Source organism: Ranitomeya variabilis, chromosome 4, assembly GCF_051348905.1.
Source record: "Ranitomeya variabilis isolate aRanVar5 chromosome 4, aRanVar5.hap1, whole genome shotgun sequence".
NCBI lineage: Eukaryota > Metazoa > Chordata > Amphibia > Anura > Dendrobatidae > Ranitomeya > Ranitomeya variabilis.
The window spans coordinates 418,352,874-418,641,231 of record NC_135235.1 but is presented as its reverse complement, the minus strand read 5'-3'; the positions used below and the strand labels follow the sequence as shown (position 1 = coordinate 418,641,231).

The 288,358-nt window shown below is 45.0% G+C and overlaps 1 protein-coding gene across 1 annotated transcript; it reads left to right on the top strand.

The window, feature by feature from the left end:
• Positions 1-86,976: 86,976 nt before the first annotated feature.
• Positions 86,977-279,319, top strand: TOM1L1 (target of myb1 like 1 membrane trafficking protein). Its single transcript, XM_077251358.1, has 16 exons — positions 86,977-87,178; positions 141,031-141,115; positions 142,079-142,157; positions 143,125-143,274; positions 145,865-145,996; positions 175,703-175,783; positions 178,736-178,852; positions 206,682-206,815; positions 209,312-209,366; positions 209,745-209,898; positions 235,422-235,515; positions 236,351-236,411; positions 239,563-239,806; positions 243,059-243,137; positions 266,870-266,940; positions 277,543-279,319. The coding sequence occupies exons 1-15, from the start codon at positions 87,121-87,123 to the stop codon at positions 266,925-266,927; spliced, it is 1,581 nt and encodes a 526-aa protein (XP_077107473.1). The 5' UTR covers positions 86,977-87,120; the 3' UTR covers positions 266,928-266,940; positions 277,543-279,319.
• Positions 279,320-288,358: the final 9,039 nt, after the last annotated feature.

The following is a 288,358-nucleotide window of genomic DNA, read 5'->3' as shown; positions in this document are numbered from 1 at the left end:
AGAAAAGAAAAATTATTTTTTATTTTCATGGCTCTGCGTTATAAACTTCTGTGAAGCACTTGGGGGTTCAAAGTGCTCACCACACATCTAGATTAGTTCCTTGGGAGGTCTAGTTTCCAAAATGGGGTCACTTGTGCGGGAGCTCCAATGTTTAGGCACACAGGGGCTCTCCAAACGCGACATGGTGTCCGCTAATGATTGGAGCTAATTTTCCATTCAAAAAGCCAAATGGCGTGCCTTCCCTTCCGAGCCCTGCCGTGCGCCCAAACAGTGGTTTACCCCCACATATGGGGTATCATCGTACTCAGAACAAACTGGACAAAAACATTTGGGGTCCAATTTCTCCTATTACCCTTGGGAAAATAAAAAATTCTGGGCTAAAAATCATTTTTGAGGAAAGAAAAATTATTTTTTTATTTTCACGGCTCTGCGTTATAAACTTCTGTGAAGCACCTGGGGGTTATAAGTGCTCACTATGCATCTAGATAAGTTTCTTGGGGGGTCTAGTTTCCAAAATGGGGTCACTTGTAGGGGAGCTCCAATGTTTAGGCACACAGGGGCTCTCCAAACGCGACATGGTGTCCGCTAACGATTGGAGCTAATTTTCCATTCAAAAAGTCAAATGGCACGCCTCCCCTTCCGAGCCTTGCCGTGCACCCAAACAGTGGTTTACCCCCACATATGAGGTATCGGCATACTCAGGAGAAATTGCCCAACAAATTTTAGGATCCATTTTATCCTGTTGCCCATGTGAAAATGAAAGAATTGAGGCTAAAAGAAATTTTGTGTGAAAAAAAAGTACTTTTTCATTTTTGCGGATCAATTTGTGAAGCACCTGGGGGTTTAAAGTGCTCACTATGCCTCTGGATGAGTTCCTTGGGGGGTCTAGTTTCCAAAATGGGGTCACTTGTGGAGGAGCTCCAATGTTTAGGCACACAGGAGCTTTCCAAACGCGACATGGTGTCCGCTAACGATGGAGATAATTTTCCATTCAAAAAGTCAAATGGCGCTCCTTCCCTTCCGAGCCTTACCATGTGCCCAAACAGTGGTTTACCCCCACATGTGAGGTATTGGTGTACTCAGGAGAAATTGCCCAACAAAATTTAGGATCCATTTTATCCTGTTGCCCATGTGAAAATGAAAAAATTGAGGCTAAAATAATATATTTGTGAAAAAAAAGTACTTTTTCATTTTTACGGATCAATTTGTGAAGCACCCGGGGGTTTAAAGTGCTCACTATGCTTCTAGATAAGTTCCTTGGGGGGTCTAGTTTCCAAAATGTGGTCACTTGTGGGGGAGCTCCAATGTTTAGGCACACGGGGGCTCTCCAAACGCGACATGGTGTCCGCTAAAGATTGGAGCCAATTTTTCATTAAAAAAGTCAAATGGCGCTCCTTCCCTTCCGAGCCCTGCCGTGCGCCCAAACAGTGGTTTACCCCCACATATGAGGTATCAGCGTACTCAGGACAAATTGGACAACAACGTCCCTGGTCCAGTTTCTCCTTTTACCCTTGGGAAAATAAAAAAATTGTTGCTAAAAGATCATTTTTGTGACTAAAAAGTTAAATGTTCATTTTTTACTTCCATGTTGCTTCTGCTGCTGTGAAACACCTGAAGGGTTAATAAACTTCTTGAATGTGGTTTTGAGCACCTTGAGGGGTGCAGTTTTTAGAATGGTGTCACTTTTGGGTATTTTCAGCCATATAGAACCCTCAAAATGACTTCAAATGTGAGGTGGTCCCTAAAAAAAATGGTTTTGTAAATTTTGTTGTAAAAATGAGAAATCACTGGTCAAATTTTAACCCTTATAACTTCCTAGCAAAAAAAAAAATTGTTTCCAAAATTGTGCTGATGTAAAGTAGACATGTGGGAAACGTTATTTATTAACTATTTTGTGTCACATAACTCTCTGGTTTAACAGAATAAAAATTCAAAATGTGAAAATTGCGAAATTTTCAAAATTTTTGCCAAATTTCCGTTTTTTTCACAAATAAACTCAGAAATTATCGACCTAAATTTACCACTAACATGAAGCCCAATATGTCACGAAAAAACAATCTCAGAATCGCTAGGATCCGTTGAAGCGTTCCTGAGTTATTACCTCATAAAGGGACACTGGTCAGAATTGCAAAAAACGGCAAGGTCATTAAGGCCAAAATAGGCTGGGTCATGAAGGGGTTAAATTTGTTTAAATTAACTAAGTGTTCCCTCACCATATCTCTGTTTATAGATAGTTTTGACTCTTTTGTTCCTTTCATAGAGTGAAGATCAGTTGATGTCACTGATGTCAACTTGTCAGCACAACAGCCATTCAGTGGACTCAGTGCCTCTGCAAGTGTAGATGAAGCTCCTGAGCTCACTGATTGTCTGTAGTGCTGTACATGTAATGTCAGTGGTGCCCCTGGGAAGGTGAGTACAGTGAGGTTTGTTGTTTTAAATCAATCTGCAGTCAGAATGGAAAACTTATTTGAAAGGGAATGTAACACCCCAGGAAACCGGCTGTTACAGTGGGGTCGCTTTCCTTTTGGGGAGAGTGATGCCATGCCTCGAAGCAAAGAAGATCTCTTTGACAGGTAGCTCAATACATGCAACATGTTCTGACTCCAGGCCAGAAGAGGGAGCTCAGAACCTTGTTTCAGGGGATCTTCTCTAGATATATATATTCTGGCTTGGAGGAGGAGTTAGTTAGTTCAGTTTGGAGTCTGGAGCAGACTGTGAGAGAGAAGAGCTGGGGCCATTCAGCCATGAGGTGCTGCAGCTCCAGGCCAGAGAGGAGAAGCAGACTGGTTGCATCTATAGAATGTGCCAGAGGGGAGAATCACAGGAGAATTAAGGAGCTGGAAGGGAGCTGTGACTGGGCTCCTTCCAAGCTGAAGCGCAAGAACCGGTCACCAGGAGCCCGAGGCTGTGTGGAACTGCATGTCCCACAGCAGAACCGTAGGGCAGAAAATTCTTTGTCATCTGTCCGAACCCACACCCGAAGGTACAGCAACATACAGAGCCCGGAGTCATCTGAGAGACACCTGTAAAAAGGCTTGTGTTGCCCACCATGTGGGTACTGTCTTAGGACAGGAAAAGAGAGAGCCTTGTGTGAGGCCTAAGGCAGCAAGGGACTCGCATTAGAGTGCTAGAAGAAAGGCTTTCTAACCTCACCTGAGAAAGGGATCCATAATTGCTTCCAGGTCGACCGGCCCTCACCAACACCCTTTACCGGTACCCTGGACTGTGGCCGTAACCACCAGTAAACAGGTAAAGAGACTGCAACCCTGTGTCCTTTGATTATTTCTGGCACCACACCATCTTTGCCAAATACATTGGGAGCCCTGGGGACCCAACTTCACCTAAGGGAAGCCATACCATCCCTGCTGCCATAACATCACCCTAGTGGACCCCGTTAAGCAGCATCGGTCACCCCTGACCGAATACCACAGGTGGCTGTTATGGTTCTCAATGGCAAGAGAACATAGCCCAGCAAACATAGGTACTAGCTCTTGGAAGGATGGAAACTAAACTGACCATGAACTAAACCTGTCGCACAACTAACAGTAGCCGGGTAGCGTTGCCTACGTTTTTATCCCTAGACGCCCAGCGCCGGCCGGAGGACTAACTAATCCTGGCAGAGGAAAATATAGTCCTGGCTCACCTCTAGAGAAATTTCCCCGATAGGCAGACAGAGGCCCCCACATATATTGGCGGTGATTTTAGATGAAATGACAAACGTAGTATGAAAATAGGTTTAGCAAAATTGAGGTCCGCTTACTAGATAGCAGGAAGACAGAAAGGGCACTTTCATGGTCAGCTGAAAACCCTATCAAAATACCATCCCGAAATTACTTTAAGACTCTAGTATTAACTCATAACATCAGAGTGGCAATTTCAGATCACAAGAGCTTTCCAGACACAGAAACGAAACTACAGCTGTGAACTGGAACAAAATGCAAAAACAAACGAGGACTAAAGTCCAACTTAGCTGGGAGTTGTCTAGCAGCAGGAACATGCACAGAAAGGCTTCTGATTACAATGTTGACCGGCATGGAAGTGACAGAGGAGCAAGATTAAATAGCGACTCCCACATCCTGATGGAAACAGGTGAACAGAGGGGATGATGCACACCAGTTCAATTCCACCAGTGGCCACCGAGGGAGCCCAAAATCCAATTTCACAACAGTACCCCCCCCTCAAGGAGGGGGCACCGAACCCTCACCAGAACCACCAGGGCGATCAGGATGAGCCCTATGAAAGGCACGGACCAGATCGAAGGCATGAACATCAGAGGCAGTCACCCAAGAATTATCCTCCTGACCGTATCCCTTCCATTTGACCAGATACTGGAGTTTCCGTCTGGAAACACGGGAGTCCAAGATTTTTTCCACAACGTACTCCAACTCGCCCTCAACCAACACCGGAGCAGGAGGCTCAACGGAAGGCACAACCGGTACCTCATACCTGCGCAACAATGACCGATGAAAAACATTATGAATAGAAAAAGATGCAGGGAGGTCCAAACGGAAGGACACAGGGTTAAGAATCTCCAATATCTTGTACGGGCCGATGAACCGAGGCTTAAACTTAGGAGAAGAAACCCTCATAGGGACAAAACGAGAAGACAACCACACCAAGTCCCCAACACAAAGCCGAGGACCAACCCGACGCCGGCGGTTGGCAAAAAGCTGAGTCTTCTCCTGGGACAACTTCAAATTGTCCACCACCTGCCCCCAAATCTGATGCAACCTCTCCACCACAGCATCCACTCCAGGACAATCCGAAGGTTCCACCTGACCAGAAGAAAATCGAGGATGAAACCCCGAATTACAGAAAAAAGGAGACACCAAGGTGGCAGAGCTGGCCCGATTATTGAGGGCAAACTCCGCTAAAGGCAAAAAAGCAACCCAATCATCCTGATCTGCAGACACAAAACACCTCAAATATGTCTCCAAGGTCTGATTCGTCCGCTCGGTCTGGCCATTTGTCTGAGGATGGAAAGCAGACGAGAAAGACAAATCTATGCCCATCCTAGCACAGAATGCTCGCCAAAATCTAGACACGAACTGGGTTCCTCTGTCAGAAACGATATTCTCCGGAATACCATGCAAACGGACCACATTTTGAAAAAACAGAGGAACCAACTCGGAAGAAGAAGGCAACTTAGGCAGGGGAACCAAATGGACCATCTTAGAGAAACGGTCACACACCACCCAGATGACAGACATCTTCTGAGAAACAGGAAGATCCGAAATAAAATCCATCGAGATGTGCGTCCAGGGCCTCTTCGGGATAGGCAAGGGCAACAACAATCCACTAGCCCGAGAACAACAAGGCTTGGCCCGAGCACAAACGTCACAAGACTGCACAAAGCCTCGCACATCTCGAGACAGGGAAGGCCACCAGAAGGACCTTGCCACCAAATCCCTGGTACCAAAGATTCCAGGATGACCTGTCAACGCAGAAGAATGAACCTCAGAAATGACTTTACTGGTCCAATCATCAGGAACAAACAGTCTACCAGGTGGGCAACGATCAGGTCTATCCGCCTGAAACTCCTGCAAGGCCCGCCGCAGGTCTGGAGAAACGGCAGACAATATCACTCCATCCTTAAGGATACCTGTAGGTTCAGAGTTACCAGGGGAGTCAGGCTCAAAACTCCTAGAAAGGGCATCCGCCTTAACATTCTTAGAACCCGGCAGGTAGGACACCACAAAATTAAACCGAGAGAAAAACAACGACCAGCGCGCCTGTCTAGGATTCAGGCGTCTGGCGGACTCAAGATAAATTAGATTTTTGTGTTCAGTCAATACCACCACCTGATGTCTAGCCCCCTCAAGCCAATGACGCCACTCCTCAAAAGCCCACTTCATGGCCAAAAGCTCCCGATTCCCAACATCATAATTCCGCTCGGCGGGCGAAAATTTACGCGAGAAAAAGGCACAAGGTCTCATCACGGAACAATCGGAACTTCTCTGCGACAAAACTGCCCCAGCTCCGATTTCAGAAGCGTCGACCTCAACCTGAAAAGGAAGAGCAACATCAGGCTGACGCAACACAGGGGCGGAAGAAAAGCGGCGCTTAAGCTCCCGAAAGGCCTCCACAGCAGCAGGGGACCAATCAGCAACATCAGCACCCTTCTTAGTCAAATCAGTCAATGGTTTAACAACATCAGAAAAACCAGCAATAAATCGACGATAAAAGTTAGCAAAGCCCAAAAATTTCTGAAGACTCTTAAGAGAAGAGGGTTGCGTCCAATCACAAATAGCCTGAACCTTGACAGGATCCATCTCGATGGAAGAGGGGGAAAAAATATATCCCAAAAAGGAAATCTTTTGAACCCCAAAAACGCACTTAGAACCCTTCACACACAAGGAATTAGACCGCAAAACCTGAAAAACCCTCCTGACCTGCTGGACATGAGAGTCCCAGTCATCCGAAAAAATCAAAATATCATCCAGATACACAATCATAAATTTATCCAAATAATCACGGAAAATGTCATGCATAAAGGACTGAAAGACCGAAGGGGCATTTGAAAGACCAAAAGGCATCACCAAATACTCAAAGTGGCCCTCGGGCGTATTAAATGCGGTCTTCCACTCATCCCCCTGCTTAATTCGCACCAAATTATACGCCCCACGGAGATCTATCTTAGAGAACCACTTGGCCCCCTTTATGCGAGCAAACAAATCAGTCAGCAGTGGCAACGGATATTGATATTTAACCGTGATTTTATTCAAAAGCCGATAATCAATACACGGTCTCAAAGAGCCATCTTTCTTAGCCACAAAGAAAAAACCGGCTCCCAAGGGAGATGACGAAGGACGAATATGTCCCTTTTCCAAGGACTCCTTTATATATTCTCGCATAGCAGCATGTTCAGGCACAGACAGATTAAATAAACGACCCTTAGGGTATTTACTACCCGGAATCAAATCTATGGCACAATCGCACTCCCGGTGCGGAGGTAATGAACCAAGCTTAGGCTCTTCAAAAACGTCACGATATTCAGTCAAGAATTCAGGAATCTCAGAGGGAATAGATGATGAAATGGAAACCACAGGTACGTCCCCATGCGTCCCCTTACATCCCCAGCTTAACACAGACATAGCTTTCCAGTCAAGGACTGGGTTATGAGATTGCAGCCATGGCAATCCAAGCACCAACACATCATGTAGGTTATACAGCACAAGAAAGCGAATAATCTCCTGATGATCCGGATTAATCCGCATAGTTACTTGTGTCCAGTATTGTGGTTTATTACTAGCCAATGGGGTGGAGTCAATCCCCTTCAGGGGTATAGGAGTTTCAAGAGGCTCCAAATCATACCCACAGCGTTTGGCAAAGGACCAATCCATAAGACTCAAAGCGGCGCCAGAGTCGACATAGGCATCCGCGGTAATAGATGATAAAGAACAAATCAGGGTCACAGATAGAATAAACTTAGACTGTAAAGTGCCAATTGAAACAGACTTATCAAGCTTCTTAGTACGCTTAGAGCATGCTGATATAACATGAGTTGAATCACCGCAATAGAAGCACAACCCATTTTTTCGTCTTAAATTCTGCCGTTCACTTCTGGACAGAATTCTATCACATTGCATATTCTCTGGCGTCTTCTCAGTAGACACCGCCAAATGGTGCACAGGTTTGCGCTCCCGCAGACGCCTATCGATCTGGATAGCCATTGTCATGGACTCATTCAGACCCGCAGGCACAGGGAACCCCACCATAACATCCTTAATGGCATCAGAGAGACCCTCTCTGAAATTCGCCGCCAGGGCGCACTCATTCCACTGAGTAAGCACAGCCCATTTACGGAATTTCTGGCAGTATATTTCAGCTTCGTCTTGCCCCTGAGATAGGGACATCAAGGCCTTTTCCGCCTGAAGCTCTAACTGAGGTTCCTCATAAAGCAACCCCAAGGCCAGAAAAAACGCATCCACATTGAGCAACGCAGGATCCCCTGGAGCCAATGCAAAAGCCCAATCCTGAGGGTCGCCCCGGAGCAAGGAAATCACAATCCTGACCTGCTGAGCAGGATCTCCAGCAGAGCGAGATTTCAGGGACAAAAACAACTTGCAATTATTTTTGAAATTTTGAAAGCAAGATCTATTCCCCGAGAAAAATTCAGGCCAAGGAATTCTAGGTTCAGATATAGGAACATGAACAACAAAATCTTGTAAATTTTGAACTTTCGTGGTGAGATTATTCAAACCTGCAGCTAAACTCTGAATATCCATTTTAAACAGGTGAACACAGAGCCATTCCAGGATTAGAAGGAGAGAGAGAGAGAGAAAGGCTGCAATATAGGCAGACTTGCAAGAGATTCAATTACAAGCACACTCAGAACTGAAGGGAAGGAAAAAATAAAAAAATAAAAAAATCTTCAGCAGACTTCTCTTTTCTCTCCTTTCTCTGTCAATTAATTTAACCCTTTTTGGGCCGGTCAAACTGTTATGGTTCTCAATGGCAAGAGAACATAGCCCAGCAAACATAGGTACGTCGAAAATTTGCATGTTAAGCCACGCCCCCTCCACAGCCACACCCCCTCCACAGCCACACCCTCTCCACAGCCACACCCCCCAATTACTAATTTATATGGCGAAGGCAATAAAAAATAGACTTACCAGAAAGCAGCATTGCAGGAGAAAGCAGCATTGCATTGCAGTAATAGATAAAATGAATTCAACCTAAAAAAGTGAAACTATTATTATTTGCCATCCCCAATACAGTGTGATCCTAAACATTTATTCACTTTAGTATGATAAACATTACCTGGAACTTTGAACAACAGAGAATGGTGGTGTTCCCAGCAAAAACTCCCAAACTTGAAAATAACAGAAAAACTTGGAAACATTCTAAACTTCTGAAACTTGAACTCAAAACCAAAACTGTGGCCAAACATTCCGCAAATATTGAGATGTGGCAACCTATAATGTAAATAACACAAATTAGTTGAGTGAGACTTTGAATGCCTTTTACCATGTGTGCATACAGCTGCCATTCACCATAACGTGCTTGTTTTTTAAACTAGAATATACCATAATGGTATATATTTAAACAGATATAGCAAAATACATTTTAGTGACTGACGTAGATATATTTTCAGTATTAAAATGGCCAATAAAATTGTCAGTTAACTACTGTAAAGGAAATAGTTGCCACTTGCCCTCTGCAAAATATGGACAGGGCAAAGTAGCTTCTAACCCCTTACAACACCTGCAAAGACATGTGAATGGTGTATGATACAGCTGTATACAGGTCTGCAAAAGGCTTAGAAAACGTTTTTAAACAACATAAAGAACTGATGCATTCATGCAGATGCAACAAATGGAACTTTGAAACCAGAACTCTGAAATAGAGATGGGTGAATTTTTTTTTTAAGAGAAGATTAAGTCTCATTGTAAAAAGAGGTGTTTTGATAGCCAATTAAAATCCTAGATTAAAACATTAACAAAACTGGCATTTACGAAAAAAATTACATTCCAGGGGAATCTGGAAATAAGTATGGAAAATCCACCCATCTCTATAAAAAAAAAATAAAACTTCAACTTCAACTTGCATACTCACGGAGTATAACAAACGTTAGGAAGGTTAGAACTGGCGCCTACGTGCTTTTGCTTCAGCAAATTGGTCAACAATGCCATCTATGTCAAGTTGGTTGGCTCTTGCATTTTCAATGCTTAGAATGGCAAGACCAGAGAGTCTGTGTTCAGACATTGTACTTCTTAGATAGTTTTTAATTTGTTTTAATTTTGAGAAGGATCTTTCTGCTGATGCTACCGTTACTGGCAAGGTTAGGAATAAAAGTAAGACTATGCACACATCCGGTAGATTTGACGATAGCAGGCTATTTTCGACTAACAGTAAATGTGCAAGGTCCTTGACAGATGTCAATTTTTGAATGTCATTCTTTAGAGCACATCTAAAACTCAGAAGCTGGGCTGGAAATGCTGGTGAAAGATCTTGGTTGTACTTTTTCTGCAGCTGTAATGCAGCCTCATATAATTCCTCATCTGAGGAAGATGCCAGATCTGCAGGCTGAAGTATCCTAAAATACTGCACAACCCGATTCATTCCATTAAATCGGTTTGACAGCTGACCTACAATGATGTCTAAATACTCATAGAACACGGTGACTTTAAATCGGTCCTCCGGAATGTGCAATCTCTCATCCGTACTCAGTTCATCAAAATGCTTTTTAACTTTTGATAATCGCTTACTTTCAAAAGCTGGGGAGATGCCCCAGCTGCGTGCCAACAAGATAGCGCTCTCTTTCGCTTCATCAAAATGATTTCTGAATTGTGAAAGTTCTTCAGCTGCATTCTTTATTAAATTAGTTGCCTTAGATAAATCCATGCTTTCTGCCTGCAGCATGGTTGACAGTGCATTAACAGTCTGTAATACTTTTGTCTGAAGGACAACCAAAAAAACAAACTGAAATGAATCCATTTTCTTTTTAAGAGCCATTGCCTCATTTATTTCAGTTTTTTTGGATGAAATAAGGATGATTTTTGACAATGCCATCATTACATCAGAAAAACGAAATCTTAGGGCAAGCAGCGACTCATGACGGGAAGACCAGCGTGTGGGACATAATTTTTTTAGTGTGACCGATGAACTGCTTGTAAATGATGACAAAAGCTCCCAACGTCGTATGCTTTCCCCAAAAAATGTATAGACATGTTGCAATATATCAGAAAAGTTTGAAATTTCTGTAATTTCTGAAACAGCATCTTGAAGAACAAGATTCAAATTATGTGCTGCACAGTGAACATACATAGCATTGTGTTCTTTTTCTAAAATTCGGGCCTGCACACCAGAATAGATGCCACTCATTGTGGCAGCTCCATCATAGCCCTGACCACGGCACTTATGAATGGAAAGGCCATTGCTGTCAATGCATCCCAGGATCTCTTTCTCTATACCAGCAGCACGCTGGTCATGAATGGCTTGAAATCCAAGAAAGGCTTCATGGATGCGAACTTTCGTGGCTCTCATATTTGCATTCCTTTCAACAGACACGTATCTAATTACTTGGCTCATCTGATCAGTTTTTGATACATCTTGCGTTGTATCCATGATCAGCGAATAGAAGTGAGCTTCATTCACTTGAGATAAAATCTCAGATTTTACTTTGGTTGACAAAATTTCTATTAATTCGTTTTGAATTCTGGGACTAAGGTATTTTGCTGTGCCCTCTGGCAGTTCCAGCAGTTCCTTAAGCAGGGGATCATAGAGTGCTAGTAACTCTATAATTGCCAGGAAATTACCACTATTGATTTTGCCAATTTTTTCTCTGTGACCCCGAAATGGCATGTTAGCCATGGCCATTGTTAGGGTAACATTCACTATTCTTTTTAAAATTTGCCTCCAGAAATTATGTTGATTTCTTAACTGATTTTCAGTTTGCAGGTCAATTGATCCCTTTCTTCGCCACTGATCATAAACTACACAAGCTTCTAGATGAGATTGTGAACATTCATGGCGTTGTATTTTGTGCGATAAGCCTCTCCAGTTTTTAAGTCCTCTGGCCCAAGCTGGGGAAAATCCTAATTTTCTTCGATCACCAAACAGCCAGCATGGCTCACAGTATGCTGCATTTAATTTTGGCGAGTAACAAAGCCAAGAAACTGGAAATTTTTGACCTGTTTTCGTTATTTTCTCATAATACTTCGCAGAAAAGCATCTTTTATTGTCGTCATTATCTCTAGGAAATGGTCCTGGTGGTCTGCAAGGGCCATGCGTAATTATAAACATCTTAACAGACGAGTCTGTTATAGTAACTGGGAAATTTGCTCTGTCTGTTATGTATTTTTCACAAGCAAGGTTGATAGGACTCGTACTGCTATCAAATGGCATAACGAATTCTTCGCTAGCCAATCCAGAAGTGCCTGGCTGGTCTGCCTGTTTTTCACAAATATCTTCCGTGCTAGCTTCAGTAACACGTGCCATTTGCTCAACTGTACTTGCTGCAGGATGATCTCTGGATTGCGCCAGTTCCTGTATTGAATTCTCTGAGGAGCAAAGACTTTCAGCCCTTGCTTCTAAATCTTCTGTATGTGAAATAGTAACAGAGCTCTCTGCAGAAGAAGGGGCATTGAAGAAACTACTGATTTTGGGCATTTTGGCATGTTTCTGGCTTTCCTCTCTCTTTTTTTTACGCTTCTGAGCACCGCTCAGATGCTTGTAGCTTGACATAATGGTAAAGCTTTTTTCTGTAGAAACAAAGCACATTCAACCTTATATCCCCGCCTCCACAGCAGAGCTTCATAACCTGGAAACCACTTGAACTGAAGAGCTAAATTCAGTAAAACCTTAACTTTAGATTAAACACCTGATCTGGTCTGTCTGACTGTAGGGCATCAATTGCTATGTCTCCTGGAAATACATCACATCTCCCATCAAGGGGTTCTTGCAGACTACCTCTAGTTCCGTGTAACTCAGTGTGACCTTCTAGCTGCAGAACAACTTAGTATAACCACTACTGAACTGCAAAAGCATTGCTCACGTTTCCTCCCTGGCATAACATAAATACACTGAATGGTCTAGGTAGGTCTGATGGTAGATTCAGGAGGACCCCTAGCTGAACATCTTTTTTTTATACTGCCCTGCACCACTCGCTGGCTGGGAAGCACTGTTACCCATATCGCCGGGATTCCTGTGTCAGGCTCTGCCCTGTCGCAATTCATTGCGCGGCGGCGCCAGGAGCGAGCAGCCGTCGGTCGCAAAGGGTGCACGGTGACGTCACTTCCGGTCGCTCGGAAATGAGATCACCGCGCCCCCTATGTGACCTTCCCCCTCCAACTGCAGCGCAGCACCGTGGGGAAGCTTCCTGCTTCCCCACACGCTCATCTCCGACAGGGCCCGACAGCAAAGCCCTGTCGGCTCTCTCTCGCGCGCGCGCGCGCCCCCCCCGGGACGACTGGTCCCCGACCCGAGCAAAAAAAAATTAACACAAAAAAAAAAAAAAATAGGTGGCGTACACACCATGGGGCCGGGCAGCACCGGGCCCCCCCGGCCGTGGGGCCCGGATGCGGCGGCACCCGTCGCATACATGGTGTGTACGCCACTGGTCTGAAGGATATGACCACAGATCTCTGTATAAACAATGGTAGATAGGTTACTCGCTATCCTCTCCTCTACTGTCTGACCAGATGCATTTAGTTCATCCAGGGTGGTAGGTTCAGTGGACAACATTTTAGGTAGTTTATTGACAGTACCTTGACAGATGATGAAGCAGAGGTGTCTATGGATGATGAAAGGATGAGAATGAGCTAGAAGATGGTGGATAGATGTAACAGAAAAATTCTCTCTCAAGCTGTGATGCACATTTCTGCCAAGAGGGCACTGACCAGAAAGAACAGGATGTGAGGAATCAAGATAGAAGGTGTTTCAGAGATAGAAGCATAGTGGGAAATTAGTTACAATAAAAGAAAACATTTAACAACGGCCACTAGATGGCAGCAAAGGACAACACTCTACCCCAGCATAAGGAATTGAATCAAGTCACATTACAGCATATTATCTACTATATAATTGTCTAAGGGTCACTTTCTGTCTGTCTTTCTGTCTGTCTTTTTGTCTGTCTGTCTTTCTGTCTGTCACGGAAATCCCAAGTCGCTGATTGGTCACGGCAAAACGGCCATGACCAATCAGCGACGGGCACAGTCCGACGGCAAAATGGCCGCTCCTTACTCCCCTGCCGTCAGTGCCCCCCCAGTGACCGCTATGTCATCATCTCGCGAGACCGTAATGCACTCTTGGGACCGGAGCGTCGCGAGGAGCATCGATAAACGCCTCGGCTGGATCCGGGGGGTTGACGGAGGGTGAGTATATAACTATTTTTTATTTTAATTCTTTTTTTAACAGGGATATGGTGTCCACATTGCTATATACTACGTGGGCTATGTTAGATACTGCATGGGCTGTGGTATATACTACATCTCTGTGCTATATACTACGTGGGCTGTGGTATATATTACGTAGCTGGGCAATATACTACATTGCTGTGCTCTATACTACGTGGCCTGGGTTATATACTGCATGGGCAGTGTTATATGCTACATCTCTGTGCAATATATTACGTGGCTATGCAATATGCTACGTGACTGTGCAATATATTACGTGGCTGGGCAATATACTACGTGTGTGTGCTATATACTACATGTCTGTGCTATATACTACGTGTCTGTGCTATATACTACATCGCTGTGCTATATACTACGTGGCCTGTGTTATATACTGCATGGGCTGTGTTATATACTACGTCTCTGCTATATACTACGTGGCTGTGCTATATACTACGTGGCTGTGCAATATATTACGTGGCTGTGCAATACACTACGTGGGCTGTGTTATGTACTACGTGGCTCTTAGCTATATACTCCGTGGGCTGAGCTATATACTCCGTGGGCTGTGCTATATACTACGTGGCTGTGCTATATACTACGTGGCTGTGCAATAATTACGTGGCTGTGCTATATACTACGTGGCTGTGGTATATATTACGTGGTTGGGCAAAATACTACATCGCTGTGCTATATACTATGTGGCTGTGCTATATACTACATCGCTGTGCTATATATTACGTGGCCTGTGTTATATACTGCATGGGCAGTGTTATATACTACGTCTCTGTGCTATATACCACGTGGCTGTGCAATATATTATGTGGCTGGGCAATATACTACGTGTCTGTGCTATATAATACGTGGCCAGGCAATATACTACATGGCTGGGCAATATACTACGTGGCTGGGCAATATACTACGTGGCTGGGCAATATACTATGCGGCAATTTGAACCACGCTTCGCTAATTGGTCGCGGCCGGCTGAATCCTGTGTATAAATTGCATTATTCTGAAAACTTCATAAATGAACTACATACATATTCTAGAATACCCGATGCGTTAGAATCGGGCCACCATCTAGTATAGCTATAAACTCTGAAGAGGATAGCTGGACAGCACACAGGTTGATGTGTTGAAAGAAGGAAAATTGGGTAAGTATAAGGATCAGAGTGACAAGGGTCAAATTGTATGGCAAGAAATTACAATTTTAATCTATGGACTGGGTTAGATCATCACCAAAATACCTAAATAAGCCTATAATGAGACAAGTGCATCAGGACTGGACCACAGAGCAAATAGATGTGGTTTGATATGAAGAATATCCTTTTCTTTTACATCGTATGGGCTGTCAGGTGAGTCTTAACTGGTAATAATTATGTATATTGTGTGACTGCAAAATGGAAAGTCTCGTACAAAGACGTGTATAAATCGACAGGATAGAAAGCCAGTATGCATGGCATATCTGATGAAAAACCAAAGGGATGTTCCGTGTGACCTCGTTTAGATTAGGATTCCCACAGTGGCGCCTTCTTGCCCTTTCCTGTCTGTCCCCATGACTGATAAGGAGTTAACCTGGTTTACGCCATCCTGATTTATCGTCACTGCAAACCATGAACCGGTTTGAAAGATGTAGTACTTGGACTGTAAAAGTAGCCAGTTCCGTCGTAATAAATGACATTTTTATTTGCAATTTATTGTAATGTATGTAATGTTTAGGCTTGCTGCCTTGTGTTTGTGCTGAGCCCTGGAAGAATAAATCTCTTTAAAACATGTGCATCGAAGGTTGAATTTCAATCGTGTAACATCTCCAGTGAAAACACATCCCATTATTTGTACCTAAGTGCTCAGCAAGCCTTCACCCGCCGCTGTATATTCTGAAGTGGTTCAATGTCTGCCTTGGAACATATTGGAGCAGATTAGCTCTTTTAAACAGTACATAGAAAAACGTGGTAATTCCAGGCCAAATTATAGCATTTTTTTTTTCTTTTAATGATGGATTGAGTTGTTCTAGTGAAATACAAAGAAAATGCAAGGTGCCTAGTGTTCAGCTGCATGGCGGTGATGTCACAGCGCCACCCTGTGCCAGACATAGGGTACTGGCTGCTTTGGCAAAGATCAATGAAAACAATACATATGGATTGCCTCAAAGCAAAACACATGGAATGTGCCAAGTTCATTCCTGCGGATGAAGTACTGATAGAAGTCTATAAAGTCCATTATGATTATTTTTCTGCCCTCCACCTGGAATTTTGCACAGCACAAGGAGCCTGTGAAAAGACTGTGAGCCTTAGGCCGGCGTCACACATGCGAGTTTTACGGACGTAAGAGCGCAGAAACTACGTCCGTAAAACTCGCATAACATACGGCACAATTATTCTCAATGGGGCTGCTCCTATCAGCCGTATATTACGGATCCGTAATATACGGCGTTCTACGGCCGTACAAAATCGCAGCATGCTGCGTTTGTCAGCGTATTGCGCAAAAAAATCGCCAATGAAAGTCTATGGGGGCGAGAAAAATACGGATTCCACACGGACCAGCAGTGTGACTTGCGAGAAATACGCAGCGGTGTTAGTGAAAAGTCGGTAATTCAATTGCCGCCTTTGCATTTCTCCTTCACAAACCCGACATGATATGAGACATGGTTTACATACAGTAAACCATCTCATATCCCCATTTTTTTTGCATATTCCACACTACTAATGTTAGTGTATGTGTATGTGCAAAATTTGGCCACTGTAGCTGCTCAAATAAAGGGTTAAATGGCGGAAAAAATTGGCGTGGGCTCCCGCGCAATTTTCTCCGCCAGAATGGTAAAGCCAGTGACTGAGGGCAGATATTAATAGCCAGGAGAGGGTCCATGGTTATTGGCCCCCCCGTGGCTAAAAACATCTGCCCCCAGCCACCCCAGAAAAGGCACATCTGGAAGATGCGCCTATTCTGGCACTTGGCCACTCTCTTCCCACTCCCTGTAGCGGTGGGATATGGGGTAATGAAGGGTTAATGCCACATTGCTATTGTAAGGTGACATTAAGCCAGATTAATAATGGAGAGGCGTCAATTATGACACCTATCCATTATTAATCCAATTGTCTGAAAGGGTTAAAAAACACACACACACATTATTAAAAAGTATTTTAATGAAATAAACACAGCGGTTGTTTTAATAATTTATTGCTCTCTCAATCCATTTGCAGGCCCTCGCTTGGCAAAATAATAAACGCAACTTGCTGCGTTCTCTGCGCCCAACGCTTGCGGCCAAAAAAACGCATGCGTCGCAAAACGCAGCACAACGCATGTCCATGCGCCCCCATGTTAAATATAGGGGCGCATGACGCATGCGGCGACGCTGCGGCCCCCGACGCTGCGGCGCCGAACGCTAATGTGAACGTAGACTAACTATGATTTTCTGACAACCGTTTATTTAAAGGAAATCTGTAAGCAAAAAAAACATAATTTACTTGCAAACTTAGTGGAAATCTGCATTTAAAACAAGTTTAGTATTCTAACTGATAGAGCGGCAACAGGGAGAAAATTGAGTTATATTCTCGCTGCCGCCGCTTATCACCAGTTATCAGAACCATGAAAGGGAGCTGTCACAGTCACCGCTCAATACACAGTGAGCTGTAATCACACCGGCCACTCCTTGACTGACATTCTGCTACATGATTATAGCATGCTGACTGTGCACTCAGCGATTACTGGAACAGCTCCATGGCCCACTCTGAGGACTGGAAGCGAGTGGCTCGTGCTTTCAGACTTCATTTCTCCCTAATTGGGCGCTGTGCATCTGTTCAGCGGGGAATGAAGTTGCGTGAATGCAAAAGATTGCAGTCGGCTGAGACTTGCTGTGGGTTGTGAAGACAAGGTCAATCAAGCGTGGGGGAATGGAGCGTGATTAGTTATTGACAAGATGGAATGTTGTATTAAAACAATGCCCTGCTGGCCTAGTCAAAAATATTTGGCATCTGTGATGGAAACTCATTTTTAGTCAGATATGGATAACTATATGCTACAATAAAGACATGATTTTATTTCTGAAAATCAATGTAAGGGGAGTTTTGGAGGCCTGGAGGACTTGTCAGGGTGACTTTAAAAAAATTGACTTATGACAGATACTTACATAGTATGGCGTCAGGCCTGAACTGTGTAATTTTGCAGTTCTGTTTTTGCACTGTTTTGTTTATCCATGTAGTGTGATGTGTGCATGATGTGTGTGACAAGTGCAAAGTTCTTGTTTGACATAGTAATAGTGACATATACTAATACTAATAGATCACAGACTGCATATGAGTCAACAGTGTGATGCAGCAGCAAAGAAGGCAAACACAGCTCTAGGATGTATTATACAGTCTAGATCACGTCAAGTCATTATTGCCCTCCACTTCTCCTTGGTCAGACCTCATCTGAAATACTGTCTCCAGTTCTGGGCACCTCATTTTAAAAAAGATATTGAAAAACTGGAGCAAGTTCAGAGAAGAGCTACCAGGATGGTGAGCGGACTGTAAAGTATGTCCTAAGAGGAACGGTTAAAGGATCTGGGAATATTTAGCTTTCAAAAAAAGAAGGCTAAGAAGAGACTTAATAGCTGTCTACAAATATCTGAAGGGCTGTCACAGTGTAGTGGGATCATCATTATTCTCATTTGCACATGGAAACATGAGAAGCAATGGGATGAAACTGAAAGGGAGAAGATACAGATTAGATATTAGAAAAAACTTTTGACAATGAGGGTGACCAATGAGGGCAGGCTGCCACAAGAGGTGATGAGTTCTGCTTCAATGAAAGTCTTCAATCAGAGGCTGGACAGACATCTGTCTGAGATGGTTTAGTGAATCCTGCATTGAGCAGGGGGTTGGACATGATGACCTTGGAGGTCCCTTCCAACTCTAACATTCTATGATTCTATGACATGTGCGATGCGCTTTTGATGTGTACATAGTGTGTGTGTGGTGTGCGCTGTATTTATGTGATGTGTCCTTAGTATTTCCATAGTATGTGTGACATATATGCCACGTTTGTGTGATGTGTGTATACTGTATGACATATGTGCAAGGTACTTGTGTGACATGTGCATAGAGTGTTTGATGTGTGTGCTGTTGTTAGGCTGTCAGAGTGGTAGCCATGTGATGTGTGCAGCAAGGTACTCACTTCAGTTGCTGGAGTCCCCTCGGTCTCTGTCACTCCAGCTTCTGACTTCCAGGTTCCAGGAAATACCACAGAGTCACAGTTCTTTTCCAACAGTTGAACTTTACTAAATGACAAGGCATCCATCACATCAGCAGCACAGTTCCCACAGGGCAATGTTTCCTTTACTTTCCCTGCCTTCCAGACAGACTCCATTCTCTCTTTCTTAGCTCCTGGCATTCCCTACCATCTCTTCCAACAATCTGTGTCCAGCCCATATCTTACATGTACCTGCCATCCGGGCAGCCTCTTTGGACAATCCCCATCCCTCTTATTGACAATCTCTGTCTCACTCGTGCTCCAGGCCCATTAGCTTTCTACCAGTCCCAGGTCCAGTTACAATTGGGAAAGGTGCCAGGATCGCCGTCTCAGCTCCTCAGGCCCTGGTCTTAGACCCCAGATCCTCTTTGGGTTGGCTTCTATTCTTGCTGGTGACCGCCTGCACGACTCCTAGCCTGGGGCCCCTTACAGCCTAGCAGCTTTATCTCCATGGTGTGTGAACCTTCTGCTCTCACTGCTGCATGCATCTCGCCCTGGGCAAGGTTGTCCAGGCTCTGCACTGCCCTTCTCTAACTCCTCCCAACTGCTTAACCCTTATGCTGCCTGTATCTCATTAACACTGATTTTGTTACATGTGCATGGTGTGTGAAGTGTGTGAGATGCGTGTGTAACATATGCAGTGTGAGTGATGTGTATGCTGTACCTGCATTACATGTGCATCTTAGTTTTGTGATTTGCATGAGTGACGTGTGCACTGTGCTTGTGTGACATGTGCATGGAGTGCGATGTGTGTACTGTGCTTATGGATGGGACATTTGCATAGTGTTTGTGACATGCAATGTACTTATGTGACATTGGGAGATTGGGAGTGTGTGACATGAAAATGTTGCTTTTGAGGTTTGTAAACTGTGTTTCTTATGATGTGTAAATGGTGTGTGCTGTACTTGGTTCACGTGAGCATTCTAGTTTTAAGGGTAAGTTCACACAGGGCGTTTTTGCGCCTTTTTTTTCTGCAGCAAAACCTGATCATCTTGGCAGGAAATAAGCTGCGCCAAAAACGCATGTTTAGGTGTGTTTTTGGTGCGTTTTTTTTCATGCATTTTTTTTTCTCTTTGTGCATGCCAATAAAGTTGAGTGCACACAGAGAAAAAAAAACAACTTCCTGTAGATAGATTGATAGAATAGATAGAATGAATAGATAGAGTAGATAGATTGATAGAATAGATAGAATGAATAGATAAAATGAATAGATCGCTTGATAGAATATAGATTGATAGAATAGATACATTACCTGCAGTATCCTCTACCCCGGCATTTTCCCATGGTCCAGAGGTTACCTCAGGTCAGGCTGTGAGGGAGGGCAGGCTCGGTGACGTCACCGCTAGTTACTGAGCCTGCGCCCGCTCCGTCTCATTCCAAGATAAGGGACAAGTGAAAGATATGCACAGCAATGGGATCAACCCGAATATTAAATTTTATTATTATAATTTATACAAACACGGCAAGGTGAGTAACACATTTAAAAACATTTAAAAACCAAAAGGGTTAAATAACCCAGACATGGTCCCCCCCAAAACGGACATGCAGCGCCCCAGAGTCCTGGTCGATGCAGTATTGTCGCTCTTCCACAAGGGGGAGTGATGATACGTCTGATGGCACTAAAGGAGTTCACCTGACCAGGTATCACAGTCACACACTACACTTCACACTCCGGCCACCAGGGGGAGCAAAAGGTTCTATGTATTAGTCCACTCCTCACGCTCTGTTAAAACTGGGAGTCGGATAGGAAGTTGGAGAGAAGCTGACTGGGTTTTGCCCAGGTAACATCTAGTGAGAGAGAGAGTTGCTTGGGAAGACTCAGGGAGGTCCCTGTCAGGGGTGGGATCCTGGCAGTGGCCTAGCACGAGACAGATCGTTATGGAGCCGTGCCTGCACCTCATTGCGGCGGCATCCTAAGAAAGGACACGAAGCGAAGTATATTGTGGAGAAGTGAGAAACGAGATCACAGCACAAAGGAGATAGAACTAGGAGGAGTCGTGCCCCAAGATCGGCAACATCCTTCTGAGGCGCGTAGCCGGCGGCCGGAACGCCGAGGAAGTAATAGGCTCTACGCATTACTTTGAACTATGGCAGGGCAGTTAACTCTAGGTTGGCTGTCTCACCTTTACACCTAATGAAGATAACGGAGGCAATTGTGGGAGAGGGGCATCTCTAGGGTCCTTATAAAATAACTCCAGGCCTACCCCGTCATACAGGTACGTCCTATCCAAACCATCTGGGGGACGGAGAGAGAGAACAGAAACATACACGACAGTTGTGAGGACTCTCCCGTGGTGCTCAGCAGGGAAGTACTACAACACACAGGCGCTAGTAGGAAGGCTACTGATTTCCACCTGCAAAGGGAACTCTGGATGTGCCTTCAGACCAGCCGGTCTCAGCCAGCCCTGTTAGCAGTGCTCTGGATTGTGGATGCCGAAGCCTTCAGTAAAAAGGTAAAGAGACTGCAACCCTGTGTCCTCGTCATTTACTGCGACCTACACCATTACCATCTACTCATCAAGGGAAGCCCTGGGGACATACTTTACCTGTGGGAAGTTACACCATCTAGCTGCCATTCCATCACCCCAGCAGACCCCTAGCAGCGTCGGTCACCCTGACCGAATACCACAGGTGGCGTCACGAACACTTGACAAACCCTCACCTAGACCTTTATTTGGGCGCCCCTTAGCAGGGCCACGGACTGGGTCGGGCCACCGTGACCCCCTAGAACCGAGACCGAAGGACCTGGTACCGAGTACCCCGCTGCCCTGCATTTGGGGGCCGCTCCAAACTTGGCGTCACGAACAGGATCTACTTAAGGGTGGTTTCACACTTGCGTTTTTGTAAGCTGCGTTTTAGTGCTAAAAAACGCAAAAAACGCATGCGTTTTTCCTATACTTAACATTAAAAACGCATGCGTTTTTTCGCATGCGTTTTGACGCGTTTTCGGCAACGCATGCGTTTTTTAACGCGTGCGTTCATTTGCAGAAATGCAACCTGTAGTAATTTATAGCGGCGGTTTTTTGCCGCGAAAAAACGCATACGCGGCAAAAAAATGCATTGCTGTCTATGTAAACGCATGCGTTTTTAAGCACATGCGTTTGCGTTAAAAACGCATGCGTTTTTATAGAAAAAAAACAGAAAACACACTGAAAAGCCACCCACCACCAAGTTGATAAAGGGATCCAAACCCTAACCCTAACTCTACCCCTAACCTCACCCCTAACCGTTTAATGAACATTTTTATGACAGTCATAGTGCCACGTATTTAAGTGCCACGTATTTCAGTTGCACGTATTTAAGTGCCACGTATCACATATTTCAGTGCCACGTATTTCAGTTGCACGTATTTAAGTGCCACGTATCACGTATTTCAGTGCCACGTATTTAAGTGCCACGTATTTCAGTGCCACGTATTTCAGTGCCATGTCTCACGTGTTTCAGTGCCACGTATTTCAGTGCCACGTATTTCAGTGCCACGTATTTCAGTGCCACGTATTTCAGTGCCACGTATTTCTATGCCACGTATTTAAGTGCCACGTATTTCTGTGCCACATATTTCAGTGCCACGTATTTAAGTACCACGTATTTCAGTTGCACGTATTTCAGTGCCACGTATTTAAGTGCCACGTATTTCTGTGCCACGTATTTCAGTCACGTTTAGGGTTAGGGTTAGGGGTAGGGTTAGGGTTAGGTGTAGGGTTAGGGGTAGGGTTAGGGGTAGGGTTAGGGGTAGGGTTAAGGTTTGGATCCCTTTATCACCTTGATGGTGGGGGGGTGGCTTAGGGTTAGGGGTAGGGTTAGGGTTAGGGTTAGGGGTAGGGTTAGGGTTAGGGTTAGGATCCCTTTATCACCTTGATGGTGGGGGGTGGCTTATCAGTGACCTGGTGACCAGGATATTCTAAGTCTACGTTCACATTTGCGGTCTGCGCCGCAGCGTCGGGCGCCGCAGCGTCGCCGCATGCGTCATGCGCCCCTATATTTAACATGGGGGCGCATGGACATGCGTTGCACTTGCGTTTTGCGACGCATGCGTCACTGCGGCGCACGCGTCCGGGCGCAGAGGACGCAGCAAGTTGCATTTTTGCTGCGTCCAAAATCAACCAAAAAAAGGACGCATGCATCGCAAAACGCAGCGTTGTGCATGCGTTTTGCTGCGTTTTTGTTTGCGTTGTGCATTGCGTCGCCGACGCTGCGGCGCACAACGCAAATGTTAACGTAGCCTAATAAAAAACTACCCCTAACCCTAACCCTAGGGATCCTAACCCTAACCCTAACCCTAGCTAATTCTATTAATAGTGTGTTTTCTAGTTGATTTTGATGTTTGGCAGCTGTCACACACTTCTCAGCATGCGTTTCAAAAACGCAAACGTGGGAAAAAACACACGTAAACGCGGGAAAACGCCGCATTTTGCCGCGATTTTTTGGGGGGCGCAAAAACGCATGCGTCAAAAAAATGCACCGTTTGCATGCGTTTTCATGCGTTTTTTCACCACATGCTTTTTTTTAAAAAACGCTGCAGATCAAAACGCGTGTGAAACCAGCCTAAGGCTAGGTTCACATTGCGTTAGGGCAATCCGTTTAGCGCTAGCACTAGCGGATTGCGCTAGCGCAATGTTTTTGTAGGGGCCGCGTTTAGGGGTCGCGCTTACGTCCTCACTCTCACAGATCCCCGATCTGCGAGAGCGGGGAACGGACCTCGGGCGCGCTGCGGACGCTGCATGCAGCGTCCGAGGCGCGCTACAAAAGAACGGCACATCGCCAGCGCGAGCCGAAAAAGGCACGCGCTAGCGATGCGCTACAGGCGAAATTTACATTGCTGTCAATGGGTGCGCTAACGGACCCGTTGCACGGCGTTAATTGCGTCATTTTCACCGTGCAACGCTGTCCGTTAGCGCTCACCCACTAACGCAATGTGAACCTAGCCTAAGCCTGAAAATCAGGTCATGTGTGCCTTGGAACTGTGACTGAACTGTGCTTCAATCATGATTTATTGCAAAGACTGTGTATTGCTATTTGCCGCCAAAAATTCCCGCCAAAACCGCCGCCATTACAGCGCCACGAGGGGCGCAGGAGAAGAAGAAGGGCGTGGAGTTGTGGGCGTGAGCAAACTGAGAAGGGCGAAGAACAATGGCCACCCAGTCTAAATATTTCTGTATCCTGAGGACGTGTCAGCAGCTGAGATACATAGTTACATAGTTACATAGTTATTAAGGTTGAAGGAAGACTGTAAGTCCATCTAGTTCAACCCATAGCCTAACCTAACATGCCCTAACATGTTGATCCAGGGGAAGGCAAAAAAAACCCATGTGGCAAAGAGTAACTCCACATTGGGGAAAAAAATTCCTTCCCGACTCCACATACGGCAATCAGACTAGTTCCCTGGATCAACGCCTTATCAAGGAATCTAGTGTATATACCCTGTAACATTATACTTTTCCAGAAAGGTATCCAGTCCCCTCTTAAATTTAATTAATGAATCACTCATTACAACATCATACGGCAGAGAGTTCCATAGTCTCACTGCTCTTACAGTAAAGAATCCGCGTCTGTTATTATGCTTAAACCTTCTTTCCTCCAGACGTAGAGGATGCCCCCTTGTCCCTGTCTCAGGTCTATGATTAAAAAGATCATCAGAAAGGTCTTTGTACTGCCCCGTCATATATTTATACATTAAAATAAGATCACCCCTTAGTCTTCGTTTTTCCAAACTAAATAGCCCCAAGTGTAATAACCTATCTTGGTATTGCAGACCCCCCAGTCCTCTAATAACCTTGGTCGCTCTTCTCTGCACCCGCTCCAGTTCAGCTATGTCTCTCTTATACACCGAAGACCAGAACTGTGCACAGTATTCTAAGTGTGGTCGAACTAGTGACTTGTATAGAGGTAAAATTATGTTCTCCTCATGAGCATCTATGCCTCTTTTAATACATCCCATTATTTTATTTGCCTTTGTAGCAGCTGCCTGACACTGGCCACTGAATATGAGTTTGTCATCCACCCATACACCCAGGTCTTTTTCATTGACGGTTTTGCCCAGAGTTTTAGAATTAAGCACATAGTTATACATCTTATTACTTCTACCCAAGTGCATGACCTTACATTTATCCCCATTAAAGCTCATTTGCCATTTATCAGCCCAAGCTTCTAGTTTACATAAATCATCCTGTAATATAAAATTGTCCTCCCCTGTATTGATTACCCTGCAGAGTTTAGTGTCATCTGCAAATATTGAAATTCTACTCTGAATGCCCCCTACCAGCTCATTAATAAATATGTTAAAAAGAAGAGGGCCCAATACTGACCCCTGTGGTACCCCACTGCTAACCGTGACCCAGTCCGAGTGTGCTCCATTAATAACCACCCTTTGTTTCCTATCCCTGAGCCAGCTCTCAACCCACTTACACATATTTTCCCCTATCCCCATTACTCTCATTTTATGTAACAACCTTTTGTGTGGCACCGTATCAAAAGCTTTGGAAAAGTCCATATATACTACGTCCACTGGGTTCCCTTGGTCCAGTCCGGAACTTACCTCTTCATAGAAGCTGATCAAATTAGTCTGACATGAACGGTCCCTAGTAAACCCGTGCTGATACTGGGTCATGAGGTTATTCCTCTTCAGATACTCCAGCATAGCATCCCTTAGAATGCCCTCCAGGATTTTACCCACAGTAGAGGTTAAGCTTACTGGCCTATAATTACCGAGTTCAGTTTTTGCCCCTTTTTTGAATATTGGCACCACATTTGCTATACGCCAGTCCTGTGGTACAGACCCTGTTATTATGGACTCTTTAAAGATTAAAAATAATGGTCTATCAATGACTGTACTTAGTTCCTGCAGTACTCGGGGGTGTATCCCATCCGGGCCCGGAGATTTGTCAATTTTAGTTATTTTTAGACGCCGCTGTACTTCCTGCTGGGTTAAGCAGGTGACATTTAATGGGGAATTTTTATCACTAGTCATTTTGTCTGCCATGGGATTTTCTTTTGTAAGTACTGATGAAAAAAAGTCATTTAGCATATTGGCTTTTTCCTCATCCTAATCCACCATTTCACCCAGACTATTTTTAAGGGGGCCAACACTGTCATTTTTTAGTTTCTTACTATTTATATAGTTAAAGAATATTTTGGGATTATTTAATTCTCTCTGGCAATGAGTCTCTCTGTCTCAATCTTTGCTGCCTTGATTTGCTTTTTACAGAATTTATTTAATTTTCTGTATTTATTTATTAGGAGATCCGCCTCCTAATTCTCTATGGCGGGCGGAGACCGAAGAAACGAAACTATGACTCAGAAGGAATGGAGCTGGTGACCAGAGGGGACCTCTGAAAAAGAATGGCCCCGCACAGACCCCCGTCACCGGAAGACTACTCCAACATGCCACTGGAGCGTCCCCACACCGCCGCAGGGCCGAGGGGTACCCGGAGCCGGGCCTCTGGGGTCTCAGTCCTGGGGTTGTCACGGTGGCTAGACCCGGTCCGTGGCCCTGTCTGTCAGTGGGGGACGTCCGTTGCAAATAGGTGCTGTTAACGGTGGTATAGCGGTGCAGTTGTGGGGTGCAGGTCGCGGTAAATAACGAGGACACCAGGTTGCAGTCTCTTTACCTCTTTACTGGAGATCTCTCGGTCCTCAGTCCAGAATCCGGTCCACCAGGCTGCGCAAGTCCGGCCGGTCCAATGGCACTTCCAGAGTTCTCCTCACAGGTGGAAATCAGTGCCTTCCTTCTTAGCGCTTTGTGTTGTAGTCCTTCCCTGCTGTGCTTACGGAAAGTACCCCACAACTGTTGTGTCTGTTTCTTAAGTTCCCTCACAACTCGATTAACTGATCTTCTGCTAATCTTCCGTCCCTTCCTGATGTTACAGTAAGAACGGCACCCGTTTGTCAGGTAGGCCTGGAGTTCTTCCGGGACCCTAGAGACGCCCCTCTCCCGCAATTGCCCCCCAAGACTTCATAGGTGATATGTGGTAGACAGCCCGCCTGAGACTGACTGTCCTGCCGCTGTTTGGAGTATGGCTTAAAGCTGTATATTATTCCACTCCCTCTACGTTCCGGCCACCGGTAATGCGCCTCAGCAAGGTGCTGCCTCTTTCAACAAAACCCCTGCTGGTATTCTCCTTCTGCTTGATTTCGTTTCTCACTCAGCACAATCTATCTCGCTTCTAATCCTTTCTTAGGGCACCGCCGCTATTCTGAGCAGGCACGGTCCCGTTACGTTCTTTCAATGCCAAGCCTCTGCCAGGATCCCACCCCTGGCAGAGACCCTACTGTCTCTTCCTCCACAACACCCTCTCTCACTAGGTGTTGCTTCGTTCGATCCAGTCAGCTTTCTCTACTAACTTCCTGCCTGACCCCCAGTTTACCCACTATGGTGGGGAGTGGCCTAATGAATAGCACCCTTAGCTTCCCCCGGAGGCCCAGCTGTGAAACATATTGGTGTCTGTGATACCTGATTGGAGGAACTCCTTCAGTGCCATCGAACGCACCATGGCTCCCCTTAGTGGCGGAGCCACAGTACTGCAACGACCAGGACTCTGGGGCGCTGCACTCCCCCCTGGTTAAACACAGTACTCCGGGACTGGGAAGAAAACAACAATACAGGTTAGCAAAAAGACATACAAATTTGTTGAGTGCAAAACAATAAGCATACTTGAACAGGCTTCCCTTTATGGGAGGTGAGGACACTTTTAACGTTACAAAACATAATCAAATATCATAGCAACAGGCTACAATTAACTCTCATTACCCAACCGGGTATTCTACTAAGTGCAAATGCTGGAACAATAAATTAACATTGCCTTTAAGAAACATACACTCTTAGTTTATCAAAGGCCTTCCTATAATCACATTACAGGGCAAGGTAACTTCACATTCTCCTACTTTGAACCTGCAGGACCGCCTGTCCCTATGGCACCAGACCTACTGCCTCTCCTTTCTTTTACAGGACCGCCCCATTCAGCCAGGGCCTACTGCCTTTCTCTACTATACATAGTATAGACATAACATTCCTTTCAATTTGAGAGCATGGAGCCCACTCTGCTTGGCTCCTATAAGGACTCACTCACTAACCCCTACGGGTCTACTTTCTGTCCTTAGTAACGAACTAACTTTCTATGGGGACGCAGGGTTTACCTTCTATCCTCACCTTCGTTATTACTTCTTTACTTTCAGTTAAACGGAACTCTACATCTACCCCTACGGGCTTTCTACATCTTTCTCTTCAAAGAACATTATCTAGGTTTCACATTTTAAACAAATTAAACACACATAACTTTTCCATGAAAAACAGTTACATTTCCTTCAAAGCATTATCTTGACATTACTGTTCTAAAACAGTATCACTTTCAAGTTCAATTCTAACCTCCCCTTTAAGAGGAGATCAAGTCTTTCTGAGGTAGCTCTTCTTCTCAGCCTACCAGTCCATGCAAAGGCTCCGGAATGGTATCTTCGCAAAATGTCTTTAAACAAAACCAGTAGGAAGCACCTTTAAGAAGGTGCAAACTATTTACAAGAAAGTTCAAATCATGCACTGTTCATGATTCAGCAGTTTTTATAACATTGTGGAACAAAAAGCAAAAATGAAAGTGAAAGCAAAAATAAAAAGCAATAGGGATCCCGGGTAAACAAAGGGATCCCTTTAAGAGTTAACCCAGGACGGGTTTTAGCAGCAAAACAGCAAGGAAATAAACAGTTAACTATTTACAGTTTCAGGTTTCCGAGGCTTAGTTGGACGGCTTCCAGGGCTGCACCTGGCACTTAACCCTTCTTGGCCTGGGCAAAGTGAGGTCCAGGGTTACACCCAGTGCTGGACAAACGCCGCTAATCCGTCTTTCATGTACGATTAAATCATGCGCAGCGATGGAGGTCTGCGCAGCTTGAGTATGGGCATCTGCTGCAGCAGAGGTAGCGGCTGCTGCAAGATCAGTCACTGGAACGGAGTCAGCAGCTGTGGCACTAGCAGTCGCTGAGGTGGTGTCGGTCGTCAGGGCAGGGTGGCTCTTCCTACCTGCTTCATATGCGGTTCCTCCGGTGCCGGTCTGCTCCGCCTCCGCTGGGGTCTGGAACGCTGGCTGCGGGGCCTTGTTCTGCGACGCTGTCATCTCTGCTTGCAGCACCTCGCTTTCCGGCAGGGCCTTGCTTTCCAGCTTCGGAGCGCTGGGACTTCTTCCCTGCTCCGGACCAGATGAGGCTGCCGACAGATGTCCGGTGAGGCTCCTGATGATGGCCTTCTTCCACCCGGCCTCGGTGCTCAGCTGCGTCCGCCGGGGTCGGTCGCTGAGCTCGTCCACTCCGGCCTGCAGGAATTCAGCATCAGCGGTGGAGGCCTGGTTGCGGTGCCCCTCCGGGTGGCTGGGGGAGTCCTCTGCTCCGACCCCACGCTCCGGCTCCGGGCGGCTCGCCATGGCGTCCTCCATGTCGCTCGCTCCTTCTTCCTGGTCCTTTTCCCGCTCTCTTCTTCGTGGGCGGTTTCGTTTTCGTTGTCTCTGCCCACCATTAAGGATCAGGAGGCGGATCTCGGCTGCTGACGGACACGTCCTCAAGGGGTCGAGATATTTAGACTGGGCGGCCATTGTCTTTCGCGCTCTTCAGCTTGTTCACGCCCACTTCCACGCCCTTCTTCTTCTCCTGCGCTCTCCTTAGCGCTGTAATGGCGGCGGTTTTGGCGGGAACTTCTGGCGGCAAGTGGCAACACACAGTCCTTGTAATAAAGCACAGTCCAAGCACGATAAATCACAGTTCCAAGGCACACATGACCTGATTCTTCAGGCTTAAGTAGATCCTGTTCGTGACGCCAAGATTTGGAGCGCCCCCACACCGCCGCAGGGCCGAGGGGTACCTGGAGCCGGGCCTCTGGGGTCTCAGTCCTGGGGTTGTCACGGTGGCTAGACCCGGTCCGTGGCCCTGTCTGTCAGTGGGGGACGTCCGTTGCAAATAGGTGCTGTTAACGGTGGTATAGCGGTGCAGTTGTGGGGTGCAGGTCGCGGTAAATAACGAGGACACCAGGTTGCAGTCTCTTTACCTCTTTACTGGAGATCTCTCGGTCCTCAGTCCAGAATCCGGTCCACCAGGCTGCGCAAGTCCGGCCGGTCCAATGGCACTTCCAGAGTTCTCCTCACAGGTGGAAATCAGTGCCTTCCTTCTTAGCGCTTTGTGTTGTAGTCCTTCCCTGCTGTGCTTACGGAAAGTACCCCACAACTGTTGTGTCTGTTTCTTAAGTTCCCTCACAACTCGATTAACTGATCTTCTGCTAATCTTCCGTCCCTTCCTGATGTTACAGTAAGAACGGCACCCGTTTGTCAGGTAGGCCTGGAGTTCTTCCGGGACCCTAGAGACGCCCCTCTCCCGCAATTGCCCCCCAAGACTTCATAGGTGATATGTGGTAGACAGCCCGCCTGAGACTGACTGTCCTGCCGCTGTTTGGAGTATGGCTTAAAGCTGTATATTATTCCACTCCCTCGGCGTTCCGGCCACCGGTAATGCGCCTCAGCAAGGTGCTGCCTCTTTCAACAAAACCCCTGCTGGTATTCTCCTTCTGCTTGATTTCGTTTCTCACTCAGCACAATCTATCTCGCTTCTAATCCTTTCTTAGGGCACCGCCGCTATTCTGAGCAGGCACGGTCCCGTTACGTTCTTTCAATGCCAAGCCTCTGCCAGGATCCCACCCCTGGCAGAGACCCTACTGTCTCTTCCTCCACAACACCCTCTCTCACTAGGTGTTGCTTCGTTCGATCCAGTCAGCTTTCTCTACTAACTTCCTGCCTGACCCCCAGTTTACCCACTATGGTGGGGAGTGGCCTAATGAATAGCACCCTTAGCTTCCCCCGGAGGCCCAGCTGTGAAACATATTGGTGTCTGTGATACCTGATTGGAGGAACTCCTTCAGTGCCATCGAACGCACCATGGCTCCCCTTAGTGGCGGAGCCACAGTACTGCAACGACCAGGACTCTGGGGCGCTGCACCACCGCTGGAGAGCCTGGACCCCTGGGAGCTGCCTAGGAGGAGTCTGCTGCCTACGCCATCACCAGCCCTGGGGCCTTCCTCGGAGGAGTGTAGTGGCGCCGAAAGGGTCACCGCAAGCGCAGGTACCCGGTGCTGTGGCGTCTCGGGAGTCCACTTCCCTTCCTCACCTGCCTCGTTCACCGCCGAGACTGCAGGAGCCCCGGCGTCTTCACCGCCCGACCCCAGACCACCGGGGGGACCTGACCTCGGACCATTCCCCTGGGGAGAGTACCGGAACCACCTGATAGCCGAGTATCAGCGGGAAGTGGAGTGGGAGGCTCAAGGTGAGATGCTGGGAGGCTCCTTGCCGAAGTGGGGTGTCGTAATCGTGTACCAACCCCAGAGAGGAAAAGGGTTCGTGCAGGAGATCGGGTCGTCGGTGAGAGTCCACATCACCCGGGAGGAGGTGGAGTCCTGCCTGAGCGGAGACTGTGCGGATCCCATCCTGAAACCCAGAGATGCTGTAACCTACCGCCGATACCAGAGAGGGAATGTCTGGTGGGCCCGGGATATACAGCGATGCACAACTCTCCTGGCAGTATCCAGAACCATCGGGGAAGAGCTTGCCGCTGACGCGGCTGCAGCAGCCTCTGCCGCTGCTGGCATCATCCATCGGACCACCCAGACCTTTATTGCCATGCACGACCTGGTCGTGTAGAAAGAACAGACTCACGGAGTGCACCAGGCGCCGGGAGTGGACTTGGAATCAAGTCTTACCAAGCCACAGAGGGTTACCTGTCAGGTAAAACCCTGGTGGAGGCCTCCAGATTTATAAAGTAAACCTCGGAACCCCGAACCATGTATATAGTTAACTGTTTGTTTTTCTGTTTTGCTGCTAAAACCCGTTGGGGTTAGTGAGTCCTCTAGAGAGCCATAGCTAGATGGTTGATAAATCTTGCACTTAGGAAAATAAAGAAGAGTTAATTTGTACTGTAGCATTAGATAATTGTTATGATCTGGTGGCCTAGGAGCAGCATTAGACGTACTCTGGAGAAGGTGGTATCTGTACTGACCGCGGACCCTGAACTTAACACCGCAACTAGAAGTAGCCGTGGGATGTACCTACTGATCCTAGACACCTCGACACAGCCGGAGGACTAATTAACCCTATAGATAGAAAAGGGAAAACTATCTCGCCTCAGAGAAAATCCCCAAAGGATAGGCAGCCCCCCACAAATATTGACTGTGAGAGGAGAGGAAAAAACATACACAGGCTGAAAACAGGTTTTAGCAAAGGTGGCCAATCTAGCTAAATAGGAAAGATAGGACAGAGAACTATGCGGTCAGTATTAAAATACTAGGAAATATCCACCACAGAAAATACAAAAACTCCACATCTAACTAAAGACATGGAGGGTATATCTGCCTCTCCAGAGATTCCAGCTTGGCTGCATAAATCCTTACACAGATTAAGCTGGACAAGAAAAAACAAGAAATGCACTGAACAATATGGCCCACATAATGTGGGCTGCATAAACAAGCAGGACTTATCTTGTTGAAAAGAACAGCAAGCAGGAGAGACCAGGAAGGGATGTGAATCCTCCAGAAACAATGGACAACTGGCACTGACTAAAGGGTGAAGCCAGACTAAATAGCCCAGTCCAAAGTGGACACACCTGATGACTGCTGTGAAGGACAGACAGCAGCACTACCACTTGTAACCACCGGAGGGAGCCCAAGAACAGAATTCACAACAGATAATATACCTTTAGTAGGTACTTGCCCTTAAAGGAAAAGTTAAATTATTGTTCAAGAAAAGTTTGCACTTAGTACAAAGTAGATAGTATGCCCGGTTGGGTAATGATAGTTATTTATAGTCAGTTAATTATAAGTGTTATTTAAAATCTTAAGCACAATGTAAATATGTTTCTGTTTGCAACGTTCAAGTATCCTCAACTCCCATAAAGGGAAGCACTGTTAAATTTACTTGTTTACAGCATTCCAAAATTTTGTATGTCTTTTGCTAACATGTATTGTTGTTCTTCTTTTCCCAGTCCAGGAGCACTGGATTTAACGGGGGGGAGTGCAGCGCCCCAGAGTCCTGGTCGATGCAGTATTGTCGCTCTTCCACAAGGGGCAGTGATGATACGTCTTATGGCACTAAAGGAGTTCACCTGACCAGGTATCACAGTCACACACTACACTTCACACTCCGGCCACCAGGGGGAGCAAAAGGTTCTATGTATTAGGCCACTCCTCACACTCTGGTAAAACTTGGAGTCGGATAGGAAGTTTGTAGAGAAGCTGACTGGGTTTTGCCCAGGTAACATCTAGTGAGAGAGAGAGTTGCTTGGGAAGACTCAGGGAGGTCCCTGTCAGGGGTGGGATCCTGGCAGTGGCCTAGCACGAGACAGATCATTACGGAGCCGTGCCTGCACCTCATTGCAGCGGCATCCTAAGAAAAGACACGAAGCAAAGTATATTGTGGAGAAGTGAGAAACGAGAACACAGCACAAAGGGGATAGAACCAGGAGGAGTCATGCCCCAAGATCGGCAACATCCTCCTGAGGCGCGTAGCCGGCGGCCGGAACGCCGAGGAAGTAATAGGCTCTACGCATTACTTTGAACTACGGCAGGGCAGTTACATAGTTACATAGTTACATAGTTATTAAGGTTGAAGGAAGACTTTAAGTCCATCTAGTTCAACCCATAGCCTAGCATGCCCTAACATGTTGATCCAGGGGAAGGCAAAAAAACCCCATGTGGTAAGAGTAAGCTCCATCATGGGGAAAAAAATTCCTTCCCGACCCCACATACGGCAATCAGACTAGTTCCCTGGATCAACGCCTTATCAAGGAATCTAACTCTAGGTTGGCTGTCTCACCTTTACACCTAATGAAGACAACGGAGGCAATTGTGGGAGAGGGGCGTCTCTAGGGTCCCTATAAAATAACTCCAGGCCTACCCCATCATACGGGTGCGTCCTATCCAAACCATCTGGGGGACGGAGAGAGAGAACAGAAACATACACGACAGTTGTGAGGACTATCCCGTGGTGCTCAGCAGGGAAGTACTACAACACACAGGCGCTAGTAGGAAGGCTACTGATTTCCACCTGCAAAGGGAACTCTGGATGTGCCTTCGAACCGGACGGTCTCAGCCAGCCCTGTTAGCAGTGCTCTGGATTGTGGATGCCGAAGCCTTCAGTAAAAAGGTAAAGAGACTGTAACCCTGTGTCCTCGTCATTTACTGCGACCTACACCATTACCATCTACTCATCAAGGGAAGCCCTGGGGACATACTTTACCTGTGGGAAGTTACACCATCTAGCTGCCATTCCATCACCCCAGTGGACCCCTAGCAGCGTCGGTCACCCTGACCGAATACCACAGGTGGTGTCACGAAGACTTGACAAACCCTCACCTACACCTTTATTTGGGCGCCCCTTAGCAGTGCCACGGACCGGGTCGGGCCACCGTGACACCCCTAGAACCGAGACCGAGGGACCCGGTACCGAGTACCCCGCTGCCCTGCGTTTGGGGGCCACTCCAGACACATAAATGGTAATGCTTACATATAGAAAAAAACACATAGTGTTAGTAGGCTAAGTACAGGCAACAAATTATACATCCCCTTGGCTAAATATCAAAACCCTGTTCCGTATGCTGCTTTTTTTCTATATGTAAGCATTACCATTTATGTGTCCGTTTTGGGGGGGACCATGTCTGGGTTATTTACCCCTTTTGGTTTTTAAATGTTTTTAAATGTGTTTCTTACCTTGCTGTGTTTGAGTAAATTATAATAATAAAATTTAATATTCGGGTTGATCCCATTGCTGTGCATATCTTTCTCTTGTCCCTTATCTTTGTGTTGTTCTATGTGCACATGGTTGATCCCTGTTGTGGACATTCATGCGGTGCCCACTTTATTTTCTTTCGTTGTGATATATTTCCTATCTGGTGTAAGGTCTTGACCAGTCTTCTTAGCGGTGGCACGCTGGTATATTTTATAATGGAAGCCCGTGAGGCGGCTTGGCGTGATCAGGCCTCTGGCGTCTTTGGTGGTGGGGTTGATATGGTTAAGGAGACCACAGAGCGGGATGTGGGTTTTGCCAAATTGTGCAATGAGGTTATTTATCTTCATAAGTCTTTGACCAAAGCTTGGTGGAACGTGAAGAGCTTGTAGGAATACAAGAGGTTGGGACTTATACCCCGAGGGTTGCGAGTACAGATTTTTCCGGCCTGGGAGGCGGATTTGACATTTAGGAGGTCTTGGGAGCAGGGCTTATCTAAGTGTTCTACTATATTAATTGACATGTTGCTGGATCATGATCGGGCCCTTATGATACAACTTAAGGAGGACATTAGGTTAAAGGAGAGGTAGTTTGATGCCTTTGATAAACAGGGACAAGTCACTCCGTTCAAGGATTGTTTAAAAATCTTAATAGATACCTTTGAGAAGGATGTGATCAGAGGCAAAAAACGTAAATTTCAACGGGATAAATCTGATCTGGAGAGTCAGAGAATGTACAAGTGGTCACACCATGGAAATAGTAGGAGTACAATACCAGCCCCATCTGGAGAGAGATCACAGATTGAACAAGTGGGGCCCGTATCAAGTGATTTTTTATCTTCGGATATGAGCGACCAAGAAGGCGTAACAGAAGGGGCAGGCGGAAACACCAGAAGTGTGAGGCCAAAAGGGACGGCCACCCAGGATTGGCCTCTGGGCCACGGGAGAACCACGAGGAGGAACAACAGGAAGTACTAGCACAAGACGGTGTGCAGGATGAGGGGGTTGGTAAGTTACAGATCATTAATTTATCCTCCTACCCCCTATCATCTGGGGAGGTATCCCTACTCTCTAAGGGGCTTTCCTTTTTGCCTACTAACCCCCTTAATAAATTTGAACTCACAAAGGATTTATACCTCTTTTGTAGACAGCTGACGTTTAAACTCCTTTGTCACAAACCATCAGTGATTGACACATTACCAGATGAGGACAGACAGGTGTTTCGTGATTTACTGGAGCTTTTGGATGAGAGTGAAGGGGAAGTAGGTAAGTCATGCAGATTTATGGGGCGTATTCCCTCACAGGCCACTCCAACGTTCTCACTCTTCCCGGTGAACCAGATTTTCTTCAACACCGTTAGTAATGACATTCGTAAGATCAAACCTTATAATAATGGTCCAAATAATCTCACCAGGGAGGAGCTACATGCTCTCCAGCAGCTCAAGAAACAAGACTCCTTTGTCATAAAGACCTTTATGTGATGGAGGCGAAGCGTCAATTATTGAATATTTCTCATTATCAGGTCTTACCTTCGGACCCTACGGACATCTTCAAGAAACAATTGGACCGATTGGTCTTGACTGCTTTTGGCCTGGGGATTATCAATAAAAAAGAGAAGGAATTCCTGATGACTTGCCAAGGGTTCCTACATTCTACATGTTGCCTAAAGTGCACAAGCGGTTGGATAACCCCCCAGGTAGGCCCATAATATCAGGGATTGGGGGCTTATTTGAGAGGCCATGTATATATCTCGACTTCTTTCTCCAACCTCTTGTTTACTCCCTAGTATCCTATATTAGGGACTCAATGCACCTTATTGAGCAGACTGGGAAACTCAAAACACCGACGAATACCTTTATTGTGACACTTGACGTGGAATCCCTCTACACCAATATTGAGCACAATCTGGGTCTTGAAGCGGTAGCCTACTTTCTTGATAAGTAATCAAGCAGGGATAAGGATCATGATTCATTTATTCTGGATCTTTTGAGGGTAATTCTTGAAAAAAATTACTTTGTCTTTGATCGTGCCTATTACAGGCAGGCGTCCGGTACAGCCATGGGCGCGAGGTGTGCGCCATTGTACGCAAACCTGTTTATGGGGTGGTGGGAGGAGGTTCATGTATACACCACCGGCCGGTTCCAGAAACATGTACTCAAGTGGTACAGATTTATAGATAATATTCTGTTTTTTGGACCGGTACTCGGGATGAGTGTGTTTTGTTTATTGAATATCTCAATGAGAACCCTTGGAAGATCAGACTGACCTCCAACATATCCCCTACGACGGTGGACTTCTTGGATATGAAGGTCTCCATGATCAAAAACTGTGTCACCACTAACCTTCATAGGAAAGAGACAGCAACGAATGGTATGCTTCATTATACTAGTGCTCACCCAGCTCATCTACGCAATAGTATACCTAAGGGCCAGTTCCTCAGATTAAGGAGAAATTGCTCGGCCCGCACAGATTTTTTGGAGGAATCACAAAAATTAACAAACAAGTTTCGAGCCAGAGGTTATCCGCAAAAAATTGTAGCACGGGCCTTTCAGCACTCCCAACAGTCTGTATGGGAGGAAATACTGAGACCCAAACAGAGGAGCCCCGAGAGGACAATTGATCTCATTACCACATACCACAATCAGTGGGGCCAGGTATATGAAATCTTGAAGAAAAATTGGGACATTCTGTTGACGGAACCCAATCTTTCACCTTGGATTTCCGCCACCCCTAGGATGATAGCTAAAAGGTCTCGATGAACTGGTATCGAGTCACTTTAGAAGAACAACTACAAAAATTAGAACTGGCGGTCATGTTTATGGCTCCTATCCTTGTGGTAGGTGTAATGTTTGTGGATACATGATCTCGGAACAAGGGTTATCTCTTCCACACATCCCAGAGAGGATCCAGCCATCCGCTTATTTCAATTGTCGCACTAGGAACCTTGTATATGCCTTGATATGTAGTTGTCCTAAACTTTATGTTGGATATACCACACAGGAATTGAGACGGCGTGTACAGCAGCATCTTTCAAACATCAATACGGCCCAGAAGGATCTGGAGAAGGGAAAGAAGCTTTCATGAGTGGCCACACATTTTTTACAGGTCCATGGGGGCTCTATAAGGGGTTTCAGGGTCATGGGCCTTGAGGGGGTTAAACCTGACATCAGGGGTGGCAACATTACCCTAGATTTATTGAGGAGGAAAGCCAAATGGATATATAATTTGCATAGTTTGGCCCCGGCTGGCATTAATGAGGAACTCCTCTATACGGGTTTTTACAAACAGACCTAGTGAGATGGTAAATATGTTGTATTAGTATAATGCTCTCTTTTTTCATGGCTTGTAACTCTTTATATATATATTTTTTCAGATTGACCTGTTACTAATGCTGTATTCTTTCCACAAAAGCATCATACGAATAAAACTGGATTCCCACATCGTCTTCGAAATGCATACCGAATATGTGTCTTTATTTATGTATTATATATCTTGTGAGGTGGTTTATCTGTCCTGCTGCCAGCTGTACCCATGCCTGTAAAGAGACTAATTTACCTCTACTTGAACTTGGCATTTGTTCTTCTCTTTGGAGAGTTTTTGTATGTAGGGCATTACTATGCTTGGGGGTCGGGGTTGTGATATATTATACACACTTAAGCAAAATAGGCATATTTAAGCAAAACAGGCACCTTCTATTTATGTTCTGGTGTCTTATAATCAAAATAATAATAAAGGATATTAAGGAAATATCAATTTGGCGTCTATTGTGACGATTCCGCTGATCGGGAGTCCGTGGTCCTTTAGATATTTGTGGGGTTTCTTAGTATTAGGGATAGTTTTTTGCGGACATGATCTCTCCCAATCCATTCTAGGGATATTCTTCTTTTTTGACCATCCGTCTATAGGAGTCTATTCTAATGGTCTCTGTGCACGGGTATATCGTGGGCCCTTACTTAAGCATATTTTTTTTTTGTGGAGGGGGTCGATATGGATCCCTGTGGGGCTTTTCTCTTTATATACCCCCAGTGATTGATGTGTTGTGTGTTCACCAGGGAACTTTTGGGGCAACATGTGAGATTCATATTTCTAGGCCTTCATTGTTTGCATCTCTAGGGAAATGCTGTACCCTTCTCCGTGTAGGTGGGTGGTTTCATTGGAGTGTGGGTTTATTAAAACCTACAAAACAGACATATCAGTGTGATCGAACATTGGCATGATATTCCTTAGCCACCAGCGTTTAACAAGATTGTAAATATTTAATCACGTTATTTCTGCATTAACAGCATATGAATGTACTTACAGGTGCAATGGGTAAGAAACTTGATGTTTTTCAACATTAGGGGGGCCTGTGTAATGACGAAATGATCTGCAGCGCATAATTATTTCATTCTCATATGACGGGTACTGTTTGGCGGTTTGCTTTAAATGTGCCCGTTTTCTATTTGTAGTTTATAGAAGAGTGCCAAGGTTTATGGTTTATAGACCAGTATTAAAGGACATATGTTGTCCCAGGTTTGGTATATCACTATGATTGTAATCTGACTGATATGGTGGACCTGCGCATGCGCAATAGGTTGGCTGAGCGCTTTGGACTATATATATTTGTCTGTGGTTTTCTTCCTCTTTTTTACCATATACACCGCTGTGTGAATAGCTATGGGCTTACATTACTCTTCTTACAAGGGCGCAGGCGCGCTCAGTGACAGTTATGGCATTTGCCGCTGCCTTGGTTTTCTATGCGCAGACGAACTTGATTTCGGCGTATTGGCTGTGTGAACATATGCGCATGCGCCTATTGGTATACAAGAGCGCAAGCGCGCCTAGCGATAACTGGGGCATTTATCGTCACCATGGTATTCTGTGTGCATAAGCATTTGATCCAGGTGCACTGATTATGTGATTGTGTGCGCATGCGCCTACTGGGATATGGGGTGGGTGTATTTGCCCGGAAGCTCCTGTTGAATGAACGATCAGCAAGACGTGAGGTCTCTATACGCCGCCGTACTCTCACAGGTGATGCTTATTCTATAATATTATCTCTATATAAACTCGGCGGGGTTGTAATATGATTCACATTCTCCCCTGAGGAAGATGCACTAGCAGCGTCGATACACATGGGGCTTCGCTTCCCCCCACCTGGTAATGCGTTATTGCATTGACTAATCGGACCACCAATATGGACTCTGTACGCCGGCCATCTACAGAGGTTTAGTGTTATTAGCCAGTATACTCTGCTTGGGCTTGATATTATTTGTATGGCGGCTGGAGTCATTAGGACCTTTTCTTGTTATCATGTACCAGGTGGTGTTTTTTGGTAATGAATCATCATTGGTCACAGGGTTGGCAGGATGTATGGGTGTTATAAATTCATCTGAATAGGAGAGTTATTGTCATATTCCCTATGTCCTTGCATTTAAAATCTATGTGATACTATTAATGGTACATAGTGGGTCAGCTGGCAGCATACAGAACAGGGTTTTGATATTTAGCCAAGGGGATGTATAATTTGTTGCCTGTACTTAGCCTACTTACACTATGTGTTTTTTTTCTATATGTAAGCATTACCATTTATGTGTCCGTTTTTTGGGGGGGGACCATGTCTGGGTTATTTAACCCTTTTGGTTTTTAAATGTTTTTAAATGTGTTACTTACCTTGCCGTGTTTGTATAAATTATAATAATAAAATTTAATATTCGGGTTGATCCCATTGCTGTGCATATCTTTCTCTTGTCCCTTATCTTTGTGTTGTTCTATATGCACATGGTTGATCCCTGTTGTGGACATTCATGCGGTGCCCTCTTTATTTTCTTTCGTTGTGCTCCGTCTCATTCGTTCCCCAGTAGCTTACAGCCAGGAGCGGTTGAATTAGCAGCGCTCCCGGGTGTAAGCTTTATCTCCCCCAGATACTGCGTGGGACACTCGTTATATTGGACTATGATGGATCAGGGAGTATACTTTTGCTTTTTTACTTTATTTTTATTACAGTAGATCGAGGGCTTCGCTTTGGAATGGCAGAACAATAAAAAGATGTTCAAAACTGTGTGGTGTTTTATTTAATTAAAAGACATTTTTCTGCATGTGTGTGGTGTTTATTTAACCCTTTTACTAGTATAGGATTAGTAATGGATAGGTGTCTTATTGACGCCTCTCCATTACTAAGCCGGCTTAATGTCACCTTACAATAGCAAGGTGACATTAACCCCTTATTACCCTGCTTGCCACCGCTACAGGGCAAGTGGGAAGAGACGGTGCCTTTTCTGGGCAACTGCGGGCTGCTATTTTTAGGCTGGGAGGGTCTATATCAATGTCCCCTTACCAGCCTGAGAATATCAGCCCCCAGCTGTGAGCTTTAGCAAGACTGGTGGTCAAAAATGGGGGGGACCCCACGCCTTTTTTTTAAATTATTTATTTAAATAATTTAAAAAAGCATGAGGACCCCTCTATTCTTGATAACTAGCCGTGCTGAAGCTCACAGCTGGCGGTTGCAGCCCTCAGCTGTGAGTTTTGTCTGGCTGGTTATCAAAATTAGGGGGGAACCCACGTCCTTTTTTTTTTTTAATTATTCATAGCACAGGAGCGGCAGATAAAAACTCCCATCCGCCGATCCTGCTGTCACTGTAATTAGCGGCTGTAGGTGTCAGATGATGGGAGCAGTAGTCCCATCAGCTGACACCAGTGATCGGAGGTGAAGTTTATACCTCCTATCACAGCTGAGCACTCCACGCTGTCTTCTGACAGCGGGGAGCCGCGGCTTTCTAACCGGCGGGCATGATTTCCCCGACAATCAGAAGTGGTGTTTGCCGTGCTGTCATGCATATGTCAAACACTAATATCGGACCCCCCATTCAAGTGAAGGGTCCGCTGCTGGATGAGAGGCTGCATGAATGCATCATGCAGCCTGCCATCTAGATGTAGCAGAGCCGAGTGTGACATCACATCCGGCTGCCCTTGGCTTTTCTGCAGCAAATACGCTGCAAGAAAAGTCAATCTAGCGTATTTGCAGCGTTTTTTCAAAACCCATTCAAGTCAATGGGTGAAAAACGCTGAAAAAGCGCTGAAAGAAGTGACATGCCCTATGTTAAAAAAAACGCTGCAAAGCACAAAATACTGATCACACAAAAGCCCAATGTGTGTGCATCAAATTTCTGAAATCTCATAGGCTTTGCTGGTACTGTAAGAAGCAGCTGAAAATTAGCATTAAAAAACCCAGCAAAAACGCTCTGTGTGAACTTACCCTAAGACGTGCATAGTGTGTGACGTGTGATCTGTGCTTGAGTGATGTGGGGACTGTGCTTGTGTGATGTGTAAAACAAAAAAAACAAAACAAAGGAATGCTCACAGTGGAAGGGTGCCAATATGTTTAAGTGATATAAATACCGCGTGGATTTAAAAAATACCCCGGCAACCGTAAAGTTGTCTTAAATAATTACATAAGGACAGTCAGAAAATCACAGAAGAAGACTAAAAGAGAAAGCCAACCATAAAGTTCAAACATAGTACAGTGAAAAATTCAATAATATATATTAATTATACACAGGTAACAATAATAGTAACAACAGATCAATGTATACAAAGAATTAAAGGGAACCTGTCACCCTGTTTTTTCCGTATGAGATAAAAATACTGTTAAATAGGGCCTGAGCTGTGCATTACAATAGTGTAGTTTGTGGACCCCGATTCCCCACCTATGCTGCCAAAATACATTACCAAAGTAGCCGTTTTCGCCTGTCAATCAGGCTGGTCTGGTCAGATGGGCGTGGTGTCTTCCCCCAGATCTTGCTTAGTTTTCCGTTGGTGGCATAGTGGTTTGCGCATGCCCAAGTCCAGAATCCACTGCACAGGGAAGGGAAAAGAGCGCAATCTGCGCTATTCCCCTGGTGATCGGTGGGGGCGGCCATCTTCCTGTGGCCGCGTGTGCGCAGATGGAGTGCTCTGCTGCCCGGGGCTTCAGGAAAATGGCCGCGGGATGCCGCGCGTGCGCAAATGGAGATCGCGGCGGCCATTTTCCTGAAGCAGAGTTCGCATTTGAGCAGCTCTCTATACTAATCTCACCCTTGGGCCAGTCCTTTGCAGAGCGCCAGTGTGACGAGCAGGAGGCAGAGTAAGAGTTAACAGATTTTATATATGACTATGTTTCAACAGTAAATACTCCACACAGGGAGAAAGGGGGGTGTAAACATACAGGCCCACAATATCTATATTGCAATAAAGTAACTGCAATGGGTGAAATAACGGATTAAATTATCAGTCTCTGGTTCATGGATGATGGTGTCTGGAAAATCCCACGATGGAGAAAGGTGAAGCACTGTCTCTGTATGGCGGCGAAGTATCCTGATCTTCTTACATGTGGTCTTGTGATCCTGGAACAAGGTGCAGAACGGGGAAAGGTCTGCTGCACAGCCAAAGAAGTACAAAGTCCCGGAGTGAAGGCCTCAGTCTCACTGCTGCGAACCGCGTGCAACGCCGGATCAGTGATGCAAAAAGAGTCAGCAGGTGTCCGATGCACCGACTGGTTAGTGCTGTCAGGGTTGGGGGTTAATGGGGAGTTAGTCTCTGGAGGTGCACTGTCTGTATGAGCAGGGGATGGAACGCTGCACAGCGGGCCTGTCAGTTCGCGTCAGTCTGCGGAGAGGGAGTCAACCTTCTCCTATAGCACACGCTGGGTACCCACTAAAAGCCCTGTTTCTGTGCGCGCAGTTCCCTTTATATAACACCCGCCCCCAGCAGTCAGGTGTAATCTAATGCACCAGATAGTCCTAAATGTAGTATAATACTGTTGGCCTAATGCATATTGATCTGTATGTATTGCAACAACTATTGTTTGTTTAATATGATGTGATTTATATACAGTATATCTGCATGCATATTGTTCACATGTCAACAAAGTTAAAAAAAAAAAAAAAAAAAAAAAAAAGGGTCCTCATTTACAGACAGGATGTTCCTCCTCCCCCTTCTCTGTGAGCACATTTTCTTGTGTGTGTAACTGAAACTGAAAGTCACAGCAGATCTCTCTCTCAGAAACCAGATTGATCCTGTTCTCATGTTGTATGCTGGATGTTCTTAATTCTCAATAAATCAACATTCTCTGTTGCTCGTTGTGGACATCATGCTGATTAACCCGCTGCTAACAGGTTATGGGCCCAGGAGTCAAAGCAATCCCAAACCTCCAGAGCACAGAGATAGAAACAGCAAACTGAGAAGAAGTAAAATGGCCGCCAGCAGCAACTCAACAAAGTTTACAGTGCCAAGCCTGAATAACCAGAACTACCAATCCTGGAAATTCAAGGTGAAGATGCTGCTGATAAGAGAAGGTACGTGGAAATACACTCAGGACCCTAAAGGTACCTTCACACGAAGCGACGCTGCAGCGATAGCGACAATGATGCCGATTGCTGCAGCGTCGCTGTTTGATCGCTGGAGAGCTGTCACACAGACCGCTCTCCAGCGACCAACGATGCCGAGGCCCCCGGGTAACCAGGGTAAACATCGGGTTGCTAAGCGCAGGGCCGCGCTTAGTAACCCGATGTTTACCCTGGTTACCAGCGTAAAAGTAAAAAAAACAAACAGTACATGCTCACCTGCGCGTCCCCCAGCGTCTGCTTCCTGACACTGACTGAGCTCCGGCCCTAACAGCACAGCGGTGACGTCACCGCTGTGCTTTCACTTTCACTTTAGGGCCGGCGCTCAGTGTCAGGAAGCAGAGGCTGGGGGACGCGCAGGTGAGCATGTACTGTTTGTTTTTTTTACTTTTACGCTGGTAACCAGGGTAAACATCGGGTTACTAAGCGCGGCCCTGCGCTTGGTAACCCGATGTTTACCCTGGTTACCAGTGTAAAACATCACTGGTATCGTTGCTTTTGCTTTCAAACACAACGATACACAGCGATCGGACGACCAAATAAAGTTCTGGACTTTATTCAGCGACCAGCGACATCACAGCAGGATCCTGATCGCTGCTGCGTGTCAAACGAAACGATATCGCTAGCGAGGACGCTGCAACGTCACGGATCGCTAGCGATGTCGTTTCGTGTGAAGGTACCTTAAGCCTGACCCAGTACCACAGGAATGGCTAGAAATGGATCAGAAAGCACAGAGCACCACATCACTCAGTATAGAGGATGATCAGATTGTGCAAGTGTGAATCTGCAAAGGAAATTAGGGAGCAGCTGCAGAAAGTACATGAGAGAATAAATTTAAGTAATAAACTCTATCTAATGAGAAAGCTGTATCAGTCTAAGCTACACAATGACCAGGACATGCAGGACTACATTAGAAATACTCTGGAGACCGTAGAGCGCCTGTGGGGCATTGGGGAAGATATGAAGGACTTCCATGTAGCAGCACTATTACTTAGTGGTCTCCCAGAAAGCTATGACACGCTTGTAACTGCACTGGATGCACGCCCTGATGATTAGCTGACATTGGAGTACGTCAGAGGAAAGCTTGTAGATGAATATAAGAGAAAGGCAGAAAATGTGAGCAGCAAAATATGTAACAAGGAAACTGCTTTACAAACACATGATGTGCCCACCAGCAGAAATTACCCTAAAGAGACACGTGAATGTTTTTTATGCAAGAAGCCAGGTCATTTAAAGGCTGAATGCAGAGTCTGGAAAGCTAAAATGAATCAGCTGAAAAAGCAAAACAGTCAACAGAGAGTTAAGAGTGCTGTATCTGGAAACAATGATTCGGCAAATACTGAAGCTGCATTCACATCAGTCAATGCATTTAAATCAAAGCATGCGTGGTGTATAGATTCTGGTGCAACCAGTCACATGACCAATGACAGAGACTTCTTTACTAAGCTTAACCAAAGTAAGTCAGAGAAAGTGATAATGGCGAATGGTCAGTGCATGAACTCAGAAGGCATAGGAGACGGTTATATTGATTGTAACATCTCTGCAACACAAAGTAGAAGGATTCATGTAAAAGATGTACTATATGTGCCTAGTCTTGAAAGTAATCTATTATCTGTGAAAAAGCTCACAAAACAAGGTAATGAAGTTACATTTAAGGAAGATAGCTGCATCATCTCAAAAGAGGGTCACACATTAGCAAAAGGAAAAATCAGAGATGAACTGTATCAGTTGAAATGTAAAGAGTGTGTATGCACAGCTAAGCAAGAACTGCACAAGAACTGTATTCATGTATGGCACAGGCGGCTTGCGCATAGAGACCCAGAAGCAATAAGAAAGTTACTTCAAGAACAATTAGCTGACAATATTACAATTGATTCATGTAATCAGACAATGAGGTGTCCCAGCTGTATCAAAGGGAAAATGTCCAGAAAGGCCTTTCCTAAGAAAAGTACTACAATAACAGAACAACCACTAGATTTAGTACACACGGATGTCTGTGGTCCAATGCGTACTCAGACCCCTGGAAAGAAGAGATATTTTCTTACATTTATTGATGACAATTCAAGATATACAGTTGTCTATTTACTTCACAGCAAAAATGAAGTTCCAGAGAAACTTGGAATATATCTAGCTGAAGTACATAACAGGTTTGGAAGAATGCCAAAAACTTTACGTGCAGATAATGGAACTGAGTATACAAGTAATGAAACACAGAGCATTTTAAAGAAAAATGGAATCATATTTCAAACTACTGTACCATACAACCCTGAGCAAAATGGTATAGCAGAAAGAAGGAACCGGACACTCTGTGAAAGCGCAAGGAGTATGTTATTTGATGCAAATTTGCCTACAGTATATTGGGGCGAAGCTATTATGACGGCTTGTTATCTTCAGAACAGACTACCAAGTAAAGCGACAGAGAAAACTCCATTTGAGCATAGTGTCCGCATTAGGTGTGCGGGGAACCGCTGCCCTGGAAGCCGGTAATGATCACAGGTGCCCCGGCCGGAAGCACACTGTGTAAGTACAGTACAATTACAGACATACCACCACTATTTACTGCATAATAAAAGATTTATTGTTAATATCAAAAACTCCCTTCGCTTATAGGGCACACTAGACCCTACTCAACCAAATGCTGGGACCATCACCTTCTTAAACCCAGTACCTTTTCATCAGAATCGTTATTTTGGCATAATCGCAGTAAGTTTCTTTTCATTTACAAATTTTTCACCTTCACCATTACCCCCCTACTACCATTGTCCTCCACACATGTAAGGCCGGTGTCACACTAGCGAGTTTTACGGACGTATGAGAGGCGCAGAAAATACGGATTGCATATGGTACAATGATTCTCTATGGCCCAGCTCCTATCTGTCGTATTTTACGTATCCGTATTATACGGTCTTGTACGGCCGTAGAAAATCGCAGCATGCTGCGTTTGTCAGCGTATTGCAAAAAAAATCTGCCAATGAAAGTCTATGGGGGTGAGAAAAATACGGATTACACACGGACCATGTGTGTGACTTGCGAGAAATACGCAGCGGTGTTCTATAGAAAAGCCGGCAATTCAGTGCAGTGTACAGTAAAATCACACTGACAGAATAGAATAGTATAGATCAAACAAATGTGTACATATAGAATAGGCATATATATATATATATATATATATATATATATATATATATATATACACTAGATGGTGGCCCGATTCTAACGCATCGGGTATTCTAGAATATGCATGTCCATGTAGTATATTGCCCAGTGACGTAGTATATTGCCCAATTACGTAGTATATTGCCCAGCCACGTAGTATATTGCCCAGTCACGTAGTATATTGCCCAGCCACGTAGTATTTAGTATATTGCCCAGCCACGTAGTATATTGCCCAGTGACGTAGTATATTGCCCAACGACGTAGCATATTGCCCAGCGACAGAAACAAAAACTCAGGTCCCAAGACCATACTCATAGATTGGTCCTGTCAACTATTGACCAAAACTCAATGGAATTTTTACCTTGAGATACTTCCAATCATATAAACAACCACAAGAAAAATGAAGTACACCACCTCAAATAAATCCATAAAATAATTTGTTTATTTAATACTAAAAAGAACAAAGTATAATATAACATTAAAGATATCAAAATACAGAGATATTCAAATAGAAGGAGAAGGTGCACCCCAATACCCACTATCACATAAATGGAGAGGAGAAGGACATGAGTTCAAACAAGAGTAGTAGCAAGTCCCTTTATTTACCTATTAAAGCTAGAAAGTCTCCTAATGCTGCGGACACATATCAGGGCAATATCCCACAGTCTAGTGACCCATAGTCCCCTTTATGCAGCAAAAGCTTGTTGTCCTCATGTTAAGGTCTTACCCTTCTCTGTCTCCATCAGTGAATAAACACGCCCCACCGCGCGTTTCGCCCTCGGCTTCCTCGGGGGGCCCGCATGGTGAATCCATCCCTAACAACCTGTCCCTATATACTGCAAAGTTGCCAATTATCGGCGCATGTCTATGACATCGGGGCGCCGCAGTCTGCATCACTCCATGCGCCAACATGGCGATGCGGGTCACCGGGAAATCCCGGATGACGTCACTGACCCGCAAATGTCATAAAGAGGCACCGGAAGTAATGCCGCGACCGTTACCCGTATCGAAGACATGCGCACTAGCAACAAGGTGAACTCCATCTCCGGAAGCTGCGCTAGATCCAAATTATATGAAGAGGAAAAATGAAAAAAAGAAGAAAAAAAGGGGAGAACAAGAAAAGCAGGTATATCACATGGTCGCTGCTTAATCAACTAATCACCAATGTGACAAATAGAATACAATTCAATACATATAACGTATACAATTATTAATATGAATAATATACAACACATATGCACATTACTTAGTGATCTTATAAAAAGACATGAGCACCATTACAACAGTTACAATCGTGTGTATGTATAAATGTTAACACCCCTAGTTGCAATGCATTACTAATATAAATATAAATATAATTGTCAGGTACAAAAAGTCAAAAATATGTGCAACAATAAAGTGACAAAGTGCAAAGTTTCGAGAACAAATCCCATCCATCAGTGCTGCTCCAGAGAATTCAAAAGTCCACATCCAGATTAGGTTTTTTTTTTTCCCAAGGAATTAAATACATATCATATCAAAAGTTTCATATAAAGACTATATCGCTAAATGAAAAAAGACAAGAAAGAAGAGATTAAAATCACATAAAAATAAATAAAAGTGAGTTAAAGAACAGTGATTATCAATCCAGAGACGACAGAACTACAAAAATGATGAAAAACTCAATTGCTCATTAAGTCCCCGAGGGACCATTGTATCCAAATTTATTATCCACCGACACTCTTTTTGTTTTAAAATGCGTAGAGTGTCGCCACCTCTAATCCCCATATGAACGCAATCAATACCCCAGACCTTCAATTCTTTTTAGTTACATTTATGTTTCAATTTGAAGTGTCTGGGGATTGTTTTTAGGGACTCCACGTCGTCCACATCACGAGCGGCCTCTATATCCCTCACGTGTTCACGGGTTCTAACCCGTAATTCACGTGATGTCAGTCCTACATAAATCAACCCACAACCACACATGGCGTAATATACGACATGTGTGGTTGTGCACGTAATGTATTCTCTGATGTCAAAATTCTTAAGGCCGCTCGATGATGTGAAGGACGTGGACCTTACATGATTCTTGCATGCCAAGCATCCCCCGCAGGGAAAAAAAAACCTTTCTTTTGCCCTTGCTGCCGAAAGGGGAGACAGATTTAGAAACGTAGTGGCTCGCCACAAGGGTATCTCTGAGATTCCTCCCTCTGCGGGCTGTCATGAGGGGTGTTGAGGAGAGATGTTCATTCAAAAGTGGATCAGTCAGTAAAACTGACCAGTGCTTCCTCAAGATGGTCCTCATTAGGTCCCATTGTTGGTTATATGTCGAAATGAACCGTACACTTGTGTCTTGCTCTTTTTTATATTTTTTATAACCAGATCTGACCCCCTGTGGAGCCAAAAGGTCTATTCTTTTAGTATTCTTGGCTCTCACATAGCCTTTCTTGATGCTCCTGTTGCTATAACCACGTTCTTTGAACCTCCGCCCAAGGTCACTGGCCTGTCCCTCAAACAACACATCTGAAGTGCATATTCTACGTGCTCGTAAAAATTGGCCAGTTGGAATGGCATTTATAGTGGAGCCCAGATGTGCCGATGATGCATGAAGTAATGCGTTTACAGATGTTTTTTTACGATACATATCGGTGTGTATTGATCCATCATCTTGCACTCTCAGCTCCACATCAAGGAACGAAACCACTCTCTGATCATAAGTGTAGGTGAGTCTGATGTTGGATTCGTTGCAATTCAGACCCACCATAAATGCCTCCAAATCTGTGGCAGAACCTTGCCAGATAAACAGAATATCGTCTATAAATCTAAACCACTCAAGGACCTGGGGAGCGGCATGTGCACCGTCCAACAGCAAACCCCTCTCCCAATACCCGAGAAAGAATATAATATTGCCCAGCGACGTAGTATATTGCTCAGCGACATAGTATACTGCCCAGTTACGTAGTATATTGCCCAGCAACGTAGTATAGAGCACAGAGCCACATAGTATATTGCACAGCGAAGTAGTATACAGCACAGAGCCACGTAGTATATTGGCCAGTCACGTAGTATATTGCCCAGCCACGTTTGTCACAGGTTAAAAAATAAAAAATAAACATATACTCACCTTTCCGAGGGCCCCTTGTAGTCCACGGCAGCTTCCGGTCCCAGGGTTGGTCTGAGCGCAGGACCTGTGATGATGTCACGGTCACATGACCGTGTAGCGGTCACATGACCGTGACGTTACGTCAGGTGCTTTCCACGCAGGCGCGCAGGACTTGTGATGACGTCGTGGTCACATGACCGTGACGTCATGGCAGGTCCTTCTGCCATACCATCTTTGCCACCGCAACCTGCAACGGAAGATGGCGGGCGGCTCAGCGGACTACAGAGGGTGAGTATAGCAGGTTTTTTTTTTTATTTATTATTTTTAACATTACATTTTGTACTATTGATGCCGCATAGGCAGCGTCAATAGTACAAAGTTGGGGACTCACAGGGTTAATAGCGGCGGTAACGGAGTGCATTACCCGTGGCATAACGCGGTCCGTTACCGCCGGCATTAACCCTGTGTGAGCGGTGACCGGAGGGGAGTATGCGGGCGCCGGGCAGTGAGTGCGGGGAAGAAGGAGCGGCCATTTATATATAAATATACTGTATTTATATTTAATTCAGCGCTAGATAGCAGAAAAGCCGGTAATTCAATTGCCGGCTTTTCCTATCTCCTTCACAAACCCGACATGATATGAGACATGGTTTACATACAGTAAACCATCTCATATCCCTTCTTTTATTACATATTCCTCTTTACTAATGTAAGAAATGTCTTTGTGTCAAATTTGGGGGCTCTAGCTATTAAATTAAAGGGTTAAATCCCGGAAAAAATTGGCGTGGGCTCCCGCGCAATTTTCTCCGCCAGAGTGGGAAAGCCAGTGACTGACGGCAGATATTAATAGCCTAGAGAGGGACCATGGTTATTGGCCCCCCTGGCTAAAAACATCTGCCCCCAGCCACCCCAGAAAAGGCACATCTGTAAAGATGCGCCTATTCTGGCACTTAGCCTCTCTCTTCCCACTCCCGTGTAGCGGTGGGATATGTGTTGTGAATTCCGTTCTCAGGCTCCCTCCTGTTGTCGTGAATGGTACTTTGGTGAGTTCTGTCCTTGGACACCCTCTGGCCTGAGTGGAACTGCTGATCTTTGAGGTTGGCTTTCTCAGCTGCCCTCGTTTATTGCTTCTGCTCGCTTCCCTATTTAACTCTGCCCAGGTCGTTAGTTCATGCCAGCTGTCAATGTCTCAGTACTGGTTCAGATCTCTCTTGGAATTCTCAGATGACCTGACTACTCCAGCAGAAGCTAAGTCCTTGCTAGTCATTTGCTGTTCATTGGTTTTTGAATATATTTTTCAGTACATGCTATGTTTCAGTCCAGCCTGCTATTATGATATTTCCTTGCTAGCTGGAAGCTCTGGGGGTGCAGAGCTGCACCTCCACACCGTGAGTCGGTGTGGAGGTCTTTTTGCACACTCTGCGTAGTTTTTGTAGTTTTTTATACTGACCGCATAGTTCCCTTTCCTATCCTCTGTCTTTCTAGAGAAGATTCGGCCTCCTTTACTAAAATCTGTTTCATTCCTGTGTTTGTCACTTCCCTCTTAACTCACAGTTAATATTTGTGGGGGGCTACCTTTACTTTAGGGAATTTCTCTGAGGCAAGGTAGGCTTCTATTTCTATCTTTAGGGGTAGTTAGCTCTTAGGCTGTGAAGAGGCGTCTAGGGAGCGTTAGGTACGCTCCACGGCTATTTCTAGTGTTTGTAATAGGATTAGGGATTGCAGTCAGTAGAGTTACCACTTCCTCAGAGCTTGTCCCAGGTTTTCTGTTTTAACCATCAGGTCACTTCGGGTGCTCCTAACCACCAGGTCATAACAGTACAGCTGGCCTACAAAGTGTTAATGCATCTCAAAAGAGGGATAAGAGAAGTTCTGAGTCAATTTTTTTTTCTTTGCAGCTTGTTTTGTCTTTCTTTTCCCCTTAACTTCTGGGTGGTTCAGGACTCAGGTGTAGATATGGATATTCAAGGTTTGTCCTCTTGTGTGGATCAACTCACTGCTAGGGTACAGAGTATTCAAGATTATGTAGTTCAGAATCCGATGTTAGAGCCTAGAATTCCAATTCCTGATTTGTTTTCCGGGGATAGATCTAAATTTTTGAATTTCAAAAATAATTGCAGACTGTTTCTTGCTCTGAAACCCCGCTCCTCTGGTGATCCCATTCAGCAAGTAAAGATTATTATTTCTTTGTTGCATGGTGACCCGCAAGACTGGGCATTCTCCCTTGAGCCAGGAAATCCTGCATTGCTTAATGTGGATGCATTTTTTCTAGCGCTTGGATTGCTTTATGACGAACCTAATTCTGTGGATCAGGCAGAAAAGATCTTGCTGACTCTATGTCAGGGTCAGGATGAGGCAGAAGTATATTGCCAGAAGTTTAGAAAGTGGTCTGTGCTTACTCAATGGAATGAGTGTGCCCTGGCAGCAATTTTCAGAAAGGGTCTTTCTGAAGCCCTTAAGGATGTTATGGTGGGGTTCCCAACGCCTGCTGATCTGAATGAGTCAATGTCTTTGGCCATTCAGATTGATCGGCGTTTGCGCGAGCGCAAAGTTGTGCACCATTTGGCGGTGTCCTCTGAGCGGAGGCCTGAGCCTATGCAATTTGATAGGACTTTGACCAGAGCTGAACGGCAAGAACACAGACGTCAGAATGGGCTGTGTTTTTACTGTGGTGACTCCTCTCATGCTATCTCTGATTGTCCTAAGCGCACTAAGAGGTTCGCTAGGTCTGTCACCATTAGTTCTTTGCAGCCTAAATTTCTCTTATCTGTTACTCTGATTTGCTCACTGTCGTCCTACTCTGTTATGGCATTTGTGGATTCAGGCGCTGCCCTGAACTTGATGGACTTGGAGTTTGCCAGGCGCTGTGGTTTTTCCTTGGAGCCTTTGCAGTGTCCTATTCCCTTAAGGGGGATTGATGCTACGCCATTGGCCAAGAATGAACCTCAGTACTGGACTCAGCTGACCATGTACATGGCTCCCGCACATCAGGAAAATATCCGCTTTTTGGTGTTGCATAATTTGCATGATGTTGTTGTGTTGGGTTTGCCATGGTTACAGGTTCATAATCCAGTACTGGATTGGAAATCAATGTCTGTGTCTAGTTGGGGTTGTCAAGGGATACATGGTGATGTTCCTTTGATGTCAATTTCTTCTTCCACTCCTTCTGAAGTCCCTGAGTTTTTGTCGGATTACCAGGATGTATTTGATGAGCCCAAGTCCAGTGCCCTACCTCCTCATAGGGACTGTGATTGCGCTATTAATTTGATTCCTGGTAGTAAGTTCCCTAAGGGCCGACTGTTCAATTTATCTGTGCCAGAACATGCCGCTATGCGGAGTTATGTAAAGGAGTCCTTGGAGAAAGGGCATATTCACCCGTCTTCGTCGCCGTTGGGAGCAGGGTTCTTTTTTGTGGCCAAGAAGGATGGCTCTCTGAGACCCTGTATAGATTACCGCCTTCTCAATAAAATCACGGTCAAATTTCAGTACCCTTTGCCTCTGTTGTCTGATTTGTTTGCTCGGATTAAGGGGGCTAGTTGGTTTACCAAGATTGACCTTCGAGGGGCGTATAATCTTGTGCGTATTAAACAGGGCGATGAATGGAAAACAGCATTTAATACACCCGAGGGCCATTTTGAGTACCTGGTGATGACATTCGGGCTTTCTAATGCTCCATCTGTGTTTCAGTCCTTTATGCACGACATCTTCTGGAAGTATCTGGATAGGTTCATGATCGTATATTTGGATGATATTTTGGTCTTTTCGGATGAGTGGGAGTCTCATGTAAGGCAGGTCAGGATGGTGTTCCAGGTCCTTCGTGCTAATGCGTTGTTTGTGAAGGGCTCTAAATGCCTCTTTGGAGTTCAGAAGGATTCCTTTTTGGGCTTCATTTTTTCCCCTTCTACTATCGAGATGGATCCTGTCAAAGTTCAGGCCATTTATGATTGGACTCAACCTACATCTGTGAAGAGTCTTCAGAAGTTCCTGGGCTTTGCTAATTTTTACCGTCGCTTCATTGCTAATTTTTCTAGTGTGGTTAAACCTTTGACTGATTTGACGAAGAAAGGCGCTGATGTGGTGAATTGGTCCCCTGCGGCCGTTGAGGCCTTTCAGAAGCTTAAACGTTGTTTTACTTCGGCCCCTGTGTTGCGTCAGCCAGATGTTTTGCTCCCTTTTCAGGTCGAGGTTGATGCTTCTGAGATTGGGGCAGGGGCTGTTTTGTCTCAGAGAAGTTCTGATGGCTCCTTGATGAAGCCGTGTGCTTTCTTTTCTAGAAAGTTTTCGCCTGCCGAGCGTAATTATGATGTCGGCAATCGGGAGTTGTTGGCTATGAAGTGGGCATTTGAGGAGTGGCGACATTGGCTTGAGGGAGCCAAACATCGCGTGGTGGTCCTGACTGATCACAAGAATCTGACTTACCTCGAGTCCGCCAAGCGGTTGAACCCTAGACAGGCTCAATGGTCACTGTTTTTCTCCCGTTTCGATTTTGTGGTCTCATACCTTCCGGGATCTAAGAATGTGAAGGCTGATGCCCTTTCTAGGAGTTTTTTGCCTGATTCTCCGGGAGTCCCTGAGCCGGCTGGTATTCTTAAAGAGGGGGTGATTCTGTCTGCCATCTCCCCTGATTTGCGGTGGGTGCTGCAGGAGTTTCAGGCTGATAGACCTGACCGCTGCCCAGTGGAGAAACTGTTTGTCCCTGATAGATGGACTAGTAGGGTTATTTCTGAGGTTCATTGTTCAGTGTTGGCTGGTCATCCTGGGATTTTTGGTACTAGAGATTTGGTTGCCAGGTCCTTTTGGTGGCCTTCCTTGTCACGGGATGTGCGTTCTTTTGTGCAGTCCTGAGGGACTTGTGCTCGGGCCAAACCTTGCTGTTCTCGTGCCAGTGGGTTGCTTTTGCCTTTGCCTGTCCCGAAGAGGCCCTGGACACATATTTCCATGGATTTTATTTCTGATCTTCCTGTCTCTCAAAGGATGTCTGTCATCTGGGTGGTTTGTGATCGGTTTTCTAAGATGGTCCATTTGGTACCCTTGCCTAAATTGCCTTCCTCCTCTGATTTGGTTCCATTATTTTTTCAGCATGTGGTTAGTTTGCATGGCATTCCGGAGAACATTGTGTCGGACAGAGGTTCCCAATTTGTTTCTAGGTTTTGGCGGTCCTTTTGTGCTAAGATGGGCATTGATTTGTCTTTTTCTTCAGCGATCCATCCTCAGACAAATGGCCAAACCGAACGAACCAATCAGACCTTGGAAACCTATCTGAGATGCTTTGTTTCTGCTGATCAGGATGATTGGGTGACCTTCTTGCCATTGGCCGAGTTCGCCCTTAATAATCGGGCTAGTTCTGCTACTTTGGTTTCGCCTTTTTTTTGTAATTCTGGTTTTCATCCTCGTTTTTCTTCAGGGCAGGTTGAGTCTTCTGACTGTCCTGGTGTGGATTCTGTGGTGGACAGGTTGCAACAAATTTGGACTCACGTGGTGGACAATTTGACATTGTCTCAGGAGAAGGCGCAACGTTTTGCTAACCGCCGTCGCTGTGTTGGTCCCCGACTTCATGTTGGGGATTTGGTTTGGTTGTCTTCTCGTTATGTTCCTATGAAGGTTTCTTCTCCTAAGTTCAAGCCTCGTTTCATTGGTCCTTATAAAATTTCTGAAATTATCAATCCTGTGTCGTTTCGTTTGGCCCTTCCAACTTCTTTTGCCATCCATAATGTGTTCCACAGGTCGTTGTTGCGGAGATATGTGGCGCCTATGGTTCCTTCCGTTGATCCTCCTGCTCCAGTGTTGGTTGAGGGGGAGTTGGAGTATGTGGTGGAGAAGATTTTAGATTCTCGTATTTCGAGACGGAAGCTTCAGTACCTGGTTAAATGGAAGGGCTATGGTCAGGAGGATAATTCCTAGGTTGTTGCCTCCGATGTCCATGCTGCCGATTTGGTTCGTGCCTTTCATTTGGCTCGTCCTGATCAGCCTGGGGGCTCTGGTGAGGGTTCGGTGACCCCTCCTCAAGGGGGGGTACTGTTGTGAATTCCGTTCTCGGGCTCCCTCCTGTGGTCGTGAATGGTACTTTGGTGAGTTCTGTCCTTGGACACCCTCTGGTGGCTTTGAGTGGAACTGCTGATCTTTGAGGTTGGCTTTCTCAGCTGCCCTCGTTTATTGCTTCTGCTCGCTTCCCTATTTAACTCTGCCCAGGTCGTTAGTTCATGCCAGCTGTCAATGTCTCAGTACTGGTTCAGATCTCTCTTGGAATTCTCAGATGACCTGACTACTCCAGCAGAAGCTAAGTCCTTGCTAGTCATTTGCTGTTCATTGGTTTTTGAATATATTTTTCAGTACATGCTATGTTTCAGTCCAGCCTGCTATTATGATATTTCCTTGCTGGCTGGAAGCTCTGGGGGTGCAGAGCTGCACCTCCACACCGTAAGTCGGTGTGGAGGTCTTTTTGCACACTCTGCATGGTTTTTGTAGTTTTTTATACTGGCCGCATAGTTCCCTTTCCTAGCCTCTGTCTTTCTAGAGAAGATTCGGCCTCCTTTGCTAAAATCTGTTTCATTCCTGTGTTTGTCACTTCCCTCTTAACTCACAGTTAATATTTGTGGGGGCTACCTTTACTTTGGGGAATTTCTCTGAGGCAAGGTAGGCTTCTATTTCTATCTTTAGGCTGTGAAGAGGCGTCTAGGGAGAGTTAGGTACGCTCCACGGCTATTTCTAGTGTTTGTAATAGGATTAGGGATTGCGGTCAGTAGAGTTACCACTTCCTCAGAGCTTGTCCCAGGTTTTCTGTTTTAACCATCAGGTCACTTCGGGTGCTCCTAACCAACAGGTCATAACAGATATGGGGTAATAAAGGGTTAATGTCACCTTGCTATTGTAAGGTGACATTAATCCAGGTTATTAATAGAGAGGCGTAAATTATGACGCCTATCCATTATTAATAATATAGTACGAAATGGTTAATAAAACACACACACAATATTAAAAAGTATTTTAATGAAATAAAGACACATGGTGTTTTAATATTTTATTATACTCTTAATCCACCTGAAGACCCTTGTCACCTGAAATAAAGTTAAAAAATCCATCTGAAGGGGTTAAATCATTTTACACCCAAGAGCTCTGCTAATGCAGCTGTGCTCCTGACTGTAAAACTTGGTGAATGAATGGAATGCAGGGGAATGTACTGTAGTTACCTCGAGTCGCGGTGATGCGCCCTCTGCTGGATGAACTCATATGAACTCGAGCGTGGGAACTTTTCAGAATATTTTCCCAGGCTCGAGTTCATATGAGTTCATCCAGCAGAGGGCGCATTACCGTGACTCGAGGTAACTACAGTACATTCCCCTGCATTCCATTCATTCACCAAGTTTTACAGTCAGGAGCACAGCTGCTTTAGCAGAGCTCCTGGGTGTAAAATGATTTAACCCCTTCAGATGGATTTACAGCGTGGGACAAGACTGAACGACGGAAGGCATGGAATATTGTTGTTTGTTTTTTAACTTTATTTCAGGTGACAAGGGTCTTCAGGTGGATTAAGAGTATAATAAAATATTAAAACACCATGTGTCTTTATTTCATTAAAATACTTTTTAATATTGTTTGTGTGTTTTATTAACCATTTCGTACTATAGGATTAATAATGGATAGGTGTCATAATTGACGCCTCTCCATTATTAACCTGGCTTAATGTCACCTTACAATAGCAAGGTGACATTAACCCTTTATTACCACATATCCAACCTCTACAAGGGAGTGGGAAGAGAGAGGCTAAGTGCCAGAATAGGTGCATCTTTACTGACGTGCCTTTTCTGGAGTGGCTGGGGGCAGATGTTTTTAGCCAGGGGGGGCCAATAACCATGGTCCCTCTCTAGGCTATTAATATCTGCCGTCAGTCACTGGCTTTCTCACTCTGGCGGAGAAAATTGCGCGGAGGCCCACGCCAATTTTTTCCGGGATTTAACCCTTTAATTTAATAGCTAGAGCCCACAAATTTGACACAAAGACACTTCTTACATTAGTAAAGAGGAATATGTAATAAAAGAAGGGATATGAGATGGTTTACTGTATGTAAACCATGTCTCATATAATGTCGGGTTTGTGAAGGAGATAGGAAAAGCCGGCAATTGAATTACCGGCTTTTCTGCTATCTAGCGCTGAATTAAATATAAATACAGTATATGTATATATATATATATGTATATATATATATATGTGTGTGTGTCTCACTGATATATATATATATATATATATATATATATATATATATATATATTGACTGTATATATGTTTTAACGAATATTTGAGCCCATGGATCCATTGTATGTCCGTTTTGCAAGCCTGCGAGAAAAACTCGCAGTACGAATGCCATACGGATTACATACGGAGGATGACATGCCAAAATACGCTGCCACACCCTGCCTATAGATGACATACGGATCACTATTTTGGGAACATTTCTGGGTATTACGGCCTTTAAAAATGGACCGTATTTTCATACGCCTAGTGTGACGCCGGCCTTAGGAGTAGCGCGGTGATATATTGTCGACTTTATGAAACCTATCACTTGACTCAGAGATCTAAAGATGTCTACATTGTTGTCACTGCTGATCCTGTTAATTGAGGGTCATGTGCTCTGTAGTCATGATACCACCCCTGCAATGGCAGGGAAGTAGTGCTGGATGAATAATGGTGTGCTTGCTATTTTCTACATCTGCAAGTCAGTGGGCAAACAAAATATTAATCCTGAGGAATCTTATGAAAGGAACCTGATAGCGTTATTTCTGTAAGCGCACTGTACAGTTATCTGTCAATCAGTGCCAGAGTGGTGACTGTAATTGCTCTCAGAGGTATGTTTCATTAAGAAATGTTGGAATGGATGAAAATGGAGAAATTAAGTTTTTTTTTTCCCAGGTGCCGCACTTTCAGTACTGTGGCTGGGCACCTTCATAATGTTATTAACCTGTAGATTGACCCTATATCTGCAGGTTAATAGAGTTATCAGACATGACAGGTTATCTTGTAGAGAGTGGTGAGGAGCAAGACAAAGTTAAGGAAAGTTCTCTGAACCATGCATTTCATCCCGCTGTTTTCCCATGATGTGCGGTGGGGGGATATAATGTATTTGTATTGGTTGGGTTTGTGAGCCAGGGCTGCTTGTTAGTCCCAGTCTGGTCTTGCATGGCACCACCTGTTGTTCAAAGTGTCTGGTAATGAGCTAAATGCTGATGGACACACATTTTTAGTTCTCCCCCCATAGCCAGGTTTCTGCAAATTGAATTTCTCTTCATTGCAGAGCAGCAAATACAAATATTTTTCGCCCTAGTGGTCAAGGAAAAAGCTTCTGATGAAGAAGTATGAAGGAACATATTGTCACTGGCCAGAGGGGAAATTCGGCTGATTCTGATCACATTCTGACCTCAGCAGAAATTTGCAGCATCACCAGCGCGAGGTTGCACATGGAAATAAAACATTATAAAAATTGTATTTCTATGCTAGTAATACTGTAAATGACAATGTAAATGACAGCTGTAAACTGCTTTATAGGACTTGATCTGAAAATGATTCATGGTACAAACTACTTCATAAATCTAGTGTATTGGGCGAGAGTCAGGCTCAGTACGGTGTGCCAATATTAATGCCTCTGCACTTGGCCTCATTTATTATAACCATCCACCAGAACAACTGGTCTTGTTGACTACAGTAACTGATCATAGTATGACTTCCATTTTTCCACAACACATTAAAAAATTAGAACCGAGCTTCTGTTGGTTACACAGGTTTGATAAATGAGGCTCATTGATATGAATTTAATATTACAGGTTTGACACAAATCTCAAGCCTGGAGAGTCAGGGTATGTGCCCACAGTCAGTAAATGCTGCAGGCTGGACGCTGCGTACATCTGCAGTGTCCAGGTGTTACAGCATAGTGGATGAGATTTCAAGAAATCCCATGTCTACTATGCGTGCTGAGACGCCCGCCGATCACCCGTGGAGACGGACATGCGGGGCGTCTTACCAGACCGCAGCATGTCAATTTATATTAAAAAAAATTATAAATTTCCCCTGTACAATGTATTGGATGCAGTGAATCCGCACGGTTCAGTAATCACATGCGGTATCAATAGCCGGTAGCGCTTTGGATGCAGAAAACATGTGCTGCGTCCAAAGCGCTGCCAGTTACTGACCGTGTGCACATACCCTCATCAATGGATTTGTTGACTGCCAAAAAAACATATACACCTTAAACATTCCAAAATGTACATATAATATAATATATGTCAACCTAAAGGAAACATCCATGACAAAACACTCATTGCCAGTTATCGCAAACATTTGATGGCACTTTTTCGCACAGGGTCCTGTAGGTTTGGATATTTTTTCCCTTGATAATAAAGATGTTCATTTAAAAACAATATGTTGTGTTTACTTGTGTCATCTTTAATATTTTAATTTGTGTGGTGATCTGAAAAATTTAAATGTGACAAACATGCAAAACAATAGAAAATCAGGAAGGGGCAAACACTTTTTTACACAGTGCCCTGTAGGTTTGGATTTCTTTTTCCCTTAATAATAAAGACCTTCATTTAAAAACTGGATTTTGTGTTTACTTGTGTTATCTTTGTCTAATATTATATTTGTTTGCTGAGCTGAAACATTTAAGTGTGACAAACATGCAAAAGAATAGGAAATCAGGAAGGGGACAAACACTTTTTCACACAACTGTAGATGTCAAAGATGTATACACTAGATTTGGTGGAAGCCGCTGGTGGTGTGCAAAGGTGTTGGAAGATACCAATATCAAGCCAGGAAATATTAGGTTGGGGCCAGGGCTTCATGACTCTGGACACAAGTGTTTTAGAATGTGATTTATGTGGTTTGACTTCATCAAATTCTACCTCCAGGGTTAAGATTAGATACATTATAACGTAATTGAATAAAGCAAGGGTGTGGATTAGAGGCAAAACAAAGCTGGCAAGCTGCCCTTAATATTTTTATATAAATTTATCTTGCGTCATGCAATGTCTTCTTCCCATAAACTTATCTCTTTACAGCAGGAGAAGGATACTTCACAGTAAGGAGGATCTGGAAAGTGAAATAATAAGGTAACCTGCCATCCTCCTCCGTCAGCTGTGTTTCTGCTGTGTACACTGTTCCTTTTGTGCGTCTTGTACCTGAGGCTGTACAGTAGACCTGTTGTTCGGTGATGGACCCACACCCACTACCTCTAGTGAGTGTGAGCAGACAATTAAGGCTGTAATGTAGCTGTGTGGCCACTAGAAGGCATCACATGGAAAAACAGATTTAATTTCCCATTGAAAATGCAACAAGATCAATAAAAAAAACATTGCCACTAAGTTTGAAAAACAGAAATTAAACATTTAAAACAATAAAATACAGTATATATCGTAGTCTCTTTTAATGCTTCACTTTCTCTAGTAGTTTTTTTTAGTTGAAAAAAGCACATAGAAAAATCTTTTTTTGCACATTCATTTTTTTAGCAACACAAATCAAACCACAGGGAAAAATGTACTGTTTGTGGTATGTTTAATATGTCACTATTGATTTACAGCACACATCATCCCGCCACGTTTTTTGTAAAAATCCCAGGAAAAATGCAGCAAGAAATGCTATGTGTAAATTCCACTCAGTATCTTTTTTAGGAGACCAAAAAAGTCTATTTTTCAAGCAGAAGACGCATCAAGATTTGATCCTTTCCAGTGGAGTTTTTAAACCTGAAGTGTCTTTTTTCAGTGATGACACTTCCTGATCAGTTTTTAAATGTTATGTTTTGCCGGTCATTTTTTTTATCATCCTTTCACTTTATTTTCAGCATCTTTTTTCTTTTTAATTTGTTTATTAAGCCACAACAATAACAAAAAAGAACAAGTAGACATACATGGTTTACATATATCCAGGTCCACACAAATACACTCTTCGCAATAATGATAAGAATGCAGTAAAAATCTGTAATGAGTTTTCATTGATATAAATGTCAATACATAGACCGGTTCATATAAACTCAAAGTATTACAGTATGCCTAAAGTACTTAAAACCCTAAAACTATTTTACTGCCAAAGCAAAACAATCCCCACCCAGGGTCGGACTGGGGTGTCTGGGGCCCACCAGAGGAATGGACTCTAGGGGCCCACCCTACAGCTATATGCAAATATCTGTCATTATAGTGGAGCATCGGCTGTAAAACACCGGCGGCTGCTGCACATCTACCGTGTGCCCCAATAACTGGGATGTATAATTACGGTAGTTTACATTAATGGGGTTCTTGGTTAAAACAAGCTATCACTGATCCATGGGCTTCACAGGATAGGTGATCGCTTAGATCCGATCATTAGAAACTGCACCGATCGGAAGAATGGGGAAGTTTTATCCCTGACAGGACACTTTTATAACTATTTTAAAATGCAGCGGCAGGTGGGATTTCTGACCGCAGCTCCATTCATTCTCTTTGGGGCTTCCAGAAAAAAACATGTGCAGCCACTGAGGGAATGAATGGATCAGTGATCTAGTCGGACATGCCACTCCAGTCTAATGGGGAGAAAAAGTTCCACATTTTGCTGAATGGGTCCAAGCAGTCAGACCCCCACCAATCAATACGTTATCACTTATCCTGTGGAGAGGTGATTACTTTTTTCCACAGGAAACCCCCTGTAAGTGCATCTCCGCCGCTGTGTGCAAAGCAGTAAAACTCTAATGGAAATAAAGAATCTTCTCCTAATTAATATCAGAAAGAACAAATGACCACCATACACAACACAATCCACTATACCAAGACCAATAATACCACATACAGGAAGAAATACCACCACACCATGACCAGACCACATAGTGACCGAATAATACTACATACAAGGGACAAATACCACCGCGCCATGTCAAGACCACATATTACCACCACTTGGTGACCAAATAGCACATACAAGGGACAAATACCACAACACCATTTCCAGACCACATATTACCACCACATAGTGACTGAATACTACAATACTGATCAGTAATAAAAAAAAAAACACAATACTATCACCATAAGTGCCAGTATTCACAGGAGATCTGTACTTAGTATACCGTGTCTGTGTAGAGGTAATACAGTGATCACTGGTGACATTGTACACAGGACCGCTGTATATAGTATATAGTGTCAGTGTATAGGTAACACTGACTCACCAGTGACGTCTCTAGGTGAAGTCCTTCATCTTTCATCCAGCACAAACCGCCATCATTTCTTCCAGCCAGGACTCATTTCTGCAGGAAATAACACAGTTATCTCAAGCTCCGCTTGCAGAACACATTACTTAATTTTTCACAACTTCTACATTACACCACATGAAGAAAAAAAGGCGATATAGTGTCACTCTGCACAGTAACAGGACCGCCCCCCCATTTAAAACAGTATACTCAAAAAATAAAATAAATACATCCCTGCAGTAATAATATCCCTTAATTAGCCCCTATGGTAATAATATTCCCCACCCTGGCCCCGTTTATCTCATTCCTGGCTCCAGCCATATGTTCTCGCATCCTGCCCTCATGAGTATCAATTCTACACCATATGATCTCCCCATCCTGCCCCATCTTTCTCCATCGTATCTATCCTGCCCCATGATCCAATCCTGCCCCATGTCTTTCATTCTGCCCCATGTCTCCAATCATGCCCCGTATCTACATTCTGCCCATGCCTCCAGTCCTGCCCCCAGTGTGTCCAGCAATCTGCCCCAGTGTGTCCAGCATATTACCCCTAGTGTGTCCAGCATATTACCCCCAGTGTGTCCAGCAACCTGCCCCAGTATGTCCAGCATATTGCCCCAGTGTCCAGCAATCTGCCCCAGTATGTCAAGCATATTGCCCCAGTGTGTCCAGCATTTCCCCCAGACAGTGTGTCCAGCAATCTGCCACAGTATGTCCAGCATATTGCCCCAGTGTGTCCAGCAATCTGCCCCAGTGTGTCCAGGATATTACCCCCAGTGTGTCCAGCATATTACCCCCAGTGTGTCCAGCAATCTGCCCCAGTATGTCCAGCATTGCTCCCAGACAGTGTGTCCAGCAATCTTCCCCAGTATGTCAAGAATATTGCCCCAGTGTGTCCAGCATTTCCCCCAGACAGTGTGTCCAGCAATCTGCCCCAGTATGTCCAGCATATTGCCCCAGTGTGTCCAGATTTGCCCCCAGACAGTGTGTTCAACAATCTGCCCCAGTATGTCCAGCATATTGCCCCAGAGTGTCCAGCGTTGCCCCCAGTGTGTCCAGCAATCTGCCCCAGTGTGTCCAGCATATTACCCCCAGTGTGTCCAGCAATCTGCCCCAGTATGTCCAGCATTGCCCCCAGACAGTGTGTCCAGCAATCTTCCCCAGTATGTCAAGCATATTGCCCCAGTGTGTCCAGCATTTCCCCCAGACAGTGTGTCCAGCAATCTGCCCCAGTATGTCCAGCATATTGCCCCAGTGTGTCCAGCAATCTGCCCCAGTGTGTCCAGCATATTACCCCCAGTGTGTCCAGCATATTACCCCCAGTGTGTCCAGCAATCTGCCCCAGTATGTCCAGCATTGCCCCCAGACAGTGTGTCCAGCAATCTTCCCCAGTATGTCAAGCATATTGCCCCAGTGTGTCCAGCATTTCACCCAGACAGTGTGTCCAGCAATCTGCCCCAGTATGTCCAGCATATTGCCCCAGTGTGTCCAGATTTGCCCCCAGACAGTGTGTTCAACAATCTGCCCCAGTATGTCCAGCATATTGCCCCAGAGTCTCCAGCGATGCCCCCAGTGTGTCCAGCAATCTGCCCCAGTGTGTCCAGCATATTACCCCCAGTGTGTCCAGAAATCTGCCCCAGTATGTCCAGCATTGCCCCCAGACAGTGTGTCCAGCAATCTTCCCCAGTATGTCAAGCATATTGCCCCAGTGTGTCCAGCATATTACCCCCAGTGTGTCCAGCATATTACCCCCAGGTTGTCCAGCAATCTGCCCCAGTGTGTCCAGCATATTACCCCCAGGTTGTCCAGCAATCTGCCCCAGTGTGTCCAGCATATTACCCCCAGTGTGTCCAGCAATCTGCCCCAGTATGTCCAGCACTGCACCCAATGTGTCCAGCAATCTGCCCCAGTGTCCAGCACTGCCCCAGTGTGTCCAGCAATCTTCCCCAGTATGTCCAGCACTGCCCCCAGTGTGTCCAGCAATCTGCCCCAGTGTCCAGCATTGCCCCAGTGTGTCCAGCAATCTGCCCCAGGGTCTCCAGCATTGCCCCAGTGTGTCCAGCATTGCCCCCAGACAGTGTGTCCAGCAATCTGCCCCAGCGTGTCCAGCAATCTGCCCAAGTGTGTCCAGCATATTACCACCAGTCTGTCTGAGTCAGACATAAAGAAAAAAAAAGTAAAATCCTCACCTCTCCCGTTCCTAACGCATGTCCGGTGCACTCAGCGTCTCTCCGGCTCTGCAACGCTCAGAACAGAGAGGCTGAGTGCGCAGTGATGACGTCATCTCACCCTCTGCCCTGAAACATCGCAGAGTCAGAGGGCGCTGAAGACGCTGCAGCTGCTGCAGGAACCAGGAGAGGTGAGTATTAGAAGGGGGGCCCAATGCCAGCGCTGGCATCGGGGGGGGCCCTGGTCGTGGCGGCGGTCGGTGCCGCCTGAAGATTTAAAGGGCCCGCGTCTCTTTTTTTTTTTTTTGTTTTCTTCCTCCTCCTCCTCTCTGGGTCGGGGCCCACCGGGCATTTCACCGGTATCCTGGTGGGCCAGTCCGACGCTGTCCCCACCACATTAATAAGACAATATTGAAGTGCAGCGTGAACAGTGCACATTTTGCCGTGAGCTCTATCATATTGGAGCTAGGCCATCAACCACGTGAGGACATAGTAAGGTACGACTAGTTCCATACATCCCAAATTTTATTAAATTTTTCTAAACAGCCCCTATTCTGGTATAAGGTTCGTTCATATGGTATGATTGAATTTACCAGCTCAATCCAGGCCCTGAGCGATGGATGCGTATTGCCCATCCAGCGTAAAGCTATCAGTTTCCTTGCCAAAAAAAGTGTTTCTCTCAACAGAATTTGAATATGGTGTCCCCACAGCTCTTCTTCTAGTACCCCAAATAAACACACTAATGGATTCAGAGGGACGGGAATATGTACAAGAGAGGTCAACAATGAAGTTACCTCATTCCAAAAAGGTAGAATAACTGGACATCCCCATATCATGTATATAAAATCTGCCTCCCCTGTAAGGCATCTGAGGCATTCTGAAGATTGAGACCACCCAATTTTGAATAATCGTAGCAGGGTTAAATATGATTGGTGTATTATATACATTTGTATCATTTTATCGTTAGCCGAAGGGGATACCTTAGTTGGGGACTCAAGAGCCATCTCCCAATCCTCATTCTGAAGATCAAGTATCAGGAGTTTCCACTTTTCTCTAACTGACAATAGAGCAGAGTCAGCGTCCACGGATAGCATATATGTGTATAGTGCAGAAATAAGACCACGGGGTCCCTGTGATTTAAGGATCCCTATCAGTGGGAAGGATGATATTATTTGCGTCCTATTTATGCTGCGCATGTGTGACTGAATCGCTGATCTGAGTTGCAAATATCGAAAGAATTGAGGTCTTGGGATATCATACCTAAGTTGCAATTGTTCAAAGGGTATTAAGGTTCCTTGATCATAAAGATTATTATCCGACAGGACACCATGTGATATCCAGAATTGAGCAGATGGGTGATTCAGTAGCACCGGGAAATATTCATTATCCCATAGAGGCATTTCGGCTATAATACGATCAAAGTGGATTACCTTTTTTACTTGCTTCCAAATCAATCTTGCCAACCGGAGTAGTGGTGATAGTCTAGGAGTATTAGGTCTATTTACTTCCAGAAAACCCAGGGGGCAATCAATCTTTGCGGCATAGGCCAGATAGTTCTCTGAGTTTGGCATCCACTTTCCCAAAGCTCTAAAGGTACCGTCACACTCAGCAACTTTGCAACGAGAACGACAACGATCCGTGACGTTGCAGCGTCCTGGATAGCGATGTCGTTGTGTTTGACACGCAGCAGCGATCTGGATCCCGCTGTGCCATCGCTGGTCGGAGCTAGAAGTCCAGAACTTTATTTCGTAGCCAGGTCGGCGTGTATCGTCATGTTTGACATCAAAAGCAACGACGCCAGCAATGTTTGACATGGAGCTAACAACCAGGGAGAATGAGAAGTGAGTCGCCGTTAAGTCACTGGATCGCTCCTGCATCGTTCTGGAGCTGCTGTGTTTGACGTCTCTACAGCGACCTAAACAGCGACGCTCCAGCAATCTAGTTTAGGTCGGCTCGTTGTCTATATCGCCGCAGCGTCTCTGAGTGTGACGGTACCTTAAGTTGTCCAGCCAAATAATACAGAAAAAAATCTGGTAATGCCGCTCCTCCCATTTGTTTAGACCTATGTAAAGTAGACAATTTAAGTTTAGGCCTAGCCTTCCCCCATATAAAGGATATAAAAAGATCTAGGGACCGGTACTGCACTATGTTGAAGGGAGTAATTAAGCTTCGGAAGTAATATCATTTTAATCAGATTTATACGACCAGAAACAGAGAATGGTAGTTTACTCCATATAGCAAATTTGTGTTTAACTAAATCCAGCAACGGGAGAATATTAAATTGTGGATCAAGTCTACTGCATTTTGGTACAATTATTCCTAAGTATTTAAATTTAGACACGGTAATGGGGATAACGTTTCAAGGTGATCTGTTGAATCATGGGAAAGAGGCATTAAGGCGGACTTATCCCAATTAATGTATAATCCCGAGTGCTTACCAAATCCCTCTACAATGGTGATCATGCATGGTAGGGTCTCCTCAACTTCATCCATAGATATCACCATGTCTGTGCAGCGCCCCAGAGTCCTGGTCGTTGCAGTACTGTGGCTCCGCCACTAAGGGGAGCCATGGTACGTTCGATGGCACTGAAGGAGTTCTTCCAATCAGGTATCACAGACACCAATATGTTTCACAGCAGGGCCTCCGGGGGGAACTAAGGGTGCTATTCATTAGGCCACTCCCCACCATAGTGGGTAAACTGGGGGTCAGGCAGGAAGTTAGAGAGAGAACGCTGACGGGATTGAACGGAGCAACACCTTGTGGCAGAGGGTGTTGTGAAGGGAGAGACTGTAGGGTCTCTGCCAGGGGTGGGATCCTGGCAGAGGCTTGGCATTGAGAGAACGTAACGGGACCGTGCCTGCTCAGCTTAGCGGCGGTGCCCAAGAAAGGACTAGAAGCGAGGCAGATTGTGCTGAGTGAGAAACGAGATCAAGCAGAAGGAGAATACCAGCAGGGGTTTTGTTGAAAGAGGCAGCACCCTGCTGAGGCGCAATACCGGTGGCCGGAACGCCGAGGGAGTGGATTAGAATTTAGCTTCAAGCCATACTCCAAACAGCGGCAGGACAGTCGGTATCAGGCGGGCTGTCTACCACATATCACCTATGAAGTCTTGGGGGGCAATTGCGGGAGAGGGGCGTCTCTAGGGTCCCGGAAGAACTCCAGGCCTACCTGACAAACGGGTGCCATTCCAACCTGAATACAGGGAGGGGTGGATTACAGAGGAACATCAAATCGAGTTGTGAGGGAACTTAAGAAACAGACACAACCGTTGTGGGGTCACTTTCCGTGAGCACAGCAGGGAAGGACTACAACACATAGCGCTAGAAGGAAGGCACAGATTTCCACCTGGGAGGAGGACTCTGGAGGTGCCATTGGACCGGCCGGACTTGCGCAGCCTGGTGAACCGTATTCTGGACTGAGGACTCAGAGATCTCCAGTAAAGAGGTAAAGAGACTGCAACCTGGTGTCCTCGTTATTTACCGCGACCTGCACCCCACAACTGCACCGCTACACCACCATTAGCACCACTTATTTCACCGGACGTCCCCCACTGACGGACAGGGCCACGGACCGGGTCTAGCCACCGTGACAACCCCAGGACTGAGACCTAGAGGCCCGGCTCCGGGTACCCCTCGGCCCTGCGGCGGTGTGGGGGCGCGCCGCAGACTTGGCGTCACGAACAGGATCTACTTAAGCCTGAAGAATCAGGTCATGTGTGCCTAGAGACTGTGATTTACTGTGCTTGGACTGTACTTTATTGTAAGACTGTGCTGCGCCAGTTGCCGCCAAAATCCGCCGCCATTACAGCGCTGAGGAGAGCGCAGGAAGAGAAGAGGGGCGTGAAGTGGGCGTAGGCAAGCTGGAGAGCGCGAACAACAATGGCCGCCCAGTCTAAGTATTTCTGTGTCCTGAGGACGTGCCCGTCAACAGCTGAGGTACGCCTCCTGATCTTGGTCGGAGGGTGGAGACCATGGGGACGGGGCCGCCCACGGAAGAGACCGCGGGAAGAAGACGCGGGAGAGGAGAAAAAGATGGCGACACCCGGAGCACCATGCGGAGCTGACCCGGCCCGGCCTGAGGCTGCGCAGCCTGGGGTAGCCCCAGAGATACCAACACTGCGGGGTCTGACCCTCGCAGGGCCACAGATGGGACGACCCCCTGTACCGATGTCCACGGAGTGCGCGGCTGCAGCCGAGGCCCGACAGTTAGCACGCCGGCTGAAAGAGGATGCCCGTGTGCTTGCTCGGATGGGTCAACCAACGGAGATCCGCTTGTCCCCAGTATCCCCCGCTCCGTCCCACCTGGCCGCGTCTGAAGGTACGCTACCGACTCCGGACCTGAAAATAATCCCGGACGCCGAACACTTCCGGCGTCTGATGGCCGCCTGGCGGAGCCGACCCCAGCCGGCGGAGCAGATTGATTTGATTGGCGCGCCGGAGATTCCGACCTCGCACTGGGGTGTGGTGGTGGCCTTTAATCCCCGATATGGGAGAGGAGTGATCCAAGAAATTGGAGAGCCAGTACAAGTTCGGGTAGACCGAGAAGAGGTGGAACCTTGCCGCGGGGGGTTTGATCGCGACCTGGAGCCAGGAGATGCCGTCACCTATACGAGGTGGAAGAGGGACGCCAGTGAGACGGGCTGGTTCGCTCGAGGGGTCCAGCGATGCATCGCCCTCCAGGCTGCTGCGGGGACACCAGAAGAGGATAGTCCCGGAGGAAAGGCAGCAGAACCCTGCCCCGCGGAACCGCAAGGAGCCCAGCCTCGCCGCACTCCAGAGGGACGTGTGCACCTGCCGACAAGGAGGACCCCCCGGAGGGGAATCTTATCCTTACTGGGACCAGAACGGCGTCCTGGCTCACCGGGCCGATCTGTTGGTCTGGTGAGGCCAGAAAAGAGATCACCTTCCGCAGAACCTCAGTAAGACATTGCTGTCAGAAAATGTAAATAGTTGCTATTTTATTGTTCTAACTATTCCTGATTGTTTGCTGCTACAACCCGTCCAGGGTAAACTTTAAAAGGTGACCCCTTTGTTGACCCGGGGTCACTATTGCTGTTTCCTTGAAGTTTTGCACAAAAGTTTTACACAAACTGCAGTAATCATGGACTGTGCATGATTCGGACTTCCTTGTAAATAGTTGCACCTTCTTAAGGGTGCCTCCTACTGGTTTTAGTTAAAAGACACTTTGCGAAGATACCTTTCCTACTGGTTTTAGTTAAAAGACACTTTGCGAAGATGCCATTCCGGAACCTTTGCATGGACTGGTAGGCTGAGAAGACGAGCTACCTCAAAAAGACTTGGTCCCCTCTTAAAGGGGATGTGAAGAATTGAACTTGAGAAAGATACTGTTGCAGAACAGTAATGCCATGATGATGCTTTGAAAAGAATGTAACTGTTTTACATGAAAAGTTATATGTGTTTAAATTGTTTGAATTGTGAAATCTGAAAATAATGTTTTGTGAAAGGAAAAGATGCAGAGAGCCCGCAGGGGTAGAAGTAGAGATCTGCATAGTTGAAAGTAAAGAAGTAATGATGAAGGTGAGGATAGAAGGTAAACCCTGCGTCCCCATAGAAAGTTACTTTGTTACTAAGGACAGAAAGCGAACCCGTAGGGGTTAGAGAGTGAGTCCTTAAAGGAGCCGAGTAGAGCTGGCTCAGAGTTCTTTAAACGAAAGGAATGTTATGTCTATACTATGTATAGTAGCGAAAGGCAGTAGGCCCTGGCTGAACGGGGCGGTCCTGTAAAAGAAAGGAGAGGCAGTAGGTCTGGTGCCATAGGGACAGGCGGTCCTGCAGGTTCAAAGAAGGAGAATGTGGAGTTACCTTGCCCTGTAATGTGATTATAGGAAGGCCTTTGATAGACTAAGAGTGTAAGTTTCTTAAAGGCAATGTTAATTTATTATTCCAGTATTTGCACTAAGTAGAATACCCGGTTGGGTAACAGGAGTTATGTATAGCCTGTAATTTATAAAGTTGACTATGTTTGTAACGTTAAAAGTGTCCTCACCTCCCATAAAGGGAAGCCTGTTCAAGTATGCTTATTGTTTTGCACTCAACAAAATTGTATGTCTTTTTGCTAATCTGTATTGTTGTTTTTCTTCCCAGTCCCGGAGTACTGTGTTTAACCAGGGGGGAGTGCAGCGCCCCAGAGTCCTGGTCGTTGCAGTACTGTGGCTCCGCCACTAAGGGGAGCCATGGTACGTTCGATGGCACTGAAGGAATTCTTCCAATCAGGTATCACAGACACCAATATGTTTCACAGCAGGGCCTCCGGGGGGAGCTAAGGGTGCTATTCATTAGGCCACTCCCCACCATAGTGGGTAAACTAGGGGTCAGGCAGGAAGTTAGAGAGAGAACGCTGACGGGATTGAACGGAGCAACACCTTGTGGCAGAGGGTGTTGTGAAGGGAGAGACTGTAGGGTCTCTGCCAGGGGTGGGATCCTGGCAGAGGCTTGGCATTGAGAGAACGTAACGGGACCGTGCCTGCTCAGCTTAGCGGCGGTGCCCAAGAAAGGACTAGAAGCGAGGCAGATTGTGCTGAGTGAGAAACGAGATCAAGCAGAAGGAGAATACCAGCAGGGGTTTTGTTGAAAGAGGCAGCACCCTGCTGAGGCGCAATACCGGTGGCCGGAACGCCGAGGGAGTGGATTAGAATTTAGCTTCAAGCCATACTCCAAACAGCGGCAGGACAGTCGGTATCAGGCGGGCTGTCTACCACATATCACCTATGAAGTCTTGGGGGGCAATTGCGGGAGAGGGGCGTCTCTAGGGTCCCGGAAGAACTCCAGGCCTACCTGACAAACGGGTGCCATTCCAACCTGAATACAGGGAGGGGTGGATTACAGAGGAACATCAAATCGAGTTGTGAGGGAACTTAAGAAACAGACACAACCGTTGTGGGGTCACTTTCCGTGAGCACAGCAGGGAAGGACTACAACACATAGCGCTAGAAGGAAGGCACAGATTTCCACCTGGGAGGAGGACTCTGGAGGTGCCATTGGACCGGCCGGACTTGCGCAGCCTGGTGAACCGTATTCTGGACTGAGGACTCAGAGATCTCCAGTAAAGAGGTAAAGAGACTGCAACCTGGTGTCCTCGTTATTTACCGCGACCTGCACCCCACAACTGCACCGCTACACCACCATTAGCACCACTTATTTCACCGGACGTCCCCCACTGACGGACAGGGCCACGGACCGGGTCTAGCCACCGTGACAACCCCAGGACTGAGACCTAGAGGCCCGGCTCCGGGTACCCCTCGGCCCTGCGGCGGTGTGGGGGCGCGCCGCATCATCCGCATATAAACCAATAATATCCATGCGGTCCGCTATTCTAATCCCCCTAATAGCTGGAGTGGATCTCATATGTATTGCTAGTGCTTCTATCGCAAGAGCAAAGAGGGCCGGGGAGAGAGGGCATCCTAAATGGGTTCCCCTTTCCAAGGAGAATGATTCAGATATAACGTTATTAATGATCATTTGGGCTTTTGGTTTCCTATATATTGCGCCAATTCATTTCTGAAATTTAGGGCCAAATTGATATCTCTGTAAACAAATAGGAAAGGCCATTTGAGAGAATCAAATGTCTTGGCCGCATCCAGCGAGGCCATGGCCCACCTATTCTCCAGTACCAGTGTACTATATTGGGCTATTGACTGAACTCTCCTAATATTTGTAGACGTACTCTTACCCGGCTTAAATCTAGTCTGATCTGGGTGTATTATTTCCAATATTACTGTGTTCAACCTAGTGGCCAGAATTTTAGTAAAAATTTTATAATTTTTTATAATCTACGTTCACTAATGAAATAGGAAATAAGTTCCACATTCTAAGGGGTTCTTCTCTTCTTTTTTTAGGATTATAATATTTGCGTCATAATTAGTGTTGAGCGATACCGTCCGATACTTGAAAGTATCGGTATCGGAAAGTATCGGCCGATACCGGCAAAGTATCGGATCTAATCCGATACCGATACCCGATACCAATACAAGTCAATGGGACTCAAGTATCGGACGGTATCCCTGATGGTTCCCAGGGTCTGAAGGAGAGGAAACTCTCCTTCAGGCCCTGGGATCCATATTAATGTGTAAAAGAAAGAATTAAAATAAAAAATATTGCTATACTCACCTCTCCGACGCAGCCTGGACCTTACCGAGGGAACCGGCAGCGTTCTTTGCTTAAAATGCTCGCGTTTCCTGCCTTCTGTGACGTCACGGCTTGTGATTGGTCGCGTGCCGCCCATGTGGCCGCGACGCAACCACTCACAGCAAGCCGTGACGTAATTTTCAGGTCCTGAATGCCTAATTCTAGGCATTCAGGATTTGAAAATTACGTTACGGCTTGTGATTGGTCGCGTCGCGGTCACATGGGCGACGCGACCAATCACAAGCCGTGACGTCACGGGAGGCAGGAAACGCGCGCATTTTAAAATTACGTCACGGCTTGTGATTGGTTGCGTGCCGCCCATGTGACCGCGACGCGACCAATCACAGCAAGCCGTGACGTAATTTCAGGTCCTGAATGCCTAATTCTGCATTCAGGACCTGAAAATTACGTCACGGCTTGCTGTGATTGGTCGCGTCGCAGCCACATGGGCGGCACGCGACCAATCACAAGCCGTGACATCACGGAAGGCAGGAAACGCGCGCATTTTAAGCAAAGAACGCTGCCGGTTCCCTCGGTATGGTCCAGGCTGCGTCGGAGAGGTGAGTATATCCCTATTTTTTATTTTAATTCTTTCTTTTACACATTAATGTTGTTTCGATACCGATACCCGATACCACAAAAGTATCGGATCTCGGTATCGGAATTCCGATACCCGCAAGTATCGGCCGATACCCGATACTTGCGGTATCGGAATGCTCAACACTAGTCATAATAAGAATCTGGCAAAGAACCCCCCCCCCATCAAATTCCCTGAAATACTTTCAAAAGAATTGGCATTAGAATGTCTCTATGTCTCCTGTACATCTCTATGGGGAATCCATCTGGGCCGGGTGCTTTTCCAGAATTTCCAAGTCATGGTATTTCTTGTCTGACCGAACCTAAGTTTAAGAATTACCGGGCTATGATCTGATCCTATTCCCATGTCTATTCCCATGTCTCACCTCCCCCACCCGAACCGAAAAATTACTGGATCCAAATATATAATCTAATCGGGACAGAGTGCGTCTAACGGATGAATGACAGGTAAATTCTCTTACATCGGGATGGTGTAACCTCCACAAATCTAACCAACCAGTACCTTCCATAAATATTGACAGCCGAGATGGAGAAGAGTTCATCCCTGGGGCCCCGCTATCTAGTCTGAGTCTATCCAAGCAATCATCCATGATCAAACTAAAGTCTCCCATGCACATAACATGTGCATCCGGATAGTTTAAGGCAAAGCTCACCGCTTTTTTAATGATTGACATATTAGCTGGAGGGGGGCTATATATACACATTATAATGTAATCATTTAAGTTCACCATTGCATGTACAAACACAAAACATCCTTCTGGGTCCCTCCGAACCTCTCTAACCTCCCATCTAATATTTTTATGTATTAATAAAGAAACCCCTCTGGAGTAACTAGTATGAAATGTATGTACAGACCATTGCACCCAAAGCTTTTGCACAAAGCGAGCCGAGTCCCTAGTCAGATGCGTTTCAACCAAAGCTATAATATGGGGATGATATCGTCATATCTGAGAAAGTACTTTAACTCTCTTTTGAGATGATCTAAGACTTCTCACATTCCAGGTCATACATGTAATGTCAGATGTCATGCCCTCTCATCCAATTATGATATACATTGTCACGCCGGTCACATTTCTTGAGAAAATCAAGGCAGCAATTTCTATAAACAACAAATAACAGAACCAGAACAGTAAAAATCAAAAAATACTTCAAATCCAAAAAAAAAGGGGTACCATCTCTGAATACAGAGTCCGGTAAAGTTGTTGTCTCGGACGTTGGCTGGAAAGGCTCCTCTATTAAGAAAAGAGAAAAGCAAAAAAAAAACCTCCTGTAGTGACAAAGTTTCATTTCCTATATACCCATATTTAGAGACGACAATTTAGAATTTTTTCCCCCCTCCCGCTCCCACGTGGAACCACATCCATTCCTCGGCTTCCGCTGGGGATGCAAAAAAGGAAGAAGAGCCCTCGTAGACAACTCGAAGTCGGGCAGGATAGACCATTGAAAAGAGAATGTTCTTTTCTCTGAGCTGTTTCTTTATCTCCATGAATTGAGCTCGCTGCTTTTGAAGTTCTATAGAAAAATCCGGGAATATTGAAATAGTAGCATTATCAAATTTGATAGGAATCTTCTGTCTTGCCATGCGATGTATAGCATCCCTGTCTCTGCAGTTTAAGATACGTGCCAAAAAGGGTCTTGGTGGGGCACCCGGAGGAAGAGGCCTTGTAGGGACCCTATGGGCCCTCTCCACAGAGAATGTTGAGGAGAATTCATCTCCTAAGGTATCTTTAAGCCATCTCTCCAAAAATTGTTCAGGTCGTTGGCCTTCTGAACGTTCTGGCAACCCAATGATGCGAATGTTATTCCAACATAGTCTATTCTCTAGGTCGTCTGCCTTTTGTTTCCAGGCATTTATGGAACCAAAGTCATATCCTCCTGATTCTCACCCTCCTCACTATCTGAGCCATGATTTTTCTGTTGGCCTGCAGTCTTGACCCCAGATGAATTGTCTTTATTTAATCGTGGGTTATCATGGGGGTCAGATCGTGTATATTTTTTTAGCTTTTCAGTTGCACTTGAAGTTCTTGAGCGGTGCATGGTTAATGTTTTAAGATTATACCAGATTATACTTCAGTACAATGCAGGTCTTACTTATCTCACACTCCAATTCACAATAGTATAAGCAGGTTCGTGCTAAACAGCTAAGTGCCTTGCAAGAAGAAGAGTTTGGTATGCTGCAGCCTCAGTGATTTATTACAAAAGTTAGCTTCCGGGGATCGTGGGAGGGGTCAGAAAAGCAAAATTGAGAGACAATAGAGCCCAACACAAAATGCAGCGTGCACAACTCCTTATTCAGCTCTATACACTGCAGTCTCTTCCTTTCGGCAGCCTAATAAAAGGTTACAGCAGTCCCAGGATAACAAGTGTCAAACTGGACCACCAGTTGATTCAGCCCTGGTCCACTTAGAGGGAGGGAGGGAGAGGGAGAAGCACCAGCCCTGGTGCAAGTGATAGGGGCCGGGCTGCGTTTTATGTAGTTAATTAGGGGAGGAGCACTGGGCCCGTCTTTCAGGGCTCACAAAGCGCAGTCCCTCTCTCGTACCTCCGGGAGTTCCACTTGCTGTCCGGCCGGCTCTTCCTGCCTCGCTTTGTCTCCTCCACTGTCAGGGCGCAAGGCAAAGAAAATGGCTGCCATCTCCTTCAGACGCCATCTCCCACCTGTGCTTCCCCGAACCTCCCCTGAACGGAGCCGCGCTTCGCACCTCCTCAGGAGCCAGACGCCTCCAGGTGCCCAGGGGAGCCCAGCGACACCCATGGAGTTCCACTTGGGTAAGTAAATTACGGGGTTTTAGTCAGGATTCTAGGAGCTCCAGCCAGGCACGTCCTTCCTGCTCCACTACATAGCCACGCCCGTTTTCAGCATTCTGAAGAATCACATATTTATGCACAACACATGCATTTTTCCAGACCCCCCACTACTGTGTTTTAGACAGCCCCCAAATCTAAGAAGCATCATTGTCAAGAGCTCCCTGTCCTCTCCAACAGCTGCAGGTACCTTTCCCTGCAATCAGAAAAAATGTAAAACCTGTCCATTTATAATGACCACGGACAAGATAAAGATCCCCAACTCACATCAGGACTACAAGATACCAGGTACTTTCAGCTGCATCACATTTATTGTGGTGTACCTAATTATTTGTACTAAATGTCCAACTGGGGGTCTGTATGTGGGGGAGACAGGGCAAAAGCTTAGAACAAGAATGAATTCTCACCGCCATACAATAAGAGAAAAAAGAATGGATCTACCTGTGGCAATACATTTTTGTCTCCCAAATCATAGCATTATGGACATGAAATTACTTGTATTGAAAGGTAACCTCAAAACACAGAGAGACAGAAGAGTCTGGGAATATAAACTGATGACGACCTTTGACTGTCTTAGTGGTGGAATAAATGTGTCGCATGGATTTATGTATTTTTACATCAACTAAGGAACTTGCCCCTCAGACTATAAGGGGTCATCACAACAGAGACCCCAATCAGGACAATAAAACATTCCTTATCTAAGAACTGGCCCAACATTTATGGACATAACTGTTTATCACTCATGGTAATTCTGCTTCATGCCACCTGTCTTATCCATGTTTTGTTTTTTGGGTTTTTTTTATTTTTTTTGTTCTGTGCTATGTTGTGCATAAATATGTGATTCTTCAGAATTTGTATTAGTCTATGCCTGATGAAGAGACCTGAGTAGTCTCGAAAGCTTGCAATTTGTTACCATCTTTTCAGTTAGCCATTAAAAGGTATCAACCACTGAGGACTCTCAATTTTAAACATTTTTCTATCTACTGGCTAACACGGTACCAAGATATATATCTTTCCTGAAGAATGTTTACTCATTTCTATTAACATTTTGGCGTTTTTGGAAATCTGTAGCAATTAAAAGACACCCAAAAGCCTAAACTATATGCACAGCAAGGTATTTTGAGATAGAAAGGAATAGGAAGATTAATTCTGCATTTTCTGAGCACATTTTAAGGTGATTTTTGAACTGGGCCCACTCCAACACACCTGAAAAAATGTCATGTAATCATGTGCTAAATATTCAGCATCTTACAGTGTGATTTTGTCATGGTGTTTTTCATATTTTTTGTGCAGTTTTTTTTGGGAGTGAGGGGAGTTAGAGCAATATTCTTTAAATGCGGTTTATTTTTAGTCATTTTCTGTAGGCCTTTCTATTGGAAAAAAACCATTTTATAAAAGATACAGAATATGCTTGAAAAAATGGATGATAATTACAGCTTTTTTAACAAACCAGAAAAAATGGCAAAAAAACATAAATGAGTTATCCTAAAAGTCAGCCTATCTGGTCAAACAAGAAAAGCGCTAAGGCCGGGGTCACACTTGTGTTTGGCTGGTCTGCGTATGACTGTGTACATCCTCCATTAGGCTCCGCCTATGCTCCGCCTACTCCCGCATCCATCCTGCGTACCTATCTTTAACATTAGGTACGCAGGGACATGCGTTCTATGTGTATGCACCCGCATGCGGCGTTTTGACGTGCCCACCGTCCGCACGGGAACGCAACAATGATCTCTTGCAGTGCACAAAAGGTCATTTTACACAATTAATGTTTCGCTCATTCACTGGATGAACATTAACCTGTTCATACTCAAAGATTGTCATGAAAATCCTTGCTCACGATGTGAATTTTGGACTTCTCAAAATACTCCATGTAAACATAGCCCAGGGCCGGGACAAAGCATTTTGGTTCCCTAGGCAGAGGAATCCAATGGCGCCACCATAACCCAAAGCAAAGGAATAACTCAGAGACTAAGGTAACATGACCCCTAATGCCCCGCTTCCACAACGATGGGTTCGGTAGCAAACTCTGATGACCATTTCCATTAGAATTGTTACCTTTATCACAAAAATTTTTTTATCAAAAAGTAAAAAAAAAGTGGTGTACTTTAGGGATGTGACTTAACAGGGAGTGCAATTTCAATGTTAGATACAGAATCTGCCTCACCGCCGCGACACAGGACTGTGTCGGCTTCCTCCACTACGCCACCAACGCTTGCTTCTGACCTGCACACAGGACCTAGGACGTGAGATTACAGCATAACAATCTGATAAGTATAACTTCATCCCTATGAACCTTTTAGCTCATATCACCATCCCTTTTACACAGGTGCATTAATCCTGTATCTACAGGCAGCATTTCCTAATATACAGAGGAGACACCTCTACAACCAGTGGCCAGCACTTGGGTGGTCCCCTGCATTAATTGGTGACACAGGTACTGAGTAATACCTTGAATAGGTATTATAACAGGTCCTCCGTACCATTTCCTATATGAGACATGGTCCCCCTTCTCTTCCCTTGCACATAGCACTATACCCTCATATTACGTCTGGGACACTGCTAAATATACTGAACGGATACAAGCTGACATCCAGTATTGACTGCATCCACAGGACAGGTATTCCAATAGCTCCGTATACCCCACAGTTTAACCAGTCTATATCATTGGGTCTTATATAGATATATATATATTGCAGCTACAAGTCTCGGTCCAGCCGCTTATACGGTCTTTGTGCATGGGCTTATGTTCGCTAGCACTCCTGCTAGGTCAGTATCTCTGTGATGTACTATTCTATTTGGTGTGGGGATATAAGTAACCGGGCTCCAAAGAGGGAATTACTATCATTACTATCAATATTATATTATGTACTATATATACATGTGTCGGGTGCAGGGCCCCCACAAACACCCCCCCCCCCCCCCTCTGCCATGGACCTTGTGGCTCTGCTGCCTCCTTATGCTATATTGTTCTTTTCAGGTTATGCTTCTTCATCGCTTTATTTGACTCACCAAACGTAAAGGGTCCTTTCTTTGTATGCAATACAGTTCTAACAGGGTATGTTCTTCCTCCACAATTGTTTTCTCCAGATCCAACATGAACTCCTTCTCTCAACTCCTCCTCTCAAGTGTCTAGCAATTCATGTTTTTTTGAAATAGATGATTCCTAGTCGTTAATCTTTATAGAATATGTCCAACTATCGGCGATTGTATCACCGTGATATGGATTATTTTCTTCTTCTGTGTACAATTGTAAATATGTATATACTTACCTGTGAGTGACATTGTTTTATCTTCTACTTGTTACAGCGATTTTGTGAACAAGGCTACGGGTTGGCCGAAACGTCAATTCGCCAAGTACCTTTTTCCTCTGACACGAATTTAATAAACTTTTGGAATTAAGCATTTGAAAACCATACGAGTGCAGTGATCTTTTGAATTAGATACAGAATCAATCATTATTGTCTGACCATTTACACAATACAGGGGAAAAAATAGCAATATTCATCCCTGAATATCCCTGACGTCCTATATTTTAAATGTAGAACCCAAGGATAGTTATGGAAACTAATAAAGCTTAACTATAATCAGGGATATTTGGTTTCAATTAAGGTATCCAGAATTTGGCAAATACCCTAATGGAAAATATACAGACTCCTAATATAAATAAAGGGATACGTCTCATGTTTTTTGCATCCATCATGCAACTAATACAGCTTGCACAAAACTGATGTTGGTTATGGTGATGTATTCCCTTTCTGATAACATATTCATGTAGTGATGGTTGTTCTGGTGCTGTATTCATGTAGTGATGATGATATTACTAATATATTCATCACCAGAATCATAATCAGTACATGACTAGGAAGCGAAAATGATCCTCAGTACATAATAATTATTATTATTTTTTATTATAGAAACTTGATTCCAGCTCACCCAGTTGCTCTATGCTCATCCACCTGGGGCTCAGACACCGGCCTCGCACTGGCCATTATATCAAGGATAATATAAAAAATTGGAGTCTGGCTCAACAGGACTGGATTTTCCTTTTCTTTCACTTTTCAAAAGAAAATATAGTGCATGCAAAAGAAAAATTTACACGGTCGACATGACCCAGTCGACGCGTTTCGACTGGCAGTTGAAACGCGTTGACTGGGTCATATCGACCATATTAATTTTTCTTTTTTATGCACTATATTTTCTTTTGAAAAATAAAATAAAAGGAAAATCTAGTCCTGTTGAGTCAGACTCCAATTTTTTCTATTATTATAATTTATTATTATAGTGCAATTTATATCATAGCACTTTACTTATGAAAAGCTATTACATAACAAAAAGACAAGTACAATAATCTTGAACAAAATGAGTCACTGACTGGTACATTAGGAGAGAGGACACTGCCCACAAGTGCTCACAATCCACAACTTAAATAATTAGAGCACCAGAGCTATCAATAGTTGATGAATATGGCACCAGAAATATCATCAGTAAATAAATACATCACCAGAACAACCATGAGTACATGAATGTCACCAAAACCACCATCAGTACATGAATACTTCACTAGAGCTATCATTAAAACATGAATGCATCACTAGATCCACCATCAGTACATGAATATATTCACAGACCCACCTTCAGTACTTGATTAAGTCACCAGCACAACCATCAGTAAGTTAATACATTACCAGAACCTCCATCAGTACATCAATATGTCACCAGAACCACCATAAGTACATGAATACATGACCATAACCAAGAGTACTTGAATACAAGAACCAAGCTTAGTACAACAATCTATTGTAATATCAAGTCAGCCTCATAAAAATTATATCGAATGAACCTACAACCCTACAACAACTCCCAGTATGTCCTTAAAGAGGAGATTATGGGAGTTTTTATTAATAGCCATCATTAGACTACAGACCATGCAGGAACCACAGTACTGATGAGAAATAGTCAGTATCTCAAGTAACCATTTACATCCCGGTACCTTATAGATTACATCTTCTCTGGAGTCATCTATTTCTTTTTCTCTCCATCTTGTCTAGATGCCATGATGACTTTTCACATCCACAGCCCTTCCCTGCAGACCTCCCTCTTCCCCAGTCTTTTGCAACACATCCTGCACAGTGCCCTTAAAAATAAGAGTGTTATTAAAATGTGATCTGCATAAAATTATCTGTCCATATTATGACCCTAAACAAGCCTCCTATGGTATATAACCTCCACTCTGTCTAACATTATCATCTTTAACCACCACACCAATCACCCTTATGAACCATGGCCTATACCATGGCTGTCCTGTCTCTAATTTTCTATTACATTTTCTATATCTCCACACTGATCCCCACCATGCTATCTACTCTCCACATTGTACCTCTATTTCACACTGTCCCCTCTCCATATTCATTCTATGCCCCTTTGACTCTATACCCTCATACTGCCCACCATGCTGCCCTCTTCTAATTGTAAACACTGATGGTCACCACTGCAGCCCATACAGTATTATATCCACAACAATCCCCCAACATATATTATGGTCACCACCAGAGCCCCCCCATGTATCGTATGATGTTCACAACAGACCCATAAATAGTATATTCAAAACAGCCCTATGTATGCTATGATGGCCCCCACAGCACCCCATACAGTATTATGGCAAACAAACAAGACCCTCAAAAGTATGATATTCACCAGAGCCTCCTATCCAGCATGGTCACCATAGCCCCCAGTATGATGACCTCCACAGCCCCATATACAGTATGGTGATCACACCTCCTCATATATTTTGCTGTCCCCACCTTCACAGCTCATCATTTCGTGGCCCAAACGGACATCCCTTCATTTTACGGCCCCCGCACAGCCTCTCATTTCATGCCCCCTGCACAGCCCATCACTTCATTTCCCCTCTGCACAGCCCCTCAGTTTATTCCTCCATCTGCACAGCCCCTCAATTTATTCCCCCTAACTGCACAGCCCGTTAATTCCCCCATCTGCACAGCTCCTCCATTTATTCTACCATGTGCACAGGCCCTAATTTTACCATCCTATGCACAGCCCCTCAGCTTATTCCCCCTATCTGTACAGCCTCTAATTTTACTCCCACAATCTTCCCAGACCGTCACTTTATTCCCCCCATATGCACAAGTTTATTCCCCATCTGCAAAGCCCCTCTGTTTATTCACCCCATCTGCACAGCCCCTAATTTTATTCCCCCCATTGAACAGCCCCTCATTTTAGCCCCCTGCACAGCCTCTCCGCTTATTCACCCATCTGCATAGCCAGTCAGTTTATTCTCCCCATCTGCATAGCCCATCTGTTTATTCACCCGCATCTGCACAGCCCCTCATTTTAACCTTTCTGTGCCCAGCCCCTCAGCTTATTCCCCCTCAGCACATCGCCTCATTGTATCCCATCCTCTGCACAGCCCCTCAGCTTATTACCCCCATCTGCACAGCCTGTCAGTTTATTTCCCTCATCTGCACAGCCTGTCAGTTTATTTCCCCATCTTCACAGCCCCTTAGTTTATTCCCCCTCACCTCATTTTATTCCCCCATCAGCACAGCCCTTCACCTCATTTTATAACCCCATCAATACAGCCCCTCACCTCATTTTATACCCTCCATCAGCACAGCCCCTCATCTCATTTTATTCCATCAGTATAGCCCTTCCTGTCATTTTATTCCCCCATCAGCACAGCTCCTCAACTAATTTTATTCCCCATCAGCACAGCCCCTCCACTTATTTTATTCCCAATCAATACAGTCCCTCATTTTATTTCCTAATCAATACAGCCCTTCCCCTAATTTTAGTCCCCCCATCAGTACAGCCCCTGCCCTCATTGTATACTCCCCTGCATAGTAATATCAGAAAAAGAAAGAAACTCATACTCACATAATCTCGGCTAACGTTCACAGTCTCCCCTGTGCTGTGCAGCAGTGAATGCTGGATGGCGCTATGACGTCACTGCACCATGCCATCCAACATCCCCTGCATGCGCCTTCTCCAACAAGACACTGGCCATAAGTGGCCTGCAACTTGCTGGAGATCCTGGCAGAGCAGGGGAGATAACAGCTCCTCTTCTTCTGTGCCGGTAGTGTACACAGCAATTGCATTCACGTCTGATAGATGCAAATACAATTGAGAGCAGGAAGGGTGTGATGGCCGGGGCACAGGACATGGAGAGGAGTGAGCAGTGTCAGTGACTGACTGGCATCGCTCACCTCCGTGCCTGCACCCCTCCTCGGGAAGGCAGGAGAGAGTGCCCCCTCGGGTAGGCAGGAGAGTGCCTACCCTGCCTACCCCTCATCCCGGCCCTGACAAAGGCTCATATTGCTTTGAATGCTGCAGACAAGTGATGGATTATGGAATACTCTTGGCTGAACTGGGCAAAGTGGGGCCCATGCCTATGGCTGTTCCAGTACAGCCTGTGTACCAGAACAACAAAAGATTTTGAAGCAGTGGCATCCCCACCATGACCCTACCCTCCACCCAACATCTCACTTTCACTGATATTTGCATTCTAGGGATGCAAGTGCAGTGCCCCAGAGTCCTGGCCATTGCAGTACTGTCGCTCCGCCACTAAGGGGAGTGATGGTACGTCTGATGGCACTTAAGGAGTTCACCTGACCAGGTATCACAGTCACACATTACACTTCACACTCTGGCCACCAGGGGGAGCAAAGGGTTCTATGTACTAGGCCACTCCTCACAATCTCATAAAACTGGGGGCTGGATAGGAAGTTAGGGAGAAAGCTGACTGGGTTTTGCCCAGGCAACACCTAGTGAGAGAAGAGGTTGCTTGGGAAGATTCAGGGGGGTCCCTGTCAGGGGTGGGATCCTGACAGAGGCCTAGCGAAAAATACAGAACGTTACGGAACCGCGCCTGCACTTCATTGCGCCGGTATCTTAAGAAAGGATAAGAAGCGAGGTTTATTGTGGAGAAGTGAGAAACGAGATCACAGCACAAAGGCGAAAGAACCAGTAGGAGTCGTGCCCCGAGATCGGCAACATCCTACTGAGGCGCGTAGCCGGAACGCCGAGGAAGTATTGGGCTCCACGCATTACTTCAAACCAACGGCAGGGCAGTTAATTAGAGGTTGGCTGCCTCACCTAAATCACCTAATGAAGACAACGGAGGCAATTGTGGGAGAGGGGCGTCTCTAGGGTCCCTATAAAATAACTCTAGGCCTACCCTGTCATACGGGTGCGTCCTAACGATATATCATCTGGGGGACGGAGAGAAAGAACAGAAACATACACAACAGTTGTGAGGACTATCCCGTGGTGCTCAGCAGGGAAGTACTACAACACCCAGGCGCTAGTAGGAAGGCACTGATTTCCACCTGCAAAGGGAACTCTGGATGTGCCTTCGGACCGGCCGGTCTCAGCCAGCCCTGTTAGCAGTGCTCTGGATTGCAGATGCCGAAGCCTTCAGTAAAGAAGTAAAGAGACTGCAACCCTGTGTCCTCATTATTTACTGCGACCTACACCACCACCTACACCTTTTATTGGGCGCCCCTTAGCAGGACCACAGACCGGGTCAGGCCACCGTGACAGCCTCAGAACCGATAGACCCGGTACCGAGTACCCCGCCATCCTGCGTCTGGGGGCCGCTCCACAATTACCAGTGAATACATTGATGGAACAAGGCGACTATGGCTCCTGTGTGCCTGAGAGAGCAGCAGGCTCAAGAGAGGGTGAGTTACATAATACTTTTTAAGGTGGCTGTGTGGAGTCATCACTCCGAGTGAGTGGCTGTGTGGGGACATAAGACTGTCTGTGTAAGGGGGCTATATGCGGACATCATTCTGTATGGGGGGCTATGTGGGGAGAACATATTGTAGAAGGGGGCTGTGTGTTGGGACATCATTCTGATTGAGGGGCTGTTTGATGAGAAAATATTGTATAAGGAGGCCGTGTGGGGACATAATTCTGAATGGGGGGCTGTGTCTGTTTGTGCAGATAATATTGTGTAAGGGCGTTGTGTGGGGACATCATTCTGAATGGGGGGCTGTGTGGGGAGATAATATTGTGTAAGGGGGCTGTATGGTGACATCATACTTTTTGAGGGCACACCATACTGTTTGAGGTGCTGCGTGTGGACATCATACTATGTGGACACATCATACTGTGAGTGGAGGCATCATATTGTGCTGATTAAAATAAAAGGGCTGAATATCAGGAGCACTATGATTTACTGAGTTATATAATCTATATAAAAAGAAGTAAATTATATGTTTTTTATTAGCTGCTAAAGGTAAGAATATATTTTATTAGAAGCTTGATGATAACATGTAATAGCAGTAGCAGCGAGTCAACAGACTTAAGTCTACTCAATATTAAGAGATAAAAATGTATATAAAACAATAATAATAAGTAGAATTATATTTGGCCGGTTGGTTTGTCCCTCCAGAACAATCACAGTTTCTCATGTGGCCCCTTTGAGAAATGAATGGCCCACACCTGCTCCAGACAATTATACTGTATGTGTATACACATTCTGTACATCTCTAGGAGGAGTTCAGAACTTCACCACAATGTCATTATTACCAGTGCAGGGAACAGTCATCCCCACGTGATAGTCAGTGCCCTGAGTTACCTGTCGCTGCTTCCTGGGTTCCTGTTACGCCCAAGTCCTCCCCCAGCCTTTCTCCTGAGCCAGGTACTGTAACTTCTGCTGACAGCAGCTCTCTTCACGCTGAATGGACTAGAAAACTGCAAACAACAAATCTTTGGATTTATGAATTTTACTGTCAAGATTCTCTGTTGACAATTTCATGATTGCAAGAGTTCAGACACCACAGAATCATGGCTTTTGGGAAAACTTCTAAAGATCCCTTTAGTACCCATGTGGGGCATCTCATTGGTAAGTGACAGAAGATTTTATCAAATTCTCAGGGGAGAAGACAATCTGCCATAGCAACACCCCTTGGGGCTTCTGCACTCGAGTTGTTGACCTGAGGATGGCTTATGTACAGCGGAAGGAGCAGTAATCGCACTAAAAGCAACAATTTATTATGGTTGAAAACGTAAAATGTGAAAGTCTGTAATGGAATTTGACCTAAACTTTTGCATAAGATCAGTTGCGATTTGGTGAAACTCATTTTAAAATCTGGCAGTGCTTTAGCCATAGATGGATGAAAACTGACGATATCTTACAGAATGATCACAATACTGTACACATAAGACGTGGCCCTGTAATCAGGTGTGATTATGAGCTTGTGTCCTCTGGGGGCCACCAGAAATGACTGCAATCTCCGTATTCCCTGTAGTTACGCCCCAGCCCTATAGATTTACATGATGAGATCATTGCCGCTATATATGTATTGTGGTTATGTAACCTGCGGATGTAACAAGTCATTAACCTTCACTCTCTGATGTGCGCTGTCAAGCGGCGATAAGTATTTCACAATAGTTCCGTCATTTCAATTATTATTAAATGTTGGATCTCATCTATTGGATCCAAATTGTTAATTTGATTAAGAAAAGGAGTCCTGACTGTAAAAGACGAAATGATGTAGCCCCGAGTGTAACCTGGGGTCCACACATTACATTATGGAGGGTCCAAATATTTGCTTACCACCAGGTCTGCTGTACAATATCTGCAGCTCAGTCTACATTTCTCTGTTCTTCCTTTAAAGAGAATGCATCATTTGAAACTAACATTATTTGAATTAGATCTTTATTACATGTGTACTGTCGTTTTTAAAAATCTTGGTGGTATTTTTTTATTTTTATATGCGATCATCCATATAGAAAATTGTGTACCATTTTTCAAAGTAGCCAACAACATACAAACTCTATGCAGATGTTGTCCTTGGTGAGATTCGAACCCAGGACCCCAGCGCTGCAAAGAAACAGTGCTAACCACTGAGCCATACAAAACCAGTATCCATATAAAATATTAATGTTCGCAATCATTGTAATGTGTAAGCATGTTCATGGTTTGTGTGATTTTTTATTCTTGCTCCAAAAATTGTTAGCAGACACAAAAAGATGAAAAACAAGCAACCCCTAAAATGATTTAAATAAAAAAATCTATTAAAAAAGAGATTATTGTTACATATAAAGCATATTTTGAATGTACTTCAACCCATGCTTACCTTTGCAAATGTATCTGCACTTTTTAAAGGCACTTTATTGAGAACCCCATTATACGACTACATAGTATAACAACACTATACACATGGACTATGTATGCATGGTCTAGGATAAAAACAAAATGAGCAAATAACTTGTAGTTAGTAATTACAGTAAATAACAAAATAAATAGTAATAGTAGATGTAAATAACATAGGGTACTTAGTGTACTGGGTACTTAGTTGACACTATTTTGATCAAAAAGGCGTACTAGCCATCCCACCACAGCAAGAATGGACCTTAAGTCTTGTAGTTCACCATGCTATGTGTCAGCAGACTTCAAAATAGACTGTGACAGAGAAGGACCCACGTCTGACTGTTAAGACACCCGTCCATGGAAACCATATAGACAAAATGTATTCATGTTCCCTGTGTGATGCGGCTGCAGTGCAGTTTAGCGCAAAATCCACCAGGGGGTGCTGGTGAGGGAAAGGAGGTTGTACACTAACAGCGTAGAAACACTGAGCAGCCGCACATGTGTCACAGGTAACGAAAGAGTGGTCAGACAAGCAGAGTCAGAAACTGTCAGGAGCAGAAGTACCAGAGGTTACGGCATGCACAAGGTCAGAGACAAGCCAGGAGTAAGAGTGAAACGGGAGCGCGGTTTCCAAAAGTGAGACAAAGTCAGGGTACAAGCCAGGAGTCAAAGTCGGTTGGGGAATGAGGTATCAGAGACGGAAAGCAAGAGGTGGGGTGCAGAGATCAGGCCGAGTCATACACTGTAAGGAAACCACTAGACACACACTACAGGGATAGGGAACAGGTCTCGCACAAATATGGGAAGTCAGAGGCAGAAGGATCACCAGGGTATACGGGTCAGCTGCTCTAGCCTGGAAGCAAAAAAGCCCAGCCAGCTCCAAAGCGAGGCCGAGGGGATTAACCCCCCCCCCCCATGACCAATCCAGAGAGAGCATAGCAGAAAACAAACAAACCCCGAACTGGATCATGACACCCTGGTGTTTTGGGGAAAGAGATGTCACCAACATGGCCAACTCAGGGACTGGTTGTTTTCAAATTAAAATATCTTCGACATTAAATAGAAAGGCCCAAATACATTAATTATGATCTCTCCATATTTAAATCCAATTTTTAAAACTAAAATTAAATATATGCAAACTAAAAGACAATTTTGAGGCAGCTCAATTTGCGTTTTAAATTATTATAGATAATTATTTTTTAAGTATAGGGATGAGTAGAATAACTGAAAATTACTGTGATATTTACCAGTTGTTTATTAAAACACAAGGGCCTTAAAGGAATCTGTTACCAGGTTCTTGCCATGTAATCCAAGAGTAGCAAAATGTAAAGACAGACAACTGGATTCCAGCGATGTGTCACGTACTGTGCTGCTTGCTGTAGTTTGATAAAATCACTATTTTATCAGCAGGTCCTCCATATTCCATAATCCTCCATATGCATGACCTCTGAATAACCACTCCGGCATCACTGATGGGCAGCTTTCTGCCTATACACAGTGTACACAGAAAGCTGCCAATCAGTGGTGTGGGCGGGGTTATACAGAGCTCAACATTAGAGAACTGCTAGATCTGCAGAAAAGGAAACAGTGATTTAATAAAAACTGCAGCAAGCAGCCTAGTAAGTGATATATCGCTGGAATCAGGCTTTCTACCCCTACATCAGGCAGCGCTTAGATAGGGTAGCAAAAACCTGGTGACTTACTCCCTTTAACCACTATAGAAGAACACTTGTGGCAGAGGAAGCAAATTAGGGTTCCTACTCATCTTTCCCATGGGTAGCTTCAGCTCCTTCTTTTAACGAGATGTTAGACAGAAAATGAAGGGTAGAAGGCAACAAAGGATAAGTAGTATATGAATAACTCCTCACTTACATGACAGGTGGGCATCTTGCAATGTTATCCTTATTTATAGTATTTATAGTTTTTCTTCTTCTCTATGTACAACCCGTCAAAGCCTATTGCCGTGCTAATAATTGGAAGAACAAGCTGACTGCTATGTACTACTATAATGGTGCTATGCAGAAAATGCTTAGCAAAAAAGCAGAAAGATTTTAACATTGCTTTTTATTTAGAGTGGTATCAATGGCTCTTTGCAGAGTCCATGCCTACAATTGTGATGTGTCCAATTTGCATGTAATTTACTTGAACACATACAGTAGCTGCTAGGATTTGCTTATTTTCTTGTACAATGGTGGCCAAGGTTTTTAAAGCTTCATTCTAATTATAATATCATAATAATTCTTACTATATGTGACCTATATTTTCAAGAATCATCATCCTGGTTTATTGGTAGTTACATTTTGGTAATGATATCACAAAGACTGATAAGTAGTGATGAGTGAACCCCTGGATGTTTGGATAAGGGTACTAGAACAGTACCCGAACCTTAACCCAAACCCCATTCACATGAATGGGGGGCCCGAACATCCAACTTTTGCCACAAACACTGCCTGTGATCGGCGGTAAGATTAATACCGCCGGTCAGAGAATTGTGGTTCACGCACTGTCAGATGATAGCGTGAGCCCGCAGCTGTTACCGGAGGTAAAAAGTTTACCTCCAGTCACGGCCATCAGATGATGGGACTACTACTCCCAGCTGCGGGCTTACGCTGTCAACTGACAGCATGGGAACCTCAGCGCTCTGACCAGTGGCAATGATCTTACGGCAGATCATGAAGATGACAGTGCGAAAAACACCCAGTGTTCGGGGTGCCGAAACCGAAACGTAACATGGACTTTTTAGTGAAGCCCTTGTTCGAGGTCCAGGCCCGAACAATAGGTGTTTGGTACGGACACCGAACCTTACTGTTTGGGTTCGCCCATCTCTACTGACCAGTATTCAGCAACATGGGCAGATATAATATATGGGGGTGTCAATCAGAGGGCAGACCACCCAAATGTACTACAGTACATTACTTTCCTACGTCACTTATCCTCTATTTACACAATATTATTTCATTTCCTTATGCTCCTATAAATGGTGAACGCATAAATGGTAACTAAAATATATTTGTATGAATCATTATATTTGTTACCCAATGCAATACAATATATCTTTGTACTGCAATGGGTGAGCAAACAATGGGTGGGTACTATACCAATTGTTTGCACAACTAAAAGTGTGCAAGGTACACATGTACTTGAAAATTCTTCTTATTGACATAAGGAAGTGACATAAACATTAATTTTAGAAGTATTTTGCTGCCGTCACATCACTGTACTGGGAGAAAATAGTTGATATTGTAGAAAAAAAATAAATATTTTTCAGTCAGATGCAGTTATGCTCCAACCAAATGATCCTAGCGACTAAATATCTATGTCCTATGCAAGTCTGATTAAATCAGCTTAAAGTCGAATTCTCAAGTTGTGTCTTGAGCAAATTAGAGCAATCCAGTTTCCTTACGGTATGTTTATTTCCTGGTTTCTGGTGAGACCGGCTCTTCTCCCTTAGTGACAGTTATGGTAAATAATAGAGCTGTAGTAATAATAATAATAATAATCTTTATATAGCGCCAACATATTCTGCAGCGCTTTACAGTTTAAAGTATTAGTAGAACTATTATGCTCAGCACGTGGTCTGCTATAACACATTGAGCTATTATTGGCTTATTCTGAAGTGTACGCAGTTATCACTATATTTACACATAGAGCTAACAGGGCATTTAAACAAGCACACAGCTCCAGACAGTGAGAGCCATGAATAGGATACCTGCGCTGAAAGCTGCAGTTCATGGGGGCTTGAAATTTTGCAAGATTTGTAACCGCAGCTTGTCGGGAACTGAGAGTGAGGTGGAGGGAGATGAGCAGCTAACTGCTGTATAGAAATGATTGGGCTGGAGAGAGGTAGTTGGTATAAACTCTGTTTTGCAAAGTAACTACTGCACGCTAGGACAAGATATAGGCAGGCACTTCTGGTCAAGGTCCATAGAAATCAGCTGGACACTATGAAAGATAAAAGCTCTCATTGCAGTTGAATGACAGCAGATAAAAAAGCAAGTCAATTGCAAACTTGCCTTTTTTCATGCTTTTTTGGTAACTAAAGCAGTTTATTAGAAAGTCCCTTATTTGGAATTCTATTTGTCAGAGCTAAAAATATTATCATCGTAGGCACACCAATCAGAAAATATCACACATTTTTTGTTGTATCTACCTACAAAGTGGAAAATCTGTAAGTATTTTTAAAAAATATGTTTATAGAAATCCCTTCATTAAGTAATTAGGTACAATAATGGGCACACTCACTACCCACTGTCCTAAACTCTGTAGCAAAGTCGTAACATGGATCACAGAGTTGAAGTGCTAAAGGTCTATATATAAAATGGATCTTTTGTGAATTACTTTTTCCATATCTTTTGTTAGGATTCTACAGTCTAGATAATTCTACAGGTATGGAAAAATTATGTTATTGTTATGTGTTTATTTTGTATATGTTTGTACATGTTTTGGTGTGGCTAAACCTCACTATTACTCAGGGTAGTACTAGCAATATATTTATAATTTACTGCTTAACCTCATAATATCATCTTATTAATTTATTATGTGCAGTATATTGTATTTTTCTTTTCTAGATTTAAGGGTACTTACAATAGAAGTACAGAAATTACTTGTACTAGTAAGTCTGGGTTATGGCAAAAATTACTCCTTAAAAATTACTTTCTAAGGCCACGTTCACATGTTCAGTGTTTGGTCAGTTTTTTACACCATTATTTGTAAGCCAAGATCAGGAATGGAACAATCAGAGGAAAAGTATAATAGAAACATATGCACCACTTCTGCATTTATCACCCACTCCTGGTTTTGGCTTACAAATACTGATGTAAAATACTGACCAAATACTGACTGTTGAACGTGGCCTTATTGCTTTGCCTTGTATTTTCTAAACACTACAAAAAGCAAGTGTTCAGTGTATGATTTCAGTTCTGGCTACTTGGTTTAGATCCCCTTCATTATCTAGAGGAATATAATAGCACCTCTGAATATCACTGTCAGTCTATCCTTGCATTACATTGCTTGATTTTCCATTTAATCATAGCACCAGCTTCTACAGGTGGTTTTTTTTTTTTTTTTTTTTTTTATAAATTTAGGTTTACTGAAAACATGAGTTTGTTTTTCTGGTAAAACTAAAATGTTGCTTCTGCATTTTATAAAGTACTCCCCAGTATAAATATTATATGTAGCACACAATCCCTAACAAGTAAGCGGTAATAATTAACTAGGATGAAGGCTTTTAGATAAGTAAATCAATAAAAAATAGAAAATGGCTAACACACCCTCACAGCAGGATATACAAAATGAAACTTATGTGCAAAGTATCAATGACACCATAAAAAGGTGATTTCGGTCAATGCTAACCTAACTTTAACTGAAATGACATCCCTCCGAAAATGAAATAAACCAGTTAGTGTATTCAAGGATTACTTGGAAATCACAGACTGCGCACAAGGAAAAACATTGAATTTTATAAAGTGAAGATCCGCTGTCCTTTTGGAAAAACTATGTTAGAAAAGTTAGTGTTTGGAATGTGTAAGGTGCTTCCTTCTACAGCCGCCCATAGCGGTATTTTATTTTCCACTATAAATGTGTATAACTTCACTTAATGAAGGTATAATACATTTAGTACAGTGGAAATCAATCCTTCACAAATGTGAATGTCTGGGTCTGCATGTGTATGTTAGGGAAGAGTTTGTCTAACCAGCACGAAGCCCTTTCTTACAGATAACTGGACAGCTGACGCTCACTGCCCGATCCATGAGCATCATGTATCAGACTGACATGATTTCATGTATACCTTTAATTCTGTGGCGCTTCAAAGAGAGATATACTTTAATAGCCGCCGAAGAACAAGCACATGGGTTACTAGCCGGACAGGCAGGTGTCTCTGGAGACTTTTCCCTGCCTGTTGCCCTGAGTTAACAGGCCTCTCCCTTTGTGCGCATATAAAGATGGACCTCTAACTCTAGGGCAGCAGGCAAGGAGAAGCCATCGGGGACCCGCCTATCTCCAGCACGGCTTGGTACTCGGCTTGCTTTTAAATAACATTTTTCTCTGAAGCACCATAGCATTTCAGAACTAGAGATATGCATAAATCCTGCATCCAGTGTCTCATACATTTGGCTGTGAGCAGGTTGCAGGATGCGGTAACGGACAGGAGGCAGAGCAAGGGTTAACTATATTTTCCTTGAACAGGGGGTTGCTCCACGCAGGGAGAGGAAGGGGTAAATAGGAGTATAGCTGATGGTATAAACACAAATGATGTGCAGGGTGAGTTAAACAACAACAATAAGTAATGAAGCAGTTCTTTAACCCCTTCATGACCCAGCCTATTTTGGCCTTAATGACCTTGCCGTTTTTTGCAATTCTGACCAGTGTCCCTTTATGAGGTAATAACTCCGGAACGCTTCAACGGATCCTAGCGATTCTGAGATTGTTTTTTCGTGACATATTGGGCTTCATGTTAGTGGTAAATATAGGTCGATAATTTCTGAGTTTATTTGTGAAAAAAACGGAAATTTGGCGAAAATTTTGAAAATTTCGCAATTTTCACATTTTGAATTTTTATTCTGTTAAACCAGAGAGTTATGTGACAAAAAATAGTTAATAAATAACATTTCCCACATGTCTACTTTACATCAGCACAATTTTGGAAACAAATTTTTTTTTTGCTAGGAAGTTATAAGGGTTAAAATTTGACCAGTGATTTCTCATTTTTACAACAAAATTTACAAAACCATTTTTTTTAGGGACCACCTCACATTTGAAGTCAGTTTGAGGGTTCTATATGGCTGAAAATACCCAAAAGTGACACCATTCTAAAAACTGCACCCCTCAAGGTGCTCAAAACCACATTCAAGAAGTTTATTAACCCTTCAGGTGTTTCACAGCAGCAGAAGCAACATGGAAGGAAAAAATGAACATTTAACTTTTTAGTCACAAAAATGATCTTTTAGCAACAATTTTTTTATTTTCCCAAGGGTAAAAGGAGAAACTGGACCATGGACGTTGTTGTCCAATTTGTCCTGAGTACGCTGATACCTCATATGTGGGGGTAAACCACTGTTTGGGCGCACGGCAGGGCTCGGAAGGGAAGGAGCGCCATTTGACTTTTTCAATGAAAAATTGGCTCCAATCTTTAGCGGACACCATGTCGCATTTGGAGAGCCCCCGTGTGCCTAAACATTGGAGCTCCCCCACAACTGACCCCATTTTGGAAACTAGACCCCCAAAGGAACTTATCTAGAAGCATAGTGAGCACTTTAAACCCCCAGGTGCTTCACAAATTGTTCCGTAAAAATGAAAAAGTACTTTTTTTTCACAAAAAAATTATTTTAGCCTCAATTTTTTCATTTTCACATGGGCAACAGGATAAAATGGATCCTAAAATTTGTTGGACAATTTCTCCTGAGTACACCAATACCTCACATGTGGGGGTAAACCACTGTTTGGGCACATGGTAAGGCTCGGAAGGGAAGGAGCGCCATTTGACTTTTTGAATGAAAAATTATCTCCATCGTTAGCGGACACCATGTCACATTTGGAAAGCCCCTGTGTGCCTAAACATTGGAGCTCCTCCACAAGTGACCCCATTTTGGAAACTAGACCCCCCAAGGAACTTATCTAGAGGCATAGTGAGCACTTTAAACCCCCAGGTACTTCACAAATTGATCCGCAAAAATGAAAAAGTACTTTTTTTTCACACAAAATTTCTTTTAGCCTCAATTCTTTCATTTTCACATGGGCAACAGGATAAAATGGATCCTAAAATTTGTTGGGCAATTTCTCCTGAGTACGCCGATACCTCATATGTGGGGGTAAACCACTGTTTGGGTGCACGGCAAGGCTCGGAAGGGGAGGCGTGCCATTTGACTTTTTGAATGGAAAATTATCTCCAATCGTTAGCGGACACCATGTCGCGTTTGGAGAGCCCCTGTGTGCCTAAACATTGGAGCTCCCGCACAAGTGACCCCATTTTGGAAACTAGACCCCCCAAGGAACTTATCTAGATGCATAGTGAGCACTTATAACCCCCAGGTGCTTCACAGAAGTTTATAACGCAGAGCCGTGAAAATAAAAAAAAAATTTTCTTTCCCCAAAAATGATTTTTAGCCCAGAATTTTTTATTTTCCCAAGGGTAATAGGAGAAATTGGACCCCAAATGTTGTTGTCCAGTTTGTCCTGAGTACGATGATACCCAATATGTGGGGGTAAACCACTGTTTGGGCGCACGGCAGGGCTCGGAAGGGAAGGCACGCCATTTGGCTTTTTGAATGGAAAATTAGCTCCAATCATTAGCGGACACCTTGTCACGTTTGGAGAGCCCCTGTGTGCCAAAACATTGGAGCTCCCGCACAAGTGACCCCATTTTGGAAACTAGACCTCCCAAGGAACTAATCTAGATGTGTGGTGAGCACTTTGAACCCCCAAGTGCTTCACAGAAGTTTATAACGCAGAGCCATGAAAATAAAAAATAATTTTTCTTTTCTCAAAAATGATTTTTTAGCCCAGAATTTTTTATTTTCCTAAGGGTAACAGGAGAAATTGGACCCCAAAAGTTGTTGTCCAGTTTCTCCTGAGTACGCTGATACCCCATATGTGGGGGTAAACCACTGTTTGGGCATATGCCGGGGCTCGGAAGGGAAGTAGTGACGTTTTGGAATGCAGACTTTGATGGAATGGTCTGCGGGCATCATGTTACGTTTGCAGAGCCCCTAATATGCCTAAACAGTAGAAACCCCCCACAATTGACCCCATTTTGGAAACTAGACCCCCCAAGGAACTTATCTAGATGTGTGGTGAGCACATTCAACCCCCAAGTGCTTCACAGAAGTTTACAACGTAGAGCCGTGAAAATAAAAAAATCATTTTTCTTTCCTCAAAAAAGATGTTTTAGCAAGCAATTTTTTATTTTCACAAGGGTAACAGGAGAAATTGGACCCCAATATTTGTTGCCCAGTTTGTTGTGAGTGTGCTGGTACCCCATATGTGGGGGTAAACCACTGTTTGGGCGCATGTCAGGGCTCGGAAGGGAAGTAGTGACATTTGAAATGCAGACTTTGATGGAATGGTCTGCGGGCATCACGTTGCATTTGCAGAGCCCCTGATGTGCCTAAACAGTAGAAACACCCCACAAGTGACCCCATTTTGGAAACTAGACCCCCCAAGGAACTTATCTAGATGTGTGGTGAGCACATTCAACCCCCAAGTGCTTCACAGAAGTTTACAACGCAGAGCCGTGAAAATAAAAAATCATTTTTCTTTCCTCAAAAATTATGTTTTAGCAAGTAATTTTTTATTTTTGCAAGGGTAGCAGGAGAAATTGGACCCCAACAGTTGTTGCCCAGTTTGTCCTGAGTACGCTGGTACCCCAAATGTGGGGGTAAACCACTGTTTGGGCGCACGTTGGGGCTTGGAAGGGAGGGAGCACCATTTGACTTTTTGAACGCAAGATTGGCTGGAATCAATGGTGGCGCCATGTTGCGTTTGGAGACCCCTGATGTGCCTAAACAGTGGAAACCCCTCAATTCTAACTTCAACACTAACCCCAACACACCCCTAATCCTAATCCCAACCGTAGCCATAACCCTAATCACAACCCTAACCCCAACACACCCCTAACCACAACCCTAACCGCAACACACCCGTAACCCTAATTCCAACCCTAACCCTAATCCTAACCCTAATCCCAACCCTAACCCTAATCCCAACCCTAACCACAACTGTAACCCCAACACACCCCTAACCCTATCCGTAACCCTAACCACAAGCCTAATCTTAACCCTATTTCCAACCCTAGCCCTATTTCCAACCTTAACTCTAATTCCAACCCTAACCCTAAGGCTATGTGCCCACGTTGCGGATTCGTGTGAGATTTTTCCGCACGATTTTTGAAAAATCTGCAGGTAAAAGGCACTGCGTTTTACCTGCAGATTTACAGCAGATTTCCAGTGTTTTTTTGTGCGGATTTCACCTGCGGATTCCTATTGAGGAACAGGTGTAAAACGCTGTGGAATCCGCACAAAGAATTGACATGCTGCGGAAAATACAACGCAGCGTATCTGCACGGAATTTTCCGCACCATGGGCACAGCGGATTTGGTTTTCCATAGGTGTACATGGTACTGTAAACCTGATGGAAAACTGCAACGAATTCGCAGCGGCCAATCCGCTGCGGATCCGCAGCCAAATCCGCTGCGGATCCGCGGCCAATCCGCTGCGGATCCGCGGCCAATCCGCTGCGGATCCGCAGCCAAATCCGCACATGCCATAACCCTAACCCTACCCCTAACCCTACCCGTAACCCTAACCCTACCCCTAACCCTACCCCTAGTTCTAACCCTAACCCTAGTGGAAAACGAAAAAAAAAAAATATATATATTTTCTTTATTTTATTATTGTCCCTACCTATGGGGGTGATAAAGGAGGGGGGTTATTTATTATTTTTTTTATTTTGATCGCTGTGATAGAACCTATGACAGCGATCAAAATATACTTGTAAGGAATCTGCCGGCTGGCAGATTCGGCGGGCGCACTGAGCATGCGCCCGCCATATTGGAAGATGGCGGCGCCCAGCGAGGAGACGTACGGACACCGGGAGGATCGGTAAGTATGAAGGGGTGGTGGGGGGGTGGAGTGGAGCACAGGGGGGGTGATCGGACCACAGGGGGGGTGAATACAAACAAGGAGGGAGCGGACAGTAGGACGGGGGAGCCGGCAGGCGGACGGAGGGGACCGGACCCCATAACGGAGGACTGGGGGGGTGATCGGTGGGTGTGGGGGGGGTCACTTAAGTATTTCTAGCCATGGCCGATGATATTGCAGCATCGGCCATGGCTGGATTGTAATATTTCACCAGTTTTTTAGGTGAAATATTACAAATCGCTCTGATTGGCAGTTTCACTTTCAACAGCCAATCAGAGCGATCGTAGCCACGGGGGGGTGAAGCCACCCCCCCTGGGCTGAAGCACCACTTCCCCTGTTCCTGCAGATCGGGTAAAATGGGAGTTAACCCCTTCACCCGATCTGCAGGGACGCGATCATTCCATGACGCATACGCTGCATCATAGGTCGGATTGGCACAGACTTTCATGACGCAGCGTATGCGTCAAAGGTCGGGAAGGGGTTAAGGGTTAACTTATCGGCCCAGAGGCATCCTGACTGTAGAGTCTTAGGTTCAAACGGTGGCGCCAAAACAGTTAGCGCATGATGAGTCCGGTGTCGTCCTGAAGGTGTTGATGATCTGGTTTCCAGCAGTGATGGAGGGTCCTTGGCGTCTTAGACGGGGTCCTGGGTCCAGGGTTCGTTGTGCGTTATGAAGTACAATCTCCAACTCCATCGGAGCTTAACATATCTTGACAGAAATAGGCAGGTGAGTTCCCAGTGAGTCACCCGGTCCTTCCTATGTGGCACGCAGGCAGAACTTACTGGCCCGAAGCGTTTGGCACCTTCAGCTGGAGGAGCCACCGAGCACACGGCACGTTTCACGTCACAGTCTCTGTATCGGGTTGCAGGGAGTCTATCACGTGGGCCTGCACTGTCACGGGGCTCAGAGGACGGAGCACCAACTGTTCCCTACTGCGCGCTGCTTGTTCCCGCCAGAGCTGACTGCTTCCGCTCACGCTCTGGCCTTTTTAGCTTGGTCATGCCCCCTGCTGTCAAGTGCAAAGGTCAGTCCGGGTTTTTAAGCTTTCACCGGACATCAGAGGAGACAGCCCCGATAGTTCCGGACTTGGCGCAAGAGAGGTACCCCGGTCCGGTCCCTCTTCTTACACGGCCTGTGGATCAGGCGGAATGTCTCAGCTGTCAGGTTCACTTTAAAGGGAATCTGCGTGTGTGTGCTTGGTGTATACATGTGTGTGTGCTATGTGTTTGTATGTGCTCTATGTATTCATGTGTTTGTGTGTGTTCTCGGTGTGTATACATATGTGTGTATGTGATCAGTGTATCCATGTGTGTGTGCTATTTGTATATATATATATATATATATATATATATGTGTGAGAGGAACAAACCGTGTTTGTGCACATACTGTGTGTGTATGTAGCAGCCATTTTTAAATACCGGCAGCGCAGATGAGAATACATAGGAGTAAACATGTCAGCAATCATCCACTAAATGCTGTCTATTCATCGAGTGATTGGATTGTTTATGCCACAACAGGAATCATTGTTCTCAGCAGCACATCGCCTGTTGCAAACTGCAAATATGCTGCTGTAACAAGATACTGTATGGGGACAGATTGATCTACTAGTGAACGTTCAGTCCCCATTATTGTTCCTCAGCTGATGTAAGGAGGCCTGAAAACAAGCGTCGGATGACTTCAATATTGTCAATCGCGCTCGTTTAGCGGCCTGAACTCAGCGCTTGTAAATACAACGGAAATGTTTCCTTGTGATGGTGCAATATGTGAGCATTTAAGAACCCACTTTGTCTAAAACCGGCCCTGGCAGCCACACAAGGGACCCAAGGTGTAAGGAGGCCTGCTTAGACAGCTGGTGAAATTGTGCATTATGAGCTATTAAACTGAAAAGAGCCCACAAACTTTTGTTGCACAGGGGCCCCTCTTCTGTCTGTTCAGCCCCATAGAAGAACCAGCCACCAAGCTCGCCTGTACTGTAAATCCCATTATTATGCCAGACGAATGTTCAGGCAGGTTGTTGCATACAGTCTTTATGTATATGATGAATCAATACTTTGTACTCTTCCTCACTGTGTGATTTTGCCAGCTTTTCCCTCTTTTATTACTGTCATGTCAATAGAAGTTATGCAATCTCTCCGAGGATCTCTCTGTAGCCTGGAGCTGCATGCAAGTAGATATCCCCAAGCTCACCAGGGACTGCTTTGCTGTGGGTCACTGTCAGGACAGATAGCAGACTGCTCCTGAGAAGCACAGATGGGCTGAGATGCTGTTCAGCGCTCCTGTACTACAGTGAAGCACGTGAAGCAATCCCCTAGATAACTGATAGGAGCCATCACTGCGCTCTCGTGCTACCCGTGGGCTTTCACAGCAGGAGAACAAAAATCTGATGTTGAATATTTTTTGAGAGAGAAATGAGAATACAAAATAAAAAAGGCTGCAGTTATTATGAAGGAACAATTGGAATATCTAAAATCTCTGGTTATGTAGTAGATTTAACGGATAGCTGTCATTTTTGTTTCATAACTCATTAGTACACATGATAATAAGCAACTTTGTGATATATCTTATTAGAGAAATCTGCTTCTTTCTCCTCCTGGACTGATCCTTCACTCTCAATTCATGGGGCAAAATCTGTCTTCAGTGAAGACAGATTATCACATTCCTGAGATAGGAAATGACAGTTGGTTCTTTTAAAAATCTATGGAGGAGGAAGGAGCTAGAGGTGGACACAGACATTCCGCTGGAAGTTCTTCTGAAATGACAGTTACAGTTCTCCGTAGAACTTTACGAACACTAGCTGCCATCTCCTATCCCATTCACTGAATACAGATATATATTTTACCTGCGAATTAGAATTTTGAGAATGAAAGATTAGGTTTGGAGGAGAAAGAGGTTCAACCGATGGGATGAGTCCATAGCTTTATAGTTTACTGATTTCCAGTTTAAGGCTCTCCAGCTCTTTTAAAAGTCCCAGATGGATCATGGCAGGGCTTGAAAGGAAAGGAGCGTTGTTTGATTTTTAAAATGCAAAGTTGTGTAGAATAGATTTCAGGCACCATGTTACATTTGTAGAGCCCTGAGGTGTCAAACCTGCAGAAACCCCCAATAGTACCCTCATTTTAGAAACCAGACTACTCAATGAATTTATTTAGGTGGGTGATGAGTATCTCAAATCCACAGATGCGTCACAAATATTATAACATTGGCCATGAAAATGAAAAATTTTATTTTTTACATTAAAATATTGTTTTGTACCTGATCTTTGATTTTCATAAGTGATAATAGGAGAAGATGGACCCCACGAATTGTTTCTCCCGAACACAGTAATATGTCATATATGGTCGGAAATTACTGTAGGGCACATGGCGGGATTTGGAAGGGAAGGAGCGCTGTTTAATTTTTGAAGTGCAAAATTTGCTTGGAATAGTCACTCCATTTTGGAAACCACATCACTCAAACAATTTTTAGGAGTGTACTGAACACTTTGAGACCACTGAAACCTCAGAGAATTGTATAACATAAAGGCATAAAAACAAAATATATGTTTTTTTTTTCAATAAAATTTTGTTTTAGTCCCAATATTTCATTTTCACATGGAAAAAATGGAATCCGAAATTTCTACTGAACACAGCAATACCCCATATGAGATTTTGTTTGAGAACATAGTAGAGCTTGGTAGTAAAGTAACACCATTTGCTTTATGGAATGCAGATGTTCTTGGAATAGATTGTGATGAGCACCATTAGTCGAGCCCCAGAGGTGCCAGAATAGCAGAAACCCCCTCTCCAAAAGTGACCCTATTTTAAAAACTACACCCATCTAGAAATTTATCTAGGGGTGTAGTGACCATTTTGACAAAACAAGTGTCTCACAAAATGTTATTAAATTGTGCCGTGGAAATAAAAAAAATTATAGGAGACAATTGACCCCATAATTAATTAGTTACACAATTTCTCCTGAATGCAGCAATGTCCTATATGAGGTCAGAAACTACTGTGTACTACATGCCATGCTACAAGCTACATGGCAGAGCTTGGAAGGCAGGAGTGAAATGTGACTTTTGGAGCACAGATTTTGCTGTAATAGGTTGCACATCTCATTTGCAGAGCCTCTGAGGTTCCAGAATAGCAGATAACCTCAACATTTTGGAAATTACACCCCTCAATGAATACATCTATGGGTATAGTGACATATTTTCTTGAATTTTTTATCTCTATGATATTAAAAGCCTTCTGGCCGGATTTTTATATATATCACATTTGCCCTCACTGTTTTCACTCCACTAATCCTCACCACTATCTTTCTCACACTATGAGAAACTACCGCAATCCCTCACACTTAAAACCTGTGCAACTGACCCCCACCCCCCTGCTTCCTCTCTCTGGAGCACTTTGGAATGCCCGCTCTGTTGTGATCCACGATCTTTTTACTTCCCGTAAACTTTCCTTCCTGGCCCTCACTAAGACCTGGCTGACGCCCCTTGACACGGCCTCCCCTGCTGCACTGAGTTACGATGGCCTCCACTTTACCCACACTCCTCGCTCTGGCAACAGACATGGCGGAGGAGTGGGTTTCCATTTTTCTAAAAACTGCTACTTCAACCCTATCCAACCCCCACCCTCCCTTATCCTCCCTTCTTTCGAGGTTCACTCTGTCCGTATCTACTCTCCCTCTAATCTCCAAATGGCTGTCATATACCGACCACCGGGCTCAGCCACTGTCTTCATTGACCAATTCTCCACCTGGCTTCTTCACTTTCTCTCTGCTGACATCCCCACCATCATAGTGGGTGACTTTAATATCCCTACTGACACCCGCCAACCAGCAGCCTCCAAGTTCCTGGCCCTTACCTCATCCTTTGGACTTACTCAGTGGTCCTCCAAAGCCGCCCACACAGACGGACATACGCTCGACCTCATCTTCACCCGCCTCTGTTCCTTATCTAACTTCACAACCTCTCCCTTCCCCCTATCTGACCACCATCTACTCACCTTCTCTTCCTTGTCCTCCTCACACACCCCCCATGTCCAGCCAGTACCACATCCTCGCAGAAACCTTGCACACCTAGACATTCACAGACTCTCAGACTCTCTTCTACCCCTGTCCTCCATATCTTCACTCCATGACCCGGATAGCGCCACCGCTTTCTATAACTCCACCCTCACATCAGCCATAGACTCAGTCGCCCCTCTGATGCATGGCAAAGTGCGACAAATCAATAGGCAACCCTGGCATAACAACCTCACCAAAAAACTCCAACAAGCATCCAGGGTTATGGAGCGGCGTTGAAAAAAACATGCCTGCCAGACGACTTCACCGCTTTCAAACAAGCCACACTTGCCTTCAAACTAGCCCTCACTTCTGCTAAACAGACCTATTTCACTAACCTTGTATCTTCACTATCCTACAACCCAAAACAACTGTTCAGCACATTTAACTCTCTCCTCCGCCCCCACTGTCACCTCCAACTCCCCTCATCTCTTCTGAGGACTTTGCCACCTACTTCAAAAACAAGATCGACGAAACAAGGCAAACCTTTACTGTTCCACCACCCCAACCACTCCATATACCAGACCTCGGCCCTTCCCCAATAACTTCCCTCTCCAACATCATTAAAGGAGAACTTACTCGCTTCCTTTCCAAATCACACCTCACCACCTGTGCACTTGACCCCATCCCTTCCCACCTGCTCCCCAACCTCACTAACACGCTCATTGCAGCCCTAACCCATGTCTTCAACCTATTGCTATCTTCTGGTACTTTCCCCTCTGCCTTCGAACATGTCACCATCACACCGATCCTCAAAAAAGCTAACCTTGATACAACTGCTATGCTCAGCTATTGCCCCATATCACTGCTCCCATTTGCTTCCAAACTCCTTGAGCAGCATGTCCATGGTGAACTTTCCTTCCATCTCTCATCTAACTCTCTCTCCCTGACAACCTCCAATCTGGCTTCCGCCCCCACCACTCCACCGAAACTGCTCTGACCAAAATTATTAATGACTTACTCACAGCCAAAGCTGACAGTTCTCTGTTGTGAATTCTGTTCTCGAGCTCCCTCCTGTGGTTATGAATGGTACTTCGGCGAGTTCTGTTCATGGACTCCCTCTGGTGGCTGTGAGTGGAGTTGCTGGTTCTGAGATTCCTTCTCCAGCTGATCTCGTTCAGGTCTTGGCTGGCTGCTCTATTTAACTCCACTCAGATCGTTACTTGATGCCAGCTGTCAATGTCCTAGTACTGGTTCAGTTCTCTTGGATCTTTCAGATGACCTGTCTACTTCAGCAAAAGCTAAGTCCCTGCTAGCTTATTTGTTACCACTGTGTTTTTGTCCAGCTTGCTATAATGAATTTATCTTGTTAGCTGGAAGCTCTGGGATGCAGAGTGGCACCACCGCGCCGTGAGTCGGTGCGGTGGTTTCTTTTGCGCACTCTGCGTGGTTTTTTGTTAGTTTTTTATGCTGACCGCAAAGATACCTTTTCTATCCTCAGTCTGTTTAGTCAAGTCTGGCTTCCTATGCTGAAACCTATTTCATTCCTGTGTTTGTGACTTCCATCTTAACTCACAGTCAATATATGTGGGGGCTGCCTATTTCTTTGGGGAAGTTCTCTGAGGCAAGGTAGGCTGTATTTTCTATCTTTAGGGGTAGTTAGCTCTTAGGCTGTGAAGAGGCGTCTAGGCAGAGTCAGGAACGCTCCACGGCTATTTCTAGTTGTTGTGATAGGATTAGAGGTTGCGGTCAGCAGAGCTCCCACTTCCCAGAGCTCGTCCTGTATTGCTAGTTTGCTCATCTGGTCATTTCTAGTGTTCCTAACCACCAGCGCAACATAACAGTACAGCTGGCCCACAAAGTGTTAATGCATCTCAATAGAGGGATAAGAGAAGTTCTGAGACCATTTTTTTTTTCTCTGCAGTGTGTTTTGTATTTCTTTTCCCCTTAACCTCTCGGTGGTTCAGGACACAGGTGTAGATATGGACATTCAAGGTCTGTCCTCTTGTGTGGATCAACTCACTGCAAGGGTACAAAGCATTCAAGATTATGTAGTTCAGAACCCGATGTTAGAACCCAGAATTCCAATTCCTGATTTGTTTTCTGGGGATAGATCTAAGTTCCTGAATTTCAAAAATAATTGTAGACTGTTTTTTGCTTTGAAACCCCGCTCCTCTAGTGACCCCATTCAACAAGTATAAATCATTATTTCTCTGCTACGTGGCGACCCTCAAGACTGGGCATTTTCCCTTGCACCAGAAGATCCTGCATTGCGTAATGTAGATGCGTTTTTTCTGGCGCTTGGATTGCTTTATGATGAACCAGATTCAGTGGATCAGGCAGAGAAAATTTTGCTGGCTTTGTGTCAGGGTCAGGATGAAGCAGAGGTATATTGTCAGAAGTTCAGAAAGTGGTCTGTGCTTACTCAGTGGAATGAGTGTGCCCTGGCGGCAATTTTCAGAAAGGGTCTTTCTGAAGCCCTTAAGGATGTTATGGTGGGATTCCCCACGCCTGCTGGTCTGAATGAGTCTATGTCCTTGACCATTCAGATCGATCGACGCTTACGTGAGTGCAAAAATGTGCACCATTTGGCGGTGTTTCCTGAGCAGAAGCCTGAGCCTATGCAATGTGATAGGACCTTGACCAGAGCTGAACGGCAAGAATACAGATGTCAGAATGGGCTGTGTTTTTACTGTGGTGACTCCACTCATGCTATCTCTGATTGTCCTAAGCGCACTAAACGGTTCGCTAGGTCTGCCACCATTGGTACGGTACAGCCAAAATTTCTTTTGTCCGTTACTCTGATTTGCTCTTTGTCGTCCTATTCTGTTATGGCATTTGTGGATTCAGGCGCTGCCCTGAATTTGATGGACTTGGAGTTTGCCAGGCGCCTTGGTTTTTTCTTGGAGCCCTTGCAGTATCCTATTCCATTGAGAGGAATTGATGCTACACCTTTGGCCAAGAATAAGCCTCAGTACTGGACTCAATTGACCATGTGCATGGCTCCTGCACATCAGGAGGATATTCGCTTTTTGGTGTTGCATAATCTGCATGATGTGGTCGTTTTGGGTTTGCCATGGCTACAGGTCCATAATCCTGTATTGGATTGGAAATTAATGTCTGTATCCAGTTGGGGTTGTCAAGGGGTACATGGGGATGTCCCATTGTTGTCTATTTCGTCCTCCCATCCTTCTGAAGTCCCTGAGTTCTTGTCAGATTACCGGGATGTATTTGATGAGCCCAAATCCAGTGCCCTACCTCCTCATAGGGATTGCGATTGTGCTATTAATTTGATTCCTGGTAGTAAGTTTCCGAAGGGCCGACTGTTCAATTTATCTGTGCCAGAACACACTGCAATGCGGAGTTATATAAAGGAGTCCTTGGAGAAAGGGCATATTCGCCCGTCGTCGTCACCGTTGGGAGCAGGGTTTTTTTTTGTGGCCAAGAAGGATGGTTCTTTGAGACCTTGTATAGATTACCGCCTTCTTAATAAAATCACCGTCAAATTTCAGTACCCTTTGCCGCTACTGTCTGATTTGTTTGCTCGGATTAAGGGAGCTAGCTGGTTCACCAAGATAGATCTTCGAGGGGCGTATAATCTTGTGCGTATTAAACGGGGCGACGAATGGAAAACAGCATTTAATATGCCTGAGGGCCATTTTGAGTACTTGGTGATGCCATTCGGGCTTTCTAATGCTCCATCTGTGTTTCAGTCCTTTATGCATGACATCTTCCGAAAGTACCTGGATAGATTCATGATTGTATATTTGGATGATATTTTGGTCTTTTCGGATGATTGGGAGTCTCATGTGAAGCAGGTCAGAATGGTGTTCCAGGTCCTTCGTGCTCATTCCTTGTTTGTGAAGGGGTCTAAATGTCTCTTTGGAGTTCAGAAGGTTTCATTTTTGGGCTACATTTTTTCCCCTTCTACTATCGAGATGGACCCTGTTAAAGTTCAGGCCATTTATGATTGGACTCAGCCTACTTCTGTGAAGAGCCTTCAGAAATTTCTGGGCTTTGCTAATTTTTACCGTCGCTTCATCGCTAATTTTTCTAGTGTTGTTAAACCATTGACTGATTTAACCAAGAAAGGTGCTGATGTGGTCAATTGGTCCTCTGCGGCCGTTGAGGCTTTTCAGGAGCTGAAGCGTCGTTTTTCTTCTGCCCCTGTGTTGTGTCAGCCAGATGTTTCGCTCCCGTTTCAGGTCGAGGTGGATGCTTCTGAGATTGGAGCAGGGGCTGTTTTGTCTCAAAGAGGTTCTGATGGCTCTGTAATGAAACCATGTGCTTTCTTTTCTAGAAAGTTTTTGCCTGCTGAGCGCAATTATGATGTGAGTAATCGAGACTTGTTGGCTATGAAGTGGGCATTTGAGGAGTGGTGACATTGGCTTGAAGGAGCCAAACATCGCGTGGTGGTCTTGACGGATCACAAGAATCTGACTTATCTCGAGTCTGCCAAGCGTTTGAATCCTAGACAGGCTCGATGGTCGCTGTTTTTCTCCCGCTTCAATTTTGTGGTTTCGTACCTTCCGGGTTCTAAGAATGTGAAGGCTGATGCCCTTTCTAGGAATTTTGTGCCTGATTCTCCGGGAGTTCCTGAGCCGGCTGGTATTCTCAAAGAGGGGGTAATTTTGTCTGCCATCTCCCCTGATTTGCGGCGGGTGCTGCAGGAGTTTCAGGCTGATAGACCTGACCGTTGCCCGGCGGAGAAGCTGTTTGTCCCTGATAGATGGACTAGTAGAGTTATCTCTGAGGTTCATTGTTCGGTGTTGGCTGGTCATCCTGGAATCTTTGGTACCAGAGATTTGGTGGCTAGATCCTTTTGGTGGCCTTCCCTGTCACGAGATGTGCGTTCTTTTGTGCAGTCCTGTGGGACTTGTGCTCAGGCTAAGCCCTGCTGTTCTCGTGCCAGTGGGTTGCTTTTGCCCTTGCCAGTCCCGAAAAGGCCCTGGACGCATATTTCCATGGATTTTATTTCAGATCTCCCTGTCTCTTAGAGGATGTCAGTTATCTGGGTGGTTTGTGATCGCTTCTCTAAGATGGTCCATTTGGTACCTTTGCCTAAATTGCCTTCCTCCTCTGATTTGGTTCCATTGTTTTTCCAGCATGTGGTTCGTTTGCATGGCATTCCGGAGAACATCGTGTCGGACAGAGGTTCCCAGTTTGTTTCAAGATTTTGGCGGTCCTTCTGTGCTAAGATGGGCATTGATTTGTCTTTTTCTTCACCTTTCCATCCTCAGACAAATGGCCAAACCGAACAAACCAATCAGACTTTGGAAACATATCTGAGATGCTTTGTTTCTGCTGATCAGGATGATTGGGTGTCCTTCTTGCCTTTGGCTGAGTTCGCCCTTAATAATCGGGCCAGCTCGGCTACTTTGGTTTCGCCTTTTTTCTGTAATTCTGGTTTCCACCCTCCTTTTTCTTCAGGGCAGGTTGAGCCTTCGGACTGTCCTGGTGTGGATTCTGTGGTGGACAGGTTGCAGCAAATTTGGACTCACGTAGTGGACAATTTGACATTGTCCCAGGAGAAGGCTCAACGTTTCGCTAACCGTCGTCGCTGTGTTGGTCCCCGACTTCGTGTGGGGGATTTGGTTTGGTTGTCGTCTCGTTTTGTTCCTATGAAGGTTTCGTCTCCTAAGTTTAAGCCTCGTTTCATTGGTCCTTATAAGATTTCTTAAATTATTAATCCTGTGTCATTTCGTTTGGACCTTCCAGCTTCTTTCGCCATCCATAATGTGTTCCATAGGTCATTATTGCGGAGATATGTGGCTCCTATGGTTCCCTCCGTTGATCCTCCTGCCCCGGTGTTGGTTGAGGGGGAGTTGGAGTATGTGGTGGAGAAGATTTTGGATTCTCGTATTTCGAGACGGAAACTTCAGTATCTAGTCAAGTGGAAAGGTTATGGTCAGGAGGATAATTCCTGGGTGGCTGCCTCTGATGTTCATGCTGCCGATCTTGTTCGTGCCTTTCATTTGGCTCGCCCGGAGCGGCCTGGGGGCTCTGGTGAGGGTTCGGTGACCCCTCCTCAAGGGGGGGGACTGTTGTGAATTCTGTTCTCGAGCTCCCTCCTGTGGTTATGAATGGTACTTCGGCGAGTTCTGTTCATGGACTCCCTCTGGTGGCTGTGAGTGGAGTTGCTGGTTCTGAGATTCCTTCTCCAGCTGATCTCGTTCAGGTCTTGGCTGGCTGCTCTATTTAACTCCACTCAGATCGTTACTTGATGCCAGCTGTCAATGTCCTAGTACTGGTTCAGTTCTCTTGGATCTTTCAGATGACCTGTCTACTTCAGCAAAAGCTAAGTCCCTGCTAGCTTATTTGTTACCACTGTGTTTTTGTCCAGCTTGCTATAATGAATTTATCTTGTTAGCTGGAAGCTCTGGGATGCAGAGTGGCACCACCGCGCCGTGAGTCGGTGCGGTGGTTTCTTTTGCGCACTCTGCATGGTTTTTTGTTAGTTTTTTATGCTGACCGCAAAGATACCTTTTCTATCCTCAGTCTGTTTAGTCAAGTCTGGCCTCCTATGCTGAAACCTATTTCATTCCTGTGTTTGTGACTTCCATCTTAACTCACAGTCAATATATGTGGGGGCTGCCTATTTCTTTGGGGAATTTCTCTGAGGCAAGGTAGGCTGTATTTTCTATCTTTAGGGGTAGTTAGCTCTTAGGCTGTGAAGAGGCATCTAGGCAGAGTCAGGAACGCTCCATGGCTATTTCTAGTTGTTGTGATAGGATTAGAGGTTGCGGTCAGCAGAGCTCCCACTTCCCAGAGCTCGTCCTGTATTGCTAGTTTGCTCATCTGGTCATTTCTAGTGTTCCTAACCACCAGCCCAACATAACAGTTCTCCATCCTCCTCCTTCTCGACCTGTCCTGTGCTTTCGACACAGTCGACCACTGCCTACTGCTACAGATTCTTTCTTCCCTCGGCATCAAAGGCCTTGCCCTGTCCTGGATTGCCTCATACCTTTCTGACCGCACATTTAGCATTTCCCACTCCCACACTACCTCCTCACCCTGCCCCCTCTCTGTTGGAGTCCCTCAAGGCTCTGTCCTAGGGCCTCTACTTTTTTCCATCTATACCCTTGGCCTAGGACAACTCATAAAGTCCCATGGCTTCCAGCACCACCTGTAACGGATGACACTCAGCTCTACCTCTCTGGCTCAGATGTCGCCTCTCTTCTGTCCAGAATCCCGGAGTGTCTGTCAGCCATATCCTCCTTCTTCAACTCTCGCTTCCTAAAACTCAATGTAGACAAAACCGAATTCATCATCTTTCCCCTATCTCGTGTATCCCCCCTAACTGATCTATCTATTATGGTAAACGGCATCACGCTCTCTCCCGCACCTGAAATCCGCTGCCTCGAGGTAACTTTCGATTCTGCCCTGTCCTTCAAACCGCATGTCTAAACTCTTGCCACCTCCTGTCGCCTCCAACTCAAAAATATTGCCAGAATACATCCCTTCCTCAGCCCACAATCTACTAAAACTCTTGTGCATACCCTCATCATCTCCCGCGTTCGATTACTGTAAAACCCTCCTCTGTGGCCTCCCCGCTAACTCCCTTGCACCACTCCAGTTTGTCCTCAACTCTGCTGCTCGGCTAATCCACCTCTCTCCTCGCTACTCCCCTGCTTCACCCCTCTGCAAATCCCTCCACTCACTCACAATTCCCTAACGAATCAAGTTCAAACTTCTAACACTGATCTACAAAGCCATCCACAACCTGTCCCCTCCCTATATCTCTGAAATAATCTCTCACTATCTTCCCTCACATAATCTTCGATCCTCCCAAGACCTCCTACTCTCCTCCACACATTCGTTCCTCACACAACCGCCTCCATGATTTCTCCCGAATATCCCCCATACTCTGGAATTCCACGCCTCAACACGTCCAATTATCCACCACCCTCAGATCCTTCAGACGGAACCTGAAAACCCATCTCTTCAGGAAAGCCTACAGCCTGCGATAACCATTCTGCCGCCTCACCAACCACCCGAGATGCCGCCTCACCAACCACCTGAGCCGCTGCCATGTCACCAACCACCCGAGCTGCCGTGTTGCCACCACCAGAGCTGCCGCCTCAGCAACCACCCGAGCTGCCACCTCACCAACCACCCGAGATGCCGCCTCACCAACCACCCGAGCCGCTGCCATGTCACCAACCACCCGAGCTGCCGTGTCGCCACCGCCAGAGCTGCCGCCTCACCAACCACCCGAGCTGCCGGCTCACCAACCACCCGAGCTGCCGCCTCACCACCACCAGAGCTGCCGCCTCACCACCACCAGTGCTGCAGCACACGGACCTCCTGGCTCTTCCCCATTATCCCGAAGAATGTAAGTCCGCAAGGACAGGGTCCTCTCCCTCTGTACCAGTCTGTCATTGTAAATTTGTTTACTGTTAACGATATCTATAACCCTGTATGTAACCCCTTTTCACATGTACAGCACCATGGAATTAATGGTGCTATATAAATAAATAATAAAATAATTATATATATATATATATATATATATATATATATATATATATATTATTTTTTTTATTTTACCGGTGTCTTTGGCTGGCCCGTACCAGGTATTGAAAAGTACAATGAGGGAGACCAAAACTTAAGACATTTAAGAAACTATGGTCATTACACAATGACGCCTTGGAACTCTCTTCGTTTCAAGTTCCCTAGTTTGATCTGTCCCGTTACCTATGGATTTGCAGTTCCTGGAATTCCTGCCCCCAGATCCTGTCTCTGGAGAATCACTCACACCTTCTGTCACTTTCCTGGATCCTCGCTATCCATTCCCTCTGTCTCTACTCACCCCAGGAACACCCATACAGCTCTGTTTACCTGTCTGAATTCCTGACAGGAAACTGTCTTCCCTTCACTGTAACCCCTCTGGACTAGCCCCAACTAATAACCCTGTTAGCAGCGGGTTAATCAGCGTGATGTCCACAACGAGCAACAGAGAATGTTCATTTATTAAGAATTAAGAACATCCAGCTTACAACATGAGAACAGGATCAATCTGGTTTCCGAGAGAGAGAGAGAGATCTGCTGTGACCTTCAGCTTCAGCTGCACACACAAGAATGTGCTCACAGGGAAGGGGAGGAGGAACATCCTGTCTGTAAATGAGGACCTTTTTTTTTTTTTTAACTTTGTTGACATGTGAACAATATGCATGCAGATATATAAATCACATCATATTAAACAAACAATAGTTGTTGCAATACATACAAATCAATATGCATTAGGCCAACACCCCCACTCAACAACTACTTATTCTATCAGTCCCACAGTGGTTCTCAATTCTTGGAACCTAGGTCGTGGCAATGGCTTGGTCAAAATATCAGCTAACATTTTATCAGTTTCACAATAAACAAACTGAATTACGCCACGATCTATTAAATCACGTAGATGATGACATCTGACGTCGATGTGCTTAGTTCTAGCACTGATCTTTTCACTGCATGCAAGTTTAGTGCATCCTTGGTTGTCCTCATATATTACCGTTGGCTGAGTTAACGGTTTACCAAGATCATCCATCAGTTGTCTTAGCCAAATGATCTCCTGACTTGCATAGGCTGCGGATACATACTCAGCTTCTGTAGATGACAAAGCAACAGATACTTGTTTTCTACTAGACCAAGAGATTTAACTTTCTCCAAGTTTAAATACGTATCCGCTTGTGGATTTACGATCTTGCGAATCACCAGCCCAATCTGAGTCAACATAGCCAGTGAGTTTTAGATTTCCTGCTGCAGATATTTTTAAATTTACACCTTGTGTCCCTTTTAAATATTGGAGAACTCTTTTAACGGCATTCCAGTCCTTTTGGCGCGGTTTCTCCACATATCTGCACAATATTCCAACTGCTGTTGTAATATCCGGTCGAGTCATAGTTGATATATATAGAAGTGCCCCCACTGCCTGCCGATATTTCTCATTGTTAGGCAATAGGTCATCTTCTTCCAGTTTCAGGTAGGATGATTCCATTGGCGTTGATACACCTTTGGCCTCCGTCATTCCGAACTGATCCAAAATTTAATTAATCTTTGCACTTTGATTTAAAAGAAAACTTCCATCTTCCTCTCTCTGGATGTGGATTCCTAGATAATATGTCACATTTCCTAGGTCTTTCGTTTCAAAATGCTGGTTCAAAATTTTAGTAATTTTCCTAATTTCAGCTTCTTCTTGATGAACTACAATTACATCGTCCACATATAAGAGAATATACATCCATTTTCCATCTGTATATCTCGTGTACAGGCATGGATCCGCTTGACCTCTTTTAAATCCTTCTTCTAACAAGACTTTGTTCATTTTAGTGTTCCATGCTCTCGCCGATTGCTTAAGACCATAAAGAGATTTTTGTAGTTTGCAAACAAGATTCTGTTCACCTTCCTTTACATAACCTTCAGGTTGAGTCATGTATAAGTCCTCCTCAATGTCACCATTTAAAAATACAGTTTTGATATCCAAATGTCTGACAAACATCCTTTGTACTGCAGCTACCTCCAACAATGCTCTAAATGTTGTCTGCTTAGCGACCGGGGAAAAAGTAGCATCATAGTCTTCGCCATATTTTTGAGAATATCCTTTTGCGACCAACCTCGCTTTAAATCTGTGGACTTTACCTTCAGAATCATATTTGGTTTTAAATACCCATTTGCACTTAATTGTTTTTTTATCCTGTGGTAACTCAGTGAGTTTCCAAGTTTGAAGTTGATGAAGCGAGTTCATTTCTTCATTCGCGGCATTGATCCACTTTGTTCTTTCATGGGCGGGTAGTTTCTGCATTTCATCCCATGACTGTGGTTCTGACTCAGGCAGTGTCTTCACAACGTAGGATAAACGTTTAGCTGGTATTCCTTTGTTTGATCTTGACGGCCGTCTAATTTCAGGTTCACTTAGGCCTTTTGTTGTTCCTTCAGTGGTTGAAGAGTCCAGCCAGACTTCTACATTCTTTTCTTCGTTGTCTTGTAATTGTGATTGAGTTTGTTGTTGTTGCTTCATCTGGACTACTGGCATAATGTCATAAAACTTGGGTGACACGAAGTTTTCATCAAACACTACATCTTTACTTATTGTGACCTTGTTTGTCTCTGGGTGTAAAATTCTATAACCTTTCTGGGTTTCACTGTAGCCTACCAGGATGCCTTCCTGGGCATGAGATTCCCACTTAGTTCGTTTTTCTTTGGGAACATGTGCAAATGCTTTACTTCCGAAAATCCTTATGTGTTGTAGTTTTGGTTTTGTACCATTCCATTGCTCAAATAGAGTTTTCTCTGTCGCTTTACTTGGTAGTCTGTTCTGAAGATAACAAGCCGTCATAATAGCTTCGCCCCAATATACTGTAGGCAAATTTGCATCAAAAACATACTCCTTGCGCTTTCACAGAGTGTCCGGTTCCTTCTTTCTGCTACACCATTTTGCTCAGGGTTGTATGGTACAGTAGTTTGAAATATGATTCCATTTTTCTTTAAAATGCTCTGTGTTTCATTACTTGTATACTCAGTTCCATTATCTGCACGTAAAGTTTTTGGCATTCTTCCAAACTTGTTGTGTACTTCAGCTAGATATATTCCAAGTTTCTCTGGAACTTCATTTTTACTGTGAAGTAGATAGACAATTGTATATCTTGAATTGTCATCAATAAATGTAAGAAAATATCTCTTCTTTCCAGGGGTCTGAGTACGCATTGGACCACAGACATCCGTGTGTACTAAATCTAGTGGATGTTCTGTTCTTGTAGTACTTTGCTTAGGAAAGGCCTTTCTGGACATTTTCCCTTTGATACAGCTGGAACACCTCATTGTCTGATTACATGAATCAATTGTAATATTGTCAGCTAATTGTTCTTGAAATAACTTTCTATTGCTTCTGGGTCTCTATGCGCAAGTCGCCTGTGCCATACATGAATACAGTTCTTGTGCAGTTCTTGCTTAGCTGTGCATACACACTCTTTACATTTCAACTGATACAGTTCATCTCTGATTTTTCCTTTTGCTAATGTGTGACCCTCTTTTGAGATGATGCAGCTATCTTCCTTAAGTGTAACTTCATTACCTTGTTTTGTGAGCTTTTTCACAGATAATAGATTACTTTCAAGACTAGGCACATATAGTACATCTTTTACATGGATCCTTCTACTTTGTGTTGCAGAGATGTTACAATTAGTGTTGAGCGATACCGTCCGATACTTGAAAGTATCGGTATCGGATAGTATCGGCCGATACCCGAAAAGTATCGGCTATCGCAGATACCGATACCCGATACCAATACAAGTCAATGGGACACCAAGTATCGGAAGGTATCCTGATGGTTCCCAGGGTCTGAAGGAGAGGAAACTCTCCTTCAGGCCCTGGGATCCATATTAATGTGTAAAATAAAGAACTAAAATAAAAAATATTGATATACTCACCTCTCCGGAGGCCCCTGCACCTCACCGCTGTTAACCGGCAGCCTTCTTTGCTTAAAATGAGCGCGTTTAGGGCCTTCCATGACGTCACGGCTTGTGATTGGTCGCGTGGCGATCACATGAGCGGCACGCGACCAATCAGAAGCCGTGACGTCATGGAAGGTGCTGAACGTGCTCATTTTAAGCAAAGCAGGCTGCCGGTTACTACCAGGGCGCGTCAGAGGGTGAGTATATCCCTATTTTTTATTTTAATTCTTTATTTTTTACATGGATATGGAGCCCAGGGCCTGAAGGAGAGTTTCCTCTCCTTCAGACCCTGGGAACTTCCGATTCCCGATACCACAAAAGTATCGGATCTCGGTATCGGAATTCCGATACCGCAAGTATCGGCCGATACCCGATACTTGCGGTATCGGAATGCTCAACAGTAGTTACAATCAATATAACCGTCTCCTATGCCTTCTGAGTTCATGCACTGACCGTTCGCCATTATCACTTTCTCTGACTTATTTTGGTTAAGCTTAGTAAAGAAGTCTCTGTCATTGGTCATGTGACTGGTTGCACCAGAATCTATACACCACGCATGCATTGATTTAAATGCATTGACTGATGTGAATGCAGCTTCAGTATTTGCCGAATCATTGTTTCCAGATACAGCACTCTTAACTCTGTTGACTGTTTTGCTTTTTCAGCTGATTCATTTTAGCTTTCCAGACTCTGCATTCAGCTGTTAAATGACCTGGCTTCTTGCATACAAAACATTCACGTGTCTCTTTAGGGTGGTTTCTGCTGGTGGGCACATCATGTGTTTGTAAAGCAGTTTCCTTGTTAGTAACATATCTTGCTGCTCACATTTTCTGCCTTTCTCTTATATTCATCTACAAGCTTTCCTCTGACATACTCCAATGTCAGCTCATCATCTGGGCGTGCATCTAGTGCAGTTACAAGCGTGTCATAGCTTCCTGGGAGACCACTAAGTAATAGTGCTACTACATGGAAGTCCTTCATATCTTCCCCAATGCCCCACAGGCGCTCTACGGTCTCCAGAGTATTTCTAATGTAGTCCTGCATGTCCTGGTCATTGTGTAGCTTAGACTGATACAGCTTTCTCATTAGATAGAGTTTATTACTTAAATGTATTCTCTCTTGTACTTTCTGCAGCTGCTCCCACATTTCCTTTGCAGATTCACACTTGCACACATGCACAATCTGATCATCCTCTATACTGAGTGATATGGTGCTCTGTGCTTTCTGATCCATTTCTAGCCATTCCTGTGGTACTGGGTCAGGCTTAGGGTCCTGAGTGTATTTCCACGTACCTTCTCTTATCAGCAGCATCTTCACCTTGAATTTCCAGGATTGGTAGTTCTGGTTATTCAGGCTTGGCACTGTAAACTTTGTCGAGTTGCTGCTGGCGGCCATTTTACTTCTTCTCAGTTTGCTGTTGTCTTTTTATCTCTGTGCTCTGGAGGTTTGGGATTGCTTTGACTCCTGGGCCCATAACCTGTTTGCAGCGGGTTAATCAGCGTGATATCCACAACGAGCAACAGAGAATGTTCATTTATTAAGAATTAAGAACATCCAGCTTACAACATGAGAACAGGATCAATCTGATTTCTGAGAGAGAGAGAGAGAGAGAGAGATCTGCTGTGACCTTCAGCTTCAGCTGCACACACAAGAATGTGCTCACAGGGAAGGGGAGGAGGAACATCCTGTCTGTAAATGAGGACCTTTTTTTTTTTTTTAACTTTGTTGACATGTGAACAATATGCATGCAGATATATAAATCACATCATATTAAACAAACAATAGTTGTTGCAATACATACAAATCAATATGCATTAGGCCAACACCCCCACTCAACAACTACTTATTCTATCAGTCCCATAGTGGTTCTCAATTCTTGGAACCTAGGTCGTGGCAATGGCATGGTCAAAATATCAGCTAACATTTTATCAGTTTCACAATAAACAAACTGAATTACGCCACGATCTATTAAATCACGTAGATGATGACATCTGACGTCGATGTGCTTAGTTCTAGCACTGATCTTTTCACTGCATGCAAGTTTAGTGCATCCTTGGTTGTCCTCATATATTACCGTTGGCTGAGTTAACGGTTTACCAAGATCATCCATCAGTTGTCTTAGCCAAATGATCTCCTGACTTGCATAGGCTGCGGATACATACTCAGCTTCTGTAGATGACAAAGCAACAGATACTTGTTTTCTACTAGACCAAGAGATTTAACTTTCTCCAAGTTTAAATACGTATCCGCTTGTGGATTTACGATCTTGCGAATCACCAGCCCAATCTGAGTCAACATAGCCCATAACCTGTTTGCAGCGGGTTAATCAGCGTGATATCCACAACGAGCAACAGAGAATGTTCATTTATTAAGAATTAAGAACATCCAGCTTACAACATGAGAACAGGATCAATCTGATTTCTGAGAGAGAGAGAGAGATCTGCTGTGACCTTCAGCTTCAGCTGCACACACAAGAATGTGCTCACAGGGAAGGGGAGGAGGAACATCCTGTCTGTAAATGAGGACCTTTTTTTTTTTTTTAACTTTGTTGACATGTGAACAATATGCATGCAGATATATAAATCACATCATATTAAACAAACAATAGTTGTTGCAATACATACAAATCAATATGCATTAGGCCAACAAACCCAAATCGTCCTTATTAATTCCCTGCTTCTGGTAGAACACTACCTATCACTGATAAGACATATTACTAAATATGTCACACATAAATTACATTTCAACAACACATGTGTTATTCAGGGGAAACGTGAGCAATACATCTTCTTACAAATACAGTGGAAAAGTGCCAGGTTTGGGTCTGCACCCGGTGATCTCGAACGTCTGCAGAATGTCCCTCACTGCCACCGTACCTCTTACATCTCCTCCTGCCAGAGTACAAAGAAATGGTGGATTGGGGTGTTGCTAGGGGCACGGCAAAAATTTGCAGCAACGCACATAATTTGTCTATCTTTGTGTTCTTCAAAATTTGGGAGGTTTCCATAACAAAAAAGAGGCAAAAACCTTATTTGGTTAGGTGCAAAAATACTGGAACATCAAATACACAGCGTGGCTCTGTATAACACCTTACCACAACTTTTTTTTATTTTTCCACGGATTGAATTGCATGAGGGATTACTTTTGCGGAATAAGTTGACATTTTCAGTGATACTATTTTTCTTTACATACTGCTTTTTGAACACTTTTTATTCAATTTTTTATGCTAATACAATGAAAAAGGTGCAGTTTTAGTAAGATTTTTATTTATTTTATTGACTGGGTTCACAGTACGGAGAAGACAGAGAGATTTCAATATGAAATGTATGTTACACTCACCCAGTGGAATCGGAAGCTGGAGCCCAACTCTATCCTACAAACTGGTAGTCCTGTTCCCCACTGTGCTCCACTGGGAACTGCTAATTTCTGGTGACCCGGGTACTGATATTAGTGGTACACGGTATGATAATATAGTACAGGTTGTAACATGGTATGTCTCAGCTGCAGGGCATTTTGGGGAAGCCCAGGCAGCCATGCTAAATGAGGTTAGCCAGCTCAATGATGCATCTACAGTTTGGGGCAAAGTTTCTTTTTCTTAGCGAATTGCAAATCAAATCCCAAAGTGTTTGAATTTGTGTGGAACCGTGAATTTCAGGAAAGTCTACTCAATCCTCGCTTCTTTCTAGACAGTTTTATAGCTCAGAATAGTAAAAATAGGGCCTGCACGTCTTTAGTATTCAACTAATGTACTGGATTGACATTATACAATTATACAAACATATACATGATGGGTCAGCCCACTGCGATTAATGAACACATGAACTCTACTATTGCCGTAAACATTAAAAATGTAAAATACAAAGCTAAAATTTTTTATCAAAAAATATAAAAGCCATCCAACCACGTGCACCTAAATTTGGACGATACCTACTACTTGTGTCTCACCTCTTTATGGACAAATTTCGACCTCTTTGGAAATGAAAGGAAACTCGGCATAGCTTGCAACTAAAAAAAGACAGTGTTTAGGGACCATCCATATTTAGATACACCTTGACGTGGGTGGATGGCTTTTGCACTTTTTGATATAAAAATGTTAGCCATATAACTTACATTTAATGTGTATAGCAATAGTGGAGTTCTTGTATCCATTAGTCACAGCCTGCTGATGCATAGTGTATGTTTATTGCTCAAATTGTTCCAGATGCAGCAATAGGAATTCTGTGTACTTTCGATTATCTTTGTTTTGACATAAAATTTGTGTTTTTAATGATGAACATTTTTTCTTTAATTCATTATCTGTTTATTTTATTGTATTCTTTTTTACATTTATGCAAATCGTATTTATTTTTTAATCACTTTTTTTTAACTAGGGCACTTGAACATTTTACAGTTTGATCTACTTCTGTACTGCAGTACATTAGAACTGTCATTTTTACATTACAGGCCATTGTAACTGAGTCGCCCCCCAGGACCGTGGGGTACTCGGTACCGGGACCGGTGTTCACAGGGGGATGTCACGGTGGCTGCGACCCGGTCCGTGGTCCTGGGCGCCCATGTAAAAGGGAAAGGTCTTTAAAGGGAATAAAGTTTATGTTCGTGACGCCACCTGTGGTATTCGGTCAGGGTGACCAACGCTGCTTTAAGAGATCCACTGGGGTGATGTTATGGCAGCTAGATGGTATACCTTCCCACAGGTGAAGTATGTCCCCAGGGCTTCCCAGTGTGTAAATGGTGGAATGGTGAGAGGTGCAGTAAGGAACGAGGATGCAGGTTTGCAGTCTCTTTACCTTATTTACTGAAGACTTCGGCAGCCACAGTCCAGGGCACCAGATCACAGGGCAGACAGGATCCGGCCAGCTTGGAAGCGAATCCAGAGTCCCCTTTAACAAGTGGAGTTAAAAGCCTTCCTCTAGCATGGTGGTGTTGTAGTTCCTTACTGCCTGTGGCTTCAGATAAGGTCCTCACAGATGTTCTCTCTCTGTCCCCCATATAGGATAGGACACGACCCGTATGACTGGTGACTTGAGGCGGTTTATAGGGACTCTACCATGCCTCAGCCTCTAAGGATGTCACCGTGCCTTTAGGTGTATGTGGGGACAGATAACTTGCAATTCAGCTGTCCTGCGGTCTCTGCTGTAAGGCGTGGAGGTCCTTACCATCTCGGTGGTCCAGTTATCTGCGCTTCAGAGGGAGGCAGTCTGATCTTAGCTGGTCTCCCCTGATGTTACTCTCCTGTGCTTCGCTCTCCTGCACACTCACTGAACAATGTTCAGCTTTCTGTATGTCTCTTCCTACAGTAGCTGCAGTACTTCAGACTACAGGCCCCTTCAGACCTTCTGACACTCTATGTCGGTCTGCTCTCTTCTGTATCTCTCACTCTCTGAACTGAAACTGAACCCTTTCCCTCCAGATCAGGATGTATTTATAGGGGAGTTCACCTTAAACAGGTTTAGAGCTCCCCCTTCTGGTCTGGAGTGTGAACATGTTGTATGCATTGTGGTTACCTGATAAAAGATCTTCTTTCATCGCTTCCAAACGAAACATCACTCTCCCCGTGAGGAAAGCAATGTCACTGTGACAACCAGGACCCTGGGGCATCACATAACTTTACCTTGGGTTGCCATAGCAACCATCGGCACCCTGCTATAACATTACGTATATATGTATTCAGAAGCATGCACATTACGCACTGATACACATTAAATGCACATATATACAATACACAAACATACACAAACATAAACCTACATACCACACACATACACAGCATTTATAAACACAAACCCACAGCTGATGTTTTTACCGGCTCTGACAAACCTAAAGCCTAAAGAAATAGAAATCTCCCTATACCATCCATGAAAAGCAGTGTAGAGGGGGTTAGTAGTCCGCAGATGATGGGGTAAAGAACAGGAGACAGCTGCTAGGGGCAAAGTATAGGAGAAGCGTAGAGAGCTGTTTTAGTGCAGCATAGTATAGGAGAGGGCCCCTGGAGGAGATAAAATAGAGCTGCTAGGAGGTCAGAGGACATGACACTTTTGTATATTTTTCTGTATTGTTCTGTATCACTCTGCACACTCCCTTTACTCTTCTGTCAGTGAGGCTTTTTTAATTTTGAAGAGGGAGGGAAAGGCAGGTTCTCTAAGGGTCTTGCCACCGCTGGATCCCACATTTGACAGAGCCACAATGGGCAGCATAAATCATAGCCTGGAGCATTACAGAAAAAACATAGGTTAAAAAGCCCCACATCATTCTAGGTTTTTCAATATGTGCAACAAGAACCTGTCCTGCCCACTGATGCTCCGGCATTTCAGAGAAATCACAGTTTGCAGAGACTTTTGGAAAAGATGAGACTAGTCTGATGCTGCCCCTGGCCCGCTTCTTTTTCTACATTGAGAGAAACCTTGAGTGGTGTAGGGTTCTTCAAACCATGTTTACTCTGAAGTGCTCCAGTCATGTAGCCGGGCCCTAATTTATGTGGTCTGGGAAGCATAAATCAAGTGAAAAGATCTCTGCAAAGGGATCCTGTTGGCAGGATTGTGCTCTGTAACCTACAGACAGTGTCAGGTCGGTGCCATTATACTGATTAAAATGAAACCTTGGTTAATGAAATCTGTCTTGTGGTTGTTGTTTAATCTTTATTTTCAGTATTCAGTTAATTATATGCCCATGCCCCGGGTCGGCCTGTGGGGGGCTTCACGTGGTGCTTACATATGCTTCCTTATGGGCTTATGACAGGTCACTGATCCTTCAGTGACCTGCGTCCTATTTTACATAATGCATATAATATTGTTGATATTATTGTTGTGAGGCTTAGGGAAAAAAAATTACTTCCAGCAAAATGGCACTGGCGGCGCATGCTCAGTAGTATCTATCGCTTACCGACATCACACTTTTAACTATATCGGCATCCTGTGAATGCTATGACGTCATTACAATGCATCCACTGTACTGTAGATCTGTTGAATCTAAAGACACCATAAAGGGACTGGAACAGCAGGAAGCGGGGAGTATTTTTTTTTTAATGTGGGGGCCATTACACTGTATGGAGCATGATGTGGGGCCATTATACTGTATGGAGCACCATATGGGACTATTATACTGTATGAAGTACTATGTGGGGGCATTTCAACTGTGTGGACTACTATATGAGGCTAGTATGGAGCACTGTGTGAGGGCATTATACTGTATGGAGTAATATGTGGGGTCTTTATACCGTATGGAATGGAATAGAAGGCTTCATTATACTGTATGGTTGATTAAGTGGGGCCCATTTTGCTTTATGGATCATTCTTTGTGGCCATTATACTGTATTGAGCGCTGTATGGGGATTACAGTTGGAGAATCATACTGTGATGGGGTCACCATTCTTTGTCGGGGGTATTTAGGGAGGGGGGTACAGTACGGTCAGTGTGGACAGTTCTGTAGAGGACTGTGCTGATATCTTACTGTGTTTTTAGGGCACGTTTGTTGGCATCATATTTTGTTATCTGTATTATTCAAGGTTTTACATCCTTTCTGATTACATATTTAAATTAGGCCATTGGGCCATATTCTTTTTACGGCTCTTACATAACATATTATTCCAATATTTTATTCTAAGATCTATTAATTAAAATGTACTTTGTTCATGGGACAACACTTTTAAGTTTGTATCCATCTGAAAAAGTTCACAGTTATATTTGATAAGGATAAACTTACCCAATTGTAGACTTTTTTTTAATAAAAATCAAGGTTGTCCCACGTGTTTGCCCAAGCTTTTAATTTTGTATTTGAGTTTGACATCCCTGGTCTAGAGGTCAATAACCTTTTCTAGCTTCTGAGTCACTTTCAGTAATGACAGGTGGTGTTGAAGCACACAGGATATTAAAACCCTACCAAAGACATGACTAAGTTTAATGACCCTTACCTAGTGAGATATGCCAGTTATATGGTTTGCACTTTAGTGCTAAGGTTTGTTAATACCTTGACATACCTGCTGCCATGGATGCTGGGATGGACTCTGACAAGAGGAGTATACGAACCTCTTATTTTCTTTTTACTAGTTAGCTAAAAGTCAGGCACTCGTTATAGGCCACTTCAGTTATGACTCTGCAGAACATCCTTCACTGGTGTGCCAATCCACCATTATGATGAGTGCAGTCCTCCACATGTGATTAAACAGAGACTGCAGATCACATTATATTTTAGCCATAACAGTGGGCCCACTGCTTGCAGTCAACTTCATTTTTTTTCTGTGGTGGGGGCGGGGTTATACAGAGAAGGAGGACTACACAGCACAAGACAACTAGTCCTCAAATGATAATCTTCTGCTGGTCAGAAACAGATTTTTTTACACCATAAAAAGCAACCTAGTAGTGACACAGTACTGTAAATGGGATATCTGCCCCTGTATCATGCTACCCTCAGATTACACAGCAAAAAGTTGCTGACAAATTCCCTTTAAAATCATAGATAGAAAATATATTCACAGACACAACATAATTGGATGATTCAAAGTGAATGATTGATGTCTACTGACCAGGATAACAATGTGAATACATTAATAGATTTTCTGTTATCTGTACAATCACAATAATAGGTCACACATAATAATATTATTATCACACAATAATAGGTGACACATAATGTATGACTGCCCCGGGACACTAGGAAATAGGACTGGCATTCCCTGGGCCTCTAGAACAGTGTTCCCCAACTCCAGTCCTCAAGGCCCACCAACAGGTCATGTTGCCAGGATTTCCTTAGTATTGCACAGTTGATAATTGCATCACCTGCACATGCAATAATTTCATCACCTGTGCAATACTAAGGAAATCCTGGAAACATGACCTGTTGGTGGGCCTTGAGGACTGGAGTTGGGGAACACTGATCTAGAAGCATAGATTGGGTAACACTAATGTACAATGCAGTGTGATGAATCTGGATGACTGAGATTTTATGTAATCATACTGTTCACTCTATAACATAATCCTTACCTACGGAACTCGAATCCTCCATTGGACAACACTTTTGAAATTTGTCAGACTTCTATATTTTATTTGTATTTTTTTATATCGATGGCTAACACAGACTCTATCTATCTTACTGGGGCCAACACATCTGAGCAACATGCTAGTGGGGGAGCCCAGATCCCAATATTGCCCTTGGGCCCATATGAGTTATACTCCTGAATCCCATCAATCAAACATTTATTGCGCACACACTTGATATTTGTATGAAGGAACTTCTAGGTAAGGAACTTGGCATCATAGCTAACGGATTTGCCATCAAGTATTGCAGTTATTGGTTGATTGTGATGATGAATGCCTTTTCCTCTGCAGCTCTTTATAGAGGAATCAAATGTATCTCCTCCATATAGATCACCTACAAAAAGAGTGGTATAAAAATAATGACATCTCGGTCGTCGTTGATACCAGTGTCATCTCTTGTCAGCAGACTCTGATACAGTTCATAGGAATAAAGCTCAGCACAGTGTATGTGATTATAAATGACAGACTGAATAACCCTTGAAAAATAAATTGAAAATACACTCATACAGAAAATTGGTTGTCCAGCCCTGGTGAAATCTTTGGCAGCGACTGTAGCTTCCTAAATCCTGATGGACACACTGTTAGGCTTCAGCTCCACTAGCCGGTTCCAGCAGTCATCAAGTAATCGCAAGTATGTGATTTGAATAGTCTCAACCGGTTTGCGTAGCGTCACAGAAGCCCAAACATGCACACTGCACACTGTCAGGATTCAGCAGCATGCAGTCACATAGCGTGATGGCAGACTTTTCTTCTGAAAGGGAACCTGTTAGGCGATTCATGCTGCCCAAACCGCGTTTCAGAAAAAATATACTTGAAGAATCATGCATCATTGTCACTGACCAGACTAGTCCAGCACCAACCCCGGCCGTTCTCTTCCTATGCAAAGGAGGGACCTGACAATCGCCTGTAGCAGTGCTCAGAACATCCGGCTGGTGGTGGAGCCAAACTAACCTGGTCTACGGCTTTGGTTCTTTACTATGAGCTTTAAGGTTTCTTCTCTTTGAAATTCCGGCACATTTCAGAAAATATATATCTGATTTTGATCATGCCGCGTGGCTGCGATTCCTACTGTCTGTCGTTTGGGCAGCATATGTCACCTGACAGGTTCCCTTTAAAGGGAACCTGTCACCCCCCCAGGCGTTTGTAACTAAAAGAGCCACCTTGTGCAGCAGTAATGCTGCATTCTGACAAGGTGGCTCTTTTTGTTCGGGTCCCTGGCACTGCTGCAATAATCACTTTTGAAATTTGTCCCTCATACCGTGAAATCGCCAAGGGGGCGGGTCTTTCCCCCCTAATCTAGACGCCGCACAGCCGTCACTCAGGGCCTCTGCGTGCCAGGCGCTGCCTCCTCTTCTTCATTAGCGTCCCCGGCACCTGCGCTGTAAGTTCAAAGGGCAGCGCAACTGCGCATGCCCGAAAAAAAATAACTGCGCAGGTGCCAGGGGCGCCTTCATTTCAAATTTCAAAAACGATTCTTTCAGCAGTGCCAGGGACCCAAACTAAAAGAGCCACCTTGTCAGAATGCAGCATTACTGCTGCACAAGATGGCTCTTTTAGTTACAAACGCCTGGGGGGGTGACCGGTTCCCTTTAAATATGTCAATTTATTGTAAGAGTTCCTTGCAATTTTCAATCTAGCAACACAATTTGAATGATATTAGAACGTAAAAGTTTGATAGAAGTTTAACTTTAAAAACCAAGTGCTTCTTATCTCCAGCCTATATATGTCGTGCCTACTGGGCAAGTAACTTCGACTTATAATGTTACATTCACTTTACATGCCAGATCTAACGTTAGGCAACAGTTTCTCAGATAATGAAAACTAGGCAAGGAATCCCACATCCAGCAAACACAGCTTTATTACTCTGGTGTCTCCAAATAAAACAAATAAGAGCAGATCAATTTTATATTACTTTATGGCACATTGATATGAAATTTCCCAACTTTCATTTTGTTTCCTGCGTTTGCAGAGACTTAAGCCCTTCAGTAGTGTGGGTGGTTTTTGAGTTTTCTAATTTCCTATGAAGAACAGAACTATTTTCTGATATTAGGGAACATTATCTCTTTTCCTTCTCTTTCACAGAAAACTGTTCTAGCTATTGAAAGTAGTTCTGTTCATATATTTGCGAAATGAACAAGTGTGAATGCATCTTAAAGAGTATTCTGTTTAATAAATATTTGTATTGTGCAAAAAATAATAATTCCCTGGCATTTGTTTTTAGAACTTTACGCAAGTTTTCTTTTATTCTTCCTGGAAATGTATTTTTAATTTGATAACTGGGTTTTACATAGTTGTTGAAAGGGTTAAACAGTTCTGTTTGTCTCCTAGAGCTCTCTGTCCTGAGTTATCTCAGCTGTTCTGATTTAACCACTCCTCTCTGGTATAAATGCTCACCTCTTTGACTGCATAGTTGCCAGTGATAGCTTGCTATAACCTAGTTTGGAGCTGGAGGTGTGTAGAGAGGTCATCTAGGAGTCATCTCAGGAGATATCTGTTTGGAAGTTTGTCTGAGTGCCTTCCTTTACCTAATCTCCTATTTGGTTAGCCTAACCTTTTCTTTCCCTTTTCCCCTTTCTGTAGTCTTGGAGCGTGTTGAGTGATTGCTGTTTCTTTTATCCTTGGCTGTTTCTCTTTGTGTCTTTGTGTAAGAGCAGGACTAGCATTACTGCTGCACTACACACTACTAAGAGATGTTCTCAGGGTAAGGCTGGTTTCACACTTGCGTTTTTGTCTGCAGCGTTTTTTGCACAAAAAACGCATGCGTTTTTTTTCCCTATATTTAACATTGAAAACGCATGCGTTTATTTGCACATGCGTTTGGTCGCGTTTTCAAACGCATGCGTTTTTTGTCTGCATGCGTTCATTTTCAAAAATGCTACCTGCAGTATTTTCTTGCGCGTTTTTTTGCCGCGAAAAAACGCATGCGTTTTTTCGCGGCAAAAAAATGCATTGCTGTCTATGTAAACGCATGCGTTTTTAAGCACATGCGTTTGTTTGCGCTAAAAACGCATGCGTTTTTATAGAAAAAAAACAGAAAACACACTGAAAAGCCACCCACCACCATCAAGGTGATAAAGGGATCCAAACCCTAACCCTAACTCTACCCCTAACCTCACCCCTAACCGTTTAATGAACATTTTCTGACAGTCATATTGCCACGTATTTAAGTGCCACGTATCACGTATTTCAGTGCCACGTATGCCACGTGCCACGTATTTAAGTGCCACGTGCCACATATTTAAGTGCCACGTGCCACGTATTAAAGTGCCACGTGCCACGTGCCACGTATTTAAGTGCCACGTGGCACATATTTAAGTGCCACGTGCCACGTATTTAAGTGCCACGTGCCACGTATTTAAGTGCCACATGCCACGTATTTAAGTGCCACGTGCCACGTATTTAAGTGCCACGTGCCACGTGCCACGTATTTAAGTGCCATGTGGCACATATTTAAGTGCCACGTGCCACGTATTTAAGTGCCACGTGCCACGTATTTAAGTGCCACGTGCCACGTATTTGAGTGCCACGTATTTAAGTACCACGTATTTCAGTTTTACGTATTTCAGTGCCACGTATTTCAGTCACGTTTAGGGTTAGGGTTAGGGGTAGGGGTAGGGTTAGGGTTTTCTTGTTTTTTCTTGTGTTTTCTTGTGTTTTCTTGTGTTTTTCTATAAAAACGCATGCGTCTAAAAAACGCATGCGTTTTACCGCGTTTACATGCGTTTTTCACACATGCGTTTTTTTTAAAAAACGCATGCAGACAAAAACGCAAGTGTGAAACCAGCCTAAGACAGGGATAGGAACGTGATCGCCGCATGGGGTGAAAGAACCCATCTAGGGACTCTAGGGAGCTTAGGGTTGTGCAGGGCAACTTAGTGTCAGGGGTGCCTCATCTTCCTTAGTAGCAGAGCTCCTCTTCTGTCTCGCCGTTAGCCATCTTGCTTCTGGCAGAAGCGTGACAAACGTATCCTGAAAGGAAGCCCCTGACACTACAGAAAAGAAATATGATGAAGCGATACAAAATCGGCAATGAAGAAATATCACAGCATCAAAGATCTCATGAAAAGTGGCAATAACGAAAGCATATATTAACACATTAAGTAAATACTAGTCCAAGGGAAACTGGTCGAGAGAATTATTGCATCAAGTGGCACATGGTGAAATAATCCAAAAGCAGCAAGAAAATGTCAGATTGAACAGATAATACAAGGAATTAGTGCTAATTTTTCATAAAGTGCATAATGCTAATATATAGTGCCTTGCGAAAGTATTCGGCCCCCTGGAACTTTTCAACCTTTTCCCACATATCATGCTTCAAACATAAAGATACCAAATGTAAATTTTTGATGAATAATCAACAAGTGGAACACAATTGTGAAGTTGAACGAAATTTATTGGTTATTTTAAATTTTTGAAGAAATTAAAAAACTGAAAAGTGGGGCATGCAATATTATTCGGCCCCTTTAACTTAATACTTTGTTGCGCGACCTTTTGCTGCGATTACAGCTGCAAGTCACTTGGGGTATGTCTCTATCAGTTTTGTACATCGAGAGACTGAAATTCTTGCCCATTCTTCCTTGGCAAACAGCTCAAGCTCAGTGAGGTTTGATGGAGATCGTTTGTGAACAGCAGTTTTCAGCTCTTTCCACAGATTCTTGATTGGATTGAGGTCTGGACTCTGACTTGGCCATTCTAACACCTGGATACGTTTATTTTTGAACCATTCCATTGTACATTTTGCTTTATGTTTGGGATCATTGTCTTGTTGGAAGACAAATCTCAGTCCCAGTCTCAGGTCTTTTTCAGACTCCAACAGGTTTTCTTCAAGAATGGTCCTGTATTTGGCTCCATCCATCTTCCTATCAATTTTAGCCATCTTCCCTGTCCCTGCTGAAGAAAAGCAGGCCCAAACCATGATGCTGCCGCCACCATATTTGACAGTGGGGATGGTGTGTTCAGGGTGATGAGCTTTGTTGCCTTTATGCCAAACATATCATTTGGCATTGTTGCCAAAAAGTTCGATTTTGGTTTCATCTGACCAGAGCACCTTCTTCCACATGTTTGGTGTGTCTCCCAGGTGGCTTGTTGCAAACTTGAAACGACACTTTTTATGGATATCTTTGAGAAATGGCTTTCTTCTTGCCACTCTTCCATAAAGGCCAGATTTGTGCAGTGTACGACTGATTGTTGTCCTATGGAAAGACTGTTACGGAACCCCCCAGCACCCAGAATATGTTGTGCAGTTATATGTATGTATAATAGGTTCCATGTGAGATGCATGTCCCTAATGCATCAGCCCACAGGCTGCGCCCCTGGGCAGAGGGGACAAGATATCCCCCTTCTGAACTCCCCCACCTTTGTAATTCCCACAGTAAATATCGGCAGGCTCCGGCCACCTGCGGCTATTGTAATGTATGTCTGGCCTGCTGCTTTTCAATTGGCCCGCCCTCTGTATCTGTGAGATATATTCTGTGTCCTGTGAGTAAAGTGTTGTCACACTGGAAATACGTAGAGAAGCAGTGATCTTTTATGTGCGCCCATGTAACCAAGCAATTCCAGCCAGCGTCCTTCATTCAGACTCCAGCCAAAGCAAAGTGGACCTCCTGAAACACGGGGTGGTTCTGAAAGAGATACTCCAGCACGGTAGATCCCTTTACAAAGACTGTCCCACCTCAGCTGTAGATCTCTGCAGTTCATCCAGAGTGATCATGGGCCTCTTGGCTGCATCTCTGATCAGTCTTCTCCTTGTTTGAGATGAAAGCTTAGAGGGACAGCCGGGTCTTGGCAGATTTGCAGTAAATGTCAATATGATCGCTTGCACAGTGCTCCTTGGGATGGTTAAAGTTTTGGAAATCATTTTGTATCCAAATCCGGCTTTAAACTTCTCCACAACAGTATCACAGACCTGCCTGTTGTGTTCCTTGGTCTTCATGATGCTCTCTGTGCTTCAAACAGAACCCTGAGACTATCACAGAGCAGGTGCATTTATACGGAGACTTGATTACACACAGGTGAGTTATATTTATCATCATTAGGCATTTAGGACAACATTGGATCATTCACAGATCCACAATGAACTTCTGGAGTGAGTTTGCTGCACTGAAAGTAAAGGGGCCGAATTATATTGCACGCCCCACTTTTCAGTTTTTGAATTTCCACAAAAATTTAAAATAACCAGTAAATTTCGTTCAACTTCACAATTGTGTTCCACTTGTTGATTCTTCACCAAAAATTTACATTTGGTATATTTATGCTTGAAGCATGATATGTTGGAAAAGGTTGAAAAGTTCCAGGGGGCCGAATACTTTCGCAAGGCTCATTAGATTTATACTACATTTAAAAAACAACAACTGTATTTGATGTGCTCCCATTTTGCATGTGTGCATATATCCCCACCCCTTCCCCTGTTATCTGATCCTTTGAATAAACTTTTGTATTTTTACTAATACTCAGGACATTTGATTGTTTCCTTTTGTTATGGTTTTTGCAATGTATTTCTAATGATCTGTCCTGACATGTTTAGTAAGTCCAGCCTTGTAGGGTGCATGTTATTTCCATCATTGGATTATTACGCTACATCACAGATGTGCGATATTGTCCCTTCAGTTATTTATGTTATAGGTACATAGCTGTAGAGTGAGTTTTCCCATGTTCTTTCTTCAGCCCAACATAGAGCATAGTCATTCTCTACTGCAAATAATGGTAATAGCCTGGAGCAACATCTGAATTGTTAGGTGTCTCATGAAGACAGTGTCATACAAAACAATTATGTCTTTGAAGTTATCTATATAAATTATCCCTCAGTCACAGAGTACAACGTGCTGGATCAATGATCAAGTATAAATGATTATACAATAGTACCGTGCAAATGGCGGCAAGAGGAGATGGGGAAAAAAAAACAAGTTTAAGGAGAAATTATTATTTATTCTCAATTAGAAATGATAATTTATACAGTAAAGTATCCGTGCTTGGCTTTTTCTAGTAGTCCCATAGAGAATGAATGGAGCTGTGGTGGAGCATGCGCACTGCTGCTCTGTTATAGCCTGGATACAAGTGCCATGCTCTGACAAACGGTGGAGGTCCCAGCGGTTGGATCTCCACTGTCACCTTACCTATGGGTAGATGATAGCTTCTTTAAACCCCACAGGTGGAATCACAAACTTTTATTATTTCACAAACCCCTTTAAAGACTTTCCCTTTAACATGGGCGCCAAGGGCCACGGACCGGTCGCCGCCGCCGTGACACATTCCTTTAAGTACCGAACCCGGTACAGAGTACCCCACGGCCCTGGCGGGCATTCCAATTACCGTACATTAGGTTTCAATTTCCTGCAGCACCACCACAGATGAAAAAAGGCATTACTCAGTAATAATTCTTCACTATGTTGACTAATTGATGATGCCGAACCAAGACCCTTTCCAATAAAACACACAATATCAGTCTATAATACGCCATTAAAAATAATAGGAGTCCGATAGTGTAACAGCACTCTGTACCCTAAGGCTATGTGCACACTTTGCGGCGTGCTCTGCGGGTTCTCCCGCAGCGGATTTGATAAATCTGCAGGGCAAAACCGCTGCGGTTATCCCTGCAGATTTATCGCTGTTTGTTTTGCGGTTTCTGCTGCGGGTTTACTCCTATACTATTGATGCTGCATATGCAGCAATATGCAGCATCAATAGTAATGTTAAAAATAATAAAAAATGGTTATATACTCACCCTCTGACGTCCCGATCTTCTCGGCGCTGCACGCGGCGGTCCGGTTCCAAAGATGCTGTGCGAGAAGGACGTGACGTCACGGTCATGTGACCACGACGTAACGGTCATGTGACCGCGACGTCATCTCAGGCCCTGCTCGCACAGCAACTGAGACCGGACGGCCGCGTGCAGCGCTGAGAGGTGAGTATAACATCATTTTTTATTTTAATTCTTTTTTTTTTACACTAATAGTGCAGCGCCCCAGAGTCCTGGTCGTTGCAGTACTGTGGCTCCGCCACTATGGGGAGCTATGCAGCATCTGATGGCACTGAAGGAGTTCATCTGATCAGGTATCACAGACACCAATACATTTCACAGCCGGGCCTCCGGGGGGAGCTAAGGGTTCTATTCACTAGGCCACTCCCCACCATAGTGGGTAAACTGGGGGTCAGGCAGGAAGTTAGTCAGAAAGCTGACTGGGTTGGAACCAGGCAACACCTTGTGGCAGAGGGTGTTGTGGGGGAAGATACAGTAGGGTCTCTGTCAGGGGTGGGATCCTGACAGAGGCTTGGCAACTTGAACGAACGTAACGGGACCGTGCCTGCTCAGGATAGCGGCGGTGCCCAAGGAAGGACCAGAAGTGAGATAGATTGTGCTGAGTGAGAAACGAGATCAAGGCAATAAGGAGAATACCAGTAGGGGTCGTGCTGTAAGACCGAGGCAACACCCTACTGAGGCGCACTACCGGTGGCCGGAACGCCGAGGGAGTATTACAACATCCAGCTTCAAGCGATACTCTAAACAGCGGCAGGACAGTCAGTCTAAGGCGGGCTGTCTCACTTAAATCACCTATGCAGTCTTGGGGGGCAACTTGTGGAGAGGGGCGACTCTAGGGTCCCGGAAGAGCTCCGAGCCTACCCGTCAAACGGGTGCCGTCCCAACCATAACATCAGGAAGGGACGGAGGATTAGCAGAACATCATCTAATCGAGTTGTGAGGGAACTTAAGAAACAGACACAACAGTTGTGGGGACTTTCCGTAAGCACAGCAGGGAAGGACCGCAACACATAGCGCTAGAAGGAAGGCACAGATTTCCACCTGCTAAGAGAACTCTGGAGGTGCCATTGGACCGGCCGGACTTGCGCAGCCTGGTTATCCAGATTCTGGACTGAGGACCCAGAGATCTTCAGTAAAGAGGTAAAGAGACTGCAACCTGGTGTCCTTGTTATTTACTGCACCGCACCACTACAGCTTCACCACCATCATCCGTCATACTTATTTACTGTACGCCCCTCGGCAGGGTCACGGACCGGGCCTAGCCACCGTGACAACCCCAGAGCAGAGACTCAGAGGCCCGGTACCGGGTACCCCTCGGCCCTGCGGCAGTGGGGGCGCTACAACTTGGCGTCACGAACAGGATCTACTTAAGCCTGAAGAATCAGGTCATGTGTGCCTTGGAACTGTGATTTGCTGTGCTTGGACTGTACTTTATTGCAAAGACTGTGCTGCGCCATTTACCGCCAAAATCCGCCGCCATTATAGCGCTGAGGAGAGCGCAGGAGAAGAAGAGGGGCGAGAGTGGGCGTAGGCAAGCTGGAGAGCGCGAACAACAATGGCCGCCCAGTCTAAATATTTCTGCACCGTGAGGACGTGTCCGTCAGCGGCAGAGATCCGCCTCCTGATCCTCAATGGAGGGCGGAGACCGAGAAAACGACACCGCCCACGAAGGAGAGAGCGGGAACTGGACCAGGAAGTGACCCACGTGGAGGACGCCATGGCCAGCAGCTCCGAACCCGAAAGTGGGGTTGAAGCGGGAGTCTCCCCCAACTACCCGGATGAGCGCAGCAGCCAGTTCTCCACGGACAACACCGGTTTCTTACAGGCTGAGATGGAGGACTTGATCAACCAGCTCCTTCAGCTGAACATGAAGGCCCAGGCTCCGCACCAGGTAGTGCCGAAAGAAGGTCCTCAGGCGTCGGATCCTGCACCGTTACCGGAGCAACCGCTGAGATCCTCGCCGATACCGTCAGAGGAACCCGCAGCGGAGGAGGAGCCTGCATCGGCTGGTGAGTCCGCCGACCCCGTCCTGCTGACCGAGGGCTTGCTAGTAGGCCTCGTTGTGGCACCCCCTCTCCCTGGAACCCATAGACTCCAGCGCCTGTTGCCATGGGAGGAGCCCACGGGTCTGGAACACCGCCTGAAGGCCCTGATTCCACCCACTGCCTTACTATGTGAGGTCCGTGCAAAGCGCACAGTGTGCCGCTGGGTGAACCCAGGAACCAACCTTATGGGGTTCCCCGGGGTGAAGACCCAGGAGGGAGAGATGGTACAGGCCCTAAGCTGGGAGGAATACCAGGTCCAGCTAGAGCAGCAATGGGAGGAGAAACAGAAAGAATACCGGGCCGGGCTGGAGGCCTACCATCAGAAAGATCTGGCGGTCAAGGACCGGGCCCGCAAGGACCCCACCGCTCACCAGGCCCCGCGCAGGCAGGGCATCATCACCACCTTCAAGCTCCGCGGAGGCTGGGGCTTCATTAAAGAGCCGGGCCTGTATGCTGAGGTGTTTGTAAACCGAAGAGATGTCGAGTCGCACCTCAGAGAGGGCCACCCAGGCCGGGATCTCTACCCGGGGGATGAAGTCTCATACACCAGGCACTTTGGGGAAAAAGGGTGGTTTGCCCTGAATGTCCGCAAGGGGCCGAACCCTGTGATGCCTCCAATTAGGGTGCCAGTGAAGCTAACCCCTGTAGCAAAGGTGCCCCCTTGGGCCCGTAGGGGTAGACGTAGTGTCCAGCATACATGTCAGTAAGAAGATAATGAGAAGGTTTAATGTTATATACGTAGAAAATGTTTGATAATGTTGATAGACAACGAGGATAGAAGGTGAACCCTGAGCCCTCCTAGGAGCCATATAGAGATGGCTCAGTGCTCTTAAACTGAAAGTAATGTTATGTTCTATACTATGTATAGTAGTTGAAAAGACAGAAGGCTCAGGCTGAAAGGAGCGGTCCTGTAAGAAAGGAGAGGCAGTAGGTCTGGTGCCGTTAGGACAGGCGGTCCTGCAGATTTAAAGAAGGAGAATGTAAAAGTTAAATTGCCTTATAATGTGATTATAAGAAGGTCTTTAGCGGATTCAGAGTGTACGTCCTTAAAGGCAATGCTAAACTATTGTTCAACAATTTTGCACTTAGTAGAATACCCGGTTGGGTAAAAGAAAGTTATTTATAGCATGTTGCTATGATATTTAACCGTGTTTGTAACGTTCAAGTGTCCTCACCTCCCATAAAGGGAAGCTCTGTTTAAATATACTTATTGTTATTGCACTCAACAAAACTGTATGTCTTTTTGCTAACTTGTATTGTTGTTTTCTTCTCAGTCCCGGAGTACTGTGTTTAACCAGGGGGGAGTGCAGCGCCCCAGAGTCCTGGTCGTTGCAGTACTGTGGCTCCGCCACTATGGGGAGCTATGGTGCGTCTGATGGCACTGAAGGAGTTCATCTGATCAGGTATCACAGACACCAATACATTTCACAGCCGGGCCTCCGGGGGGAGCTAAGGGTTCTATTCACTAGGCCACTCCCCACCATAGTGGGTAAACTGGGGGTCAGGCAGGAAGTTAGTCAGAAAGCTGACTGGGTTGGAACCAGGCAACACCTTGTGGCAGAGGGTGTTGTGGGGGAAGATACAGTAGGGTCTCTGTCAGGGGTGGGATCCTGACAGAGGCTTGGCAACTTGAACGAACGTAACGGGACCGTGCCTGCTCAGGATAGCGGCGGTGCCCAAGGAAGGACCAGAAGCGAGATAGATTGTGCTGAGTGAGAAACGAGATCAAGGCAATAAGGAGAATACCACTAGGGGTCGTGCTGTAAGACCGAGGCAACACCCTACTGAGGCGCACTACCGGTGGCCGGAACGCCGAGGGAGTATTACAACATCCAGCTTCAAGCGATACTCTAAACAGCGGCAGGACAGTCAGTCTAAGGCGGGCTGTCTCACTTAAATCACCTATGCAGTCTTGGGGGGCAACTTGTGGAGAGGGGCGACTCTAGGGTCCCGGAAGAGCTCCGAGCCTACCCGTCAAACGGGTGCCGTCCCAACCATAGCATCAGGAAGGGACGGAGGATTAGCAGAACATCATCTAATCGAGTTGTGAGGGAACTTAAGAAACAGACACAACAGTTGTGGGGACTTTCCGTAAGCACAGCAGGGAAGGACCGCAACACATAGCGCTAGAAGGAAGGCACAGATTTCCACCTGCTAAGAGAACTCTGGAGGTGCCATTGGACCGGCCGGACTTGCGCAGCCTGGTTATCCAGATTCTGGACTGAGGACCCAGAGATCTTCAGTAAAGAGGTAAAGAGACTGCAACCTGGTGTCCTTGTTATTTACTGCACCGCACCACTACAGCTTCACCACCATCATCCGTCATACTTATTTACTGTACGCCCCTCGGCAGGGTCACGGACCGGGCCTAGCCACCGTGACAACCCCAGAGCAGAGACTCAGAGGCCCGGTACCGGGTACCCCTCGGCCCTACGGCAGTGGGGGCGCTACAACTTGGTTCCCAGGGCCTGGAGGAGAGTCTCCTCTCCTCCACCCCGGGTACCATCCACACATGATCCACTTACTTCCCGCATCGTGGGCACAGCCCCATGGGGGAAGTTAGCGGATCAATGCATTCCTATGTGTGCAGAATCGCTGCGATTCTGCACAAAGAAGTGACATGCTGTGGGTTGTAAACCGCTGCGTTTCTGCGCGGTTTTTCCCGCAGCATGTGCACAGCGGATTGCGGTTTCCATAGGGTTTACATGTAACTGTAAACGCTATGGAAACTGCTGCGGACCCGCAGCATTAAAATCGCCGTGGATCAGCGGTAAAACCCGCAAAGTGTGAACATGGCCTAAAGGAATACCCACCACTGTGGGACCCCTATGATAATCTCTAATACAGGCATCTTACAAGCACAGAGCCACTTTATCTTTATATTTCGGAACAACTTTGGTCTCGTCTGGCTGGTGCCTTCCCTATGGCAAGTACAGTCATCTGATGACTTCTAAAAGAGAAAGAAACACGTCGGTAGGGAATTTTTCCTACTTGGGTATTGCCCTCTTTAGCAGGAGCAAATGCAGGGGTGACAGGGCAGTGTGAGGGATACTTCTACCCATATGGACGTGACCCAGAGGACAGCCTGCATACAAATTGGGTGAGATCCACATGTTTTCTTGTCTGTTTTTCATTCACTTTATTTGCACTAGAACACTTTATTGTCACTTTAGTCCTATCATCTTTAGTCAGGAACCAATAAATACAACATACATCTTTACACCTATAAATGGATGGAGAAAGCATTTTTGTGACTAATTATATCCTGACATTTGATAAAAGACCTCTATTAGGGTTATTGCTGCTCTGCTGAAGTTTTAATTTTAATCTTAAAAAGAAAAGATAATTTTAATAGTATCCTCCAGGCTGATATTGTATGGTTATACTGAGAAGGTGCCCTTTTAGACAGAAAACAAGAGCTTTTTGCTTCATATTTATTCCTTGTCCAATAAACACTAATAGTATCCCATGATACATAGTGTGAGAACAAAAAGTGCTAACACTGTAGTATGCCGGTACTTTAATTATGTACTGTACTGAGCTTTGTTCTGGTACTGTATTTATGTGCTCAGCTGGGTTTTGGTACTGTATATATGTACAGAGTTAGCTTTCTTTTACATATGTGCTGATCATGGTTCTGCTATTTTACTTATGTAATGGGCTTAGTTCTGACACCATATTTATGTACTTCACTTAGTTCTGCTACTGCATCTAATTAGACAATGTAACTAAATAGGCTGCTAAGGCTATGGTTCTGAATGTGGATACCGTATGTAATAGATAAGTGTACTATGTATCTGAGATTATGTGTGCATATGTTACATTCATAATGTGGCAAACTAGTTTAAAATTCTAGGCTGAAGGAATCATAAGTTAGAAAGTATATACAGAACGATTTTCCTACTGCATGCAAAAATATCTACTTATGATCCAGTGTAGTGAAAGTCTTTCATTGTCTTATTATGTGATTATTAGTTTAGCCATTATGTTTCCTGGCACATAGAAAAGTAGGGAACCTTTTGTTAAAATGTTGAAATCTAGGCCTGGGTCTTAACCAGTTTCATGACAAACAATGTCACAAACAAAAATTACTACTGAATGCACGTAGCAACAATGAAAAATATCCAACGTCATATCTGTTTTTTTCAAAAGATATTAGCTTTGAAATATCTGTCAAATAAATAAAAGTGATTACTGGCAATACATGGCCACAATTTGTCAGTATGGATGTTTAAAGGGAAAGCATTAGGTAGCACTTGTTGTTTTACTAGTTTGTGATGTCTGTTTTTAATGTGGAGGGAGTATTGGGAGGGGATTGTATGGGGGATAAAATTGTTTCTTATTTTTTGGTGTCTTAATACAAGGCTCCAGTAGCATAAACAGGTATCTGTAAAATGCAATAGACAATACTAAGCAGTATGAATACTCTCCTATACATCCTACAGAGTGATAGCAGCAGTCTACAGGGTGGGCCATGTATATGGATACACCTAAATAAAATGGGAATGGTTGGTGATATCAACTTCCCGTTTGTGGCACATTAGTATATGGGAGGGGGAAAACTTTTGAAGATGGGTGGTGACCGTGGCAGCCATTTTGAAGTCGGCCATTTTTTAATGCAACTTTATAAATAGCCCACCCTGTATAACATAACTGGTACTGAGGTTGTATGTGTTATTCCTAGGGCCTGGAAACTACTGCTCTGCACATACCCTTGGGTCTCTGTTGGTGTGTAACTTCCTACTATCAGCTGTCAGCTTTGAACTATGAAGACATTAGAAGTCCAGTGATTGCACTTTAGGCATTATGGCACATTACAGGAGTGTTATGTTTACCCAGTTCACACATAATCACCCAGGGGAGAGTCTGTAGTTATATTCTCTTTAGCATCACTGTGTGCACAAGTTGGAAGAGATCCATCAAAGGCTTTAGGCTGTAGAAGTGGAGTAAAGACATCACCTTGGATGGTGCAGCGCTGCGCTGTTTACATCCGGCAATACAAAATCACTACAACATTAGGGGCCAAGTCATTGTCTACCACTTTAATATTGATGATCTATAGATTATGGCATCAATATCAGATTAGTGGAAGTCCAACACCCCAACTGATCAGCTGTTATTGCAGTAGTTGATGGTTTATCCATAATGATCTGCTGTTACCAACTTCACCGGCGGCTAGATGTTCTCAGATGCTTCCTGAACACAGAAACGACATCAAAACTAGAGTGGCCACTGCCAGGACTGCAAATCCACCCCCTATTCACAAGAAATGATGGAGCACCTGTGTTCTACGACCTATCCTAAGCAGTAAGAAAAAAGAAATAAGGCCATCAGCACACCACCAATAGTAAAATGTCCATGGATTCAAGATGTTGACCAATTCACAGATCCTTGGGACTGTTATCCACGAGTAGACAAAGAATAGGGGAAGGAGTGGTAGAATCCGACACCGGCCAGATTCCCCCATTACTTTTCCCTATCCTTTATCTTAAAGATAGGTCAAACGTAGTGGCTGCACCCCTTTAAGGATTGATAACATATAGATTGTCTAGATAGTATATGTATTATTAGAGAACTTTTTATCCAAAACCAAAAAAGACATTTAAATGGGTTGGCCATTTTATGTTTATTTTAACAAATATTTTGGAGTTGGGGACATGACTTTCTGTCACCTCTGAACTATAATTAATCTTTAATTCATTTCTTATAGAAATTCACACAATTTCAACAAACAAATCAGAAGACTGGGGACAGTTTATGAATATCTGCGATGTTATTAACACCTCTGCTGATGGGTAAGTTCGCATAAAAAGGCACCACATCTGCAACATCATTTGTTTCAGCCATATGAACAAAAAAGCTTTAGTGTTTTGCAGCGTATGTTTCAACAGCAGAGATATGTGACTGAATTATAGAACGATGGATTAGGAGAAATTTCTAAATTAATTTATAGCTTCTAATTCATTATTTAAACACAAAGAAAACACCAACGTAAATTTTAAAAAAATTCACAATAAATCTTCATGCCTTCCTTTTTTTAATCTTTGCTGCTTCTGTTGCAAATGTTGGAATTGGGTTATCTGCCTGATTTCTGGCATAATTCATGGGAGTAAGAAGGAATAACTCATTTACTACTGTGGTAGATCGGCTCACTCAGGTGTACACGGAGGTAGACACGGGAGCACTGTCTCTTTAAGATCTTTGCTGGTTTATTATATATGCCGCATAAACCATAGTGATGTCAAAATAAACGTGGCTCTTTTGGGCAAAACCAAGAAAATAAAACAAGGTGATAGCACAAAGCATAGTCCTTATAGTAGTGGGGATTCGCCCATTCAGGGTTTGCAAAAACACACACGTTTCAGGTTAGCCCAAGCACAAACACTTCTCTGCAGTTTGCCTCTCCAGTCACACCGAACACTGTACATCTCGGGATGCCTTCTATTTAAACCCCAGACCACACCCTGGGGTGGAGATAAGGTGGACAACCTCCCACCCGGTCTATGGTTGTCCACAAAAACCCAGCCCTTAAAATGGCCGATTAACCCTTCTCAACACATACTGTGCTGGAGGAAACATTTGGGTTCAGATCACTGAAGCTAATAGCCTCCGTGAAACAAATCTCCTCCACAGAACCTTGCCAGTGACTTTGTCACACTACATAAACTGTACAACCAGATGATACTGAATCCTTTTACTTAAAATTAGATTTGTAATCATCTTCACTATTAATATATGTTCACAACTTATTATATTAGGTCACGGGATGCAGTCAAAGCTTTGAAGAAGAGGATAAGCAAAAACTACAATCAGAAAGAAGTACGGTATTCCCTTTCTGTAAGTATCATTTAAAGGATTTGTTCCCTTTCAGAAAATGTTATATATGTATAGCTTGCTGCAAAAATGCAACTCTGCGTTACTTACTCTCCACAGGACCAGCACTGTATATATGCCGCTGCCCTAGTCTCATTTGTTTGGCTGAAGCGGTGACATCAGTGAAGCCACATCACGTTAACATTGTTGCAGCCAATCACAAAGCCCAGCAAATCTGCTGATATACACAGCACAAGCTACTGAGTTTAGTGATTGGCTGCAGCCCCGCAACCAAATAATGGAAACCGGGGCAGCGGCGGAGGCACAGCGCTGAATATTTGGAACAGATTTATGAAAGAGGACAAGCCCTGTAAGAAAACCTAAATATGTAAATTGATTCATACTTGACAGTTATTCATGAATATTTAAAGGGGTTATCTACCTTAGAGAACTGCTAATCAACTCCCCCAAGGTGATACTATGGGTCCAGCTCCTGGAACCACTGACAGTAACAATATACAGTTGTGCTCAAAAATTAACATACCCCAACAGAATTTTTGCTTTCTTGGCCTTTTTTCAGAGAATATGAATGATAACACCAAAACTTTTTCTCCACCCATGGTTAGTGGTTGGGTGAAGCCGTTTATCATCAAACTATTGTGTTTTTTCTTTTCAAATCATAATGACAACCCAAAACATCCAAAAGACCCTGATCAAAAGTGCATATACCCTGGTGGCCTGATAACATGTACAGAAGTTGACACAAATGGGTTTGAATGGCTACTAAAGCTTCTGTGAGTTTTTATCACAGTCATTGGCTGACCATGTAATTCATGGCTGGGTTAGTACTATAGCGAACATCTCCCTTTTCAGCTGCACTTCACCTAGGTAGTAAAATCATGCCCATGAGTTTGATGTCCAAATGCCCTTAAGCAGACAGTGGGATTTTCTGGTTGTGATTTTGTTAACCATTTCTCGACTTGAAATCTAGTTGCTGGAAATGTGCATGCAAAACTGCAACCAAACATTTCAGTCCTTGGTCCTGAAGAAGGAATTCTGCAAGGATGTGCTGGTTAAACTCTTAAACCCCAAGTACAATCTACCAATCGAAATGCAAAACAGGATTCTTCGCTTCATCAAGGTAATTTGTTCATGTGTAATTGCTTTTGTGTGCCGCCGGCGTTTGGACCGGAGCGTTCAGCTGTATAGAAATACATGCAGCCTCACACTCCAGTCCCGAGTGCCGGCGGCAGTGCCGGGTATTGATGTGAGAGACTGGCGCGAGTTTCTCGCATTGCACTCACAAGTGTGACCTCGGCCTAAGGGCTAGACTCAGTCAACTGTGCATGTGCTCCAGAATGGTGCGAAGAGAGTAAGCCATTGTCAGAAAATAAAGTGAAAGGGTGTGATTCACCCAACTTCTGCTGTCAAAGGAAAATCGAGGCCCTCCCATAGGCCGGGATCACACATGCGAGAAACACGTCCGTACCTCGCATGTGAAAACCAAGCTCTGGCCCCGGCACTTGGGAGCGGAGCGTGCAGCTCCATGTGTTCCTATGCGGCCGCACGCTCCGCTCCACAGTGCCGGCGCCAGAGCTTGGGTTTCACATGCGAGACACGGACGTGTTTCTCGCATGTGTGATCCCGGCCATACACAGATGGTTGGCCTGTTCTGTTAAAATCGATGGATTCAAATGCCATTAATCTGATTCATACGGTCAGCTTAACAAATGGGCCGATTCATCAGGATTGGCGTAGTGCACACCAGTCTTGCTGAAGTACATGGCACCACTTAATGAATTCAATGACGGTAGAAAGTGGTCAACACCTCTGTGCGCTGCGTTAGGGACTGGAGTAGCATTTCGCGTGTGCAAGGCACCCCCTTTTTTGATTATTTTGACGGGCGGGTTTGGCCATGCCCCTTCTCGCCCTGGTATTTTGTTAGACCTGAGTCAAACTGGTGAGAAAAAGCCAAAAGTCATTAACATTTTTTGCAACTCAACTGTTGAGTAAAAAATTTGCAACTTTTCAAAGTTTTCTGGATTTAAAAGCTTTGATGAATCAGCCCCACAGACTCATATCTCTAGAAGAAAACATCCTCACTTGAAGGGAATCTGTCAGAAGGTTTTGGCTACCAAATCTGAGAGCAGCATGATGTAGGGAAAGAGACCCAGATTCTAGTGTTGTATCACTTCCAGGACAGTAAGTTTTATCTGCTATAGATCTACCAGTACTCTGAATGCTGTGGAGCGGCCCCCAGACACAGGGCAGCGGGGTACTCGGTACCGGGTCTCTTGGTGCTGGGGATGTCACGGTGGCCTGACCCGGTCCATGGCCCTGCTAAGGGGCGCCCAATTAAAGATGTAGGTGACGGTGTAGGTCGCAGTAAATAATGAGGACACAGGGTTGCAGTCTCTTTACTTCTTTACTGAAGGCTTTGGCATCCGCAATCCAGAGCACTGCTAACAGGGATGGCTGAGACCGGCCGGTCCGAAGGCACATCCAGAGTTCCCTTTGCAGGTGGAAATCAGTGCCTACCTACTAGCGCCTGGGTGTTGTAGTACTTCCATGCTGAGCACCACGGGATAGTCCTCACAACTGTCGTGTATGTTTCTGTTCTTTCTCTCCATCCCCCAGATGGTTTGGATAGGATGCACCCGTATGACGGGGTAGGCCTGGAGTTATTTTATAGGGACCCTAGAGACGCCCCTCTCCCACAATTGCCTCCGTTGTCTTCATTAGGTGTAAAAGGTGAGACAGCCAACCTAAAGTTAACTGCCCTGCCGTTGGTTCAAAGTGATGCTTAGAGCCTATTACTTCCTCGGCGTTCCGGCCGCCAGCTACGCGCCTCAGTAGGATGTTGCCGATCTCGGGGCACGACTCCTACTGGTTCTATCTCCTTTGTGCTGTGATCTCGTTTCTCACTTCTCCACAATATACCTCGCTTCGTGTCCTTTCTTAGGATGCCGCCGCAATGAGGTGCAGGCACGGCTCTGTAACGATCTGCCCTGTGCTAGGCCACTGCCAGGATCCCACCCCTGACAGGGACCCCCCTGAATATTCCCAAGTAACGCTCTCCTCTCACTAGATGTTACCTGGGCAAAACCCAGTCAGCTTCTCTCTAACTTCCTATCCAACCCCCAGTTTTACCAGAGTGTGAGGAGTGGCCTAATACATAGGACCCTTTGCTCCCCCTGGTGGCCGGAGTGTGAAGTGTAATGTGTGACTGTGATACCTCGTCAGGTGAACTCCTTTAGTGCAATCAGACGTAACATCGCTCCCCTTAGTGGCAGAGCGACATTACTGCAACGACCAGGACTCTGGGGCGCTGCAGCTGCAATCTGCATAACCCCACCCACATCACTGATTGGCAGCTTTGTGTGTGTACTGTGCATAGGCAGTAAGCTGACAATCAATGGTGTGGGTGGGGTTAAGTCGCACATATGAATATACAGTAGAGGACTACATGGCAGCAGGTTAACTAAACCTAATCTCCTGATAAAGCAGTGAGTTTATCATAACTACAGCACAGTAAGTGACATATTGTTGGAATCAGGGTCTCTGTCCCTATATTATTCTGCTCTCAGAATAAATAGCAAAAACCTGGTGACATATTCCCTTTAATTCATTTGATTCCACACATAATAATGGCTCACTTCTGCTCCCAAACAGGTCTATACTCAAGTCACATTCATTATAATCATTGCTATGTTTCTTGTTCTTCCTCCCAGAGGTGGTCTACACAGTCACATGGGAATGTTGACGTCACAGAAGTCAAAGAGCTGTATTTGGAGATGATAAAAAAAGGAATCCAGTTCCCTTCTTTGGATGCTAGTGAAGAAATAACCACAGAAATGCAAAAGGTAATGCTGTGCAAATGTAACGCAATTCCCCCAATTCATTAAAGGGTTTGGCACCAATTTTTAAGTTCTAAAAAAAATCACAAAATATTTTTGCATTGCATACTACTGTATTTTTTTCTCAAAAACGTGCCACTTTTTTAATGCCGCTCTCAACACAGAACAGAGCGGTGTGAATGACGCACATGCTCACAATATACATGTCACGCAGCCGCTGACAGACAGGCAATGAAGCTGGGGATGTACAACCAGAGTCAGTGCGCAATGTCGGGGGGCTAGTTGTCAGTGTAAAGCACGGGATTTACTCGGTGATTGTGTGATGTCGGGGCAGTCCAGGCCATCATTCAAACTGGAATGGGTGTGACTATTATGAAGAAGACCATGACTGGAATGATCGAAAGTCCCACCCATATGACTGAAAGACAGGTCTTCTATGCAATTACCTAATGATAAAAGATGTTTTTTAACATAAATACTGGGACATGTTTCTTAAAGGGAACCTGTCACCAGAAATAACACTATTAACCTGCACACAGGGGACTAATTTGCAGGTTAATAGCGTTATGATGCTGTCCAGCGCCTGCATGCAGTCGAATGAAGCTGGGAGAAAATTAACTTTATTCTCCCCGCCAACATTCGGTTTGAGTCATGGAGGTGGGGACGGCGCTGGATCAGTCACCACTCTGAGAATACAGACCTTTCTCCTGGCCCTGACTGACACTCCCTCTGCATTGGGGCTCAGCTGTTAGTCAGAGCCAGGGGCGCTGTTACAATATGTATATATGTACAGTGCCTACAAGTAGTATTCAACCCCCTGCAGATTTAGCAGGTTTAATAAGATGCAAATAAGTTAGAGCCTTCAAACTTCAAACAAGAGCAGGATTTATTAACAGATGCATAAATCTTACAAACCAAAAAGTTTTGTTGCTCAGTTAAATTTTTATAAATTTTAAACATAAAAGTGTGGGTCAATTATTATTCAACCCCTAGGTTTAATATTTTGTGGAATAACCTTTGTTTGCAATTACAGCTAATAATCGTCTTTTCTAAGACCTGATCAGGCCGGCACAGGTCTCTGGAGTTATCTTGGCCCACTCCTCCATGCAGATCTTCTCCAAGTTATCTAGGTTCTTTGGGTGTCTCATGTGGACTTTAATCTTGAGCTCCTTCCACAAGTTTTCAATTGGGTTAAGGTCAGGAGACTGACTAGGCCACTGCAACACCTTGATTTTTTGCCTCTTGAACCAGGCCTTGGTTTTCTTGGCTGTGTGCTTTGGGTCGTTGTCTTGTTGGAAGATGAAATGACGACCCATCTTAAGATCCTTGATGGAGGAGCGGAGGTTCTTGGCCAAAATCTCCAGGTAGGCCGTGCTATCCATCTTCCCATGGATGCGGACCAGATGGCCAGGCCCCTTGGCTGAGAAACAGCCCCACAGCATGATGCTGCCACCACCATGCTTGACTGTAGGGATGGTATTCTTGGGGTCGTATGCAGTGCCATCCAGTCTCTAAACGTCACGTGTGTGGTTGGCACCAAAGATCTCGATCTTGGTCTCATCAGACCAGAGAACCTTGAACCAGTCAGTCTCAGAGTCCTCCAAGTGATCATGAGCAAACTGTAGACAAGCCTTGACATGACGCTTTGAAAGTAAAGGTACCTTACGGGCTCGTCTGGAACGGAGACCATTGCGGTGGAGTACGTTACTTATGGTATTGACTGAAACCAATGTCCCCACTGCCATGAGATCTTCCCGGAGCTCCTTCCTTGTTGTCCTTGGGTTAGCCTTGACTCTTCGGACAAGCCTGGCCTCGGCACAAGAGGAAACTTTCAAAGGCTGTCCAGGCCGTGGAAGGCTAACAGTATTTCCATAAGCCTTCCACTTCCGGATGATGCTCCCAACAGTGGAGACAGGTAGGCCCAACTCCTTGGAAAGGGTTTTGTACCCCTTGCCAGCCTTGTGACCCTCCACGATCTTGTCTCTGATGGCCTTGGAATGCTCCTTTGTCTTTCCCATGTTGACCATGTTTGAGTGCTGTTCACAAGTTTGGGGAGGGTCTTAAATAGTCAGAAAAGGCTGGAAAAAGAAATAATTAATCCAAACATGTGAAGCTCATTGTTCTTTGTGCCTGAACTACTTCTTAATACTTTAGGGGAACCAAACAGAATTCTGGTGGGTTGAGGGGTTGAATAATAAATGACCCTCTGAAAAGACTTTTCACAATTTTTTTAAAAAATAAACAAAGAAATAACATTCTTTTTTGCTGCAGTGCATTTCACACTTCCAGGCTGATCTACAGTCCAAATGTCACAATGCCAAGTTAATTCCAAATGTGTAAACCTGCTAAATCTGCAGGGGGTTGAATACTACTTGTAGGCACTGTATATAGTCTGTATGTATAATTGGAGCTGTGACTGAAGCAGCGCCGACCCACCTCCATGACTCAAACCGAAAGCTGGCGAAGAGAATAAAGTTAATTATCTCCTCACTACATTCGGCTGTATGCAGACACCAGATAGCATTATAACGCTGTTAATCTGCAGGTTAACCGTATAGCTGCAGGTTAATAGTGTCATTTCTGGTGACAGGTTCCCTTTAAGAGCAACATGTTAGTTATGTACATTGCATTAGTAATAAGACATTGGGGGAAGTTCAGTATCGACAAATTACGTGACAGGTTCCCTTTAAATATGAAAAAAAGCATGGTGGACCACATACTCCTAAAAGGGATCAGACACTACCGGAACATAGGCCAAATTGACCCTATCTGCTATAGTTAATGGTTTAGAAGGGCGTTTCACACAATGCTTAGGCTGGTATTTCAGCCGGCAGCTATATCGGCCAGCAGTGGAGTGAGCGCTTGTGTGTTTTCTATAAGGGAGTGGTCTCCGACATGTCTGGTGGCAGTTTATTTCAGAGGGAACAAAAGGATCAATGGTCCAAAATTGGAAAAGCCGGATCCGTAACTCCTGCCATTAATCAGTTGTCCGCATCCCCACATGCACATAGACAGATTGCTAAGCCCATCGCTATCAGAGGGCTGAGCCAACATTAGATTAATGCGTATCGGGGGCTTAAGCGTCAGCCCACGAATTGGGAACTGAAGACAGGGTCAGAAGGTCCAAAAAAGATTGTTACGGAGTTAGGTCAAAACAGAGGCAGGCCAGGTAAGCCCGGGAAACCACAGAAAATAGTCATACCTTGGCAAAGGAATGTTACTGCTCTGGACATGACATTGTGCCTATTGGGCTGTAACAAGGTGGCATGGGGTAGTAGTCATGGGCGAGTCCACTCAGTCACAGTCAGTGAGCACTCCTGATCCTTGCACATAAATGGACAGATGCAGTCCCAGCCCTAATAAAGATGAAACAAGGAGATATTACTTCCTGCACTTTACCTGGCAAAAGCTGTCACATCACAGCAGTAGCAGCAGAAACTCCTATACAGCTCCTGGGAACTAACAGTCTCTGGGTGGGCACTTTCTCAGTCCTGGTGCCCATTTCCATTGCCCGGGGGTTCGGGGCAGTACTTTTTCCCCTTCAGGAGAGTCTTAGCCTCCCGACGCTGCAGAGCCTCTGGCCCTGAGCAAGACTGCCTGGGCACTGACTGGGAGACAGGAACTTCTTGTCCATTTGAGGCTGCTGACCCAGCCCCCTTAGTTAACCTCCTACTAGCCCTAATCTAACACATGCATGTTGTATATTACAATGCACAATAGTAAAACAAAACAATTAAACATTAAAACATACAAACATTAAGACAATATCAGACATACAAACACAGCACATGAATAACAGTAATACATCATATTAACAGAGTAGTTTATAGCCAAACCGTCAGGGCAATACATGGGGCACACATGCCCGGCATACAGAAGAGATGGAGTAACTGAGGGTCCCTGCCACCTCCTTACAGGGGTATGCTCACTCTAGCATGAAGCATCCGATAATTATCTCATGCGAGAGAATCGGGGGCTATACGCAAAGGACACTCAGATCAAACACTGCTGTGATCGTGAGACAAGTGTCATTCTACTGTGATCTGATACACTTCTCCAGTGAGTGAGTCGGCAAATATCGGACAGCACTGGGATGACATCAGAGTGCATTCCGATGTTTCACATGCACCCATGGACTTGCCATTTGCAGCATACAGTCAATTCAGCATCAGAAAATAAACAATAGTCGGCATTGTTCCATAGTATAACATTGGGCATGGTGAAAGATTGGATAGCACACGTCCGAGTTAAACATTGGCTACTTGCCAGTGGTAGCAAGCCCTTAGATAAAGCTCTATGGTGGATTCTGTTGACTTTTATTTTATTTTTTTTTCATATGGCCTGATACAAATTACTTTTGTTGGCATATGCTGTAAAAATGACAAGTTGTGACAAATGTGTATGAGGCTTTTTTTTCTATGGCTATTATGCCATTTATGATTTATGCCTTTAACTTTGTAATTTAAAAGGACTTGCAGAAATTTACTGCATAATGCAGTATAGCCACATTATTGTCAGGAAATGGGTTATATATGTGAATGGAGAATCCCTCTTGGTACTGCACTTTTGCTCTGAGCACATTTCCTTTTTCTTAGCAATGTTCTCACTTGTACAGGTTATCAGAAAGTTTCTTTTAATTATGGTTTATTGAAGCAGTTAATTACGCCTATGTACTTGGATGTAATTAGATCTTTTTTATCTTATTTGCCCAGCTGCTTTGTTTATGCCATGTAATATATCAGCTGGTACAGGCATGGCAATGATTCTTCTGCTTTTAATAATTGTGTATGACAAACGACCAGCCATGCGTTTTCTACACGCCGCTCTGCCATTAGGAATACAGAGTTAGAGCTCAGCTTTGGCTATTTTAAAGGAACATTATCTAAAGTACAGATTCCTACCCAGATTTTTGTACACCAGTCTATATCCAAAGCCAGTTTGGAGTAGGCCTCTCGATGAACTTGGCACATCTTCCAACTGGCCATGTGCCACCATCGGTAAATGTAGGCCATCATAGACTCCGTACATTTCTGCTATACTTTACCCCACATTTGCTGGAAATTACAGTGAATCTGTTGGGCCGCTTTAAGCCATGCCCCTTCTGCTAACAAATACCCATTTTTAACAGTTGTTGACGATGTCGAAAAAAATGCCAAATGTTGCTACTTTTTAACACCAGTTTTCCGGCAAATAATGCTTGATAAGATTTGTTGGCATTGAATATCTTTGCTTACAACTGGAAGTTTTGCAAAAGGGTTTTTCTCAAGTTGGTAAGTTCAGGAGCACACTGCTACTGGCCCTTGGCTTCCTGCTTTGCCAAGAGTGGTGTGCTCTTGAAGGTTGACACATAGTCCAGTGCATGCCATGGCTTGGTCCAAACTAGCAGAGACAGCTTTGCCTCTGTAGCATGGGACAAGTGCAGGGGAACTAAGGCTGGTCAAACCCAACATCAGAGCAGGCTGTAAAGCATGGAGCTGTCCTTTCTTAGGTAACCAGATAGGATGGAACTACTAGAAGACGGTAACCTTGAGAATGGAGAGGATGTCCTGCATTGAGCAGAGGGTTGGACACGATGACCCTTGAGGTCCCTTCCAACTCTAACATTCTATGATTCTATGATCTTTAATAAACTGCAAAGTTTCTTGGGTTTACAACCACTCTGCAAATTTACCCATTTATGAACTTGAGACAACCCCTTGAAGCACCTTCATAAAAGCTATAGAAAACACTTTGGTGTCCATGACATTTGGAGTTACAGCCTCTGCTCATGTTATTGTCAATCACCACAAATATGTTTCATACCAACCAAAAACAGATAATTTATAGGTTACTTTTCCTACCAGGCAGTTACATTTTCCCTATTTAGGCCTCATTCAGACTTCAAGGATTTTCAAGTTTGCAAAAAAAGAGCCCTAGGGTCATCTGTGTCTTTCATTTGATTTTCATAAGTGTTTGGTCAGCATATCAGTTTTTATTATTAGAGTTTCATCAGCGATTGTAACACATGAAAGAAATTAAATAAATGACAAAGCTTCTCCTATACATTGCAACTTTAATCAAGGATATTGCACAGACTGCACGCAGATGCCACCCGTGAGCTGTCCATGACAAAGGCTATTGGCGAGTCATGCGTGATCCCCCCTTTACATATACTGTACCATACTTCACCCCTTTCTGTGCTGTCTACGATTTTTAGACTTGTATGGATAATTTTAATAAGTGATTCTTATTAAAAAAAACAGACTTTTTTTTCAGACACGCATTCTGCAAAACAACATGGACATGTGAACCGCTCCATAGCTTATAATGGGCACTTGCTCTATCCATGACAACCATTGATATCTCCTGGTAGGGTGTCCATATACATTACATGTGATAGTTTTACAGCGTACCAGAGTCCTGGTCGTTGCAGTAACGTCGCTCTGCCACTAAGGGGAGTGATGTTACGTCTGATTGCACTAAAGGAGTTCACCTGACCAGGTAACACACACACTACACTTCACACTCCGGCCACCAGGGGGAGTGGTTCTATCCTGCACCGCACCACCACAACATCATCACATTCTCAACTTTCACTGGACGCCCCTCAGCAGGGTCACGGACCGGGCCTAGCCACCGTGACAACCCCAGAACCGAGACGCAGAGGCCCGGTACCGGGTGCCCCAACTTGGCGTCACGAACAGGATCTACTTAAGCCTGAAGAATCAGGTCATGTGTGCCTTGGAACTGTGCTTTATTGTGCTTGGACTGTGACTTATTGCAAAGACTGTGCATTGCTAATTGCCGCCGAGAGTTCCCGCCACAAGTCGCCATCGCCGTGCACGGAGGGAGGAGCCTTAGCTTCGTGGGCGGAACCGGTCAAGAGAAGCGCGGAACGAGGAAGCGCGGTAAAGTGCCAACTCCGGAAGAGGAACTCCGACCCCCAGCAGGTTAGTGGGAGGAAGGGACAGCCATGTCTGAGTCAGGAGGAGCGGAGGCGGCGGTCGCAGCCGTGGACACAGGGGCAGCTCCGGTCCCCGCAGCGGACGTAGCCACGGCCCTAATACCACCACCGATTGCCGCAGAACCCGCTGCCCCCATCAGCCAGTCGGACACTGCCGCTACCACAAAGGCCATAATGCCCTTCTCTATGCCGTACCTGCCCAGAGCGGCCTGGCTCCCACGATACTCCGGGGAGTCGCATACGTTCACTGACTTTAAAGAAGGGATCTGCAGCCTGCTTGAGTTCTATCCCCTGACAGAGCCTCAGAAGGTCCATATGATAATCGGCCAACTCTTTGGGGCGGCTCTGAGAGAAGTGAAGTCCTGGCCCGCCGCAGATAAGGGAACGGCACAACAGGTTTTTGCAAAGCTTAAAGCCACCTTCGATACCCGTACTGCTACAGAAATTAAATTGACTTTCTATGGATGCAAACAGAGACCGCAGGATAGCTTACGGGACTATGCCCTTAATCTCCAGGAGGCGCTGCGGGCCATTAAGCAGAGTGACCCTGGCAGCATGCAAGATGAGGATAAACTCCTGAAAGAGCGGTTCATTGAGGGGCTCCTGTGCAGTCACCAAAGGGGCCAATTACACTTCTTGGCCATGCAGAATCCAGACTTGACTTTTGCGCAATTCAAGGATAAAGCTATCCAGGCGCTGCAGGAGCGACAGCCCAGCCGTGCAATACCACCCAGGCGCCCCGCTCTCACATACCACCAGGAGGTGGCGCTGGATGCCCCAGTCGCCGCCGAGGCTGACGCCCAGAGCCTAGAGGACGACTCCCCTGCAGGATTCCGCCTCCAGATGCAGGAACTGACCAAGAGCGTTGCTGCCCTAGCCTGGACGGTGCAGTCCCTACAGGAGGCCCCCAAGGAGAAGATCCAGCTGGCCTCCAGACCAGAAGATGTCCCCTGGATGCGACAGAGGAGGACTCCGCTGACCAGAGGCCGGGACGACGATCGCTTCCATCGGGACGGACGACCCATCTGCCGCCGCTGTCACCAGGTGGGCCACCTGGCTAGGTACTGTCCTTTAAACGAGCAACCCCTGGGGCAAAGGGCCAACCCCCAGGGGTAGGACGATCAGGCCCGCAGCATTGGAGAGCCAAATACGTTGGAGGGCGGCCAGTTCTTCCTGTTGTGATCGACGGTATCCCCATGAACGCTCTGCTAGACACCGGTTCTCAGGTGACGACTATGCCTTACGTGCTTTATAAACGGTATTGGGAGGACACCGATATTACTCGTGGCCCCGATGACGATTTCACCATCATAGCCAGTAATGGTCAGCCGTTGCCACAAGTGGGGTATAAAGAGGTCACCATCAAGGTGGGGCGGGTGGAATTGAAGGCCCAGGGGATTGTAATTGTTGATATTGACCGCCGTGAATGTAATCCCATGATGACTATTGGCACCAATGTTATAGAAAATTGTCTTGCAGAAGTTATCGTCTTGTTGCAACAGGTAGCAGAAACTGCTGGCTACAGTGAACAACGCGCCCTGCAAAAAGAAATCAGAGCTCTGATGCAGAGACAGCAGGTAGAGCTGACTGGTGGTGAAATTGGTCGTGTCACTGTGAGTGATTCAAATCCTATCGCGATACCTCCCAGGAGTGAGATGTTGATATGGTGTCGGGCAGCCATAGGCCTCAGGGGTAAGGACTACCAGGCCCTGGTAGAACCCGTCTATTCAGACAATAGGCCCACTCTCCTAACAGCCAGGGGGGTGGTCCACGTCCACCAGGGGAGGGTGCCAGTACGTGTCCTTAATTGTGGGAGGAAGAGGTCCATCTCACCAAGTATGCCACGCTTGCCAAACTGTTCGCTGTCAATAATAGTGTGATACAGACACCTGGACCCTTGGCCCCGTCTAACCTGGCGGAGGACAACGGTTCTGCAGGGCACTCGAAAGACTGGTGTCAGGAATTGCATGTGGGCACTGACTCCACCCCATCCCATCAGAAACAGGGGGCCTACAGGGTGGTTCACGAGTACGAGCGGGTATTTAGCAAACACCCCTTAGATTTTGGACAGGTGAAAGGGATCCAACATCATATCCCCAGGGGAGATCACCGGCCCATAAAAGAGAGATACCGCCCTGTACCCCCAGCTCATTACCAGTGTGCCAAGGACATGTTGCGAGAAATGAAGGAGGCTGGGGTGGTGAGAGACAGTTGTAGCCCCTGGGCAGCTCCATTAGTCCTTGTTAAAAAGAAAGATGGCACAATGAGGATGTGCGTTGATTACAGGCAGTTGAATCGCATTACACATAAGGATGCATACCCACTGCCCAGGATAGAGGAGTCTCTGGCTGCCTTAAAATCTGCTAACTACTTCTCTACCTTAGATCTCACCAGTGGGTACTGGCAGGTTCCCGTGGCGGAGGCGGACAAAGAGAAGACGGCCTTCACGACGCCGATGGGTCTCTGCGAATTCAACTACATGCCCTTCGGATTGTGCAATGCCCCGGGGACGTTCCAGAGGATGATGGAGTGCTGTCTGGGGCACAAGATCTTTGAAACCGTACTGCTGTATTTGGATGATGTCATTGTCTTCTCTAAGACCTACGAAGACCATCTGAAGCACCTGGCTGAGGTGTTTGAAGCCCTGTCCAACTTTGGCTTAAAGGTGAAACCGTCCAAATATCATCTGCTGAAACCCAAAGTGCAGTACCTGGGCCATGTGGTGAGCGCTGAAGGAGTAGCCCCAGACCCCGACAAGGTCACGGTGATCCAAAACTGGCCAAAGCCCAGCAACCTCCACGAAGTCCGGCAGTTCCTCGGGCTGGTAGGCTATTACCGAAGGTTCATCAAGGACTTCATCAAGAAGGCCGCACCCTTGCATGACCTGTTGGTGAGCCAATCAAAGAATACCAAGGGGAAGAACACCCCATTTGACTGGAACGAGGGGCTGGAAGGATCCTTCACTTGTTTGAAGTCGGCACTGACGGGAGAAGAGGTACTGGCCTACCCCGAATACGACCAACCGTTTGTGCTGTACACGGATGCCAGCAATGTGGGATTGGGAGCCGTGCTGTCTCAGGTCCAGAAAGGCAAAGAGAGGGTGATCGCTTACGCCAGCAGGAAGCTCCATCCCACGGAAAGGAACCCTGACAACTACAGTTCCTTTAAACTGGAGTTCTTTGCCATCGTCTGGGCAGTGACAGAGAGGTTCAAACACTACCTGGCCTCGGCGAAGTTCACCGTCTTCACGGATAATAATCCGCTGACACACTTGGATACAGCCAAACTCGGGGCCTTGGAACAGCGGTGGATGACCCGGCTATCCAACTACGACTTCACCATCAAGTACCGGGCAGGACGCAAGAATGCGAACGCCGATGCCTTGTCCCAGATGCCCAATTTGCCAGAAACGGGGGAGGACCCGGAGGCACTTGAAGAGATAGAGTTGCCTGTGTTCCATTGCCCCAAAGCCGCTCAGTACTCCCATCATGTGAAGAACCGGTACAAGAACCAACAGAATGCCACGCTGAATCCCCTGCCCCATCACGGATGGGCGGAGACCCAGGATGGTGACCCCGCGGTCCGTCGGGTGAAAGAGCTCCTGACGCAGGCAGGGTTGCATCCCGGCCCAGATAATCCACAGGAGACCTGACAGCTGTGGAAGGGGAGAAGCAAACTGTTTATCCATGATGGCAAGCTGTGCCGGAGGAGTATCGACCCGCGTACTCATGAATTGGTATGGCAGATAGTGGTGCCGAGACGAGATGCGCCCATGGTTCTGGGAGTCTACCACAATGGAGCCGGACACTTCGGATGGAAGAAGCTGGAGAGGCTACTCCGAGGGAGGTTCTATTGGATTGGCATGAAGAGAGCCATTGAGAAGTGGTGTCGGGAGTGCGGTCCATGTAGCCTACGCAGGAAGGACCGTGACAGCCAACGGGCTCCCTTGCAGCCCATCATCACCAAACGGCCGCTCGAACTGGTCGCGCTGGATCCTGTGAAGCTGACACCTAGCCGGTCAGGCTATATCTACGCTCTTACCATCGTAGATCACTACTCCAGATTTTTGGTGGTTGTACCTGTCAAGGATCTAACGGCCAGGATGGCTGCCAAGGCCTTCCAGCAGTACTTTTGCAGGCCCCATGAGTACCCGGAGAAGGTACTGACCAATCAGGGACCAGCATTCGAAGCAGAGGTGTTCCAAGAATTCTGCCATCTGTACGGGTGTAAGAAGATCAGAACCACACCGTACCATCCCCAAACCAACGGGATGTGTGAAAAGATGAACCAAGTGGTGATCGACTTACTGAAGACCTTGCCCATAGAGGAGCGGAACCTGTGGCCGACAAAGCTGCCTGACTTGGTGGACATATACAATCATATCCCAGTAAATTCCACCAACTGCACTCCAGCGTACCTGATGCGAGGAAGATCTAGCAAGTTACCCGTTGACCTGGACATGGGGGTCCTAGTCCCCGAAGATACCTCGCCAGATGCAGATTGGGATGCAGAAAGGCAGCGAAAGTACCGCAAAGTACAGGAATGCGTGGAAAGAAGTCTCGCCCAGGCTAGACAAAAACAAGAAAGAGACTACAACCAGCATGCTCCTGCGATTCCCTTGTCACCCGGTGAGCACGTACTCAAACGAAAGAGGAGGCTACACAAACTCGACGACCAATGGGAAGCGGAACCGTATACCGTCCTGCCATCTGATTTCGACAACACGAAGGTTTGTCTCATCAGCAAGGATGGAGGGGAGACCTCGACGGCGATATCCAGGGACCACCTTAAAGTCTGCCCTGATAAGTTGAGAGAGAGGGAAACGGATCCAGGAACCTCCCCACCTGTAGAAAGGGAGAAGATGATACACACTGTTCTTGGCAATTTTCCCCAGTCCTGGACTCAGATAAATCAGGCCATCGTGGTACCTGTTCTAACGTTCCGCCAGCCGGACCCACCAGAGCTAATTGTGGTGCCAGATCATCCAGGCCCGCAATCTCAGCAAGCCTTACCTGAAGATGCCATGTCAACCGTTGAACCGGCAAATCCTCCCTCTGCTATCGGCGAATCTGCCGTACCAACTGTTGGTAGCAGCAGCCCTGAGAACTCCAGCCTGCCAGTGCTACCCAGACTCACTAGAAGCGTAGCAAGAAGACAGTGCACTACACCAGCGGTAGCAAGCATAGCGGGCCCTGTTAGGCCAATAGCAACCCCTGCGCTGCGAAGGTCTACACGCAGCACCAAGAATCAAACTCCCCTCCGCTACAAAACTTGGAGGTATTAGTGAGGGCTGCTATTTAGTTGAAAATGTTTGTGTGCATATCTTTTGTTACAGGTTTTAAAATGGACAAACGGAGTAATGGACAGTTAATTGCTCCAAAAACTTCTAAAGGGGACCCCTTTGTTTACCCCGGGTCCCCGCTGTTTCAACCATTGAACTGAGAGTCATAAACTGTGCATGACCTAACTTTTGCAACGTTCAAGAGTCCTCACCTCCCATAAAGGGAAGCACTGTTATGTTTAATTGTTTATGATATTTCACAATTTTGTGTGTTTTCTGTTAACATGTATTGTTGTTCTTGTTTCCCCAGTCCAGGAGTACTGGATTTAACCGGGGGGGAGTGCAGCGCCCCAGAGTCCTGGTCATTGCAGTAGCGTCGCACTGCCACTAAGGGGAGTGATGTTATGTCTGATTGCACTAAAGGAGTTCACCTGACCAGGTAACACACACACTACACTTCACACTCCGGCCACCAGGGGGAGTGGTTCTATCTACTAGGCCACTCCTCACACTCTGGTAAAACTGGGGGTTGGACAGGAAGACGGGGAGAAGTAGCTGGGAAAAGCTAGAGAGAGGACCTGTCAGGGATGGGATCCTGACAGATTCCTAAGAAAGGACAAAAAGTGAGAAAACGGGAATACAGCAAAGAGGCGATAGGACCAGAAGGAGTCGTGCTGTAAGATTGAGGCAACATCCTTCTGAGGCGCAAACAGTCGGTGGCCGGAACGCCGAGCAAGTAAGAGACTCTAAGCATTACTGCAAACCACGGCAGGATAGCCAATTACAGGTTGGTTGTCTCACCCAAAACACCTAAGCAGACAACGGAGGCAGCTGTGGGAGAGGGGCGACTCTAGGGTCCCGGAAGAACTCCAGGCCTACCCCGTCATACGGGTGCGTCCTAACCATATCATCTGGGGGACGGAGAGAACGAGCATCAGAGACAGACAGAATCAGTTGTGAGGACTATCCCGGGGTGCTCAGCAGGGAAGGACTACAACACACAGGCGCTAGAAGGTAGACGCTGATTCCCACCTGTTAAGGGGACTCCTGATGTGCCTTCGGACCGGCCGGTCTCCGACAGCCAGGTTAACAGTGCCCTGGATTGGACACCTCGAGACCTTCAGTAAAGAGGTAAAGAGACTGCAACCTGGTGTCCTCGTTATTCACCGCGACCTGCACCGCACCACAACATCATCACATTCTCAACTTTCACTGGACGCCCCTCAGCAGGGTCACGGACCGGGCCTAGCCACCGTGACAACACCAGAACCGAGACGCAGACGCCCGATACCGGGTGCCCCTCGGCCCTGCGGCAGTGGGGGCGCTCCAGTTTATGTAGGGGAATCAGAGGAACAGCTGGTGATATAACTGGGTGCGCATAAAGAACCCTGAAAACTTACAGGTCATAGAAATGTATGATAGGTGTGTTCATCTTCCAGGCAGGAATCCATGGCAGTGGAAAAATGTACTGTTAACACCCTGCCTAATGATCTCAACTTCCAAGGCACAGTAACATTTCTCTAACCCTGAAAAAAGTTGGGCACATTGGAAAAGTGCAAAGTTCTGAGGAAATGCTTGTGTTCATAGTTGGATTGAAGTAGAGCTTGAAATCAGTAAACTATGACAAGTATCAATACAAGTATGTATGAGTACAGGATTAGAGCTGAGGTGACTTTTATTACTTTTTTATATTAAATATAGCAGGCACAGATGTAACTTAAGGCTTACCAGTGCAAAATAATTGGAAGGGCCTCCTACCTACCATATGTAACGTATAGTGCAGCACCCAGGTAGCTGGTTGCTGCAGTGATGTTGCCTTCCCTTCGGGGAGGGTGATGTCACGCTTGGAGGCAAGGGGAATTCTTTCTATGAGGTAAGGCACCTACATTCAACACATCTGAATCTAGGCCAGGAGGGGGAGCTCTGGGCCCGGATTCAGGAGAGCATCCCTTAGCTATATAGATCCTGGTCTGGAGGAGGAGCCAGTCAGTCTTGGAGAGTGGTAGAGGAGAGAGGAGAGTAGAAGGACGTTTGGAGCAGACGTGGGGGCCGAGCAGCCATGAGTGAGCTGCTACCCCTGGAAAGAGTGAGAAGCAGCAGGAGAGTTGAATTGTGAAGGAGCTTAGTGGGAAGAAGCACAGTGGAGGAAAGGGCTCAGGAGGGGAACAGCGGAAGGACACCCTCACAGCCAGAGCACAGAAGCCAGGTCCCGGGAGCCCGTGGTCATGTTGTTCTCCAGGATGCGCGACAGACCCGGAGGGCATATTACTATATGTCAATTGCCTGTAACAAGCCTGAGGTGAAGCAGTAACCCTAAGAGCCGGGTCATCTAAGAGATCCTATAAACAGGCTCAAACTACCTATTGTACAGACATCTGTCTTAGGACAGGAGAGAGGGGACCTTGTCGGCAAGCTTTAAGCCACAGGGACCTCGCCATCTGGCACAAGTAGGAAAGGCTTACGGATTTCACCTGAGGTGGAATCCCTTATTGCCTCCAAGCCGGCTAGACTACAACTACCCTACACCTGGTACCCTGGACTGAGGACTGCTAGCATCAGACTGATGGTAGCATCAGTAAACCAGGTAAAAGACGGCAACCTCTGTGTCCTCCACTTATTCGTCGGCATACACCATCTTTGCCACACACTTTGGGAGCCCTGGGGACCCCACTTCACCTGTGGGAAGCATCACGATCTTGCTGCAACAACATCACCCCAGAGGACCCTTTTAAGCAGCGTCAGTCCCTACTGACCGAATACCACAGGTGGCGTCACGAACATAGACATTACAAGTTCCCTTAAAAGACCTTCCCCTTTAATTGGACGCCAAGGGCCACGGACTGGGTCGCAGCCACCGTGACATCCCCTTTAAGACCGGACTCAGTACTGAGTACCCCACAGCCCTGGTTGGGCGATCCATATAGTACCTCTGCTTGCTTATGTGTCAGAGGGACCTTAATCTCTTAAGGCACCAAGGCCCACTCTAATTGCCTGCATAGGACATTAATCTTACCCCCTGAGATAAAAGACATTGGGGGTGATTCACCAACATCAACGATTCTCCTGCCAATGTTGATTAGTGGGTGTATTGAAGTAGACACTCTGGGTTCATTAAGAGGCTAACGGGACACCTCTGAATGAATCAAACGAGGCGTGTAGTAGTGTTCACCGCTATGTGCCTGCCATTATTCAGCTAACTGACTTGTGCTGCACACCAGGACTGGAAATACCTGATTGGCTATATGATATTGATGACCTATCCTAAGGACAGGTTCAGACAGCCATACTATTGGTCAGAGCGTGAAAAAACAAAACATCAGATCACACCTGGACCGATGTTAGTCTATGGGGCTGTACCCATGTCAATTTTTTTCCTTCTACAGAGAATGTCTGAGGAAAAAAATTGCTTCATGTCTGACTTTTATCCGATATTGTAATCGCACTCAGCCATGCAAGTCAATGAGTCTGTGGAAAATACCTGATCATCGGATAACATCAGAGTCTTGTCCGATTTCCATGCACTGACACAATGGAGAAGATGGAGAAATTTTGCTCTCCATCTTCTCCTCAGTGTGCCCCAATTCTTTCATCCGGGAGAATTACTGACACTCTGATCAGAGTATTATTTGCATAATCGTCCCGATTCTTTCAGATGAGAGACTCTATGGCTGTCTGCACAAGCCTTAAGGATCGCTATAAAAGTACTGGACAACCACTTTTAGTGGTCTTTTTGTCACTGTATATTAGCTTTCTGACCGAGCACTCTGCCCTTCAGTATGTGCTCGATTTGAATTGCAACAGGGTCCTACCTATCCATAAAATCAGAGTTGGAAGAGAGGTATTCACATCTACCCAGGAATTCAGACTTCAGAGAGGTATTCACATTCGACACATTAGGACCCAGCAGTTTTGAGACCACCTTGTTTTTCGGTTGTTGGTCATGCATGAATTGGCCAAATTAAGTGCTAAGTGTCTCATTTTTTCCTACCGTAGTATCCAGAAGCAGTATTGCTATTCATATTTCTTATATTTCATATTGACATGCCTTTGCACTACAGAGTGAAAAGTTTTTCATATATGCAATTTGGACCTGCATGACCATATATGTGGTTTGGAGGGGGGAGTTGGAGAGGTTGATTATACTGACAGATTGCCTTTGTCTCACCTGCCCAGTGACTGATCCACTCTCAAAGACAAAAGAAGGCTATATGGAGGAACACAGGTGCAAACAGTCAGTGAGGCAACAAAAATGTAACCTACCCATACTGCCTGCAACTAACATGATTTGTGTTAACTATCTAGGACTTTACTTACCACATGACGCATGGGGGGGAACATCCACCAGCTAACACAAGAGTCTATACATATAATAGGAAAAACTGTAATCACACTCAGTGGGCACAGGAACAGAAATCCCTTGGTACGTTGTATTCAGGAGCTCATTGCAGTTACTGGCCCTTAGCACCAAAGTAATAAACTCTCAGCTGTTGGCACATTCACTGTCCTCATAACATGGTCTGGGAGGACCAAATCTTCACAGAGCAATCATTCCTGGATTAAATCCTTCACCTTTCCAGACCTATATTTATAGTACAGGCTTCTGGAGAAAATTAGATCAGTAAGTAATTTATCGTTGTATAGACATAACACAACAGTCTCCTCTCTAGTTGCCAAACCTAGATTGCAAAGCAGAGATATATTTTTTTTAATTGTGTCTTTTTCTTTGTGTCTCTTTATCACAACTGTACAGTGTGCTATTGTTTTATGCCACATTTTATTGGTATTTTTGTGTTTGCTTCCATGGTGCCAAGGTTGGTCCCTAAGCATTTTTCATTTTTCAACATGTACTTTGTGATTTATAGAGAAATAAAATGTTTTCAAGCACTTCCCGGGCCTATGTACTGGATGATTTGAAGAAATAAATTCTTTAAAGTAGATACTTTAGTGGAATGAAAAGATTTTTCTTTCTTGTGTAGTTTTATGAAGTTAAGAGGAATTTTGCAAAAATTTGATGTTTTCTTTTGTAACAAATGTTTATGTCAGAGCTTCTCAACGGGTTATGATATATCACCTATAGAGTATGTGCGTATGTGGCAAATTTGCAGTGATTTTTTTCTAATCATCGCATATCTTTGCTGTCTGCAATCCAAAGGAGGAAATCTGCTGTGAATCTGCACAGACTTTCCATGATGAGATCAGCATGATTGGGTGAGAATTTTGCAACTGCCTAATTTGCTGCAGAAATTCCACAGTGGATCAGTTCCTTGTTGACATAAATTACCGCTAAATACCTTATTCAACACACCTTATTATGGATATGACTGTCGTGAACCATAATAAATTGCTCACACTTACTTGTAAGTAGAGTTGAGCAAATTTTTCAAAATTTGTTTCCGATTACGATAGGCAGTGAATATTGTATTTGCAGTATTCACCAAACACAGCCGAACGTAGTGAATGGGGGAAAAAATGAACGAATATGTTCAGAATCGATCGTCAAAAATAAAGTCGGCATGAATAGGGTACCAATATAGCACAAATATGGCAAACTCAGATTCAGCGACCAACTCTGAACATATTTGCTCAACTCTATTTGTAAGGATTAGGAAGAAAAAAATTGTAGCATTCTCCATTGCATAACCTATTGTTTGCCACCTCAAGGGAACACCACAGAGCAACTCACAGCACAAGGAGTACCTACATGCTTATTATATGGACTAAGGTGTGTTTATGGACCTTTAGGCTATGGTCCCCCTATCAGTATTTGGTCAGTATTTCACATCAGTATTTGTAAGCCAAAACCAGGAGTGGGTGACAAATATGGAACTGATGCTCGAGTTTCTATTATACTTTTCCTCTGATTGTTCCACTCCTGGTTTTGACTTACAAATACTGATGTAAAATACTGACCAAATACTGCTAGTGTGATCGTAGCCTTAGACTCAATATTTTAAATCAAGGTGCCCAAATATCCTAACACATAGGAATATTGTTGGATTAAAAAAGAGATGGTAATCAAAGGGCAGCATAAATCAGAGCCAGGCTGCATGATGGCAGTCAGGTATGTTTTAAATATCTGGCTGGGGATAATAGCCAGAGATGAGCATAGCCCGGCTGCTGCCCCTGGCTGCTCCCCGTACCACTATAGTTGATTGATAGATCTCTCTCATATGTGTACATCAGTAAATACCTGTAAAGTAATTAGAGCTGTGCAGGGAGAAGTCGACCAAAGGTGACGCCGGACCTGTCTTTTCTCCGTCTATAGTCCCCAGATCCTTCAACTAGAAATAATCAAGTATTATTATATTTTATACTAAAGTCTTGATCCTGAGTGAGCTGGAGTAAAATACATTGAACTCACTAAGAGCTTCTTAATGAATTTGTCGCTTGTTTCAGCTGGTGTTCTATGAGAAATGCACTAAAGGCATGAACTGGAGTACTTTTCTTCAATAATCTACTCCACTTTTCTGGAGTAGTTTACAATGAATTTATCGCCAACTTTGCTAATCTCTGGCTCATTTTTCAAAAAGTTTGTGGGGCTGATATAAAACCTTTAGAAGTGGAAACATTTTTGTGTAACTGCAACAATTTTATGCCAGTTTTCTGGCGCAAACTGATTAATAGGGCCCAGCATCTTAGATGACCTTTTCTTGCATTGAACATCACGTAAAGACCACAGCCTGCATAGATGACTAGTAGAAATGAGCAAACCAGAACTGTAAAGTTCTGGGTTCGTACTAGACACCCAATGTCTGATGTTGAACTCCGAACACGGACATCTCACTAAAGTCCATTGTATAGTTGAGAGAAACCTTACTACGACCATTTTACAGCACCAAAGTTTGGGTTCCAATTGGCTTCTATGGGGTTCGTCTTCAGTTCAAGTTCTGGTACCCGAATCAATCTTTGGACTACAGTTCGACCAAACCCGACGAATCTGAACATCCAAGGGTCCGCTCATCCCTAATGACTAGCTTTTAATAATGATTATTCCTAGAGATGATGGACATATAAAACCTTAGATATTACAAGTATTTTCTATAGAAATCAAATATTTATTTCTTTGATAATACTGTACTCTAAAGGTTAAAGAATTCTAAGGTCCATTCTACGCCTGACCCTCTCAGCGGTGCTACAGGACACGTCCTATTTAAACAAATGCATTCATCTTATAGATTTCTTATGGAACTAGACGTTCATGGCTTGTTTAATAGCCAGAAGCAGCTGAGTCTGCAAGAACATTTTTATGAGCTCTGTGGCTGCTTTCATGCATAGCATCATAATTTTATTACATTACTTTAGAAACAAAGCCAGAAAGGCTTGACAGCATCTTATATACGTAATGTTCATTTTGTTAAGACGCGATTAGGGCACATGTACTAATTAGCAAGATCTGTATTTCAGAACCTATCATTGCCTATCAGGGCCAGTTTTAGACAAAGTGGGGCCCTGGGCAAAAGTTTAAAGTGGGGCCCCAAATGCTCACATATTGCACCATCACAAAGAAACATTTCTGTTGTATTTACATGCGCTGAGATCAGGCCGTTAAACAAGCAATAAACAATATTGAAGCTATTCGACGCATGTTTCCCGGCCTCTTTACACTGGATGAGGAAGAATGATGAGGACAGATAGTCCTCGATTCAGTACAAAGCAGGTCCCATGTAGTACATATAGTATAATGCACTGACTATGATCCTTGATAGAATATAATGAAGCCCCCCTCAGAGTATAATGCAGCCCCCCTCATAGAGTATACTGCAGCCCAGCTCAGAGTTTAATGCAGCCACCTCATGACATAGGGTATTCGTGATGCCTGTGAGTCTCACTTATGAAAAACCCCATATCTAGACCACCTACCAAAAGATAAAAAAAACCCACCCAGAACAAAGTTCTCCAGCCCCGCCTGAATAACTACACTTCATACCTTAATTTGGATAAATTTGGCCACAGCAGCCTTTATTAATATTAACATAACAGATTATTTGTTTAACATTAAACCCCAGGGAGGGCGGTCCTCGGAGCCCCAATAAGTAACCAAAACATGTCAAATATCCATAAACTTGGCCTCCAGGTCGCGTCTTGCCTCTAGCTGCTAGGCACCAGCTCAGAGACGCTAAGAGACTCGCCCGGCCAATATCCACCAAAGTACCCACGGACCCAGCCATCTCATCCGCGTGACCACTATTTTCCTTTCTATTTTAAACCACACCAGGGGGAGTCCAGGATCTTTAAATCCCCCCCCTCCGAGCCGCCATTTATTAGCACCACCAACTTCGAGAACCTCCTCCCCCCCCGCCTCGCTGCTGCGACAAAGCACACCCCGAAATTACCGATCAACGACATCGAAGTTTTCCTCAGGCTTTCCACAAAATCACATCACCTACTGTCATTTATACAAGGAACCCAAAAATCTCATTGAAATAAGGGAGGGAGGGTGGGAGCTTGCTTCTCTACTAAGGGGGTCCCAAAATGGTTGCTCCCCTAAGATGGATGATCCCATTTATACCCGGCCCCCTAGCTCCACCCTATAACCCCCTACTGCTCCAAGCCCCAATTCCCGCCCTGCAATTCAAATCCTATACCCCTCCTTGTGTTAACCCCTCTCTCTCATTCACTCCCTACTGTCCCTCTCAACCCTGTCATGTCGTCCTCCCTTGTAAGGCCTGCGGCCCAGTACGTCCTCACTTGACATAGGGTATTCGTGATGCCTGTGAGTCTCACTTATGAAAAACCCCATATCTAGACCACCTACCAAAAAAAAAAAACCCACCCAGAACAAAGTTCTCCACCCCCGCCTGAATAACTACACGTCATACCTTCATTTGGATAAATTTGGCCAGAGCAGCCTTTATTAATATTAACATAACAGTTTATTTGTTTAACATTAAGCCCCAGGGGGGGCGGTCCTCGAAGCCCCAATAAGTAACCAAAACATGTCAAATATCCATAAACTTGGCCTTGGCCAGGTCGCGTCTTGCCTCTAGCCGCTAGGCACCAGCTCAGAGACGCTAAGGGACTCGCCCGGCCAATATCCACCAAAGTACCCACGGACCCAGCCATCTCATTCGCGTGACCACTATTTTCCTTTCCATTTTAAACCACACCAGGGGGAGTCCAGGATCTTTAAATCCCCCCCCCTCCGAGCCGCCATTTATTAGCACCACCAACTTCGAGAACCTCCTCCCCCCCCCCGCCTCGCTGCTGCGACAAAGCACACCCCGAAATTACCGATCAACGACATCGAAGTTTTCCTCAGGCTTTCCACAAAATCACATCACCTACTGTCATTTATACAAGGAACCCAAAAATCTCATTGAAATAAGGGAGGGAGGGTGGGAGCTTGCTTCTCTACTAAGGGGGTCCCAAAATGGTTGCTCCCCTAAGATGGATGATCCCATTTATACCCGGCCCCCTAGCTCCACCCTATAACCCCCTACTGCTCCAAGCCCCAATCCCGGCCCTGCAATTCAAATCCTATACCCCTTCTTCTGTTAACCCCTCTCTCTCATTCACTCCCTACTGTCCCTCTCAACCCTGTCATGTCGTCCTCCCTTGTAAGGCCTGCGGCCCAGTACGTCCTCACTTGACATAGGGTATTCGTGATGCCTGTGAGTCTCACTTATGAAAAACCCCATATCTAGACCACCTACCAAAAAAAAAAACCCACCCAGAACAAAGTTCTCCACCCCCGCCTGAATAACTACACGTCAAACCTTCATTTGGATAAATTTGGCCACAGCAGCCTTTATTAATATTAACATAACAGTTTATTTGTTTAACATTAAACCCCAGGGGGGCGGCGGTCCTCGAAGCCCCAATAAGTAACCAAAACATGTCAAATATCCATAAACTTGGTCTTGGCCAGGTCGCGTCTTGCCTCTAGCCGCTAGGCACCAGCTCAGAGACGCTAAGGGACTCGCCCGGCCAATATCCACCAAAGTACCCACGGACCCAGCCATCTCATCCGCGTGACCACTGTTTTCCTTTCCACTTTAAACCACACCAGGGGGAGTCCAGGAACTTTAAATTCCCCCCCTCTGAGCCGCCATTTATTAGCCACCACCAGCTTCGAGGACCTCCTCCCCCCCCCCCGCCACCAGCATAAATGTTCTGACCCCTCAAACATTTATGTCCCGCCATACCAACAACCCCTTCTCAATTCCTTCCTGTATCACCAGGCACCATAGATCCAGGCCAACGGCATTCAAGTGGATACCGTCCTTCCTCCAGTAATCTCCCTTTCCTGATTCCAAATCAATGTGCCGGACCACGATAGCCCCGTTCCTAACCATAAAACGAGAAACCGCTCTATTCACCTTTATTCTAGCCCTGTTTAAACCTTGTACAGACCGCGCCCCATACCACACTTTTCTGGGGACGATATCAGACCAAATCACGAGCTGACGCGGAAACATAGACCACAGCCTAAGCAGGTCAAACCTGATATCATTAATTAATTCCCTACAAGGATGCTTTCCCAGGTCATTGCCCCCAAGGTGGACCACCAACAAGTCCGGCGCCCGATCCAAACGACTGAGCCTGTGAAACTCGGGCAACAGCTGCTTCCATGACATTCCATGCTTTCCGATCCACCTCAAGACTGCCGATGTCTTCCTCACACCCAGTTGTCTCCCATCTGGACGGACATCCGCCCGCAGCGCTGCCCAAAAGACGAAGGAGTGACCCATGATCCACATGAGCAATGGCCTCGTCACTGAAATAGAAGGAATAAACAAACACCACACCAATAACAATTGAAACTTGCCACCCCGCTCACAACCAAACAATGCCCCTTAAATCAAAGACGGGCGAATGTATGACCGGAATCTCGTGGATTCCCAACGACCAATCTTCTGTGCTAACTCATCGCCCAGACCTCGCCTGGCTGCCTCCGTAACCACCCCAATTCGAAATGAATGTCCACTAAAATTCTCTGACGAAATACCCCCTTGAACTAAACAGCGCTTGAATACTGTTATAAACTGATAAAGAGATAAAAATGACCCGTCCTGGTGTATCAATAACGGATCGTTCCCCGAAACCGATCCCCGTGAGAATTGTTTAAAACATAGCAAAGGGCATAGAGGAGAACCGGATACCTCAAAAAGTACAACTCTACAGCCCTTCCCGGCCGTGTCTGTTTTTGAATACCGTAAAGTTATTTCCAACCTGTCACCATACATATCCACATCCTGCCTAAGCAGACCACCCTTACAATATCTGGAGGGGCTAACCAACTCGCCTAAGCGAAATACACCAAAAAACGGCAAAGAAAAAGCCAGTTTGAACAAAACCACCTCCGACGGCACAGAACAAACCACCGGCAATTGCTCCCCTAAACTTAAAAGCACTTCGTAAGACACAGGGCGCCTGCCATCCATGACTTTCCAACCTTTTCGCCACCCTCTAAGCACTTGAAGGACCATAAACGACTTAGTCAAATCTTGCAACCCTCTGAACTTGAAACCGAAAGCTAAACCGGATAGAAAATTATTGACTTTTGGGACCGACCATCCTGATTCCCAATTATGCCCCACTAGCAGCAACAACTTGCTCTCGTCCTCCAAGCCTAGCCCTAATTTTGCCGACCAGTCCTCCCATATGTTCCATGACTTGGCGTAATGTGCCCATGTCCCCGCTGCTAGGTACCTGGATAATAAATCTCTTCCTGCCCCAATGGAAGGTTCCACAAGTTCTCTGGGCATGCCAATCCCGTGGGTTCTGCTTGAGGCACCAACTGCCGAACACGATCCCACTGCGAACAAGAAAGAGCATCAAGAACAGGGTAATTGGTATGAGGCCGAAGTTCCGCTGTGATCCATAAATTCCACCGCAAGCCTACCCACACCAAGTGCTGTAAAACCTTCAGCAGCGCCGGATCGGACGACGACAGAGAGTTTATGGCTTTCACAGCCCCTTCCATTCCACAACCGAAAGAAATCTTTCAATTCTGCACGTCCTTTCCCCACAATGATAGCGCCACAGCAATAGGGAACACCGCACACAACACCTGATTGGACGATAAACCTCTCTCGACCCACCAACATGGCCAGTGGCACACTATCCACCTGTTCTCAAAAAACAAACTAAAACCTCGCTCGCTCGCCTGACCAACCAGGATGCCCAAAGACTCAGCTAGCACCACTGGAGCAATCCACAATGATTTCCTATTGTACGAGTCCAAGAAAAGTGCCCATACCTTCAAATCATCTTTTAAAGCCTTCCGAAGTCTAACAAAATGTGATGGTACTTGAATCCCAGCCGTAGCCAAGGACAACCTGCGACAAAATGCTCTGCCCATCGGCATAATCCGGCATGCGAAATTCAGCTTTCCCAGCAACGATTGAATCTCACGCAGCGTCACCTTCTTCAGCCCAATAGCTCGCTTCACTTCCTTTCTCATATTGACCAATTTGTCTTCAGGCAACCTACACTCCATTGCGATCATATCTATCTCGATACCCAGAAAACTTAAAGATGTTACTGAACCCACGTTTTTTTCCGCCGCCAACGGTCCATGGTTCTGTCCTGGGCCGTAACATAGCCCCCAGGCGATCCTGACCGCATGGGTACCACAGACTCTGCGGGCGACCAACCCCTGCTAATAACCCCATCCCCCTTAAATCTGGCCCGGTCGCCGAATGCGCTGACCCAGTGGCCCTGGGACTGCTGTCCCCTGTATCGCTCCCCCTAGTGGTCGATGAGGACGCCGCAACAGGCTGGCTGCTGCAGCTTGTGCACACAGCAGCAGCGGCAAACACGTGGGTGGAGCTATGGTGGCGCCCATCATCAGCCGCTCTGCATTCTGAGGCCTGTGCTGCTGCCGCCCGCTGATCTCCTGCATCGCGCCGAGTGGAGGCCTGGCCGGACAGGGCCCCCGCCGCTCCAGTACCTGGTTCCTGCGCAACCGAAGATCCCGGTGAGTAGGCGGATCGTCCTCGCCGTGCCAGAGCTGAAGGCACCTGCCGTGCAGGCCCTCGCCTGGTCCCTTTCGCCGCACCTTGCCGCTGAGCCGGGCCCGTTCCAGGCTGGGCAACGGGCGCACCTGTCCCTGGTTCCCCTATCGGTCTCGCTGCTCCAGATGAAGGGGAGGCCAATGTCTCCCCCCGCTGCAGGCCACGCCAAGATTGCGGATTCTTCCCGACTCCCTGACCGCGCGCCCTAGGCCTGTGGTGCGCAGCCTCAGCCGGAGGGTCCCCGGAGGGGCTCCTCATACGGCGCCGGGCCCGGGGGGTAACCTCGGGGCTAAGGCGCTCCGGAGGTCTGGATCTCTGAGGCCGGCGCCCCTCGTTCTGGGGCTGAGAAGGCCCGGCTCTCCCGTCATTCAGCAGGCCCTGTAATGAAGCCTGCAACCAGCCCACTCCTCTGGTCCTGGCAGCGTCCCTAAGATGCTGCAGTATTGCCTCGACCTCCATGCCAAACAGCACCCTCACAGTCAGCTAGCTTGCTTCTCTACTAAGGAGGTCCCAAAATTGTTGCTCCCCTAAGATGGATGATCCCATTTATACCCGGCCCCCTAGCTCCACCCTATAACCCCCCTACTTCTCCGAGCCCCAATCCCGGCCCTGCAATTCAAATCCTATACCCCTCCTTCTGTTAACCCCTCTCTCTCATTCACTCCCTACTGTCCCTCTCAACCCTGTCATGTCGTCCTCCCTTGTAAGGCCTGCGGCCCAGTACGTCCTCACTTAGAGTATAATGCAGTCCGCCACAGACAGCATAATGTAGTCCCCTCATAGAGCATAATGCAGCCCCTTCAGAGTATAATGCAGCCCCACACACAGTAGAATGCAGCTCCCCCACACACAGTATAATACATACACACATTTTACCTTTCCTCCTCATTTCCCCGCTGCTCTGGCTTCTGCAGAGCATCTCATCAGCTCCACTGCTGGCTCATGCTAAGTCAGAGGCAGAGGTGGGTGATGGGAGAGGGAGCATCATCTTACGCTCTCTCCTCAATCACTGTTTTCAACTGCGATAAGTTGAATGCGGGAGGGGTGGCACCGGGCCCCCCTTACTCATGGGCCCCATACCGGCCACGTGGTATGCCACTGATTGGGGTCCCCTGGAGGAGCAGGGACCAAAGGCAGCTGCCTGGTCTGCCTGCCCCTAATGCCGGCCCGGTTGCCTATTAACACAACAATTTTATAAAAACTAATAAGGATTTGTCACAGTTTCAAAATTTGTGGCACTAAAAAACACTTGTGGAATTACACCTTTGGAGTATGTACATGCAGCTTTTTTATTCAGATTCCAGCCAGATCCCATCTATTAGTATTAGAGATGTTGGAGTTTTATTTTTATACTGTAAATTTTCTCATAGGACATAAATTTAAAGAAGCATTCCCATCAATGTCTTTATCCTCTTAAAGGGGCTATCCACTACTTGGATAGCCCCCTCTCAACCCCTATGTCTCTCCCCAGTAAAACAATAACACCTATTCTAGCCTCCTATGCTGGCGCCCTTCCAGCGGTGTTGGCATTGGCTCTCCCGGGGCTCGCTTGACATTGTTTTTGTCTTGTGATCCCTACAGCCAATTATCACTGGCTTTACGCTTCCCTTCTTTGGACTTAATTGACATCCGGAGGAAATAAAAGAGCACCCGCAGCACTCACTTCCTCTGGATGTCTGATTTGTCTGATGGCGCTTAGAGAGAAAACAGTGTCGGTTGGCTATAGGGATCGCGTGACATAATATTGTCACGTGAACGGTTCCAGTGCTAAATGTAAGTATCAGTGTCATTATTTTACTGGGGAAAACATAAGAATTGAGAAGGGGATGTTGGACTTTTGGACATGTGGAGAAAATAAGAGAGCAGCTGAAGCTCTCACTTCCGTCATATGTTTGATTTGTCCAAAGGAGGGGAGAGTTAAGTCAGCGCTGATTGGCTGCTGGAATCATGTAACATAACGCAACTCAAACATGTACACATCTACTGACCCAAAAACACCTGAAGCATCACTCAAATATACTCAAAACTGTATAAATAAGCCACATTTGGGATTCTGTTCTGTGGAGTGATAAAGCAAAAATGGAACTTTTCTGGCCTATGGTTCAGCAGTATGCTTAAAAGAACACCTTGCCTACAGAGAAGTATGGTGGTAGCTCAGCGGTCATCTAGGGCTGCTTTGCAGCTAGTTTAAATGGATTGTCCACTGCTTGGAAAACCGCTTCTCAATCATGTTCCACCAAGAAAAATAATAACACCTACTGACCTTATGTGCCAGCATAGTTCCACCAGTGTCAGTACTGGTTCTCCCAGGCCACACAATGTCACACGATTCGTGCGGTCAATCACTCTCACCGCCTTTAGACAATCAGACATCTGAAGGAAGTGAGAGAGCAGCCATTGATTGACTGTACGGATTGGGTGACATAACAATGTTAGGTGAGCCCACGGAATGCTAGTAGTAACAGCGATGGAACGGCACCAGCACTGGAGGTGAATGTAGGTGTTATTATTTTACTTGGTAGAAACGTGATTGAGAAGGGGTTGTCCTAGTAGTTGACATGACCTTTAACCCCTTTCCGACGTTAGGCATAATAGTACGCCCACGTCAGAATCCCTCCCCTTGATGTGGGCTCATGCCATGTCACATGTCAGCTTTTTTGAACAGCTGACATGTGCTTCTAACAGACGCGGGTGGAATTGCGATCCACCCAAAGGCTGTTAACCTTGCAATCTCAGACAGTGGCAATTATCTTGGGCTACTGAAATCCTACCCATCGGTGACCCTGTCTTGTGATCGCAAGGTGGTTGGCACTCATAGCAAAGGAGCATTTCTGCTACATACAGGCGATCTGATCATTGCCTGTGTGTAGCAGAGCGATCAGACAACTGCAGCTTCTAATCTCCCATGGAGACTATTGAAGCATGCAAAAAGTAAAAAAAAAATTTTTCAAAAATATATAAAAAAATATATATATGAAAGTACAAATCAACCTCCTTCAACCCCTTTCGACCCATTCAAAATAAAACAATAAAAATAAATCAAATATGCAGATATTTGGTATCACCGTGTTCAGAATTGCCCAATCAATCAATAAAAAAAGGATTAACCTGATCGTTAAGCGGCGTAACGAGAAAAGAAGTCAAAAACGTCAGAATTACGTTTTTTTGGTCGCCACTACATTGCGATAAAATGTAATAATGGGCGATCAAATGATCGCATATACACTAAAATGGTATCAATAAAAACATCAGCTCGGCGCGCAAAAAATAAGCCCTCACCCAACCTGAGATCACGAAAAATGGAGACGCTACGTGTATCAGAAAATGGCGCTATTTCTTTTTAATCAAAGTTTGAATTTTTGTTTCACCACTCAAATAAATTATTATTATTATTATTATTATTATTAATAATCATATGAACATATATTTTAAACATCATATAAGAATACATAAATGACTCAAATAAAGAAGAACCTAGACATGTTTGGTATCTATGAACTCATAATGACCTGGAGAATCATAATGGCAGGTCAGTTTTAGCATTTAGTGAACATGGTAAAAACTAAATAAAAAAACAACTGTGGAATTGCACTTTTTTGCAATTTCACCGCACTTGGAATTTTTTTCCTGTTTTCCAGTACACTATATGTTAAAACCAATGGTGTTGTTTAAAAGTCCAACTTGTCCCACAAAAAGCAAGCCCTGGCATGGCCATTTTGACAAAAAAAATAAAAAAGTTATGGCTCTGGGAAGAAGGGGAGCAAAAAGCGAAAATACACAAACGAAAATACCTCTGGTCATGAGGGGGTTAATACACTTTTTTAGGGGTGATAGACTCCATTTAACAACAAGTATCCCAACTCTGGATCAGGGGATCATTACCATAGGCAGATGTGAATACAATTTGAATAGGGCAGATTGATTTATCAGAATTGTGCCACAGGCACACAAAGATTTGGCAAGACTCAGATATCTGGTTGTATTGGCAATATGTAAAATAGATGTGGCCTTTATTTAAGAGATGAACATGCAGTGTATACTACATTCTTCTATCTTTAGCTGACTTAACAAATGTATGTTGAGATGAACTTTGTCACACCACTGCGCTGTTGAGCCATTGGGTATCCTGGATGGCTTATTGTCCGTCTTTGATGTATCATCTTGTCAACAACTCATTTTCACCCATAGAACTTTTTCTGTTTTGCACGTGATGAAGATAAAACAAGCAAAAAAAGCTGGACTCTGTTCTAATCTGCATTTTTTAAAGTCTTTGTTATGGTCCCCTAACGAAAAATGACTGTAGTCCTGGATCTGTCCCATGAAAGACACCAGTAGTGCATGACAGCCATCATCGACTATAATTGGGTCCGTCGGGTTCTCTGTGCTGTTTGTTCTGACAAATTTGTGCAGTGTACTGCATCTTAGGGAATGTCACAGACAGAAAAAGGTGCAAATCACTACAATAAGACAATAAGAATTGCAAATAACTTGAGGTGATAAAGCAATGTATTTTTTCATCTGATTTTCAGGGCATCAAGAAAGTTATTTGCGATAGAACTACTACCCCATCATTTACAGATAAGTCTATGCAGCAGCTTTCATCTGAACAGGTACTGTCTGTATAACAGGGGTTTTTATTAAACCTCTACTTAGTTTTCAAAAGCTATACATTGTTACTCTCCTGACATAAGCCATATAATATGACTGTCCTGACATAAACGATATATTGTGACTCATCTGATATAAACCATACAGTATATTGTGACTATCCTGACATAAGCCATACATTGTGACTCTCCTGACATAAACCATATATTGTGACTCTCCTGACATAAGCCATATATTGTGACTCTAGTGACATAAGCCATATATTGTGACTCTCCTGATATAAGCCATATAACGTGACTCTCCTGACATAAGCCATATATATTGAGACTCTCCTGACATAAGCCATATAACGTGACTCTCCTGACATAAGCCATATAACGTCACTCTCCTGATATAAGCCATATAACGTGACTCTCCTGACATAAGCTATATAATGTGACTCTCCTGACATAAGCCATTTATTGTGACTCTCCTGACATAAGCTATATATTGTGACTCTCCTGACTTAAGCTATATAATGTGACTTTCCTGACATAAGCTATATATTGTGACTCTCCTGACATAAGCTATATATTGTGAATCTCCTGACATAAGCCATTTATTGTGACTCTCCTGACATAAGCCATATAACCTGACTCTCCTGATATAAGCCATTTATTGTGACTCTCCTGACATAAGCCATATAACGTCACTCTCCTGACATAAGCCATATATTGTGACTCTCCTGACTTAAGCCATATAACGTGACTCTCCTGACATAAGCCATATATTGTGAATCTCCTGACATAAGCCATATATTGTGACTCTCCTGACTTAAGCTATATAATGTGACTTTCCTGACATAAGCTATATATTGTGACTCTCCTGACATAAGCTATATATTGTGAATCTCCTGACATAAGCCATTTATTGTGACTCTCCTGACATAAGCCATATAACCTGACTCTCCTGATATAAGCCATTTATTGTGACTCTCCTGACATAAGCCATATAACGTCACTCTCCTGACATAAGCCATATATTGTGACTCTCCTGACTTAAGCCATATAACGTGACTCTCCTGACATAAGCCATATATTGTGAATCTCCTGACATAAGCCATATATTGTGACTCCTGACTTAAGCTATATAATGTGACTTTCCTGACATAAGCTATATATTGTGACTCTCCTGACATAAGCTATATATTATGAATCTCCTGACATAAGCCATTTATTGTGACTCTCCTGACATAAGCCATATAACCTGACTCTCCTGATATAAGCCATTTATTGTGACTCTCCTGACATAAGCCATATAACGTCACTCTCCTGACATAAGCCATATATTGTGACTCTCCTGACATAAGCCATATAACATGACTCTCCTGACATAAGCCATATAACGTGACTCTCCTGACATAAGCCATATATTAACAACACAGCAGTCCAGCCGCACCCTACATGTAAAGCATCTCCATGGATGACAAGGTGCACGTCCTTACCAGGGGATCCATCCCGGTGTTAAAGTCCAAATCCAAATACAGAAGAGGGACAGCACCACAGCAATTGTGAAAAAAGAATCCAAAGTTTATTCCACCATCAGCAGATGGTGGAATAAACTTTGGATTCTTTTTTCACAATTGCTGTGGTGCTGTCCCTCTTCTGTATTTGGATAAGCAATATATTGTGACTCTCCTGACATAAGCCATTTATTGTGACTCTCCTGACATAAGCCATATATTGTGACTCTAGTGACATAAGCCATTTATTGTGATTCTCCTGACATAAGCAATATAACGTGACTCTCCTGACATAAGCCATATAACGTGACTCTCCTGACATAAGCCATATAACGTGACTCTCCTGACATAAGCCATATATTGTGAATTTCCTGACATAAGCCATATATTGTGACTCTAGTGACATAAGCCATATATTGTGACTCTCTTGACATAAGCCATATAACGTGACTCTCCTGACAAAAGCCATATATTGTGACTCTCCTGACATAAGCCATATAACGTGACTCTCCTGACATAAGCCATATAACGTGACTCTCCTGACATAAGCCATATATTGTGACTCTCCTGACTTAATCCATATAACGTGACTCTCCTGACATAAGCTATATAACGTGACTCTCCTGACAGAAGCTATATATTGTGACTCTCCTGACATAAACCATATATCGTGAATCTCCTGACATAAGCCATTTATTGTGACTCGCCTGACATAAGCCATATAACGTCACTCTCCTGATATAAGCCATATATTGTGACTCTCATGACATAAGCCAGATAACGTGACTCTCCTGACATAAGCCATATAACGTGACTCTCCTGACTTAATCCATATAACGTGACTCTCCTGACATACAGTAAGCCATATATTGTGACTCTCCTGACATAAGCCATATATTGTGACACTCCTGTCATAAGTCATATATTGTGACTCCCCTGACATAAGCCATATATTGTGACACTCCTGACATAAGCCATATATTGTGAATCTCGTGACATAAGCCATTTATTGTGACTCTCCTGACATAAGCCATATAACGTGACTCTCCTGACATAAGCCATATATTGTGACTCTCCTGACATAAGCCATATAACGTGACTCTCCTGATATAAGCTATATACTGTGACTCTCCTGACATAAGCCATATATTGTGACACTCCTGACATAAGTCATATATGGTGACTCCCCTGACATAAGCCATATACTGTGACACTCCTGACATAAGCCATATATTGTGAATCTCCTGACATAAGCCATTTATTGTGACTTTCCTGACATAAGCCATATAACGTGACTCTCCTGACATAAGCCATATATTGTGACTCTCCTGACATAAGCCATATAACGTGACTCTCCTGATATAAGCCATTTATTGTGACTCTCCTGACATAAGCCATATAATGTAATCTTGGTACTGAATGCTACTGCATCAAAATGTTTTCTGTTCTACAGATCGGTAAACTGTACAGTGAACTGGATATGGTGAAAATGAACATGAGAGTCATGTCAGAAATCTTGCTTGAGAACACCCCGGGAGCAGAGCTACAGCAAGACATGGACCTCTTGCAGGTATCGTCTCATTTATGATTAGTGATCAGGATGGCCTACTGTCTGTGGTTCAGAAATTTCTGCATTATTGCACTAGTAGATGAAACCAACCACACTTGTATTCTTTATTGCTTTGTTATGATTATTATCTTTTTTTAAGCACCAGGGCACTGTACACATGATAAAAGTGCAAACAATGTTTATGACACTTAACATACATCATATATTCATATTATCTACAACAAAATTGTACAAATAGTATGAAGCTTCTCACAGCTGTGCTGACGGGTTTTCTGAATAGTTGGGTTTTCTGGACGCTTTTGAATGTTGTAGCAAGCTCTGGAGTATAAGGGATCTACAGGAGAAATCGTAAGCCCCTATAGTTTGTGGTTTGAATGATTGTTGGGAGACTTAAAAGGAACCTGTCAGCAGAATTGTGCACAGTAACCTACAGACAGTGTCAGGTCGGTGCCATTATACTGATTACAATTATACATTGGTTGACGAAATCCGTCTTGTGGTTGTTATTTAATCTTTATTTTCAGTTTTGTGTTAATGATATGCCCATGCTCCGGGGCGGCGCCAGCGCTGGTGCCAGTAGCATCTATCGCATTTGGAATTATGCTACTGCACAGGCACGGCCAGCGCTATTTTGAGGAACTTTTTTTTTTCTCAAGAAACTTATAATACTAAATAAAATGAAAATATGAATATTATAGATCTGATCCGTATACAGCACCTGCATGATGAATGTAATTTTTTTTCCAAAACAATAAGATACACAGTATGTAAAGCAGGGGGCAGGACACTGAGGAATCAGTGACCTGTCAGAAGCCATTCACATGAATATCTAAGCAGAGCACCACATGAAGACCCCCCACAGGCTGCCCCGGAACACGAGAATCTCACTAAGTGAAAACTATAAAAAAAGATTAAACAACAACCATCAGTGTAAAGCAATAATGTTGAATATATCTACTTAGACAATTGAAAAAAGCACCTTCAAAGTTAAAGTTTTCAATTAATGAATCCACAATGGTAAGTTTCTTATTGTTTTGAGATATTTGCTCGCTGGATAAAAACACAAACCTAAGGGTACTGTCACACAGTACCATTTTGATCGCTACGACGGTACGATTCGTGACGTTCTAGCGATATCGTTACGATATCGCAGTGTCTGACACGCAGCAGCGATCAGGGATCCTGCTGAGAATCGTACGTCGTAGCAGATCGTTTGGAACTTTCTTTCGTCGCTTGATCACCCGCTGACATCGCTGGATCGTTGTGTGTGACAGCGATCCAACGATGTGTTCGCTTGTAACCAGGGTAAACATCGGGTAACTAAGCGCAGGGCCGCGCTTAGTAACCCGATGTTTACCCTGGTTACCAGCGTAAACTTAAAAAAAACAAACAGTACATACTCACATTCCGGTGTCTGTCCTCCGGCGTCTCAGCTTCTCTGCACTGTGTGAGCGCCTGCCGGCCGGAAAGCGAACACAGCAGTGACGTCTGACGTCACCGCTCTGCTTTCCGGCTGCTGTGCTTACACAGTGGAGAGAAGCAGAACGCCGGAGGACAGACACCGGAATGTAAGTATGTACTGTTTGTTTTTTTTACGTTTACGCTGGTAACCAGGGTAAACATCGGGTTACTAAGCGCGGCCCTGCGCTTAGTTACCCGATGTTTACCCTGGTTACCCGGGCACTTCGGCATCGCTCCAGCGCCGTGATTGCACCGTGTGACAGCAGTCTACGACGCTGGAGCGATAATCATACGATCGCTGCGACGTCACGGATCGTGCCGTCGTAGCGATTAAAATGGTACTGTGTGACGGTACCCTAATACGTTTCACAGCTAGAGGCAGAGGCGTACATAAAGATTATGTGACCACTATAGAAGATAGAGGAAGCTCTGATTCATAAGGGGGTCACGGAAGAGCATACCTCACAACTTTGCAGCCCTTATAAAGTTATTTTCCTCCTATTAAATCTCCTAGATTCCCCGATCATTGTACCCATAAAGTATGATGCCAACAAATGTGCCCCACAAACCCTATATGATACCCCTACAGTGAATTCCTCCACAGTGCCTTCCACAAGCACATTATGATTACCCTAATGTATGCCCCTTAATCCTCCAGCAAAGTATGGTGACCCCAACACATTATGATCCCCCAACTATGACCCCCACAAATGCCTCCATGCAGTATAATGGGTCTGCATACAGTATAATGGACCCCACATCTCACCTCACTGTATAATGTCTGCAGCTAGTGTTCCAAACAGTATAATGACTGCCACACAGTCCTCCACACAATCTTATGGACCTCACACTGTATAATTGCTGCATACAGTATAATAGCCCCACATAGCCCTCCATAAAATATAAATTCTCCCAAATAGCTCTCCAAATATTATAATGGCCCAATGGCCCCCACATAGTCCTCAATACAGTATAATGAGTCCCACATAGCCTTTTATATATTTGAATGCACCCCATAGTCCTCCATATAGTATAATTGGCCTCACATTGCCTTCCATGTCAAGGATAACAGCAGGAGGAATAGCGCAGATCCCAGCATTGCCACCAATTTGTCAGGGAATGCAACTCTACTGTCTCCAATTGTCAGGATACTTACGCAATTGACTGACAATTGATGGACAAGGCAACGGCTGTTTCCATTACTAGGCCAGTTATTGGGGAACTTACAGTTAGCGTATGGTATATACACCTCAGATTCCAAAGCATGGAATAAATATATATATATACACCTCGGTACAGTCACTGCCAATCCCTCAATATCAAAATGAAATACTGGCTGCCACCACCAATTGTTTATATATGGCCTATTGGATACCTGTTACAGGTAGCATATGACTTCAGGGGTGCAGTTTACATAGCAAGAGCAATAGCGCTATTACATTAAAATATATATTTTATCCAGAAAGGAGTGGGCAGTATTTATAAAAAGTTACAAAATGTGAACAAAACAATAAAGTATATACAATTAGATAAAATAAAAGGGATAACAAAAGAAAAGTACTAAACCTGTGTCATGGAAATGGCTCAGAGCTTAGCAGAGGGAGGTACTTCTTAGGAAAACAAACAGAACTGACTGATTTTTTATTAGATCAAGGTTATGCCAACATTATTAACTTGGAGGCATTAGAATGGCCTTTTGAGTGATGTGAGTGAATGCATTATATTTGTCCCTTCCTACAACGCTTAAAATATATTTCCCATACATATTGGATTGATGCAACACCGACCATTTATTACTGACCACTGGCTTCAGAATGTCTGAAACCAGTCATTTGAGCACAGGAAGCTCTTGCCTCGGAAATGTACTTATCAGACTCTGAATATATGAATCTTAGGCTTAGTGTCTGGTTCTCAGAGCAGATCTCTGCTGTAATTACCTCTTCACTGCAAGAGACCCTACTTCAATAGAGGTTAAAGTATCAGCTCTCTCTCTCACTCACTTCCCCAGTTAAAATTAGTTTCTCACTTCTCCAGTTATAATTAATCCAATATGTTCAATGTGAGGGAGATACAGTATGTCTGGAGATGTCTTTATGGATTTTATTTTTCTCTACGACATTCCATATAGTATAATGCCTCCCCCATAGCCCTCCTAATAGTATAATGCACCCCATAGTCCTCCATATAATATAATGCACCCCATAGTCCTCCATATAATATAATCAGCCCCACATTGCTTTTCATATAGTATAATGCATTCCCAATAGTCCACCGTATAGCATAAAGCATCCCCTAGTACTTCATTTAGTGTAATGCACTCCTATAGTCCCCCATACAGTATAATGCATCCCATAGTCCTCCATATAGCCTAATATCCTCCCCATCATCCTACAAACAGTATAGTGGTCCCCATGTTATCTTTTATACAGTATAATGGACTATCTATAGTCATCCATATAGTATAACGCACTCCCCATAGCCCTCCATATAGTAAAATCCACCCTCATAGTCCTCCATATAGTATAATGCATTCCCCATAGTCATCCATATAGTATAATGCACTCCCCATAGTCCTCCATATAGTATTATGCACTCCCAATAGTCTTCCATATCGTATAATGCATCCCATAGTTGTAATAATTATAGGGGATAATTCAGGAGACTCTTTACGTGGAACAAGACAACAGGACACAGTTTTATAAGTGGTAAAGTTTACATTATCACACGGTGATTCAAACAGGTGCAGAGAGAAACTCAAGTCCACAACACTTGGTGCAAATAATAAACGCAGCTTAGCAGTCAATAGGAAACTTCAGAGGTAGATGCAAACAAACAGTAAGTCTATGAAGCACAGTTATTCTTGAGGAAACTTGACACGAATATATCCTTGACTTAGTCCAGACACAGATAGATATGCTATAAGGCAGTTCAAATCATATCTTAGCTCAACCAGGGAGGCCTGGTTAATAGTCTCAGGTTTTGCAGAGCAGCAAACAGCTTACATGTCCAGCAAATGCAGATGGAAGTAACACGAGCAGCAGATGAAGGAGGATTACTGAACACTGGTGTATGCAACAGGAACTCAGAGCAGAGTAGCAGGATCACCACACAGGTTCACAGGAGCAGGTGCAGGTGCAAGGCCAGGGAGTAATCAGGAGCTGGATGCAAAGCAGAATAATCTAGCACAGACTGAAGGCTGGGGTGGAGTTTTGTAGCAGGAAGACAAGTTCACATGAGACCAAAGATGCCATGTTGGAAAAGGGCAGTAATGCACAAAAGGTAAAAAATGTTCAGAGTCCTGACAATAGTTCTCAATTAGGATAATGCACCCCATAGTCGACTATATAGTATGATGTACCCCTATAGTCCAACATATAGCATAATGCACCTGCCATATAGTATAATACACCCCATAGTCCTCCATATAGTATAATGCACTCCATAGTCCCTTGTCCAGTATAATGCCCCCCATAGTCCTCTATGTAGTATAATGCACCCTATAGTCCTCCATATAGTATAACACACTCTGCATAGTTTTCCATGTGGTATAATGCACTCCCAATACTCTTCCATGTAGTATAATGCACCCCCATAGCCCACCATTAGATTTAGCTGTTAGTAGGTCATTAGAGACTTTAGTGAGGGCAGTTTCAGTAGAGTGTAAAGAGCGGAAGCCAGATTGAAGAGGGTCGAGAAGAGAGTTATCTGAGAGATAGCAGGTAAGACGAGAGTGGACCAGGCGTTCGAGGAGTTTAGAGATGAAGGGAAGATTAGAAACAGGTCTGTAATTAGCGGCACAGTTTTGGTCGAGGGATGGTTTTTTTAAGTAATGGATGTATGATGGCATGCTTAAATGAGGAGGGAAAAATACTGGAAGTGAGAGAAAGGTTGAATATTTTTGTTAGGTGAGAGGTGACAGCCAGGGAAAGGGACTGGAGGAGATGTGACAGAATGAGGTCACTGGTGCAAGTGGTCGGGTGAGAAGATGCAAGGAGCCCAACTACTTCTTCTTCTGTAACTGGCTCAAAGTCAGAGAGTGAACTATATGCAGTGGGGGAGGGAGGACAGTGCATGGTATGAAGAGATTGGGAGATGATTTCCTGTCGAATGTGGTCAATTTTTTCTTTGAAGTAATTGGCCAGATCGTCAGCGCGGAGATCCGTGGTTGGGGCCTGCTCTCTTGGGTTGAGTAGGGACTGGAAAGTGTCAAAGAGATGTTTAGGGTTATTTGACAGTGAGGTGATCAGGGTGTTGAAATAGGTTTGTTTGGAGAGGTGAATGGCAGGGTTGTATGTTTTTAGCATGAACTTATAATGGATGAAATCTTCGGGTAAATTAGATTTTCTCCACAGACGTTCGGCGCACCTGGAGCACCGCTGCAGAAAATGAGTTTGCAGTGTGTGCCATGGTTGTTGCCGTCTGTGCTGAGTTGTTCTATGTATAGGACGTGCAGCTTCATCCAGGGCACTTTGCAGGGTTTCATTGTAATGCTTCAGAGCAGAATCATGACATGAGATGGAGGAGATTGGAGCCAATGAGGACTGCAAGTTCTTCATAAGTTTCTGGGTGTTAATGGCCTGTATGTTTCTATAAGTGTGGAAAGTGGGGGTGACCTGAGCGGGATGGCAGTTCTTGATAGAGAATGAAAGAAGGTTGTGGTCAGAGAGCGGGAGAGAGGAGTTTGTGAAATTTTCCACTGAGCAAAGCCGGGAGAAGACCAAGTCAAGGGAGTTTCCATCTTCAAGCGTTGGAGAGTTAGTATGCTGCGAGAGGCCGAAAGCGGAGGTTAGAGATAAAAGGTGAGAAGCAGATGGGGAGAGGGGAGAAGCAATGGGGATGTTGAAATCACCCATGATAAGGGTGGGGGTGTAACAGGAGAGAAGGTGTGGAAGCCAGGTGGCAAAGTGATCCAGGAACTGATGAGAGGGGCCGGGAGGACGATACACCACCGCCACTCGCATGGAGAAGGGGACGTAGAGTCTGACAGCATGGACCTCAAAGGAAGGGAATACAAGTGAGGGTACTTGGGGGATAATTTGGAAGGTACATTTGGGTGAAAGGAGCAGACCAACACCTCCACCTGCTCTGTTGTCTGATCTTGGGGTATGAGAAAAGTGTAGTCCACCATATGAAAGAGCAGCAGCAGCGGTGGTGTCTGACTGCTGGATCCAGGTTTCAGTAAGAGCCAGGAGATTAAGAGAGTTAGAAAGGAAGAAGTCATGAATGAAGGAGAGTTTATTACACACAGAGCAAGAATTCCAAAGGGCACAATTGAAAGAGACAGAAGACATGCATGGAATATTAATAAGGTTAGAGGGGTTTCTGAGTGTAGCAGTTGGGAGGTTTGACTGGCTATAACATGGGGGGCTGGGGTTGGGAGAGATGTCTCCAGCAACTAGGAGAAGGAGGATAGAAAGAGTGAGCAGATGGTTAAGTGATTTGTGAGAGCGTCTCTTGTGTTGGATGGTGGGACTGAATGGATCAGCGCTGTTAAGCAATGTGAACAGAGTATGAGTGCTATACATAGGAGAGGAGAGGACAGAGGGGCCGATATGGACGGAGTGTAAAGAGTTTATGCAAGGGCGGTGAATGTGAGTGAATGCAGCAGCCAGGATATAGATTATACAAATACATATGGTGAGTATTTGTTCTGTTTCAAATGAATAGTAAATATATTTAGTTTTTCTTACCTGTCTCCTGCTTTATATCCTTTATTAATTCCCGAAAAGGCCGAACCCCCAAATCGTTACCCCCGACATGTAAAACCAAAACATTCGGGCTCTGTCCAAACTCACACTGTTATGGATCTCCCGCAACACTCGATTCCAGGCCATCCCCCGAAAACCAAGCCACCGGATTACTGCCACACTGCGGTCAAAACCGAGCTGTCTGCCCTCCATCCGCATCTCGGCGCGCAGAGCTCCCCAATGAACATATGAGTGTCTGAGAATCCACACCAGTAATGCCTGGGGACCTGGAAAACAAAACACAAACTCAAAATGTACCACGAACCGTAAAAATGCCACCAATGCAACTCTTATAGAACCCCCTCGACCATCCCTTGTGGCCGCACATAACTACGAAATCTGTTCGAGCGCCACCTGCCGATCCGCCGAATGGCAGAAGCCCCTAAATCCCCAAGTGCCGCCTCAGTCGCGGCCCCGATCCGAAAAGAATGAGGGTCAAAACAGGCCCCATCCAAACCCAACAACACAATCACCTTTTTAAAAACCGCCGTGAATTGATAGCGTGACAAGCAGGAACCGTCTTAATGGCATAACAGCGACCGATCACACCTAGGCTGAAAGCCCCAAAACCTGCGCAGACAGGCAACCGGACACATAGCCGAACCCGCAACTGAGCCCAAAACGATTCTGCTACCCTGACTCTCTTGATCCGATTTTGATCGCCGCAACCACAGTTCCACGCGCCCGTCAGACATAAACACATCCCTGGCCAAAAGACCCCCCGACACCTATTTACTAGGTGACATGTTATGACCCCAATGGCAGAGGGTATCTGCAATAAATACCAAGTCTGCAAACACAAAAAAACAGCTCATAGGGCAGTGGTAACTGGGCTGACCGTATAGCTAATCCTAGCACCACAAATAGCAGCAGCCGGGGAACGTGCCTACGTTGGTTCTAGACGTCTCGCGCCAGCCGGAGAACTAACTAACCCTAGAAGGGAAAAGATAGACCTTTCTTGCCTCCAGAGGAAAGCCCCCAAAAGTTGGATACAAGCCCCCAACAAATAATAACGGTGAGGTAAGAAGAAAAGACAAACGTAAGAATGAACTAGGTATTTAGCAAAGAGAGGCCCACTAACTAATAGCAGAATATAGTAAGATGACTTATACGGTCAGCAAAAACCCTAGCAAAAATATCCACGCTGGATATTCAAGAACCCCCGAACCGTCTAACGGCCCGGGGGGAGAATACCAGCCCCCTAGAGCTTCCAGCAAAATCAGGAATCACATTTAGTACAAGCTGGACAAAAATAAGAGCAATACAAATAACCAAAAAACAAGGAAGCAGGACTTAGCTTAATTTTGCATGAACCATGACCCTCAGACAGGAGCAAACAGAAAGGACTGATTACAACGATGCCAGGCACCAGACTAAGAATTCAGGAAGTTCATATAGCAACACCCCTGGACTAACGACCCAGGTGGGTGCCAAACTAGGGAAAGACAATCTCAGAGTCATACCACTAGTGACCACAAGAGGGAGCCAAAAAAGTCTAATTCACAACAGTACCCCCCCTTTAAGGAGGGGTCACCGAACCCTCACCAAGACCACCAGGGCGATCAGGATGAGCAGCGTGAAAGGCACGAACTAAATCGGCCGCATGCACATCAGAGGCAACCACCCAGGAATTATCCTCCTGACCATAGCCCTTCCACTTGACCAGATACTGAAGCCTCCGTCTGGAGAGACGAGAATCCAAGATTTTCTCCACCACGTACTCCAACTCGCCCTCAACCAACACCGGAGCAGGAGGCTCAACAGAAGGAACCACAGGTACAACGTACCGCCGCAACAAAGACCTATGGAACACGTTGTGAATGGCAAACGACACCGGAAGATCCAAGCGAAAGGACACAGGATTAAGGATTTCCAATATCTTGTAAGGACCGATGAAGCGAGGCTTGAATTTAGGAGAGGAGACCTTCATAGGAACAAATCGAGAAGACAGCCATACCAAATCCCCAACACGAAGTCGGGGACCCACACCGCGGCGGCGGTTGGCAAAACGCTGAGCCTTCTCCTGTGACAACTTCAAGTTGTCCACCACATGATTCCAAATCCGCTGCAACCTATCCACCACAGAATCCACCCCAGGACAGTCAGAAGGCTCCACATGTCCCGAGGAAAAACGAGGATGGAAACCAGAGTTGCAGAAAAATGGCGAGACCAAAGTAGCGGAACTAGCCTGATTATTAAGGGCAAACTCAGCCAACGGCAAGAAGGTCACCCAATCATCCTGATCCGCAGAAACAAAACACCTCAAATAAGCCTCCAAAGTTTGATTAGTTCGCTCCGTTTGTCCATTAGTCTGAGGATGAAAGGCAGACGAAAACGACAAATCAATGCCCATCTTAGCACAAAAGGATCGCCAGAACCTGGAAACAAACTGGGATCCTCTGTCAGACACGATATTCTCAGGAATGCCGTGTAAACGAACCACATTCTGAAAGAACAAAGGAACCAGATCGGAAGAGGAAGGCAGCTTAGGCAAAGATACCAAATGGACCATCTTGGAAAAGCGATCACATACCACCCAGATGACAGACATGCCCTGAGACACCGGAAGATCTGAAATAAAATCCATGGAAATGTGTGTCCAAGGCCTCTTCGGGACAGGCAAGGGCAAGAGCAACCCGCTGGCACGAGAACAGCAAGGCTTAGCTCGAGCACAAGTCCCACAGGACTGCACAAATGACCGCACATCCCGCGACAAGGAAGGCCACCAAAAGGACCTAGCCACCAAATCTCTGGTGCCAAAAATTCCCGGATGCCCTGCCAACACCGAGGAATGAACCTCGGAAATGACTCTGCTGGTCCATTTAACAGGAACAAACAGTCTGTCAGGTGGACAAGAGTCAGGTCTACCAGCCTGAAATCTCTGCAACACACGTCGCAAATCCGGAGAAATGGCTGACAAGATTACTCCCTCTTTAAGAATAACAACTGGTTCTGCGACTCCAAGAGAGTCAGGCACAAAGCTCCTTGAAAGAGCATCAGCCTTCACATTCTTTGAACCTGGTAAATACGAGACCACAAAGTCAAAACGGGAGAAAAACAATGACCAACGGGCCTGTCTAGGATTCAGGCGTTTAGCAGACTCGAGATACATCAGATTTTTGTGATCAGTCAAGACCACCACACGATGCTTAGCACCCTCGAGCCAATGACGCCACTCCTCAAATGCCCACTTCATGGCCAGCAACTCCCGATTGCCAACATCATAATTCCGCTCAGCAGGCGAAAACTTCCTAGAGAAAAAAGCACATGGTCTCATTACAGAGCAACCAGGGCCTCTATGCGACAAAACGGCCCCTGCCCCAATCTCAGAAGCATCCACTTCAACCTGAAAGGGAAGTGAGACATCAGGCTGGCACAAAACAGGCGCTGAAGTAAACCGGCGCTTCAACTCCTGGAAAGCCTCCACGGCCGCAGGAGCCCAGTTAGCCACATCAGAACCTTTCTTGGTCATATCCGTCAAAGGTTTAACAACGCTAGAAAAATTAGCGATAAAACGACGGTAGAAGTTAGCAAAGCCCAAGAACTTCTGAAGACTCTTAACTGACGTGGGTTGAGTCCAATCATGAATAGCTCGGACCTTGACTGGGTCCATCTCCACCGCAGAAGGGGAGAAAATAAAACCCAAAAAGGGAACCTTCTGTACTCCAAAGAGACACTTTGAGCCCTTAACAAACAAAGCATTCTCACGCAAAACCTGAAACACCATCCTGACCTGCTCTACATGCGAGTCTCAATCATCAGAAAAAACCAGAATATCATCCAGATAAACAATCATAAATTTATCCAGATACTTCCGGAAAATATCATGCATAAAGGACTGAAACACTGAAGGAGCATTAGAGAGCCCAAAAGGCATCACCAAGTACTCAAAATGACCTTCGGGCGTATTAAATGCAGTTTTCCATTCATCTCCTTGTTTAATGCGCACAAGGTTGTACGCACCAGGAAGATCTATCTTGGTGAACCACTTGGCACCTTTAATCCGGGCAAACAAGTCCGACAACAGAGGCAAAGGATACTGAAATTTAACAGTGATTTTATTCAGAAGCCGATAGTCAATACAAGGTCTCAAAGATCCGTCCTTCTTGGCCGCAAAAAAGAATCCCGCACCAAGAGGGGAAGAGGATGGACGGATATGCCCCTTCTCCAGAGATTCCTTGATATACGAACGCATTGCGGTATGCTCAGGTACAGACAGATTAAATAATCTTCCCTTAGGAAATTTACTACCCGGAATCAAATCTATAGCGCAGTCACAGTCCCTATGAGGAGGAAGAGCACTGGACCTGGACTCGCTGAATACATCCTGATAATCAGACAAATACTCAGGAACTTCCGAAGGAGTAGAGGAAGCAATAGACACCGGTGGGGAATCACCATGAATTCCCTGACAGCCCCAACTTGACACAGACATTGCCTTCCAATCCAAGACTGGATTATGGGTCTGTAACCATGGCAGACCCAAAACGACCAAATCATGCATTTTATGCAGAACAAGAAAACGAATCACCTCCCGATGTTCAGGAGTCATGCACATGGTTACCTGTGTCCAAAACTGCGGTTTATTTTCCGCCAATGGCGTAGCATCAATACCTCTAAGAGGGATAGGATTTACCAATGGCTCAAGAACAAAACCACAGCGCTTGGCAAACGACAGATCCATAAGACTCAGGGCAGCACCTGAATCCACAAACGCCATAACAGGGTAGGAAGACAATGAGCAAATTAAAGTCACAGACAAAATAAATTTAGGTTGCAAATTACCAATGGCGACAGGGCTAACAACCCTTGTAAGGCGTTTAGAGCATGCTGATATAACATGTGTAGAATCACCACAGTAAAAACACAACCCATTCTGCCGTCTATGATTTTTCCGTTCATTTCTAGTCTGAATTCTATCACATTGCATTAAATCAGGTGTTTGTTCAGACAACACCACCAGAGGATTAGCAGTTTTACGCTCCCGCAAACGCCGGTCAATTTGAATAGCCAGCGCCATGGAATCATTCAGACTTGTAGGAATGGAGAAACCCACCATCACATTCTTAATGGCTTCAGAAAGGCCATTTCTGAAATTTGCGGCCAGAGCACACTCATTCCACTGAGTAAGCACGGACCATTTCCGAAATTTTTGGCAATACACTTCAGCTTCATCCTGGCCCTGAGAAATAGCCAGCAAGGCTTTTACTGCCTGAATTTCAAGATTGGGTTCCTCGTAAAGCAATCCGAGCGCCAGAAAAAACGCATCAATATTCGCCAATGCCGGATCTCCTGGCGCTAGCGAGAAAGCCCAATCCTGAGGGTCGCCCCGCAAGAAAGAGATAACAATTTTAACTTGCTGAGCTGAGTCTCCAGACGAACGGGGTCTCAGAGAAAGAAACAATTTACAATTATTCCTGAAATTCCTAAACTTAAATCAGTCTCCAGAGAACAGTTCAGGAATAGGTATTTTAGGTTCAGACATAGGACTACTGGTAACAAAATCTTGTATGCCCTGCACACGAGCAGCAAGCTGATCCACACTTGTAATCAGAGTCTGGACATTCATGTCTGCAGCAAGCTTAAGCCACTCAGAGGTAAAGGGGAGGAAGAAAGAGAGGGAAAAAAAACAAAAAAAAAAAACTCAGAATTTCCTTTCTTATTATCCCACTTCTGCAATGCATTAAACATTCAACTTTGGCCTGGCATACTGTTATGACCCCAATGGCAGAGGGTCTCTGCAATAAATACCAAGTCTGCAAACACAAAAAACCAGCTCATAGGGCAGTGGTAACTGGGCTGACCGTATAGCTAATCCTAGCACCACAAATAGCAGCAGCCGGGGAACGTGCCTACGTTGGTTCTAGACGTCTCGCGCCAGCCGGAGAACTAACTAACCCTAGAAGGGAAATGATAGACCTTTCTTGCCTCCAGAGGAAAGCCCCCAAAAGTTGGATACAAGCCCCCAACAAATAATAACGGTGAGGTAAGAAGAAAAGACAAACGTAAGAATGAACTAGGTATTTAGCAAAAAGAGGCCCACTGACTAATAGCAGAATATAGTAAGATGACTTATACGGTCAGCAAAAACCCTAGCAAATATATCCACGCTGGATATTCAAGAACCCCCGAACCGTCTAACGGCCCGGGGGGAGAATACCAGCCCCCTAGAGCTTCCAGCAAAATCAGGAATCACATTTAGTACAAGCTGGACAAAAATAAGAGCAATACAAATAACCAAAAAACAAGGAAGCAGGACTTAGCTTAATTTTGCATGAACCAGGACCAGCAGACAGGAGCAAACAGAAAGGACTGATTACAACGATGCCAGGCACCAGACTAAGAATTCAGGAAGTTCATATAGCAACACCCCTGGACTAACGACCCAGGTGGGTGCCAAACTAGGGAAAGACAATCTCAGAGTCATACCACTAGTGACCACAAGAGGGAGCCAAAAAAGTCTAATTCACAACAGTGACACCAACTCGCCCACTCGAAATGCCCCAAAAAAGGCAAATGAAAAAGCCAACCGAAACAAAGCTCAAAAACAGAAAAACATAAAGAGGACAACACCTCACCCAACTTCTCTAACACATTAAAGGAAACTGGCCGCCTAGAATCCATTTTCTCCGGCCGCCGTCTAAAACCTTTTACTGCCCGCTGCACTAAAAAGGACTTGGTAATATCGCGCAGACCCCGCAATTTGAACCCAAAGGCCAAAGCCGCCATGACTTTTGACACTTTAGAAGATGACCATCCAACCGATGCCCCACGACTCAACCATGACAACAAGATCCCGACCTGATCCTGCTGGCTCGACCCACAAGACGCTGCCGAAAACAAATCCTCCCACTCCTGCCAAATTGTCTGATAAGCCTCCCAAGTTCTAGGAGCCAACTAAGCCTTAATCAACACCTCAGCGTCCCGGATACCACTAGCCAAAGTTCCGCAGGGCACTCCAACCCGACCATCTGCGCCTCCGCGGCCAATGACTGGAAACGATCGAACTGTAAACGAGAAAGAGAGTCAGCGATAGAATTATGAACTCCCGGCACATGCGACGCTGTTACGTGTGCATTCAAAGTCAGACACAACAACACCAACTGCCTTAACACACACACCACCGGAGGTGACGATGCGGACAAGCTGTTAATTGCGCAAACCACCCACATGTTATCGCAGTGGAAATGAACTCGCCTGTTTCAAAAGATCCCTTGCCACAAATGCACTGCTACCAAAATGGGAAAAATTTCCAAAAGCGCAATGTTACAAACCAAGCCAGAAGAAATCCAACTCGCTGGCCATTGTGACGCACACCATTGTCCCTGAAAGTATGCTCCAAAATCCGACCCAACTGCTGCGTCGGTAAATAACTTCAAAGACTCATTATCAATCACACCCTCGATAAACAAGGACCTGCCATTATAAGTCTTCAAGAATTCTCTCCAAACCGCCAAATCCTCCTTGTGCTCAGCCGATAACCGTACGAAATGGTGAGGAGCCTTGACTCCCGCCGTAGCACCAGCCAACCTCCTAGAAAAAACTGTACCCATCGGCATGACTCGACAAGTGAAATTAAGTTTTCCTAGCAGTGATTGCAACTCTCGTAAAGGCAATTTGCGCAGGCGACTAGCCCGCCGCACATTGTCCCGAAGGCCCGCCAATTTGTCCTCGGGCAACCTAAACTCCCACCGCACAGTATCGACGACGATACCTAAAAAATATAAACACGTGCTCGGACCCTCCGTCTTACCAGGAGCCAGCGGAACGCTGAAGCGAGAAGCCACCCATTCGATTGCACTAAAAATCCTGGAACAACAGTCAGACCCAGCCGGGCCGATGCACAAAAAATCGTCTAAATAATGCAGAACCGAATCACAACCAGAAACATCCCACACCGCACATTCCAAAAAGGAACTGAACGCCTCAAACAGGGCACAAGATAGTGAACAGCCCATGGGCAAACATCTATCTACAAAGAATTGATCATTCCAAAAACAACCAAGAAGTCTAACGCTAGACGGATGAACCGGCAACAAACGGAAAGTGGATTCTATGTCCGTCTTGGCAAGAAGGGCGCCTTTTCCGCATTTCTGCACCCATACCACTGCCTCATCAAAAGATGTGTACACCACCGAACAAAGCTCAGGATCAATGCCATCATTTACCGACTGACCCTTGGGATACGACAAGTGCTGAATCAGGTGAAATTTCCCCGCCTCCTTCTTAGAGACCACCCCCAAAGGGGAAACGACTAAATCCTCAAAAAGGAGCATGTTCAAATGGACCCACCATGCGCCCAAGCGCCACTTCCTTGCGCAATTTATCCGAAACCACCTCAGCGTGTAACAAAGCTGATCGCAAATTTTTCCTAACACAGGGAACCGCAAAAGAAGGAGCCGGAATAACAAAACCTTCCGTAAAACCTGACAACAACAAGGACGCCTTTTCCCTATCCGGGTATCTATTTAGATAAGGGGCCATCCTTTCCACCTTCACCGGTGTCTCCCCCATGGGAATTACCTGAACCAGACTTTGACTTACCCTTTTTAAAACATTTAGCGGCTCCGTGGGAGGAACCGCTGCAGTGGGAGCACAAATGTTTAAACTTACAATTGACTCCAAACTTGCACTGTCCTTCATTAAATTGCCAGCACACGCCCAACTTCTGTCCGCCTGCCTGTCCTGCGTTACCTGAGGTACCTGCAGCACCAGGCTGTGAACCATTGCCGGAACCACCGGCCCCCCCGTGAAAGGGATGGCCGAACTTGTACTGAGCCATTACCCGTAACCAGAGACCAATATCTTTCTGGTCCCATCTAATGGCCGGCCGAACAGCTTTTCTCTGTCTAAACTGCTCGTCATACCTGAGCCACGCCTGGCCGCCATGCACCCTGTGAGCCTCGCTGATGGAATCCATGTAACAAAATAACCCCGAACAATTCTCGGGCGCCTTCTCGCCAATCACACTGGCCAGAATAGCGAAAGCCTGAAGCCTATTATTAAAAGTCTGGGGAATCAAATACCACCACCGTTTTTTTTCCTCCTCCTTTTTGGTATCCTCCTTCTTCCCCTTGTCAAGATTACATTTTTCTAGCGGAAGCAATGAAAAAATTTCCACATATTCATCTTTACTTATCTTTTCCTTAACCTCTTTCTTAAGATGCGCCCCCAACGGGCCCTCAAAACACACGTATACCTCCCCGTGCGCACTATCATCCAAGTGGATCCTGCACTCCTTCTCTTTTTCCATCTGCACAGAAACGGAAACCAGTTCCGCGACCGCAGCCTGTGTCACCGCTGCACTAACCGATCCAAGCTGCAAGCCCGACCAAGCTCCCAAATGTCCCTGCAGACCCACCCCGCGATCTAATCTCGCTAGCAAGTTCTGCACATTAGCCAAAAGCTCCTGGACCCCTGACCCTTCCCCGCCACCTGCGAACCCCGTCCCAGCTACTCCGCTAGGCGCCCCCTGACCACCACTAACTGCAGGCGACCACGCATCTGAAGGACAAAAATGAGACACAGACGCATACTCACCGGGCTGCAAGGGATCTGTGGTCCCTCCAGCCGGAGTGCTGGCATCCAGACGTCCACGGGCTGCCCAATCCGCCACCGACCCATCCACCGTTTGTCCCTGGTGCTGCCCATCCGACCTGCTGCTCTGGAACGTCGCCGATAAAGGATGTACCGGATTTGGACTCCAAGTGCCAGGGGATGATGCTGTCTGAGCTGGTGAGCAGGTAGCGCGCCGTTCGATTTCAGCCGCGCTCCCAGCCGCCGCAGAAGGCTGTCCAGACCGCGGCCCTGGAGCAGGGGGACCCCCCGCCACCGCTGAAGAGGCCGGCTGTTATGATCCTTAGTGGTTGAGGATCACAAATTACTCCAGCAAAGTAACAAACATAGGACAAGCTCTAGGGAGGTGGCAAACTGGACTGACCGCAAATCTGAACCTATCCAAACACACTAGAAGTAGGTGGTGAACGTGCCTAAAAATCCTAGACGTCTCGAGCCAGCCTGAGGAACTAACTACCCCTAGAGAGAAAGAAAGACCTCTCTTGCCTCCAGAGAAATAATCCCCAAAGATGTAGAAGCCCCCAACAAATAATAACGGTGAGGTAAGAGGAAGGCACATACACAGGGGTGAAAGCAGATTCAGCAAATGAGGCCCACTAATACTAGATAGCAGAAAATAGAAAAGGGAATCTATGCGGTCAGTAAAAAACCCTTACAAAATATCCACTCTGAGATTTCAAGAACCCCCACACCAACTAACAGTGTGGGGGGAGAAACTCAGTCCCCTAGAGCAACCAGCAAGCGAGGAAATCACATTTTAGCGAGCTGGACTAAAAACATAATGAACGCTGATAATCAAAAAATGATCAAACAAAAACTTAGCTTGTCTTGGAGAGACTGGGAGCAAGGTAGACACAAGGAATCTGAAGAGCACTGAATACATTGATAGCAGGCAAGGAACTGAGTATCCAGGTGGGCTAAATAGGAAACCAACCAAGGATAACGAACCAGCTGATGCTGCAACCTGCAGAAAGACAACACTACACAGTACCGCTTGTGACCACTAGAGGGAGCCCAAAAATAGAGTTCACAACAGTACCCCCCCTTGAGGAGGGGTCACCGAACCCTCATCAAGACCCCCAGGGCGATCAGGATGAGCCGCGTGGAAGGCACGAACCAAATCGGCCGCATGAACATCAGAGGCGACAACCCAGGAATTATCCTCCTGACCATAGCCCTTCCACTTAACCAAATACTGCAGCCTCCGTCTAGAGATACGAGAATCCAAAATCTTCTCCACCACGTACTCCAATTCGCCCTCGACCAGCACCGGAGCAGGAGGCTCAACAGAAGGAACCACAGGTACCACATACCTCCGCAACAAAGACCTATGGAACACATTATGAATGGCAAACGATGCTGGGAGATCCAAACGAAAAGACACCGGGTTAAGGATTTCCAAGATCTTATAAGGACCAATGAAGCGAGGCTTGAATTTAGGAGAGGAGACCTTCATAGGAACATACCGAGAAGACAGCCACACCAAATCCCCAACACGAAGTCGGGGACCCACACCGCGCCGGCGGTTGGCAAAGCGCTGAGCCTTCTCCTGTGACAACCTCAAATTGTCCACCACATGGTTCCAAATCTGCTGCAACCTATCCACCACAGAATCCACCCCAGGACAGTCAGAAGGCTCAACCTGACCCGAGGAAAAACGAGGATGGAAACCAGAATTGCAGAAAAAAGGCAAAACCAAAGTAGCAGAACTAGCCCGATTATTAAGGGCAAACTCGGCCAAAGGCAAAAAAGTCACCCAATCATCCTGATCAGCAGAAACAAAACATCTCAAATAAGTTTCCAACGTCTGATTAGTTCGCTCGGTTTGGCCATTAATCTGAGGATGGAAGGCCGACGAAAAAGACAAATCAATGCCCATCTTAGCACAAAAGCACAAAAAGTCTGCCAAAACCTGGACACAAACTGGGATCCTCTATCAGACACAATATTTTCAGGAATGCAGTGCAAGCGAACCACATTCTGAAAAAATAGAGGAACCAAATCGGAGGAAGAAGGCAACTTAGGCAAGGGCACCAAATGGACCATCTTGGAAAAACGATCACACACCACCCAGATGACAGACATTTTCTGAGATACTGGAAGATCCGAAATAAAATCCATGGAAATGTGCGTCCAAGGCCTTTTCGGAACAGGCAAAGGCAAAAGCAAACCGCTGGCACGAGAACAGCAAGGCTTAGCCCGAGCACAAATCCCACAAGACTGCACAAAGGAACGCACATCCCGCGACAAGGAAGGCCACCAGAAGGACCTAGCCACCAAATCTCTGGTACCAAAAATCCCAGGATGACCCGCCAACACCGAAGAATGAACCTCGGAAATAACTCTGCTGGTCCATCTATCCGGGACAAACAGTCTCTCTAGTGGACAACGGTCAGGTCTATCCGCCTGAAATTTCTGCAGCACTCGTCGCAAATCTGGGGAAATGGCAGACAAAATAACTCCCTCTCCGAGAATACCAGCCGGCTCAGAAACTCCCAGAGAGTCAGGCACAAAACTCCTAGAAAGTGCATCAGCTTTCACGTTCTTCGAACCGGGCAGGTATGAGACCACGAAGTTGAAACGGGAGAAAAACAACGACCAACGAGCCTGTCTAGGATTCAGGCGCTTGGCAGATTCAAGGTAAATCAGATTTTTGTGATCCATCAAGACCACCACACGATGTTTAGCTCCTTCGACCCAATGTCGCCACTCCTCAAATGCCCACTTCATAGCCAACAACTCCCGATTACCAACATCATAATTCCGCTCGGCAGGCGAAAACTTTCTTGAAAAGAAAGCACATGGCTTCATCACAGAGCCATCAGAGCTTCTCTGCGACAAAACAGCCCCTGCTCCAATCTCAGAAGCATTAACCTCGACCTGGAAGGGTTGAAAGACATCTGGCTGACATAAGACTGAAGCTGAAGAAAACCGGTGCTTCAGCTCCCGAAAGGCCTCCACGGCCGCAGGAGACCAATTAGTCACATCAGAACCCTTCTTGGTCAAATCCGTCAAAGGTTTAACCACGCTAGAAAAATTAGCAAAACCCAAGAACTTCTGAAGACTCTTAAAGGGAACCTGTCACCACGTTTTTGGAAGATGGGATAAAAATAGCGTTAAATAGGGGCAGAGGTGGGCGTTACATTAGTGTGTGTGTTATGCGTTTATTACCCACCTAAGTTGCCGAAATAACTTTGCAAAGTCTCCGTTTTCGCCTGTCAATCAGGCTGGTCAGGTCGCATGGGCGTGGTGTCTTCACCCAGATTTGGCGTAGTTTTCCGTTGGTGGCGTAGTGGTGTGCGCATGCCCAAGGTCCCGAATCCTCTTCCAGGGGATTTAAAATAGCGCGGTGTTCGTTATTGCATTGGTGATCGGTGGGCGCGGCCATCTTCCTTTGGCCGCGCGTGCGCAGAAGCGGCGCTCTGCTGGCCGCGGCTTCAGGAAAATGGCCGCCGCGATGCCGCGCGTGCGCAGATGGCTATCGCGGCGGCCATTTTCCTGAAGCCGCGGCCAGCAGAGCGCCGCTTCTGCGCACGCGCGGCCAAAGGAAGATGGCCGCGCCCACCGATCACCAATGCAATAACGAACACCGCGCTATTTTAAATCCCCTGGAAGAGGATTCGGGACCTTGGGCATGCGCACACCACTACGCCACCAACGGAAAACTACGCAAAATCTGGGGGAAGACACCACGCCCATGCGACCTGACCAGCCTGATTGACAGGCGAAAACGGAGACTTTGCAAAGTTATTTCGGCAACTTAGGTGGGTAATAAACGCATAACACACACACTAATGTAACGCCCACCTCTGCCCCTATTTAACGCTATTTTTATCCCATCTTCCAAAAACGTGGTGACAGGTTCCCTTTAACAGACGTGGGCTGAGTCCAGTCATGAATAGCCTGGACCTTGACTGGGTCCATCTCCACAGTAGAAGGAGAAAAAATAAAACCCAAAAAGGAGACCTTCTGTACTCCGAAGAGGCATTTTGAGCCCTTCACAAATAAAGCATTAGCACGCAGGACCTGAAACACCATCCTGACCTGCTTCACATGGGACTCCCAATCATCAGAAAAGACCAAAATGTCATCCAGATAAACAATCATAAATTTATCCAGATATTCTCGGAAGATGTCATGCATGAAGGACTGAAACACAGAAGGAGCATTAGAGAGTCCAAAAGGCATCACTAAGTACTCAAAATGGCCTTTGGGCGTATTAAATGCTGTTTTCCATTCAGCTCCCTGCTTAATGCGCACAAGGTTATACGCACCACGGAGATCTATCTTGGTGAACCAACTGGCACCCTTAATCCGAGCAAACAAATCAGACAATAGTGGCAAAGGATACTGAAATTTGACTGTAATTTTATTCAGAAGACGATAATCTATACAAGGTCTCAAAGAACCGTCCTTCTTGGCCACAAAAAAAAATCCTGCACCAAGAGGGGAAGAGGATGGGCGAATATGTCCCTTCTCCAAAGACTCCTTTATATAACTCCGCATCGCGGCATGCTCTGGTATAGACAAATTAAAAAGTCATCCCTTAGTGAATTTACTACCAGGAATTAAATTTATAGCACAGTCACAATCCCTATGAGGAGGCAGGGCACTGGACCTGGGCTCATCAAATACATCCTGGTAGTCAGACAAAAACTCAGGGACCTCAGAAGGAGTGGAAGAAGCAATAGACACCAACGGAGTATCGCCATGAATTCCCTGACAACCCCAACTCGACACAGACATAGCTTTCCAATCTAAAACTGGATTATGAGCTTGCAGCCATGGCAGACCCAAAACGACAACATCATGCAAATTATGCAGAACAAGAAAGCGAATCACCTCCTGATGTACGGGAGTCATGCACATGGTCATTTGCGTCCAATACTGAGGCTTATTCTCAGCCAATGGCGTAGCATCAATTCCCCTCAGAGGAATAGGAAATTCCAAAGGCTCCAGGACAAAACCACAGCGCCTGGCAAACGACAAATCCATCAGATTCAGGGCAGCACCCGAATCCACAAAAGCCATAACCGGGTAGGACGACAAAGAACAAATCAAAGTAACAGACAAAATAAATTTAGGCTGTATAGTACCAATGGTGACAGGTTTAGTGATTTTTTTTAAGCGTTTAGAGCATGCTGAGATAACATGAGTAGAATCACCACAGTAAAAGCACAACCCATTTTGACGTCTATGACTTTGTCGCTCAATTCTGGTCGGAGTTCGGTCACATTGCATAGACTCAGGTCTCTGTCCAGAAAATACCGCCAAAGGATGAGCAGATTTGCGCTCCCGCAAACGCCGATCAACCTGAATGGCTAAAGCCATAGAATCACTCAGACTTGTAGGGGTGGGAAACCCCACCATAACATTCTTAACGGCCTCAGAAAGACCTTCTCTGAAATTTGCAGCCAGGGCACACTCATTCCATTGAGTAAGCACCGACCATTTCCGAAATTTTTGACAATACACCTCTGCTTCATCCTGACCTTGAGAGATAGCCAGCAACGCTTTTTCTGCCTGATTCTCAAGATTAGGCTCCTCATAAAGCAGTCCAAGAGCCAGAAAAAATGCATCTACATTAAGCAATGCAGGATCTCCTGGCGCCAGAGAGAAAGCCCAATCTTGAGGGTCGCCACGCAACAAGGAGATAACAATTTTAACTTGCTGAGCGGAATCACCAGAGGAACGAGGTCTCAGTGATAGAAATAACTTACAATTATTCTTAAAATTTAGAAACCTAGATCTATCTCCAGAAAACAACTCAGGAATGGGTATCTTTGGTTCTGACATAGGGCTATGAATAACAAAATCCTGAATACTTTGCACCCGTGCAGTAAGATGATCCACACTAGAAGTCAGAGTCTGAACATTCATGTCTGCAGCTGAGCTCAAAACCACCCAGAGTTCAAGGGGATGAAAGAAGCTAAACAGACTGCAGCAAAGGAAAAGCGGGAGGGAAAAAAAAAAATGTACTCAGGTCTTCTTTTTATCCCACTTCTGCGATGCATTAAACACTTTTTGGCCTGCTATACTGTTATGATCCTTAGTGGTTGAGGATCACAAATTACTCCAGCTAAGTAACAAACATAGGACAAGCTCTAGGGAGGTGGCAAACTGGACTGACCGCAAATCTGAACCTATCCAAACACACTAGAAGTAGGCGGTGAACGTGCCTAAAAATCCTAGACGTCTCGAGCCAGCCTGAGGAACTAACTACCCCTAGAGAGAAAGAAAGACCTCTCTTGCCTCCAGAGAAATAATCCCCAAAGATATAGAAGCCCCCAACAAATAATAACGGTGAGGTAAGAGGAAGGCACATACACAGGGGTGAAAGCAGATTCAGCAAATGAGGCCCACTAATACTAGATAGCAGAAAATAGAAAAGGGAATCTATGCGGTCAGTAAAAAACCCTTACAAAATATCCACTCTGAGATTTCAAGAACCCCCACACCAACTAACAGTGTGGGGGGAGAAACTCAGTCCCCTAGAGCAACCAGCAAGCGAGGAAATCACATTTTAGCGAGCTGGACTAAAAACATAATGAACGCTGATAATCAAAAAATGATCAAACAAAAACTTAGCTTGTCTTGGAGAGACTGGGAGCAAGGTAGACACAAGGAATCTGAAGAGCACTGAATACATTGATAGCAGGCAAGGAACTGAGTATCCAGGTGGGCTAAATAGGAAACCAACCAAGGATAACGAACCAGCTGATGCTGCAACCTGCAGAAAGACAACACTACACAGTACCGCTTGTGACCACTAGAGGGAGCCCAAAAATAGAGTTCACAACAGCCGGCCCGGCGCAGTCCAGGCTCAGGTCACCCGACCCTGCGACCTCCACTGATCCTCCGGACCTAGCTGATGTTGCTGAGGCACATCACCGCCGCTGCCTCCCGATGCTCCAGGCCCCAGACACTGCCCGGCGCATCTTGGCTTTGCCCCCACCGCACCACGAGGTGAGGGCCTCGCAACCAACGCTGTGCCCCGCCTGGCCGTAGGATTCCTCCCAGGCCGGGGCCTGCTCACCGCTGCCCTTACCGGCGCTCGACCTGGAGGGTCCCGGGAGGGGCTCCTGCGCCTGTGGGGGGCACGTGGCCCGGAATCCGGCAACAGCCGCTCGGGGAGCTGCGACCGCCGAGCTCTCCGCTCCAGAGGGGGGACCGCTGGCAAGGGCCCACTACTGCCGCAGTCCACCAGATGAGCCACCTGCGCTTCTAGCCAGCCAGGAGGGCGCGAAGCTGCAGCCGCCCTCAGGCTTTCCAGGATGGCATCCACACTGGCCATGATGCTTCTGCGAAGGTGAGCGGGAACTGACCAGCCCCCACCCCCTAACTGGCCTTCGCTTAGGCCGTGGGGGGAGGGGGGCGGCTCGCTCCGGCCTGTCCTGTGCAAATGGAAAATTCATCATGTGTTTTTTCCCTTTAATGGGACCCTGTTATCTCCAGAAATACTATTTACCTTTACCTGCAGTAAAAAGATAAGTTAAAATCATGTTAGGCTGCGTTTCTGGAGCAGCAGCTACAGGGAAAAAGTGAACTTATATCATCCCTGTAGCCGCTTTGTTGCAGTCATTGGAGAGCGTGCTGTAAATACTCCCGGAACTTAGATTGGCTGCCTGCTTTGCACACACAATCTGCACACATACACTGCGGAATAGGCTGCCATTCAAAGTGCCAGGGAGTGATGACAGCCTCATTCACTGTGTAGTGGGCAGTGATTGTAACCAGGGCTGCCACTAGAAATTTCGGGGCCCCATACTTGCAAAATTTTCGGGGCCCCCTTGAGACTCCACCCAGGCTCCACCCCAGCCCCGCCTCCACTCCTTGAACTGTCCACAGTCCCACCGCTCTCTCTTGGAAAAACTCCACTTCTCACCTATCACACATTAACAGTTCCCATCACCAGATCACACATATAGCCGGCAGCTTTTGATTTGGCCAAAAGATTTTTTAAGCCACTACCATAACACGGTAGACACTTGTGGCCGGGCCCTACTCTACTGTAACCTACTAAATATTTGTTAAAATATGCAATACAATTTAGGGATATTTTTATTTATTTTTCAATTTTTAAAATGACCAATAATATCACATACAACGAACAAATACCACTGCACCATGTCCACACCACATATTACCACCAGTGACCGAATAATATCATATACAAAGAACAAATACCACAACACCATGATCAGACACCATATAACCACCACATTGATCAAATAATATCAAATACAGGGAACAAATACCACCGCACCATGACCAGACCACATATTACCACCACAAAGTGACCAAATAGCACATACAAGGGACAAATACCGCAACACCATGTCCAGACCACATATTACCACCACATAGTGACTGAATACTACAATACTGATCAGTAATAAAAAAAAAACACAATACCATCACCATGTGCCATTATACACAGGAGATCTGTACTTAGTATGCAGTGTCTGTGTACAGGTAATACAGTGATCACTAGTGACATTATACACAGGAGCTCTGTATATAATGTATAGGTAATACAGTGATCACTGGTGACATTATACACAGGACCTCTGTATATAGTATACAGTGTATAGTGTCAGTGTATAGGTAACACACTGACTCACCAGTGACGTCTCTAGGTGAAGTCCTTAATCTTTGTTTTTCATCTTTCATCCAGCACAGACCGCCATCACTTCATCCAGCAAGGGCTCGTCTCTGCAGGAAATAACACAGTTATCTCGAGCTCCGCTTTCAGAACACATTACTTAATTTCTCCCAACTTCTACATTACACCACATGAAGAAAAAAAGGCAACATAGTATCACTCTACACAGTAACAAGACCACCCCCCATTTAAAACAGTATCCTCAAAAAATAAAATAAATTCATGACTGCAGTAATGATATCCCTTAATTAGCCCCTATGGTAATAATATTCCCCATCCTGGCCCCCGTGTGTCTCATTCCTGGCTTCAGCCATATGTTCTCGCATCCTGCCCTCATGAGTATCCATTCTGCCCCATATGATCTCCCCATCCTGACCCATCTGTCTCCATCGTATCCATCCTGCCCCATGATCCAATCCTGCCCCCATGTCTTTCATTCTGCCCCATGTTTTCAATCATGCCCCGTATCTCCATTCTTGCCCCACCTGTCTCCAGCATTCTGCCCCCAGTGCTCCAGCATTCTGCCCCAGTGTGTCCAGCATTCTGCCCCCAGTGCTCCAGCATTCTACCCCCAGGGTGTCCAGCATTCTGCCCCCAGTGCTCCAGCATTCTGCCCTCAGTGTGTCCAGCATTCTGCCCTAGTGTGTCCAGCATTCTACCCCCAGTGTCTCCAGCATTCTGCCCCAGTGCTCCAGCATTCTGCCCTCAGTGTGTCCAGCATTCTACCCCCAGTGTGTCCAGCATTCTGCCCCCAGTGTGTCCAGCATTCTGCCCCCAGTGCTCCAGCACTCTGCCCCAGTGTGTCCAGCATTCTGCCCCCAGTGCTCCAGCATTCTGCCCCAGTGTGTCCAGCATTCTGCCCCCAGTGTTCCAGCATTCTACCCCCAGTGTGTCCAGCATTCTGCCCCCAGAGCTCCAGCATTCTGCCCCCAGTGTGTCCAGCATTCTACCCCCAGTGCTCCAGCATTCTGCCCCCAGTGGTCCAGCATTCTACCCCCAGTGTGTCCAGCATTCTACCCCCAGTGCTGCAGCATTCTGCCCTCAGTGTGTCCAGCATTCTGCCCTAGTGTGTCCAGCATTCTGCCCCCAGTGTGTCCAGCATTCTGCCCCCAGAGCTCCAGCATTCTGCCCCCCAGTGCGTCCAGCATTCTACCCCCAGTGCTCCAGCATTCTGCCCCCAGTGGTCCAGCATTCTACCCCCAGTGTGTCCAGCATTCTATCCCCAGTGCTCCAGCATTCTGCCCCAGTGCTCCAGCATTCTACCTCCAGTGTGTCCAGCATTCTGCCCCGGGCCCCCCGGATCGCCGCTCTCAATAATAGTAATTAAAAAAAAGTTCTTCTTACCTGACCGCGCTCCTGCGGAGAAGGCGAAGCTCCCTCCCTCCACTCAGCTGAAGTGCGCACTTGCCAGCAACTGACACTGACGTCAGACGCCGGCAACGTGCGTACTGCGGCTGACGTCAGCTGACAGCCTCCGATTGGCTGGGGGCTGTTAACTATTGACGTGCAGGCGCGGGCCCGCACCCACACATCAATAGTGTTGTGGCAACGCCGCTAAGGGCCTGGTTTAGCTTGCCGGTAGGGGCCCGGTGAGCAGATGAGACGAGGCCCGATGCGGGCCCCCTCTGCCCACCGGGCCCCATATGCCAGTCAGGGCAGTAATGCCCTGATGGCGGCCCTGATTGTAACCACTCCCTGCACTGCCCTTTTGAATATAAGTGAGTAGCCGCACCGAAGATACAATATAATTTTTTCCTCTAGTGAAGCATGCAGCCCTGATTTTAACACTATGGGATGCCGATTAACCCTATATCTGGAGAGAGTATTTTTGGACGTGGCAAGCTCCCTTTAAATAAACTTCTGTATCCCACATCTATTCCGTTCTCTAACCTTTCATGTTCAGCAACCCACTTTCTTATTTAAAATTCCTCCGGTTTCATCCTTTTATCCTATAGTGTATATTTCACCCTCCTCCTGCTTCTCACTTCCTAGGTTGCTTTTCCCTATGCAGACACATTTCTTATCTCATGTGAATGCAGTCTTCTCTGTAACAATGTGGGAAGCACATTCTCTTATTAACAGCCAGCTCCTAGCCTGGCATTACCTCCTGTCCGCTCACATATAGTCTAGATCAATGGTAGTCGCACTGCTTTGTCAGCTTACACAAGTCGCTCTCACTTCTGGGCCTCCGGCTCTACAAATGAGGATGCAGGATTGGAATTCATATCAGAGGCAGCAATTTACACTACCTGCATTGTCAGCAGTGAAACCTTCCCATCGTCACCCCATACAGTATTTACTTTGACATCTCCCAACAAAGAAATCTCTGTGTTACTATCATGTCGCTTATTAAAGCCTGATCTCTGCTGAAATCTAACAGGAGCTGGAAAAAGTTTGCCAGGAAATGCAAGCCAGGATCTTACAGCTTTTGGAAATTGTACAAAATGAGGATGTAATCATTGAACTGGTGCAAGTCAATGATGACTTGAATAATATTTTCCTGAGACACACAAGGTAACTCGTTTACATTTTTATTATTTTCCTTCCGACAGCTGAGAGCGTTATCACTACCATGTGATTAAAATTAAGTTTTATTTGATAAACTTGCAATTTACTGTCCCATATTTTGCGTAATTTTTTTTTTTACTTTTGGCTTTTCTAAGCCAATCCCGACCAGCATCTCCAAAACAGGTGGAACTTGGATGAGACGGGGCGTAGCAAGCGCCGCCCAGAACTTTAGTGCCATAAATTATGCCAGAAATGTATTCCAGACCCTTCAGTTTTAAGATGTGCCAAATTTATTAAGAGGCATGTGCCTTTTAATGAATTAGGCACATCTTCCTCAACATGCGCCTTCTATAAAGAAGCCCTCCTCCTCCCATCAAAGTTTTTATCCATCTAATATATTGCAGTCATCATATTATGTAGCACTGTGTACTTACAATTGCTCATTTTGAGTGATGAGCGAATATACTCGTTGCTCGGGTTTTCCCGAGCATGCTCGGGTGGTCTCCGAGTATTTGTGACTGCTCGGTGATTTAGTTTTTGTTGACACAGCTGCATGATTTGCAGCTACTAGACAGCTTGATTACATTTGGGGATTCCCTAGCAACCAGGCAACCCCCACATGTACTCAGCCTGTCTAGCAGCCGTAAATCATGCAGCTGAATCAACAAAAACTAAATCACCGAGCAGTCACAAATACTCGGAGACCACCTGAGCATGCTCGGGAAAACCCGAGCAACGAGTATATTCGCTCATCACTACTCATTTTGCCTTTCTACCCAGCTAATTCTTCTCTTTTAAAATTAGGTCTATGATTAATAACTGTCTAGCTGAATCCTTCTGAGCTTTATGTAGAGACAGGAGGTCTATTTTTCGCATATGAGTCAGACTGTAAGTCAATGCAAAAGTCCCTGGCAGACAGCAGGATGGAGCAGCTGGGCAGGAGTGGAAGAGAGAATGATAAATGCAGGGATGAGTGACTTCCTGTTTCTGTTTTTGCATAGAGCAGAGAAAAGAGAAGTATTATCTGGGTAGAAAGGAAAAATGAGCAATTGTAAGTACACAGCACTGTATAATACAGTATGGTGATTGCAATATAGTAAGAGGATAAAAACTTTGATGGGAGTGCTTCTATAAGATTGGCGTGCAAAATGCCAGTTTTCATAATCAGGCCCATATTTTTTTTTTCTTACTTCACTAGGGTACTAGAGTACCATTGCACAAAATAGTGACATTTCAAAAAAAAGTTGCAAATAATCAATTATCAAAAAATCCACAAAAATGACGAAGACTGGAAAAAAAACTGGCATAAACAATGTGCAAACACCAAAGTAGAAATGCCTGAAATCACAACGTTTTCTTAAGTCACAAAAAGAATGATGAATTGGAGCCTTAGGCTACATAATCTGCAGCCCAATTTCATCAACCGCCATGATGTGATAAATCTGCAGAATTTTAAGACTGTCCAGTATAAACTTAGAGTGACTAAATATTGGACAGTTTTAATAAGGCTGGACAGACATCTGTCTGAGATGGTTTAGTGAATCCTGCATTGAGCAGGAGGTTGGACACGATGACACTGGAGGTCCCTTCCAACTCTACCATTCTATGATTCTATGAGTCTGTTTGGAAATGTATTCCTACTAAATCAATAACCGCAGTTGGTACTGAACTTAATGACAAGTGAAAACATACTATTCTCAGCACTAATCAGCTTACTATTGTCAAGAAAATGAATTATTAGGCCCTGATTCATCAAGAGCAGTGATTTTACTGGGGCATGTTGGAGTCAGACACTCCTGATGTCGTGGCATTCACCTCCATATGCCTCACCACAAATTTTACATCTGCTCACTTTCGCATAGCTGGGAGAAACAGGAGTGAAAACGCCAAAATTCGGACAATTTTTACAACTTTTCAAAGAAATTTAAAGCAAAATTCTGGCAATATTGCTTTGAATATTCGGTGTCATTGTTTTAATAAAATTAAGCCTAGAGAGTAGTCCTATTTAGCTGTTGTCTCCAAACCTTCCCAACTCCTCCCTGTGGTCTTGACTGTCGGCACCAGCAATGAGCTTTGTCATTGTGTCCAGCACTGGAACCATTGATCAATGCCAATAGCTTGGTACGGGCCACTGGGCACCAGTCATCTAATATATACTATTCAAGAAAGCAAAAAACAACATTTTGCTATTGCAGAGTTTGATCTGGCACTGAGAATTAGGGATGCCAAAGCCCGTACCCTCACCAATACTATCTTCTGATATGTTTCTGTGTCAGTAAAGCAGATAGAAATGTCTGCACACACTTTGAAGATTAATTTCTAGATGCTGTTTTCACTTCGATACAAGTTAGATTTTGCTTTATATTCTCACTCCTAATAAACCATTAAGCTAAGACCATCTTATCTAAATTATCCTCTGGTATCTTGTGACCTTGATTAGTTATGCTGTAATTAGTTGCATATTTTTATCTTTAGTATAATTACCGCTTTTGCGCATTTTAGGTTCTTACGCAATAGAAATAACCAGATGACGAAAAGCAATCAAGATCAAAATGTGGTAAGGCAGTCACATTACTGTAATATTCTGCTCCTCTTTTCTATTTCCTAAAAACATATGAATAAACTGACAAGTAGGTGTTACCATTACCGTTAGGGGTGTGTCCCTACACAGTTTGATACTGTCAACACTGATTGGATAGTGACAACGGGCAGACCCCCAACTAGTAACATCCAATTGTCAATTTAGACAGAGGAAAATCGCAGTGCAGAATTCTAAGAAAAGACGTTTCAGAGTTTATGTATTAAAGATCATATGATAATATTCTAAAACAACTTCACAGAGCAGAACAACTTCTTTTAAAAAATATTGTAATAATGAATGAGTATTCTTATTGTGATTGATTTGTATAATGTGAGATTCACATTGTCCTTTCAGATTGGGGTGAATCAGCCTTCAGCGCCTTCAAGTGAACTCGTTGAACTAGACCAAGTGCCTAAAAAACAGAACGAGAGCAATGGCTACCCTCCACCTGCTGCTGCTCTTCCTGCTTCAGTGCCAAGTGTGAACCCTCAGCAAGCTCACATTTTCGGTAAGCAAGTATTAGTTTGGTCTTATCATAGAAATACGAAGCCCAATATGTCACGAAAAAACAATCTTAGAATCCCTAGGATCCGTTGAAGCATTCCTGAGTTATTACCTCATAAGGGGACACTGGTCAGAATTGCAAAAAAATGGCCAGGTCATTAAAGTCAAAATAGGCTGGGTCATGAAGGGGTTAGGAAAACAAGAAACAGAATTGCAGTATTTTTTGTCCATTTTGTCTTCCAAAGAGTGTAATAAAAAGTGATCAAAATTATAAAACTTACTCCTCTTAGAATTATAGTAATGCAAAAACAATTGATTTTCATTTCTGTGAAAGAAAAAACATTAAAAAAATATATATATACATTTCCTCTGGATAAAATTGTGTTGGCGCATAGAATGAACTTAATACTACTGTACTAGCCTGAGTACATGTGGGGGTTGCCTGGTTGCTAGGGAATCCCCGCATGGAATCAAGCTGTCTAGCAGACGCAAATCATGCAGTTGTGGCAACAAAAACGAAATCTCCGAGCACTCACAAATACTCGGAGATCACCCGAGCATGCTTGGGAAAACTCGAGCAACGAGTACACTCGCTCATCACTAGTAACAATGAGAAATAACACAGGGAAAAAGTATTGAACACGCTTATTGAAATGTATTTAATACTTTGTACAAAAGCCTTTGTTGGTGATGACCGCTTCAAGATGCCTCTTATATGGAGAAACTAGTCGCATGCATTGCTCAGGTGTGATTTTGGCCCATTCTTACACACAAACACTCTTCAAATCCTGAAGGTCCCGTTGGCTCCTTCTATGAACTCTGAGCTTTAGTTCCTTCTGTACATTTTCCATTGGATTCAGATCAGGTGATTGGCTGGGCCATTCTAGAAGCTTTATTTTCTTTCTCTGAAACCAATTGAGAGTTTCCTTGGCTGTGTGTTTGGGATCATTGTCTTGCTGAAATGTCCACCCTCGTTTCATCTTCATCATCCTGGTAGATGGCAGCAGATTTTATCAAGAATGTCTCAATACATTTGTCCATTCATCCTTCCTTCAATTATATGAAGTCTGCCAGTGACGTATCCTTAAAAATCAGCCCCACACCACAAAGTTCCCATCTCCAAACTTCACTGTTGGTACGGTGTTTTAACATGGTGTGTATGATGGCATCCAAAGAGTTAAAAGGTACCAAAGTACACGTCTGGTATCACCCAGGCCAGAATGACCCAACCTTTAAAACTTTCATGTTAGTTAACCCCTTCAATGAACAAGGTAAAATAAGTAAATAAAAACGTGGCAAAAAAGATACCGCCCATAAAAAGTGGAATGAAATGCAATCAAAAAGTTAAATGTAAAAAAAAAAAATGGTACAGCTGAAAACGTCATCATGTCCTGCAAAAAAAATCCATGGTAGAGCGGAGACATGAAAAGTTATATCTCTCAAAATATAGCGCTGCATAAAAAAAGGATTTAAATTTGGTATTGCTGTAATCGTACTGACTCGAAGAATAAAGTTGTCTTATCAATTTTACCACACGGTGGATGACCTAAAAAGACCCCAAAAATCTATTCCCAAATTGCTGATTTTTGTTCATTCTGCCTCCCAAAAATTGGAACAGAGATCTATCGAAAAATGTCATGCGCAAACAAATGGTACAAATAAAAATGATTTTTTAATTTTGTTTTTAATTTAATGACAGCAAGCAGAGATCATTTTTAGAATCTTCATTGACTGAATCCAGAAATCACATTTAATTCAAATAAACTCTATGAAACTCACCACAAAGAAATATTAAAGATAACAAGAGCTTTTTAAAACCATTCATTGTCAGGTGCCAGTGTCGCAGTCCATGCACGAATCGTAAGAGAGGCTACAGGGTTCTTTAACAATTACACTTCCAGCCTCTTCCATAGCTAATCAATAGAGGTCTGTGTCCTCTTCAACGGGCCAGATAATTGGGCCCCTTAGGGCAGAAGAACGTCTTGACTTAGTGCTCAGGGACCGGATGCATATAGTACATGCTGAGTAAGCTTACACGTAGCTGGAATCATAATTAAACACCACATACTTGTCACATTAGAGAGTGTAAATGCCTTGTCCTTGTCACATTGTGGAGTCGCGGTACAAATAGCTGTCATAGAGCATATCCGTTCTAATGTAATGAGGACCTAGTACCGTGAGTGTTCCTGCTCGCTTATTAACTGATGCAATACTACAACCAGTCAATGCTGCGAGGCATTTGGATAGAAAGAACTAAAAGCTTTTTACTCTGGGCTGAATTTAAAGGGAATCTGACAGCAGATCTGCTACCTAGTCTGAGAGCAGCGCAATGTAGGAAAAGGGTCACTTAGTTTACTGTGTGACACAATCAGAGTTCTTAGGCTATGTTCACGTACCCAGTAATCATCCATTAGAACAGATCCAGCAGCAATGCATTGGCAAAAAAAGTTTTGCAGACAACCTTTTTTGTAGATTTTTAAAAAACTGATTTCAGTTGGATCCGTTTTTTTTAGCAATGAAGTCTATGGAAAATTGATTAGCTAGATAGCCATTTATTTTCCTCCATTTCAAACTGATCCAGTAACATAAAAATGGATCCTTTTGAAATAAAAGAAAAAGGAGGGTTATTTAACCGATCCGTTTTCCATAGACTTCTATGTAAAAAAAAACTGATCCAGTTGAAGTTATTTTTTTCAGGAGGGCAAAAAAATTGTGTCTGGACAAATTTTTGGTCTACTGATTGCTACTGGATCCATTCTGAGGTTGTAGTCACACTGGCGACAAAAACATCAGATGCAATAACCTAGTGTGACTCCAGCCTAACAGATGATTACTGAACATGTGAACAGAGCCTTAGATGTATCATGTAACAGAGCTTAGGAAGCTAACCCTGCCCACTCTAGGCCCTGTATGTACATTGTCTATAGACAGTGAGCTGCTTATCACAAGAGTGGCATGGTCGGACTGCTTGGCACAAGGCAGCTAATCAAGCAATGATAATGTCCTTGTGATACAATCTTCACTGTAAGTAAGTAACTGCACACAGCCTGATAAGTGACACATAGCTGAAATCTGTGTTTTAACCCCTACCTCAAGCTGACCTCAGATTATATAACAAAAACATGCTAACAGATTCCCTTTAAAAGGGCATTTAAAGGGGCCGATCTAACACCATAAATGAGGGTCGATTAACTATATGCAAGTGCTTGTATACAGGCCAGCCTGTTCAATCAGGTTGATGAAAACTGATTAGGGCATATTCAGATGTCTGTGTAAATCGGTTCTAGATCAGACCACAATGCACAGATTGCCACAGGCTTCCCAACTCAAGTGTGGCAACTTCATATATTTGTATGACGCTGCCATGCTCGGGTCGGGAGACTCCCAGCCAGTCTGTGCATTGCGGTCCGATCTCAGACTAATTTATACAGACATCTGATTGCACCCGTAGAGTTAGTGCAAATTAATTTGCAAGGACCCAGTCCAGCAGCCAGGTTGGTAATTTCTGGCCACTGGACAAGAGAAATAAGAACTACCTCCTACAACCTGGCATCTATGGCTCTTCTTTGGATTAGCTAACCTCATGTTCCAGGCTGTCTAATCAAAAGCAGAACCATGGATGCTGGCAGGTAACAAGCGGATCCCCCCCCCCCATTCAGAAGCCAGAGATTACTGACCTAATTGCTGGATTGAGTCCTGCGAATTGATTTGCACTAGCGCTAATACTGATGGGAACAGAGAATATGTCACCATATTACAGAGTCATGTGATTGACAGTGTATCCTATGTGTGCATCGGGTGATGTGCTGCTGATAATGCAGAATTTTATTCCGATATTAAAGTTTTGATCACCTGACGAATGCGTGTTTTCTGCATTTGTCATTCAGCACTGGCATGTTTACATGGGCCGATAATCAGGAATGGCTATTCTTATGAATGCTCATTTACCAATTTCAATCCACCTAAATGCAGCGTAACACTTTGCTTTGCAGTTGTATTGTTGGTGCTTTGTGATAATTTTCATGAGACACCACATTAGGTTTAATTGCAGTCCTGTGTAAAATTGCTGATAACTTTTGGCATTGCTAGGCCCAGGCACCGAGTGCAAGTGCTTTTGGTCCTTCAACCAGTGCCATTTATCTTTAGGTGGCAGACTACCATGGTTCTAAGTCAGTATCATGCAACTTGTGGAGAAGTGTTTACAAAGGCATGATATTATAGGCTTAGTGTACTGTAAGAGGAAGCAGTGATATTCCTGAAGATGCCTTGTGGGATTTGCCATCAGTGAAGGGAGACTGCCATCTGCTGGCCAGATAAAATCAAGTGGATCCAATTGGTGCTGGAAGATTTGCAGGGGGAGTGACTTTGTGTGCTGGACCTCATCAGGTGACCCGGATAAGAGAGTTCCTTGATATAAAAGCCCTGCGTGCCAAGCTACAGGAAGATTTGGTGCCAGAGAAGAGAGCAGAGCAGACGCACTCCCGGAATATCGCTGAGGCTGATGTAACAGGCCCCAATGGGAACTCTGCCACCAAGACGTCAGTCACTGCCTGGCAAGACCCGGATTCCATTCATGAGGACTCCAAGTTCCGTCTGAGCTGGTCAGAAACGGGATTCACGCCCCACGTCGGCCAAACCTCAGAGACCGGGCATCGCCTGTCAGGAGCCAAGAGCTCATATCCTTTCTGCACCCTGCCCAAGAGATTTCTGCTGACAGTCAAGCCGAGAAGGTCCTTGAGGGAACTTCAACAGGAGAGGCACGACTGCGATTGCAAAGGAACAGAGCGAATGAGCAGGGTCATCACTTCCCGCTATAACCTACGGTAACGGGGTCGGCTGGGATTAAGGCAATAGATTGGGAGGGGACTTGGGAGGCTCAACGCACTATAATAGACTATGTCACAGAGAGACTTGAGGCCTAGCGGGAGAACCTAGCGACCCCCGCTAGAGACAGATTGACATGGAGAACTCACGTGGTGACTTCTCTGAATGGGGCACCACCTTTGCTTAAGCTATACAGCGAAGGACTTTATCTGACATTCTAGGCTTAGGCTGTGTGCACACGTAGCAGATTTTTCGCGTTTTTTTGCTATAAAAATGCTATAAAACCGCGAAAAAAATGCATACATTAAGCATCGTACTTAATAGAATGCAAACCGCATTTTTTGTGCACATGCTGCATTGTTTTCCTGAGCGGAATCGCATTCCAGAAAAAAACGCAGCATGTTCATTAAATTTGCGGAATCACGGGGATTCCGCACACCTAGGAATGCATTGATCTTCTTACTTCCCGCATGGGGCTATGCGCACCATGTGGGAAGTAAGCAGATCATGTGCGGTTGGTACCCAGGGTGGAGGAGAGGAAACTCTCCTCCACGGACTGGGCACCATATAATTGTTAAAAAAAAGAATTAAAATAAAAAATAGTGATATACTCACCTTCTGATGGCCCCCGCAGTCTTCCCGCCTCTCAGCGGTGCACGTGCCCACTTCCGTTCCCATGAATGATGTGTGTGAAGGACCTGCAATGACGTCGCGGTCACGTGACCGCGATGACGTAGCGGTCCCGTAACCGCGACGTCATCGCAGGTCCTGAACACAAAGCATCTATAGGAACGGAAGCGGCCGCGTGCAGCGCTGAGGAGATCGGGGGCCATCAGAGGGTGAGTATAACCATTTTTTTTATTTTTAACATTATATCTTTTTACTATTGATGCTGCATAGGCACCATCAATAGTAAAAAGTTGGTCACACTTGTTAAACACTATGTTTGACAAGCGTGACCAACCTGTCAATCAGTTTTACAAGCGATGCTACAGATCGCTTGGAAAACGCTAGCATTCTGCAAGCTAATTATGCTTGCAAAATGCTAGGAATATGCATGCCAATTCCGCATGCGATATACCCATGGCAGGAGTTGCAGAATTGCCACGGAAATTTCCGCGGCAATTCTGCAACGTGTGCACTTAGCCTTAATGTTATTTGTTTCATTTTTGACTTGCTTTGTTATTATCATTAATTGTTCAGAGTTACTTTAAATTACTATAAAACTACTACTGCCTTTAATAGTAATCCCTAGTCCATTTAATAATCCATAACCCATCTCTTCAATCTATCACTAACTTCTGGTACCTTCCCCTCTGCTTTCAAACATGCCACAATCACACCTATCCTGAAAAAGCCATCCCTTGACCCGAACGCTATGTCCAGCTACCGCCCTATATCTTTGCTCCCATTTGCTTCCAAACTACTTGGGCAGCACGTCCACGCTGAAATTTCCTCTCACCTTGCAATGCATCTCTCTCTTTGACAACCTACAATCTGGCTTCTGTCCCCAACATTCCACTGAGACTGCCCTGACCAAACTTACGAACGACTTACAGCCAAAACTAACAGACAATTCTCTATACTCCTCCTTCATGACATGTCCTCTGCCTTCAACACAGTTGACCACTGCCTCCTACTACAAATCCTCTCTTCCTTTGGTGTCAAAGACCTTGCCCTATGCTGGATCTCCTCATACCTTACCAGCAGCAAATTTAGCGTTTCCTACTCCCATACTACCTCTTCATCTTTGCCCCCTCTCTGTTGGAGTCCCTCAAGGCTATGTCCTAGGACCCCTTCTCTTCTCAATCTATATGCTTTTGCCTGGGACAACTCATAAAGCCCTATGGCTTCCAGTACCATCTATATGCCGATGACACTCGGATATCTCTCTCTGGCCCAGATGTCACCTCTCTGCTCTCCAGAATCCCAGAGTGGCTATCAGCCATATCCTCCTCCTTCTTATCCTCTCGCTTCCTCAAACTCAATGTGGACAAATCTGAACTAATTACACTGGTCTGGTCAACGCAATTTTTCTGGCAAAAGGTTTTAAAACATATTTTAAGTCAATTTCGGCTGCTGATTATGAATATTAACTCCGTTTTTGGCTATCACATCAGGATTTTGAGATATTTTAAATTTTTGATTTTGATTTTGAATCAAGGAATAACAAAGATTACAAAGTCTATGTACAGCAAATCAAATATACTTACAGTATTAAACTACAAAATATAAAAACACATATATATGGCACAAAGATGAATGACAAATGGCATCGTTTCTCCTTATGGAAAGTGACATACCATCTCTGGCTTGTCAAGGTAAGGAGGCTTATTTGCCGTACAATGCTCCTCTGGGAAATTAAATATGCAAATTGCCTCTTCTGAGAAAAAGAGGAGTTAACTCTATAGCGCCACCTGTTGGAAGTAGCGATCCTACAAGTCACAATCAACCCTCTAACGAGTCGTGCAATATGACTTAGGATAAAAGCCAAATCAGTATCTCAATTCGCAGACACGGTGTTTCGGGCTGTTGGCCCTCGTCAGTGCGAAGCATGAGAACTGATTTAGCTAGGTGAGAGGCTCTGGACTGGGGTCTAAGGGGTATCGTTTCTCCTTATGGAGAGTGACATACCATCTCTGGCTTGTCAAGGTAAGGAGGCTTATTTGCCGTACAATGCTCCTCTGGGAAATTAAATATGCAAATTGCCTCTTCTGAGAAAAAGAGGAGTTAACTCTATAGCGCCACCTGTTGGAAGTAGCGATCCTACAAGTCACAATCAACCCTCTAACGAGTCGTGCAATATGACTTAGGATAAAAGCCAAATCAGTATCTCAATTCGCAGACACGGTGTTTCGGGCTGTTGGCCCTCGTCAGTGCGAAGCATGAGAACTGATTTAGCTAGGTGAGAGGCTCTGGACTGGGGTCTAAGGGGTATCGTTTCTCCTTATGGAGAGTGACATACCATCTCTTGCTTGTCAAGGTAAGGAGGCTTATTTGCCGTACAATGTTCCTCTGGGAAATTAAATATACAAATTGCCTCTTCTGAGAAAAAGAGGACTTAACTCTTTAGCGCCACCTGTTGGAAGTAGCGATCCTACAAGTCACAATCAACCCTCTAACGAGTCGTGCAATATGACTTAGGGTAAAAGCCAAATCAGTATCTCAATTCGCAGACACGGTGTTTCGGGCTGTTGGCCCTCGTCAGTGTGAAGCATGAGAACTGATTTGGCTAGGTGAGAGGCTCTGGACTGGGGTCTAAGGGGTATCGTTTCTCCTTATGGAGAGTGACATACCATCTCTGGCTTGTCAAGGTAAGGAGGCTTATTTGCCGTACAATGCTCCTCTGGGAAATTAAATATGCAAATTGCCTCTTCTGAGAAAAAAAGGACTTAACTCTATAGCGCCACCTGTTGGAAGTAGCGATCCTACAAGTCACAATCAACTCTCTAATGAGTCGTGCAATATGACTTCGCTACTTCCAACAGGTGGCGCTATAGAGTTAAGTCCTCTTTTTCTCAGAAGAGGCAATTTGCATATTTAATTTCCCAGAGGAGCATTGTACGGCAAATAAGCCTCCTTACCTTGACAAGCCAGAGATGGTATGTCACTCTCCATAAGGAGAAACGATACCCCTTAGACCCCAGTCCAGAGCCTCTCACCTAGCCAAATCAGTTCTCATGCTTCGCACTGACGAGGGCCAACAGCCCGAAACACCGTGTCTGCAATTGAGATACTGATTTGGCTTTTATCCTAAGTCATATTGCACGACTCGTTAGAGGGTTGATTGTGACTTGTAGGATCGCTACTTCCAACAGGTGGCGCTATAGACTTAAGTCCTCTTTTTCTCAGAAGAGGCAATTTGCATATTTCATTTCCCAGAGGAGCATTGTACGGCAAATAAGCCTCCTTACCTTGACAAGCCAGAGATGGTATGTCACTCTCCATAAGGAGAAACGATACCCTTTAGACCCCAGTCCAGAGCCTCTCACCTAGCCAAATCAGTTCTCATGCTTCGCACTGACGAGGGCCAACAGCCCGAAACACCGTGTCTGCGAATTGAGATACTGATTTGGCTTTTATCCTAAGTCATATTGCACGACTCATTAGAGGGTTGATTGTGACTTGTAGGATCGCTACTTCCAACAGGTGGCGCTATAGAGTTAAATCCTCTTTTTCTCAGAAGAGGCAATTTGCATATTTAATTTCCCAGAGGAGCATTGTACGGCAAATAAGCCTCCTTACCTTGACAAGCCAGAGATGGTATGTCACTCTCCATAAGGAGAAACGATACCCCTTAGACCCCAGTCCAGAGCCTCTCACCTAGCCAAATCAGTTCTCATGCTTCGCACTGACGAGGGCCAACAGCCCGAAACACCGTGTCTGCGAATTGAGATACTGATTTGGCTTTTATCCTAAGTCATATTGCACGACTCGTTAGAGGGTTGGTTGTGACTTGTAGGATCGCTACTTCCAACAGGTGGCGCTATAGAGTTAAGTCCTCTTTTTCTCAGAAGAGGCAATTTGCATATGACAAATGGCAGTTATTTGAACTTTCTTTTCTTGGCTGATCGGTGATGTACAGCTTCTTGGTTGTCTCTCATCAAGCTCCAGCAATAGTCAGCCATCATATGTGAGTCCCACCGGCCTTGATACCGTTCTTCCATTGTTTTAATGTCCTGATGAAATCGCTCGCCTTGTTCCTCGCTCACATCCCTAAGGTTCTCTGGAAAAAAGTCCAAATGGCTGTGTAAATAGTGAATCTTGATACTCATTCTCCATCCAAGATTTCACAGACTCATTAGTAGCTCTTCCACAATCTCTTCATAGTTGTCTGCTTTCTTAGTCCCTAGAAAATTCTGCACCACATTACAAAATGCATTCCAAGCTCTTTCTTCTGTCTCATTCATTGATGTGATAAAATTTGGGTCTCTCATAAGTGTTCTTATTTGCGGTCCATCAAATATTCCAGCCTTTTTCTTCTCTTCACTAAGACCTGGAAAAGTTGAACATATATAGTTAAAGCATTCTCCACTGTGATTGAGAGCTTTGACGAACTGCTTCATCAATCCAAGTTTTATGTGTAAGGGAGGAAAGACAATGTCCTTCCTATCCACTAGAGGATCATGGACGACATTCTTATCACCAGATGCCAAACTCTGTTGCTGAGGCCATTCAGTTTTCACCCAATGCTCTGCTGTAGCTCTACTGTCCCAGTAGCACAGAAAACAAGGGTGTTATCATAACAAATGGGAATTGTGCATGTTCAAAGAAAACAAAGATATTCTCACATTTATTGGGAGACTAAATGAAAACTAAATTTACCTTAGTGAACCGTATAAACCGGCACTTTCATACACTACTTATATTTATCATGGAATTCATGAAAATGGGCTATATACCTGTAGCGCAAAAACGTGATGTGATAGAGAAATTATAAGATCAGATTTGAATTCAGCACCCTCAAATTAGTCTAAAACTGTTCTCAAAGTCCATGCCAGAAATTTTTTTTTTTTTTGTAGACCAGTGTTATCTTTCCTCCATCTCGCACACCTTTCCTACCTGATCTATCTATCACAATAAATGAATTCATACTTTCCCCTGTCCCGGTAATCCGCTGCCTTGGAGTAACTCTTGACTTTGCCGTGTCCTTTAAATCGCACATCCAAGCTCTCGCCACCTCCTGTCGCCTCCAGCTCAAAAATATTTCCAGAATCCGTCCTTTCCTCAACCCTCACTCTACCAAAATGCTTGTTCAAGAATAATTCATCTCCCACCTTGACTACTGCAACATGCTCCTCTGTGGCCTACCTTCTAACACTCTCACACCCATCCAGTCCATCCTTAAAGGGAACCTGTCACCCCCAAGATCAATGGTGAGGTAAGCTCACCATCATCAGGGGCTTATCTACAGCATTCTGTAATGCTGTAGATAAGCCGCCGATGTTACCTGAAAGAGGAGAAAAAGACGTTAGATTATACTCACCCAGGGGCGGTCCCGCTCTGATGGGCGTCTCTGGTCAGGTACAGCGCCTCCCATCTTCATTACATGACATCCTCTTCTGGTCTTCACGCCGCGGCTCCAGCGGAAAGGTCAGAGAGGCCGGATGCCTGCGCACTGCAGTACTTTGCTCTGCCCTCAACAGGGCAGACAAAGTACGCCTGCACCAGAGCCGCGGCGTGAAGACCAGAAGAGAACGTCATGGAATGAAGATAGGAGGTGCCGGAGTGGACCTGAGACACGCATCGGACCGGACAGCAGCAGGAACGCCCCTGGGTGAGTATAATCTAACCTCTTTTTCTCCTCTTTCAGGTAACATCAGGGGCTTATCTACAAGCCCCTGATGACGGTGAGCTTGCCTCATCGATTTTGGGGGTGACAGGTTCCCTTTAACTCTGCTGCCCGACTAATTAATCTCTCTCCTCGCTACACTCCTGCTTTCCCTCTTTGCAAATCTCTTCACTGGCTCCCAATTTCCCAGCGTATCCAGTTTAAACTACTAACACTGACCTACAAAGCCATCCATAACATTTCTCCTCCATATATGTCAGAACTAATCTTTCAATATCTTCCCTGACGTAATCTCCGGCCCCTCGAAGACCTCCTTCTCTCCTCAATGCTTATTCGCTCCTCACCCAATCGCCTCCAGGACTTCTCCCAAATATCCCCCATCATTTGGAATTCTGTGCCCCAACACATCCGGTTATCCACCACATTTGGATCCTTCAAACGGAACCTGAAAACCCATCTTTTCAAAGAAGCTTACAGCCTGTAATGACCACACGGCCACCTCAACACCATCGGAGCTACTGCAACCCTCTACCTACTGTCTCCTTCCCCATAATCCTGTAGAATATAAGTCCGCAAGGGCAGAGTCCTCTTCCCTGTGTATCAGTCTGTTATTGTTAGTTTTATTTACTGTGATATTTGTATTTTGATGTAACCCCGTCTAATGTACAGCACAATGGAATTAATGATGTTATATAAATAAATAATAATAATAATAGAAATATATGGATCACTGACTGTTCCTGCCTTGCATTAGCTGTGCGTTGCATCCAGGTTCCTGCTTTAGGCTATGTGCACACGTCAGCATTTCTGGCAGAAATTTTCCTGACAAAAACCGGACATTTCTGCCAGAAATCCGCATGCGTTTTTACCGCGATTTTACCAAGTTTTTACCGCGATTTTACCACGCTTTTACCGCGTTTTTTATGCGTTTTTATGCGTTTTTTCCCAATGCATAGAATAGCAGGAAAAACGCGAAAAAAACGCAAAATTAATGAACATGCTGCTTTTTTTACCGCGATGCGTTTTTTCGCGGAAAAAACGCACCATGTGCACAACACATGCAGGATGCATTCTAAATGATAGGATGCATAATGTATGCGTTTTTAATGAGTTTTTATAGCGTTTTTATCGCGAAAAAATGCGGAAAAAACACAAAAAAAATGAACGTGTGCACTTACCCTTACAGTACCGTGGGTATTTATAAAGTAGCAGTGGATCACAAACTTAGCTCTGCAGCATCTGTAGCCATGACTCCTCTCCACCAACACATAACCTTTCTAAATGACCATTAAAAAGAACAGCCTGGCTCTCATGAGAACTCTTTCAATCCCCCTCTTTTCATTGTTGTGTGAGTGGTTTTCCACCTGCTGTGCACATTGCTATTGATCCATCTGAGTGAGTATTCAGGCGGAATGACCTTAATGTAAATGCACACACCTCTCCTGCTTTGCGTGTCGAGTTATGTAACGCAATGTCCGCCTCAGTGCTCGTATTCATCAGATATACAAAGTTCAGCAAGAAAACAAGTAATCGATACAAATCTTAGTTTTTGCTGTTGCTCTAGCACACAGATAATTAGGACTGCCAAGGTTTCTGAACCTGGCCTTTATACCAGTCATGATCACCCCAACACTGCCGATCACAATGATATTATCAATCATTACCATAAATTCTACTGCGCTGATCTACCAGCTTGTGGCTATTACAGTAATGATGTGTCTTGTGGTACAAAGAATTGGTTACAATTTGAGCATTGTGGAAAGCGTGGGGCTAGGTGAGGAGTTATAACACGTCTATATGTTATCAGTCATACTTGCCATCTTTTCATATGTGTTTTGCATAAAGTGAAGTGAAGTGTGCCACCACAACCGTTTCTGCCCCCTACAAGTGGAGCGCCCCTCAGGGCCGTGGGATACTCAGTACCAGCTCAGCACAGTTCTTAAAAAGGATGTGTCATGGCAGCGGTGACCCGTTCCGTGGCCCTGGGTGTCCAATAAAAGGGGATATAAGGTGTAGTGGATAATAAAGTCTAATGGAGTAATGTTCGTGACGACACCTGTGGTACTCAGCCAGGGATGGCCGACGCTGCTTAAAGGGATTCGCTGGGGCCGATGGTGATGCAGCTTAGATGGTTTTGCTCCCCACAGGTGGAGCGGATGCCCCAGGGCTACCAGGACAGTCTAAGAGGGGTTGTAGATATTGAGGTGCAGGAAAGAATTGGAGGACACAGGGTTTACAGTCTCTTTACCTTTTAATTGCCAGTGCAGTCTGGGGCACAGGTTACAGGTGATGTTTGAAATCTGGGCAGCCTGGAAGCAGTTCAGAATCCCCCTAGCCAGGTGGGTTTGGAAACCTTCCTTTCTGCTCTGAATTCAAGGTTTTTGATGCATTAGCTTTCCTCAAGTCCCTCTCTCAATGTGTCCCTCAGATGGAACACTACCAGCATGGCAGGCAGCTCGAGCCTTTTTACAGGTGTCCCTCTCTCATGGTGACTCCAGACTCTATTCTGCTGCTGTGCCTTCAGGTGTAGCTGTGGCCAGGAGACTTGCAATCTTCTGCCCTCTGGTATCAGCTGTGGGGAATACAGTTCCCACACAACCTCGGACCCCGGTGTCTGGTTTCTTGCACTCAATCCTGGGGGTGAGCTCAATCGCAGCTCCACTCCCAGTTTCTCTCTCCTCATGTGCTTTTTCTCCCTTCACTGTCTCACACAGACTGACCTCTAACTCCTCCTCCAATCCAGAACTTATAGGGAAGCTACCCTGAAATCGGGTTTAGAGCTTTAGAGCTCCCCCTTCTGGCCTGGAGTCAGGAAAGTGTTGTTTGCCAATGAACCCGCCAAGGGGATTAGTTCTTGCTTCCAGGTATGGCATCACCCTCCCCGGGAGGCAGGCGATACCACTGTGGCAACCGGACTCCTGGGGTGTCACACAAGTACTTCTGGACTCAGTCTGATGACCAGCTATCGTGGTGCCACAAAAATGAAATGTGTTCACTAAGTTGTCCCAGGGGACTTCTGGGGTGCCTATACAAATTGCCAAATGCTATCGGTGTCAGGAAGTCTCCACTTTTTCTGGTAGCCTCCCAGAATGTTGGCAAGTACAGGGCTGGGTGAGGATTTATAACTCTTCTAGTTATCATCAGTCATACTTGCCATTTGTTCACACGTCTTTTGCACTAGAGCGGCATGTGAAGTGTGGCGCCGCACCTTTTTCTGTCCTCTAGATGAGTATCTGACAAGACATCCTGGTGCTACAAACATAAAATGTGATCACCAAGATGGACCAGGAGACTACTGCGGTGCCTGGATAACTTGTCAACTTCTCTTGGAGTCTGGAAGTCTCCACTTTTTCTAGTGACCTCCCAGAAGATTACATTTTTTTTAAATTAATATCTCATAGTTCCAGGATATCTGCAATCTATTTTGCTGGCTTCTAAAAGAGAGCTACAAAATGATCTAGAATCTAGAAGCAAAAAACTAGATTGAGAAGGCCAGTTATTATAATGTTCGGTTCATGGACTAGTTAAAATGGAAGCTGTCAGAAACTGTTTTCTCCCCAAAACCATTAATATGGTTGTGTAGGCCTTTAAAAGGCAATCTAGTTCAACCCTTTGACCTCAAAGCCCTAGCAGCAGTGAGAATTCAAGTTTAGAAGTTGTGCCTGAAAGAGCATTAGGGCTCCTGGTATTTCAGCACTCGTCCCTGGCTGACTGACCTGTCAATCAGCGAGGGGAGGGTGCTGCTAGATAGGAAATGAGGCTGAGGAGCTAGAGGTGCATCATCATGCCCCAATGCACTTCCAGACACAATTTCTCACTGTTAGAGCAGTGCTTTGGGGGCAGGGGCGCCGCTATCATGGGGCAAGTTGAGCCCTTTGCTTCAGGCGGCAGTCCTCACTGAAAGACAGGGGGCGGCAGACCGGCGGTCAGAACACCTGGTCCTGACTCTCCATAATCCCTGACATTTGCTGAGTGTCACTAGTGCGGTGCGCGCGCCCCTGCTCACAATCCACAACCTAACCGTTAGGTTAGTCACCACCCACGGTGTGCAATATCAGCCAGTTATCCCTGCACCCGCAGAGCAGCACACCACATATTGGTTGCTCTGTGCAAACAGGACCTGTGATGAGGTCACAGGAGGAGTCAGGGGTCACATGATCAGGACCTCCATGGATTGCAGGACTCTGCTGTACTGGTTGCCATGGTAAGTGTGTGTATGAGGTGTATGGAGCAGAGCTGAGTGTGTACGAGGTGTATGGAGCAGAGCCGTGTGTGTATGAGGTGTATGGAGCGGAGCTGAATGTGTAGGAGGTGTATGGAGCGGAGCTGCGTGTGTATGAGGTGTATGGAGCGGAGCTGAATGTGTATGAGGTGTACGGAGCAGAGCCATGTGTGTATGAGGTGTATGGAGCGGAGCTGAATGTGTAGGAGGTGTATGGAGCGGAGCCGCATGTGTATGAGGTGTATGGAGCGGAGCTGAATGTGTACGAGGTGTACGGAGCGGAGCCGTGTGTGTATGAAGTGTACAGAGCGGAGCCGTGTGTGTATGAGGTGTACAGAGCAGAGCCGGGTGTTTATGATGTGTATGGAGTGGAGCCGGGTGTGTATTCAGTGTATGGAGCGGAGCTGCATGTGCATGAGGTGTACGGAGCAGAGCCAGGTGTGTGCAAGGTGTATGGAGCAGAGCCGCGTAAGTACGGAGCGGAGCCATGTGTGCAAGGTGTACGGAGTGCAGCCGTGTGTGTAAGAGTAACTATGTGTGGCCATTATACAGTATGGAGCATCATGTGGGCCCATTATACAGTATGGAGCACTGTGTGGCCATTATACAGTATGGAGCATCATGTGTGGCCATTATACAGTATGGAGCACCCTATGGGGCCATTATACAGTATGGAGCATCATGTGTGGCCATTATACAGTATGGAGCATCATGTGGGGCTCATTATACAGTATGGAGCATCATGTGGGCCCATTATACAGTATGGAGCACTGTGTGGCCATTATACAGTATGGAGCACCCTGTGGGGCCATTATACAGTATGGAGCACCCTGTGGGGCCATTATACAGTATGGAGCATCATGTGGGGCTCATTATACTGTATGAAGCAATAAATGGGGCTCATTATACTGTATGGAGCAATAAATGGGGCTCATTATACTGTATGGAGCAATATATGGGACATGTTATTCTGTATGGGGCGCTGTGCGGTGCCCACAATACTGTATGGAGCAATATATGGGGCTCATTATTCTGTATGGAGCACTGTGGTGCCCAGAATACTGTATGGAGGACTATAGTGTCTGATTTATGACCCATTGTAGACTGTACAATAGTTATTATCACTCATGTAATGTATGGGGGGGACTGTATATGAGATGGGAGCCCTATAGGGGACTGTACTGTATATGTGTTTGGGGGGGGCTGTTTTGAAGTTTGCCTCAGGCAGCGGTGTGGCTAGGTTCACCCCTGTTTGGGGGTCATAAAGGAATCTAGTTGACTTTTTTTTTTAAATGGCTACATAGCCATATTAATGGTTTGGGGAGTAAATGTTTCTAAAAGGTGCCCTTTAATGTTAGTGAGGGAGTCTGGACAAACACTGTTGCCTCCTCAGCATTTCTATACATTGCCTAGATAATCCTCATACAGTATCTAAATAATATTGTCAAACAGTGTATAGACAATAAAGTTTTGCAAAACCTGAGTATGAGAGGGATGATAGGCCCAAGATAGTGTCGTCTCAAGAGATATTGCCTCTTTTGCTCAAACTGTGCTAGTAGGGATTCATTTTCTGACACTTCTAATAGCTCAGAAATGAACACACTGGAAAACCTCTTTGCGTCGAAGTTTGCAAATATCAATGATATTGCTCTTAGCACAGTCAGCCATCTAAAACCTCACAATCAAACTGTTATCGCAAAAGAGCAAAGTGGGGAATGCAAGTGATGTACACACAAAGGTATAGTAGTGTAAATTTCAGCAAAATCGTGTTCTGTATCTCCTAATGTGCTGGTGGTTACCTTTATACATTTCCCCCATTGTGAATTCTATGGTATTAGATTTGTCAACTCACTTTATTTTCAGGGCAAGGACGAAGGACACCCATCTAGATTCTAGATAAAACAAATAAATAACACAGGTCAACAAAAAAAAATTTTTTTTCTGGTGTCCAAAATATTTTAATGAATTTGGGGTATTTTTGGGGTGCTGATTCTGAATATGCTATCAGTTTTGCCAGATTGGCTCAAGTTTTTGACATTTTTGGTATCTTATTTATAGCACTTGTTGGTAAATGCGACGCATCATCTCATTAATTTCTTTGGATTAATACTTGAACTGAGCAGTTCTCAATATAGTTTTGTGTTAATTAGTGTTCTAAAAGTTTGTTCATAGCTTGATTTTTGCACTAACTTTATGTTGTTGTCTGTTTTCCAGTGAAAAGCATGAACTCATCAAAAAGAAGTTGTCTTAACGATCCAGACTCATTCTGTTACATTTGTGGTGAATACACACTGCCAAAACATAGAAGAAACATAACAGACTTCGTAAAAAAAGTGTATTTTGCCTATTTTGGGGTTATGCTTGGGGACCAAGACAAGTTTGGGGCACCACACATAGTGTGCAAAGCATGTATCGAATTATTACGAAAATGGAGCAAAGGACAAAGAAAAAGCTTCAAATTTGGTGTTCCAATGGTGTGGAGAGAGCCAAAAAATCATCATGATGACTGTTATTTCTGTGCAGTGCAAGTGCAAGGATTCAATAAGCATAAGAAACGAAAATGGGAGTAACATGGAATCTGCAAGAAGGCCTGTCCCTCATTGTGAAGATGTGCCTGTACCTGTGTTTACCATAAATAACAGTCATCATGATGATTTTTTGGCTCTCTCCACACCATTGGAACACCAAATTTGAAGCTTTTTCTTTGTCCTTTGCTCCATTTTCGTAATAATTCGATACATGCTTTGCACACTATGTGTGGTGCCCAAAACTTGTCTTGGTCCCCAAGCATAACCCCAAAATAGGCAAAATACACTTTTTTTACGAAGTCTGTTATGTTTCTTCTATGTTTTGGCAGTGTGTATTCACCACAAATGTAACAGAATGAGTCTGGATCGTTAAGACAACTTCTTCTTGATGAGTTCATGCTTTTCACTGGAAAACAGACAACAACATAAAGTTAGTGCAAAAATCAAGCTATGAACAAACTTTTAGAACACTAATTAACACAAAACTATATTGAGAACTGGTCAGTTCAAGTTCTAATCCAAAGAAATTAATGAGATGATGCGTCGCATTTACCAACAAGTGCTATAAATAAGATACCAAAAATCTCAAAAACTTGAGCCAATCTGGCAAAACTGATGACATATTCAGAATCAGCACCCCAAAAATACCCTAAATTCGATGAAATATCTTTGGCACCAAAAATGCTGTTGACCAGTGTAATCATTAAGGTCCTTGCAGGAAAGACCCTTCATAGCAACAGACTCGTTTGCAATTTGCTGGCCAGGAGGACAGGAGGCACAGTGACAGATCCCACACTACACAATGAGATAAGTAGCAATTGACAGACCCCACACTATAAATGGTGGGCAGGTAGAGTGATAGATCTCGCACTACACAATGAGCCAAGTAGTAATTGACATATTCCGCTCTACACATGGAGGGCAGGTAGAGAGGAACAGATTCTGCACTATGCAATGAGACATGTAGCAAGTGACAGTCATTACACTACACAAGGAGGGCAGGTAGAGAGTGACAGATCCCACATTACACAATGAGGCACAAAGCAAGTGACAGACCCCAGACCACAAATGGAAAGCAGGTAGAGAGAACAGACCCCATACTACACAATGAGGCAAGTAGCAAGTAACAAACCCTGCACTACACATGGAAGGCAAGTAGAGAGTGACAGGTCCCAAACTACAAATGGAGGGAGGTAGAGTAACAGACTCCACCATTTTACATGGAGGGCAGGTAGAGAGTGACAGTTCAAAATATATCATGGCGTGCAGGTAGAGAGTGACAGATCCCACACTACCCAATGAGGCAGATAGAAGGTCACAAACATCACACTACACATTGAGGGCAGGTAATGAGTGACATATCAAAACATATCATGAATGCTCACTTGCTATAGCTATAGCCAGCAGCCAGGCGGTGCTCATAGCAATCCGACTACGACAACCACAGAGGTCTGCTACAGACCCTGGGTTGTCATACTAACCCATCGGCGATCCACGGTCATGTGACGCCGATGAGCGTGCTGCCTGTGCAATCGTGTTAAATGCCACTGTCAGAGATTGACAGCGACATTTAATAGGTTAACAGCCGTGGGTGGATCGCGATTCCACCTGCGGCTGTTAGGGAAGCATGTCATCTGTTCACCTGGCATGTGCCGTAAAAGATCCAGGCTCAGCGCCGGAGCTCATATCAAAGGGAGAGACCCAACATGCAAAGTACATGTACAGCGCATGTGGTGAAGGGGTAAAAATAATGTAATAAATACCGAAAGCATTTTACCTAGATGACGTTTGCTGGAATTTAGCTTTATTTTGCTCTGGATCCAGTCTGGAGAGTGACAGACCCTGCAATGTTAGAAAATGGTTCACATATCACTCTGTGAACAGCACTCCCAGGATGACGTCTCTACATAAACCATCTGTTTAATGTGAAGACCTGAAGAAGTTTACCTATTAAATAAAAGTCTTATTCTACACAAAGCTGTATGTGAGATTTCAGCAGTTGTCAGAGTAACCCAAGTGAGTGGCTTAATTATCAGGCTCCGGGAGATCCCATAGCACTTTGGATTTTTCCTTGCCTGACCTAAGAACTGGTTACCCAGGAAACGGAATTTCTTGAAAATGTATTTCATATTCAGTGTATTTTGCATTATATATCATTATTGTTGCAAATTGCACATAAACTTTACAGCTTCATCGATGAATGTAAGTGTAACCAATGGGGCGGCCATGGCCATTGGTCGCATCTGCGCCCTGCCACACTACAGAAAAAGGTGGATCCTGGCTAGGTGTGTGTGCTGTTACCTTAGCGAAATGTCACTTCAGACTGCATGCTGCTGCTTGACATGGCAGGGCAGGACCCTCCTTGGAGTGCCACTGCATCTTCAATTCCCCATAGGAGAACACATGTCCCAGCCTGGTCATCTTCTCCTCTATTAACCTCAGGTCTGGCTACACTTTATATTCTTCTCTAGTATAGATAACGTTTGTTGTAGGCCTCACTTGCCACCTAATCCTTGTTTACTTCAGAACATGCTATCTGAGTTTGGTTTCCCTTCTTCTCACAGAACACCCTTTTCAATGCAAGTCTGCTAATATTAGGACTATAAATCCTTCTCTTTTCAATACTCTTCCCTATCTGCCTAACAACAAGAAACTGTGTTTTCTATGCTCACGTAACTTCCCCCACCATGGGCTGTCCCAATAGTTAACCATACCCACTAGTTAGCTAAGTCCTGCAGGCCACAAAATAGATAAAACATCTTTCAAAACCTGGCAATGCATTATGTAAGGAGAAAGACCGTGCTGCGGGTACCTGCATTATGCCAGGTCCAGAATTGTCGAGGCTGTGTGATGTCCCAGGGTCCTGGTCGTCGCAGTAATGTCGCTTTCCTCTCGGGGAGAGTGATATTACATTTGGAGGCAAAGAAGGATAACTGCATCCAGGTATCACAAACATGCAACACATTTCACACTCCAGGCCACCAGGGGGAGCTTCTGCTCTATTTATTACGTCACTCCCCACATTTATATATATAACTGGTAGTCTGTAGGGAAAGTTAGAAAGTTCCAGACAGTAGTCTGATGAGGACGGAGGGTCCAGGGAGCTGTGCATGCCCTCAGAGCTGCAGCTCCCAGAAGGGGACATTTTGAAGGAGAATTGTATTGTAGTGAGCGTGGAGGGAAGCTTAGCAAAGGAGTGGATACTAGAAGGGAATCAGCCCTGTTCAGGCTGCCTCCTTCTAAGGCGCAGAATCCCGGTAGCCGGAATAACGAGGGAGCACGGACCTCTATGCCTTGCTCCAGAGACCGGTAGGACAGCTAATTTCATGTTACCTGCCCGACCCACACCCAGGAGATGCAGTGACAACTAACGGAGCCGGATCATCTAAGAGATCCTGTAAACAGGCTCAAGTCACCCGTCATACGGGTTTTGTCCTATCCTATATGGGGGACAGAGAGAGAGACTTAACAACTGTGAGGACCTTATGTGAAGCCATAGGCAGTAAGGAACTACAACACTACAGCGCAAGGGAAGGCTACTGATTTCCACCTGGATAAGGGGACATTGGAATTGCCTCCAAACCGGCCGGACTCTGCCTGTCCTGTGATCTGTGCTCTGGACTGTGAATTCCTGAAGTCTTCAGTAAACCAGGTAAAAGACTGCAAACCTGTGTCCTTGTTCTTTACTGCGCCATCCACCATCTCCCTCTATCTACCTACTGGGAAGCCCTGGGGACATACTTCACCTGTGGGAAGGTATACCATCTAGCTGCCATTCCATCACCCCAGTGGACACCCCAAAGCAGTGTCGGTCACCCTGACCGAATACCACAGGTGGCGTCACGAACATAAACTTTATTCCCCTTTAAAGACCTTTCCCTTTCATTGGACGTCTCAAGGGTCACGGACCGGGTCGCCACCGTGACATCCCCCTGCGAAGTAACGGACCCGGTACCGAGTACCCCACTGCCCTAACTGGGAGCGCTCCAGCTGCATCCAGTGTTGCCATGGGGAAAGAATAGGGGACCGGACAGGTCCCATGACCCGGGGTGAGCGGGCGTGGCTAAGCCGAGCAGTGTGCAGGAAGTGCAGGAAAGAAGTCTCAGTTTCCCGCCGGCAGCAAGAGCAGAGGCAAGTGTGCGGTGCACTCTGCAGTGTGAGAGACAGCACGGAGTTGAGCCACGGCAGAGCTTTCTCATACGTGCCGTTAAGCCAGTGAGTGTGCAGAGCGCCGTGCGCCCTGCTAAGCAGAGAACAGTGCTCACTTGGAGGAGCGGGTGCCACATGCAGGACCCTGAGGTGCGTTCCCCATTGCTGACAGACACGCAGCAGCACACCTGTTGTACAGAGGCTCCTGCAGTGCTCCCCATTTTGGCTGCACAGATTCATGGACCAGGGGCTCAGTGGGCAATACCTGTGACAGCCCGTTGCCGCCAGAAGCTGGACCATGCTTTGTTAGAATTCTTCTGATGACACCACGCCGGCCGTTGCCGGTACGCCAACTCCCATCAGACTGTATGTGGATAAGGACCAGAGAAGACTATGATAAGTGCCATTTAAATATCAGACTGTTGAGTTAATCCTTTAACCCCCCTTATTTAATGTTCATCGCTCATTGTTTATTAACTCCCTGCGAGAAGACCACTGCCATCTCTCTTGTTAAAAAATTAAATAATATTCTTATACAGCCTTGTTTTGCAATCCCTGCGTTACTGCATTCCCGCACCTGCTTACACATTATATAACCATACAGTCGCGTGTAAAAGTATTCACCCTCCTTGCCATTTTCTGTATTTTGCTACCTCACAACCCGGTATTTCACAGATTTTGTAAGGGTTTGCATCAGTTCATTTTAAGAACATGCCTACAACTGTGAACATTTGGTTTTGTTTTTTTTATTGTGAAACAAACAACTAATAGGGAAAAATAACTGAAAACTTCCTAAAGGCAAAACTGCTCCAGCTCCATCAACTTAGATGGTTTCCTCTGGTGAACAGCAATCTTCAAATCTGACCACATATATTCAGTTGGATTAAGGTCTTGGCTTTGACTAGGACACTACAAAACATTTCCACGTTTCCCCTTAAACCAATGAAGTGTTGCTTTAGCAGCATGCTTTGGGTCATTGTCTTGTTGGAAGGTGAATCTACGTCCCAGTCGCAAATCACTGACAGACTGGAAAAAAGGTTTTGATCAAGAATATCCTTGTATTTTGCACCATCCATCATTTTCTCAACTCAGACCATTTTCTCTGTCCCTGCTGCAGAAAAACATCCCTTAATTCACAGCTTAAAATGATTATTTTATGAGTGCAACAATGGTATCAGACTCACAGAAAAGACTCCAATTAACTTACTATATTATCAAAAATTAACTTTAATTTATCAATCTAAAATTACCAAAAAGTGCAATTCACAAATTACCATCCCAATTAAGAATTTGTCAAAAGACACTAGATAGAGAAACCAAGTGGGGGTGCCTACCCCTGCTCTACTACTATAACAGCCCTACCTACCAGCAGAGGTTGGCACCCTATTCCTGCGCAAATGGCGCCCCCACTCAAATTCAGCTCTCCCTTCTAACCCTGAGAGAACCTGTAAAGAATTAGATGAAAAAAACATATTGGTCTAATGGGGTGTAAGAGGTCTAATTGGGTGTAGCTGACAAATTCATTAGTAATATAGCTATAACAAAGTTTGTATAAATGGAGCTAGATATTATTACTTTTGTCAGATTCAAGTTATTTCTGTGACCATTGTGGGTTTTTCGGTCATTAAACGAGGGGTACCAACAATTTTGACCACTTGTGTATGAAGGTAATTGCTTGCACCAGAAATGTTTAGGGGCTTCATCGCAAAAGGGGTGAATACATATGCACATGCCTATTTTTAGTTTTTTTGATCCCATAAACTTAATTTATACCTATATTTTTCTCACCTCACCAACTTAGACTAGTGCTGATACATCACACAAAAATCAGATTACAAAAATATTTAAACACAGGTTGTAATGTAACAAAATAGGTAAAAAGCCAAGGAAAATGAATACAATTTTTAGTTGTTGACCTCTTCTCCACTCCTTTACATCAGTATGACCACCAAAGATATATTGATGAAAGTGAAGCTATATGGGCCTTTAAAGGGAATCTGTCAGTAGGATCAACCCTCCCCAACCGTTTAAATGGGCATGTATTTTATAGGAAGCTGAATAAAATGATACCTTAATATCTGCAATCTGATATCTTATTCTAGAGAAATCCATGTATGGTTTCTACTATAGCATGTGGCTATATGGCTATTACCCACAAATGCATCAAACAAGTTTCTCAGTACATACAATTGTTATACTTTGGTTTTATTATGTAAACAATTTTTAGTGTGTGCGACCGTCTTTTTCTGTATTTCCACTGCACACCAATTCTTGCCTCTAATAAAGATTTTTTGTACTGTCAATTAACATGGTTTGTGAAATTATTTGACCCTATGTCGGATTTCCTCTTTTTGGTTTACAAGGCATATTTAAGTCTATGGAGGTGGGAGAGAGGGAGGAGAGGAGCATAGTGCAAAAAATGACAAAACAAGCCAAGATAAAGAGACAGAAATTATGCTGTAGTTTCATTTACTCATCCCAGGGCAGGATTCACAGCTACACTGCTCAGCACAGCGGGATACTCCTTTTAAAACCTCGGCTGCTTCTGTCTGTGTGCTTCCTAAGAAAATAAGAGCGGGAATACCTCATGTCTATGTGTGTTACGTATAGGAAAAGCAAATAGTCTCTACCCACTAGCTCAGAGCCAAATTGAATATTAGAGATAGGACCTGCAGTGGGGAAAAACTCGTTAAAAATGCAGGATACACGTTATGTAGTGGCAAGAAATAGTGTTATTCCTCATGTACAAACACATCACAACTTATTCTGAAATCTTATGTGTAAGTATAGGTACTGTGGAAGATCGGCTCACTCAGCTGCTCAAAGATGTAGTCACAGGAATACTTTCCATTTAAGTTTTCAACTGCTTTATTAAAACATACTGCATAAACCAGTGCAACGTCAAGTAAATTAACACAGCTCTTCGGGCAAAATGGGGAAAACAAAATAGCATACTGTACAGTCTGTGTGGCTGTGGGGATTCGTCTGCTCAGGGTAAAAAATAACACACGATTCAGTTCTCTCTAACACGAGCACAGCTTTGGAGATTTTGTCTTCAGACACACTGAATGAGTCCATAGGCTCCACATTTATCTTCTGAACCACACCCTGGGGTGGAGATACAGGGAATAGCCTCCTTCCCACTCTTTACTGTTCACAAAAACCCATCCCTTAATGTGGCCGATTATCCCCTCTCAGCACTTAGAATGCTGGAGCATTTTTCCAGGTGAACATCACTAAGGCTAACATCCTGAGTGACACGTTCCTCCCCTCCAGTATTTTACCTGTGACCTTCTCACAGTACCCTTTAAATATGGTTTAGCATCGGAGGAAGTACTGGTTCTCCTTTAGGAGATGGGTAATTAGCATAAATATGGATTAAGAAGTCAATTCAGTTTTAAATTCATTGTTTGGGATGATTGGTGAATTTCATTACTAAGAATTTATTGATGAGAAGTTCATGTTATGTTTCTGCACATGTCATTGACAACCATGCCTACGTTAAATTGCAGATACTGGAGACATGCAACAACCACCACCATCCTACAATAACTTTATGTACCCACAGATGGACCTGCTGGAACTAAAAGAGGCTGTAAATACTCCGTAAGGAAAGAATTATTTTATTCTAATTATGTTGTCTATCAAAACAGTTATTGTTGGATGAATGGACTCCGTCACGTAATGCAGACATTGATAATCTGTGTTTGACTGGTGAGGAGGATCAACCTCTGGGGCCGCTGCCAAATAAAAAAGAGGCCCCATTGGCCGGGCAAGCACAAGGTTTCCTTTCATCTTTACTCTGGGAAAGTGCCCACTAGTCTGAACAGGAAACTATTCCTGATACAATAGCTCAGTTCTATCCTCAGTCCTGGGAGTCTGACCCTCGTAGATCAAACATTGATGGCGTATGGCCGAAACATAACCCATTGAAGGGAACCTGCCAGTTGATTCATGCAACCAAAACCCCAGTTAGCACGAATCAGAACCTGACTGCCTAATTGTTGCCAGGTATATTTTTCTCTAACGCATTGGCGCGTTATATAGCATGGCCCCCTGCCAGCTTCTTCGCACTCCGGATGACTGACAGGTCTCTCCCTGTGTAAACACACGGTTTGGGCAGCATGAATCGAGTGACAGGTTTCCTTTAATATTTAGGTCCTGGAGAACATCATTTATAATATTATATGTTGTGCAGTTGTTTCAACTGTTTCAACACAGATTTTTGTTTTTAAGGATCAGTTTTGAAACTTGATATGGATACAATTACTATTCGCATGACTAATCCTACCTGACCTGAAAAGTGACTATGACTATGACTATACTGACTATGTGTCTATCCATATGTGGAGACATTGTTGTGGATAATTATTAGAATCATGACCGATCATTTGGCTGTTGTGCAGGTTTTTAGAAATTCAGTTGTTTTTTTTTTAACCAGATTTCCATATGGAGGACCTAACCAATTGCCAATTCTTCCCCCAAGACCCTTGTATGATAATGTAAGTCTATATAATGAAGCAAATACTATCTACAACAATATGGTTGTGATTTGTTACATTTTTGACATGTCTCTTAATTAAACAGGAATAATTAATAAGAAAAAACTGTCACCAGGTTTTTGCTACCCTATCTGAGAGCAGCATAATGTAGAAACAGAGACCCTGATTCCAGCGATGTGTCACTTACTGGTTGCTGCAGTTTTGACAAAATCACTGCTGCAGATCTATCTGGTAGTTGAGAGTGCTGAGCTCTGTATAACCCCACCTCCACCACTGATTGGCAACTTTCTATGCACATAAGCAGAAAGCTGCCAATCAGTGGTGGGGGCGTGGTTGGGCTACCTGGCAGCAGGTTTACCAGTCCTCTACTGATAATCTCCCGCTGATAAAACAGTGATTTTATAAAAACTACATTAAGCAGCCCTGTATGGGACACATCGCTGGAAACAGGATTTCTGCCCCTACATTATGCTGCTCTCAGATCAGGTAGCAAAAGCCTGATGACGGATTCTCTTTAAGTGACCAAGACTCCTAATGTATAATGTATAGGATGTTAAATCTAAACACAGATTTTCCACACTGAAATAAAACAATTGTAGTATTAGGCCGGCGTCACACTTGGCGTAAGACAATACGGTCCGTATTTTACGGCCGTAATACGGACAAATGTTTCCAAAATAGTGATCCGTAGGCAGGGTGTGTCAGCGTATTTTGCGCATGGCATCCTCCGTATGTAATCAGTATGGCATCCGTACTGCGATATTTTCTCGCAGGCTTGCAAAACCGACATCTAATGGATTTATGTGCTCAAATGTTCGGGAAAACATATATACAGTATATATATATATGTCATTGAGACACATATATATATTCTGTATTTATATTTACTTCAGCGCGATATCTGTGAAAAGCCGGTAATTCAATTGCCGGCTTTTAATTTCTCCTTCCCAAACCCGACAGGATATGAGACATGGTTTACATACAGTAAACCATCTCATATCCCCTTTTTTTTGCATATTCCACACTACTAATGTTAGTAGTGTGTGTATGCAAAATTTGGGCACTGTAGCTGCTAAAATAAAGGGTTAAATGGCGGAAAAAATTGGCGTGGGCTCCCGCGCAATTTTCTCCTCCAGAGTGGTAAAGCCAGTGACTGACGGCAGATATTAATAGCCAGGAGAGGGTCCATGGTTATTGGCTCCCCCGTGGCTAAAAACATCTGCCCCCAGCCACCCCAGAAAAGGCACATCTGGAAGATGCGCCTATTCTGGCACTTGGCCACTCTCTTCCCACTCCCTGTAGTGGTGGGATATGGGGTAATGAAGGGTTAATGCCACCTTGCTATTGTAAGGTGACATTAAGCCAGATTAATAATGGAGAGGCGTCAATTATGACACCTATCCATTATTAATCCAATTGTTTGAAAGGGTTAAAAAACACACACACACATGATTTAAAAGTATTTTAATGAAATAAACACAGCGGTTGTTTTAATATTTTATTGCTCTCTCAATCCATTTGCAGACCCTCGCTTGGCAAAACAATAAATGCACAAGATACATACCCTCTGTTGAACCGTCACGTCCCACGAGGTAATCCATCTGAAGGGGTTAAAATAATTTACAAGCAGGAGCCCTGCAGATGCAGCTGTGCTCGTGCTTGTAATTCCCCGGCGAATGAAGGAAATGTAGGTCATTGACCTACATTTCCTTCAGTCGCGGTGATGCGCCCCCTGGTGGATGTCCTCATATGACCTGGAGCGTGGGAAAAAGTTCCCAGGCTGCAGTTCATGAGAACATCCAGCAGGGGCGCATCACCGCAACTGAATGTAAGTATAGATCACTCTGCTTTCCTTTCAGCACCCGGGGATTACAGGCACGAGCGAGTGGTTTAGCGCAGCTCGTGCCTGTAATATTAGTTAACCCCTTCAGATGGATTACTTCGTGGGACGTGATAGGACATCAGAAGGTATGTATATTGTGTGTTTATTGTTTTGCCAACGAAGGGTGTTCCTGATGGATTGAGAGAACAATAAAATACTAAAACAACCTGTTTGTTTCTTTCATTAAAATACTTTTAAATCATGTGTGTGTGTGTTTTTTAACCCTTTCAGACAAATGGATTAATAATGGATAGGTGACATAATTGACGCCTCTCCATTATTAATCTGGCTTAATGTCACCTTACAATAGCAAGGTGGCATTAACCCTTCATTACCCCATATCCCACCGCTACAGGGAGTGGGAAGAGAGAGGCCAAGTGCCAGAATTGGCGCATCTTCCAGATGTGCCTTTTCTGGGGTGGCTGGGGGCAGATGTTTTTAGCCACGGGGGGGCCAATAACCATGGACCCTCTCCTGGCTATTAATATCTGCCCTCAGTCACTGGCTTTACCACTCTGGCGGAGAAAATTGCGCGGGAGCCCACGCCAATTTTTTTCCGCCATTTAACCCTTTATTTTAGCAGCTACAGCGCTGAAATTTTGCACATACACACTACTAACATTAGTAGTGTGGAATATGCAAAAAAAAATGGGATATGAGATGGTTTACTGTATGTAAACCATGTCTCATATCCTGTCGGGTTTAGGCAGGAGAAATGAAAAGCCGGCAATTGAATTACCGACTTTTCACTAACACCGCTGCGTATTTCTCGCAAGTCACACTGCTGGTCCGTGTGGAATCCGTATTTTTCTCGCCCCCATAGACTTTCATTGGCGATTTTTTTGCGCAATACGCTGACAAACGCAGCATGCTGCGATTTTGTACGGCCGTAGAACGCCGTATATTACGGATCCGTAATATACGGCTGATAGGACTAGACCCATTGAGAATCATTGTGCCGTATGTTATGCGAGTTTTACGGACGTAGTTTCTGCGCTCTTACGTCCGTAAAACTCGCATGTGTGACGGCGGCCTTATTGAGGCACATCCTGCATTCAGAGCCATCAAGGTAGTAACTAGATTTGAAGACAAATCAAGGGCATAACATGATTCTCATTTTCAAAGACTGGAATGAGTGAAATGCTTTATTGCAAGCCTTTTCCACCAACATGATGTGGGTACCATTAATGGCAATATGTATGCTGCGAATAGTTAGCAACATTAAAATGAACAATATACTTTGTGATCTTTGTTATTTATGTTTTACAGGCTGCTTATCCTGCAACTTTCCCTCCAGCAATGCAAGCTGTGCCTCCTTTTTTCCCAAGGGTTCCAGCTTCGACACCTTTTTTCCCATTTGTTCAACATGAAACTCCAATCTTACCCACAGTTCCCATATTAGCAGATCCAGTACCTGCACAAACAAATACACCTTTACTTCCTGCGGTCTCACCTCTGACCCCTACAGTTGTGCCATTACCAAAGGAGTCCCCGAATAAACCTTATCAAAAAGGTGAACAGATGCATATGCAAATCCAATTAGGGGCAGTAATGATGTACATTAAAGTGTATATAAACTTGTTTTTTTTTTCCATTTTTCAGCTAGAAATTAAATTTGGATATATTTTGTAATAGGATCAATTACCCTATATTACTGCCTTCAAAATAGGTAACAAAGTGCGCTTAAATAGGTGCAAAGATCCGTACCCTTTATCTAGAGTACAGATCTCCCAAATAGGAGTCTAATGGTGGGGTTTCATTTTATATAGCCGCAAAACTGAGATGAGTACAGGATGTGAGCCTGTACAGCGTCCTTACTGTGACCGCAGCATGTTCTCCTCTATACACCCTGGTAGAGAAGAGAAGTGATTGTTGACTTTTCCCACAATCACTCCAGGACCCCCAATCTTGCACAGCACCCTCACTTTGACTGTAGCATGTTCCCCGCTATATTCCCTGGTAGAGAAGACGGGTGTCTGCAGGAACAAACATATCATTGATGCCACCTGTGCAGCCAAGTAGGGGCCCAAAAGGTTAGGGGACCCAATTCCATCTTCAAAGCAGGTGGAATTGTGTATTTTGATGAGCTATTCGACTGCAACGGGCACATATTGTGTTCATGCACAGGGGCCTGTCTGTGTCTCCGCCACATCCTGCAGAGAAGTGTCTGTCTGCTTTTCCCAGGAGTGCTCTCCATGTCCCCCGCTCCAGCACTGTGCTCTCCACATCCCCCGCTCCTGCACAGCAGTCTCCACATCCCCCGTTCCTGCACAGTGCTCTCCATGTCCCCCGCTCCTGCACAGTGCTCTGCACATCCCCCGCTCCTGCACAGTGCTCTCCACGTCCCCCACTCCTGCACAGCGCTCTCCACGTCCCCCGCTCCAGCACAGCGCTCTCCACATCCCCCGTTCCTGCACAGCAGTCTCCACATCCCCCGTTCCTGCACAGTGCTCTCCACGTCCCCCACTCCTGCACAGCGCTCTCCACGTCCCCCGCTCCTGCACAGCGCTCTGCACATCCCCCGCTCCTGCACAGTGCTCTCCACGTCCCCCGCTCCTGCACAGCGCTCTCCACCTCACCGACTCCTGCACAGCGCTCTCCATGACCCCTGCTCCTGCACAGCGCTCTCCACCTCAACAACTCCTGCACAGCGCTCTCCACGACCCCTGCTCCTGCACAGCGCTCTCCACGTCCTCCACTCCTGCACAGCGTTCTCCAAATCCCCCGTTCCTGCACAGTGCTCTCCACGTCCCCCACTCCTGCACAGCGCTCTCCACGTCCCCCTCTCCTGCACAGTGCTCTCCATTTCCCCCGCTCCTGCACAGAGCTCTCCACGTCCCCTGCTCCTGCACAGCGCTCTCCACGTCTCCTGCTCCTGCACAGCGCTCTCCACGTCCCCCGCTCCAGCACAGTGCTCTCCACATCCCCCGTTCCTGCACAGCAGTCTCCACATCCCCCGTTCCTGCACAGCGCTCTCCACATCCCCCGCTCCTGCACAGTGCTCTCCACGTCCCCCACTCCTGCACAGCGCTCTCCACGTCCCCCACTCCTGCACAGCGCTCTCCACGTCCCCCGCTCCAGCACAGCGCTCTCCACATCCCCCGTTCCTGCACAGCAGTCTCCACATCCCCCGTTCCTGCACAGTGCTCTCCACGTCCCCCACTCCTGCACAGCGCTCTCCACGTCCCCCGCTCCTGCACAGCGCTCTGCACATTCCCCGCTCCTGCACAGTGCTCTCCACGTCCCCCACTCCTGCACAGCGCTCTCCACGTCCCCCACTCCTGCACAGTGCTCTCCATTTCCCCCGCTCCTGCACAGAGCTCTCCACGTCCCCTGCTCCTGCACAGCGCTCTCCACGTATCCTGCTCCTGCACAGCGCTCTCCATGTCCCTCGCTCCTACACAGCGCTCTCCACGTCCCCTGCTCCTGCACAGCGCTCTCCACATCCCAAGGCTCCTGCACAGCGCTCTTCACGTCCCCCGCTCCTGCACAGCGCTCTCCAAATCCCCCGTTCCTGCATAGTGCTCTCCACGTCCCCCACTCCTGCACAGCACTCTCCATTTCCTCCGCTCCTGCACAGAGCTCTCCACGTCCCCTGCTCCTGCACAGCGCTCACCACGTCCCCCGCTCCTGCACAGCGCTCTCCACGTCCCCTGCTCCTGCACAGCGCACTCCACGTCCCCCACTCCTGCACAGCGCTCTCCACATCCCTCACTCTCCACGTCCCCCGCTCCTGTACAGCGCTCCCCACGTCCCCCACTCCTGCACAGCGCTCCCCACATCCCCCACTCCCGCACAGCTCTCCCCACGTCCCCTGCTCCTGCACAGCGCTCTCCATGTCCCCCGCTCCTGCATAGTGCTCTCCACATCTCTCACTCCTGCACAGCACTCTCTATGTGACTGCAGTGCTTTCACCTTTATACACCCTTGTGGACAAGAAAAATGCCTGTTTATTTTCCCCACAACCACTCCAGGACCCAGTTACCGCTCATCCTTACAAAATATACTGGTACTTCATGACTATAGTACTAAACACTCCAGGACCCTGTTAACCGTTACATGCACACGCAGAGTGTAGACTCCATATCTTTCAGCACACAAGATATGGTGTACGGATCCAAGAAATTGGTGCATACATCTATTTCCTACATGAACTAGGCAAAATAGGATAGTTGACCCTATTACAGTATTTTTCCCAAATTACTTTTTTAGGTTAAAAGTAAAAAAAAAACAACATATAGATACTTTTTAAGAATGACTAAACAGATAGGACATCCTTTCTATTAGTATAATAGTTGGAATGTGGTCTTGTGTTAGTATAGAACTAAGAGCTCTTTTTATCACGGTAGCTATGTCTAAAAAGTGATTTGCATTGAATTCTTGCTATAAAAGTCTAGCATACCAACATTGTGACCCCCGATGACATGACTACCTAGTAATACCCAGCTGTATAAAGTTAGGGTTCTCCTTTGACCAGATGTCAGAAGAGCCTTACATGCACTTCAATGGTTTCAATGAAGGGGGCTGGCTGACTGCTTAGTTCAATAGCAAGGCCATCCCATTCCCTGCATATACTGTACATCAATGACAGAGGCTGGCTTGGTAATTGAAATATTCTGTGAGCCAGCCCCTTGCACAACTGGTCTGGTCACTTGCAGATATAAGTGCTTTTTAATGCACAGATAAGTCAGGATAAATAATGCCGACCATTCTATGTCTTTGACACCATATTTAGGTTTGACCTAGATTCCAATGTATATTTCAGGTACCAATGAAAGTGCACCTTTGCCAAATTACTACGAGCTTTTAGAGTTTGATCCACTGGCAGAGAACTCCAAGACTGAGTACGTACAACTGCATATAATGTGTTACAGGTGCTGTATTGTTTAGCCATTGTCATTATGACTGCGATACATCAATCTCAATGTTATTCCATGCCATTTTACCTTTTAAGACATATGTGTTCAATCCACAAATTTACTCCCATTTGGGAATATTTCTCCAAATATTTCCAAAGCACTGGACATTTTGATGACCTATCTGTAGGACAGATCATCAATATCAGATTCATTGAGCAAATAACAGCCAATCAGTGAGGGTCCTGGGTGTTGGACCCCCATTAATCTGATATGAATTATCAATCCTGTGGGTGTTGTGACCCAACAATCCCCTTAACGTCATATTATTGTTGTGATGTGGAATGTAACGAGCCCATGACATTGTTTTCTGTAATTTGAACCCCACAATTTCCAGACCACCAGGTGATTCCAAACTAAGATTGGGACTTCAGATTCTGAATTTACTGATTTTTTTTTTTATTAAAGGATATACAGAGCCTTGCAAAAGTATTCGGCCTCCTTGAACTTTTCAACCTTTTCCCACATATCAAGCTTCAAACGTAAAGATACCAAAATGTAAATTTTTGGTGAAGAATCAACAACAAGTGGAACACAATTGTGAAGTTGTGAAGTTGAACAAAATTTATTGGTTATTTTAAATTTTTGTGGAAATTCAAAAACTGAAAAGTGGGGCGTGCAATATTATTCGGCCCCTTTAACTTAATACTTTGTTGCGCCACCTTTTGCTGCGATTACAGCTGCAAGTCGCTTGGGGTATGTCTCTATCAGTTTTGTACATCGAGAGACTGAAATTCTTGCCTATTCTTCCTTGGCAAACAGCGCGAGCTCAGTGAGGTTTGATGGAGATCTTTTGTGAACAGCAGTTTTCAGCTCTTTCCACAGATTCTTGATTGGATTGAGGTCTGGACTTTGACTTAGCCATTCTAACACCTGGATACGTTTATTTGTGAACCATTCCATTGTAGATTTTGCTTTATGTTAGGGATCATTGTCTTGTTGGAAGACAAATTTCCGTCCCAGTCTCAGGTCTTTTGCAGACTCTAACAGGTTTTCTTCAAGAATGGTCCTGTATTTGGCTCCATCCATTTGCCCATCAATTTTAACCATCTTCCCTGTCCCTGCTGAAGAAAAGCAGGCCCAAACCATGATGCTGCCACCACCATGTTTGACAGTGGGGATGGTGTGTTCAGTAGGGTTGAGCGAAACGGGTCGTTCATTTTCAAAAGTCGCCGACTTTTGGCTAAGTCGGCGTCTCATGAAACCCGATCCGACCCCTGTGCTTGTCGGCCATGCGGTACGCGACTTTCGCGCCAAAGTCGCGTTTCAATAACGCGAAAAGCGCCATTTCTCAGCCAATGAAGGTGAACGCAGAGTGTGGGCAGCGTGATGACATAGGTCCTGGTCCCCACCATCTTAGAGAAGGGCATTGCAGTGATTGGCTTGCTGTCTGCGGCGTCACAGGGGCTATAAAGGGGCGTTCCCGCCGACCGCCATCTCACTGCTGCTGATCTGAGCTTAGGGAGAGGTTGCTGCCGCTTCGTCACAAGCAGGGAGAGCGTTAGGCAGGGTCCATAAACCACCAAACCGCTTGTGCTGTAGCGATTTCCACTGTCCAACACCACCTTCGGTGTGCAGGGACAGTGGAAGCTAAATTTTTTTTTTTTCTCTCAGCGCTGTAGCTCATTGGGCTGCCCTAGAAGGCTCCGTGATAGCTGTATTGCTGTGTGTACGCCACTGTGGAAACCAACTGCTTTTTTCAAAGCACATATCCTCTTGTTCCTTCCTTTCTGCACAGCTATCTTTTTTGTTTGTCCACACTTTTTATTTAATTTGTGCATCAGTCCACTCCTATTGCTGCCTGCCATACCTGGCTGAGATTACTGCAGGGAGATAGTAATTGTAGGACAGTCCCTGTTTTTTTTTTTTTTTTTTTTTGTGGGAGATTAAGATTGGCATTTCTGCTAGAGTGCCATCCCTGTGTGTGCCATCTCTCACTCAGTGGGCCATAGAAAGCCTATTTATTTTTTTCCATGATTTGGGTTTTAAAATCTACCTTAACAAAAAAACACTACATCAATCAGTGGGAGAAAAATATTGGCCTCAGTCAGGGCTTGTGTGCCACTCCTGTGTGTGCCATCTCTCACTCAGTGGGCCATAGAAAGCCTATTTATTTTTTTCCTTGATTTGGGTTCGAAAATCTACCTTAACAAAAAAACACTACATCAATCAGTGGGAGAAAAATATTGGCCTCAGTCAGGGCTTGTGTGCCACCCCTGTGTGTGCCATCTCTCACTCAGTGGGCCATAGAAAGCCTATTTATTTTTTTCCTTGATTTGGGTTCGAAAATCTACCTTAACAAAAAAACACTACATCAATCAGTGGGAGAAAAATATTGGCCTCAGTCAGGGCTTGTGTGCCACTCCTGTGTGTGCCATCTCTCATTCAGTGGGCCATAGAAAGCCTTTTTTTTATTATTTTATTATTTGGTTTCTAAAGTCTCCCTGAAAAAAAAAAAAACTGGGAGATTAATATTGCCCTTTCAGCTTGTGTGCCAGTCTTGACTCCTGGGTGTGCCACCTCTCTCTCTCAAATTGTGGGCCATAGAAAGCCTATTTATTTTTTTCCTTGAGTTGGGTTCGAAAATCTACCTTAAAAAAAAAAAACTCCATCAATCAGTGGGAGAAAAATATTGGCCTCAGTCAGGGCTTGTGTGTCACTCCTGTGTGTGCCATCTCTCACTCAGTGGGCCATAGAAAGCCTATTTATTTTTTTCCTTGATTTGGGTTCGAAAATCTACCTTAACAAAAAAACACTACATCAATCAGTGGGAGAAAAATATTGGCCTCAGTCAGGGCTTGTGTGCCACTCCTGTGTGTGCCATCTCTCACTCAGTGGGCCATAGAAAGCCTATTTATTTTTTTCCTTGATTTGGGTTCGAAAATCTACCTGAAAAAAAAACACTACATCAATCAGTGGTAGAAAAATATTGGCCTCAGTCAGGGCTTGTGTGCCACTCCTGTGTGTGCCATCTCTCACTCAGTGGGCCATAGAAAGCCTATTTATTTTTTGCTTGATTTGGGTTCTAAAATCTACCTTTAAAAAAATCACTACATCAATCAGTGGGAGAAAAATATTGGCCTCAGTCAGGGCTTGTGTGCCACTCCTGACTCCTGTGTGTGCCATCTCTCACTCAGTGGGCCATAGAAAGCCTATTTATTTTTTGCTTGATTTGGGTTCTAAAATCTACCTTTAAAAAAAACACTACATCAATCAGTGGGAGAAAAATATTGGCCTCAGTCAGGGCTTGTGTGCCACTCCTGTGTGTGCCATCTCTCATTCAGTGGGCCATAGAAAGCCTTTTTTTTTTTTTTATTATTATTTGGTTTCTAAAGTCTCCCTGAAAAAAACATTTTATCTTATTTGGTTTCTAAAGTCTCCCTGAGAAAAAAAAAAAAATAGGTGGGAGATTAATATTGACATTTGTGCTTGAGTGACAGTCCTGCGTGTGTGTCATCTCTGTGATTTTGTGCCACAGAAAACAGAGTGTGTAACATTGTGCCTGATTTTCCTTGTGGTCTCACCAACCTGTTAAGGGATATTGAAATCATACTGAAGTTATAGCTCAACGTGTAAGTTGTATGTCAGCAACAAATAAAGTTAATTTGGTTAAGTTTTTCAAACAATGAGGAAGTCTGGTGCAAGAGGTCGTGGCCGTGGGCGTTCATTGTCAGCTGGTAATGATGGTAGTGGTAGTGGAGCATCAGGTGGTCGTGGGGATAAAAATATTCCACCTAAGTCTGGAGCTGTGGAGGCTGTTTCGTCGTCTGGCTACACAAGGCCTCGAAAGCTTTCTTTTCTGGGAGTAGGAAAACCGCTTTTAAAGCCAGAGCAGCAACAGCAAGTTTTGGCTTACATTGCAGACTCAGCCTCTAGCTCTTTTGCCTCCTCTTCTGAAACTGGTAAATGTAAAAGCAGCGTGTCGCTTGTGGATGTTCACGGTCAGGGACAAGTCGCTTCCTTGTCCTCCTCAGCAAAAACAACAACAAGAGAGAAGGATGCAGCAGGCGACACAACGGGTTACTCCATGGAGCTCTTTACACATACCGTCCCTGGCTTAGAAAGTGAAACACTTAACAGGCCATGCCCATTACAAGTAGATTCTGACATGGAGTGCACTGATGCACAGCCAGAGTACTATGCTGCTCCTTTGACTGAGACCACAACATTGCCCTCTCAGGGTACTGATCCGCAATCAGACCCTGATGAGACTATGTTGCCCCGCCACGAACGCTATACCACCGACCGACACAGTGACACAGACGAAGTTGCACACGAGCTCGAAGAGGAGGTAATAGATGACCCAGTTGTTGACCCCGATTGGCAGCCATTGGGGGAACAGGGTGCAGGCGGCAGTAGTTCAGAAGCGGAGGTGGAGGAGGGGCCGCAGCAGGCATCAACATCGCAACAGGTTCCATCTGCCGGGCCCGTATCTGGCCCAAAACGCGTGTCAAAGCCAAAACCTGTTGGAGGACAGCGTGGCCATCCGGTTAAAGCTCAGTCTGCAATCCCTGAAAAGGGATCCGATGCTAGGAAGAGTGCAGTCTGGCATTTTTTTAAACAACATCCAATTGATCAGCGCAAAGTCATCTGTCAAAAATGTTCAACTAGCTTAAGCAGAGGTCAGAATCTGAAAAGTCTCAATACTAGTTGCATGCATAGACACTTAACCACCATGCATTTTCAAGCCTGGACTAACTACCAAACGTCCCTTAAGGTTGTAGCACCCTCGGCCAATGAAGCTAGTCAGCAACGCAACATCCCTTCCGTCACTGTAAGGCCACCATTTTCTGCACCACCGGCAGTATCTGTGCAGGTTTCTTTGACAGCCAAAAGCAGTCAGGGTCAGGGAATCTCCAGTTTTGTAGGAGGAAATATTGCATCTAGGGCACCGGCGGAAACAATACCGTCTCCAACCGTCTCTCAGTCTGCCAGGTCCACCGGCACACCCGCAAGTTCCACGATCTCCATCTCTCCAGTTCAGCTCACACTACATGAGACTCTGGTTAGAAAAAGGAAGTACTTATCCTCGCATCCGCGTACACAGGGTTTTAACGCCCACATAGCTAGACTAATCTCGTTAGAGATGATGCCCTACCGGTTAGTTGAAAGCGAAGCTTTCAAAGCCCTGATGGAGTACGCTGAACCACGATACGAGCTACCGTCGACACTTTTTTTCAAGAAAAGCCATCCCAGCCCTGCACCAGCACGTTAAACAGCGCATCGTCCATGCACTCAGGCAATCTGTGAGTACAAAGGTGCACCTGACTACAGATGCATGGACCAGTAGGCATGGCCAGGGACGTTATGTGTCCATCACGGCACACTGGGTGAATGTGGTGGATGCAGGGTCCACAGGGGACATCAATTTCGGGACAGTTGTGCCTAGCCCACGGTCTAGGAAACAGTTGGCTGTAGGCGTTCGCACCCCCTCCTCCTCCTCCTCCTCGTCCTCCTGCAGAAGCTACAGCTCTTCCACAGACCGCAGTCGGCCAACCACTCCATCGGCAGATGACACTGTTGCACACCAGTTGTCCCATTATGGGCCAGCTACTGGCAAGCGTCAGCAGGCTGTATTGGCTATGAAGTGTTTGGTCGACAACAGACACACCGCGGAAGTTCTGTCCGAGTTCTTGCAACAAGAAACGCAGTCGTGGCTGGGCACAGTAGATCTTGAGGCAGGCAAGGTAGTGAGTGATAACGGAAGGAATTTCATGGCTGCCATCTCCCTTTCCCAACTGAAACACATTCCTTGCCTGGCTCACACCTTAAACCTGGTGGTGCAGTGCTTATTGAAAACTTATCCTGGGTTCTCCGACCTGCTCCTCAAAGTGCGTGGACTTTGCTCACATATCCGACGTTCGCCTGTACACGCCAGCCGTATGCAGACCTATCAGCGGTCTTTGAACCTTCCCCAGCATCGCCTAATCATAGACGTTGCAACAAGGTGGAACTCAACACTGCACATGCTTCAGAGACTGTGCCAACAGAGGCGGGCTGTTATGTTTTTGTGGGAGGATACACATACACGGGCAGGCAGTAGGATGGCAGACATGGAGTTGTCAGGTGTGCAGTGGTCCAAGATACAAGACATGTGTCAAGTCCTTCAGTGTTTTGAGGAATGCACACGGCTGGTTAGTGCAGACAACGCCGTAATAAGCATGAGCATCCCCCTAATGCATCTGCTGATGCAAAGTTTGACGCACATAAAGGAGCAGGCGTCTGCACCAGAGGAAGAGGAAAGCCTTGATGACAGTCAGCCATTGTCTGGTCAGGGCAGTGTACAGGACGAGGTAGCGGGCGAAGAGGAGGTGGAGGACGAGGAGGATGATGGGGATGAGTATATTTTTAATGCGGAAGCTTTCCCGGGGGCACTGGAAATTGGTTGCGTGGCAAGGCCGGGTTCTGGTTTTTTGAGGGACACAAGTGACGTAGATTTGCCTGAAACTGCCCCTCAACCAATCACAACCGGAGATTTGACAACTGGAACTTTGGCCCACATGGCGGATTATGCCTTACGTATCCTAAAAAGGGACACACGCATTACGAAAATGATGAACGATGACGATTACTGGTTGGCCTGCCTCCTTGATCCACGCTATAAAGGCAAATTGCAAAATATTATGCCACATGAGAACTTGGAACTAATATTAGCAACCAAACAATCAACTCTTGTTGACCGTTTGCTTCAGGCATTCCCAGCACACAGTGCACGTGATCGTTCTCACACGAGCTCCAGGGGGCAGCAGACTAGGAGTGTTAGGGGTGCACACATCAGAAGTGGCGTTGGACAGAGGGGTTTTCTGACCAGGTTGTGGAGTGATTTTGCTATGACCGCAGACAGGACAGGTACTGCTGCATCAATTGAAAGTGACAGGAGACAACATTTGTCCAGTATGGTTACTAACTATTTTTCATCCCTTATCGATGTTCTCCCTCAACCGTCATTCCCATTTGATTACTGGGCATCAAAATTAGACACCTGGCCAGAATTGGCAGAATATGCATTGCAGGAGCTTGCTTGCCCGGCAGCAAGTGTCCTATCAGAAAGAGTATTCAGTGCTGCAGGTTCAATATTAACCGAAAAAAGGACTCGTCTGGCTACCCAAAATGTTGACGATCTAACATTAATTAAAATGAACCACAACTGGATTTCGAAATCTTTTGCCCCACCTTGCCCGGCCGACACCTAGCTTTCCTATGAAAAGCTCTTGCCTGTGGACTACTGTGAATTACATTTCTAATGTCTAATTTGCTGCAGCTGATTGTACAGCATACGACATGTTTACACCTCCCTAAATGGCCAAACTCCCCACACGGGGCCGTGGTATCGCGACTTGGCGCAAGCACCCGTGAGACTGCTGTTTGTCTGAAGAGGTGGGTGTGCTCGCTTTTGGTTGACGGCATTGCTACTGGGTCCCTCATAGTACAATGTAGTGTCTCTGGCGGTGGTGGTGCGCACCCAACGTCAGACACACCGTTGTAACATGAGGGGCCCTGGGGCGGTCCCGCCTGCCTCAAGAGAGTTCCCCCCTCCCCCAGCTCAAACTGTGCTCTACCACGTGCAAAATTATGTCGCACAGCTCCACCAATCTTTAGTCTATTCGCTGACATCATTCAATGTCTGGCACTGACAATACAAATTTGTAGACATCTATGATGCAACTTAAAGTAGTCTGTGTCTGTGTCCTATATTGGCACCATTAAATAGTTACTGCCAAATTACTATGTCAGAAACTCAGCAGATGAGCCCACCCCTGTACCTAAGTATGCCACCTTTTTTTTTTTTTGGTTGTTTTGCGAGACATTAACATCTATTTATATTTTGGGAGTACTGGGACAGACACTCCTTGCAATACTCCTCCACTGACCACAATGCTGCCTGTGTATCCATGTAACCGATGTAAAACTGCCATGAGCCTATTGTTTGTTATTTTAGGCCTTTGATAGCCTGTCTGCGGTCCCTACTTTAAATACTCCTCCACTGACCACCAAGCTGCCTGCCCGTGTATCCATGTAACCGATGTAAAACTGCCATGAGCCTATTGTTTGTTATTTTAGGCCTTTGATAGCCTGTCTGTGGTCCCTACTTTAAATACTCCTCCACTGACCACCAAGCTGCCTGTGTATCCATGTAACCGATGTAAAACTGCCATGAGCCTATTGTTTGTTATTTTAGGCCTTTGATAGCCTGTCTGCGGTCCCTACTTTAAATACTCCTCCACTGACCACCAAGCTGCCTGCCCGTGTATCCATGTAACCGATGTAAAACTGCCATGAGCCTATTGTTTGTTATTTTAGGCCTTTGATAGCCTGTCTGTGGTCCCTACTTTAAATACTCCTCCACTGACCACCAAGCTGCCTGTGTATCCATGTAACCGATGTAAAACTGCCATGAGCCTATTGTTTGTTATTTTAGGCCTTTGATAGCCTGTCTGCGGTCCCTACTTTAAATACTCCTCCACTGACCACCAAGCTGCCTGCCCGTGTATCCATCTAACCGATGTAAAACTGCCATGAGCCTATTGTTTGTTATTTTAGGCCTTTGATAGCCTGTCTGTGGTCCCTACTTTAAATACTCCTCCACTGACCACCAAGCTGCCTGCCCGTGTATCCATGTAACCGATGTAAAACTGCCATTAGCCTATTGTTTGTTATTTTAGGCCTTTGATAGCCTGTCTGCGGTCCCTACTTTAAATACTCCTCCACTGACCACCAAGCTGCCTGTGTATCCATGTAACCGATGTAAAACTGCCATGAGCCTATTGTTTGTTATTTTAGGCCTTTGATAGCCTGTCTGCGGTCCCTACTTTAAATACTCCTCCACTGACCACCAAGCTGCCTGCCCGTGTATCCATGTAACCGATGTAAAACTGCAGTATTTTGCTTATAAAAAAGAAAATACTGGAGAGATATCAAATGCAGACATTTTAACATTAAAAACAAAAACACATACAACAAAAAACTGGTACAGTACAAAAATTGGCCACCAGCTACAAAAACTTTCTCCTGCAAGTAGTTAACTGAAAGGTTTTTTTCCATTGAAAACACAGATATGGCATCCACCGAGTGTTGTCCTGTCGCGTCTTCTTTATATTATTGCCAAGAAGCTGCAACTGAATAAAGCTGAGCTTCTACCTTCTGCCTCTTATTAACTGCTTTTTTAAAAAAAAATTGGCCACCAGCTACAAAAACTTTCTCCTGCAAGTATTTAACTGAAAGGTTTTTTTCCATTGAAAACACAGATATGGCATCCACCGAGTGTTGTCCTGTCGCGTCTTCTTTATATTATTGCCAAGAAGCTGCAACTGAATAAAGCTGAGCTTCTACCTTCTGCCTCTTATTAACTGCTGTTTTTTTAAAAAATTGGCTATTCCGGCCTACTAAAGGTGTCTGCCCCTGCCTGGTGTTGTCCTCAACTGAATAAAGCTGTGCTTCAACCTTCTGTTCCAAATTACGATTGTTAAAAATGAAATTGGCTGTTCCGGCCTACTAAAGGTGTCTGCCCCTGCCTGGTGTTGTCCTCAACTGAATAAAGCTGTGCTTCAACCTTCTGTTCCAAATTACGATTTTTAAAAATGAAATTGGCTGTTCCGGCCTACTAAAGGTGTCTGCCCCTGCCTGGTGTTGTCCTCAACTGAATAAAGCTGTGCTTCAACCTTCTGTTCCAAATTACGATTTTTAAAAATGAAATTGGCTGTTCCGGCCTACTAAAGGTGTCTGCCCCTGCCTGGTGTTGTCCTCAACTGAATAAAGCTGTGCTTCAACCTTCTGTTCCAAATTACGATTGTTAAAAATGAAATTGGCTGTTCCGGCCTACTAAAGGTGTCTGCCCCTGCCTGGTGTTGTCCTCAACTGAATAAAGCTGTGCTTCAACCTTCTGTTCCAAATTACGATTTTTAAAAATGAAATTGGCTGTTCCGGCCTACTAAAGGTGTCTGCCCCTGCCTGGTGTTGTCCTCAACTGAATAAAGCTGTGCTTCAACCTTCTGTTCCAAATTACGATTTTTAAAAATGAAATTGGCTGTTCCGGCCTACTAAAGGTGTCTGCCCCTGCCTGGTGTTGTCCTCAACTGAATAAAGCTGTGCTTCAACCTTCTGTTCCAAATTACGATTGTTAAAAATGAAATTGGCTGTTCCGGCCTACTAAAGGTGTCTGCCCCTGCCTGGTGTTGTCCTCAACTGAATAAAGCTGTGCTTCAACCTTCTGTTCCAAATTACGATTTTTAAAAATGAAATTGGCTGTTCCGGCCTACTAAAGGTGTCTGCCCCTGCCTGGTGTTGTCCTCAACTGAATAAAGCTGTGCTTCAACCTTCTGTTCCAAATTACGATTTTTAAAAATGAAATTGGCTGTTCCGGCCTACTAAAGGTGTCTGCCCCTGCCTGGTGTTGTCCTCAACTGAATAAAGCTGTGCTTCAACCTTCTGTTCCAAATTACGATTGTTAAAAATGAAATTGGCTGTTCCGGCCTACTAAAGGTGTCTGCCCCTGCCTGGTGTTGTCCTCAACTGAATAAAGCTGTGCTTCAACCTTCTGTTCCAAATTACGATTGTTAAAAATGAAATTGGCTGTTCCGGCCTACTAAAGGTGTCTGCCCCTGCCTGGTGTTGTCCTCAACTGAATAAAGCTGTGCTTCAACCTTCTGTTCCAAATTACGATTTTTAAAAATGAAATTGGCTGTTCCGGCCTACTAAAGGTGTCTGCCCCTGCCTGGTGTTGTCCTCAACTGAATAAAGCTGTGCTTCAACCTTCTGTTCCAAATTACGATTTTTAAAAATGAAATTGGCTGTTCCGGCCTACTAAAGGTGTCTGCCCCTGCCTGGTGTTGTCCTCAACTGAATAAAGCTGTGCTTCAACCTTCTGTTCCAAATTACGATTGTTAAAAATGAAATTGGCTGTTCCGGCCTACTAAAGGTGTCTGCCCCTGCCTGGTGTTGTCCTCAACTGAATAAAGCTGTGCTTCAACCTTCTGTTCCAAATTACGATTTTTAAAAATGAAATTGGCTGTTCCGGCCTACTAAAGGTGTCTGCCCCTGCCTGGTGTTGTCCTCAACTGAATAAAGCTGTGCTTCAACCTTCTGTTCCAAATTACGATTTTTAAAAATGAAATTGGCTGTTCCGCCCTACTAAAGGTGTCTGCCCCTGCCTGGTGTTGTCCTCAACTGAATAAAGCTGTGCTTCAACCTTCTGTTCCAAATTACGATTGTTAAAAATGAAATTGGCTGTTCCGGCCTACTAAAGGTGTCTGCCCCTGCCTGGTGTTGTCCTCAACTGAATAAAGCTGTGCTTCAACCTTCTGTTCCAAATTACGATTTTTAAAAATGAAATTGGCTGTTCCGGCCTACTAAAGGTGTCTGCCCCTGCCTGGTGTTGTCCTCAACTGAATAAAGCTGTGCTTCAACCTTCTGTTCCAAATTACGATTGTTAAAAATGAAATTGGCTGTTCCGGCCTACTAAAGGTGTCTGCCCCTGCCTGGTGTTGTCCTCAACTGAATAAAGCTGTGCTTCAACCTTCTGTTCCAAATTACGATTTTTAAAAATGAAATTGGCTGTTCCGGCATACTAAAGGTGTCTGCCCCTGCCTGGTGTTGTCCTCAACTGAATAAAGCTGAGCTTCTACCTTCTGCCTCTTATTAACTGCTGTTTTTTAAAAAAAATTGGCTGTTCCGGCCTACTAAAGGTGTCTGCCCCTGCCTGGTGTTGTCCTCAACTGAATAAAGCTGTGCTTCAACCTTCTGTTCCAAATTACGATTTTTAAAAATGAAATTGGCTGTTCCGGCCTACTAAAGGTGTCTGCCCCTGCCTGGTGTTGTCCTCAACTGAATAAAGCTGTGCTTCAACCTTCTGTTCCAAATTACGATTGTTAAAAATGAAATTGGCTGTTCCGGCCTACTAAAGGTGTCTGCCCCTGCCTGGTGTTGTCCTCAACTGAATAAAGCTGTGCTTCAACCTTCTGTTCCAAATTACGATTTTTAAAAATGAAATTGGCTGTTCCGGCCTACTAAAGGTGTCTGCCCCTGCCTGGTGTTGTCCTCAACTGAATAAAGCTGTGCTTCAACCTTCTGTTCCAAATTACGATTGTTAAAAATGAAATTGGCTGTTCCGGCCTACTAAAGGTGTCTGCCCCTGCCTGGTGTTGTCCTCAACTGAATAAAGCTGCGCTTCAACCTTCTGTTCCAAATTACGATTTTTAAAAATGAAATTGGCTGTTCCGGCATACTAAAGGTGTCTGCCCCTGCCTGGTGTTGTCCTCAACTGAATAAAGCTGAGCTTCTACCTTCTGCCTCTTATTAACTGCTGTTTTTTAAAAAAAATTGGCTGTTCCGGCCTACTAAAGGTGTCTGCCCCTGCCTGGTGTTGTCCTCAACTGAATAAAGCTGTGCTTCAACCTTCTGTTCCAAATTACGATTTTTAAAAATGAAATTGGCTGTTCCGGCCTACTAAAGGTGTCTGCCCCTGCCTGGTGTTGTCCTCAACTGAATAAAGCTGTGCTTCAACCTTCTGTTCCAAATTACGATTGTTAAAAATGAAATTGGCTGTTCCGGCCTACTAAAGGTGTCTGCCCCTGCCTGGTGTTGTCCTCAACTGAATAAAGCTGTGCTTCAACCTTCTGTTCCAAATTACGATTTTTAAAAATGAAATTGGCTGTTCCGGCCTACTAAAGGTGTCTGCCCCTGCCTGGTGTTGTCCTCAACTGAATAAAGCTGTGCTTCAACCTTCTGTTCCAAATTACGATTTTTAAAAATGAAATTGGCTGTTCCGGCCTACTAAAGGTGTCTGCCCCTGCCTGGTGTTGTCCTCAACTGAACAAAGCTGAGCTTCCACATTCTGGCTTTCGGCCTATACTATCAGATATTAAACTGCATTTGGCCTACTAGTGTGGTTAGGCCCTTGAAACAGTGTCTGCTGCTCTTGGGTTTGCTACTCCACTGAACAAAGCAATGCCGCCTGTTTAGTTCTGTTACCAATTTTGAACTGCATTTAGCCTACTTTATTCTTTGGCCCTATATCTGTTTCCTCCTCATCCTGCCCATTGCCCAGCCACTGCTAGATGAGTCTGCTGGTACATTGACCTAGACCACTACATTCCCCTTGTACTCTACACAGCCAGAATCTGACCCTGCTGAAAGTAAGGTTCCCCTTCCCGCATGTTATACCACCTTACACAGGGACAAAGAGGAAGGTGCAGATGAAAGTGCAGGTTCCTTCATCAGGTGGGGGGGCATACTCGTTGGCGACGTCACTGGCACAGGGCCCCTCAGAGTACGCAAAAGTGTCGCTGCTGGTGGGAGGCGCCTCCGCCATGCAAACACACCGCCGTACTTTGAGGGGCCCTGTGCCAGTGCCAATGCGAACGAGTGGGCCCCCCCTGCTTGCTCAGGATCACAGCACTTGCAACGTTGAAATACTTACCTCTCCCTGCAACACCGCCGTGACGTAGTCCGCATTTTCTGGGCCCACGAAAAACTTGAGCCAGCCCTACTCCCCCCACAACTTTTGCCAAATGACCCCCAATTTCCTATGCCCAACTATTATTATAAAGTTAATTAAGATTGACAAGCTTCAGAAACAAGAATGGATGTTTTTGGCATTAAAATGGGCACTGTAGGTGTTTTCCTGGCCTCCACTCACTGCCGACTATGCTTCCCCATTGACTTGCATTGGGTTTCGCGTTTCGGTCGATCCCCGACTTTTAGCGATAATCGGCCGACTGCACTCGACTCGACTCTGGACAAAGTCGGGTTTCACAAAACCCGACTCGATCTTAAAAAAATGAAAGTCGCTCAACCCTAGTGTTCAGGGTGATGAGCTGTGTTGCCTTTATGCTAAACATATCGCTTGGCATTGTTGCCAAAAAGTTCGATTTTGGTTTCACCTGACCAGAGCACCTTCTTCCACATGTTTGGTGTGTCTCCCAGGTGACTTGTTGCAAACTTGAAACAACACGTTTTATGGATATCTTTGAGAAATGGCTTTCTTCTTGCCACTCTTCCATAAAGGCCAGATTTGTGCAGTGTACGACTGATTGTTGTCCTATGGACAACAGACTGTCCCACCTCAGCTGTAGAGTTCATCCAGAGTGATCATGGCCGCGGGATTCCGCGCGTGCGCAGATGGAGATCGCGGCGGCCATTTTCCTGAAGCCCCGGGCAGCAGAGCGCTCCATCTGCGCACGCGCGGCCACAGGAAAGATGGCCGCGACCACCGGTAAACGGCTGAGTAGCGCAGATCGCGCTGTTTTTCATCACCTGGGCAGTGGATTCGCCTTTTGGACATGCGCAAACCACTACGCCACCAACGTAATGATGAGCAGGATTCTGGGGGAGAAACAGCGCTGTCACCACGCCCATAGGACCAGACCAGCGTGAGTGACAGCAGAAAACGGCGACTTTACAAAGGTATTTCGGCAGCTTAGGTAGGTTATAAAGGCACACAAAGACACTAATGTAACGCCCAGCTCTGCCCCTATTTAACGCTATTTTTAGCTCATCTTCAAAAAACGGGGTGACAGGTTCCCTTTAAACTTCTCCACAACAGTATCAAGGACCTGTCTGTTGTGTTCCTTGGTCTTCATGATGCTCTCTGTGCTTCAAACAGAACCCTGAGACTATCACAGAGCAGGTGCATTTATACGGAGACTTGATTACACACAGGTGGATTATATTTATCATCATTAGGCATTTAGGACAACATTGGATCATTCAGAGATCCACTATGATCTTTTGGAGTGAGTTTGTAGCACTGAAAGTAAAGGGGCTGAATAATATTGCACGCCCCACTTTTCAGTATTTACATTTCCGCAAAAATTTAAAATAACCAATAAATTTTGTTCAACTTCACCATTGTGTTCAACTTGTTGTTGATTCTTCACCAAAAATGTACATTTGGTATCTTTATGTTTGAAGCATGATATGTGGAGAGGAGGAGAAAAAGATCAGTGCATACAAGGCGCACACCCAAAATCACAAGGCAATGTTGAAATTATGTGCAATATTTATTAGACATAGTAAAACCATTAAAAGACAAATCACATAACCAAAAGTCCCATATGACTACGACATAACAATACAATGTCAAGGCAAAATGCAGCATATATATGTGTGCACACATGGATAATTAGCCCTGGAAAACAGTATCAATGCCAATAAATCTTAAATCACATGAAGTCTCACACCGGGCGTCCCCAGGGAGACAGAAGAAAAATGAATTTAATGCAAGATCACAATAAATCCTGATATAGAAATATAAACCCCTCTTAGCAAGTAGAAACGTGAGCAGTTCCCTGGTTGTGTAAGAAATGGAGGAACGCTGAAAACAATTGCAAAAGGAGAGGGGAAAATAGAAAAAAAGAGGACGTCCAGGATGAAAAAGCCATCCGATTTACCAGATGAATCAGTGAAATGGGCATCAGGCATGAAGTCCAGGGGTCAATAGCCAAGGGACCCTGGACGTTCTCTTTTTTTCTCTTTTGGAGGAAATCTGATTCTGGAATCTCATCTGCCCTGGTAGGATCAGCAAAACTTGTCATTTATTATATTTACTAATATGCAAAAACACTCAGGCACTGCAACACCAAGCAGGGAACGTCCTGGAATTATGGAAATCACAGGATGGATAAACATGGAACTGGTATGAGAATGATGAAAAAATGAAAACAACATTGTCTTGATTCATTCAATGTTTTCTTGGTGTAGCAATTTTGATGTTGGGTACTGTGAATACATATATACACTCACCGGCCACTTTATTAGGTACACCATGCTAGTAACGGGTTGGACCCCCTTTTGCCTTCAGAACTGCCTCAATTCTTCGTGGCATAGATTCAACAAGGTGCTGGAAGCATTCCTCAGAGATTTTGGTCCATATTGACATGATGGCATCACACAGTTGCCGCAGATTTGTCTGCTGCACATCCCAAAGATGCTCCATACAAGGCAGGATGGATCCATGCTTTCATGTTGTTTACGCCAAATTCTGACCCTACCATCCGAATGTCGCAGCAGAAATCGAGACTCATCAGACCAAGCAACGTTTTTCCAATCTTCTACTGTCCAATTTCGAGGAGCTTGTACAAATTGTAGCCTCAGTTTCCTGTTCTTAGCTGAAAGGAGTGGTACCCGGTGTGGTCTTCTGCTGCTGTAGCCCATCTGCCTCAAAGTTCGACGCACTGTGCGTTCAGAGATGCTCTTAGGCCTACCTTGGTTGTAACGGGTGGCGATTTGAGTCACTGTTGCCTTTCTTTCAGCTCGAACCAGTCTGCCCATTCTCCTCTGACCTCTGGCATCAACAAGGCATTTCCGCCCACAGAACTGCCGCTCACTGGATTTTTTTTCTTTTTCGGACCATTCTCTGTAAACCCTAGAGATGGTTGTGCGTGAAAATCCCAGTAGATCAGCAGTTTCTGAAATACTCAGACCAGCCCTTCTGGCACCAACAACCATGCCACGTTCAAAGGCACTCAAATCACCTTTCTTCCCCATACTGATGCTCGGTTTGAACTGCAGGAGATTGTCTTGACCATGTCTACATGCCTAAATGCACTGAGTTGCCGCCATGTGATTGGCTGATTAGAAATTAAGTGTTAACAAGAAGTTGGACAGGTGTACCTAATAAAGTGGCCAGTGAGTGTATATATATATATTGTAAGAGGGTCACTGGTAAAATTCTAGAAGGAAGATGTGTTTCACTGAGGTTATTAGCTTCAGTGAGATAAACCTGGAAATTTGGTCTAGCATGTTATGTGCTGAGAGGGGCTAATCGGCCATGATAGGGCCAGGTTTTTGTGAACAACTAAAGAGTTGGGCGGGACTGCTGTTCACCATATCTCCACCTTAGGGTATGTTCCAGGAAGTAAAAGTTTAACCTCTGAACTCAATCAGAGTTGTGTGTTCTGAAACTGAGCTGACTTCCAGAGCTGTGCTCTTGTTAAATAATTATACAGACTGTAATGAGTGCTGTTTGTTTGTGCCAACAAGACTAAATATGTCTATTTTGTTTTGGACTGGTTTATGAAGCATGTTTTTAATAAACCAGTTGAACATTTAAATGTAAAATATCCCTCTGAGTACCTCATTAAGCAGCCGTGTGAACAGATCTTCCACAATATATACAGTATATATATATAAATATATATCCAGTATATAAATCTGTCTGTCTATCTGTCCATCTATCTATCTATCTATCTATCTATCTATCTATCTATCTATCTATCTATCTATCTATCTATATATGCAAGCCTCAAAAAAAATAATGGGAACACTAAAATGCCACATCCTAGATATCACTGAATGAAATATTCCAATTGCAAGTCTTTATTCATTGCATAGTGGAATGTGTTGAGAACAATAAAACATAAAAAATTTCAATGTAAATCAAAATTAATATCCCATGGAGGTCTGGATTTGGAGTGATACTCAAAGTCAAAGTGGGAAATCAAATTAAAGACTGATCCAACTTCTGTGGAAACGCCTCAAGACAAGGAAATGATGCTCAGTATTGTGTGTGGCTTCTACGTGACTGTATGACCTCCTTACAAGGCCTGGGCATGGTCTTGATGAAGCGGTGGATCTTCTCCTGAGGGATTTCCACCCAGACGTGAAATAAAGCATCAGTCAACTCCTGGACAGTCTGTGATGCAACGTGGCTTTCTTGGATTGAACAAGACATGATGTCCCAAATGTGCTCGATTGGATTTGGGTCTGAGGAACGGGAGGCCAGTCCATAGCATCAATACCTTCATCATGCAGGAACTGCTGACATACTTCAGTCACATGAGGCCTAGCATTGTCATGCAGCAGAAGGAACCCAGGGTCTAGTGCACCTGCATATGGTCTCACAATGAGTCTGAGAATCTCATCCCGGTACCTAATGGCAGTCAGGGTACTTCTGCCTAGCACATGGAGGGCTGTGTGGCCCTCCAAAGAAATGCATCCCTACACCATTACTGACCCACTGCCAACCGGTCATGCTGGAGGCAGAACATTACAGGCAGCAGAACATTCTCCACAGCATCTCCAGACTCTGTCACATCTGTCACATGTGCTCAGTGTGAACCTGCTCTCATTCGGGAAAAGCACAGAGAGCCAATGTCAAATCTGCCAATCTTGGTGTTCTCTGGCAAAAGCCAATCGCCCTGCACTGTGTTAGGCTGTGAGCACAACACCCTCTTGTGGACATCGGGCCCTCATACCACGCTCAGTCTTTTTCTGACAGTTTGAGTAGACACTTTATTTTTTTGAGCAGTGTGTGTATATTGGCTGTGTGTCTTGCTGAAATGTCATACCTCGTGTCATCTTCATCATCATGGTAGATGGCAGCAGATTTTTATCAAGAATGTCTAGGTACATTTGTTCATTCATCCTTCCTTCAATAATATGAAGTTTTCCAGTACCATATGTTGAAAATTAGCCCCACACCATGATATTATCACCTCCAAACTTCACTGTTGGTATGGTGTTTTTGGTGTGATATGCAGTGTCTTTTGGCTTCCAAACATGGCGTGTATCATGGCATCCATATAGTTCAATTTTGGTCTCATCTGTCCAGACTATATTCTCCCAATATTTCACTAGTTTGACTAAATGTTGTTGAGCACACATTAAACATGCTTGAACTGACTTTTTGTGTGGTGAGTGTTGTGAATTCCGCTCTTGGGCTCCCTCCGGTGGTTGTAAGTGGCATTTTTGTGAATTCTGTTCTTGGGCTCCCTCCTGTGGTTTTGAGTGGTATGGCTGCTTCTGGTATTTAGCATCAGCAGCTGTTTTCACTGATCTTCTTTCTGGCTCGGCTATATTAGTCTGGCCTGTTCTCTCATTGAATGCCAGTTGTCAATTGTTCCAGCCTGGAGTCACGGCTCTTTGGATTTCCCTGACACGCTGACCAGTTCAGCAAAGCTAAGTCCTTGCTTGTCCTTTTGCAGTTCACTTGTTGTGGACTTTGTTGTTCAGCACTTTCTATGTTTTGCTCATTTGTCCAGCTTATCAGTATGAACCTATTCCGCTAAGCTGGAAGCTCTGGGCAGCAGAGTTTGCCCTCCACACCTTTCGTCAGGTGTGGAGATTTTTGCATTTCTCTGCGGTGGACTTTTTCTAGTTTTTATTACTGACCGCACAGTGTTCTGTCCTGTACTAATTCTATCTAGCTAGAAGTGGCCTCCTTTGCTAAATCTTGTTTCATACTATGTATGTCATTTCCTTCTCCTCTCACAGTCATTATTTGTGGGGGGCTGTCCTATCCTTTGGGGATTTTCTCTGAGGCAAGATAGCTTTCCTGTTTCTACCTTTAGGGGTAGCTAGTTCTCCGGCTGTGACGAGGTGTCCAGGGAGTGACAGGAACATCCCACGGCTACTGCTAGTGTCTGTGTTAAGATCAGGAACTGCGGTCTGTATAGTTACCACCTGCTCAGAGCTAGTCGCATGTCTCTCCTACATCACCAGACCATAACAGGTGAGCATGCATATAGGACATGGAGGTTGAGTTCATTACTTATCGTTTTCTTTGAAACAATTGTACCTACTGATTCGTGGTCTTTCGGTAGCTTTCCACAGCTCCACAACTTATTTTATGGACATTTATGGTTTGATTTCTTTGCCTGTGTTGATTGGATGGGTTGTTACCAACATCTGGTGAGAATTTAATGTAAAGAGCACATTTAGAAATATACTGTATTTACTTTAAAAATTGGTGATGTGTTCAATACTTCTTTTGCCCGCTGTGTATATTGCAGCATTGCTGGTTAGGATAGGGTTAATTACCAGCTCTGCAGTGTTTGATTAGAAGCACCTGCAGTGTTTCTCTAAGAAGCAGGAAGTAGATTTATGTGTGGTAGTTTCCTGAGGGCGTGTCAGTCTGTTAGATGAAGCAGACTCGAATGTGCTGCTGATGAGTGAAAAGCTAAAATGTGAACTGTAGCTGGGAGACAAAGATAAGCCAGGGATCATGCCTCTTCTGTGTATTAAGGTTGCTCCAGGAGAAAGGACTGCAATTTCTTTGGGTGAGCCCGCAATGACATATGTGATCCTGATTAAATGCGCAGGCCGTGTGCATAGAACCACAAGTATCAATGAATGCTAAGGACAACAGCTGTTTTGTTTGACCGAGCTGAGGCTAGCTCAGCCGTATATGAGTACCCAGGGTCTATTCTGTTTATTTATTGCCTGGACAAGGCTAGGGATTTATGTTTATAATTTTGTTTTGGTCCTCTGCAACCTGTGGAAAGCAATAAAAACTGCACATGTTTGGACAAAACTGCATTGCATGTGTGAACATTACTTAATGCCTAATGCCTACCAGATGGAGTGAAATGGTCAAAATTACTGTTATTGTGAACAGTTAAGCAAGTTGAAGATGAAATAATCTCTAAAAGGCCTAAAGTTAAAGATGACACATTTTCTTTGTATTTTTGGCAAAAAAAAAATATGTATAGATTTTCATTTTAAAAATTACAAGAAGGAAAATGGCCCTATGCAAAAAGTTTGGACATCCTGCCTGCATGGTTAGTACCTAGTAGCAACCCCTTTTGAAAATGCAACAGCTTGTAAACGTTTTTTGTAACCAGTGTGATGCAGTGACCCCTGTTGCAGCTAGGGGGCGCAGTGTGTGCTCCTCGGGATATGCATGGAGGCGTATCTGTGGTTATAATGGTGGTGAAACAGTGACTGGCAGAATTGTAAGTGGCCAATATGTGTCGCAGAGGGAGTCGGCGTGGTAAGGATGATGTAATGTTGTTGTTCTGGGACCTGTAGTCCCACAAGTGTTTGAATAGTTGAGAGACTTACTAGGCTAGTTGTGAGAGATGGGAGGGTCAAACTAGCCACACACCCACACTCCCGCCTAGGGGAGTGGTTACAGGTAGATAATGTGACCAGGGTGTGGGTCACATGTTCCTGTGTGGTTCCTGTGTATGGATCTGAATGGTTCATGTGCTGAGGGTCCTGGAGAGCCTATGTGTTGGGAGTGCCATCTCCCTGAATAGCACATGGTGGGACTTTGGACCTGGTGGCCTGGGTGTTGGACGATCCCAGCCGGGGACGGACGTCCTGAATAGCACCTGGACAGGCCAGCTGTGTGATCCTGGATGGCTTGTGTGTTGGGAGGTCCTAGGTGGGGACCGGATCCCTGAACAGCATACTGAAAGGCCGTGGATCTGGTGGCCTGGGTGTTGGACGGTCCCAGCCGGGGACGTACGTCCTGAATAGCACCTGGACAGGCCACATGCCTGTGTTGGGAGTAGGACTTCCTGAACAGCACATGGGAAGGAGTGAGACTGTGGTCCTGGTCAATCTGTGTTGGAAGCTCCTGTGAGTGGAGTCTTCCTGGAGCACCTGAGAGACTGTGGACCTGGCCGGTCTGTGTTGGGGAAGCTACCAACCTTCGGTGGCTCTGGACTGACTGAGGTGTGCCTGCCAGGCAAGTTGGTGAACCCCGTAAGGCAGTTTCCCCAGGAGAGAAGACTGACGAGGAGTCAGCAGGTGGAGCAGGAGCTCCCATAAGGTACCATTGACTGATGGTGCTTGTTATGTTCTATGAACTGTGTGGTAACCCACCGCAACTGGTCAGGAGAGGACCAGCATGTTTCGTTGCTGCAGACTAAGGATATGAAACTTGATGTGATGTCCTGGTACAGTGTGTAAATGGACTGTTCATGATGTGGTTTATGATACCTTAATAAACCAAATAGACTGTTTTGTGTGAAAAACCGTGCCCGTGTGCCTAAATATCGCGGCCAAGCGAGTGTCCCTCAAGACACATGGTAAGCGCAATCTTGCACCAGTCAAGAGTCTTTCAATTCTTGTTTGAGGGATTTTCATACATTTTTCTTTGGAAAATTCTTCCAGTTCTGTGAGATTCCTGGGTCGTCTTGCATGCACTGCTATTTTGAGTTCTAGCCACAGATTTTCAATGATGTTCAGATCAGGCAACTGTGAGGGCCACTGTAAAGCCTTCAGCTTGCGCCTTTTGAGGTAGTTTATTGTGGATTTTGATGTATGTTTAGGTTCATTATCCGTTTGTAGAAGCCAAGTTCTTTTAAACTTCAGCTTTTTTACAGACGGTGTTATGTTTAAATCAAGAATTTGTTGAAATTTCATTGAATCCATTCTTCCCTCTACCCTTGAAATGTTCCTTGTGCCATTGGCTGCAATGCAACCCCAAAGCATAATTGATTTTTTCCTGAAATTCTGTGCCCTTTTTTCTCCACATATACATACCTTTGATCTTTGTGGCCAAAGAGTTCTATTTTAACCCCTTTTCGACATCGGGCTAATAGTACGCCGATATCGGACTCTTTCCCTTTAATGTGGGCTCTGGCGCTGAGCCCACATCTTTTCCGGCACTTGTCAGCTGTTTTGAACAGCTGACATGTATCTCTAACCACCGCGGGTGGACTCACGATCCATCTGCGGCTAACTAGTTAAATGCCACTGTCAAACTCTGACAGCGGAATTTAACATGCACTTCTGGCAAGCGGGATGGAAATCCCACCCATCGGCACCCGTGTCACATGACTGCGTGTCGCCGATGGGTTGGCATGACAACCAGAGGTCTGCAGCAGACCTCTACGGTTCTCACTCCTAGATTGCTATAATGTCCCCACAGTGGTCAGTGCTCATAGCAAGTGAGCAATTCTGCTACATACAGAAATGTAGAAATGAGCGAATTTGATCGGGTCCCTGCTTATTCAACAAGCTATAGCGCTTACCGAATAAGCTGCAGGGGGAACCCAGATACATGGATCATGCCGGCTGATCAGCTGTTCCGAACCACAAGTGCATGTGTCGTGGCTATGTGACAGGCAGAACACATGCATGGAGAGCCCAAGAAACAGGCACGTCATGCATGTGTTGTGCCTGTCACACAGCTGCGACACATGCAGCTGCAGCGTGGGATGGTTGATCAGCCGGCGCGCTCCATGTATCCGGTAATTGCTATAGCTTGCCGAATAAGCAGGGACCCGATCAAATTCTCTCATTTCTACACAGGACTTGTTTCCAAAATGCATCAGGCTTGTTTAGATGTTCGTCTGCATACTTCTGACACTGAATTTTATGGTGAGGATGCCGGAGAGGTTTCCTCTGATGACTCTTCCATGCTTTCAGATAAGCTGCTGCAAGAGTGGCCTGGAAGTGACTTTCTCCTCTCTCCCCGTTGAAATCACACACATTCTCGGCCGAGCGCTCATATGTATGGGAAGTTGGGAAAGATAGCTATTTCATTTATTTGACCAGCAGACAGCTCTGCATTAGTAGCCTTCATGTCATCTAGGACATATATATTAATAAAGCTTATGTGCCAGTTATTTCTATTTGTATGTATGTGATTATATACATGTTACGAGATCACTGCTTAAGCGTCTTTTTTCCCAAACTGAGCAAGTCAAAATCTTCAGCAAATCTCCACCCCCATTATAATAGATTACTAGTGAGATTTGCTGGACCCCTACAGGAGGATCCCTGTGGGAGCTGTAATGAAAGCTGTACTCCTCATTATCACCAGCTTTTCTAGTGTCACATATAGAGGAGAGAACGCTGACAATTATTGTAACAGCCTGACGGATGGGGAAATCACAAAGCTTTATATTTACTGGTGATTATTATTATTCATTATTTTAGGTCTGCAAGTTACTGGCCAGAGCAATATTAATGTATTTCCTTTATTCCAGCTCAATTTATGAAGAAATTGACAGCACAACATGGAAACCAATGAAGCATTCTAGCTAGCACTCTCTGCATGGTAATAACTCTTATGTTTCTGTTCTTTAATGTACCTTTGTATTTGCGGCAGGATTTCAGCGGATTCAGACTAGCATAAATAATATGAGATTACAAAAAAAAGAAACTCTATTCTAGTCCTTCCGCTGTGCCTGGTATTGCAGATCAACCCTATTTAAATGGATGTGGCATGCTACAATACCAGACACAACCATAGACAAGTGCTCCTGAGAAGACGATTCATGCGAAGTCTGGAGGCAATACTGCCTAAGGTTGCTGTCACGGCACAGCTGTCGGGTGACCCGGGACGATTGGCTCCTTCCCTGTCCCTAACACTAGGGAGTGCCCTGGCTTGCCCTGCTCCCCAGGATACTTCAGATGGCCAAGATGCTGGGGCCTCCACCCTTGCCTTATCTCCTAAGTTAGTCCTCCATCTGTTCTCTTCCCCCAACCAGGGAAGACGTGGCACTACTGTGCACCGTAGTACACCAACCCGACAAAAAAGGGAGCACAAACAAGGGTTAACAGAAAACTCCAGGCATAGAAAATATTCACACATATAACAGAGGAATGCATCAGGGCGTGGAGGTACTAAACCAAAATAGAGAAGGATAGGGAGTTACCACACATATAAACCAAGCAACAGTCACAGATAACTCCTCCAACTCTCCTCATATGAACTCCTCTCCCTCCGTTAGTCATGCAGCAATAAAGCTAGCTCTGACAAGTATTAGTATCAGAGCCCAGATTATAAAGGGGAAAAAGGTGTTTCTAACTGGGCACAGCTGTGAGCACAGGGATTTCCAACATGGCCGATTAACCTCTGCCAGAAGAAATAAACACATTTAAAATGATTGAGAAGTGGCTCTTCTGAGTTCCAGAGTAGGATCAATCAGACGCTGCTGGCCACTGGCTCCGCTCTGTCACGGTAACTCCGTGACAGCCTCCTTCGCATATCTGTATTTTTACACAGACCGTGTGTCCCTTCAAATCACAAGGTGACATGCCCGTTTTTTTCCAGCACACAGATAGCAAGGGGTAATACAAGTCTGAGTCCGTGAAAAACACAATGGTATCCGTTTGCCATCCGTGTGCTGTCCGTGTTTAACATTGCAAAGTATAGGAGAAGCTTTGTAATCTAATTCTGTCTTTATCCATTCTGGAAAAACACTGATGAATAATGGTAAAAACAGACACACGGACCGTACACTGATGGTAAAAATGGGCACACTGACCGTACACTGATGGTAAAAACGGACACATGGACCGTACACTAATGGTAAAAACGGACACACGAACCGTCCACTGATGGTAAAAACGGACACACGGACTGTCCACTGATGGTAAGAACAGACACACGGACCGTCCACTGATGGAAAAACGGACACATGGATGATACACTGATGGTAAAAACAGACACATGGACTGTACACTGTTGGTAAAAACGGACACACGGACCGTGCACTGATGGTAAAAATGGGCACACTGACCGTACACTGATGGTAAAAATGGGCACACTGACCGTACACTGATGGTAAAAATGGGCACACTGACCGTACACTGATGGTAAAAACGGACACACAGACTGTACACTGATGGTAAAAATGGGCACACGGATCGTACACTGATGGTAAAAACGGACACACAGACTGTACACTAATGGTAAAAATGGGCACACGGACCGTACACTGATGGTAAAAACGGACACACGGTCCGTACACTGATGGTAAAAATGGGCACACGGACTGTACACTGATGGTAAAAACGGACACACAGACCGTACACTGATGGTAAAAATGGGCACACTGACCGTACACTGATGGTAAAAACGGACACACAGACTGTACACTAATGGTAAAAATGGGCACACAGACTGTCCACTAATGGTAAAAATGGGCACACGGACCGTCCACTGATGGTAAAAACGGACACACAGACTGTACACTGATGGTAAAAACAGACACACGGACCGTACACTGATGGTAAAAATGGACACATAGACCGTCCACTGATGGTAAAAACAGACACATGGACCGTCCACTGATGGTAAAAACAGACACACGGACTGTCCACTGATGGTAAAAACGGACACACGGACTGTCCACTGATGGTAAAAACAGACACATGGACCGTCCACTGATGGTAAAAACGGACACACGGACCGTACACTGATGGAAAAACGGACACACGGACCGTACACTGATGGATAAAAATGGGCACATGGATAATACACTGATGGTAAGAACAGACACATGGACCGTACACTGATGGTATAAATGGATACACGAAGCATATAAAATAGTGCCTATAAAAAATTACCAAACTTAGCTTCTATGTTTTCCCTTAAGCTTTGTTCACACTGCATTTTTCTGCAATGGAAAACATGAAAAAATGCTCAGAAAAGATTCGTAAAACTCTTCCTTTTCAATTCTGTTATAACGGGACTTGCAGTTCATATATTTGGGTTTTTGAGTGCTTAAACACTTCAGGTTTTCAAGCGATTTTAAGAAGTGAGCTGAATTTCTGCAGAGTTTTCCACTATGAGGCTAAGTGCACACTTCGCAGAATTGCCGCGGAAATTTCCGCGGCAATTCTGCAACTCCTGCCGTGGGTATATCGCATGCGAAATTGGCATGCATATTCCTAGCGTTTTGCAAGCATAATTAGCTTGCAGAATGCTAGCATTTTCCAAGCGATCTGTAGCATCACTTGGAAAACTGACTGACAGGTTGGTCACACTTGTCAAACATAGTGTTTGACAAGTGTGACCAACTTTTTACTATTGATGCAGCCTATGCCGCATCAATACTAAAAGATACAACGTTAAAAATAATTAAAAAAAAAAAAAAAAATGGTTATACTCACCTTCTGATGGCCCCCGATCTCCTCAGCGGTGCACGCGGCAGCTTCCGTTGTGTTCAGGACCTGCGATGATGTCACGGTCACGTGACCGCAACCTCATCGCTGGTCCTTCACACAAAGCATCCATGGAAACGGAAGCGGCCGCGTGAACCGCTGAGAGGCGGGAAGACTCCGGGGGCCATCAGAAGGTGAGTATATCACTATTTTTTATTTAAATTATTTTGTTTTTTACCAATTATATGGTGCCCAGTCCGTGGAGGAGAGTCTCCTCTCCTCCACCCTGGGTATCAACCGCACATGATCTGCTTGCTTCCAGCATGGTCGGCACAGCAAGCGGATCAATGCAGTCCTATGTGTGCGGAATCCCCGCGATTCCACATATTAATGAACATGCTGCGTTTTTTTCTGGAAAGCGTTTCTGTTCAGGAAAACAATGCAGCATGTGCACAAAAAATGCAGATTGCGTTCTATTAAATAGGATGCATATTGTGAGCGTTTTTTTAGCGAAAAACCGCAAAAGAAAAGTGAAAAAAAGCGACGTGTGCACACAGCCTAAAGCCGTTCCATACTTTGTAATAGAAGTAAATGGGTAGGACTCTAGTACGAAAGAGTTTTGGCCTAAGAAAAAACACACTAGGCTTTTATTTATTTCGCAATGGATTTTAAATATGTCCTCTCCCTGCTGCTTATAATAAAGGATGTGACTATAAAATATATTGGACCATTGCTGTTCATGAACAACACCCAACACCAAGACCCTGGGACATTGGTCTGCTATTATCTCCAGCACAACACCCATCATAGACCACCATTGTTTGATTGTGGAAATCTAATGCTATAACGGTCTCCATAGTTTTCGGACTGACAGTCCATTTTCGTAATATTCCCTAATTAGAGTCCATAAGTGCCATACAGCAAGAAGTCCAGAATTAAATATAGCAACAATGGGGCAAAAGCAATGGCTCAGTGAAGAATTCACTGTGTGCAGTGGAATCTGTCATCAAGTTTGTGTGATCTCATCTGAGAGCAGCATGATGTAGGGGCAGAGACCCTGATTCCAGTGATGTGTCACTTACTGGGCTGATTGCTGCAGTTTTGATAAAATCACTGTTTTCTCTGCCTTAGATCTACTAGTACTCTGAATGCTGAGCTCTGTATAAACCATCCACACCAATGATTGGAAGCGTTCTGTGTACACCGTGCATAGGCAGAAAGCTGCTGATCAGTGGTGGAGGCAGGATTATTCAGAGCTCGTAAATATGGAGGACTATATGGGTACGTGTCCACGTTCAGGAAACGCTGCGTGTTTGACGCTGCGTGGGGCCGCAGCGTCAAACACGCAGCGTCCAGATGTTCCAGCATAGTGGAGGGGATTTTCTGAAATCCCGTGTCCACTATGCGTGTTAACACGCATCCGTCGGCCCTGCGACTCCGGACATGCTGCGCCGCCGCAAGGAATAACACAGGGCCCTATGCGTGGGGTGCGATGATCCCGGATGTGTGCAATGAACACATCCGGCATCATCGCGTCCCAGAAGGGGGCGGGGCTTAGCGCCGAGCGGGTTTGCCGCTCCAACGATACCGCCGGCCATCCTGATCGTGGACACGTACCCTATGGCAGCAGTTTGCTAATCTTCCAGTGATAATCTTTTGCCGGTAAAACGGTGATGTTATCAAAGTTGCAGCAAACAGCTCAGTAAGTCATACATTTCTGTCTATACATCATGATGCGTTCAGATTATGACAAAAATTCTGCTAACAGATTCCTTTTAGGCCAGTTTCACGTCATTGTCTCTAGTACATGTGTTGACAGTTTTCTCACGTACCGGAGACACTGACAAATGAGACCCATTCAAATGAACCAAGTGTCCGTGTGCAAAACACGCAGACATGTACGTTTTCACCCGGACACATGGGCGGCAAAACGTGCCACACACGGGCACATGGAGAACAGTGCACACTGTCCTCCGTGTGCACGGACGGCCGCCGGAGAAGTAGCGCTATTGTAAGCCACTATTCTCCGGCGGCTGGTGCTGTACGCAGCTTTCATCCATTCTCCCCTGCTCTGCCGATAAGCAGGGGAGAATGAATGAATGAAAAACCTTACGTGGGTCCCCGTATGTTTTTAAACCTACCTTGCAAAACTCACAGGTGTGGGCTATTCTCAGGCTGGTAAGGGGCCATGGATATGGGCCCCCCAGCTTAAAAACAGCAGCCCACAGCTGCCCAGAAAAGGAGCATCTATTAGATGTGCCAATTCTGGAGCTTTGCCTGGTTCTTCCCACTTGCATTGTAGCAGTGGCAAGTGGGGTAATGGGGGTTAATGTCACCTTCCTATTGTAAGGTGACATTAAGCCTGGCTTAGTAATGGAGAGGTGTCAATAAGACACCGCTTCATTACTAATCCTATAGTTGGTAAAGGGTTAAATAAACACCACACAGTAAAGGTACCGTCACATTAAGCGACGCTGCAGCGATAGCGACAGCGATGCCGATCGCTGCAGCGTCGCTGTTTGGTCGCTGGAGAGCTGTCACACAGACCGCTCTCCAGCGACCAACCATGCCGAGGTCCCCGGGTAACCAGGGTAAGCATCGGGTTGCTAAGCGCAGGGCCGCGCTTAGTAACCCGATGTTTACCCTGGTTACCAGCGTAAAAGTTAAAAAAACAAACAGTACATGCTCACCTGCGCGTCCCCCAGCCTCTGCTTCCTGACACTGACTGAGCTCCGGCCCTAACAGCACAGCGGTGACGTCACCGCTGTGCTTTCACTTTCAGTTTAGGGCCGGCGCTCAGTCAGTGTCAGGAAGCAGAGGCTGGGGGACGCGCAGGTGAGCATGTACTGTTTGTTTTTTTAACTTTTACGCTTGTAACCAGGGTAAACATCGGGTTACTAAGCGCGGCCCTGCGCTTAGTAACCCGATGTTTACCCTGGTTACCAGTGTAAAATATCGCTGGTATCCTTGCTTTTGCTGTCAAACACGGCGATACACGGCGACCTAGCGACCAAATAAAGTGCAGACCTTCTAGCAGCGACCAGCAATTTCACAGCGGGATCCAGATCGCTGCTGCGTGTCAAATACAGCGATATCGCTATCCAGGTCGCTGCAACGTCACGGATTGCTGGCGATATTGCCTAGTGTGACGGTACCTTAAGAATAAAGTATTTTAATTAAAACATACACCACACAGTTTTGCCATCTTTATTGTTTCTGCTAATCCAAGCAACGCCCTCCATCTCCTGTAAAAAAATAAATAAATAAACCAACAATATACCATACCTGTCCGGCGTTCAGTCCCATGCCGTAATCCATATCTGGTGAATGTACAGTTTTCAACCGGGAGCGGTGCTAATGCGACCGACTGCTGTAAACTACTGGGGAATGAATGATAACCATCGGGCGCAGGCTCAGTAACTAGCGGTCACATCACTGAGTCTGTGCCCGCTGCCGGCGTGAACTCCTGTGACCTCAGGACCATGGGAGAATGCAAGTGATGAGGTCACTGTGACAGAGCTTGAACTGCCGCGACCTCATCACTTGCCTTCTCCCACGATCCTGAGGTCACAGGAGTTCATGCCGGCAGCGAGCACAGACTCAGCGCTAGTTACTGAGCTTGTGCCCGCTGCTTCTCATTCATTCATTCTCCCCTGCTCGCGCTTCTTGCCAGCAGAGCAGGGGAGAATGGATGACAGCCAGCTTCAGTACCAGCCGCCGGGCAACAGCGCTTACAGTAGCGCTACTTCCCGGTGGCCGTCCATGTGGTACTGAAGCGGCACACGGGCGGCACATGGTTGCCACACATGTGCCGCACATAGTACACACACAGACACTGATATCTCTGGAACCGCTTTTTCCGGTACCGAAAATATCAGGACGTGTGAAACTGGTCTTAAGCAGTAGTGTCAATAAATGGCAAAAAAAAAAACAGAATAGAAACCAGATGTGTCACAATGGACCATGTGTTGGGCTGTTATATCTAATCAGTAAAACCTTTTGGGTACTGTAACTAATCTGTTATTTGTCTTATATCTTTGTCTTATATTAGTCTTTGTATCAAGATTTTTTAGTGACTCAATTTTTTGTATTTGGTATAGCTTGTGAATATCATTCTGCTATTTTTGGATAGGGACTACACAGGGTTTATAGGGCGAGACACTGAGTGTGGGCGTCATTGTGTCACTTTAAGTTTATAGCCATAGGTAGAGAAAAATAAGCAGCTACCAGATATTTCATGAACTGATTTTCCCCATGTGGATATGGATCTGAAGGTAAAAACTAAGGCTACCTTTACAAGTTCAGTATTTTACATCAGTGTTTGCAAGCCAAAACCAGAAGTGGAACAATATAATAATAATACTTTTTATTTATATGGCGCCAACATATTCCACAGCACTTTACTGTCTCTACAAGATATCCCTGTAATGTAAAGACATTACAGAGTAAGGCTGGGGTGTCTCGCATCAATACCCGGCACTGCCACTGGCACTCGGGACTGGTGCATGCGGCTGCATAGAAATACATGCAGTCAAACACTCCAGTCCTGAGTGCCGGCGGCAGTGCCGGGTATTGATGCGAGAGACTCGTGCGAGTTTCTCGCATTGAACTCACAAGTGTGACCCCGGCCTAACACATAATTCAACAGATACCAAGAGAAATGAGGGCTGCACTTGCAAGCTTACTGTTATGCTAGAGTAGTAGGAGAAATAATATATAAAGTCGCACCCAAAAGGTGATAGGGCAGACAAATGAAAACACCCGTGTAATGCTAAACAGACTGCAGTCAGAATAACAGAACTTAAACACCCGGAGAAAAGGTGTGTCTGCTGTGGCTCGGTGGACAGTGAAGCTGACCACACAATACAGGCTCAAGGGTTCTAACCCATGAGCATGAAAATGACAATCTATGAGGAAATAGGGAAGACATGAAAGGTAAATGGTAAAAAGTGCTTGCATTGCATGGTACAGCCACCATTATGATAAATATGGTGTTCACATAACACTGCATGATCCGGTGAACAGTTAGTTTTTGTACAGATACAGGCTGCTATTAAGCGCATGGAGGGTGTGTAAAAAGATGTTATGAGAGTCCAGATTTGGAAGAAAATTTTGTAAGGGCAAAATGGGAAAAGTTACATAAGTGAGGTGAGGTGATTTGCAATTTTAGTCCACGCCTCAAACTGTTGGTATTGGGAATTAATCAAATTGTCCTGGGTAGTACATTGCAGAGAATTGGTGCAGTAAGCAAGAACATTTGGAAATGGGACTTGGAGGTTTGGATTATTGAGGATGTTAGCATTAGGTCATTAGTGAAACAGAGGCACGGGTAGGGTGGTAGACTGAGATGTCGGGTGGTGCTGAACCATGGAGCACTCTGTGGGTGAGAATGATACGTTTATATTTGTTCAATGACAGGCACAGGGTAGAGGCATCGGTGTAGCGGTCGGAGCAGAATATGACCCTGGCTGCTACATTCAGGAAGGATTGGAGAAGGGAGAGTTTAGTAAGAGGGAGACCGATAAGTAGAGAGTTGGAATAGTCCAGACAAGAATGAGTAAGAGCTACAGTGAGAGATTTTGCGGTGACAAAGGTAAGACAAGGTTGAATTGTACAGATGTTTTTGAGGTGTAGGTTAAATGAGCAAGTTAGTGATCGGATGTGGGGGATGAAGGAAAGATCTGAGTCAACTATAACCCCATGAGAGCGGGCATGTTACTGGAGAGTAATAGGTAAAAACACAAGGAAATGGCAATATCGGGCATAGGTAGATTAGTGGATGGAAAGAGAAGGAACAGCGGGCACCACGTATATAAAGAGGGATCAACCATATGCATATCAAAGAACAATGTAAATCAAAAAGGAGAGAAAATATGCATAACAATGGGATCAACCTTCAAAAAATAGTTTTATGCGATTGGATGAACTCTCTGAACCGGAAGTGGTTGCCTGTTCGTACGTCCAGCGAGGAAACTGCACGCCGTCGTATCCTCACAGTTGGTGATTATTACACTTCATTATTTAGATATAAATAGGACAGGGTTGGGCTGATTACTCTGTACTTCCCCTGATGAAGACGCTTCCTTAGGCCTGTTTCACACGTCACTGGCTCCGGTACGTGTGGTAACAGTTTTCTCACGTACCGGAGACACTGTCACACGTAGACACATTAAAATAAATGTGTCTCTGCACATGTCAGCGTGTTTTCACGGACCGTGTGTCCGTTTGAAAAACACGGAGACATGTCAGTGTTCGTGGGAGCGCACGGATCGCACTGACCCATTAAAGTCAATGGGTCCGTGTAAACACGTACCGCACACAGATGCTGTCCGTGTGCCGCCCATGTGCCGACTGAGTACCACACGGACCATGCAGGAGACAGCGCTACAGTAAGCGCTGTCCCCAGCGTGTGGTGCTGAAGCCGCCATTCATTTCTTCTTCCCAGCAGCGTTCGCTGGAGAGAAGGAATGAAAAATCAATGTTTTTTTTATTATTTTTGTGTATATAATAAAGATCCTTGTCACCAAAAGCCTCCCACCCCCTGAGCGCCCACCCGCTGGCATTAAAATACTCACCCAGCTCCCTCGATGCTTCCTCTCAGCGCTGCAGCTTGTCCTGTATGAGTGGTCACGTGGTGCCGCTCATTACAGTGATGAATATGCGGCTCCACCTCCCATAGGGCTAGAGCCGCATATTCATCACTGTAATGAGCGGTACCACGTGACCGCTCATACAGGACAAGCTGCGGCGCTGAGAGGAAGCATCGAGGGAGCTGGGTGAGTATTTTATTTCCAGCAAGCGGGCACACAGGGGGTGGGAGGGGGGAGGTTACCGGGAACATTATTTTAACCACAAAAATAATTAAAAAACATTGATTTTTCATTCCTTCTCTCCAGTGAACGCTGCTGGGGAGAAGAAATGAATGGCAGCTTCAGCACCACACGTGGGGGGGACAGCGCTCACTGTAGCGCTATCTCCTGCAACGTCCGTGTGGTACTCAGTCGGCACACGGACAGCATCCGTGTGCGGTACGTGTTTACACGGACCCATTGACTTTAATGGGTCCGTGTGATCCGTGCTCTCCCACGAACACTGACATGTCTCCGTGTTTTTCAAACGGACACACGGTCTGTGAAAACACGCTGACATGTGCAGAGACACATTGATTTTAATGTGTCTACGTGAGTCAGTGTCACCGGTACGTGAGAAAACTGTCACCACACGTACCGGAGCCACTGACGTGTGAAACAGGCCTAAAGCATAGACTTAAAATGAATGAAACCTTTGGCCAGATTGGATTTTCTCCACAGACGTTTGGCGCACCTGGAACACTCATGTAGGAGACCTGCCAGGGGAAAAATATAATAGAAACACGTCACCACTTCAGGATTTATCACCCACTCCTGGTTTTGGCTCACAAATACTGAGGTAAAAAACTGACCAAATACTGAACGTGTGAACGTGGCCTGACATGCAAAAACGACTTTAATTTGGTTGCATTTATTATGACAAAGAAGGAGCAAAGAGTACATTTATAGGGGCTCTTAGTTTCATATGGAAGATCTGGGTGTTCTAGAACGTTCCTGTCACTTATAACTCTTCTCTTTGTGTATCCTCTTTGAGTACTGTATATTTTCGTTATGACAGATGTGTATAAAGAGGTGACGTTTTAAAGGGGGGTACATACCGTACTTTTTCGCGGCATGACAAAATGTGTAAATTGACTGAGGCATTCATATTTCTAATTGCCCAAAAACCTCTGTGACAGGTCACTATCATACTGAGGATGATGGAAAGATGGATGCAGAGAAACAATTGATTTCACAGATTTGCTGTTGATGCGACAAGAAGCCAGTGGCATTACCTTGAAGAAAGACGTGACGAATGGAGAGCTTCCTCCTCCACCTGCAATCGAAGGCTGCCATAGGTCTCAAGGCCATGAACTGTCAGGAATATTCATGGCAACCATGTGGCAGTACACTATATTACTGTTAATACAGAACGGTCATTTATTCCATGGTCTTAAACTTTCAATCATGCCGATGCTGGATTATTAACCAATTCTTCCCCCATCTTCAAGACACTCATTTTTTTATTTGCAGATAATCCTAGGACTATATGGCGATTTTTTATTTTTTTTTTATTCCCCCATATATTTCATTGTAGATAAATCCAACTGCAGTTGTGGTGATTGATGCAGTTTATGTTTTCCTGGTACACTATAGGGAGATGAGAATGGATCCTGATCTAACACCACCCACCTATCTAACCGGTCTATTTTATGGACTTCCAATAAGGGGAGCCTACTATACACAGATTTATATGGCTGCTATGGAATTTAAAGGGGTAAAGGGGTATTCTCAAGTTTAACAGTTATTTCCTATCTGTTGAATAGGGTATAACTTCCTGCTCACTGGGGTCCGACCATTGAAACCCCCCTGATCCCAAGAAACAGGCCTGTGTAAATGGAGCAGTAGTCGATCATGCGCACTACTTCTCCATTCGTTCTTGGTGAGACCGCCGGAGATCACCAACACTGCTCTCATCTGGTCTTCCATGTTCCTATAAGAATAAACAGAGCAACAGTGGGCATAACCGACCACCACTTCACGCAGAGCCGGAATCGGTGGGGGTACCTGTGGTCGTAGCCTCGGCGAAAGGCAAGTTATCCCCTATATCACAGATGGGGATCATTTCTAAACTTTAGAGTATCCCTTTAAATGGAACCTGACAGCTCAGTGAAAGCACATATTTTTTCATTTTAATACATTCTCTGTCTTTAGTTTGTTTTTTTTTAAATCATGGACAACCAATTTAACCCTATGGTCACAGGACAGGGCATCGGGGTCTTTGGGTATATGTTTCAAAGCAATATAAAGATACCTAACAATTCCATTCATTATAGCATCATAAACAGCAAGGAATATATCAAAGGCTTCAGGCCAATTTGTCATTTTCATATTAAATTGTGCTTTATCACTTCCCCACTAGTTATACGAGGAGCGAAATGGGAGAATTTATTGGATTTTTTTCTTTTTTTATCAAATGGACACGGTGTTACGCGACTAATACAGTTCAGATCCATTCTCTTTATTCAGCAGATGTCCTCGAATGAAAATTTGATTAGTTTCAAATGAAACTTTTACTGTTTCTCATCTGTTTAATTTTAGACTTAGTGAAGCATTGCCGCAATTAACCTCAACAGGATAAATTTCCATTTTCTAATGCGGTAGCAATGGAGGGAGTCACATTCTTCCTAAATTAAAACCTTTCCTTGTTCGTGTGCACGGACAGTAATAGATAGAAATACCTATCTACAATAGTTTTATTTTTTTGCAATTAACAACATGTACAACAAGTGTTGAGGAGACACAGGACATTTTTTAACCTTTCACTGAATTCCACCCAGAGAGAACATGTTTTCAGCACAGAGATCATTTACCGGATCGCTGCACAGAAGAGCAACGAAATCCTCTAGTGCCATCTAGTGGTCATTATTAATATTGCTTGTAGGAATCATTTCAATAAAACCATTTTCTTCTTGACATAGATTTGTCTCTTTTTATCAGATGAATGATTAGGATTTGGATGTATGCACTGAAAGTTGTATTAGGGATCCTTCACATACTATTTTTCAGTGATTTATCCTCTTTTAGAAAAACACCATCAATTCTATGCAGCTCATTAAGTCTTTTTCACCGGTTTTTGCTATGAAACATTTTGAATATACATGTCAGGAGCATTTCTTAATGTATATCTACGATGTATGTGACTATATACCATTGTGGTCATTGGGCACAATGCAGAAAAACCTACTGTGCGGTATCCTCTTTATTTCACTGGCCTACTGTCTAAGAAAGTTGGTATACTGCACTTCCCTATACAATTATAAAGATGGAGACATGTTCGAATATTTTGATATTCCAATTCGCCTCAAATTAGTTTCTCCAAAAAATCTTGATCTATTCACTGGGACTCGCAATACTGCAAAACCGTTAATTGCCCTGATGTGTAACACTCTTAGGTCACCTAGGACTGTATCCAACCCCTTCGAAACTCTGACATTACTAAAGTGACCTCGAGATGGTAAACTGAACCAAATGGCAAACTGGTGGTGAACAACAGCCCTCAACTATCACCAGGTTTTTGCTATGTAAGCTCTCAGCTTGATGTAGGGACAGAGACCTTGATTCCAGCGATATATCACTTACTGGACTGCATATTGTCATTTTGATACAATCACTATTTTCTGTGCTGCAGATCTAGCAGTGTTCTGAATGATGATCTAGCTATAACCCCATTAACACCACTGATTGGCAGTTTTCTATGTATACTGTGCATAGGCAGAAAGCTGATAATCAGTGGCAGGTGTGGAGGTTACACAGAGCAGGAGGACACAATGGCACAAGACAGCTACTACTGGTAAAACACTAATTTTATTGAACCATCATCACACAGCCATGTGACACGTCACTGGAATCAGGCTCTCAATTCCTGCATCAGATTACATAACAAACACACCTGACAGTACAGAATGCTATTAAAAGCAGTTTGACAGGTTTTTCATGGGGTTTTTTAAGTAAAGAAAAAACGTCCAAAAATTATCCTTCTTAGCCATTTTTGATCAGGTAGCCCATTCAGTCACTCCCTTTATGTCCAAGAGAATGACTGCCACCTGATGTGGCAGTCCAAGTTGTCTCTCAGGCAGCTGCATTTTGCCCCCTAGAGTGTGATTTGGCCATTGTCGGAACCAGCTGTCAAGAGTTGTGACCTTCTATGAGTTTTGTTTTTATTGGCTCGGAAGAAAGTACACCTCTTAAGTTAAAGAAAAACACAGAAGAGAAAAAAATGGATGCAACTGGGATGACACCTGAGAAAAAAAACCATTTAGTTTCTCTTAGATGGTGTCACTCACATGGATGCGTGAATCTAGACTAATACAATTATCTTCTTGAGTGCTGTAGTTCTAAAACACATCACTGGAGTATTCCTGCAATGATTTAGGGTTTTCTCTTCCTAGCTCTATTTTTGAGCTGTGAGCTGTTGTCCTCTCACTATTCTAAATAACCTTAAAATGGCTGCTTCATTCCCTGTCTCAGGTTTTATACGGGCTCTGACAGTCCCTCCTGACTGGCTGAACCAAACTATGTGAAGTAATAGTTGCAAGGCATTATATTGACTCCCAAGTGCCCCTGCCTAAGGTCATGTGAGCCTCCTCTGACAAATGCAGTCTTTCTGATTTATGTAAAAATCTGTCAGAAAAGATTGCCAAGGAAAAGGTGGATACGTGGTGACACAGGTAATCCCTTGGAATATACTCCTGTATGTAGGAAAGTAGAGTTTGGGAAACAACAACTCGGGTATCAACCTTATGTATTAGCAAATAGATCAATGACTGCACTCAACTGTACTAAAGCAAGGAAATGTGTGATACATGAAATGTGAATAGCATAATGGCTTGTGAAATCTATGAAAAAACACGAGATGCTTAGCACAAAATTTGGCCAAAAAATGTGAGTCCATCCACCAAACGTCAAGGTAATCTCATGGATCGGATGGGTCCCTGACCTGACTGCCTAGTGTCAGAAAAAGTAGTGCATAGCAAATATAGGTAAACTGAATGAACAGCGATCTAGTCTGAACTGGTGCATAACCAAAAAAGACTTACATAGCAAATTGAATGCTATGTACTATTTTTTTCTGACTTGAACGCCCCGCCCTTCACCATGCTGTGATTTTAATTACATCCAAACACAGTTGGTTCCAACCTTCCTATAAATGCAGGCTTTACCATGTTATTAGCCAGTGGTAAGTGTTCACACTAGGCAGACAGGTCAGGTACCCATCCGATCTGAGATTACCTTGACGTTTGGTGGATGGGCTCACATTTTTTGGCCAAATTTTGTGCTAAGCATCTCATGTGTTTTTTCATAGATTTCACAAGCCATTATGCTATTCACATTTCATGTATCTCACATTTCTCTTGCTTTAGTACAATTGAGTGCAGCCATTGATCTATTTGCTATGTAAGTCTTTTTTGGTTATGCACCAGTTCAGACTAGTTCGCTGTTCAACCTTATGTAATATACATAAAGTGTGGGATAGAGGTAAGCAGGGGCGGACATAGACATAAGAGGGCCTGGTGCAAGAACAGTATATGGGCTCTTTGCCATCCAATAGCTCATCTTAATGCACAATTCCACCTGCTTTGGAGAGATAAGTGGGCCCCCCTTAGGTTCTGGGCCCCTGTGCAGTTGCACAGGTTGCACCAATGATATGTCCGCCCCTTGAGGTAAGCTGTGTAGGCTGTACAGAGTTTAATCCCTTGTTGCCAGAGTTTGCTAAACTGGAGGGTTTTGCTGAGTGAGAGGAGAGGTGTGTATGCAGCGCCCCAGAGTCCTGGTCGTTGCAGTACTGTTGCTCCGCCACTAAGGGGAGTGATGGTACGTCTGATGGCACTTAAGGAGTTCACCTGACCAGGTATCACAGTCACACATTACACTTCACACTCTGGCCACCAGGGGGAGCAAAGGGTTCTATGATTAGGCCACTCCTCACAATCTGGTAACTGGGGGCTGGATAGGAAGTTAGGGAGAAGCTGACTGGGTTTTGCCCAGGCAACACCTAGTGAGAGAAGAGGTTGCTTGGGAAGATTCAGGGGGGTCCCTGTCAGGGGTGGGATCTTGACAGAGGCCTAGCAAAAAGGACAGATCGTTACGGAGCCGCACCTGCACTTCATTGCGGCGGTATCTTAAGAAAGGATAAGAAGCGAGGTTTATTGTGGAGAAGTAAGAAACGAGATCACAGCACAAAGGCGAGAGAACCAGTAGGAGTCGTGCCCCGAGATCGGCAACATCCTACTGAGGCGTGTAGCCGGTGGCCGGAACGCCGAGGAAGTATTGGGCTCCACGCATTACTTCAAACCAACGGCAGGGCAGTCAACTTTAGGTGGGCTGCCTCACCTTAATCACCTAATGAAGACAACAGAGGCAATTGTGGGAGAGGGGCGTCTCTAGGGTCCCTATAAAATAACTCCAGGCCTACCCCGTCATACGGGGGCGTCCTATCCATATCATCTGGGGGACGGAGAGAGAAAGAACAGAAGCATACACGACAGTTGTGAGGACTATCCCGTTGTGCTCAGCAGGGATGTACTACAACACCCAGGCGCTAGTAGGTAGGCACTGATTTCCACCTGCAAAGGGAACTCTGGATGTGCCTTTGGACCGGCCGGTCTCAGACAGCCCGGTTAACAGTGCTCTGGATTGCGGATGCCGAAGCCTTCAGTAAAGAGGTAAAGAGACTGCAACCCTGTGTCCTCGTTATTTACCGCAACCTACACCGCCACCTACACCTTTTATTGGGCGCCCCTTAGCAGGACCACGGACCGGGTCGGGCCACCGTGACATCCTCAGAACCGATAGACCCGGTACCGAGTACCCCGCCATCCTGCATCTGGGGGCCGCTCCATGTACATACATTGGCACGGATGCAATCTGGAAATACATTAAACTTTTTTTGACCAATTACAAAATGAGTCCACTTTACCCCACGGCCAGTTTTATAGATCCTTCAAACTCGGGCACACCTATACAACTCAAATCAAATATAAAGAACTGAGTGTAAGGCCCCTTTCACACATCAGGTTTTTGCCATCAGGCACAATCCGGCGATTAGTTTTTTTTCCCATAGCGATGGATTGCGCCTGATGGCCTCACGTTTCATCTGTTTTTTGCCGAATCCGTCAAAAATTATTCTCTCTCTCCTCCCCAGAAGGAGGTCCAAACTCTATGCCCGGTAAACAAAAACGGACCGGCGCATCAGTTTTTCACAATTTTCACCGGTTCCGTTTTTTAAAAAGTTCGCCAGATTGCGCCTGATGGCAAAAAACTGATGTGTGAAAGTAGCCTAACTCCCTGACTGATTGTGTGATCTCTAGTTTATACAAGTACTTTCTAAATGCGGGTTTTACGTGAACATGTCGGCAGGATTGTGCACAGTAACCTACAGACAGTGTCAGATTGGAGCCATTATACTGATCAAAATGATGTCTTGGTTGATGAAATCCATCTTGTGGTTGTTGTGTTATTTGTAGTTTTCAGTTAATGATAAGCTTGTGCTTCGGGGTGGCCTGTGGGGGCTTCATGTGGTGCTCTGCTTAGGGTATTCATAATGAAGACTGCTGACAGTTCACTGATCTCTTACTGATCTGCCCCGTAGTTTGCATAATGAATATATGTACAGCACAATCGCACGTTTAGGCCCGTGTCACACTCAGCGTAGGGAAATACGGTCCGTATTTTACTTGCGTAATATGCAGAAATGATGCCAAAACAGTGATCCGTATGTCATCCGTAGGCAGGGTGTGGCTGCGTGTTTTGCGCATGTAAACCTCCGTATGTAATCCGTATGGCATCTGTACGACAAGATTTTCTCGCCGGCTTGCAAAATGGACATACTGTAGAATTGATCCATGGGCTCAAATATTCATGAAAACATATATACAGTCTCTCTCTCTCTCTCTCTCTCTCTATATATATACACTCACCGGCCACTTTATTAGGTACACCATGCTAGTAACGGGTTGGACCCCCTTTTGCCTTCAGAACTGCCTCAATTCTTCGTGGCATAGATTCAACAAGGTGCTGGAAGCATTCCTCAGAGATTTTAGTCCATATTGACATGATGGCATCACACAGTTGCCGCAGATTTGTCGGCTGCACATCCCAAAGATGCTCCATACAAGGCAGGATGGATCTATGCTTTCATGTTGTTTACGCCAAATTCTGACCCTACCATCCGAATGTCGCAGCAGAAATCGAGACTCATCAGACCAAGCAACGTTTTTCCAATCTTCTACTGTCCAATTTCGATGAGCTTGTACAAATTGTAGCCTCATTTATCCGGAGAACAATGAGTAGAAAAATACCAAACCATCAAATTTAGATTAAATAACTATTTTTATTTCATGCCATAGAACTAAAACATAAATACCAATAAATACAAAGGTCATATATATAATTTCATGTGAATCACACTAAAGTGCAAGTTTATGACACAGGGTGGAGTAGGTCAAGCTGCAATTGCTAAGGCAAACAATGGGATATCATCATGTTTCATATATATTGTATACTGATTTAATTCATATATTTGATACTGAAACTGATTCTTTCCCCCTTATATTGCCATGTTAACACCATCCACAATGGATGGCTAATGAAATAAGGTGCCAATTGCTAAAACCCATTATCCACATCATGTTCTGCAAACAACTTAATTCCTCATTTATGTACTCAGAAAAGTAATGTCATTTACCCATAGTGAGATGAGGCGTCCTATTTCCAGCCTGTGTCAAGGTCCCCAACGCTGCGTTTCGCGTGCAACGTTGCACGCGAAACGCAGCGTTGGGGACCTTGACACAGGCTGGAAATAGGACGCCTCATCTCACTATGGGTAAATGACATTACTTTTCTGAGTACATAAATGAGGAATTAAGTTGTTTGCAGAACATGATGTGGATAATGGGTTTTAGCAATTGGCACCTTATTTCATTAGCCATCCATTGTGGATGGTGTTAACATGGCAATATAAGGGGGAAAGAATCAGTTTCAGTATCAAATATATGAATTAAATCAGTATACAATATATATGAAACATGATGATATCCCATTGTTTGCCTTAGCAATTGCAGCTTGACCTACTCCACCCTGTGTCATAAACTTGCACTTTAGTGTGATTCACATGAAATTATATATATGACCTTTGTATTTATTGGTATTTATGTTTTAGTTCTATGGCATGAAATAAAAATAGTTATTTAATCTAAATTTGATGGTTTGGTATTTTTCTACTCATTGTTCTCCGGATAAATGATAGTTACATGAGTTGTTATACCTACATGGGTCAGTGATTGCTTCTGGTGTTGTATAGAATAAATTGTAGCCTCAGTTTCCTGTTCTTAGCTGAAAGGAGTGGTACCCGGTGTGGTCTTCTGCTGCTGTAGCCCATCTGCCTCAAAGTTCGACGCACTGTGCGTTCAGAGATGCTCTTAGGCCTACCTTGGTTGTAACGGGTGGCGATTTGAGTCACTGTTGCCTTTCTATCAGCTCGAACCAGTCTGCCCATTCTCCTCTGACCTCTGGCATCAACAAGGCATTTCCGCCCACAGAACTGCCGCTCACTGGAATTTTTTTCTTTTTCGGACCATTCTCTGTAAACCCTAGAGATGGTTGTGCGTGAAAATCCCAGTAGATCAGCAGTTTCTGAAATACTCAGACCAGCCCTTCTGGCACCAACAACCATGCCACGTTCAAAGGCACTCAAATCACCTTTCTTCCCCATACTGATGCTCGGTTTGAACTGCAGGAGATTGTCTTGACCATGTCTACATGCCTAAATGCACTGAGTTGCCGCCATGTGATTGGCTGATTAGAAATTAAGTGTTAACAAGAAGTTGGACAGGTGTACCTAATTAAAGTGGCCGGTGAGTGTATATGTCAGTGAGACACACATATATATATATTTATTTATATTTCATACAGCGCAAGATAGCAGAAAAGCTGGTAATTCAATTACCGGCTTTTGCTATCTCCTTCCCAAACCCGACAGGATATGAGACATGGTTTGCATACAGTAAACCATTTCATATTTTCATATCCCCTTTTTTTTGCATATTACTCACTACTAATGTTAGTAGTGTGTGTGTGCAAAATTTGGGGGCTCCAGCTGTTAAAATAAAGTATTAATTCATGGAAAAAACTGGCGTGGGCTCCCGTGCAATTTTCTCCGCCAGAGTGGGAAAGCCAGTGACTGAGGGCAGATATTAATAGCCTAGAGAGGGACCATGGTTATTGGCCCCCCTGGCTAAAAACATCTGCCCCCAGCCACCCCAGAAAAGGCACATCTGGAAGATGTGCCTTTTCTGGCACTTGGCCACTCTCTTCCCACTCCCCTGTAGCGGTGGGATATGGGGTAATAAAGGGTTAATGTCACCTTGTTATTGTAAGGTGACATTAAGCCTGGTTAATAATGGAGAGGTGTCAATAAGACACCTATCCATTATTAATCCATTAATAGTAAATGGTAATAAAACACACACACATTAGGGATAAAGTATTGTAATGAAATAAAGACACAGGGTGTTGTAATACTTTATTATACTCTTAATCCAAATGACGACCCTCGTTCTGTTAAAGAAAAAAAAAGAAAAAAGCAACAATAGCCGGGGGGGGGGGGGCAATATCCATGGTCCCTCTCTAGACTATTAATATCTGCCCTCAGTCACTGGCTTTCCCACTCTGGCGGAGAAAATTGCGCGGGAGCCCACGCCAGTTTTTTCCGCGATTTAACCCTTTATTTTAACAGCTAGAGATCCCAAATTTTGCACACACACTTCTTGCATTAGTAGTGAGGTTTACTGTATGTAAACCATGTCTCATATCCTGTCAGGTTTGGGAAGGAGATAGCAAAAGCCAGCAATTGAATTACCGGCTTTTCTGCTATCTGGCGCTGTATGAAATATACATATATATATATATATATGAGTCTCACTGACATATATATATATATATATATCTCCCTATACTATATGTAGACATTTGTTTGATCTATTCTATTCTAACCTGTCAGTGTGATTTTACTGTACACCGCACTGAATTGACGGCTTTTCTATAGAACACCGGTGCGTATTTCTCACAAGTCACACTGATGGTCCGTGTGTAACCCGTATTTTTCTCGCCCCCATAGACTTTCATTGGCGGATTTTTTTGCGCAATACGCTGACAAACGCAGCATGCTGCGATTTTCTACGCCCGTAAAATACAGCTGAGAAATATACGGCAGATAGGAGCTGCCCCATAGAGAATCATTGGTCCGTGTGCAATGCGTAGTTTTTGCGCCTCTCATACGTCCGTAAAACTCTCTAGTGTGACGCCGGCCTTACTGTGTTGTTAATAAATGTGGTTGAGGTTACCCTGATAGTATAAAAAAATCCATTTGAAAATGGGCACGCCGTGCCTGTGCAGTAACAGCTATCAGTGTATATACAGGTGATCCAATAGCTGCTATTGGGCAGGCGGCGCCATCTTGCTAGAGGAGAAAAAAAAATGTCCTCCTCCAAGATGGCGCCGCCATTTTAAAACTGATTTTTTTTTTATACTCCTCAAGGTAAACCTAAAGCACATTTATTATTAACACAGTAAACATGCGACTATGCTGCAGCGCGGGTTCCACGGCTGGCACCTGCCTGCAGGGGTTTTTCTTTTTCAGTATGTACAGATATTCATTATGAAAACTAGGTGGCCGGTCAGGGAGGGATCAGTGACCTGTCAGCAGTCTTCATTATGAATACCCTAATCAGAGCACCACATGCATGAACCCCCCACAGGCCACCCCGGACCATGAGCATATCATTAACTCAAAACTACAAATGCAGATTACACAACAACCACAAGACAGATTTCATCACCCCAGGTATCATTGTAATCAGTATAACGGCGCCGACTTGACACTGTGTGTAGGTTACTGTGCACAATGCTGCTGACAGGATCCCTTTAAATTATTTCCACCAAGTAAAGCACAATGGA

Excerpts from the sequence above, each read along its gene's own strand:
- TOM1L1 (XM_077251358.1), top strand. The coding sequence starts at position 87,121 with ATGGCTTTTGGGAAAACTTCTAAAGATCCCTTTAGTACCCATGTGGGG. Across the intron at positions 143,275-145,864 it reads GGATTCTTCGCTTCATCAAG|AGGTGGTCTACACAGTCACA; the intron begins GTAATTTGTTCA and ends TCTTCCTCCCAG. Across the intron at positions 236,412-239,562 it reads CAAGACCCTTGTATGATAAT|GCTGCTTATCCTGCAACTTT; the intron begins GTAAGTCTATAT and ends TATGTTTTACAG.